Source organism: Rhipicephalus sanguineus, chromosome 4, assembly GCF_013339695.2.
Source record: "Rhipicephalus sanguineus isolate Rsan-2018 chromosome 4, BIME_Rsan_1.4, whole genome shotgun sequence".
Taxonomy (NCBI): Eukaryota; Metazoa; Arthropoda; class Arachnida; order Ixodida; family Ixodidae; genus Rhipicephalus; species Rhipicephalus sanguineus.
This window is the reverse complement of record NC_051179.1, coordinates 9,571,628-9,814,126: the sequence shown is the minus strand read 5'-3', so window position 1 is coordinate 9,814,126 and position 242,499 is coordinate 9,571,628. Positions and strand designations below refer to the sequence as shown.

Genomic DNA, 242,499 nt, shown 5'->3' with positions numbered 1-242,499 from the left:
ATTATCTTTTGTTCTGTTGGCGCCGAGGCGCTCGCTGGCGCCGTTGACAATCCAGTTGCTGTTCCCTTCGTCTTTCCTCGTAGGCACGTTGCTGTTCCAGAGTCGTAATCACGGCGGTAGAAAATACGAGGCATCTATGCGGTTAATGTATATTCACATTTTGGAAGCGTGGGCGTGTAGCCTAGTAGTTAAGACACTTTGAAGCTAAAGGCCGTTAATGATGATGATAATTTTCTGTTGGGTAGGTAACTTTTGTGGAGTTACGAATGGCCGACTTATGTACAGGTTTGCCGTAAAAGTGCACTGCACACGTCATAGATGGTGGAGTGACTGCATCAGTGGTTGCAGCAGATACATTGGAAGGGGTGTGACCGCGGCGGCTCTTGTGTCGGCGCAGTTCAGTGGCACTGCTGTAGTACGACATCATATGTGGTATATATGAAAATGGGATGTGCACGTTAAGGCACTGAGTCTACGAATTCGGTTTTGTGTGCTACACCGGCATATCGAAACAAGCAACCATTCACGGTTCGTGCATCAACTGCCCATTTGGAAAGAATGTGACCTGGGTGAAGAGAGAAATTTTCACTATCATACCGGTCATGAAGCAGTGATCAAAATAAAATAATTGTGTAAGGATCAGCTGAGAAGAAAAAGAAGCTGCCTTTCACCTTCGAGTCGTCCTAGGGGAACGCACCAGAAGGGACCGTGTGATCTTTCAGCATTGAGGCACTGTTGTATGTTGCGGCATTTGTCTGCCACTTCTGCTGATTTAAAGTGCAACATTTTATTAACATCAAGACTATAGCTTTCTGGCATGAGCCCTGCACTTTGATAATCACTCAGTTGTATTTATAGTATTTTTTCATAATAATACACTTTTATTGATCCAGTATTCTATTTGCTTGTGTCGAAAAAAAATGGCTGGAGAGGTTTTTCCACAACACCCAACTGCATGATGCCCTTATTTATGCATTGTCAAGTGAAGTAATGAGTGCTCCAGAGAGCATTTTCCTCCATGGGATTGGCAACAAATCGAGATAGTTATCTAGCCCTTCGTAACAGCCCCTCAATAATTATTCTGCTGTGTGCACGTAAATGCAACTTTCTTCTCCAATGCACTTTAGCATGTGAAATTGCCTGCTCCAGGGTGCTCCAAAATAGAAATTTTTGCTGCTCCAAAAATTGCTTCAAATGAGAAGTCCTCGGTAGCATCACTGATTGTATCAGTTCCCAGTGAAGTGCAAATTGTGATGTGCTGCTTTCATTGTGCAAGCGTATGACAAAGGAAAGTTATTTTGCACGCTGAATATAGCTGCGTTGTGTTTTTTCTTGCGTCCGAGGCTTGTAACCGTCAGTAGCACGAAGGGACATCTTCGGGTGGATGCCGATAGGGAAAAATTACTTCAGGACGAAAATGGAAAAAAATATCTGGACCTCAAAGATAACTTGGTAGTCTGCACACGAGATGGCTGTCTAGAAGTGATCTTAGACCCAGCAAAACAGTATCACACAAGAAAATGAACTGCCAGAGAATAAATTTTTCATTATTTGAAGGCAAATTGCGCTTGTCTCTTACTTTTTATTTTGAACTCGTGAAATCAGGTGCATGCTAGGTTCATGTAAATACGGTACTTGGAGACATAGTTTTTATTAGGTTGAGCCAAATAAATGCTTGTCATTTTTCCCCTATTGTAAGTCTACTTCATTCAGGGTTTTCAAATAATATATTTGGATAAGTAAAGATGTGGCACCTTTTGTAAGCATCCCGTACCTTCACGGTGTATCACATTGGTTAAAAAAGGTGGGCACTAGGTTTGGATGCGGTGTGGTTTTTTTTGGCTGAGGACAAGCTTGGCCGGATTTGTGCGGCTGTGGATAAGAAGAAGAAGTTGTTGGGGCAGAGCAAGCGGCATCATGGGTGTGCTATAAAGCACCGCAAAAAATTGGTTGAGTGCGGCAGGGAAGTGGTGTGTCATATACTGTTGTCATGTGGGAAGTGCTACGTTGGGCAGATGGGCCGGTGTTTAAATAACAGATTATCAGATAATAAGGCTTCATTGAGGGGACCACCTTGTTCAAACCTGTCGTTACATTGTAGGGAGTGGAGCTGCGTGTCCTTGCTGTCAGATGCACTTTTTTATTAACATGCCTGGCGAGACATGCGTGGCGAGGCCCTCTATCGTGTTGCATGCCACCGAAATATATATTTCTTGAGCGCCAGCCACTAAATCACATCTTGTTTGTTTCTGTTTATATTTTGACCACATGACTCTTTGCACTAGTATATACCGCATACACTCGACTAAGGGCTGCTCCCCCCAACTTGGCAGTCCAAACAAGGGAGAAAAAAATCTCGCCAGCAAATGGCAGCGTCGTCGCATCTCACGTACGGTGCATTTTGTGGGAGCCACCAGATGGCAATAGCTGTCCTGCAGCTTCGTTGTGCAGCGCTATCTGTGAGCTGTGGGCACGCGGCCCTGTCTGGGAGATCTTGTCGCTCTTCTCACCGGTGCCATCGATCCAATGAAGCGATACCGATGAAGACATCTGGCGAGGATGTCCGCAGCTAGACGCCAGATATCCCATTGTTAGGTATATATATGGCACGATTAAATAGGTTTTTCCACATATGGATCGAAAATTGAACAAAAATTTCACACTTCCGTGGAAGGGCCGCACCCATCAAAATTACAGAAAAAAAGTGTGGCCCTTACACGAGTGTATACGGTATGTGTGTGTTTTTCAATAAAACTCAGTTGATAGTTTGCGCTGTGTTCGTGTGGTCCTTTCTTTGCCCCTGTTTTTTACGCTACAGTCTACTAAGATGCTGAATCAACTCGCCCAACACGCCGCTCTTCTGGAGGAATAAATGGGTCAGCTTCCTGGGGTGGTGGGCACGTCTTCCATTACAATGAACTCTTGTGCGGACAAGCATCATACAAGGGCACCATGTTGTTTATCTGCAGAGGTGTCTGCACTGATTTCTTCTGTTGCGTTGGAAGGTGAAAGACAGCTTATGCAAATAAAAATAGTACGATCTTATGTGCACCTTGATTTCGAAGGTTGAGATAGGGAAGTTTGTGCTCGAAGCACATCAGAAGCTGACTTGTGTAGTAGCTTCATGCAATAGCTACCACGCTTAGCACTTGGCAACAAACACTGCTTTTTCTTAACCCTTTCAGGGTCGAATTTCATCGCCAAATGTGCCCTCCCCCCCCCCAAGGTCGATACTTTTATTGCTTATTTAAATTGCTCGGGCGTATCTGCTTCGAACAAAAATTTTTTAGGGTGACAGTTATGTGACAAAAAAATTGTTTGGGTTGTTACATACACATGGTTTATTCATGAGTAACAAGAGAAATTCTAAAAAGCTTACACGACTTTTTGAAGAAACAATGTGTTGTAATAATAATTCACACGTGTACAAAAATAAGCACACCAGAATACGCCGCTCAACTCGCAGCAGAGCAACCGGCGCGTACTTCCATAGCGTAAGTGAACTGTGTGGGCGTGCGCACCGAAGAAAAACATTCTGTGGTTGTGCGAGCGCCTGGAAAGCAAATGAAGGGAAAAACGAATAATAATCCTTCATCTCATCGACGAGATCGAATTGGTTTTTAATCAACGAGACTGAATTAGTTTTTAATCAACAACGAGACGGAAGTGGTTTTTCTGAGTCCCCAAAACGGGAAACGCAACCACGGTGACATTGTTTGTGCAAGTCAGCGTCTGCGCAGAAACCGGTGTAATTGCACCCCAGTGAGCAATAAACGAGAGAGTAGCAAAGCAGTCACCCTTTGAGAGATTCAAAAGGAGACAGCCATCAGTTTTGTGAGTGCAACAAGTGGGAACCACCCGAAGGATGAAACCGAAACTAGCTGCCGCGCGTACATCATTGACCATTTTGAAGGTGTTCATGGGGGATTTACAGAGGCCAACACGCTTGTCTAGAAGGCAAGAATGGCACGCTCTGGTGCCGTGTATACTGACAGCATTTTGTGCCTGTTAGGAGTTCTAAAAAGAAACAAATAAGCACCACACATGCACGTGAAGAATCAGCGGTCTACCTGTGTATTTCAAATTACATGCCGATCCTGACCAGATTCTGCTTCAACGTGCCTTGATTCAAATTTTGTCAGATCCTTGTCACGGGTACTTACGGCCTGTTATAACAGAGTGGTTGCTTTTCCTGCACACCAGGTGCAGGCAATTTTGATATCGCTATTAAAGTTCGATGATGAATATCTCAAATTACCTACAGCTGTTGCGATATGTAGAAAATCAGCACGCCATAAATTTTGATGCCCTACAACTTTCTCATATAAATGACTGCCCTCAGGCCAATAATTTAAGGGTTAATGAACAAGTTCTGTTAATTAGTCCCTTCATTGTCACTTTGGCTGTGGCAAAGTACTTACGCTTCGGCGTAGAGTTCGTTTGCAAATATGACAAGAGCGTAACTATCGTAGGTTTCTTATTTTAAAAATCTGTATTGTAAAAAAGAAACACTGTATGGCTCTCGTGGCTCTTGTGGGAATGTCAGTCGTTGATATTAGAGCTGCTGTTAAAATTGGCTGTTAAATGAGACGGCGAACGATGACGATTTGTTGGGGGTATCGGTAACGCCAGTAGTTGACAGAATAGGTTCTGCTTTTGTCTCTTGTGACACTTTTTTGGGGGGCTGCGTGGTAATGTTGTGCTGGATTGTCGGGCTTAATCGTCATGGGTGCCTTAGGCTAAAAATATTTTTGCCACACATTCGCAGCAGCATTCAGAGCAGCTGTTATTCTACGTGCCAAGAAAACTGACAACTGTGCAGTGGGACACTTGTTTGGCGTTTCTGAACAGGTGGTACAGGAGCAGCAGCTGTAGCATGGCAACAGTTTTCCATGTCAGGCTTAGCACCAAGTTTATTGTGGTCGGAAGTCGGCACGCTTTGTGGATCTTGCGGCATATGTCATCGGACTAAGTGATCGGTCTCTACTTATGACATGCAAAACAGTCACGCAAGTGGGCCGCGTCTTCACCTAGGAAGCGGGAATATTAAGGATGCACTTCAAAGCCAATAGGGCCTGGGCATCGAAGTTTATGAAGAAGACTGGCTTGAAGATGACTAGTTTGGACGAGTGGACAGTTCGGCAACTACGTGAAGAACTTCCACGTGCAACGCACCCGCATGTTCTTTCTCCCTTTTCTTAATTTTTGTTCTTTTTTCTTTTCGTTTTAGACGTGCGACTAGAAGACATTCACAGTGAACTTGTAAAGCAGATATAGACATTGCAGAACTGTGTAAGAGGATGCAACGGTGCTCTTCAATTGATATCTCAACCCATAGAGTTTCTTACAATAATACCTAGAGGGGAATCTGGCGCTAGTGTCTACGCGAGCTCCTTGAGCAGCGCTTCAACCACCATGGGAATGATGGGAAGTACAGGCTTCGGATCTGCTTCGGATGGCTTTCGTTCTTGAGATTCACAACGCGTGTTTGCCTAATGTAAAACAAAGTGATATAACATTATTTCCAATTAAAACCTGCTTCATTCTTTCGTACGTAAAACTTATTACAAAAAGTTCGTGTGACCATGAGATGGAAGTGAAAATTGGACAAATTCAACCACCAGGGTATGCATTGCCCTGCAATTGTGTTCCAGATTTGGCATCACCAAATAATGAATTATTTTTTACAACACTTGAAAACAAACACGCTTCTTTTTCCCTCGAAAGTACGCATTATCTATTTATGGAAATAACAGTACTGTATTGAGCGAGAAACACTTAACGTGCCGTCTGCTACGACGCCAGGTGCGTCTGTCCAAGTGGCCTGCCCCCAACGCATCGCTCGTTTTGTTGTGAAGTCGAGTCAGAGGAGCGTGACGGTGCGTCTACTTAGCTTCGCCGTCGTTTTGCAGCTGATTTGAACGAGTTTTGGCAAGACGCGCTTATCGAAAGACGTGAACTCTATGCAATTTTTTGCACTGGCATGGGACGCTACCTCTGTGCGCAGCGGTGTGTGCACGACGCTTTACTAAAACTGCCATATACAACCTGTAAAGCTGCTACGAAACGGCAAATCAAGAGATCTGGCGGTCTTCAGGCTTTTTGAACAACAAAGGCACTGCTTGAGTGCTTTGTAACGCACCCCACTACCCATGCCTCGCGAAGAACGAAACTAAAATTGTAGAAAAAGATCCGTAGACAGTTCGCTAGCTAACGCTATCCAATCCGAAGCCTGTACTTCCCATCATTCCCATGGTGGTTGAACGATCGCAGCGCCAGTTTCCTCTCTAGGTTATTGTATGAAACTCTTATGTCTCAACCATTTTGATACAGGGCAGTGATGCAGGGCAGTGATGTACAGGGCAGTGATACTTACATTATTCACCATCTTTGAACACACGGTAGACATGCAGCAGCATTTCTGTGTGCTTTAAGCCTAGTCACAGCTGTTTCTTATGCATTTAAAGGGTCCAAAGTCATCGAACATCATTTTGTAACAATATCATCAGGTTCATTGTTTTAATATACTATGCATGCTCCTCTGATGGAAAGTAATGTCTGATGTGCCTCTTCTATCACTTCTGAAACGTAAATTTAGCTGCTCCCAACCTGCATTTTACCGGTTCCCAGGAGTGCTTTTAGGCACACCGTTTCAGTTCCACTCCCGATAATGTCATGAAACGCTCTAATCTGCATTCAGCAATCTTTTAATATAGGTAAACAACAGCAGTTAAAAATGTTTTAGAATTGGGATGAGCGCTATATTTTTTTCATTTTATTTCCTTTTCTGCAATGCTTTATCTTCCTTTAAAGGAGTACTGACACGAATTTTAGAAATTTTCGTATTGTTGCTCTTAATGAAAGTACTGGTGTCAAGAACACTAAAAAGTGTATCTTGGTTACTCAGCACACATTTAATATATTTTTAATACAGCTTCCTTGAGAAACAACTTTCAGTTTCAATATCAAGGAAGTGGTATCACAGTGACTTGTAAACACACTGTGACGTCGGTCTAAGTCACGCGGGGACAGCAATTCTTGACGTCCTTGCACCACTCTGTAGTGTGTTTTTAGTTGTACGTGTTCCACGTAAACAATGAAGGGCGCCTACTGTTGGTTTCCATTTTATCCCCGTGAACCTCCTTAGTTAGTCACTCCATCTTATTCACTGCCTTCCTCTACTGCATTTCTCGTCCCCGTGGTAACCGTTCCCTTGCTCTAACTCGTAACCGGTTGTCTGTCCTATGCACTATGTGGCGGGCCCAGGTCCATTTCTTTCTCTTGATGTTAACTAGAATATCGGCTATCCCTGTTTTACAGCAAAAGCTGTTATGAGATCACAACAACGGCTGTTTTTGGCGCCGTAATTATCCACCGCCACCGCCGTTGTTCGTAACCACTATCACGCAAAAAAAAAAAAAAAATATACAGGATGGAATGGGGTTCAAACCTGGGTCCTATGCGTGGAAGCCCAGTATTCTACCGCAGAGCCATGCCGGTGCTTGAAACTGCTTTGCAAAAGGACCCTATGCAGGCTTCATGTCGGGAAGGAAGCACATTAACATATTTTTAATAGAGCGTGGTAGAAGAATGAAATAACTACCAGGCGTCACAGGACGCGAATTCTGTAACCATGCATCGCACAATCGGAATTGCGCAACGAGTTGATTGTTGAATGCTTCCAAGCCATTACAAAGGGCTCTGCCATAATTCTTGATCGTCATAAGGCACAGCATCAACAAAGTGCACACAATGCCTTAGAGGTGTTTAGCGGGTACCACAGTTCTCCGCAGAATGACGAAAAATGGCGTAGTGGCTGGTTTCTTACTTCACTAAAGTTGTGATGATTTATAGCGCAATGGGTTCCTCGCAAGTGCACTTGTATTGGCTGCCAAGGAAGCCCATAAGGCCCCCATGATCCATTTCCTCAGCGTCTCTATAAAGTTCTCCCCCCCCCCCCCTCTCTTTCTCACGTTCATGTATGCTATATAGCGTGGTAGAGTGAAATAACGACCGGGCGTCACACAATGCAAATTACGTAACTAATCGGTCGTTTAAAGCTTCCAACCCATTACAAAAGGCTCAGCCATAATTCATCAGCCGTCGCATCACCAAAGTGCACATAATGCCTTACAGATGTGTAGCTGGTACCTCCGCAGAATGATGAATAATGGCGTAGTGGGTGTTTCCCAACTTCACAAAAATTATGATTTGTGGCATAGTGGGTATCTTGCTAGTGTACTTGTATTAGCAGCCCCAAGAGAGTTTACAACGGGCTCTAGAAATGCTGCTCTTCCTGCTTTCGCTGTGACGGTGCTGCACTTTCCGCGCAGGCCTGGCGCTTTTTTTTTTATTTGGTTGTCTTCCGAGCTCTCAAAGTTAAGCCTACCACATAAGGAAATTTTAATGGTAATAGAAATCATAATTAACAACAATGTTGTGATCGTTGCTGTGGTCCAAAAGGGGCGAGATGTGTTTTTGGGGCAGAGGGTGCTGAGCTGTAAGAAAGAAGTGCAAGGCGACAATAGTTTCTTTCCCTTCTGTAGGCTATCCGAGTGCTGGGACTGCTTGGTGCACTGGACCCATTCAAACACAAGCTGAACATGGGGATGATCGATGACTTCAGTGATTCAGGAGCAGTTGTCAGCATCAGTGTGGTTCCACCAGAAAGTCAAGGTTGGTGAATCACTTGCCCAACTGCAAGTGATCTCATGCACAAGTATTATATCCCTTTGTAAGAAACTTTCTTGGCATAAAGTGTGCATTCAGTGTTAGATCACTATAAGTCATAATAGCCTAGCGAAAGTTTTTGTTTTCCCACATTTTCCAGTGCATGCAAACCTGCAGGATTTGTACTTAATGATAAGATTTTGGTTCACAGCATGTTTCCATCTTCAAACGGAGTATTCTTATCAATGTGTATCTGGATTATAATTATATTCTAGATTATTTGTGTGTGTGTGTGTGTGTCAGTGAATGGAAATCGCTTAAACGGAAGTGTTGCTGTTTGGGTTAGTTGTTGTTCCATCACTGCAGCATGTAATAGTGCGAAACGTATAAAAACATGAAGAGACTGGTAGGCACTAAAGCTATAGTGGGATACAACTTTAGAAGCCTGCGGAATTGCCTCCTCAAGGGTGGACACGCGCCAGCCTGCACCAATGAGTGCGTACTCAAAACTGACATCATGAGCCAAATGGCCATTGGCTGCACTTTTGGAGAACATTGCAGAGTGCATGAGCGCTTGAGAATGTTGTGAGTGCGTGAAACTAAGTTTAGTGCCTACCTGCCTCTTGGTGTGTGCTGTGGTTCTTTTCTTATATGTGCTGCGCTAATACAAACTGCAGTTATGCCAAACAACTGTCTATAACAATGTTTTGTTTTGTACTTGACTGCTGCACCCTCATATGCCATTCCCAGTTAAATGAACCTCCCGTTCAGTGGAACATGTTTTCCCGGTTTCATTGGGTTCTTTTTAACGAGATCCTCCTGTGCGTACAAGACATGCTTAATTTTAAAAAGCTCTGGCGTATAGCCTTTTGTGTTTTCAAATTATAACAAATTCTAATGAAAAGCCTTGTCACCTTCCGAATACAAATGGTGTACCAAAGTTGTTAAAATTGAATATGTACACTTTCATTGAATCATCCAAATACTGCTTTAATATGTAGCTGTGCTTTGATTGCCAATTGTAACGTTATTTTGGCACTCAAAGCACGGCTGCATGTTAAGGCAGTGATTAATAGTAGGGGGCAGGGAATCCATAAAAGCAGCCATTTGCAGCTGATACATGAATAGCACTGTATGAACATCGGAACAAGAGCAGTAGCTTTTATCTCCAATGTCTTATGACTTGTGACTCATGTTCGACGACCAACTAAAGGCAGCAGGGATATTTGCTGCTGGTAAATTATCATACTTGTGTAAGGGAACAAGTAAAAGCCTCATAGTCACCAAAGACTCTAGCAGGCTCCTGAAATGCCATGGATTCTAATAAGCAGCGGGATCAATAATTTCAGTGCATTTGCAGAGGCATATCCGTGCAGCGGAAGGGAAATATTATTACCAGCTTCAATGGCGTAGTGAAGGCGCCAGAAGACATCCACTCAGAACTGCACAGCTTGTGGACAAGCCATCCTACCTAGAACAAAATTAATGTTGACCAGGACACTGAAATACATATGTAAATTCCGACGAGGTTAGAAGAGCCCTGCAAAGCATGTCCCATGAGCAATTAACAGTAAACTTCGTTATGTTCATTTGACCTTCTATGTTCTTCCATTTTCTTTTTCAACATCAAAAGCTTTCTTTTTAAAAGGGAAATATTCAATATCAACTTAAACAAAAAAAATAATCATTTTAGGGAGAGAAGTGGTCAATATATCAAAGGGTTAATGAACCTAGAGTGCCACCTTGTTCTGTAGGTTGAGCAAGAGAGCAAAAATTACTACACTTCAGCCCATTTGCTGCACATGAATATTAAACTTGCTCATCATTGAGCCATGTTATACACTGAGCAGTTTGCGTGGCCTGTGAATAATCCGTGACAGAGCCTGAGAGAGTTGCATGGTGTGCTTGTTGCCTTCAGAGCTGAGTGCCAGCGAGATGCTGGTGAGCATGGGCGGGAGCTTGGAAGAGTTCTACCCAGCCATGGTGGTGTCGACGCTCATGCGCATCATGCGTGACCCCACACTCAGCCAGCATCACACCAACGTCGTTCAGGCGGTCGTGTTCATCTTCCAGAGCCTCGGCTTACGTTGCGTCCCATATGTTCCTCAGGTTGGTGAATCACCGTGATTGCTCTGTTCTCCTCATTAGGGTTGCTTGGAGCATTTGACAAATCCCTGTAAGTCTGCTCATACTTGGCGGATTAGAAATTTTTGCAGCAATTCTTCGTGCGGCAATAAACTCCGATAGTGAGGTCAGTCAATGATAACTTGGAAGAGTGTTGCAGGGCCCCTTTAAGGTGAAAGCCTTATATACGGTATGTCTCATGCAAACGTGACCGTGAGTGAAAAGACGGCATTGACTCGAAATTGTACAAAAGGTCACATGAGTACATGTTTGCCTCGTGGCTCGAGGCACATAAGCTGCTATGCCTTCACTTCGTCCTCGCAGCATTAATGTAACTAAAAAGTAAATAAAATGGTGTTCATGTGACTCTGTGTCACAAATGAGTGCTTTAACCTCATTTGAAAGCCACGTCAAATCACAGCACCAACCACGCCACGGCACAAGATGCCAACAACAGCTGCTTCTACAAATATGCCCCCTCACTCCTTCCGGAGAAGGCACCCCGCCAACAGCCAGCATGCTTGAAATCAAATGCTCGCACAAAGGCTGGAACAATCGAGAAATGAAGACACAATGCCATGTCGAGTGAGGCCACGGTCGTTCCCAGCCCTTTACAGTGCTTTGCACAGTTAAGTCGTGTCGAAGACTCTCGAACCCGGGCATAACCCAATACTGTATATGTGCACGGAGTACTTCAGTCGGCCAGACAAGAAGTGTTGTGTTATGATGTAGTGTCGTCAGTCAGTTGGTCTAGGAAGAAAGTGCTGAAAGATGACCCCGTGCGGTCACTGAAGTACAGTCGAACATGGATATATCGAACCCACATATATCGAATTTTCAGCTATATCGAACTCGTAAATTATCCCCTTCAAAATCCTTTGTAAAAGTATAGAAATTCACACGTCTATATCGAACGGTATTTTTACCCGCCATTGGATATATCGAACGCCGCGTGAGCTGGAAGGCACGCTTCGGCACTCACTGAGCCCCGCGATCTTCGCGGCACCGCGCCTCAGCTAACGCCTGAAACGCTCGAAAAACGTGAGGGCGAGAGGGCTCGGACTGTACTCCTGCTGGGCACCTTCTCCAACTTGTGGAATGGCATTTTTTTTTGCTTTTTTTTTCTCTCTCTCTCTCTTTCTCCTACGCTCTCCGCGTTACCGTCGGCTTGGAGAGCAGGAACGAAGGAGCTGGCGGCCTCCTCCTTTCGCCTTTTCCTTTTTTTTTCTTTTTTTCTTTTTTTCTTTTTTTTTTTTTGTGTTTTGTGAGTTTTGATCAGCCAACCACAGCCCGCTCCTTTCGTATTTGCTCAGCCAACCACGGCTCGCGCCTTTCGTACATCGCTGCTGCCCTCGCAGGTAGCCCGGGCGCCCGGGTAGCCACAGCACCCTCTAGAGGGTGTTGGTAGCCATCGCCGCCATCGCAACTGATCACGAGCGCTTTGTTGGCGGAGTTCACTTCCGTGAGTTGTCGCATACCACTGCATTCCTCTTTTGCGTGTATGCTCCCCTGCGAACTCAAAAACATCGAGCTGAAGTTTCTGCTGGCCAACACGACAGCGAAGCTGCAACCGCTCGACCAGGGCATCATCAAGTCCTTCAAGGTGGGCTGAAGGTTGACCTGCTTGGTGCCATTCAAATGGTGACGGGCGCCTGGCGAGACGTGAAGATGGACACAGTGGCCAACTGCTTCCGGAAGGCAGGCTTCGTGACGGCGGAACTTGCGCAAACCAGTGAAGACGGCGACGACAAGCGCATAGATGACGCATTTCACGAGTTGTCGTCCCTCTTCCCAGCTGCTGTTCCACCCGAAGCGTCTGCGGACGATTTTGAGGAAGCGGACTGCAATGCTCAGGCTGTTGCGAGCGTCGCTGACGAGGACATTGTAGCTGCGGTCACAGGGACCCAGGATGCCCAGGCCGACAGCTCAAGTGGCGACGAAGATCGTCTGGACAAGGCGGTGGCTGCACGCGCGTACTCCGCCGCTGAAGTGGCGGCAGCGTTCGGCTCGATTCACCGTTTTTGCGGCGACATGGAGTGAACCGGGCTGTCGCACCTGGACAGCCTCGATAAGATCGAGGCCAGCGTCATTAACTTCATTTTGAAGACGAGGAAGCAGGCCAAGATAAGCGATTTTTTTTCGCGCAAATAAAACATTCTGTTGCATCGTGTGTGTGGAATTAATTGTCATTCTTGAATGCGCCGATTGTAGGTGATCGTCCGCCACTGGTAAGGTCTCGGGGTCTGTATTTTTTTATATCGAATTTTTCATATATTGAACTAATTCACGATCCCCTTCGAGTTCAATATATTCGTGTTCGACTGTAGTGTTTTGAAGGTGTGAGAGAAATGCTGGTGTGGCTTGGTTGAGTGGCAAGTGCTGGTGTTGGGGGGCACTGCCCCCTTAGCGCCCCCCTCCATCCCCCTGCTGACATCAGTGGTACAGGACATGCACATGTCATCACTAATCACACAACAGCCTGCACCTGCCTACATCAAAGCAATGACTCAAGAAACTTCTTTATCGGACTAAGCTAAAGACTGCATGCTCACATATTTTTCTTTCATCTTATCTATTTCATAGGCTTCAATTATTTCCTGTGTAGTTCTGCCTCGGGTCCTTTTGAGAATGCGGGTGTTTTTGAACACTGGGATGCAACCACAACTCTGACAGTGAATGCCCAAAGGACCTAACACAGCTTTTATGACATTGTACAAGTCTTCCCTAAGTTCCTTTGACATGTGAATGCATGTACGTAGGCCAAACTGGCAAGTGCAGTGACCCACAGGCCCCAGGCAGAACTACATGTGAAGTAATTGAAGCCTATGAAAGAGACAAGATGAAAGAAAAATGTGTGAGTGTGCCACCTTTAGCTTTGTCCGATAAAGAAAAGAAGTTTCTTGTAGGGATGGGCGAATAGTCAATTTGAGGTTCAAAGCGAATCCGAAGCGAATAGTGATTTGGTCGAATAATTTCGAATCGTATAGTTCGAATAGTACTCACCACATATTATTAAGAAAAATTGAGCATTTTCTTCATGACCCTTGCACAATATTTTCAAGAACTGGAACTAGGTATGAGTGAATGTCACTTTTTTGGTTTGAAATGAAGTGGAAGAAACCTTGAATAGGGGGGGGAGGGGAATCAAAATTTGAATAGCAGTAGAGTGCGAGTTATAAGGGGTACAATACGTTACAAGTTAAAATTACTATACTTAGTGCATATAAGCCCATATAACACGCTGTTAAATTTTTAAAAATATGTACACTTAACCTTGAACTGTGGCTTCGCGGCAGTGCAGATTGCCCCTGGCAGGGAGGTTTCACGGTACAGCAACCTGACTCTGCAGTGAAACCACCTTTACAGGGGGTTATGTGCGGTCAAACATACATATATTCGTTCATTTCGAATACTTCGAAATTTCGAATAATATAAATTCTTATCAAAGCGAATTCGAATACTTTAATATTCGTTCTGTAGCGAAGCGTTCGTAGTCGGTAATGGGTCGTCCTCTCGAGCGCCTTCTGGTGGGTCGCCTCTTCTCTGAGAGCACGCTCCTCGTGCAGAGAGTCGGCCCCGCTTTTGACTGTCACCGTCGCCGAGTGCCCGCTAATAAACGTCTTGACAGTTCGAATATTCGAAACGTTCGAATATTCGCCCATCCCTAGTTTCTTGAGTGGAGTCATTGCTTTGATGGAGGCAAGTACAAGCTGTTGTGTGATTAGTGATGACGTGCGTGTTCTGTACTGTACCTTTACATGTTGCTGTCTCGGTTTTGTTATCGATCCAGTGTAATTGTATAAATAGCATGTGTGATCGCAAATAAAACATTTAGTTGCAAGTTAGCGCTGGATATGTGTCCTTCTCTGTCCCTGTCTTGTTGCGCTACACCATGTGAATTATGAAGAGTCATGTCACCATGGAAGCGTGGTGATTTTGATGGTTTTAAGTACCATGCTTGCAAGCTTGGGTGCCCATTGTTCTTGGAGCTTCTCGTGTGTCAAGTTGTTGGCTTTAGCATAGCTGCTCAGAGCATAGAGTTTCCTATAGATACACTAGGGCTATGGGAGCTGCAACAAATGGGACTTCAGCCAGCATGAGATTGATGAGTAGTACATGGATTTGTCTAAACTTTGTTGTTTCGACTCCATTTGGCTCTGCGTCACCTGCATCTGCTTTGTTGCAAAACGAAGCTCAGCAAAAGTCAGCAGTGCTACTTCACCACTTTAACCTTTTTAGGCTCACCGATTCAAGTATGGTCACAAAGTTTACAATGGTTTATTCTTTTATGCACAGTGAACACCGCAGCACAGCAATAAACAAAGCCACAAGTGCGTTTTAAGCCATAAGCATGAAGATTAGGCAAATCCATGTACTACCCATCATTCCCATGGTGCCTGAACGATTGCAGCGCCAGAGATCCCTCTAGGTAATTGTAGGAAACTCTATGCCTCAGAGATATTACAAAGGGGGAAAACTAGCAGATGTCATCTCACAAAGACTGCCGACGCAAATGCACTTATAGTCTGCTACAGCGAAGTCCGGAGAGGTCCCTTCCAAATTACTGAAGCGCCGATCGCCTTCTTGAATAAAGAAATAGTCCTGTGCATGCACTCGGCTACGTTCTCTGAAGTTGAGGTCACCGGCCGTGCGATTCATGTCATTGGCGCAGGCTTGTGTGCGTCCGCTTTTGAGAAGGAAATGCCGCTAACTTCTAAAGTTGTACCTGACTATATTAAAATGCAGGGCAAGAAAGGCTGTTGACATGGAGGAAGCGAATAAAATAAGAAGATGCTGCACAACCACTTTTGGCTGGCCGGCCCTGTGTGCATTTTCTCATAAAGTCAACCCATCTTGTGGCTCTGCTTGCAAGGCAGAAGTACGCGATTATTGTGTGTTGAGCTGACTTGTTTGGTTTCAGATGTGCTGCACAGTTCTGCCCGCTTCCTCGCTCCATGGCTATTGAGGAAGTTGCGTACCATAGCAACTTTGAGCACAACAGAACGACACAAGAAATACGACAGGACACAGCTCTATGTCTTTCTTGTGTCGTTTCGTTGCGTTAAAGTTACTATGGATAAGCACCAAGTAGCCTGTCAACACCTTTGCTGCTGCTGGAATACATCCTCAATTAGCACAACGCTGTATATATCGTTACAGGCCACAAAAGAACAACTCATTGCATGCCTCTGTGAGAACTAGCATGTATAGGAATCTGTTGTCCAACCTCGTATTCTAACTGGCCACACCTGCTGCCTTACGCAGGTGCTGCCAGCACTGCTTAATGTGGTACGCACTGTGGATGCAAGCTTCAGGGAGGTAAGTTTATATGATACTGCATTGGGCATCTTGGAACAAGTGTAGGCTTCTAAGCGTTTGCTTTCCTGTTGTAGCAGACCCATGCAAAGTACAAGGATTGTACACATATTAAACACTATGTACATATCTGATGCTGCATTAATGGTTCATAGCAGTCTTTGAAACCCTTGAAAACCCTGGAATTTTAAAATAGCATTTTCAGTGCCTTGAAAACCCTTAAATTTTTTCAGGTTCTTTATGTCCTTGAATTTCATCAGTACACTTCTGTTCAACCAGTTTTTGACCACGAAACACTTTTGGCTCCCGTTGTTGGCGGCCTTCAAGTGACCTTCAGCCAAAACCTGGCGTCGTTGCTTAAAACGAGACCTCAAGGAACAAGATCTCGGAATCATTGTGGGAATGAATCGAGACATCCGAGCAATTGGCCCAAAATTTTAAATATAGAAAATGTGGTCTTTGGCAGTCAACCCTTTGTACAGGACAGCATTGCATACGTTCGGTACGATCCAAACAAATGACAATATATATATTGCTTCAGAGTTCTTAGTATCTGGTCACACTATGACTGAAGCTTTAACTTCTTGTTTCACTGAAATTTTATTTGTCATGCAGAATAGGGTGCCATACACTTGCTCTATTGAATGCAGCGGTGAGCAAATAAATGGCATGCTGCTAGAGGTAATCTTGAGGTAGTGGTTTCGCGGCACGGGCGGCCGCCTTCTTCGAGAGATGGCACCTCACTGCATGCGGCACCACCATCCTGGTGTTGTGTTGTGGTGCCACATACGCTAGACAAAGCCGAAGATTATCTCACACAATGACAGGAAACAATGGTGTTCATATGGACGAGTGCACAGTGTAGTGGGATGTAGATTGGTGGGGTGTGCCTTGGCGAACATGCTCAAGATTGTGGCTAGTGTAATCTCCAACAAATCTGCTTTGCCGGTAGACGTATTTCATGCTTGCTCTCGATTACTGAAGAGCCCAGCCATTTCTTAAACAAGCCTGTGCGGCAAAGCAGATTGTAATAAGTGCATATTACAGTTGTCATTCGCTTCGACATTTAAAATTTGGAAGTATTTGAAACGAACGAATAGACGTAACGTGGCATGTAACACACCTTAAAGGTGGTTTCGCTGCAGCACGGGGCTGCTGTGCCGTAAAACCACCGTGTTACGGGAAATCCGCGCCGTACTTCTGCACTTTAGTTTCTTTTTTTTTTAAATAGCGTCTTATAAGGGCTAAGTATGAGAAATTTTAAAATGTAATGTATTTTACCACACATAACCTGCATCCTACTACTCCTCAAATTCTGCTACTGTTTTAATTTACTTCGAAATTATTCTGCACTAATTGCCATTCCTTTCAAACCAAGAAGGTTATACTTGCACGAGCCTACTTTTGAACAGAGGCATAACGAGGATATTGTTCCATGGGGGTGGGTTGGGGAGGGGGCGTGACCGCTTTGTGAATGTCTGAGTGTGTATGTGTGCATGTGCATATATACTCGTCAGGAGAACTTGTTTATGGCCTAGTTGGTACTTGCTATATGTCGTAATTACTACTAAAATGGCACAAAGTAAGTTAAAGGTGCCGCCCGTGTTGTCGTGTTTGGATTTCTTTCCTGCGTTTTTGTGTCATATTAGTGGCAATTATGCTATATATGTACTAATATAATTTGAAAAAATTCTAGCTCTGTGGTTGAAACCCCCCTATCTAGCTATGCCTATGCTCTTGAATGACTGGCTGCTGCGTACTTGAGCCAGCAGGACCTCTACTCCAATCCGTTTCTATATGCAATAGATGGTTATAGCAGCAGCACCAACGAAAGCTAATTCCTGCATTCATTCTTAGAAACATGGTAAGGCTGGTGGCTTCTCGAACTGGGTCATTCCACACCATACATCCCAACCATTCTGGCGACCATCTCAAATGTATACGAAAAAATTGAGGTTGCTCAATATTTCAAAGTGAAAAAATTGTTTAGTCGCGTGAAAGCCTTCTGAATTTCACATAATGTCTGAGTGATGCTTGTCAGAAAATTTATTCTGGGGGTATTGTTGCTAATGCCAAATTAGTTTACATATTAGCAAAGGCGTCTGTGTAAGGTGTTCAAAGCTCTGCAATATTACTGCAATATTCTGCTATATACACCTCAAGAAATTTCACCAAAATGTTTGCATTTTTCCCTCGTAATATTGTGCTATGTATGAATACCTGAATATCCATACTTACTCTACGAAAGGTAGATTTTGTGTTAAAAATATTTTCATATCACTGAAGTTCGTAAATTTTATGAGAAAAAAAGAGAAAAAAATCATGAATTGGAGGAAATCTTCAATTTAGCCCACATTGAGACGCAAGTTTACACCGTGTGGCGCTCCAACTAAAAATCAGCTTCATACCGCAATCAAAAGAAAATAAATAGCTCTTATATGGCAAGTTTTATTGTCACATTTTTTGTTTTGAGGCAGATGATAACTTTTGAAGTTCTCCACTGACGGCACTGGAGAGCTTCAGTGAGGAAGCTGCTGTACGAACAAATAGCCATTGTCAGACCAAATGTAAATTCGGCTGGCACTGTTTTGTGGAGAGTTGCTAATATTTGTGGAATGCTACAAATGCCTTGCAGTTTCCATTTCCGACAGCTTGGCCAGCTGATTGCCATTGTGAAGCAGCACATCCGCAATTACTTGGATGACATCTTTGCCCTGATTAAGGTACGCCCTCTTTAGTGACTGGTAGAGTGACACTTTGCTTGGTATTCATGCGTCATTCATAATGTCATGCATGTGCAGGAGTTTTGGGCAGTGAACAGCCCAATCCAGCTGACCATCATCATGTGGTGGAGCAGATTGTGAGCTCCCTTGGCTCAGACTTCAAGGTGTACCTGCCCAAGTTGGTGCCCCATGCCCTCAAGGTCTTCATGCACGACATGAGCGCAGACAGGGCCGTCACTGCTAAGGTCTCTCTTACACAATCTCATAACCCTTTAACGACCATTGACGAGTATAGTCATAGATCTTGTACGAAATGTCACCAATGGGATCAATAGTCGAGAACGGAAAATTTTTCACACCAAGAATCTGCACCGACTTTACTCGGAGCATGCTTCACTGCGCTCCGAGTTTTCCCCTGAGTTGAAACAGCCTGTACTTGCAATTCCTGAGAGTAGATGTGAAAAGTTCGGGAAGATAAGGCGTTGCTGGAGCCGACATGTCAACATGCAGGCTTGTCTTCTTCAAGGCCTTGAAGAAGACGAGCCTGCTTGTTGAAACGTTGACTCCTGCGGCACGCCTTGTCTTTACAAATTCTTCATCTCTTCCAGCTTCCATCTTCCGCCCAACTTCTGCCTTTTCTGACTGGAGATGGACGCACGTGTCCATATTGGGTCATTTTTGGTCGCGCCTTCATTATATTGCCGCATCTGAGGACCGCGCATGGGACATGGCTGCTTCCTCAGCACAAGGGAATGAAAGCACATGTAGAAAAAAAAATTATTTCATGACTCCTCTTCAGATGATAGCTCTGTAGAGTGTGGAAACGGAAAGTGACATCTTCTAATCTGAGGGGTCTGATGATATTTGGGCCATGCAGTGGAGCCTCCTTTAGGCTGCTTTTTTACGTAATTTCACTCATTTGGAAAGTAAAGGAATGCCATAGAGTTGAAATACTGCATAAAGTCTTGTAAGGTCCATAATTAAAAAAAAATTTAGAATGGGAATGTTGTGGCTGCAACCCATGTACGATATATATATATATATATATATATATATATATATATATATATATATATATATATATATATGTTTTGTGATTAAAAAATGCCATATTTTATCGTGTAATGATCGCATCACTGAATTTTGTTGTCTGAATTTGTTTTTATTTTTTCTTTCCTGCAAAATGATCTCATCCATAACTTGGTGCACAGCAGCCATGACATATTCCATATTCCCGTGAGCAAAAGCACGAACTTGGAAATCTGTAGTATATGAAATTAGGAGATGATAGTTATGACGTATTTTAAAAATTGCAAAATATACCTTTGTGATTTGGGCCAGTGGCATATTTGGATTTTGATACATGGACCTTATGGGGTTTCGCACCACGTTTGATTGAAGAACTTTGTCGTGAAGGGTGTCTTGGCAATGGGGAAAAGTCAGCACAATGGCAGGGAATTTCTATTTGTTTGGCATGTAGCAGTCACAGCTGCGCATATTTCACCTTCCTGGAGTATGTCTTTATTGCACTTACTGATAAAAGTTTTCTGCACAGATGTACTTTTCTGCATATGTGCTGGTCATATTTCATGTCAGCAATGTGAGAAATCAGGCTTGCTGTGTTCTTGGTTTCTGCGTACTCGAAACTGTGTGGTCATGTTACAGTTGTTGCAGTCAGCTAAAGAGTTTTGTTCAAAATACTAATTTACATTTGTGTCCTCGAATGAATGCAGCTGCTGACGGCACTGCAGAAATTTGGTTGCAACCTCGATGACTACCTGCACCTTATACTGCCTCCCATTGTGTCAAGCTGTTTGACTCACCAGATGTCCCTAAGAACGTCGAGCGTAAGTGCTTACATTGCTGCACTTGGCTTGCTCTCAATGTCTGGCTTTGGTTAACAACGGGAAGCTCTGCTAGTTGTTTTGTTATTTCAATACAGAAGGGGTGCAGCATAACAGGCACAGAATGGCAGCCTTCGTGTACAGTGTTTCCTTATCCTTATCATTCAAGACCCTGGTGCTTGTCATGGACCTAAAGGGCATTGTGGTAACCTCATATCAGTTATGTAACCTCATAACAGTTATGTAACCTCATAACAGTTATGTAACCTCATATCAGTTATGTAACCTCATATCAGTTATCAGATATGTAACCTCATATCTGATAACTGAGTGATGCTGAAATGAAAGCCTGATAAACCACTCAAGAACATTTCAAGAAGAAGTAATGCATACCAGCATGCATGCTTTTGAATGTTAGTGAAGCAGTCTGCATTGTTAGAAGTTGTATTGCATGAAAGTGTCTTTATGCAGTATTTTATTTATTTATTTTTAGTCATGCTTTGAGTGCAGTTTCTGCTTTATTTGAGGTTATCTATTCCCCCCCCCCCCCCTTCCATTTCTCTATGTGCATGCTTCACTAAAAGCTTATCTGTCAGTTTGCATTTGTATGCTTCCTTGTCTTGCACTTTATCTAAACCTTCACAAGCTAGAATAGCACTGCCTAAGGTTGTCTTGCATGTCTCATGCTATGACCTCAATTAGAAGGATTTAAACCTTGTTCTTAGTGACAAAAACAAGAGATGTGTCCACAGTGAATGCTTTAGTAACGAAGAGAAAAGAATGTACATTTTAATAGATACAAAATAATAAAAACAACTAATGTAGTCATTATCATTCTAGTTTCTGGTAAGCAGTACTCCCACGATCTTTTTACCCAGTACAAATACACTGAGTTGCAAGATATGGCACTTGTTGTGCTCTGTTTATTAGCTAGCAAACTGTTGCATGCTTCTTGTTACATGTTGCTTTGTTTCTAGCTTGCTTTTTTGTTGCGCAGTCTTTTATTGGCATTCTGGTTTTGACAGATTGAAAGTTGCATTCTTTCCTCGATAACTCATCTGTTGGCTTTATTAAGCTAGAGAGATAGTTGCTTTTTACCTCTTATTGTGGTGAGAGTCAAATGTAAATATGGAAAATGGAAGATTACTTCTTCTCTGGCCAAAAAAGCAATTACTCTGGTTCTCCACTGTGAGTTCACTTCACTTATCAATGAATGAATGCCATTCGTCTATACGCTGACTTTTTCACACTTGTGCTTGTTTACAATGAGTCAAGAAAATTAAACACGTTCATCTTATTCCGTACCAGTAGTGAATGATGTTGTGGGATAGCTGCAATTATGTGTATTTTCTTGCCTCTGCAGCACTGCATTGGAAACCATTGATATTCTCTCGGAGTCACTTGACTTTTCGGAGTTTGCAGCCCGTATCATTCATCCCTTAGTCCGGACCCTTGACACCACTCCTGACTTGCGCTCAGTAAGTACACTGGCCCTGTATCATTTTGTCATGTCACCATTGTTTGTTCAGCCTGCATACTACACTCACACCTCGTTAGACATAATGAAGTAATGGACCTCGTTTTAATGAACTAAAATGGTCCTGTAAATGGGTATAATGGACTAAGATTATCCCCAAAACCAAAAAATCCTCATGCCAAATATATTGCCGTGTTCCTCACTTCACTGCCTCGTGTCGTCATGCATAGCCACGTGCAAGCAGTGGCACACTTTTTGCTCACACCGTCGCATTCTTCCATATTAACGCATTCCCACGCCACCCTAACCCACACCTCTTTTGCTGTGACGTACCGCATAGATTGGCACAGCTAGGTGTGGTCGGGGCGTGGCCTCTGAGATGGCAGCAGCTAGGCCTGATCAAAGTATGGCCTTCGAGATAGCGTCGTAGCAATCCCAGAAGTTGCGCCTAACTGAGCAGTGGGACACCCAGCAGTAAAGAGATGAGAAATTAATGCAATGGTGAGCCTTTGCTTGCATGTAGCAGTGAGCAGTCACTACTACTGCGTCCACTTCTCTCGTTACGGACACCCGCAAACAGCTGATTTATTTATTTATTTATTCATGACACCTTACGGGGCCCAGTAGGGCTTGAGTAATGGGGGACGAATATAAAGTAAATATTAGAGAAAAATACATCAATAAATACAGGCAAATAAATGAAACAAGAATGTACTGTGCAGTTAATGAGAAATGCATATACCGGTCAAAGAACAGCAAAAAATACAGTGCAAAGCGTTGTCAAACAGAGAAACAGCATTTCTTCTTCAATGGGAAAAGAATAGTCACCAATAACACACACACACACTTACAAAAGAAAGAATGCATCATTAAACAAGCTGCTGCGAAACTTATCTCGAAACTTAGACTGCATAATTATTGAAAAAAAGACAGTGAAGATATGGTTTTTTGTACCTTTTTGTTCAGCTGTGGTATCGCCATAAAGTGAAACCCGGGTCGGTATTTTGTAGCGATGCCTCTTCCGATGCTATTGCCTTTTCGTGCTTTTCGAGAGATACAGATCTTGAGACCATCATTCAGCTGCTGCAAACGGCAAAAACGATTTTGGAAGCCGGAAATGATATCAAGCTTCGTACAATGCCTAGTGTCCAAAATTGAACAATGGCCTCAAGATCTGTGTGCTTATCTAGATGGTGCAGTCACTCAGGCATGGCTTTAGCATTTTGGGCGCTGTTAGTGTTGTTCCCTTGCGCTTCTCTGTGTTGGTTATTCTTATATTTTCAGTGAATTCGGCTATCTCGAAGCTCTGTGTATGTCAAATTTTTTCCTGTTTTTACTACTTCGAGTTAACGGGGTACTACTGTATGTACCTGAGGTTGCGGGCTTCCCAAAGAACACTGTTTTCAGGTGCACTGGCATCGTCTTTTTAACAGCGAAGCTGTTTAGCAAATTGTTTCTTGTCCAGCGAACCAAAAATCTATTATCATCATAAAGGGGTATGCGCCTCAGAAATTGGGTAAATCCCACTACTCAGTACTAAAAAATGAAGAAGGCAGCACTTAGCCCAACAAATGGCTGTGAAGCAACGGCGGCGAGCCGAAGACCCCCGAAGCGATGGAAGGCCTATGCCAACGACTACGTGCCCATTGATCTATGAGAGGTGCGAACGCTTGGTTTCAGTGCGAGGTTCTGTCTCTGCAATTGGATGTCCGTGTCGCGTCTGTGACTGTGTGTCGTTTAACATGAACCTCTCTGCGCTGAGAATCAAGGTAGAAACAACCTAGCATCACCTAGCTAGGGCCTGGAACAACCTAAAAGCAACCAGATTAGTCTTCAGAATCGTCCAGTTTCGCTGTTTCAAGCCTTGCGCGGCTTAGTGCAAGCTTCGTCTATTTTTTTAACGTTCCTCAGTATTTTGAGTAGCCCCGTAAAAGGCGCGTAATGAAATGTATGTTTTGTGGGAAATGTTCGCAAAGGAGAAACTTTCCCGATGTATACAATTCTCTATGTTGGCTTGATATGTTGTCCTGCAGAGGGCTTTTATTCCTACACCACGAAAGTCAACGAAGCCTCCGTAGAAAGTGTTCTTTCGAAGTTAACCAGCATGAAAGACGAGACAAAAGACACATGTACAAAGAGGACCAGTGCTGCAAATGAGCATGTAAGAGCTCTGCTGTAAAAAGATGTTTTGAGGGTAGCTTGACAGCCCCTTAAAGGGGTCATGAAGCACCCCTTGGGCTTGTTGAAAAATCACATCCTGTGGAAAGCTGACACGACTATGAACTGCTCTGCCAAATATTACAGTCGTGCACGCCGCGTAAAGGCCACAAGCGGAGCACGAAGTTGCCGTTTCCCGAGGCACCCTCTTTTCAAACAGAGGCCGGTTCTCACTCTCGACGGTGGGCGGGGCGTCTGCACAGTTGTCGTCGCGGATCTGCCAGTTTACGTCGCAAGAGATATAGCATGCTTATTGGCCGATAGCCGGATGAGAGCGCTCTTGCCACAGGGTGCCACCACTTGCCCGCGCCGCAATCCTCAATCTGCTAACTTTACACGGTAGCCGCACTCGCGCATGCGAATCACAGCGGGAGAGCGATCGCGTTTCATGACGCGCGCTGACGTAACTTCTTTCCCCCGTGCCATCCCTCCCTGTCTAGCTTCCAGTGCGCTCGTCGGCACAAGAAAAGAGAGAAAGCGCCGAGAGCGTGCGCCAAACCCCCGTAACTCCGCTCATTCTTGACGGATTCGAGAAATTTTTGCAGCAATCGATTCGGGAGGCAGTAAACTCCGATACTGAGGTCATTAGATCATTACTTGGAAAAGTGGTTCATGACCCCTTTAACACAACTTAAATGCCTTACAATTGATGTTTCGGACTCCATGCAGGTACGCTGCATGGGGTCCGAAATTTCAGCAGCCATTATGGTTTCACATGGTACAATAGGGCGCATGGTACCACATCCAAATAATTGAGTGAATCAAAAAATTTACTGGAAATTCAGTGTAATGTAGTGTTGCCTCTTGAACTGGGAGTAGCTTCCTTGGTGCTTATTGTCACAGTTTATTATATATATTGACCTTTGTCAGGGCCATTGTTTTCAGAGCCACACAGAGAGAGAATGAATAAGCCAAAGCAGTGCGTGGATATAGTGCCAATTTTAGCTGATGTATTTATTTGTACAAGTAGAATATTTTGCTTGCACTTCGAACCTGCATGTCTTATGATATGCATATGTTAACGTCCTATTATTACATATAATTTAAGATTTTTGTTGTCATGCTCATTTATATATCTATGTATGCACGTCTGTCTTTGCAGCAGGCTATGGACACCTTGTGTGCTATGGTTGTCCAGCTGGGCAAAAAGTACAAGATTTTTTTACCATTGGTTACCAAAGTTATCGACAACCACAAGATTGTGCACCAGCGGTACAATTCTCTCGTCACTAAAATCATACGAGTGAGTACAACAAAAAGTGTGTTTTCTTCTCATGGCAAAATATGTTGAGCACGGCAAACTCTGGTGTATTCACCTAATTTTATCCACTTGTTTCCAAGTTGGGAGTAGTTGTGTGGAGCAGAAGCGATTGTTACCACTTCTTACATTAGCCATATCATTGCACGGTTAGCCGCGTTTAAAGACAAACATTATACTGCTAAACTATCACTCCACAAACCTTGCAGCACTATAATCTTGAGGGTTTTCGCCATACATGTATGTCAGAAGCTTCCTGGTACCAAAGGGTTTTCGTCGTACATGTACGGCATGGTGTTTATTTTTAAAACGCCTTTTTTTTATCATTTCCCTTGCTTGGCATGTGCTGCCACACTTCGGGAATATGTGGAATTTTTTTCATGCGCCGATGTCTCTCCGTTGTTGTTTTTTTTTTTTGCTTCCCAAAACGGTGCGTCGGCTATCGCTTGCCTATCTGAGCGCGTTCGCAGTGCGGCTGGTTTAAAGTGCGCACCTTTTTCGATCATTTGTCTTGCTTTGCATGTGCTGCCACGCTTCGGGAATATGTGGAATTTTTTTCATGTGCCGATGTCTCTCCGTTGTTGCTTTCTTTATGCTTCGCAAAACCACGCGCCGCGCACCGGCTATCGCTTGCGCAACCGAGCGCGCCCACGGAGTGGTTGGTTTCAAACGCGCGCCTTCTTCTATCATTTCTCTTGCTTGGAATGTGCTGCCACACTTCGGGAATACGTGGAATTTTTTTTTAATGCGCCGATGTCACTCCGTCTTTTTATTTATTTATTTATTTATTTTTGCTTTCCAAAGTGGCGCGGCGGCTTTCAGTTGCGCATCAAAATGCGCGCACGCGGTGCGGCTGGATTCGGTTTCGTCCTTTGGGTGGTTTTCGCTTCTTGCGCCCTCAAAGCTGATGGCTGTTTGGTTTCTAATCTCTCAAAGGAAAACCGCTTGTTACTCTCTCGTTTATTGCTTCCAGGGGCGTGATTACATCTGTCTCCGTGCGGCACTAAATTACACGAACGACGCCGCTGTGATTGCGTGCTTCCTGTTTTGGGGTCTCGGAAAAACTAACTACGTCTTGTTGGCGATAAGGCGAAGGATTACTGTAGCTTATTCACTCGTTTTCCTTTCCGAATGGGCGCACAACCATAGAGTTTTCTTCCGTGTGCTCACTTATGCAGTTCGCTTACGCTATGGAAGCACGCGCCAGTGGCTCTGCTGCCGGTGAGTCGAGCAGCGATTCTTCTGATGTGGCCTATTCCCTAAGTGCCGAATCAAAATCTGATTCATTGGATTTCAGTTTGTCAGACGAGGATAGTGCATAATTTTTATTTATAAAATCTGTTAAGTTTCTTCTTTTAAGATTTTGCTTGATTTTACTACGAATAAACCATGCGTATGTAACAACAAAAATAATTTTTTGTCACTTTACAGTCACGAAAAAAAAAAAATTTATACAATTTTTTTCTTAAATAGAATCGTCTGAAGAATTTATTTCAGCAATAAAAAAAATTACACATTTTTGGACTGAATTTTGCGAAAAAATTCGACCCTCAAAAGGTTAAAAAAAGAAAGCATCGTTGCAACTTGTTTCTTTCGACTAATGGCCGAGAAGGAGCAAGGTGCATTGAGCTTTGGAAGAATTGAACCTCCTCATAAGCAGCTGCGGGGAACATTGGGTCTCGAAGCATGCGCGGCACTTGTGGGGACAGTCGAAGGCACAGAGTAGGGGCGAGAAAGTGGAAGGCATTGAGTGGAAGGGAGGGAGGGCCACTGGGCATACTGCCCACTTGCCTAACGAGGCTGACAGAAACAAAAGAAAAACACGTACGAAGCAGAAGCTCTCCAGTCAGCCCCTGAACAAATCACCACTGAGCTGCTGTTCATCATTAGGTGTGCCGTTGCTGAATGAATAGTGGCTCTTCCATGAAGGATTGAAACTTCAAAAGTGGGGTGCATGGGTGTTATGGGAGTGTCTAACGTTGATGGAAGAGCCTCTCTTACAATCAGCAGCGACACTCCTGACGGAAAAAAGCGGCATTGTAAAAGTTGAAAAAGAAAAGTTTCTTCAAAACAAGCACATGGAATAATTATACTATACAGGAACCGCCGTAAACTAAATGTAGTGTTACAACCACGTCCCATCGTCCCACATTTCTCGTTTGTCTCGCCGTTACTGACGGTACAAATTTTGGTTTCGACTGTAAGTCCTGCCAACTTTGAATTTCAAATTTTGATAAAATAGTTCAACGTGCAATTTCGTAAATATGGCAAGTTGCCAATTTTACCAACCTCATCATATCGATGTTTAACTGCATTTGGTGATTGCCATAGTAAGTATTCGCATACTTCTTTAATAGCAGTGCTTAGACATACTTTCTCCTAAAGGAAAGGGCACTTGTAAAATACTAGACTTTCATGTTTCTGTGCAGAGTACCAGTCTTATAGATGATGACGAAATGTTTGGTGTGGACAAACGGCAACCCAGAAGCAGACAGCAGTCGGAGGACCAGCCTGCATCAAACACCGAGATCACAACAGTCAAGAAGCAGAAAGTTTGTTCGGCCAATTTGGAGCGGGTGAGTGGGTTGCTCCCAATTTGTTTTCTAAAACAGTCGAGTGCAAAACAGCAAACATGTATTCTTGTGGATAAAACAGCAGAAAAAGCAAGGGCAATACAGGAGACATTCATTTCTGTTAAAGAAAGCCATCTGAAATGCAAGGTTGAAAGGGGAAGTAAGGGTGTTTTCTTTTTGCTTTTTACAGCCACATAAAACCAAAAGAAAGTGAAGGCAAGGAACGCCTTTGAATGTTGTCTCGTCGTGGGGCACTTTATGACATTTATACATTTTAATTAAAGGAATAGCTCATTTTCACAGTCCCTTCTGTCATTTTGTTTGTTGGTTCAAATTTACAGTGGGGATGGAAAGAAACATAAATGTCGGCATTCTCTGCTGTTACACGTTTATGTTCAGGCGGCTGTAGCCAAGATGGTAGTGAAAAGCCACTAGAGTCATGCATGATACAATCGAAACCATCTCGCATCTTTTTATTGCCACCAAGGTCAGAGCGTGACGAAAACAGCGTGCCACGCTGTTCGCGTTTTCTTTCCATCCCCCCGGTACCTGCAGTGCTGCAACAAGGTTCACTTTCTGTCAAGTTAATAATCCAGTGTCACGCCTCTGTCGTTTTGCAGTTGTGGACACCAGCCAAGAGAGTTTCCAAGGATGACTGGTTGGAATGGCTCAGAAGGCTAAGCATTGAGCTTCTCAAGGCCTCACCGTCACCGGCCCTTCGCTCCTGTTGGTCCCCTCGCTCACAGTTACAACCAGCTCCCCAAGTGAGGGCACTTCTTGCTTACTTGGACAACGATTGCAAAGGTTTGCATGAACTGCCACAGGAAAGGAGCAGCAAATGGTTGTGCACAGAAAATGTGGCCTTTACACAAGAACATACACTCGCTCCGCATGCTCTCGGGTTCGAATTTTAAAAGTTTACTGCTTGGCAGACGGGTCTGTCACACCATTCAGAGCTGAAGCCAACATTGCACTCTTACTCTCTCACCCTCAGTGCCTCATTCAAGAATTGCGACTTTGCCAAGGTCCCCCTTTTCTGAAAAAAACATGGCTGATCCCTCTGTCATAGGAATCGGTATAACACGAAAGTGAAACGTGTCTTCACTGACGTAGTTGATCGTTTGTTGTGCATTCTTTCGCCCCAAGGGTGAAGGAATGAATGCTACAGCAACAAATTGTATTGTCACACGAAGAACAGCAAGCACCTCGAAACTTGCAACGCGCTGCTCAAGCAGAAAGGACGCACGGAACGAACATACACAGGATGAGAGCGAACTGTCACATTTGTAACTTATTTCTGCGTGAGCACCGTGCTCCTTTCGCAAAAGCGGCCACTGCAGTGGGCCAAGTGACCTTCGTGCTCTCAACGCAAGACGTACGAACCACTGCGATCACGAGATGAGCGCACGCACGAGTGACCACGCCCTGTAGACGCGGGTGCTCGTCGCAACGGTGGTGACTTAAAGCGCGCTCTTCGAGCCCTTTGTGCCATCTCGCTACTGATAACGAAAACACACTGTAACACGGATCTCTGAGTATCGCCACCAGCAAATGGTGTATATAAATAGCTCGCCGTTAGCATTGTGAAGAGCGTGCCGTCCGTGGCTGAATCGTTTCGCACTGCGGAGCGAGGGGTCGCAAGTTCGATTCCCGGTGACGGAACTTTTTCTTCTGGTTTTTTTCTTTGCCCACTGTTAGTCCTTATATTTTACAACATCATATCCGTGATGGAAATACGTCAGTGGAGCCGTGGTGGACCCCGGCATAAAACACTTTTGTGTTAAAAAAGGCTTTACACTCTAGTACTCGTGTACCATTCTCTAATGTGCAATGTTTGCATTGTTAACACTGCTGAATAATGAGCTTAAAAGTGAGCTGCAGTGCGAATTTCCTGCAACCACTCCAGGTACCATATAACCTTGAGTACGGCCGCAACCCCCCCCCCCCTTTTTTTTCGAACCAAATAATTAAGAAAAAAGTTATTCGTATAACAACCGCACTCGCCTTTTAAAACCACCTTCCAAAACCAGCCATGCCATCATGTTCACACTGCAACCTGCAATCTCCAGCACAAAACGTTTCTTGAGCACCTGCAGTGCCGTAACTTCTTAATCTAGCACCGCTACAACTGTTGAAGACATTGTCTCCCACGCCTGACAAGCAATCACTTTTGGCAATATTTTCGCGAGATTATCGTCAGATGCGTCAGCGTCTCCGAGTGATAAAGTTCCCGGCCTGCTGTATTAGCACGGTTGGCACAGCGTGACACCACTGTGGTCTGTGGATGGCCGAACGCCTCGCAAAAGTACCTCCGAAAGCAATCATTCGAAAATGCAGTCCTTGCCTAGGCTTTTACTGCAGATGGAAGTTTTTTCTTGATGAGTGCACTGCTGCAGCAAGTTCCAAGTCGCGAGCTGATTTTCTAGAGGTACCTGCAACTACCCACCATTGGGTAATTGCCAATTCTATAAATTCAACTGCCACTTCCATATATTTATGGGGGTGTTTCTTGACAAAGCTGACTTAGAAGACTTCTGTGAACCAATGCATAGCAGTGACTGAAATTTGTGCCGCTGTACCGGGTCTTGCCTGATTCTTTCCACATGAAACACGCACAGTGTCATGAAATAGAAAATGTGGCCACCATAAACAAAAGTACAAAGCTCTGCTTATCACCTTGCTTTCATGTGATTCTAAATCAAGGCTTTTTTGTTTTTGTGACTAGCAGCAATTTTTGATGGTGTACATTTATTGAACTCTGTGGAGAGCAAGTCGTTTGGTTGGGTGAACACAAAACATTGGTGTTGTACCACTCTAAGCAACACCCGAGGTTATGATGACAGGTACAATGGCAAAACTGTAGGCAACAGGATAGAAAGTTGGGCTAGTTGGTACAAATGCATTCTTGATGCAGCGCTAAAGGACAGAGACTAAGAAGGAACATTCACACAGGACGAGCGATGACTTGCAACTGAAAAATTTATTTGAAAAGATCATCCAAGAAGACCAGAAGAACAATGAAAGACGAGGAAAACCGTGTGCAAAAGCAAAAAAAAGGGTGTAATCTAGTCACTAACATAAGCATTACTTCAAAGAACACGCGCTCAGCAGAAAAAAAACTCTTTTTCCGTCAGTGACAATGATGCCTGACTGACGCATGCATCACCCATTCTCTTGATATTCACTTCTCGAGTGACTTTGCGTTTGTGTGACGTCAAGACTTTCGTATCTGAAAACACTGGAGAACAACCACACGTGCAGCAGTGCGACGTGAGATGCGAAGCATCCGATTTCTTCAGTGACTGGTTATGCTCCTTTAAACGCACATTTAAACATCTGCTTGTTTGCCCCACATAAGAATTCCCACAAGTGGGATCTGGTAGACGACCCCGCACTTACACGGCACATACGTAGACTTTACATGGTTCGTTCCACAGCCTTCATTTAACACGCTACTGCGTTCTATTTTTCTCCTAACGAGAGGACAGATTCTCGAAAATGTTTTCAGTGTTTTCAGATACGAAAGTCTTGTCGTCACACAAATGCAAGGTCACTCGAGAGGTGACAGAAGCCTTCCATATCAAGAGAATGGGTGACGCATGCGTCAGTCAGGCATCATTGTCACTGACGGAAAGAGAGTTTTCTTTTCTGCTGAGCACGTGTTCCTTGAAGTAATGCTTATGTTAGTGACTAGATTAGAGCTGTGCACGGGCTGTATTTCCGAGCCCGAGCCCGGCCAGGGCCCGCTGACTTTGTCGAAGGCCCGCCTGAGCCCGATGGCAAAGGGCTCCGAGCCCGCCCGCCCGGCCCGGCCCGACGTACGAAAACACAATCCCGGGCACGGTCCGGCTTTTTGAAGGTTCGCTGCAAAAACAAAACATCGTTTTCCGGTAATTTGGCATTTCATTGAGCATATCAGATATGATCAAACGACACACGACGAACAGTCTCTATTACACACAAATTACAAATTGTCGTGCAAAAACAGCAAGCAGTCCAACGATTCCGGCTTCAACGAAGTGCGGCGCTTCTGCATTATGTAGCCCGCCGAACTGAAGTTACGTTCGCTCCTTGCACTCATCGCCGGAATAGCTAATATCTTTTTTGCCAGGCCTGGCAAGCTTGGGATATCTCTGCTGCTTGTTTAAACCAGAAGACTAAAACTTCAGATGGACAGGAGGGCGATTCCATAGAGAGGTAATCGGAGAGCTCATCTTTTGTAGCTGCTACATTCTCACCACTGTCGCTCCACTCTCTGAAGAACTGCAATGGAAAGGAAAAGCGGCAAAGGGCGGTCGCAGAAAAAGCGCTGTATGTGTGCTGGAAAACAATTCCCGCTCATTCTCTATATTTCGGGCTTGAGTCAGGCTTTGCGCCGGGCCCGAGCCCGGCCCGATAAAACTCCAAGTAGCCCGAGCCCGGCCCGGGCCCGAGGTGAAAATACGTCGGCCCGCCCGAGCCCGGCCCGCAGGCCGGGTCGGGCTCGGGCTTTCGGGCTACCCGGAGCCCATGCACACCTCTAGACGAGATTACACCCTTTTTTTGCTTTTGCACGTGGTTTTCTTTGTCTTTCATTGTTCTTCTGGTCTTCTTGGATCATCTTTTCAAATAAATTTTTCAGTTGCGAGTCAGCGCTCGTCCTGTGTGAATGTTCCTTCTTAGTCTCTGTCCTTTAGCGCTGCATCAAGAAAACTGTAGGCTTGTGGGAATATTAAATTTTAGGTTCGAAACAAATTCGAAGCGAATTGTGATTTGATCAAATAATTTAGAATCGAATTTGAATAGCATATATCGCATATTTATAGAACAATGAGCGTATTTGCCATGACCCAACCAACCTGCACAATATTTTTAAAGTTGACACAAGGCATATGCATATGTCATTCTTTTTGGTTCAAAGGGAAGTGGAAGCAACTTTGAGTAGTAGCAAGATTTGACTTTCGGTAGAATGCAGGTGATAAACTGTAAGATACGTTACGTTTAAAAACTTACTATACTTAGAGCATATAAGCCGGTACAGTAAAACCTCATTAATTCGAACTCAGTTATTTCGAAATCCTGCATAATTTGAAGGATTTCTGTGGCCCTGCATTTTGCCATGTAAATTTGAGTAGATAATTTGAAGCGGCGGTCAGTACCAGCCCGGTTAATTCGAAAACTTTGGGTGCCACGTGCCAATTCCCGATCCCAATTTAGCCGCAAATCTGCAGAAACGATGGCCCTTAGGAGCCACAAGGCAATGCAGTGTAGTGATACTAATGAGTGGCTAGTGAAGCATCCCAGCCTCGCTGCTGCCAGCGCAAGAAAAAAAAAAAAGAAGCGGTCTCGTGGTCAGCTGAAATGTGCGCCTCTGTAAAAGAAGACGTGCTTCACTGCAACACAGTGGTGACACGTGGGCAGCATGACGCATGCTTCTTGCAATGTCAGCGCGTCATGATTTACCCATTCTTTCTGGGAAAATAGAGAAATTAAAGGACGGTCTGGTGGAACTCGCAATGTATGCGAACCACTGATCGGCGGTTGTTCCGGAAATTTGCGTGCTTGCACTGCTGGCAGAGCACTTGCCTGCAACGCCTACTTCGAAAACTTCAATGGTCATCTTTTCCACCCAACACATCGCTAATTTCATCACACTGGTCATTATTAAATTCTTTATTTTACCAGAAAGAATGGGCGAATGGTCACATCATAACATGCTGACGCTGCAAGGAGCAGGTGACATGCTGCCTGCGTGTCACCACTGTGTTGCAGTGAAGCATGTCTTCTTTTCTGCAGGCACACAATTCAGTTGACCACGAGACCGTTGTTTTTCCCCCTTACTTTTTTTAACAACGAAGCTGTTTAGCAAATCATTCCTTGTCCGGCGAAGCAAAAATCCTATCATCATCACAAACGGGTGTGCCACAGAAACTCTCTGCGCTTAGAATCAACATAGAAAACACCTAGCTGAAGCCTAGCAACAACCTTAAAGCCAGTCTTGGGCAGTAACTAGTTACTAGTAATGCGTTACCGGTAACTAGTTACCTTTTTCAGTAACTTATAACTGTAACTAGTTACTTTTAAGTTAGAGGAACTTGTAACTGTAACTCTGTTACTTTTTTCACGGTAACTGTAACGGGAAATACCGTTACAGTTACTTCCGTTGTTATAAAAAAAATTATCCAGCAGCAGCACCCGTTAAAGGCCCACATTAAATGCTTTCCACCTTTTCGAACTTCCTTCTTTACCATATCCTCTCCACCATTCAATTTTCCACAATAGGGCTCCCCTCGCAGTTTAGAAGACGAGATCGCTAAGAGGTTATCTTCCCTACAGCTGACCGAGGTAGGCGGTTGGTCTTTAACGCATGTTCAAGTTTACTTGTAAGCTACATATTGTAAATCAATCATGTTGCAACGGAACACCTTGCTAAGTTCACATCCGTTTTTTTTTTTTTTCAGCATATATAGATCCTTTTTGTCTTCTACCTCTGTTCTTGGTGTACCAGTGGAGCATTAGGATGTATAGTCTCCTTTGTCCGTGGCACCGAGCTAATCGTGTTTGACAGGCGGCTGCTAGAAAGCAGTAGCGCGTGAAACGGCTGAGAGCCGGCGCCGGCAGTACCGTGAACTAGTGAAGCAGTTTTTTAAAACCTCTTTGGAACTGATTGTAAAACGTTTACTCCGGCTTGACACAACAATTATTAGCAAAATGACATAGTCGTTTCGCCTACTATGCAGGTTGCATCCTCAGGTTGTTGCAAGCCGATGCGTTGCGGCGAATGAACTACGATTCCAGGAGTTTTCTTCTCCCCTGCCTTCGTTCACGAGCCAGCGCGTCCCATTGTTTAGGTCAAAGCTGTGCGCTGTTGTCCAGCAGTGTTCAACCAGCCCCGTCTTAGAACGTGTTGCATGAGTTGCTTTAGCAACATGCCGTTTTTCCTGCCTGTTTTGCCGATGTAAGTCGCGTCGCAATCTCCGCATTGTACGTACCTGTATATAACCCCGCTCTGATCGTCCGCAGGTGTGTGGTCTGGGTTTCGCGAACACATGTCCAAAGGTATAATGGGGCTTAAAAACGGTTTGTATGTCCAGTGGACGCAGAGCTCTCCGAACAGGGTTTGATACACCTTGAACATAGGAAATACACACAATGGGCATAGTCTTCACTCGTGACGCACTCCCTGTTCCTCTTCGCATGCATTTCCGGGTATCGTTAATGAGCGTTCTAGGATACTGCTGTCGTTCCAGTGCGTAAACCGCGTTTTCCATTTACAGTATTATAGGGCGTTTACTGATGCGACAAAATAAGGCGTACACAACGATTGCTTGTGTTGGCCGCCCTTTTAGGTTTCCTTTGTTTTACCACGTGCAATTTTGACTACCCACATGCCTTCCTATGTTTTATTGCGATAGCAATTATAGGGACACTCTCGGCTGATTTATGCCGTCGCCGTCATGTCCCGTATATGTATATGTATGTATATATATAAAAAAGGCACAAATAAAAATGAAGCGGAAGAAAAAAATTCTGAAGTACCCGACCGCGGATTCGAACCAGCAACCCCTCGCTCCCCAGCGCGCTGCGTTAGACAACTCAGCCACACGCCATGTATGCGCCTACGAAATAACGGCGAGCTATTTATATACACCATGTACCGCTGGTGGTAAGCAAATCTTGGAGGAGCAAGAGTGTGTTTTTTATCACACAGTGCTTCTAATTTTCTTTCATTTCGAATACTGCCCTTGAGACGCGCACGACAAAATGGCCATTTTCTGTACCCAGTCGGGATGTGGAAGGAAAAAAAAAAAGACAATGAACACCTGGCACACCTTGCATCAGACTCCCCCTGTGGTAGGAGACGCAGAGGTTCACTCCATGCGCCACAGTTTAAAAGAAGAAATATCTAAGAGCATCTAAATTCTAAATTTTCCCACAACCTAGCATCACCTAGCTAAGGCCTAGAAACAACCTAGAAGCAATCAGATTAGTCTTCAGAACCGTCCAGTTTCGCTGTTTTAAACCTTGCGCGGCTTAGTGCAAGCTTTTTTTTTTCTTGCACTGGCAGCAGCGAGGCCCGTCATTTCCCTGGTTTAATGGCAAAATTAGGACCGGGTATTGCTGGAAAACATAACCATTGGAGCCGCAAACTTCCAGGCACAGCAAACAACCACCTCTTATTACTTCCAGTAATTCAAAGTTCCTTGCATCCCGCTTTTTGTATGATTGGTTAATTCGAAAACCTGCTTAATCAGAAGGTTTTTCGCAGTCCCAGTGACTTTGAATTAACGAGGTTTTACTTTATGTTCATTTAAACCTGAAGTGTGGCTTCGCGGCAGTGCGGATTTCCCCTGGATAGGGGTATTCACGGTATAGCACCCTCTCCACAGCAGTGAAACCACCTTTACAGGGGGGCCACATGCGGTTTCTGTCTATTCATTCATTTCGAATATTTGGAAATTTCCTAGAATTTAAATTCGTGTCGAAGCGAATTTGAATACTGTAATATTCGTTTCAATATTCGAAGTGCTCGAATATTGGCACAAGCCTACAAAATTGCTTCGCTTACACTGACTGCCACTTTGTCTCGGACCGGCATATACCTCAGCCTTACACGCAATGTACGGCTACTGCGAACACCTGGCTTTTTTTTTATGTTATAGAACTAGCTAATTTTTTGGTACTGCCCGGCTATTCATACAATGCTGTGGCTCATTCCATCTAAAAAAGAATTTAACGGTGACTGTACACTTTGCATAAAGGTTCTGTTTTGATATAAGAAAGCAAATTTTTCTTATATTGTTGTCTCAAGGTTTTGCTCTCTCTCTGTTCTCAGTCTTTGCCCTGTCAAGTAGCTGTTTGTGTAAGTGTGCCGTACTGACATTGATTATGGTACTGGAAGATCGCCACAAATCTTGTTGTTCTGGCCAGGGACCTATTCAATGCTGCCTTCTTGTCCTGTTGGGTGTGCCTCAGTGAGAATGACCAGAAAGAGATAATAGAGAACTTCCAGAAGGCTCTGATGGATCAGGATATTCCAGAGATCACCCAGACATTGCTCAACTTGGCTGAGTTCATGGAGCACTGTGAAAAAGTAAGTGTACTGTGGCCTCACATGAGTGGTGCTTACAGCAAAATCCTGGACCAGACTACCTTAAGACAGTGTAGCTTTAAAGCAGCCTCCATTTGAAGTTCTACATCTCAAAGGTACATTAAATCAGCGTAGACAGATAAATTATTCTTTAAAACCTCTACTGTCATTAATTTTGCCATCATAGGGTAATTGATAGAAGCAGAAATGAAGGTCAAAGTGTCATTCTTGAATTTCACGCTGCAGCACGTGGTCATCCGTGTGATGTCAGAAATTTCAGTCTTTTTGCATATTTGGGCCACATTGGCTCAATGAAATCTTCTGAAACTTGCTATGTTAAACTTTAGGTCCCACAGAAAACAATGTAAACAGTTTTTACTGATAAACAGTCACGTAGGCCCTAGCTGACGCTATCAAAATCTTAAGGCGTCACGGTGAGCTGGTGCGGTAACTTAAGGCAGCGTCACCACCCACATTTTCTCTTTAGTGTTTACTCGCTTACCAAGTGCCTTCTCGCGGTAAGAGTGGTGCTTTTGGTATCGTGAAATTGTAATTTACTAATGTGAATAAATCGGTTTTTCTCTTTAGTGTCCCTTTAGCATGGGTGGCTATGTTGCAAAAGAGTAACATATGTAAACATGTCTGATATTAGTGTAAAAAAAAAAAGATGAAAAGAGGACACCCTCACTGAATATTGTGCATGCTCCAGAGTACTAATGACTAGCACGGCTTGTCTGTATTACCTCTGTGGTTAGGCGATGGCCTCAAGGTGCTATAAAATTCTTAGAATTAGTATGTGGCCTGGGATTAGTGGCATATCCTCTAACCATTGGGTGCATGCATAGTCTCCCCGTGTTTTGTTTTAACAAGAAAATTAGAGTCCTGCAAGTCTACCGAGATGTTTTTTGTCAGCATATACTGCTTATCTGTATTCACTTAGCCAAACTGAAATTTTGTTGCTGTTGGCCTTTAAAGGGGCTCAGCAGTGACACATTTTATGGAATGCATGGTATGCCTATAATATGAAGTCACATGTGGAGTATTGTTTGGTTTTGATATATTTTTCAGCATCATGACTGTTTACAAGAAAATGTGCTGATCAGTGTTTTTACACAACTCACCGAAGTGCATTTTAACCCTTTGCGGTCCAAAACCTTTACCCACTTTCCGGCTCTAGCGGTCCGAAACTATTTCGCCAGTTTCTGGCGCCGCGAATAAAAACACAAGCTGTGGAAGAGAAACGCACAGGATATTTATTTTTGCTCCTGCATTCTGCAGGCAACTCTTTTAGTGATATTTGGGCAACGTATGATACCGCTCAAAGCATTCCCCTGTGTGCAGGCCAGGGTTATTACTGCAGGTTTCCACCGCCGCCGTCGTCGTCTTCGTCACTCACTTCTGTCGAATCACTGTCATCACTGTCTGGTGGAGGCACGTAATTCTCTTCCTCACTAAAGTCATCCTCGCTTTCGCTAAAAGCACCGCCGTAAAACGCACGCGGTGAAAACGTGGCCATGCTTCTCAGCGAACCGCGCGCGCGAGTGGGTACGCTCTAGGCCCCGTGCTGATCATAGTGCTGCACCCTAGTGTCAAAAAAGTAAAACCTCAACAAACAAAGCTCACTTATTCCTCAAGAGATGGCCCTTCATGTATACAAAAAATGCGCGCGACTCGCGGTGAGAAAACAGCAAAATTTAAACCACGAACACCCTTGTCGGGCGGGGCCCGACAGCGGACCGCTACGGCCGTGTTGCGTTGTCGGGCGCTGCCCGACAACGGACCGCAAAGGGTTAAAGTCGTTGAATGCTTGTTGCAGCTCCGATGCCAGTGAATCTTCCTTTCTCTGCAGGGACCGCTTCCACTTGATCAGAAGTTGCTTGGTGAGCGTGCCCAGAAATGTCGTGCATATGCTAAAGCACTTCACTACAAGGAGGACGAGTTTCACAGGGGTCCTACTACGGAAGTGCTGGAAGCTTTGATTAGGTTTGTAAAATAAAAAGAAAGTTCTGCTTGAGTGGTTCTCTAAAAGGGCCAGAGTGAAAATAGATCAGACATTCCAATGCATGGTATTGGCACGAAGAAGTTTCAGGACCCATATGGGTTTCACACTGGTCAAGGACGGGTCCCGAAAAGTCTCTGACTGCATCTTCTTCCTCATCATGTTACCTGACCAGACGAACTTTCGTCAAACTCTTGACTACATATGGTATTGGCATATTTCTGTATTTGGTTGTTGAGATGAAAAATTCGCTGGAGCCAACACTTGGACAAGTGGCCTTGTAGAGAGAGGGTGTGAAGCATACACATGCTAAGCCATGCAGTGGCAGCCTTGAAGAAGACAAGACCGTTTGTCGAAACAGTGGCTCCAGCGACACATTTTTCATCTCTTCCATCTGTTTGGTTGTTGTGTGAAGTAGTCCAAATTGAAGCTCTGAAGCTCTAGTCAACATCAGTGACATTCACTGTGTACGCTTGTTTGTTGCTGAAGCTTGCTCTGTAGCATGTATCACAGAGTGTGGGAGAAAGAGAAGTCATTGGTGAATTATGATGCAACAGTTTAATCATGTGCAGCCATAGTGGCCTTTCAGTTCACTGCAAATTAGATCTGCTTGCAAGTGCTGTCAGAGACTGACGTAAACGGACTCTGAAGTGAGCCCATTGCATTGCCAGGAAGCATTGGCAGAAGCATTGCACAATGTCAACACAGGCAAGACATGTGTGCTCTTCTGTTCATATGTCGCAACAGAGACAAGTTCCATCGGGTGAAGTTCGTGGCAACAAAACATCTCCTTCTTTCTTCTTGTCGGATATTATGTGACGTCTGTGAAACATGCTGGTTAAAGTTTGCTTTATTTCTCTAAGCATTTCTCTTTGCTCCCTTGGACAGCATCAACAACAAGTTGCAGCAGCCAGAAGCTGCCGCTGGTGTCTTGGAATATGCAACCAAGTGTCATGCAACGGACCTGGTTTGTTTTATTCCTTCTTTTATTCTTGTTTTGTGCTTACTAGGTGCTTGTTTTATTTTTATCCACTATACTACATTTCGAAAAGCATTCTTGAGAGTTTTCATGCAGATCTCGTGAAATTTCCCGAACTGACATGTGCCGCCCTGTTGTCTGCAGAGAGTGAAGGAGCGCTGGTATGAGAAGCTACACGATTGGGAGAATGCACTGCGGGTCTATGGAAGGGCACGAGAGCAGAAGCCAGATGACGTGGAACTCATCTTGGGCCAGATGAGGTGTCTGGAAGTTCTCGGCGAGTGGTATGGAAATTTTTACATGATTTGTTTCGTGCAGTTGATTCCTATTTGGCTGCAGTGCACAAAAAGCAACATGTTTTTTTCTCTTTACATGCAGGGAACAGCTGTACCAATTGGCGAGTGAAAACTGGGGCCATAGTTTATACAGCAACCAACAAAAGATGGCTCGCATGGCATCCGCAGCTGCTTGGGGTCTTGGTGAGCTGGCAAATAATTTACATCCTTTTATGTGTGTCTTAAACCTGCACACAAACTCATGGGGGCTGGTTTACCAGAACGCAAATAGGCTATCGTGTAAACAGCATTGAGGTTAAACAGTCATACCCACTTACGACGATACTGGTTTCAACAATATAGGGTATCGGACGTAACAGTGAGCAGCCACTACACCATGAACTAATCTGTGTCCCCTATGGTGAAATAAACCGCTTACTGTTCCCATGCCGCATTAGTGGTTCTAACTATTAAATCTGGCTCCCGAGTGTCTCCGTGGCATGGAGCAGGAAACCCCAACATGCTGGAAGAGAAACAAAGGCCTCCACACCTTGAGTGTGGGGACCTTACTCATGCAGAGCAACTTGTCGTTCAATGTGCAACACCAGACGAGGACGAAGGAGAGACCGAAGCAACACAAGTGCAAACTCTCAACTGGTTTATCGGAAATCATTGTGGGCACAACTGGGGGTGGCCAAACATGTAGTCATATTGAAACTTTGTGATCCACTATAAAATTTACATTTATGATCAAGCTTCGAACTTTCTGAGCAGTAAAATTGGTCATAAGTGTGCACTCTCTCATTTCTTCAAGCATTCTGCAAGAAGGTTTTTCTGGTCTAGTATGCTCAGCCTCCTTGTTGCTGAAGGGTCATGTCATGGCATCGTTTAGTGTTTGTCTTTAGTGTCTGCCTTAAGAGTTTGTATCTGAGGCTCTGCTTGGTGTCTTCAGAAAAGTGGGACACCATGGAGGAGTATGTGCAGGTGATCCCTCGTGATACCACCGACAGTGCCTTTCACCAAGCAGTCCTTGCCGTACACAAGGAAAACTTCCAAGGGGCACAGCAGGTGAGAGGCACCACCTGAGAAGTGCACCTTTTTCTCAGGCCCTGCATCTCAAAGTGGTGCATAACAAGCTCAATAACAAATGACTGAAGACAAACATAAACCTCTTGGAAGAATCTTCAAGCATTCATACTGTATTCCATATTTATATTTTGCCTTTATCTTTACCTAAAGGCTGTGATAAAGAATGCTCATCTGTACACAGCCCATCACAGCAGGTGACCTTAAATATTGTATATACACATGACTGCTTAGTATTGCAAGGAAAGTTGTCTGTTGTGATTTTTGTGTTCTGTGTTAATCATTTCTGTATTTTCCATAAGTACAGTGAAACCTCGTTAATACGTACCTGACGGGAACGCGGCATAACTACGTACTAAACGGTAGTACAAAGCAAGTACAAATTTGCATCTCCTGACATGTGCAATCGCCACCAACACAGAATAGAATACAGTACCACATCAGATATTGCCTCAAGTACCCACCGCAACACCTTATCTTTCTTTTTGCTAAAGTGCAGAAAAGATTTTGGCTCTCTCGCACGACCGTCTGACAGCGCGTGGTGGCGACGCCAAGGAGCATTTCAAAACTATTGCAGGGTCCGCAATACGCAGCAGCTGACATAGCGACAGAGCGGACAGTATCAGCTCTCCGCAATACATGTTTACGTGTCTGTATTGCGATCTGCCATTAAGCGAAAACTGACACAGTTTCATTGAAACACGATACGGCCACGTGAAGCCGATCGTCCCCGGCTAGTTGTGTGCAGCGCGTCGCCTACTCGGCCCATGCCGTCACTGCGGTGCGGCACTGCTTGCTGTACCGTACGCGTGCGTTTGCCGTGTCAGTGTTCTTTGTACCCACTCTGCTTCAGACCATGCACAGATGTGGCGATTAGCTTGTTGGGTTATCACAGTGACGACGAACTTGCTACAAGCGATGTGCTTTCTGCATCTTCGCGTGCCCTAGCGGTCCTGGTAGTGGACAGAGGCGCGTTTCGGCGGTCGCCTAACAAAAGCATGCAGTATGGTTACAACAGCGCTGCGCTTGGCATGACATTGTCAATGCATCTAGATTTCTCGGCGCCCGCGACGCTGAGCTCGGCAACAGTAAGTTGCTTTCGTTTCTCCAAAGCGGCGTGCATTTGAACGCCGTTCTGCACAACGAAGAGACAGTGATCAGTGGCCCAGCGCGCTCAGGTTGTCACCTATCAAAATCAAGCCATAGGCTTAAGGTAGCGCTACGCCACACGCCTGCCCGAGCAGATAGCTGAAGGTGATAGGGTTGCCGGCGATAAGTCATACTGGCACGTTCGTCAGCAGCCACCATCACGTCTTCGTTCTTTCCCGATGCTTATCCGCAAAGGTGTCGCCGCATCGCGCGGAAGTCAGAATCGTTGATCGGCCGATCTCTGCGATTCTCGAAAAGATAGAAGACCTTTTGCGGCACATTTTGGTGTCGGTAAGTTCAGCGGCACTGTAAACATTTATGGTACAAAATGTTACCGCTGTACGCACTAACCGGTAGGCACAGGATGAACCACTATGGCTTTAAGCGGTCAGCGAATGCATTAATCTCTGTGAGACTTGGTCGGGGATTGATTGCAACTATGTTTTAACCGTTAGTATTTTTAAAGCAGGTACGTATGAACGAGGTTTCACTGTAGTTATAAACGACAAAAACTAGCAAAGAGTGTCCATATAATTGCTATCGCAACACAACAATTTAAAGAGCAGGGCCCCCCCCTTAAGCAGGACCCAGCTTTGTAATACCATCTGTTTCTGATGGCATGAAAGGCTTTTTACAGAGAAGCTTTAGTAGCTTGAAAAGCGCACAGTGAAAGTCGGAGAGTAGAAGTTGGTGGAGCTCTTCAGTTTACTGAGGTGTTAAAATGGAAGCAAAAACCACATGTAAACATGTAGCTGTAAGCGTCAAAACGCTAGTTCATGATTGGCCTAGCATTGTGCTTCTAGCAATGACGCAGCTCATCATGGTTGCTTAGCAGCTGAGGTGTGGTGCTGCAAAGCTTGAGAATATGGGTTCATTTCCTGGCCATTGTGGCGGCATTTCGATGGGGGTGAAATTCAAGAGCACCCATCTATGTAAATACGCATGCACATTAAAGAACCTCAGATGGTCACAATTAATTCGAAGCCCCCCCCCCCCCCCCCCCCCCCTCCTCCTCAAGGTGCCTCATAATCATATTGTGGTTTTTGACACATAAACCCCGAGAAGAATTTTTTTCTTTGTTTAGCAGTGACACATTCTAATGGCATGGGTTCTCCATACTTTCACTTTAACAAGGATAGCAATCCTTTGATGTTTATGTGTTCCTTAATTTTTTCTCTTCACTTGTGCTTTTGTTTATTTCAGTTCATTGACAAAGCAAGAGACCTGATAGACACAGACCTTACTGCCATGGTTGGAGAAAGCTATAGCCGAGCGTATGGGGTGTGTATGAAGGATGCCTTCTATGAAACATTTATTTACGCTACAAAATCCTGCGGTGCAGTTAATCATGTATAGGTGCACATTTATAGTGCTGCTCAACTTAATACTTAATAGCAAGGGCCAAAGGAAACACTTTTGAGAGACATGTAAGCCACACTTTAATGGGAAGCATTGATGGGGCCTGGAAAACTTTTTGAACATACTATTAAGAAAATGTTGCCTATTTGTTGACTAGGCTGCTGTGCACATGTGAAAGATTATTGCACTGCATGCAGTAGGTATGTTGTACAATCTTGGTGTCAAGCAGCCGAAAACCATTTGCTTCGTCCATACTCAGTAGCTATTTAGCAAGCAGACCTAACTGGTGTTGCCTGATTCCTTTATCATGAAAATATTCTCAGTTATAGCATTGTTAACTTTAGTTGAATAAATGGAAGGTGTACATGTCTGTGAGGTCTAAACAACTGAAAAATTACCCTATCATGTCTCTTGTGGTATCGATAGATGGTCAGCTACGTACATTTCATTTTCTCCTACAGCGATGTGAGGTGACACCCAACGTGCAGGCTCTTTCAAATATGACATGTTTGAATCAATCACTTGTCTGGTGTTGCATCCACTGTGGCATTACTCGCCAATGCATGCCGCTTCCGGGACCGCACATGTGCTTGCCAACACATGCTAGCTCTTTTTTACCCACCTTGTGCCTGCAGCTCCTTGCCAATTAGATGCCTTGTACAGTAGAACCACGCTGTTACGTTCCTCACTGCTGCGTTTTCCCGGCTGTTACGTCGTTTTCCGCCGGTCCCGGCATAGCTCCCATAGGATACAATGTATTGGGAACCCCGCTGTTACGTCGTAACTGTCAGACCGTTCCCGTATGATACGTCGCGAAGTGCGCTCGGAGCCGACCGAGTGACTACCAAAGAGAGCCGCCATGGTGCATTTTCACGCAGCTTGGCCTCGTTTCACCGTAATATTAGCCGCATGAGAGGCGCAAGCAACAGAATCTTTCAATTTATGCAAACAAAAGCATGGCCTTCAAGATTCAAATTGCAAAGATGGCGTCTATGACGTAACTGCTCGCGAAAGCAAGGCCTTCGAGATTGGCATTTACTATTGACAAAAGCATAGCCTTTGAGATTTGTACTGCACAAACATGGCGTGTATGACGTAATTGCTTGCGAAAGCAAGGCCTTCGAGATTGACATTCACTTCTGCCATCGCGTTGGCGTAGACTCATCATCATCGTTATTTGTCGGAGAGCGGGAGGAGTTCGAGCTGGTTGGAGCTCGCACGGTCGTGCGTGCGGTTCGCGGTCGGACTCGCCGCGCCGGTCGTGATTGCGTGTGCTTAGTTCTTTCATGCCTACAGCTGTTGGTGTTAAAAAAATCACATACGTTGATTGCATTTCTGTGGATGAGGCCGTCCTAAGCTCCGCGTTTCTATCCATCGACTAGATCGCGGCTAAGCGCGCCAATTTTCGTGCTGCTCGTAAGAATTGAAATAAAATTCTGTTCGCCGTTTTTCCTGTTTTTCGGCTCTTACGTTTCCCGTCTCTTACGTTTATTTCCTACGGTCCCTTCAAAAACGTATCAGCGGGGTTCTACTGTATTTGGCTACTATCCATCGATCAAGCTGGTGCAGGACATTGCTGGCATCCACCACTTGTTGAGTTTGGCCAGACGTGAGCACTTGAGCACTGTAGCATATTTGTGATATATATACATCTGCTACATAGTCTAGGTACTGCAGCCACCACGGGGTGTTGAAACAAGCACAACAATACAGTGCACTGATTGTTTTCCATGGACCTCCAAACACACAGTGACAAATGGTGCCTATCTTGCCCCAAGATAGTGCCACACACACCTGAACTACGATAGCAACCAACACATTGGGATAAAGTGACAAGAAAATTTTCGAAAGCTGTGAAGTTCATTGATGTAACTTTTGGGTTGGACCTTGCCACATTGCCATCTCCCCTGTCCTGTATGATAGCGGACACAAAATGAGAGAAAGCTGCTCAGTGCTGCTCAGTGCGACCTTTAACTTAGCTTGAAGGACGTGAAAAATTTTTGCAGCAGGTGATCTATGAGGCAACATAGTCCTATAATAAGGACATTTTGTGATTCCTTAAAAGTGGACCATACTGTGTATTGGGAATTATCATTGACCTTTTCGTGTTGTTACTCCACCATAATACAGGCAATGGTGCAAGTGCAGATGTTGGCTGAACTGGAGGAAGTAATTCAGTACAAGCTTGTGCCCGAACGAAGGGAAGCAATCAAACAGAAATGGTGGGACAGGCTGCAGGTAAGGGTGCATTTGGCATTTGCAAACGAAAGGGGTTGACCATGGCCCAGTGTGGGTCATGAGGTATTAGTGGAAGTTAAAGGACCATGAATAGATCATGGTGTTTATTTGTTAGTATAAATTTTAATTTCGAATTGCCATGGAAAGTTGCAAAAAAAAAAACAGGTGTTGTGCCATTTGCAGGAAGGACTTGGTACGCATGTTACTCTACATAGTTGTCTCTTATTTAGTACACCATACTCATTGCCCGCAATATTGCACCCTTCAAATTATATGGCCATTTCATTTAATTCTATGTGAATTCTGAGATTAAAAAAAACTGGCAGATCCCACACACTGTGGGAATCGATGTAATGCGAAGCAACCAGCAAAGAGCTGCATACATCGCCTTGTTTGTCTTTGAGGCAAATGAAGTCATTCATGTCATGACATCTAGGTCACTGTATATCGCATGTTTGTCATGCATTCATGCATGTACAGTCTTTATTATAATGAAATGTGTATTCTGGTATATGCAATGCATGACCTGTCGTTTATGTTCGTCACGCACTCATGTCATGCCATACCAATTTTGGTGTATATCCAGTTAACAAAACGGCCAGAAGCACACCAAGACAGTGTCATGTAAACCATGCCGTACATGACATGCATGTTATGACTGGCGTGTTAGGACCTGTCATTTACGTTCGTCATATAGTCACGTCACGCAATACTAGATTTGGTGTATATCAAGCTAGGGTAACAGCCGTGAGCGCACGATGAGCGTGGCATGTAAATCATGCTGTACATTAAATGCATGTCATGATTATCATGTCACCACCTGTCATTAGTGTTCATCATACAATCATGTCATGCAATACCAATTTTGGTGTATATCAAGCTAGCGAAATGGCCGCGAGCGCACCATGAGCATGGCATATATATCGTGCCCTACACGATATGCATGTCATGATTATCATGTCACCACCTGTCATTAGTGTTCATCATACAGTCACGTCGCACAATACCAGTTTTGGTGTATATCAAAGGAGGGAAACAGCCGCGAGTGCACCATGAGCGTGGCATGTAGATCATGCTGTACATGAAATGCATGTCATCATTGTCATGTTACCACCTGTCGTTTAAGCTCGTCATATAGTCATGTCACGCAATACCAATTTTGGTGTGTATCAAGCTAGTGAAACGGCTGCAAGCGCATCATGAGCGTAGCATGTAAATCATGTTCTACATGACATACATGTCATGATTTTCATGTTGGTGGTGGTGGTGAAACTTTATTGCCCAAAACGGGGTCCTGAAGGACACTCGGCTAGGTGCCAAGTGCAGAGGGCATCTCCCATGTTGGGACAGAGAGCCCGAAGCTCTCCGCCGCCTCACGGGCCTCCTGGACAGCCCGAAGTTGATCTTCTAGTGAAGCACTTTTCAGCACTTTGTCCCACTTTTTTTTGTTCTTCGCGTAAGTGTTACTCGATGCACAACCACATAGCACATGGTTCAAGTCTACACGATCACGACACTGTTCACATACATGTTGTCCGTTGTAGTCTGGGTCGATATGCTTCATTCGCCAGGGGTTGGGGTATGAGTTAGTCTGGAGCAAGCGCAACGTTACCGACTGGCTGCGCGTTAATTTCTTATCCAGGAGGGGAAACTTACTACCTGTGATTTATGTTCTTCATAAAGTCACGTCACGCAATATCAAATTTGGTACATGTCAAGATAGCGAAATGGCCGCAAGCGCACCGTGAGCGGGGCATGTATGTCATAGCGTAAATGACATGGATGTCATGACTTTATGTTACCATCTGTCATTTATGTTCACCACACAGAAATGCTTCGTTGCACCAATTTTGGTATACTGTATCCATTTATAATTAAATGGCTGCAAGTGCCCTGAGACCATGTCATGTAAATCATGCTGCACATGACATGTGTGTCATGATTTCAATGATAGGACCTGTCACTTATGTTTGTCATACAATCTTGACACGCCATACCAATTTTGGTATATTATATATCAAGTTATCGAAACGGCTGCAAGAGCACCAAGACCGTGGCATGTAAATCATGCCGTTCATGACATGCATGTCATGATTGAAGGGCACAAAGTCGTAGGTGGCTAAGCGGGTATGCAGAGTTCTGTGGTCTCCCTGGGAGATACAAAAAACCACTGACTTATTCTGCTGTAAATGGGTGTCAGCATTGCATGAACAGCATTATTGGCATACCTGGCCACTTCTTTCACTGTTGACATATAACTGCTATCAGTGTTCACATTTGTAACTTATGGCTTCATCCTTGCTGCAGATTGAGAAATTCTGATTCAAAAATGTTCAACAGCTTCCTCCGCATTGCCATGGTACTATTGAACATTCTGATCAGTAAGATTTCCATTGCACTAAAGTAAATAATGCCACGAAAAGTTGGCTGTCAGTTCAGTTCCTTAAACGCTTTGCACCATTTTTGCACTACAGTATTCCCTTGTGCTCTCAATGCTTGAATGCACTCACTGCACGAAGTTTAGTTGTTGTGTACGCATCTGTCGTTTGCAATAGTACATATGTACTATGCAGCTGCGACCTTCAGTTGCTTTGTTGTTAGTTGCAGCATGAATGTCTGCAGTTGATCACTTTGATCAACTTTGATCAAGCACACTTTGAACAAGCCAATGAGAGTGATGCTGTCATTATTTGCAAGCTGCTTTACTTGAGGCTTCACCCTGATACAAAGGTGATACGAAGGTATAACAGCTGTTCGTAAATGCAAAAGAAAAAAAAGAAAAAGTAAAGGAAGCTAGATGTGAAACCTCTTCAGTGGTGGGGGTGGTATGTGTATGGTTTGCCAGGAGAAGGGTGCTGAAATTCTCGTTTACATGTGCTGTCTCTGTATGTCTGCTCATGTTCATTGATTTGAGTTTCTGAACAGCTTTTCAGCAGAAATTGTTGCTTAACATGAAATGTATCAAATCAGCTGCACGTGTAGAAATCGGGGAAAATTTTACGAATTTGCTAGTGACGGGTGGTGTGATGCCGCTGATGTTTGCTTTTAAATTGACCCCCCAGGGTTGTCAGAGGATTGTCGAGGACTGGCAGAGGATATTGCAGCTTCATTCATTAGTTGTAAAGCCCAAGGATGACATGCGCAGCTGGCTGAAATTCAGCAGCCTGTGCAGGCGGAATGAACGGCTGGTAAGAGAGATGCACCCCCCCCCCCCATTCCTCCTTTTCTCTTACTGTTGGGATTTTGGATGAGACTACATCAATATAGAGGTGGGCTCGACAATAAAGTGTCGTGGGGCAGTTTTCGCACGTATCCTCCAATTGGAGGATGCCTGCGAAAACACCCTTTACGTTTTTCCCAGCAGGCCTTCACTGCTGGGCTGTACATATTGTATATAGCATTGATGGGTTGTTTAGTGTATTTGTATTGTATGAATAGTGCATTTATTAAGTGTTTTCAAGTCTCTCTCCCATGAAAGATTCCCTAAACTTTGTATGCATAACCACAGCCCGGATTATCTCTGGGTGTACTTTTCTAATTTGGTCATGTCTTGTATACAACTATATATATCTAAGCGTATTAAGAAAAATAGTAGTAGAAGCCCTTGGATGACTATAGAAAGGATACACTTAAAAGTACAATTAAAACAAAGACGTAAGAATTAGAAAAATAATCCCAGAACTGAGAATTGATCTGCCATTAAAAGTCCTGGAAGGGATCTTGAGGTACTTGTGAAAGAATCCAAACAAAGGTTCTTTGGCATCACAGTCCGAAAATTCCTAAGAGAGGCACCAGATAAATTTTGGAGATATGTTAATTCATCATCAAATGCTTGCCCAAAAACGCAGTCTTGGGAGCATCCTGCCGTTGAGAGTTTCAGTGAATATTTTGCATGCATGTTCACAGAAGATAATGGTATTTTGTCACATATTATATCTCCATGAGCCAGGCCACTTATTGCCGACGTTGAAATTTCTGAACGAGTTGTGCTCAAACTCTTGCAAATTTGAACATAAGGAAGACCCGATGGCCTCCCAAATGAGCTTCTGTACCGATACGCTGAATGGAATTTAAGATATTTTGCATTAATTTTCCAGTCTTCACTTCCTAGTGGCTCTTTACCCAAGGAGTGGAAGCAAGCTAAAATGATTGCTCTCCCCAAAAGCAGCAGTGCTGATAAGCTTTTGAGCTGTGACAACCTGTTGCATACTGCTCAGCACAAATTTAAGGGTGTGAGACAACCTAGTACAATAGAACCCCGCTGATACGTTTTTGAAGGGACCGTAGGAAATAAACGTAAGAGACGGGAAACGTAAGAGCCGAAAAACAGGAAAAACGGCAAAATATTTAGTGGTACAGAATTTTATTTCAATTCTTACGAGCAGCACGAAAATTGGCGCGCTCAGCCGCGATCTAGTCGATGGATAGAAACGCGAAGCTTAGGATGGCCTCATCCACAGAAGTGTAATCAACGTATGTGATTTTTTTAACACCAACAGCTGTAGGCATGAAAGAACTAAGCACACGCAATCACGACCGGCGCGGCGAGTCCGACCGCGAACCGCACGCACGACCGTGCGAGCTCCAACCAGCTCGAACTCCTCCCGCTTAAAGTCCCTGGATTTTTCGCTTTTACTTAAGTACCGACAACTGCCTCCTTTCACGGCCCTCTCTCACGCGCAGCTGGCGTCCGACGCCATTTTCTTCCTAACTTGGAAGATTTACAAAGCCATGTGCGTCTAAGTACATTAGCCACGCACCTTTCAGCGGACAATATGCTACCGCGACGCGCCTTTCTCCTCCCGTCAACCCCCTGTCATTAGTGAATGGGGGACGCGTTTCACCAGGTGCTGGAAAAGAGTTAGGAAGAACATGGCTACCGAAAACGAGCGTTAGCCAATGAGATTCGTCGCCGGCACTTCAATGGTTGTCGGTACTTAAGAAAGAACAGGGAAAAATCTAGGGACTTTACTCCCGCTCTCCGACAAACAACGGTGATGATGACTCTACGCCAACGCGATGGCAGAAGTGAATGCCAATCTCGAAGGCCTTGCTTTCGCAAGCAATTACGTCATACACGCCATGTTTGTGCAATACAAATCTCAAAGGCTATGCTTTTGTCAATAGTAAATGCCAATCTCGAAGGCCTTGCTTTCTCGAGCAGTTACGTCATAGACGCCATCTTTGCAATTTGAATCTCGAAGGCCATGCTTTTGTTTGCATCAATTGAAAGATTCTGTTGCTTGCGCCTCTCATGCGGCTAATATTACGGTCAAACGAGGCCAAGCTGCGTGAAAATGCACCATGGCGGCTCTCTTTGGTAGTCACTCGGTCGGCTCCGAGCGCACTTCGCGACGTATCATACGGGAACGGTCCGACAGTTACGACGTAACAGCGGGGTTCCCAGTACATTGTATCCTATGTGAGCTATGCCGGGACCGGCGGAAAACGACGTAACAGCCGGGAAAACGCAGCAGTGAGGAATGTAACAGCGGGGTTCTACTGTAGCACAAACCATCGGCTGTTCTTTTGTTGCAGGCTCAGTCCCACAGAACACTGGTCACACTCTTGGGGACAGACCCTTCTCTAGTGCCAAACCAGCCTCTGCCTACGGCTTACCCTGCTGTAACGTTTGCCTATATCAAACACATGTGGCAGAGCCATCAGAAGGTATGGTTACCTTTTTTATATACCCAATTTACTCTATTGTAACACGAACACCATTGTAACATGAGAGGCAGCCTTTCAGTTTGTTCTCAAAAAAAAAAAAGTGCAACTGTAAGGCAGATATGAGATAAGTATGGTTTTTCAGCAGTGAAATCACTTCACTTGTCTTTGTCAAAGATCAAGTACTCAGTGAAATTCTTCTTATCGCTATCCACTTCCCAGACAACATAACCTTTGGTTGCACTTGAAGAATCTGGCCTACTGGTTCCACCACCTACGGATGGTGGAACCAGTAGTGGCCGTGCTACTACAGTAGACTCCCGTTAAGACAAACTCGAAGGGACCGCGGTCATCTGTTCGTCTTATCAGGAGTTCGGCTTATTAGAAGCACCCTCAGAAAGAGACATGCTAACATGCCAAGTGCATCCAAATACGTTACTTGGACACACTGAATGGAGTAGACTTATAGTGGGGGCAAAAAGACCAGAAAAAGCATTTATTTGGCTCATCTAGATAAAAACTATGCCTTCAAGCAGAGTATTTACACGAATCTTACGAGCACCCGATTTCGCGTGTTCAAAAATAAAAATGCTCATGAACATATGTGCTACCACATTTACATGATAAAACTGTAACACGCTCCTATGTTGACAATTAGAAAAAAAGACGAGCACAATTTTTCTTCAAAGAATGTAAAATTTATTGTCGTGGCAGTTCCTTTTCTTCTGTGAGCCTGTTTTGCTGGCTCTAAGATCACTTCTGGATACGGCTCGGTCGCGTGTTGTTGCCTTGACAAAGTCATTATACGCTGCCATTTTTTGGGCGTGTTGGTAAACGGAACTCGAAAACATATTGAGCGCTTACAAACAGGGACGTAAGGGAGACGACAACACAATGCGCTAACTTCAACAACTTTTATTACCAGAAACCAGTTTGGTGGTTTCTGGTAATAAAAGTTGTTGAAGTTAGCGCATTGTGTTGTCGTCTCCCTTACGTCCCTGTTTGTAAGCGCTCAATATGTTTTCGAGTTCATTATACGCTGCAAGGTTTTCTTCGAGGTCCAGATATTTTCCCGTTTTCGGCCCGTAGTAATTTTTCCTGATTGACGTGCAGCTGATGATCTCCCATCGCGCTACTCACGGTCACATGCCTCGCGCACACGAAAAAGACACGACGCAGCTATATTGACTGTGCAAAATAGCCTTCCTTTGTCGTGCGCTTCCGTAATCAAAATGGCTCATCACAATTTGCACTTCACTGGGAATAGATACAACGCGCAGGTGCTACGCGAACCAACACGAATTGACTACAAAATACATGTGCTCGGCCGCCATTGTGTGATGGCGATGACAATGCACCTGACCCCTCTGACGGGAGTGCGCCGCGATTGATCATGGTTTCGGTTTCGTACTCGATCCCCGACCATTTTTGTTCCTGTTGTCGCTTTCTTTTTTTTTTTCCCACTCCCCTTGCGTTTGCCCCTCTGACCACGGCGGAGGGGCCCCAAGCTCTTGTGTTCTTCTGTTCTCCTTTGTACTCCAGCTGCGAAACCGAAGAACAGAGGGGGGGGGGGGGGATACAGAAGGACGCAATGGCTTGGGGGTCCCAGTTTTAAATCCCCCTACTCTTTTTGTTGCTTTCTTTGCTGATAAAGCCCACACCTCCCCCACCCACAGGCTGGGGGTGAAAGGGGATACCGGCTTTATCCGCTGACCGGTCTTCTTCGTTTATCTCGCGCCCTCCGCGTCGCGATTTGCTTCGCGTCTTTGCTCCAGGAAGCGCTTTTTTTTTTCATCTTTTTTTGCTTTTTCTCGGTCCCCTGAATGCCCCACCAAGACTGCAGTGTTCGTTTCGCAGAATCGCTAGCGTTGTCGATCACCGCGAAAGTTCGTCTTAACAGAAGAGTACAGTTGAGCGGTTCCTCTTAAGCGAATTTTTTTTGCGTAGGGTCTATGGGAAACCAAACAAATGGTCCCGTGTTGTTCGGTATAAGCGAGAATTCGTCTTAACCGAGTTCGTCTTAACGAGAGTTCACTGTATGTGTGATGCATCACCATTATCTGAAAAGAACTTGCGAATACAAATTCCCGCTCAATATCGCCACTGCATACCAATGAAACCAATAGCACACCAGTGGAATGGCCAAAGAAAAACATTCAGGTTAAGATGCACATGTCTGAAGCTTTGAGCACACAATGCAAGGACAAAGAAGAGGTGCGAGACTCGCAAGCACTGACTTGCAGCAGTCTTTATTTTGAAATAAGCAGCCACATATATAGGCAAATAACCTGTTACACGTCATGCGTGTGCAGCCTGCAGAAAATACCTATCTTCATGCAAGACAGATAGCTCCTTTCCAGATGGGGTGATTGACGGCTTTTGGCACAAAGGTGTCAGCTAAGGCTAACTTTCAATCCATTCCACTTAAGTGATTTTGCAGGTGAACTGATTAACAATCTAATGAGTTTTGTGCCTTTATGTATACCAAGAGTTTTTTCAATTGAAGTGTTTGGGATGCGAAGGGCTTTTCGAACTATATGTTAGATTGAGCTATGGGAGCTAGTATTATCAGGACATATGTTATATGGAGATATGAGATGCTTAAATGATGCTTTAGGCTCTAGGAGTCGTGAAGAATATTTGCCATCTGCTCCGGAAACACCTATAGCTGCTCCAAACTAGCATTTTTTTCTGCTCCGAACACACTTAAGGCTGCTCCAAAGCACCATTTCTTCTGCTCCAGAATCTGCTCCAAAAAGCAAAATGTCGCTTCCATCACTGTGTTAGCAATGCACTAGAATTCTCTTCAGGACATGTAAACAGATTTATTGGGGATTATCTCATGAACTAAAAAGTAGCACTTACTAATTAATGATTATGAGAAAATTACAAGCAATGAACTAATTAAGAAAATGATATAATTACCCATTAATTCAGAGTCACTGAGACACAAGAGAGAGAGAGAAGTAACTTTATTGGCACCCGTCAAGTAGATGACGGGGTAGAGGCGTCAGCCTAAACCCACACTCATCCTCCCTAACCGCCGACTGGTGTTTCAAACTGAGACACAAATTATCTATTTTAGTCCCAATCTGAATTCATCAAAAGCTCCCGAATTTCCTCTTCCAAATAGCGCATGCACGTGGCTCACCAACTCGCCTTGGCTGCGCTGCTGTGGCACTGAGACGTGAGCCGATGCTGATGAGGAAGCATACGCTCCATCTGTTGTCAGAAATTTCACTACCAGTTTTATTTGCTTATATCCTCTCTCCGTATATGGTGGGACACACCCGCATTATTTTTTTTCTGCAAGTGTTGTCTTGCAAGTGGCAGGGAGTGATTTAAAGAGGCAAAACGAGTATACTTGGAATTGGCAGCGCTTGTGCGTGGGTCGTCGCCTAAGTTACCTCAAGATTGGCAGTAAAATGGTTAACATGAACTGACATTGCAGAATACACGAGCCTGTGGCATTTCGCCTCCATCATGCTGTTTCGGAAACCACCCTCCCCCCTTCCCATGTTCCACACCCTGATAACGCAATCCAGTCCCACTTAGCAGCCCGATCTCTAAGCGCCTGCACCTCAGATTTGTTGTCAAAATTTGATTTTCTTTTTTCTTTCCCGCATAATGATCGTACCCCAAACTTAGCGCGTGACACCCATAATAGTTTTCAGGTTCCTGCGGGCAAAAACATGGCCTTCGAGGTCTGCATTGTCAGTTCAATGATGGTACAGTGGAACTTCGATTATACGACTTTCAGGGGACCGCGCAAAATCGTCGTATAATCCGGGCGTCATATAATCGAAAAACCGAGAATATAGGCAGTGACGGTCATTGTTGCCCCACAACAGCGGGCACATAATGTCTAAGAAAGTCCGCGGCACAAACCTACGCTGCTCTGAGGAACGTAGATTAAATTAATTGAATAAATGACAACCACGCATTATTTTATCAGAGGTGTGAACGAACCTTTATTTCTCACCTTTTAAAAAAATCTGTGATTTTCTTCTGAGAGTTTGCCCAGCCACGACGCATCAGCTTTCTTTCGATAGCTGCAATATCTGGCAGCAAGTCGCCGATCTTGTCGCGTGCGCAAGCAAACCGCCAAATGTGGTCGACGTAGCACAACACGTCCGCGTAAGTCGGAACGGACGCGCTAGCCTCTGCAGCGTCGTCCATCTCTTCCTCGTCGGAAGTTCCCGCAGTGTTGGGATGCACAGTTTCGATAATGTCATCCAGCGACACTTCACTGCACACTGCAACGTCGTCGTCGGCACCAACATAGTCCGCGAAAGATCCAGGCAGCTCCAGGCTGCCGAACTCTGGTTCGTCGTCAACAGGCACTGCAGCTTCACTGGTAGAACAAGCACCACTTCTATTAAAGCCGCAGTGCCTGAAGGAGTTGGCGATGGTTTCTGGCGTGACTGCGTCCCGTGCACTAGCAATGTAGTGCATTGCATCAAGCACAGAAAGCTTCTTATCCAACTGCTTGCGTTCCATGCCCGCCAGCCGACGCTGCACCAGAAACTTCCGATATTTCTGTTTCATGCACTTGATGACGCCAGCGTCAAGTGGCTGCAGCTGGCTAGTGCAATTGGGGGGCAGAAATACAACTTTCACATTTCTCAAATGCGACATATCTGATGGATGGCATGGCACATTGTCAAGCAGAAGAAGAATCTTTCTGTTCTTAGCCCCCATTTTGGAGTCCAGCTGCTGCAGATATGTAGAAAACATAGCAGCCGTCATCCAGGCTTTCCGGTTGAACGTGTACTGGCACGGCAGCCTTTTCAAATTCTTGAAGCATCGCGGCTTCTCAAACTTGCCGATCACGAGGGCAGGAAGCTTTTCAGAACCGTCTTCATTAGCGCAAAGCAATATGGTAAGACGCTCTTTGCTTCGCTTACCCCCGTGACAGCTCTCTCCTTTGAATGCCAATGTCTGTTCTGGCTGCATATTATAAAATAATCCAGTTTCGTCCGTGTTGAACAAGTCGGACGGCTTGTATTCCTGTATCAATTCCGGCAGCAATGCAGTCCACTTTTCTAGTGTCGGAGCTGACTGACGCGCTCTCTCCACAGCAGCGGCTGTACACAACTCCACTGCGTTTTTTAAAGCGATCCAACCAGCCATTGGAGGCTTTAAAGTCGTCAATGCCGCAGCGCAATGCAACTGTCTCAGCCTTCTCCTTCAAAATTGCGCCATCCACAGCAATTCCTGAACTGTGGGCCTGACGCAACCACTCAACGAGGGCCTTCTCCATGGCAGCATATTTGCCATCTTTCGCGGCCTTCCTGTTCAGGCCGAACTCTGCCGCATTTAGTAGGATGCTGTCCTTCTTCGCGAGGATCGTTTTCAGCGACGACTCGGGAATGTTCAGGTCGCGGGCAATGCTGGCTTTTGTTGCTCCGTTCCGCTTCTCCGCCTCCTCGATTATGCGAAGCTTTTCTCCGAGCGTCAGCGGTTTTCGGTTCCGTGACATTGCGAGACGCAGCACTCGCAACCAAGAATTCAAAAGCTTCCTCGCACACCAATGTCCTAACACAGAAAATTTTGCACGTGGACACAGCAGCTGCGGCGCAGCACAACCAAACGACGAGGCAAACACGTGAAGGAATGGCTGAATGGCAGCACGGCAGTAGGCCTATTCGATTTGCAAGCTTCGACCAATCGCGAGCGGCTAAAATGCCCCAGCCCTCTGGTAGCTAGACAGCGGCGAGTTCCGGTTCCCGCGGCTGTCGCAAACGTTGGCTCAACAATCGCCGTTCAACACGTCCGGTATAACGACACGAAATCTAGTGAAAGTTATCGCATACTAGAAAGCGAGCTTGAAATTATCTGCCATGTTATCTGCTCACAACGGTCACTACAAAACCACCCAAAAGAAGAGAGAGAAAAAAAAAAGGCGACAACGGAAGTGCGCAGTGCAATGTGACAAAACGAATGCGCTCCGGCTGGCTCCGGCCAACGTTGGCTCTGGCTAGCTATGGCCGACCGCGTGTCGAAAAATTGAAGAGGCCCTGTGGTGGCAGAGCGGATACGAACTCGGTTCCTCAGTTTCCCAACTTTTTTCGCCCGGCTGCAGTGTGTTTGCGTGCCAGCCCGCGTCATCGTAGGTCTTTTTTTTTTCTCGGACAGTCCAGCGAAGCGTCGTACGAGGCGGGGCCGGCGTAAAGTTGCGTCGTACAATTGAGGTTTTTAATACATTATTTCTATGGGGGTTTTGCCAGGACCAAGCCAATTCGTCGTAAAACGCGGGTCGTCGCAGCACCAGGGGACGTATAATCGAAGTTCCACTGTACTTATGTCGCAATTAACTAGCAAAAGGGAGGCCTTTGAGAACTGTGTCTGTTGCCTAGGTGCGTGCTCATTACGGTCGGTGCTTCAGTGTCATTCTTCCCGCAGTCTGATCGCGCACGTGCCTTTGTGTTTCTTGGGTTTCTGGCTCGTCACTGTAATGTGCCGTGCCAAAACGAGAGCCAGAAGACTTCTAAAGAAGTCCACACCCATTCCATTCATTTTCTGGTGAGATAACTTTGCCACTGCCAGCTTCAATTTTGGCGCCATTCAGGCAGTCATCATTCATTCCGGCACCAATCATCATGCATAGCATGTGTTTCTTTGTGCAACTTCAGTAATACTGTGTGTCAACAGTCCTGTAATGTCCTCATCTATGCCTCATACAACCTTGGATGTGGCACCTTTCTCTTCCTGCAGGAGAATGCTTTGAGGCAGCTGCACCACTTTGTCCAAACAGAGCTTCCAGCCAACAGCACCTTGAACCACCTGTGCCTACCTGTCCCCAATGACAATGCACAGCGTAGTGAACACCAGAAGCTCCTAGCCAGGTGACGAGGCTTTTTATTTTGCCAATCAATCTGTTTTGTTCCTACCCTACAATACCACAGTTGACCCACATATAACAATAATCATGAAAATTCAACTGTTATAATGAGGCTTGTGCGAATATTCGAACACGTTGAATATTCGAACGAGTATTACAGTATTCGAATTCGTTTCGACACGAATTTAAATTATTAGAAATTTCAAAGTATTCGAAATGAATGAATAGACATATATAAACCACGTGTAACCCTCTGTAAAGGTGGTTCCACTGCTGTGGAGGAGTGCTATGCCATGAATGCACCTATCCAGGGGAAGTCCTCACTGCTGCGAAGCCACATTCAGGGTTAAATGAACACATTACCCTCACATCGATTCCTAATTTTTTTTAAGTTTAAAAGTAGAGCTGTGCGAATAGAAAAATTTTTGGTGCGAAGCGAATTCAAATATTGAAGTGTGAGTGCGAATTAATATTTCTCGAAATTTTTAGAATATTTTTTTAATACTTCGAAGCGAAATTGCAGAAAAAAAAGGTGGAGAGGATTCCTAAGCATATTCTTATGAGATAGCAACATGAAAGTGTTTCTTTTCGCTAGGTGGATGAAGCGTTGGCGGGGTGGTGTTTCATAGTTGTCTTGTCAAGAATGAGGCAATGTAGAGGCCGAATCCTATTTATGTACATGATTTGGTGCAACCAAAGTGTTGCCGACAACACTTTACACGTGAAAGGCAAAGATGCCATTTCCTCAGCTTCTCCTCCTCTTTCAACTTCTGTGGAAGCCCAACTGATGTGGAGGACAAGGGTGTGCTCCCTTTAAGTCCGAAGTTCCAAATCTGCCTCGTAGACGTCGATATATGAGAACATCTGAAGTTTTGGATGCTAAAAAGCTTTGGCTTCCGATTTTTCGGACTTCCTGCCCAAATTTCAGGTCCAAAACAGCATTAATTGAGCCCCCACCTCTGCCAGATCCTTCATCTCCATGTTGGAACCAGCGTTTTCTTGAGTTAGTACATTTGAGACCGTAGCAGAGCTTGAAAGGCAGCTTTGCCGCAATACCGGGGTGTGATGAGGTGAAGCATATTGAAAATTTGAAAGGGTCACTTTTGGGACATTAAACCCCAATAATTATTATTAATTATTAGATGCTGTGTCAGGCAACTAAGTTGCAACTAAATTTGTGCTTTTTGTAGGGTTTCTGCAATTGTTTTGGAACATGACACTGCTCTCAACTACAAAGGGGTCAGTAACCTGAGAAACTGAAACTACCATGTAGAAATTTACAAATAATTGTTTCGTATCAGAAAATCTTGCATTATGATTATCTCCTTATTTGCTCTTTTTTAGTGCCTAAAAAATTGGCCCCTGCTACAGCACATCGTGAGAAGTAATCTTGTCTCTTCTCAGGTGTTACCTGAAGCTTGGACAGTGGGAGGAATGTATGCAGGGCATCAATGAGACCTCAATCCCCATGATCTTACGCTACTATCAGTTGGCCACAGAACATGACAATGACTGGTACAAGGTGAGCATTACAAGACCTGCACTTCACTTCCTACATGTGGTGCGAGGATGCACAATGCAGTGCAAAGCTCTGATATCACTTTCTACCCAAGTGTTTGTTGCCCTGTCCCCCACTGGGTGCAACACCATTGCTATTTCTTGCTATTTCTTGCTTAGCGTACCCGATAATGGAGTTTTAGGTAATCACTTGCAAGAAACATTCTACTTCACATTTTGCATTCTACGAGGGTGGAAATGTTGTGCCATTTGCATACCTGCCAAGTCTCCCGGATTACCCGGGAGACTCCCGGATTTTGAACGTTTCTCCCGGTTGTACGGGTCATAGTAAAATCTCCCGGAAATCCAGTTTTGCCCCGCGCGTCCAGTGTTTTGTCTGGGCACATGAGCATAGTTGTCTGGCCACGTAGAAAGGACGAAAGGATTTTTCTTCTTTTTTTTTTAACGATGGTGGAAAGGTTCAACTCAATTGCATTGCGCATGAAGTAGCTGTGCACTTTGTGCCGCAGTGCTGCCAACGCAAACGTGTCATAGCGCTGCAGCCGCGTCTTGTACGTACAGATAAGTACGTAAAAAAGGTGCGCTCTGTTTTCGCTAGGAGAGAGCGCTCGCAAGAATTATGGCGCCAACACAAGCTCGTGATGCAGGTTGCTCTTTGATGTCGTGACGCGAGGTGGGACGTTCCGCGTACAGATGCGCAACACGCAATTTAAAATTGATGCTTTAAGTGGAGAGCCCAACACTTAAAAGGGTAGCCGTTACCGATGTCTGTCGAGATAGCGCGTAAGCAAGCGACGACAGGCCTCGCACGTGGAGCGATGTTATCGCATGTGCCCTTCGCGCGACGGTGACGGTCGGGTCGTTTCATCGGTTTCATCTCTGCTTCAACCGCGTTCGTTCCTAGCGCTAGCGCGCTTTTACTCGCACGTGAAACAGACGATGCGTAAGCGATGTTATCGGTTTGGACTCTGTTGTTTGGACTCTATCGGTTTGGATCAGCGGCGACCGCGAAATTCTGCTGACAAATGTCCGTATAATTGCTATCGCAGTACCCCCCCCCCCCCGCGGTCGGCATACTTTATACCCCCCCCCCTCCCGCGGTCGACATATTTTATAAACCCCCTCCCCCCGTTGAGTAAATCTCCCGGATTCCGTTTCTCCAAACTTGGCAGGTATGCATTTGCGCCACACTGTGCCCGTGTGCTTCTCTTGCACCATCCTGCTACAAGGGGCATTATCATTCTGACACTGCTCCCAAGCGGTGCCTCCATGTGCTGCCAAGTGTGAGGCAACGATGAGATATTCAGTGGCACTTGCTTTGTACAAAGAACTGGAGGGAAGCATTCATTCAGGTGTCATCCATAACATCCCACGAAACATGAAACCTCTACAAAACGTTTTTTGGAGGTTTATAGAGGTTTTAAACGTTTTAAAGACGTTTTATAGAAGTCTTGTGTTTCATGGGATGGCACGCTCAAGCAAACTCTTTGTGAGAGATGAGAGGGAGTGAAGAGTACGCCTGTGTTGGGTGTGGGTCTCGGAGGCTGTGTGTAGTTGCTGGAAGAGGAACTAGATGGCGCAAGCGTCAAGTGAAGAGTGAGAGGGTGCGCAGGAATACGAGAGAGAAGAGAGACAGAGAGGGATGCAAGAAGTCGCACATGTGTGTGGTGAACGTGGTTGCCGATCGTAGAGTGACATCTAAATGCTCCTAAAAATAAACTTTAACCCTTTGTTGTCCGTTGTCAGGCGCCTCCCGACAAAGCAACACGGCCGCAGCAGTCTGCTGTCGGGCACCACAAAAATAAACATCCGATGAGTTTTTCTTGCACAGTTGTGGTTTTTCTTTCAAAGTGCTCAAAACTGGCCATATATTTTCGCACCGGAACATCCAGAAAATGGGTAACAGTTTCGGACCGCAAAGGGTTGGACTCCCACCGTGGCGGTGTGGCTTGGCAGGACGAGCCGAGAAAGCTAGCAAGCAGGAAAGGGCGGGAAAGAATTACACCGCACTGTGCCGTCCATTGTAGGGGAATCCAGCTTCACCACTCTGTGCACTGTGCTGTGGTGCATGCATCGTCACCAGCTGTCATTGCAGTGTTTTTTGCTTATTGTCAAAACATAAATAAAACAGTTTTACACACATACCTCATAATAATGAGACGAGATATATCAAAATAATGGATATAATGAAGTAAACAAAATTACCCTTGATAATTCCATAGAGATGCATGCAAATGAAAACTCGTTTTAACAAAATAAAATTGAGCTGTCAATGAATATAGCAAACTAAAATCATCCCCGAAGCCAAAAAATCTCCGCGCATTTGCGCCAAATACATTGTTTCCCGTGGTGTTCGTGAGCTATCCGGTGCGACAGTTAAAAGCTTCTGCATCTGAACTTTATTGCCTCATGTTGTCACACGTAGCCACGTGCAAGCAGTGGCACACTATTTATTTACACCATCGCGTTCTTCCATACTGACGCAGTCCCACCCCTCCCCAACTCGCGCCTCTTTCACTGCGACGTACCGCGTAGACCGGCACAGCTAGGTGTTGGTGGGGCGTCACGCCTAACTGCTGAGTGAGACACCCACCAGTAAAGAGATGGGAAATAAATGCGATGGTGAGCCTTCGCTTGCGTGTAGCAGTGAGCAATCACGACTGCATCCACTTCTGTCATTACGACCACCTGTGAACAGCTGATGAGGCTGGGTGTGGCCTCCGACATTGCATAGGCATTGAAGTAACCTTGGCAGTTGCGAGACTGCCAAGCCAAGCCGGTGCGCTGGGTTGTGGGCTGAGGGTTGCTTGCTCATGATGGATATTTTTTCGCTCTTGTCTCTGTTCGACAGCGTCGCTGTTTCGCCAGCTTCGCAGCAATGTGGACGAGCCAAGCGCAAGGTGGAAGTGAAGGACCAATTGCATTAGAACAGAATGCAGCCGTCAGGACCAGCCCAACTTCGCACCTGGGTGTCGGTCCAAATGTTATGTTGCATAATGCCGACATGCGGTTGTTCTGCCACCGAATGTGTAACAATGCATACAACCTTTGGGCACTTCAGGTGGCTGGAGCAGCACCGATGCGCATTGTGGCTATCGTTAACGGCGTGCCACTAGAAATAAAACTAGGCAAGTTTTTCAGGGGCCAGTAAGCTTCGCAGCAAGGAATACGTTGCGGCTGTGGAACACATCAGAAATACGGCCATCTTCTTACTGTCTGGCTCGTCGTTCACAATCAAGAAAAGTTCCACCTTCCCGACAGCAGCTACTGTGTGTTATCATTACTGTGTGTTATTACCGCGGGCCCGGTCACCACAGGCTCCTTCTCGCTGAGCCAAAAGTTCAAGATGTCTTTTTTTAGAGGGCTCCGCATGGTTTGCAAGTGTTTTGTAGCAGAATTGGCATTTTGTCTGGATAAGCAGTGTGCATACCTTCTTCCTCCACAGGCTTGGCATGCATGGGCTTACATGAACTTTGAGGCTGTCTTGTTCTTCAAGCACCAAGCTCAGCAGAGCAACAATGCCAGTGCACAGCCTCTGCAGCAGCAGCCACTCCAACAGGTTGGGGCTGGTGAAACTGCAAGCTATGCTGGTGACTGCCCTAGAACTGGTCTGGTGAGTTGCTTTACAGCACCGTGCACACAAGCAGGCACCTGCAGAGGCAGTTGTCACTCAGAGGGATGACAACTACCTGCTCGCTGGCACTCGTGTTTTGCGTTTCATTTTCATTTTGACGCGGTACAGTAATACTAGCTAACTAAATGCTGACCCACATTCTTACGGTACACATCTCTACCAAGTTTGGGTCTTCTAGAGAAATAAAAAAAAAATAAGACAAGTTCAGGAGAAGGTGGGGACTTAAAGGTCACCCTGTGAAGACCTCGTCGAAGCTTTGTCTCCGACATTCCCTGTTTGAAGGTTTCCCATCACTGCTAGGGAAATAAGTTGGCTCGTGCAGGCTTCTCTCACTTGTGTGAGGCTTATTACTTTTCATGTTCTTATCTGTATTTCCTCAAGCTGATGTTTCTTTCTGATTGCACGAATGGTCTTTGTGTGAGGAATAACAATTTTCTTAGCTTTGTGCGCATGTGACAGTACATTCTCTGCTTTAATTATAGACAGCTCAGCACATCAAGGACTACACAGTACCTGCCGTAAAAGGGTTCTTTCGGTCAATTGCCCTGTCTCATGGAAGCACTCTACAGGACACACTCAGGTGGGTTGAATGTGCCAAATTATTTTGTTACGAAGCCTGAATTTATGCAGACAACATTTTACTTATAGTACATGTATATTATTATGCCACAGCTACATGACAGCCTAGCTATGCTTTGCAGATTCCTCAGCAGACTTCAGTATTCGTTAACTGTGACCAAACCACTCGGAAATTTAGTACTAGGATTGTTTAGTACTGTCACTTATGTGAAAGATAATACCGCTTCATGTTACAATTTCGTGTAACGAACTCTCTTTTATGCCTTGTTCTATAGAGCATATGTATGCGCTATTCAAGATGTATTTGTTGGTGTTGATTTTATTGTTAGCGTGCATTTGTTGTTATCACCACCACTCTAATGAGGACTCTTGTTTATTTTCTTGTGGACTCTACTCGCAGTTCTGTTTCATCGTGGAACCTGCACAGAACAATACATACTGTTATGTGTTCTCTGCTTCTAGTGGTTACTGGTGTGTTTCCTCTAGCTGCTTTGCTGCCAGAATGGCACGACCCAGTCAGGCAATTACAGTCGAATCCCGCTATAACGAATACCGCTACAACGAAATTTCCGCCACAACGAATAATTTTCGATTCCCCGTCAGCCGCCCATAGAAAACAATGCGAAAAATGTCTCGTCACAACGAATACTTTTTCTGGATATTTCCGCTTGAACGAAGTTTTCGCAAGTGCCACCACATAAGGAAAAGGAGCTTGCCTAGGACTGCCGCGAAATTCCGCTAGAAACTCGACCATTTTTCGTTGCCAGAGCCGTGCGGCCGCATCGCAAGACCCGTGTCTTCATCGGAGACATGCTTTCTGCCACCTCACGCACATCCCGGTAAATTTTTCGCCATTGAGATGCTCGGCGACAGATCGTCCATCCGCCATGATGCTGCCGGCGGGTTTGATGCGTGTGCGGGCCGCGGAAGAATCGTTGATGACTCCCGCCATTGTTTTGACGTAGCACTCAGTACAAAACTGCTGCTCGTCGTCACAAGCCCTGCGATCGTGAATGACATTCATGGCGTTTTGAAAGCGCACGCGCCGCCAGCGCGCACCTAGTCCGAGCGTAACTGCATTCTGCCGCAACCGCTGTGAATACAAATGCGGTCGTGTCGACGCGATCACGGGCGACCACGAAAGTACGCGCGCATCCATCGAACGTACGCGCACCGACTCAATGCAATGCTGCGGCCAAAACCACGGTAGACGCGATCACAGATAGCAACGACGCAGTTCTGAAGGCACACGCACGGCCAGCGCGCACAGATTGAAAACGGAACTATCGTCGCTACCGTTTGCCGGAAGCGCTGCGCAGAAAACCGCGGCAGAGACCGCGGTCGCTATCGTCGCGATTATCGATAGCGAATATGCTGAAGTACGCAGCCAACACACCGGAAGAAAGATTAAAGGCAACAAAGTCGTAAAACGGCATGAAGCGTTTCGACTTTCCTTTCTCTCGCTTATGACTAACTGATAACTCTACAGGGCACATAGACCGACGTGACGTTCCAGTTCTACACAGCAAACGGGTTTGAGCCTTTTAGGGAGTTTCGGCCTCGACGCATAACGTGCATCCAAAAGGTACTACGCAAAACCCCCTTCAAAAAGAGGTTCAAAAGGAGGTTTTAGTGCGGAGCTTCGGCACTTCGTTTTCACTTAGCCTCTACCGAACTTTGGCACGCTCCTTCGCGGCGCTACGCACTCGGCACGCTTCGTATAACCCACGTGTATAACGACCGAAATTGCGCCAAACTGCACCAGAGTCTCGGGTTTAGGGACGTCTATCAACGGCATTCGCACTGCCGGCGGGTCGAAACATGTGCAGCTTGATCTTGAGGCCACCAAAGTCACAACTACGGACCAAGAATCATTCTGCTGAGTAAACAGCGCTCGCGCGTGCGTCTCGTGTAAGCTGCAGTGCCGACGCAGCTTCTGTTGTGCAAGTTGGCTCGACGGCAAAACGCACTCTCCGCAGAGACTTGTGACGTCTAGGCCAATCGATAGCGAGAAAGTGTGGCGGTGATTTATCGGCGGACGTCGTCTGTTCCAGAAACGCTGCTGATAGCTCGTTTCAAGCGTCGCACGGCATGCACTTAAGGGGGGAAGAGGGTTTTTAAAAATCATCAAGATTCCCTTTACCAAATTTAATGAAACTGCACAGTCTTGTTTAGTTTTCTTTGCTGATTCCAAATATGCAATTATTCTTCAAATATGTCCATTAGTTCCAAAGTTAATTAAAATTAGCATTGTTTCCGGGAACAATGGAGCAAGAACTACTCATCGAAATCTTGCTTTAGGCACATAGCCGGATACTAGGAAACATAAGCTTCACAGGGGTAGGAATACTTTTTTGATGCGCAAACTATTAAGAATTATACAGCATAACAAAGCTGTCTGTTCAACTAGGATGGCGATGCGGGCTTGTTGGTTCATCGTACTTGAGAAAGAGGTTGCGCCCTTAATTCTTAATAGTTTGCACATCAAAAAAGTATTCCTACCCCTGTGAAGCTTATGTTTCCTAGTATCCGGCTATGTGCCTAAAGCAAGATTTCGATGAGTAGTTCTTGCTCCATTGTTCCTGGAAACAATGCTAATTAATTTTAATTAACTTTGGAACTAATGGACGTATTTGAAGAATAATTGCATATTTGGAATCAGCAAAGAAAACTAAACAAGATTGTGCAGTTTCATTAAATTTGGTAAAGGGAATCTTGATGATTTTTAAAAACCCTCTTCCCCCCTTAAATCAATGTTCATTAATAACTACACGTGTACTGCTAGAAGGTCTGTCACTTCTGTTTCTGGACATCGCGGAATGAAATCTGGGAATGCTAGCAATAGATATGTGAAACAATATCGAATTTTCCGTGCTTCACGTCCATTGAAGAGCATGTGAACAAGGAGAACGCGTTGACACTTTTCCTCATGTATACTTTATCCATGGATCTTCATCCAGAAGAGCTTTTTCGTAATTCCTTCCACCAGCACATCCGGATTTTTAATTGCTCTTGCGGTAAATACCCCTTAAAGGCCCTGCTCTTTTGAGCTCGTGAGTGCTAGGGTCCCAATTCGAATTTTTTAAAAATGTCATCTCATTAATAAAGGCATGCCTCCTGGTCGGAGCAGCCGCAATTCTGTTTTATTATGTGCAGCTGCCTGTAGTGGGCCTGTAACTGACGGCCCTGGCCCACTGTGAAGCAGCTATGCCATTTTACGCATCCGTGCTTCGCTTTCCGGGGTCAATAGCTGACGGTTAAGAAAAAGTCAGTTTCGCTTAAGGACACATCAATGAATGCGATACCAACAAATTGTATTCTTATACTTATTAAGGCTATCAGCTAACTCTTTTGGATCCGATCTCGTGTAACTCAGCGAACGCCGATTTAAGGAAATATAGCCGTTCCAGTGACCGGAGCAGTTTTCGGGCTGTCAGTTCTCTAAACGCAAAGTAAACGTTGAGAGCACGGCAAGTTTAGGAGTCGTCTTCTGAGCGCGCGTGCCAGTGTCGCAGCCCTTCGAGCGACGCAGCCACCCCATCTCCCCTCCCCTGGCGTCCCTTAATGCTCCTTATGAAAGACGGGAGGGGCGGTTCCTCTCTGATGAGTAATCGACGGGAGGTCTCGCACGCGAGACGCTGTTACTGCATGCGCCCTCCGTGTGATGGGGATGGCCAGCTCGTTTCATCTCCGCTTCAGCCGTGTTCGTTGCCAGCTCTCACGAGCGCTCATGGGTAGAACATGCGATGCGCAGGGTGATGTTATCAATTTGTACTTTCTGCGGAAAATGACTGCAATGGGGACGGCAAAAACCTGCCGAGAGTGTCCGTGTAATTGCTGTCACAATAAAAAGAAAAAACAATTGAGGAGCATTCCACTCTTTGAAGTGGATGACCAGTGAAGCTGTTTAGCTCACAACACAGAGGTGACATGGTGGAGGCCATTTTAGTAAGTAAGGCCAGGTTGTTGACGGCTAAGCTGTTAATGGTCAATAAGCAATATTAATGCAAAAGCCTTAGATGCCTCATCAAACGTGAAAATTGACCATCAGCGCCGGCGGCGTCAACACGAGTGATGCGAAAAATCATCACGTGATAACGTCATCATGACGTCATAGATCACCAAAACTTGTCCTCATGACGTCATACACCGTGATGTCACATGATGACATCATCACATGACATAGTCGCTTTGCACTACCTCTGTAATTGGTGCGCTGATGACGGGGGCAGTGCAAAACCAGGTGAGGTGCAGAAAGCTTTCAGAGGGGGGGGGGCAGGGGAGGATCAATACATTGAGTGAGAAGTCTGCTGCAGTGGAGCAGTGGTTATGGTGCTCGGCTGCTGACCCGAAGGTTGCGGGTTTGATCCCGGGTGTGGCTGTCGCATTTCGATGAAGCCGAAATGCCAGAGGCCCGTGTACTGTGTGTTGTCAGTGCACGTTAAAGAACACCAGATGGTTGAAGTATCCGAAGCCCTCCACTGCGGCGTCTCTCATACATATCAGGGTTTTGGGATGTAAAACCCCAGTTATTATTATTATTATTATTATTATTATTATTATTATTATTATTATTATTATTATTATTATTATTATTACATGGAGTGAGAAGAAAAAGAAGATGGCTTTCACCACTGGCATAAATCCTCCCGGGGGGGGGGTTGACTCCCCTTGTGTTCAGGCTGGGGGGAACACCCCTTGCAAGTGTCCCCCTTGAGATTTATCTTTCAAACACTCTATATATTTTAATTGCTTGATAGTTAAGTACAGCGCATTCAACTTTTCATTAATGCCTGTTTAGTCTGTAGTGTGTACTTGTGTTCAGTACCCCTCAGCTGTGTGAGGCTGTTGAAATCACAACTGCCGCTCGACCGGTTTCGGAGAAGTGTCTGTAGAACAATGCAATTACACGAGCTGGGAACCCATGCTCGTCATGTAATTTTATTTCAGAAAATGATTTTAATTTTTATTTAAATAAAAATAACACCTACCGTATTTACTCGAATCTAGGCCGGCCCCTATTCTAAACCGACCCCCGAAATTTGTAAGGCCAGTAAAAAAAACTTAATCATTGTACTCGAATCTATACTCGAATCTAAGCCGACCTCCCACTTTTGCACAACGTTTTTTCGAAAAAAACATCGGCTTAGATTTGTATAAATACGGTATATTTACGGAAACAAAATGGCCCCTACGGCAAGATGTGGGTCCCCCCTTGTGATTTTTCAGGATATATGCCGCTGGCTTTTGCACTGCTCCCTAGAGGGCACTAGGTGGTTTTCGGCGTACAAACAGAATGTCCTAGCCATATACAGCTTCGCCACATACCTTAGAAAGAGGGAAGGGAATGTCAGAGGAGGTTGGCTTTGTGAGGCTAGCTAAGTGACATCATGTTGCGCCCAGCAGTACGATCGGTCAGGAAGAAAAGGTAACTGGCTTTTGCCTTGGAGTCGTCTTAGGGGAATGCATTAGGGACAGTGCGACACTTTAGCATTGAGGCACTGCTGTATGTCGTGGCGTTTGTCTGCAATGTTTACCATGACATTTGTCTCAGTTTTGCTCGAGATGTCACAGCATTAGGTCTCTGCTTATGACATTTTATATCAGATCCTGTATTCTTTCTGAAATTGTATTTATGATAACTTCTGAGTTTTCTGTGACATACAATGGTACTGTGTACAAATAAACAGCAGCATTTTATGTGATAGCTGTGGAGCAACCAACACGCACTTTGAAATCTTGTGTGCAGGCTGCTGACCCTGTGGTTTGACTATGGTCACTGGCCTGAGGTGAATGAGGCCCTGGCCGAGCGGGTGAACAAGGCCCCAATGGAGACTTGGCTTCAGGTGATACCACAGCTCATTGCCCGCCTTGACACCCCCCGACCTTTGGTGGCAGGACTTGTTCATGAGCTGCTGGGAGAAGTGGGACGCAAACACCCACAGGTCAGTCTTACCTCTGGGTGCTCTGTTCCTCGGTGTTTTCAAGGTGATCAGTTTAAGGCCACATTAGACATCATGGCTGTGTCTTGGGGAGTGCCATTTGCTGCAATACTTCTCAGTTGTCACACTTTTATTTATTTACTTATTTGTTTTGAAGCGAGGAGTAACACTATAGTGGGGCATCCTCTCCAGCACTATCTAGTGGGTCTGTCTCTACTGCACATTGCTCGTGGATGCCGCTCGCACTCGGGGTCCATGAATCGATGAGTTGGTTGAGCTACCGGTCAACTCTTACGCCAGTGTCCAATAAATTCCTTTACAGTTTGTTTGCGCGTCTACATACTGGAGGTCCTAGAGGGGCCCATGTGGTTTAGGCAATAAAAGAGAGAAAAACATGGAGCATAGAAAATGTGCAACATTTTGGGAGACTAGGCTAAATGAGGAACTCATGTATCTTAGCCATGTTACTCAGGGTTGCATGTTTGGTGATTGGTGCATGTTTTAGTCTGTTCCATTCTTTTATTGCTCTCTTATTTAATAACATTTAGAGGTGTTTAGGCTGTAAAGCAAATAAAACATGGCATGAGCTCTAGAGGCATAGGCAATCATCTAACCTAGAAAACATGAAACCACATTGGCCCTGCTTATGAGGAACCTCCACTCCTTGGTAGATTGGGTGAGAGGCTGAGCTCTTGCTGGAGAAACTGAATGCAAACAGAACTTTAGCACAAAATTATTTTTCAAAATCAAGACACTTCTATATTTTTCAAATGGTGTTGTTTTACATGTAATTAACCATGTGAAAGGTTCAAAGGACATCATATTCTTAACAAAGACTACTGCTGCAGTACTAATGGCATTTAGAAGAGTGCATGCCTCTAAGCTCTTGTGTTCGGTGGTCCTAGTGAAAAAGTAGTGCTTACTCGCACACACGTTTTTGAATAGCATCTCTCGAGGCTATATTCTAGTTTTATAGGTCATGTTTTATAGGCCATGTTTTATAGCAACTGGCTAGCCATCGTGCCACTGGTTTCCCAGGGTGGTTGGTAGATGCGTCTACATAGGGGCCAAGTGCGCTATGATTTTCTACCTTGTGCCAGTTTCTCGTGGCACTTGTGACCTTCTTGCCTGAGACCGTCTGCACATAATAGTCATGCCACTGCAGTACACTCTTGTGTCCGAAGTACACCTCACTATGTACTGTCATAAGTTTATTCATTGTTTTTAACTTTACAGCAAGTTTTTTAGGTCTCTTTGCAGTGATAGTATTATACACTTAGCCCGTACACTTAGCAGTTCATGACTTCATTGAAAACTCACTACCACTGTCCTGGCACTCTGGATATATCTGGCCTATGGGCTGAGAAACACCAAATCGTCATCATCAACAGCAACTTGAAGAAAGTTCCCAAAGAGGAGTGTTATCTCTGTGTGGTGTGGGTTTTGAACACAGAGATCAGCGTATGCACTTTTTAACTGACTTTACTGCCGCTCTGAAAGTTCGTGACATGGCCCTCAGGGAGAATTACTGCAGAGAGAATGCAGCCCTTCAGAAGGACTGCAGGTCAGTGCCTTATGGATGGGAATTTTAAGAGGAGCATTCCTTCTGACGTCTCATGTGGTTTTTCTAGCCCCATCTTTTGGTTTAAATATAAGTTCACACAGCGTACCCTTTTTGTGATCAATGAGTGCACTTCCCTGCGCTGCACATTCACCAAACTAATGGCGGCACCTTTCAAGTGGAGAGGAGATCCTAGCTGCACATGCTAAGGCTTCTCGTCTGTTATGCCTGTTTACATCAAGAGAGCTGAGGCTGCATTTTCCGCATGATAGTGAAAGCGAGCTGCGCTTGAACATGCTGTTTGCAAAAGTGACTAGCCACCATTAGTTGGGCAAACTGCATCACAGGAAAGCTAGCTTTACAATGATGGAAATGGTCTATTGAATTTAACAGGCGCTGGGTAGCATTCGTTTATAAAATACTTCAAATTGGAGTAGGTGGACGTTAAGTATGAATCAGTGATAACCTAAACGCTTTCCAGGCCCTCATCTACCCCCTAACTGTGGCATCCAAGTCTGCACTTCCTGCCCGCAGCCGAGCAGCATTACGTGCCCTTGGTGTTATGCGGGAGCACAGTGCCAGGCTTGTCAATCAGGCTATAACAGTGAGTATTCCTTGCTTTTCTTGGATGATTTTTCTCACGCACACACAAGATGCCCTCCTTGCATCTCATTTGAAAAGCAGGCTTTGTTTTCCAGCCACATGTGGTCATGTTACACACATTCTCGTATAATCTCAGCTTGCAGTTCAGTGAATCGGAATTTGCGAACAGTGGCACATATTTAGGCTATGTTTGCTTGCACTCAACATCTTCTGATATGTAATAACAATAATTGTTGTGGTTTAACATCCCAAAACCACAATATGATTCTGAGAGACGCCGTAGTGGAGGGCTTCTGAAATTTTGACCACCTGAGGTTCTTTAACGTGCATCTAAATCTAAGTACACAAGCCTCAAGCATTTTCGCCTCCATTGAAAATGCGGCCGCCGTGGCCGGGATATGTAATGGCAACATAAAGGGTGGAGCTAAGTGTGGCCACTGCAACAGGTGATTTCAAGGTTATGCACTAAGGTAAAGAAGGGGGCACGTCTCTGTGAACAGCTCAGAGAGGAACAGTCTGTCCCTCTTGCTTTGATAAGTTGGCTTTGCTGAACTAGGGAACAAATGTACAGCAGCTCAAGGTTGTGAGTATTTAAAGGGACTGTCTACCATCCTTCATCGCTTTTCTGTCTTGTATCGCAATACAAAGCATACCCCCTGAAGGGTCTAACCTTGCAGTGATTTCTCTAGAAAGTGAGTAGAAATTTTTAAAACAGAGTTTTTCGATCTGCGTTCGGTCTTCTTCCATTGGTGTGAGGATGCCCACAAACACTGGTTGGTGGATGCGATGACAATTGTAGTGCCGGTGAAAGTCGAAAACTGGAACCACATGCAGTTTTTGCAGGCTTCATTAGGTTGTGGGATCTGAGACGGGTGTTTAATCGCCGCTCTCGGAACACACGGAAGACAGCAGACGCGGTCGGTTCAACGCACACTTTCTCGTTTATTACCCATTTCTTTACATACGGCGAGCTCGCCGGCCGTATCCTATTACAAACTACCGTAAAATTCCGAGCAAGCGCCCCCCCTGGAGTTAGCGATAATAACCAAGTTAAAGGTGGGGGGCGCTTGCTCGGACTTTCTGCAAAATTCAAAATGGCGGCGGAAGTTTTTTTTTCTTTTAATGAAATTGACAAACACGGGTCATAGCGATGCACAGAATGATCAAACAATTTATTCCAGCATAGCTTTAATCACTCTGAAATCCGTCAAAGGAGTCCTCAGAGTCTGTATCGAAAAATAGGCTGCAGCATTCGGCCTGCAGCCCATCGCGATGTTCCGGGGGAACGGCGCCAACGTCGGACAGCCGGCCATGCAGACAGCCTTCCTCTGAGCCATCCAGCGCGTTAGAGATACCACAGCCCTTGAAGCTCTGGGCAACGGTTTCCTCTGACACAGCTTCCCATGCCGCAGCCACGAAATCCAGGACGTCTTGACGCGACGGCTTCCGCAGATTTCCTTTCGGTGTTTTTTCAGCCCTACGCATGAACTCCTCCCAGCTCCTGCGAAGGTTTGCTTTGAACGGCCGGTTCCAATACACGTCCGCCGGCTGCAGTATGCTCGTGCAGCCAGCCGGAACGTATTGCCACGCCCACTTCTTGTCTTGTTTTGATGTATTCAGGTTTGACCGGCAGGAACGGTTATCAACGCTCGACGCTGTCCGCGAAGTAATGTTCTAGAAGCGTCGCGATCATAGTAGATCAGTTTGTTAAGATTGCGCCCCGCACGCGAATGTTCCAGCTTTGTCTAGAGATTACGCCGCCACCAGCGATATTGCTGGAAAGTTCGATAGCGCCTGTATAAAAGCAGACACGCGTGACCGCTTGTCAGTTGATCGACGGACGACGCCCTGTTCGCCGCTATCATTGTACAGCGTGTATTGCTGTAGTTATAGTTCTCATTTTCCGGCCACAAGTTCGGCCAAATAAACAGTTTCATCCCGCAAACGCCGACTGCTGTCTTCGTCGACGTCACGACCACGTGACATCTGGTGGAGGTGCTGCTTCTTCCATGATCCGGACGCCCCCGCGAAGCGCTGACCCAAGCCCAAGCCGCGAGGAGGACGACAGCAAAGAAAACCCGGATCGTCGAACAAGCCGCAGGCAGAAGGGACTGCAGCCAGAGCACGGGCTCCTTCCCGAAAAAACCAGGCAGCCCCAGGTCCCAACACCCACCGCAGCGACGATGACCGACCCCGTGCAGCCTGCGCCGATCCTACTCCGGCAGCCCAAGGAGCCGCCAACCTTCCGCGGGTCGTCATTCGAAGACCCAGACACCTGGCTCGAGACTTTCGAAAGGGTCTCAACATTCAACAACTGGGACTCCGAGGACAAGCTGCGACACGTTTACTTTTACCTTGAAGACGCAGCAAGGACCTGGTTCGAGAATCGGGAGTCCACTCTTCGAACTTGGGACGCCTTTCGAAGCGCTTTCCTGCAGACGTTTGCAAGCGTCGTCAGAAAAGAAAGGGCCGCAGCCTTGCTAGAGACGCGGGTTCAACTTCCAAATGAAAGTGTTGCCATCTTTGGAGAGGAAATGACCAGACTGTTCCGCCACGCCGACCCAGCCATGCCTGAGGACAAGAAAGTCAGGTTGCTCATGCGAGTGGTAAAGCAAGAGCTCTTCGCTGGGCTGATACGGAACCCGCCCTCGACAGTCCAAGAATTCATCTCAGAGGCGACGACGATAGAGAAGACGCTGGAAATGCGCAACCGCCAGTATAATCGCCGTTCGATTCAAGACAGCCCAGCTGTTCATGTCGGCTCCGACGACCTGCGTGAAACGATCCGAGCGATCGTGCGCGAAGAACTGCGCAAACTGTTACCCTTACCACAGCCTGAAGTTGCCTCGATCGCTGACATCGTCCGAGAGGAAATACAGCAGTCTCTGGGCACCTCCGAGTCAGCGCAGCCACAGCTGCAAGCAGTGAGCTATGCCGCTGCAGCCCGACGCAACGCCCCCCCTCCTCGTCCACGTCAAGACGCCGCGCCACCCCAGCAGTTCCGCCGCCAGGCACCACCGCCGCCGCCACCGACGTCATACCGCCCGCCAGCCGGCCAGCTATACACGCCGAGGAAGACCGACGTTTGGCGCGCCCCCGACCACCGCCCACTCTGCTACCATTGCGGGGAAGCTGGCCACACTTACCGCCGCTGCCAGTACCGACAGATGGGACTGCGTGGGTTCGCCATCGACGCGCCGCGTCCACAACGAGGGGAAAGACCACGCGACATCGCCGACTACCTCGCGGGAACGCAATGGACACCCCGACAACCTTCCCGTTCGCCGTCGCCAGGCCGCTACGTCTCCCCCCAGCGCCGACCATACACTGGCCCAACGCGAGGCCGGTCACCTAGCCCGTATCCGGAAAACTAAGGGCAGCAACCGATGGAGGTGCGGTTGCTGAACGACGAAACTTTGAAGATCCTCCGCCGTCGACGACGACGCCGCGACGAAGTTCCGAGCCCCCGCCGCACGCCGAACGACGTCCTGAAGACGCAACTTTGCGACCCGTGGAAGCAGACCTGACGACGCAACGCGGAAGCAGCGGTGCAAACCGACGTAGCCGTGACCCGACGCCGCGACGTACACGCAACGCAAGACGGCGGACTAGCGACCTCGACGTACTATTCGACGGACACAACGTTACCGCTCTCGTCGACACTGGGGCCGACTATTCCGTCGTCAGTGGGTCATTCGCCGCGAAGTTGAAGAAAGTTAGGACTGCTTGGGAAGGTCCTGAAATCCGCACCGCTGGAGGTCATTTGATAACGCCGGCTGGAGTCTGCACAGCAAGAGTCAGCATCAGTGACCGAACCTATCCTGCGAGCTTTCTTATCCTGCAGCACTGTTCCAGGGACGTGATACTTGGGATGGACTTCCTAAGTGAACACGGTGCCGTAATAGACCTCAGATCTGAGTCAATAACACTAACCTCAGAAAAAGCGCTGCCGCCACACACGACGCCAGGAAAGCCCGTATTGAATGTGATAGAAGAGCACGTCACCATTCCGCCTCTCTCCAGCATCATCATTTCCGTCGGCACCGAAGAACACGCAGACCTTGAAGGTGTCATCGAGGGCGATCAGCACCTACTTCTCAACCGTCAGATTTGCGTCGCAAGAGGCATAGCCGAGCTGTGTGATGGCAAAGCAAAGGTAGTGCTGACAAATTTCAGCCATGAATATAGGCACCTCAACATTGGTACGACGGTCGCCTACATCCACGAATTCGTGGAATCCAGCAATGCTCTCGCCCTCTTCGATGCTACCGAACCTGCTTCGACGAATCGACGAAACCAACCAGATTTCGATGTTAACCCGAGCCTCCCGAAGCACGAGCAAGACCAGCTAAAAACCCTGCTCCTACAATTCAAGGACTGCTTCTCGTCGTCGTCACGAATTCGACAGACCCCAGTCGCGAAACATCGCATCATAACAGAAGAAAGTGCCCGACCAATACGTCAGAGCCCGTACCGAGTTTCGACGCGAGAACGCGAGGCCGTCAAGAAACAGGTCGACGAAATGCTACGCGACGACATCATCCAGCCGTCCAAGAGTCCGTGGGCGTCACCTGTGGTGTTAGTGAGGAAGAAGGATGGAACCCTACGTTTTTGCGTCGACTATCGTCGCCTGAACAAGGTCACGAAGAAGGACGTGTACCCTCTCCCACGAATAGACGACGCCCTAGATCGACTCCACAACGCCAAGTACTTTTCGTCGATGGACCTCAAGACCGGCTACTGGCAAATCGAAGTCGACGAGAGAGACCGAGAAAAGACTGCCTTCATAACACCAGACGGCCTGTTCGAGTTCAAGGTCATGCCCTTTGGTCTTTGCTCGGCGCCCGCGACTTTCCAACGCGTTATGGATACAGTACTGGCCGGCTTGAAGTGGCAGACGTGCCTTGTGTACTTGGACGACGTCGTTGTGTTTTCCTCAAACTTCGACGAACACCTTCGACGCCTTGAAGCTGTACTTCAAGCGATCAAGACCTCCGGACTCACCCTGAAGCCTGAAAAGTGCCGCTTCGCGTACGAGGAGCTCTTGTTTTTGGGTCACGTGATCAGCAAGAATGGTGTTCGCCCGGACCCGCGGAAAACAGCTGCCATCGCTGCCTTCCCGCCACCCACCGATAAGAAGGCCGTACGCCGTTTTCTCGGCTTGTGCGCCTACTACAGACGCTTCGTCAAGGAATTTTCACGAATAGCCCAGCCACTAACGCACCTGACGAAGACCGACGTGCCATTCAAGTGGGAAACGGCGCAAATCGAGGCATTTCAACAACTTAAACGACGCCTTCAGATGCCTCCAATACTAGCACATTTCGACGAAGACGCCGATACGGAAATCCACACCGACGCAAGCAGCCTAGGACTCGGCGCCGTCCTCGTGCAGAAGACTGACGGGCTGGAGAGGGTCATCAGTTATGCTAGCCGGTCGCTATCAAAGGCAGAAATCAACTATTCGACAACGGAAAAGGAGTGCCTGGCCATCATCTGGGCTACATCGAAGTTTCGCCCCTACCTCTACGGCCGGCCCTTCAAAGTTGTGAGCGACCACCACGCCTTGTGTTGGCTAGCTAGCTTAAAGGACCCTTCCGGTCGCCTCGCACGGTGGAGCCTACGACTGCAAGAATTCGACATTCACGTCGTTTACAAGTCCGGAAGAAAACACTCTGACGCCGACTGCCTGTCTCGTGCCCCCGTGGACCCGCCGCCGCAAGACGACCAGGATGATGACTACTTCTTGGGAACCATAAGTGCCGACGATTTCGCTGAACAACAGCGATCCGACCCGGAACTCAGAGGCCTTATGGAATACCTCGAGGGCAAGAACGCCGTCGTTCCGAAAGTGTTCAAGCGAGCACTGGCGTCGTTTTTCTTACGCAACGGCGTTCTCCAAAAGAAGAACTTCTCGCCACATCGAGCCAAATACCTTCTCGTGGTGCCTCCAGAATTGCGGCCAGAAGTCCTCGAGGCCCTGCACGACGACCCGACAGCAGGACACCTCGGTGTTTCCCGAACGCTGGCAAGAGTACAGGAAAAGTACTACTGGCCGCGCCTTGCCGCCGACGTCACTCGCTACGTAAGGACATGCCGAGACTGTCAGCGACGCAAGACACCGCCAACAAGACCAGCGGGCTTTCTTCAGCCGATCGAGCCACCTCGGCGACCGTTCCAGCAGATCGGGATGGACCTCCTGGGGCCGTTCCCAACGTCGACTAGCGGTAATAAGTGGATCGTCGTAGCTACCGACTACCTGACCCGCTACGCCGAAACAAGGGCCCTACCTAGAGGCAGTGCTGCCGAGGTAGCGAAGTTCTTTGTTGAAGACATCGTTCTGCGTCATGGCGCCCCAGAGGTCCTCATCACTGACAGAGGTACGGCGTTTACAGCGGAGCTAACTCAGGCGATCTTGAGGTACAGCCAGACAAGCCACCGCCGGACCACTGCCTACCACCCTCAAACCAATGGCCTCACCGAGCGGCTAAATAAGACCATCGCCGACATGCTGGCCATGTACGTTGACGTCGAGCACAAGACGTGGGATGCCATCCTTCCGTACGTGACCTTCGCATACAACACCGCTGTGCAAGAAACGACGCAGATGACGCCGTACAAGTTGGTCTACGGACGGAGCCCGGCAACGACGCTCGACGCCATGTTACCAAACGTGACCGACGAGGAAAACATCGACGTGACCACCTACTTACAACGTGCCGAAGAAGCTCGACAGCTCGCCCGCCTGCGCATCAAGTCCCAGCAGTACACCGACAGCCGTCGCTACAATCTTCGACGACGCTTCGTGGAATACCAGCCCGGCGACCGTGTTTGGGTCTGGACGCCGATACGCCGACGTGGGCTTAGCGAAAAACTCCTTCGGCGATATTTCGGGCCATACAAGGTTCTTCGACGCCTCGGCGCTCTTGACTACGAGGTCATCCCGGACGGCATTACGAACTCTCAGCGACGCCGCGCACGACCTGAAGTCGTCCATGTCGTGCGCCTTAAGCCGTTTTTTGCGCGTTAGCGAACCTGGGGACTCTACTTTTCCTTTGTTATTGTAATGTATTTATGTATGCACTTGTTTTTTTCTCTCTTCTTTGTTCTTTCACAAGCATCGGGACGATGCTTTTTTTTCAGAGGGGGGCAATGCCACGCCCACTTCTTGTCTTGTTTTGATGTATTCAGGTTTGACCGGCAGGAACGGTTATCAACGCTCGACGCTGTCCGCGTAGTAATGTTCTAGAAGCGTCGCGATCGTAGTAGATCAGTTTGTTAAGATTGCGCCCCGCACGCGAATGTTCCAGCTTTGTCTAGAGATTACGCCGCCACCAGCGATATTGCTGGAAAGTTCGATAGCGCCTGTATAAAAGCAGACACGCGTGACCGCTTGTCAGTTGATCGACGGACGACGCCCTGTTCGCCGCTATCATTGTACAGCGTGTATTGCTGTAGTTATAGTTCTCATTTTCCGGCCACAAGTTCGGCCAAATAAACAGTTTCATCCCGCAAACGCCGACTGCTGTCTTCGTCGACGTCACGACCACGTGACAGTATGCAACGTCCGTCTCCCGTTCGTCCAAAGCATCCCTTGCTGCCTGCGTCTTATGAATAGGCGCTTGGTCCAGCACCAGCAACCGCCTCACGTCGTCGGTGTTAGGGCCCCAAACCCTCGACAGCCACTCCTGAAACTTGTCGGAGGACATCCACCCGTTCTTGGACGCAGTCACGCGGACATTTGCTACAAGAAAAAAAAAAGCGGTTAGCGCAATCTCGCTACCCCACGATTAAAGAGAGAAACCCACCTGGCACTCGAAGTTTCATAAAAGCCTTGGTCGGAATCTTGCCGCTCGGCTCCTTCAAAATGACGAAGGCCGGGAGTTTGTGGCCCGATGCGCAGGCAGTCAGTGAAACTGTGAAACCTCGCCGGGCACAACCAGTATTGGTGATCCGTACCGAACTTTCCCCGATGTTGTTGTTCGTTCGGGAAGCCGGACAGTCCATGCGAACCATTGTCTGATCCATGTTGGCCATATTAAATGGTGTGTAGCCGTGACGCAATCGCAACTCGTTCACGGATGACCGAAAAGCACATGCTGCTTCTGCGTAGTCATCTGGCGTCTTCTGGCTTTCGTTTGTTGCCTGTCGCATGGAGATGCTAAATCGCTGCTTCCACCTGGCAATATAATGGGTCGAAGCGTGGAAGTTTCCTAGCTGCAGGCTCCTGGCTATACGCAAAGCCTCTTCTGCGAGCAGCCTGTTACTCACAGCGCGTCCAGCACTTCGCTCGCGCTCAAAAAATTCGAACAGGGCGTCGTCCAGCTCCTCACTAAACACAGGAGCACCGTTGCTCAGCTTGCGTCGTAACTTTGACTTGCCGAAGTTTTGTTGCAGCAAGCGTTCGTACTTTCCATCCCACTCGCGGATCCGCTTCCGATCGATGTTGAAGTGCCGCGAAGTCTCGTGCACATTTCGTCCAGCTTGGCGATGCCACTGCACCACCTCGATTTTCTTCGCAACCGTGTAGGAACGCATCATCGGCAGCTGACCACAATGAACAAATGGCGACTGACGAGTACGACGTGACCACGTTGACCACGTTCACACACACCAAGCCTAATGCCTACGGCTACGGCTAGAGCGATGGCTAGAGACGCCAGTGTTGTGTGGTGGCGCCAGCGTTGTGTGGGCGGAACGGGGGGGGGGGGGCGCTTGTTCGGAAAAGGGCGGCAATTTGAAGTTGCCCAAACTAAGGCGGGGGGCGCTTGCTCGGGTGAGGGCGCTTGCTCGGAATTTTACGGTAGTTACTCGCTAAAACTTATACAGTAGAACCCCGCTGTTACGTTCCTCACTGCTGCGTTTTCCCGGCTGTTACGTCGTTTTCCGCCGGTCCCGGCATAGCTCCCATAGGATACAATGTATTAGGAACCCCGCTGTTACGTCGTAACTGTCGGACCGTTCCCGTATGATACGTCGCGAAGTGTGCCCGGAGCCGACCGAGTGACTACCAAAGAGAGCGGCCATGGCGCATTTTCACGCAGCTTGGCCTCGTTTGACCGTAATATTAGCCGCATGAGAGGCGCAAGCAACAATCTTTCAATTGATGCAAACAAAAGCATGGCCTTCGAGATTCAAATTGCAAAGATGGCGTCTATGACGTAACTGCTCGCGAAAGCAAGGCCTTCGAGATTGGCATTTACTATTGACAAAAGCATAGCCTCTGAGATTTGCATTGCACAAACATGGCGTGTATGACGTAATTGCTTGCGAAAGCAAGGCCTTCGAGATTGGCATTCACTTCTGCCATCGCGTTGGCGTAGACTCATCATCATCGTTATTTGTCGGAGAACGGGAGGAGTTCGAGCTGGTTGGAGCTCGCATGGTCGTGCGTGCGGTTCGCGGTCGGACTCGCCGCGCCGGTCGTGATTGCGTGTGCTTAGTTTTTTCATGCCTACAGCTGTTGGTGTTAAAAAAATCACATACGTTGATTACATTTCTGTGGATAAGGCCGTCCTAAGCTCCGCGTTTCTATCCATCGACTAGATCGCGGCTGAGCGCACCAATTTTCGTGCTGCTCGTAAGAATTGAAATAAAATTCTGTACCACTAAATATTTTGCCGTTTTTCCTGTTTTTCGGCTCTTACGTTTCCCGTCTCTTACGTTTATTTCCTACGGTCCCTTCAAAAACGTATCAGCGGGGTTCTACTGTATAATGACAATGAATATCCGGATAACATAAGACACACTCAAGACACATAAGACATAAAATACACCATAACACAAGACAGCATAAGACAAGCAATAACCGCGAATGCGGCGTCACGAGGACGCACGACTCACCACTTCGAGGGGCCCCGAGGGAAACGAGCCGCGGTATCGTCCCCCTGCGGGACCCACCGCGGGAGCCGCTGTCCACGCCAGCCGCCAAATCCCAAGAGACTTCCTTCTTCCCGCCCGGCGGCCGCGGCGGCCTCGCTCGCTTCTCTCTGATGGCGTGGCCGTCGCTTACGCGCAAACCCCAACACTCGCGAGCCCAGCGCCACTGCTGCCAACGGTCTATCCGCGAGGCGCGCGTGCGCCATTAGGCGCAGACAACTTTACAGGGGCTGATAGCACCCCCACATCCCCCCAACCTTAATTCAACACATATCCCGAAAAAAAACTTGAAAACAAACAGCTACACAAGCTCTACGACAGACAACACATGTGGCCTAAATGTCCCTAAAGAATGTCCGTGCACCGCGACACAGCTGCTGGTCGACACCGCTGCACTGGCTCGACGGCTGGGCCTCAGTCCCGGAACTGCAAAGGCGACGTGACCGTCGGCGCGAGAGAGCGTCGCTCGCACCGACACGTCCTCCGGTTGTGGGCAACACTCACGAGGGCTCCAGCTTGAAGGCAGCTGCGCAGGTCACAGGCATGTCCATTGCCCAAGATGTCTCGACCGCATTCCTGGCCAGCGGCGAAGACGACGTGCAGGGGACAGCCAGCCACGGGTTACGTCAATCCCGCTGCGTACATTCAAAACACTCGACAGAACGATGCCGCAGGACAAAGGGAAGGGAGCCACGGGCGCAGCGCCCACGTAGCAACGGCTAGCAATGATATCGGCGGTGGCAGACGACAAATTTAAGTGAACCAATGTTGCTTTTCTTAATTTGTGCAAACGCAAGCTAAATTAAACGAGGGAAGCAGAGTGCAACACCTCATCGCCACGATCCAACGGGTTGTGTCCCCCCACGCGACAGGCGGCTCCGCAGAGCCTTAGGCCTAACGAGTCGCTCGACAACAACCGGCATCCAAAACGAGCACCCCGCACAGGCGCAGAGGAGGCAGCCACGAGGAGACATCAGCTCTGTGAGGTGGCCCTACGCGCTCGCTGCACACAGCAGCTTACCGAGCAATCGGCGCCCATCGTCCCGGGCGATGTCACGACGCCCCGGCGTCGAGCCGCAATACCAGCAGCAATGACACCCGTGGCCCCTGGCCACCCGGCTACACAAGCCGCGACTCCCAGAGTCAAAGAGACAGAAGAAACTATTTACAGAAACCCGGACCACCTACGAGGCTTCCGTACTCGCTCGCTTCGGGCTTGTTACAATCCACGTACTCTATGCCTCGCTCTCCCATGATGCGGACCACATGGCTCGTACTGAAAACTCAACGACGTTCTTAAAAAAAAAATGAACCACTTCCGAACAGAAAAAAAGAACTCTTAGCGTGCCAACGTGTTCAAACATGCTACAACAACCAATCTCCCCACTTGCGAACAGCAAAAAAAAACACCAGCGGGCCGACAAGTTCAAACATGCCACAACAACCGATCTCCTCGCTCTCAAGAAAGCACGCCGCCAACGATAGCGATGACAATCCCCCCCTAGGCCTACTCTAACCCGGCTCACACAAAGGATGCCCCAAACCATGAAAGCTGTCGTCCGATGCCCCAAGAGCCCCACGTTGGGCGCCAGTGTGGGATCTGAGACGGGTGTTTAATCGCCGCTCTCGGAACACACGGAAGACAGCAGACGCGGTCGGTTCAACGCACACTTTCTCGTTTATTACCCATTTCTTTACATACGGCGAGCTCGCCGGCCGAATCCTATTACAAACTAGTTACTCGCTAAAACTTATATAATGACAATGAATATCCGGATAACATAAGACACACTCAAGACACATAAGACATAAAATACACCATAACATAAGACAGCATAAGACAAGCAATAACCGCGAATGCGGCGTCGCGAGGACGCACGACTCACCACTACAAGGGGCCCCGAGGGAAACGAGCCGCGGTATCGTCCCCCTGCGGGACCCACCGCGGGAGCCGCCGTCCACGCCAGCCGCCAAATCCCAAGAGACTTCCTTCTTCCCACCCGGCGGCCGCGGCGGCCTCGCTCGCTTCTCTCCGATGGCGTGGCCGTCGCTTACGCGCAAACCCCAACGCTCGCAAGCCTATCCGCGAGGCGCGCGTGTGCCATTAGGCGCAGACAACTTTACAGGGGCTGATAGCACCCCCACAAGGTTTTGTTTAATAATAAAACAAATACCGTAGTGGTCGTTTAAAGCACACAAACTGTCAAATAAAATATTATTACCACAGTCTCTCCAGCTTTGTTTAGTCAGCCTGAAAAACCACCGCAGTCGAGCGGAAAACTTGGTCTGTCCCAGCAACACTGGTGCACCGGCACTGTGAAACGAACTGTAGTGGTTCTACTCATGCCAAACGTGCAACTAAAACGAACATGAGATGTGCTTGACAGAAGAACAGAAGGTCCCGGCTGTTTTTCAGTTATGTTTAGGTGTTCTGTGTTGCATATGCGACATGACAGCCTACACGGACGCCTTGGTGAAGTGGAACCTGAAGGCAAAATCTTCTTCAATGTAGAACCTCGGTGAATACTGCTATGCACTTTACGCATGATTACTCACGGGCATGGTTCAAAAATTCCCTGAAGCCAGTCGTGCTGTTCTATGCCCAAGACGGCTTCTTTTTTTTCTTTTTATTGTAAGCGGCGCCGGACGCAGTGCTCGCGTGGCTCGCGTTTCTCCACCGTAGGCAGATAGGCAAATGCGTCGCTGGCAGCGCCACCGGGCGCCTCTTTGAACGCTTGAGAAAAAAAGCAAAAATTGCTCTCTGATGCAAAGGAAAGCTGCCAAAAGTGCATAAAATACAATGTTAAGTTATAATATATTTGTTTTCAACAAAATAAGTCTACCTGTGACAGTTTTTTGCTCCGACCACTGGATTGAACCACATCTCTGTTGGGTGACGCTAGCGCTGATACTTTCATGACTTTCAAAGCCAAATTAAAAATATGATTAATTTTTTATTTGGATAAAAGCATGCTCATTACCACCAATGTAACAAACAATCTTCTCATTGCCAAAAAAATTTTTCTGGGCGCTAGACAGTCCCTTTAAGCAAGCCAGCAGTCCAGCGTGTCTACCTGGCAAGCAGTTGCCAATCGCATTAGCAACAACAAGCAGGTGCCAAGCTCTTGTGTTTACGTTGGTGCACCAGCAAGTTGCATCATTGTTATGAGCATATACAGCATGCAGCAGACTCCACGTCTAATAAAGGGACACTAAAGAGAAACAATCAATTGGTTTAGATTGATAAAGTGTGCTCGGAGAACTTTTGTGCAGTTTATTTCACCACCATAGGTTTATTATTAGAGGAGAAAACCAAGTTCAAAGTTTCATTTTTAAATTTCGCGCCGAACTTTGTCATTCGTGACGTAAAAGACTTCAAAGAGCACTTAATGTATTTTGGCGCCACTGGCTCGACGAAATTTCCACAAACTCGTTATGTCAAGTCTCTGGCCCCCTCAAAGGACAATGTACTTCAATTTAACTGATTAGGAACTACGTAGGCCCAAGCAGGCGCCGTCAAAAATATGTGATGTCACGGCAAATGGTGCGGGATTTCCAAGGTGGCGTCGCCACCTGTATTTTCTTCTTGCGCGTTTTCTCGCTTATTAAGCGTCTTCGCGCAGAAAGCGTGGTGTTTTTGGTATCGTGGAAGACTACTTTACTAATGCGAGGAAAATCGTTTTGCTCTTTAGTGTCCCTTTAGCATGCGATGTCAATGAATCTTGACAGCTGCACAGCTATCCTGGGTAGTTTATTTTATGTTTGTTACTCTTCATACAACGACAAACCTATTTTTTATATGCATGATAGGCTTTTGTGTAAAAGTAGAGCTTAACCTTGATATAACAAAGTCGGTAAGATCAGCAACTTTGTTACATTGAAACTTCGTTAAATTGAAAAGTTGTCTTTTTATGGAAAGTATGGTCGCCAAGGGATTGATTCTTATATGGAAAGTGCTGCAAAACCAGTATGAAAAAAAGTAAGCGAGCAGCTGTTGTTCATTCTCAGCATTGCAGAACGACAGAGATAGAAAATGCATTGTACTCATAGTCAAATATTCGTTCTGCTTGTACCAAAACTAAAATCACAGAATTCTCAATGCACCAAATAATTTCACTAGGCACCTGCAAATGTTTCTGCAAACACAAATGCAGCTGGCTCCCTCTAACACATTTCAAACTCCTATTTATTTATATGTAGATTGGGTTGACTGAAGGATGGACCGATAAACACAGCAATAACAGCACTGATAAGGGCACACGCTCCAAAGTCGTTCAGTATAGAAAATTCAAAATACAGTGAACTGCCCATTTTTCAGACATGCTTGAAAATTTGTACGCTGTTGCGGCATCCTCACAAAGCCCCGTAGAGTCTGGAACGTCTGAAATGTGTGACACTGAAACTCTTGGGTAGCCGATTTTTCTGACTTTCTGCTCAAATTGTAGGTCCAAAATGGCATTAATTGAGGGTACCACCTCTGCCGCGTTGATCATCTCGGGTTCTAACCAGTGCTTTTGCAAGTTGATCCATTTTCGGCCATTGTGGATTCTAAAAGTCAGCTTTGCCGCATTGCCAAGGTGGCATGGGGTGAAGCATACCAAAAAATCTGAGATGCGACCACTGTCACAGCGTAGTGCAGCAATGCTTTCTGGATAAGCACTGGAAATGCATGCAGGCATGATAGCGGCAGGTGGCAAACACACCAGTATGAATTAATTGCCGACAATGTTATTATGATAAGCAGCTTCAATTAACTTTTTGGTAGCTGGCCAAGCGCAGTTATTTAAGCGTACTGCACAAACGCAAAGCACCGCTATTGGCTGCTGCCTCTATTGTGCAAGACCGCTAAGTGTGCCACATAGACGTGTTCCTTTCCGGAACAAAAGTAGCTCGCCATCACCGCACCCGTGTGCAGTCAGGATTGTAGTGGGCACGACGAACAATCTCACGGGAAACACTTGCATACCATACAGCAAACGCCCTGGCAGTGGCAGCAGGAGCTTAGTAAGCAATGTGCTGCACACAATTAGGAACGATTGGCTCCACACAGCAGCAAATGCTGCGTTTCAGGGAAGTGGCAGAGACACAGTGTCACATCGCTTAAATGCGCACACTCATCTGGAAAAGCCAGACGAGTCGTCGGCTCTCCTGCCACAGCTGTTGCGTTTTGTGTCATTGTTCCAAAACGCTCCTTGATATAGAAGCTGTGCGAGTGAGCTGTAACTTTTTCCATGCTTCGCTGGGATTGGTGATACTCATCATAAGTTGTAAACTTGCAATTGATGGTTGGCCCTTAGTTGAATGATTTTCCCATCAGGCACCGAATGTATCGAGTGCCTGTGCAAGCACTGAAATGTGCGATAACTGTACTGGCAGGACCTGAGAACGATTTCAAATGTGGTTGCAGCGATCTGACTGCTTGAGCAAAGTAAAAAAAGCGTGAATTCATTTTTCTGGAGGATTTTGTCATCTCTTGGGAGTCCAAAAAATCGGGCGTTGACTGTACAAGAAATCAAATGACTGCCCTCAAATCAACGAGGGTAGCGATTTAGGTATATCAGTCGGCTTGGTGATTGAAAATAAAAGTGTTTGTGGTCAGTAGCTCCAGTGTGTGTATCTTTCTTCCCTTCGTCCTTGTCTTTTCGCGCCCACATCTAAGAAGCCTCAAATCGAATTTTGTGGGGTCATGTGTCCCTAATTCGGTCGGCTACTGCGCTATGCCACGCCACCAATGGCAGAATTCGAGGCACCTGGGCAGAGGAAGTTAGCACCCCATGGTTGCCTGTTTCATCCAGTTCACTGATTACATTGTTGCCATAGTAACGGACAGTGTGGCACTGCAAATTTAGAAGAGGGGTGTAACTAAAACAATGTGCTGAGATAGGAAAGGTTCACCCCTTGAATGACACTCACGAGTGGGCAGTACGTACAAAACGAGGCTGTCGACGAGGGCACACAGGCGAAAATAAAAAGCTTCCACATAAAGACAATCCTTGTGTGTGCATTTCTCTATGCTGAGAGGCCACAGGCAAGAAAACATCCAGAACCCCTGCTGTGTCTTGTAGTTGCAAAGCTTTCTTTTTTCAGCAACAGTATCTGTTTACATTAGTATAAAACATGCAGAAACAGAACAGAACATATCTGAAGCAAGATTTTGTGGCAGTAAACTAAATGCCAGATTTGTTCTTAAATAATTATGAACGACTGCTTGGTGACACCACTTCCGTCAGAAATCCAAAACAATTTTTGGCTTCTCATGAAAATGAAAGCTTCAAATGTAAATGAAGCCCCTGTGTCCAGAGAATCAGTTGGCAACTGCAGTTGATTCAGCCTGATTTTTGCTTTCATGGTGTGCTCTGACTAATTCACCTTTGCTCCACAGTGTGACAGCTTCTTGATGAGCTTGTTTGGTAGAGCGATCCCTCTGGCAAGGCATTAATGTCAAGTTGAATTGCTTAACCAGGACGAATCATTGTTCAGTGCAGAATGGTGGCCACTTAGCTGGTGGAGCTTTTTCTCTTAATTCCTGGCAACATTGCAGTGTCAGTGCTACAGGGTGCTGCGTATGCTGTGCAGGTGAGTGAAGAGCTCATACGTGTGGCCATCCTGTGGCACGAGCTGTGGCACGAAGGCCTGGAAGAGGCCTCTCGGCTCTACTTTGGGGAGCGCAATGTCAAGGGCATGTTTGCCACCTTGGAGCCCCTGCACGCCATGATGGAGCGAGGGCCACAGACACTGCGAGAGACATCTTTCCACCAGGTTTGTCACCTGCGAAGGCCATCATAGGTGGGACACTGTTAAATTGGATGTCGGCACTGTACTGATGCATTGAATATTGCAAATCTGTTCTGCACAATCCCACAAGGTGGCAGAAGGGTTGGGAAAGGGAATATTGACAACCAGCTGTTTGTAGCACAAGGCTACAACGAAATCCATATGGATTTCCCAGAGAGAAAGATTAGTCGTTGACGAAAAATTCGTCTTGGTCTGGTGATCGAATCTGGAGCCAACGCCCGGGTGATTTCACAAGACTAGGCAAGTCCTTGCCTCATATTCTTAAATTATTCATCCTCGTGCTACCAATTGCTACCATCCTGGTTAGCTCAATCGGTAAAGCGACCACCTCGGAAAGGCATTGCTCTCGGGTTCGATTCTTGGACCAAGAAAAATTCTTTTTCAACAAGGAAGCTTTCTTTCTGGGAAATCTAGCTTTGGTCCACAAACAAGTGGTTGTCAACATTCTGTTTCATACTGATGTACGTACAGTGCGGTTTTTACAACCTGTATTTTTCTTAATCTTATATTTTGGTTTTTGTGGTTTATCAATACATCTGATATAAGTGAATGTTTTCTTCCCACATTTTTTTTTCTTCAACACTATGTATATTTTTCTTAATCATCTTTGTGTCATGTATCTCTTTAACTGGCAGCGCTGCGTATAATGGCAAATCATTTATGTTTTTCCAAGACCCCTTCCCATCTACCTACATAGTGCCTGCTTTTAAAAGGGCCTTAGGGTATGTGAATTTGACAAAAAAAAGAAAGGCTTTTTGGCATTCGCTTTTACTGTTTACTGAAAGTGCTTTAAGAGTGCACTCAAATTCAAGGTCTTACGAAAGAAGGGGACTGGGTGAAGGGCTCGTCTCTTTTTGTTAGACGCAACCCGATGAGACGAACAGACAGTGAAGCCAAGGCAGGTATAGGAGACGTTATCTTTTTAACTGCAGCATAGTAATTACCGTGTAAATGTGGCGAAATTAAAGCGGATGAAAAGACAACACTGTACGGCAGTAGGGACCGACCTCCAGAAAACGCGTATGATGCTCTACGAATTGAGTTACAGCTGCAGTCGTCCACTTTATCGGTTATTTCTGTGCATGGAAACCCAGTAAAGGGGACAAGAGCACGACCACTGTTGTAGCTCAATTGGTACAACATCGGATGCGTTACCTGAAGGTTGTAGGTTCAGTTCCTAGCAGCAGCAAGTGGTCTTTTCGTCCACTTTGATTTTTTTTACATTTACATCATAATTACTACACTGCAGTTAAAAAGACTACAAATAACGTCCCCTATACTTTTCTTCACTTCACTGTCTGTTGGTTTCTTGAGGCAGCAAGCTCTCTCTAAGTAGCGCATTACCAAGCTTTCTATTCAAATTCTATTTATTCGTCATATTTTGCTAAACATTTTACAAAGTTTTAAAATCTCAAAGTTAAAAAAAATATATTAAAATTGTGATAGAGAATAAGAATAATGAGAATGACTCGTCACAGTCATTGTCATGTGGTGCCTGCCTGTCTCATGACCTAAATTTGAAGTCTTCTTAATGAGAGTTCATTAGGAGATGCTTGAATATGTGCATAATCCAAAGAATGTGCAGGATTCTTGCATTAGCACAATGTTGGAAAACAAGAGGTGCAAGCAGCATGAAGGGATAAGCTGTGTTGTAAATTCGGTTTGAGCAACTTCTTTGCAGGTGACGCTATCAGTCAACAGATATTTCTTGTTCACAAATGAATGGGATGGGGCTTTACTCAGACTTGGCCGGTGGGGTGCATTGGTGCAAGACGAGCGTACCTGGACGGGGCAATTGTGCCATTACTAATTTTTGGGTGTATCATTCACAAGCACCTCCCGGGAGATTACTTCTGTATGTTCTACCCCTCACTTTTCATTAGCAGAGGTCATTTCATCTTTTCTCAGGACAGGAAGCTTGGGATTCCCCTCAGAGCGTGTAAGATAAACGGAGGCGCCATTTAAGAGAGATGTCCACTTTTTATTAATATAAGTATAGGCAGAGAGTTTCCATTTTCCCGCAGGGGGTAGGGGCCGCACTAGCTCTTCCACATTTCTCTCTCTCACTTTCTCTCCACACACACACACACACACGTGTGTGTATATATATATATATATATATACCGTATAAACGCGTGTAAGGGCCGCACCCCGTTTTTTTTGAAGTGCATATTCTAAAAAAAAAAAATCCGCGTAAGAGCTGCACCCACACTTTCCTCAACCAATACGTATTCAAAATGCGCGCGCGCGTAAGCTTCTAGGCGTAGTCGATAGATGGCGCAAGGAAACGCAACCATCATCATCGTCACCAGAGTATATAGATATATATTTTTGGATTTTATTCGTGTTAAGATGTTCGTGAAGTGGGCTAAAAATTTTAACTTTTTATTAGTATTCATAGACCCGCCAACTAAAGGTTAAAGCAGGATTTTATCTTTAGCTTCTCACATCTCTATACAAACGCGCTATTGGCGCTATTCATATCGGCATTAGCATCACCAACTTTGGCATGGCTAGAGTGACCTACTTCGTAAGGAAATGCCAGCAGCACTAAAGAAAAGAGAAGAAACTGAGCCAGGAAAAAGAGACAGGAACAGGTAGGATGCTGGTCTCTTTTTCCTGGCTCAGTTTCTTCTCTTTTTCTTTAGTGCTGCTGGCATTTCCTTACGAAGAACTATGTACCAACTTGCCCAACAAGCCACCCTAATGAAATAGAGTGACCTAGAATAGGGGGAGTGTCCAAAGCGCCGCGCGAATACATGAGAGGAGCGAGGGCCTTTTGCGGTGAACTCCCGCGCCGCGGCGCTGCCGTGCCGGACCCGTGGGCTTTCTCCGCGGCAGAAGCCGCGTCAAAGCGGCGAGCGTCTGCTACGCGCGTGATATTTTGGCCGCTATTAGCTAAAATTGCGGAAATTTGGGCAATATTTAATACTGCGTCACTGCAACATAATACTGCAGCGACTCATCACACAGAGAACGCGTTTGCTCGTTTGTGTGGTGTGAAACGGGGATTTTGTATATATCCTTTCAGCCGGTTTGTCACCGTATTGTCCACACTTCCGCGGCTGTTTGAGGAACGCATCCTGCACACACTTCATCGTGAGAAAAAGGCGCTTAACTAACTTTCGTGTGGAATGACGAACGTAAACTTGCTGCAGCTGGAGAGAATAAACTGGGGATATATATATAACCAGGAGGACGTAGCACATATACACACGTAGTAACTAGCTCATGCATGCTAACGCGTTTGCACCTTTCATATCCTATCTTTTATTTCGTGCATTCGATATGTTTTACAAGGCTGCCTCCAGCGCTCTGCTGTTTCAAGCCATTTCATGCGAAGCCGAATGTGCCAATCGGCGTGGCCGCGGTATCAAAAGTAAAAAATTACTCGCGTAACTCGCGTCTTGTTCACTTGGTATACACGAAAATTGGCACGGAGGGGCACGAATGTACGTATGCCCAACACGACCGGTACGTCATGGCATCACTAACTTGACATCTCATATATTTTGAAGAACTAACCACATAGGTAAAATTTGTATACGAAAAAATTACATGAAAAAGAAAATAAACACGGTCGCTTGTGTATTCGCCTGAGGCGACTCAAAAACGAAAGATCTTTTTTCGTCAGTCGATGCATTGATCCTCCCTTGCCCCTCTCCGAAAGCTTTCTGCACATAACGTGGTTTCGGACTGCCGGCAGGATCGAAGGCATTGCAAGCTTTCTGCACCTCACCTGCTTTTGCATTGCCTCCGTGATCAGCCTCCGATCACGGAGGCAATGCAAAGCGACCATGTCATGTGATGGCGTCTTCATATGACGTCACGTTTAATGATGTCATAGTGACGTCACAAGTTCTGTTGACGTCATCGCGTGATGATTTTGTGCATCACTCGTGTTGGCTACGCGGGACGCCGACGGTCAATTTTCGTGTTTGATGAGGCACCTAAGGCTTTAGCCTTAAAAAAAGACAAACCAAAGAAAATGAAACGATAACAATGCAAGATCGTGTATGCTTCACTTCATGTTACGAGCGATCGCCCGAAAACAAACGTGATTCTCAGTTCAGAGCCGCTGATTGCACGCGTCTGCGGGACAAAAGAGGCTTGCTTTACCGGTCTGGTCATATCTCTTTATATTTACTTATTCAAGAGATGAGCAGACTCGCTATTTAAGTTCTCCGGAGCTTCAGCACGAAATTGTGGTGGACGCATCTCGCACGAACGTTTCATACTAACGTTCAGCGATCCAATGCAACATATATATATATATATATATATATATATATATATATATATATATTATCGCATGTTGCATTTTTTCAGGCTAGGTACATAAGGGATCTCTGCATTTGAACAATTTTCTGAAGCGATTGAGATATTACACTTCTATTTGTCAATTTCTTACCGTATTTTCATTCAGGCAGCTTGTACAGCAAGAATGGGGGCATTTGTAACTTTGTTTCATGATATCGAGATATTTGTAAAGCATTTTCTATATTACGCCGTTTATGCGAAAGCTTGTGGAATAAGGTTAGTTTACCTGGCATTGCTTTTCTTTCAAATGTTTGCGCACGGTGAGCTTTGTTGTACACTACCTCAGAAGCAATAATAAGCCAACAGCAGTGCGGTTGTATGGCCGTCTCTTTTTTTTTTTTTTTTTCTTTGCGTCTTCCCGGTTTGCTCCGTCCATAATAAAGAGCTAGTGGAGGCTAATGAATTGTCGAATGAAGCGGCGTGGATATGGCTAGAGAACCAGTGGCGACCATGAGTAAAAAGCTCGTAGTGTGAAGCGGTCACTGCGCGAAGTATTTCAGCTGACTCCGCGTGCACTTAACTTTTTTTTTTTATTACTCTTAATTCATGCATGCGTGGTGCTATTGGTCGATTACTCGTGCGAATAAGGTTTTTTTTTTTTTCGTTCTTTGCTTGTGCGTGTCCGTTTTGCGCGTTTTACACACGCACCAACGTTCACGAACTCAGTGACCGGAACTAGACTATGCTGATGCCGCTTGACACATGATTTTTTGAATTCTGTTGTTCCCCCAGCACTACGCTTAAACACAACGCTTAAAGATGGATAAGCACCATTCCGCACCGCTTTATAAAAGTTAAGTAGACTTCAAGTGCCCTGTGTTGAAACGCGGCGCAAAAAACTACAGCGTGTAGCAGACGACCCTCGCTTTCCGCATGCTTCCCGAGCGCGGAAAGCCCACGGGTCCGGCGCAGCAGTGGCGCGGCGCGGGAGTTCACGGCAAAAGGCCCACGCGGGAGCCGGCGCTTTGGACACTCCCCCTATTCTAGGTCACTCTGGGCATGGCGTTCGCGTCGTTCGCGTTGTTCGGTTTTTGCAGTTCAGCCAGCCGTTTGCTGTAGTTTTCTGCACTGTTCGATGACCTTCGTGCTAGCTTGTTTTCTACTCGGCGTTCATGTTTTGGCAAGATGGGCAAGTACCTGAATAGCTACACGGCTGGCTATAAGTTGAAGGTGATCGAGTATGCTCTCGAGCATGGGAAACGTGCCGCCGGCAGAAAATTCGACGTTGACGAGAAGTGTGCTCAAAAGTTGGTGTGCTCAAAAAGAAGCCTTGCGAAACACCAACAGCACTAAGCGCGCTTTCTGAGGAGAGCAGTGCAAGTTTCCCGATTTGGAAGAAGACTTGCTCCGCTATGTGACTGAAGTGCGGAATGATGGTCTTGCACTCACAACGGACATGCTGCGTGTGAAGGGACTAGCCTTGGCGACTGTACTTGAGTGGATCCCATCTGCGTGGAGCTCGGTGTCGACGGACATTGTGTCCCGAAGTTTTAAAGTCGCCGGGATATCTAACAGCTTGGATGGCACGGAAGATGACTGCATGTGGGGTGACGGCGCTTCGCAGCACACCATCTCATCTCGGACTCCAAGTCTGAGGACTCGTCGAGTGACGACGATTGAGCACGTATGTCGCAAGAAATGTCGTATACTGCAATAAACGCTCTTCGTTCGCTAACTGGTGCGTTTTTACTTTAAAAAAAAAAAAATGTCGCGTGTATGGGCCGCACCCTGAAAATTGGCCCTCATTTCTTGAAAAAAAAGTGCGGCCCTTACACGCGTTTATACGGTACATATATACACATATATATACATATATACACTCAAACCTCGATATAACGAACACGGATATAACGAATTATCGGTTATAACGAAGTAAATGAAGAATAGTCTTGTCGTAGCTACAGTGTTACAAATAAACGTTTATAACGAATTTTCGGATATAACGAAGTTATTTTCGTGGCAGATGTGACTTTGTTATAATGAGGTTTGAGTGTATATATATGTATATATATATGTGTATATATATATATATATATATATATATATATATATATATATATATATATATATATATATATATATATATATATATATATAGGGAGAGAGAAAGAGAGCTCGACTTCGAAATTAATGAATTTAATACAGCTTTAGTCTCTTACGCGTCGACACCGCTATATCGTTATTAAGATATCTAGTGGGAGACTCTAGATTTATTTTTCAATTTACTCAAAACCATCAATCCACTTCGTAATGCCTGGCTCAAAGCAAAAAAGGTCGTATAGGCTGCTACTCGCTCACTGAATTGTATAAAATCGATTCTGACAATGCATTGGATCTGCCAAATTTTTTTATTGACATGATTTAATTACTTTGTTGAAACATGCACCAGGCAGGAGAGAATGGGCTAATGCTGGCACAGGAAGCTTTAATTATGCCAGTGAATATACAATTTAAGATAGCCAAAAATTATTATCAGGTGGTAGAAAATGCCATTTGCTACCACTAGACCTAGTGCGAAGCTGGGTTACGAATTTTTCCGCCGAAGGTTGTTTTCTGGACGAGTATTTGAGTTGCTTTTAGGTCACCGAACTGGTAGTAAAACCCTTTGCTGATAAATAAAAAATGCGTACCATCTTTTTTCAGCAACTTTTATGGGCTGGCATGTCAAAGTGTACCTATTTGTAGGCAACCATGAAATTACCCTTTTTTAGATGCGAAGCAGCTTTTGCGTTGGGCTTTGTCCGTAGTTCCATTGGCGACTGTCCACTTTCTAAAACCTACCATAGCCATCTGTAACATATTGAGCGCGCGCTCGCGCCAAGGAGAAGTCTTCTTCGTCTTGTTCTTCGACCGCCTTGATGATGATACGTGCAGAGCACTTTAGGGGCCCGGGCTGCCGGATGCTGTCCTTGCTTGGCGTAACGCAGACAAAACCACGTGTGCTGGCACTTGCTGGCGCGTTCGGGCCTGTGTAAGGGGCTGGGTAAGACGCTGTGGGCTCTCCCCCTTACACTCTCTCAACAATCATGTGATGGCGTCGGCGAACTAGATTCTGCAGACGCGCGGTGAACCAATGCGTTATACCCTAGTCAGAACGCGCTGGCACGCGCTAGCGCGTTGGGGCCTGTGTAAGGGGCTGGGTAAGACGCTGTGGCCTCTCCCTCTTACACTCTCTCAGCAATCACATGAAGGCATCGGGGAGCTAGATTCTGCAGACGTGCAATGAACCCTCGTGGCGTGCTCCAACAAGAGTTCGGGACGAGTAACAGCAACAGCAACTACAGTGAATTCATGGTGTGCTCCACATGCAAGGACGCGTTAACATCGGGCAAGGTGCCCGTGATGAACGGAACCATGAGTCGACTCATGCGCACCTTCGCATCCCCACATGGTTCCCTTTAGTGGGAGATGGTGAAATTTTTTTTTATCTTAGAGCAAGTCTGTGCGAAAACATTCCCCGACTGATTGTGTCGGGATTGCTTTGTATTCTCAGTAGCATTTTTGTTTTCTGAAAATGGGTCGCTACGCGATTCAAGACTCAACATATTCTGCACGTACAAATCCGTTTGAGGAGCATTTTCAACTCAATGTTTCACTCATCACTGGTCCATGATCCGAATTATAAACAAAAGCCTGAAATGAAAAAGAAGCGGGCAGGAACATCCCCCTGTGAAATAGCTACCAAACAGGACGGCTAACAGTTCGTTGTCAGTGGACGGGGACCTAAGCCAAGACCTTTTTCAAATTTTTCAGGCCAGCGCAGGGGCAGGGGGGGAAGGGGGGGAGAGGGAGGCGAGCCCCCTAGCCTCCCTGTGCTCTCCACCTATGAATATAATGGTGAATTCCATTGGGAGAGCAGGAGCACTCAAAAGCACACTGAAAGTGCTCTCTTCAGAGCCGGCGTGTTTCAGTGGTCGAACAGGAGCGCTTCTGCTGCCCCGAGAGCAGCGAAGAGCAGTCCAGTCTGCTCCCCCTTGAAAAGCGGAGTGAGTGGAGAACACAGGAAGTCACGTGACTTGTTAACGTCATATCATGTCATACCCTCCCAACTATCCTCTTCACTTGCTTGTATTTCGCTTCCTCGTGTACGGCGGCAATGGCGGCAGCAAAGCATGTGTGGTGCTCTGGCTCTAACAATTTTGACGTCGTTGTGGTAGATTCTGGTAGTGTTCGTTCACCTTCCTTGTCGTCAGATGCACGGGGGACAGAGGCAGCAAAGCGTTGTCGTCTTGCCGAAGTACTTGACAAGCTAGACGTCAGAGTCAAGTTGTTCTGTTGCTGATGAAGGGGTCCGAAATGTAAACGTGGTTTGAATTAAGACTAAATTACACATGCAGGTGAAGTGTACCGGAGTAGATCTGGAATTGTTTGCATTTCAAATATTACTGATGACAGCATGTTATTATGAACGGTCAGATAAAGCTCTCCTATCCACGGTGTTTCAATCGTATGATGAAGACTAGTGGGCTGGGGTCCCTACACACAATCACTAAACGCGTGGCTATGAGCACAAGAATGCACGCCGTGCTGCAGGTGCAACGTGCGTGCTCAAACAAGCAAAAAAGCAATCAAATTCACTTTACCTTCTGTAGTAGACGGTGGCTGGCGTTGCACCAAAGAAAGCAGGATGCGCTGAGCTTGCGATTCCATCGTGCAATAGTAGGAAGCGGCAACTTTGCAGGATGGCGTGCAAGCGAGTGCGCCCTACCGATCACCACCACACGTGCTTTCCCCGGCCGCCCGGCTCAGATCACACGTGCTTTGCAGCAGCGGTTGCTGAGATGCATAACATTTCTCCTCACTCGTTTTTTTACTCTCTCCCACCTGCTCTCCGGAAGCGTGCTGAATTCCAGTGGCAGATCGAGTGACCCTGCTCTCAGTGCTCTACCCCCCACTCCTCACTTCACGGCGCCCCTACTCCTGTTCTCTCAATGGAATTCGCCATAAGTGTGGCATCTTTGCACATAGATTTACATTTGGTTAAAGTTTGAAAGGGTTGGTAAATCTTTATTATTGACTAAGAAAATGTTCATTGTATATATTCGTAAGCAGGTTTTTCTTCATTAAAAGATGATTTTAAATATAAGCACATTTGTATGGGAATTTCAAGGGGATTTGCAAAGGTTTTGTCTATCTGACATTGCTGCCTTTGTAATAGTACTGAGTACGTGCATTGAACCTTCGCAGGCCTATGGTCGAGACTTGGCAGAGGCATTGGAGTGGTGCAAGAAGTACCAACGTTCTTTGAATGTCAAAGATCTGACTCAGGCTTGGGACCTCTACTACCACGTGTTCCGTCGCATCTCCAAGCAACTGCCTCAGGTCAGCCTGAGCACTGATGCAAGAAAGTGTTGCTTCCGTTACAGGCACAGTATACTCTAGGTGTGGTGAACACTGTTAGGGCAAATTCTCTGTTGAACAGCACATGGCCAGTCGCCAGGGTATGGCAGAAGAGATGAGCTCACTGAGATGCCATTGGTCAAGCCCACAGCACAGTTAGGCATGACTTCCGAAATTGTTACGTAGCTATTTCAGAGGCCATGCCTTGACCAGACTTAGCTGCTGCAATCTGAGGCCATGCCTCGACCACACCCAGCTGCGCCGTCCTGCACAGCCCGCTGCAGCGAAAGACGGGAGGGGGTGCAAAGGGGGATGTCGACTATGATAGTAGATAGTAGAAAAGAAGGTGGCATCGTGAGTAAACACCTAGCATGCAAGCCACTTTTTGCACTTGACAATATGTGGCACTATAGTGGCGATGTGGGTGTTTTGAATTGCTGTGGCTACTGAACACCACAGAAAGCGATATAGTCGGCACATATGCATGGTGATCTTTTGTTTTCATAGACGATTTTAGTTTGTTGTATCCATTGACATGTGACAGGTAAATTTACTTCGTAAGACATGGTTTAAAATACATGCATCTCTATGGGGTATTCAAGGAGAATCTTATTTGCTTCGTTTTATCCATTACTTTATTCCAAAGTTCAAGTGTACTTTTTGAATAGTTTTCTCCAAATATTGAACAGCGTTGTTTAAAATTAATATAAAATGGAGCATCAGGAACAAATGTGTAGGTGCTAATGTCTGGCGGCACGAGCGATGTAGCCTGCTGCACTGCGTAAACCTTCATGTGCTGTGGCTACACTAGGCCCATAGGGATCGGAAATTGTACTTTTGCATCAATTTTGTGTTAGATTGTGTGAAGTTGACATTCTGAAATGTTTATAAACTACTAAATAGGTACTCATTCTAATAAACACTAGTGCCAACTTCTAGAGCTGAAAGTACTGTGTGTTTTGTATGTTCAGACAGGTGCAACAGTGTGGAGGCATTGATGGCTCAATGTTTTCAGACTGCAGCCACCATGAGTGTTTAGAGCTGCATGTCTGAAGGGTGAAGAAGGCATAATGGCAGACTGGGCAGTGTTATGTGTGAATCCCAAGGGGGAGTGTCATGCATTGGTAACATGGTGTAGACTGTGGCCATGTCACTGTGCATCCAGTGAAGAATTACGAGAAGCCTTCTCAGGAAGTTCAGTGTGCTTGCCTTCTAGCTCACCTCCCTGGAGCTGCAGTATGTGTCACCAAAACTCCTCATGTGCCGTGACTTTGAGCTGGCTGTGCCAGGCAGCTACAACCCAAACCAGCCTGTCATCCGCATTGCTCGCATTGAGAGTTCACTCCAGGTCATCACCAGCAAACAGAGGCCCAGGAAGTTGTGCATCAAGGGCAAGTTGGCTTCTTTACAGTTGGCTGGAGCAGCTCCTTGATTGAGTCCTAGGTGTGCAAGGTATTTCAGGACAGAGCTTTAAATCGGCATATCATTCTCTCTGTCTTCACCAACCCGTTTGTTACTTATGTAGTGGCACACTTGCTCCAGGGCATCAGCTTCCACCCTGTCACCAAGAAATGAAACCATGCGCTTCACCTTAAATGCAGATCAGAGCAATATGGGTGTCGCCACTTCTTTCATGTCTCTCAGTCCTTTTTGGCATTTTGGGTTTGTCACAAAATAAGAGGCAGAGTGAGAACTGTGTTGGCTGAATAGTCGAATACCTTATTTCATTCAACTTTTTTCATTGTTCACTACGTATTGGTGTTCATGTTGTATCTGCAACCACCTGTGATGTATTGAGTATGTTCCACATCCCACTCAGGAGTGTGAGTGCTCTTTAAGAGATATTTGTGATGCATGCAAAAACTGCTCTGGTATGAAGTAAAACTTCTTTATTGTTGCAGAATTTCTTTTGCACTACTTCCGTAAAGTGTTGCACACATAAAAAAAAACTTGATTGTAGTGAACGAAAGAAAAGAATATTTGAGGGCTCGTTTCTTTGTTTGACACAACAATAATGAAGACCAACAGACCATGAAGCCAAAGAAGGTGTAAGGGATGTTATATTTGCACTCTTTTAGCTGTATTCTATCAATTATTAGAGCTGTGCGAGTAGCAAAATATTGGGTGCAAAGCGGATTTGAGTATTAAATTTTGAGTGCGAATATTTTTCTAATACTCGGAAGTGAGATTACAGATAGAAAGTTGCAGAGAATCCCTAAGCATATTTTTTGTTTCGTCCACCTCTCCTCCTCCAACTTCTCTGGAGGTGCAATTGATGTGGCGGACAAGGGTGCGCTCCTTTCGAGTTAGGGGTTCATCTGCTGCGCGGATTTCCTTCTCCTACTCCGCAACTGCGAGTGGTTTCTGTGGCAGATGTTGGCAGTAGCGTCGGTTCCGGAAGGAGAGGTCACGTGTTTTTTGTACACGGCTTTTGCGGACACCAGACGAGTGTGCACTTTCACAAAACGTGGCCAAGTAACGCTTTCACATTAAAATGTAGTGCAAAACATGATCAAAAGAAAACAATTCCTTTTTCACGGTAACCTGTAGACCTGGTGGCAGCGCACTGTCTGCTGCGTGAAAAACGGAACTGTACTGCTTGCTGCCACATAGTGACACGGGTGACATAACGTGCAGTATTACCACGATCCTGGATAACTTGATATTTCACTGTTTTTCTGGTGATACTAATGAATTTTATATCGCAGGCTGATTTCGCGGCGCCAGGACATTATTCGAAAAACACATTTCACAAAACAAGTCCATCGAGTACGAAACCGAAACCACGTTTGCGGCATTAGCAACAGCCGACCGCCAGTGGCACGTGTAGTGACATCACCATCACAAAATGGCAACAGAACGCATTTTAAAGCTAGTTCACGCAGGCACAGGCTCATTTCGTGTTTGTCTACGGTCTGTCGGCATCAAATTTGCTCCCAGCAAAGTGGAAATGGTGACGCGCCCCTTTCATTATGAAAGCTCGTATCAAAAGAAAGTTATTTCGCACGCTGAGGAGAGCTACGTTGCATCTGTTCTGCGTGCCCGAAATCTGTCCTTTAGTGGTGCAAACAAAGGAAGGAAATCTTCAGCTGCATATTGACCAGGAAAAGTTTCTAGAGGCCGAAAATGAGAAAACATCCGGATCACGGTGACAAGCTTGCAGGCATTCTCAAGCAGCTCCGTGTAGACAGAGCTCGTTAAGGTAACGGCCCTTGAAATAGCACGTCACAAAGCCAGCAAAACTGCATCACTGAAGGAAAGAACTGCCAGCAGAATAAATTTCACTTTCTCTAAGGGTGCATTGTGCTTGCCTTTTTTTTATTCTCATCGTCAACATGGCGGCATGCCATAGATTTAAAAGATCTTAGATGACGCGCACGTGCATTTTTATTTATAACTCTCGAAAATTGGGTGCGGGCTAAATTCGATTAAGTACGGTATAAGCAGATGCCACACTCTACACTTTTACGCTGCGCTCTTTCTAGTCTGTGTGTAGTTATCGAGCTACCTTGCCTGAAAGAGTGTCTGGGTGTGGTGACTGCCGTTAACCTTTCGAGAGGTCGAAGTTCAAGAGGAGAGTTGGGTTTACGCACACGATTCAGAAGCGTTGTGATTAGATTTTATGCGAATGAAACCGTTACGTTTATTTTTCTGAAGTTCGAATACTTCGAATCATAAAATTCCGGTGAGAATCGAATCGAATAGCAAACACTATTTGAAAAATATTCGAAAGTTGGAATATTCGCACACCTCTATTAATTCTTATATAAATGTGAAGAAAGTAAAGTGGACGAAAAGACAACTTGCCTCCAGCAGGGACTGAACTTACAATGATGCTCTGCCAGTTGAGCTACGGCGGCAGTCGTCCCCTCGTCCCCTTTATTTGGTATTTATGTGCACGCGAACCTGGGAGTGTTAGTCAGTGCCACTCGTAGCCATGATGGCGAATCTGACAGTTGGCATCATTTTGATTGTAGTGTAATAGAATATGTTTCTGTGAGACTCTGCTGTAGTAGCAGATGCATTGCCACTGATGAGGAGCAATCCACCTAGATCAGCTCTAGTCAGACAATTTGGATTTGAGGGAAGACTTCTTACTCTACTGACTTGCAGGGAGCAATGGCAAAGACTACATGTTCTTGTTGAAGGGACATGAAGACTTGAGGCAAGATGAAAGAGTTATGCAGCTGTTTGGCCTTGTCAATACACTGCTGGTCAATGACCCAGAAACATCACGTAGGAATCTGACGTAAGTTCATGTTCCACCTATGGCAATTCTACCTGTTGTGTATGAGGCATATTTAATAAGTAATGGCCGTTTGCCTATGTTCAACTATTGGTGGGTCAAAACAATGTTGAACTCATGCAGCGCCATATATTGGTTGTTTCTGAAGGCACTTATGTTATTGATTGGATCCAGTAATTGTTTGCATCACGATGAATGCAGATGGGAATTGCTGTGAAAATTCTCACTCTTGCCAGTTGTCAAGTGTGTTCTGTGATTCAATTTGTGTGCAAAAGTATCACCAGCTGCCGAAATTCATCAAGGGTTGCATCTAGTTTACGGAATCATAGTATTGGGTGAAAGAACGGTTAGACAGTGAAGTCAAGCCTTTGAAAATGGCTGCACATGGAGAGTGAAGTGGTAAGCCCAGTGTTCAGACTGATGAAATCATCCATGAATTGAACAAAGAACTACAGTTTGATTGAAAATTAATTATTAGTGTTCTGACTGATAAATTTCTTCAGTTAGTTTGCTCCACCTTCATTATTTTCAGGATTGTAATAAAAGACAGCTGGGATAGCACTATACCAAAACTGCTCACTGACTAACACAAAAGGGAAGGAGTGTCATGTGGATAAGCATTTCTGGAGCACTAACAACAAAATGATGGTTTGTTTTTGCACATCGTTATGGGCAACAAGACATGGATATCCTACACTAACACAGGAAGAAACAGTCAATGCCGTGGTGCCATTTTTCTCCACTGAATACTGAAAGAATACTAGACAATCGTTCTGAATTGGTAATTCTGAGGTAGTAAACTTCTATGCGTACGGATTAAAAGAGCTTCCCCTCTCCAGGGAAATGAAAACTATGCCTGGGCTACTGAGAGATTAGTTGTCACGCTTACTGTACATATACAGTGGTGGTCTAATGCGCCAATTGCGCCGATTTGCTACAATTTCATATCCCTGCGCCTTGCTGCGCACATTCGAGTACAGCTTGCGCCAACTGCAGCAAAGTTCGCTAGTCCACCTGTTTACACGGCATCGGACCGTTCACGGCCCAAAACTATTCTTGGTCGCAACAAACACAACTAATGCCGCCAATGCCCTCTACTCGCTCCATTCCAGCGATGCGCTTTTTTATTGCGATAGCAATTATATGGACACTCTCGACTGGTATTTGCCGTCGCCGTCTGTCGACGCCGTCATGTCCCGGATATGTATGTGTATGTATATATAAATAAAAGCCACAAAGAAAAATAAATCAGAAGAAAAAAATTTCCGAAGCGCACCACCGGGATTTGAACCTTCGACCCCTCGCTCCGCAGCGCTCTGAATTAAACAACTCAGCCACGCGCCTCCGGTTGTTTAGCATAACAACGGCGAGCTCTTTATATACACCATTTAACGCTAACGGCACGCAGAGCTCGGAGGTGCTTCAGTATGTGAAGTATCATCCGCGAGATTGCCCGAAGGGCGCGCTTAAAGCAATGCTCCTACATTTTTTTCAAACGCGCACTAAAAGGTGGCCCCTTTCGGTAGCCACTGACAATGTGGAACGCTGAGTAAACGATGCGTCTAACGCCACCGCGTGGCAGGAGACATGGAGGGGTCACTCCACGCGCCGCAGTTTTAAATAAAAAGAAGCCTAAGAGCATTGGGTTGTAGCGCGCTGCTCAAACACGAAGAAGTAACAACCGCAACAGTTAGTTCGCGCTCGTCCTGTGTGTACCTGTGCGTTCTTTTCGAGTGTCCTTGTGTTTGAGCAGTGCTCTGCAAGTGTCGAGCTGTGACCATTGTTAGTTCGCGGTCGACCTGTGTGTGTTCTTTTTGCCACTCCTTTGCACTCGAGTGGCGCGTTGCAAGTACTGAGCTGCTTGCCGTTCTTCGTGTGACATTCTAATTTGTTGATATCGCATTCATTGCTTCGCCGTTGCGGCGAAACTGTGACTTTCTTTTTTTCATTTACATTCATCCTAACCAAAGTTTCTGCGCCACCGCGTGTGTCTCCGGTGTGGAAAGTTTAGCATACCATCGATAGTGTTTTATTTGTTAGGGAACTGGCGATAACACGTAGAAAAGTGATTTTTTTTTCGTTTGCAAGTCGCTTCCGAGTACCGTAATGTAGCCACCATTGCCAAACGCCAACAGCTATCGGCACTGCTCGCTGCAAACGGCGTCTTCACGCAAATGAAGATTTGACCATGCAAAACTTTGCTTGATATTTCGCAAAAAAAGTAGATGCCTCTTAATCGCGCTGCACAACGCTCTTCGGTATGCCTATCATAAAGCTAAGCCTAAATGCCCACGTAGAGCGCGTCTGGCATAATGTGGTGCAACTGCTGCTCGCGCACGTCCAAGAGCTCATCACGCATCTTGATTGCGAAACCGACGTAACGCGGTGGCAATCCAGTGCACACAGAAAATGAGCCATACTGTCAGCCACAAATAAAGTGCTCTCACGCGTCCTAAAAGCCGTGGGAACAATCGGTGTTGTCGTCAATCGACAAAAAAGTTCAGAGAAGTCTCCCCGGCTTGCAAATCTTCCCAACTGATTCCCTCTCATTTGTTGAGAACTACGCTTGCGAGCGTTCTCAGCACGGCCACCGTTTGTTCAATGGCATATTGACTACCACCCCCCACCCCCCAAAAAAGAAAAAAATAACCAGTTGCACTCCTCCCACCTAACCAGTCGGTTTTCCTCTGTCATCTGGCCTGTCCGCGGGACGCCACAGTTATTCCCCAACCACGTGAGTAGCACGGGGACTCATGCACACCAATCGCACCTTGACAGCATAGTAAGGTAAAAAATTTGTGAGCATGGGGTGTCGCTAAAGCCAACGTTTTGACAAGCGGATTTGTCTTCTTTAAGACTGCCTTGAAGAAATGCATACCCCCCGCCCCCCTTTATGCCATGATTAATCACTGAACCCGCCCCCTTCGTACCTGTTTACAATGTACCAGCTTTATTTTTTTAGAAGACTTTTTCTGAATACTACTTGGAAAACCAGAAGTAAGTGCTGAACCCAAAATCCTTGAAATTGAAAGGAGAATGTCACTCGGTGGTCACGCCTCTAATAATTATTTGGTTTGATGGAGCATCATCCATAGTGAGTTGTGGCAATTATTGAATGCACTATCTACGCAGGCAATTTCAAACAGTATGCTCTAATTTGCAGCGAGTTTTCTTTGTCTTTCTTTAATTGTCAGACTGCTAGTTTTCCAGTTAGGATGTTTTTCTTTTTGTAATGATCTTATGGCACCTCTCATTCGCAGCAACCGTGTATACCATGCTTGCCTTGTCACTAACGTTTCACTTGAACGCACATTTTTGGCAGTGCAGTGAAGCCAGAATGGACACTCTTTCGTGCTAAAAACCTGATTAATGGCTGCCATAGGTCGGCAACCTCACTCGTGAGTCAACTCAGACTAACTCAGACTCAGATCGGCCTGTGAGTCTGAGTTCGAGTGAGTCCGGGTGAGTAATATTTTGGTGAGTTTGAGTCCGAGCGAGTCTGGTTTAGGAAACTTTTAGTGAGTCTGAGTCCGAGTGAGTCCGGTTGAGGAACATATTGGTGAGTCTGAGTGCGAGTGAGCCCTAAGAGCAAACTATATTTCTTGAGTGAGTCTGACTGAGTTCCACCTTTTATTGCCGACCTATGGTCCCATCTACTCATCTTCGGCATCACTGTCAGCCTTATATCGGCTTACCTTTATACTCAAGTCTATTCACACATATCTCAACGCACTCACGTTCATGCACCACCTCAATATTTATTGGTCAGAGACGTGAATTGAGAGGAGTGTCATGACCTCCCCCCCCCCGCAAAAACTCTCGCGGAAAGTTCTTGATAAAATATCTCGTTTGAGTTGAGTATTTCGTGAAAATGTCCTTACTGGATTACTGGATTACTGATAACTCGTATTTGAAGGTATATGATCAAAAGGCGTATCTAAGAACACTGAGTGTGTGAGATATTGGCATGAAAGAGCATTGACACCAAGATCGAAAAAAGATAGTTTTACGCTCGCGGACTCATGAGTCGACTCACTCAGGCTCACTCAGACACACGTCAAGCCGGGAGCCTGAGTCTGAGTGAGTCCGGCTGAGCAATATGTTGGTGAGTTTGAGTCCGAGTGAGTCTGGTTGAGAAAAAGTTTAGTGAGTGTGAGTCCGAGTAAGCCCGGTTGAGGAAAATTTTGGTGAGTCTGAGTCCGAGTGAGCCCTCAGAGCAGAATATATTTGTTGAGTGAGTCTGAATGAGCTCCAACTTTTTTGCCGACCTATGATGGCTGCTCTCTAGAGGCTGGCCTTGTCTCCTCGTTTACATTGCAGCATTTCCAGTATACACACTAACAAGAATATTCACCGAAAATTTAGACATGTTCTGATCCAAGTGATCCCAAATTCCGTTTCGTCCGCTCCCAACCTGCTCCACAACGCAGTTCCTCCTGCTCCAAATCTGCTCCAAAACAGATTTTTCCTGCTCCAAAAATTGCTCTAAATCATAAACTTGCTGGACCACCACTGATATATTTATGCATGTAAGGTGTATGTTGCTATTGGCACGTCAATTTTTTGCTTTCAGTACATCACTGCTAGTGAGAAGCCTTTACAGTGCACCACAACGGATGGATTAAGTTCTGGCTTTTATTCCGACAGCAATTACATGGACACTCTCGACGGGTTTTTGCCATTGCCGTCATGTCCCGTATAATACATTCCAAATTGATAACATCCCCCCACGCATCGCATGTTCTACTGCGGGTAAAAATGCGCGAGCAGGGCCAACGAACGTGGCTGAAGCCGAGATTAAACGAGCTGGCCCATCTCCATCGCTCGGAGGGCGCATGCAATAACATCACCCCGCTCGGGAGGCGTGACGTCGAAGCAGAGAGGAAACGCCCCGCCCGTGTTGAACAAGCATGAAAAGACGTGAGGGGGAGTGGGGGTGTCGCTCAAGCAGCAACTTGAACTTTGATCCTAAGGGCGCGGTCCATCCACACGCGTTACTTCGGCAGCCATCAGCGGGCGGCTCGTATACCCTTCTACGTCCTGCGCTCTCAATGCGAAGAGACTGTGCGGAAAGAGCATCTCTCCCTGGAGTGGCCGTATTCTCTTACACCAGCGTTTTGTAGACTCACGCGAGATCGGATCCAAAAGAGTTAGCTGCCAGCCTCACTTCATATAAAAGTACAGTTTGTTGCTATCGCATTCATTGCTTTGCGTTTGCAGTGAAACGGTGACTTTTTTTTGTGCTTGTCCTTTATTATTTGCTGTGGTGATGCCTTTGTGAATGCATAGCATGTTTTCTGAATGTAAACTAACCAGCTTAGCAGTTTGTGGTCACTCTAGCCATTACTTATGGCCTGTGATGGTTCACTAGCACATTGCTGACAGGAATTCTTGCTCTTTTGACATGTGATCGCGCTTAGAAATTATCACACTCCAGAGTAAAATTCAGATAAAGATTGATGTTTCCGTGCTATACACTATATAGCTGCTTAGTCTCATGTGACTTGTCAGTTTAACCACAAATTTTGTTGTGCCTGTACTTTTTTCTGCAGCATTCAACGTTACTCAGTCATCCCGTTATCCACAAACAGTGGGCTGATTGGTTGGGTGCCTCACTGCGACACTCTGCATACCCTCATTCGAGATTATAGGGACAAGAAGAAGATTTTGCTCAACATTGAACATCGAATCATGCTAAGGGTAAAGAGCACAATCGTGCACATATCATTTGCCCTGAAAGCAAGCCCTAAGACTACATTTTTTTTGTTATGATGTGCATGCTACTTTTTGGTTGTAGTATGGCTTCCCTGCAGTAGACATTAGTACAAACAAGCCAGCAGAGGTGTGCAGAAATTTAAAATTTTTTTGTTCCATCGGTTAAACATTCAGTGCTATTGCCCTGCATGTTCTTTACCACGGTGAGTGTCTGCTAACTCTTGCAGTTTCTCTGCAAGAGTTAGCCTTCAACTCACCTTCAAACCCTGTTAGGCTGCATTTATGAAGTTTCCACAAAAAAGTGTCACCCTTTGACTCCTAAAGAGTTTTTGACAACCTCAGCTCATCACAAGTGATGGATAGATATTGGTCTATGACGACCTGATGGGTACTTCATCATTTTCTGAAAGGTTTTTTTTTTTTGCACTTATTTAAGTCTCTTTTTTTCCTTTTTTTTTTTAGCACTCTGTGGCAGCATATTGTCTGTGTGATATGAGTTTGCTGTCTTGTGAGATTTTTCTGTGCTTTCAAACAAGCATGGCACTATCCGTGTCAAATGCTAGTGTGACAGGCTGCAATCCTTCTGATTATGACAGCGAAAGTAACAAGGACATTGACTTTCGGCTTCATTCTTCAAGCGAAGAAAATATTTATCACACTTTAGACAACAGTGAGTCTACATACAAAGAAAGTTGTAATGAAACAGTCGCCCGATTTCATGAATGGTGTTGCACGGACCTTACCAGTGTGCAACACTGCTGTACATTTATATTTAGTGTGGTACTGCTGTTCAAATTGAACATACCTTTTCTGCACGAGTGCAGTTCTCAATTTATGATAATAAAATAACAATTCTTGCCATACCGTGTTTTTAGACTGAGCTCTGTATTTAAACAAGTTACAGAAACATTTCATCATATTGTGCCAAAAATTGTGCCAATATGGTACCGTTTGTGTGAAGGGGTCCTCAAACAATTTTTGAACCTATTATGGAAATGCAGCTGCTCTATACACGAGCCTCCCGCAGACATGTGAGCCAGCTATTATTGTACTGCATGCAATAGGGAAATAACAATATTGTGTCGAAAATAGCCAGAAATCGCTTGCTGTCCCTTTCAAAAAGTCGTCATCAGCAATGCACCAAATGGGAGCAAGCAGGCCCAACAGATTCCCGCTGATATCTTGATCACAAAAACATTCTCAGTGATAGTATAATTTATAAATCATAATTAAATAAGTGAAAAGTCCACAGTGTGAGAAGCACCAGAAAATTGGTTAATATTTGCTATTGCAGTGTCTATTGGTGAGTGTGGTGAACACTTTGTTTTCTCCTGCATTCATGTGACGCAACACCCAGCTTACTACATGCGTGCTCGTTCAAACAGTGTGTCTGAGTTGGTCGAATGTCTCGGACTGAGCTAACTGAAGGTGCTTTAAATTGTACAATCTGGATATTCATTGATCAAGCTGGCATGGTCCACATCAGGCACTCGCATAGCTTGGCCAGGCCGGAGTGCATGAGCTCTAATAAGTTTGCATGTCACTCCGGGCAGATGTGAAAGGAAGATAATAAAAGAAAATGCCCAAGGCCTCAACGCGTGGTGACCTCTTGTCCCACACCTCCCACCACATCCGTGGAAATGAAAGCCACTGGAACATGCTTGAAGGAGTCAAAAAAAAAAAAAAAAAACTTGTGGCAGGAGATTTGCTTGACAGTTTAGGCTGGTAGTGAAGTAATTCTATGATTTCTTAGAAAGGTACTTCAGTTCCTATTAAGGGTTTCTGTTGCTTTGCTGATTTTGCCATGTGTGTTCACCAATTTTCACCAATGTTCTCGCACTACTATATTTATTTGTTGATTTTTATCATCGAAGTTTCATTTTGTTATCGGTGCTTGTGTGTGTTGATGCTTTCATCATTTCTTTTGGTAGTTGTACTTTTGCACGGCATTCTGATCCAACTTGCATAGTTTTCTACAGTTCTGCAGTGTTTGAAAAGAGGTGTATGTAAACCGTCTTAACCACATTGAAATTATTTTTTGCATGCATAACCAGATGGCACCGGACTATGATCACCTGACTCTCATGCAAAAGGTGGAGGTCTTTGAGCATGCCCTTGAGCACACCAATGGTGATGACTTGGCCAAGCTGCTCTGGCTGAAGAGCCCCAGCTCAGAGGTAGGTCCTTGATTTCTCATGGGTTGGCTCACACACGCCACAGTTAGGATATACTGTTTAAGGACAGGTCTGCTATTTAACCCTTTCACAACTGCGAAAAAATAAAAAAATTATAGTATAAATATATCAGATTTTTTTTTTCACTTAATTTGTTGAGCTTCTTTTTTTTAATTCAAATTCGATGGTTTCTTCATAAAAAAAATAGCCTCAAGGCTTCACTGCATGGCCTGAATGTCATCAGACTTCTCAGATGAGAAAACGCCACCTTCTGTTTCCCTCTACAGAGCGGTTGTCTGATGAGGAGCCATTGAAGCAGTTCCTTTTAATTTCATTCCCTTGTGGCAACGAGGCAGCAATGTTATATGCTGGGTTCTCAGAGCGGACATTATAATGAAAGGCGAGGCACAAAGGGCACAACTTGAACATGTGCTTTCATCTAGTGTCAGGAATTGCAACTACATGCAGTAGGATGAGTATAGTCTGCATAGGCTCACTGTGTGACAAAATTTTGTCCTTGACGACCGTAGTCGTCATTGGTTACATTGGTAAAAATTATGATGACAACTATACTCGTCAGGTTGTTAAAGGTTTAATGAATTTCTAAAGCATGTCTCAAAAAAAAAAAAAAAAAATCTCTCATTGCTTCGAGCTAAGGAGCTCGAATCTACTACACCAGTTAAGGGCCATCGAGAGGGCCCACGTCGCGGCGGTGAGGCTCGGCCTCCCCGTCCCCACGTGGGAGCGGCCCGTGGCGCTGCCGCCCGAACGGCTGCGGTGCTCCTCAGGACTATCTTAATAAAGTTCATTGTCTATCTGTCTGTCTCTCATTTTTGAACAATATGAGCAAGCAGTGAAACAACTGTGCAGGCAAGAGTGGTATCTCAATGATGTGTTGACCTGTTGTCAACATGTTCTTGTTCAGCAAATGATTGTGTTAAGAGTGCAAGATGGCACCACTCGTGAACCATGACAAAAACAGTCTGTTGATGCATCCAGGTGTGGTTTGATCGGCGCACCAACTACACGAGGTCATTGGCTGTCATGTCCATGGTTGGCTATGTACTTGGACTTGGAGACAGGTCAGTAGCAAGTGTGTCATGGAAATCATATTTGTTAGTGATTTTGTGAGCCAATGAAGGTCTTACTTTATCTGCAATGAAATTTTTAACATATATCACCTGCAGCTGTAAATTTTGCTAAATCAAGGTTCTCATGTTTTAGCAATGCGAATGATTGTAAACATTACCATAACATCCCTCTTGGCTTTCATATTATGAATTAGCATGTCTACAAGGTTGTTTGGGCTATCACAAGTTTTTGTGTCATCAACACAGTGTAATTCCAAGGCACTCGGTAATATATTTGAAGTAAAAAAAGTATGTAATATGCTGTTTTATGCAAGTTTCAGTAATTAATTATAAATAGCATGCAACGAAAAATTTATTTATTCTGAAGAAAGTTATGTTTCACTTTTGCATAAAAATAACAAAATCTCAGTCTTGAAATGCATGTGCAATTTGTTTTTGGCTGTATTCGTTTTGAGCAGACAAGAAATATATTTACATTTGATGGGTCGAATGACCCATCGAACATTGCAGCGCCTTCGCCAAAGTGACCGGCTGCATTCATACTCAGCACACTGAGGTCTAGTGAAGACACATTGACTATGCAGTATGTTCTATTCATTGAGTGCACAATATGTTTCGCGCTTTTTTGGCCACTAGTGGGCAGAACTGGCGAAAACAAGTTTCGTCTGCATATATGGACAAGGCACCTGAAAGGGGTATTTGCTGATGACACAAGAGAAGTTTTTGACCAGTTAAGAGAAGGGCACTTGAAACGGTGTACCACAGTGCAGAACTTGATGTATTGAATGTGGAAATGAAATTAAGTTTGATATGCTCATAGTACAGTGTTACACTTTTGTATGGTATTTCCAAGGGAATAGTGCAACTGTCCAACATGCAAAACGATTCTATATATCTGAGTTCAATAATAAAGTTGTGAGCTGGGCATGTAGGTACATCTTTTCAAAGTTACTAAAAACGGATAAGGACGAAACAAGAAGCAGTGCTTGTCCTTGTCTGTTTTTAGCGCTGCACTAATTTGATTTCAATATATCTGGGTTCGACTGTGTATGTTCTAACTATCCTTAGCACATATAGAGTCATTGGTCTTCAAATTTTCTTCTCCCTTCCGTCAGACATCCTTCCAATTTAATGTTGGACCGGCTGAGTGGAAAGATTTTGCACATAGACTTTGGAGACTGCTTTGAAGTCGCCATGACTCGTGAGAAGTTTCCAGAGAAAATTCCTTTTCGACTTACACGCATGCTCATCAATGCCATGGAGGTAAGTGACATGCTGTGAAGCTACTGCCGTCATAGCTTTCTTAGTGCCTTATTTTGATCCAGATGAGTTGGTCTGTGTCATTTCACTAGCCATAAGTTGTGAATTCACGTTGCCTTACTGGTTTTATATGACACTAGCGAGGTTACAGCCATCTTGGTGCCACAAATGTTCCCGAGTGGTAGCAGTTGTAATTCCTTCTAACCACAGAACCTGCAATCTCCGCAGCTCAGTGCATAAAGAGTGAGTCGTGCCCATAGAACAAAATTTGCCAGCCATTCCGCTCTGTAAAGGGGGATGACCAGCGAAGCTGCGCAGCCCACGACACAAAGGTGACACAGAATTTTGATGAAAGGTACAGACGCATTTTATTGTCTTAAGAGGTTGTGGCAGTCATCACAAGGAAAAGCACACACGCAAAAATTTATTCGTGATTGGTGGTCATTACTTGCATTGATAGGTGCGTTGCTCCTCTGGAGTGTGCGCTAGCCACTGCCTCTCCATTATGATGAGGGAAGTGAAATTCTGAATGGAGAACTGCAGCTTGTCTTTCTCTTGATCCACCACACAAACAGCTAAGACAAAGACGAAAGGAGGAAGGACAAACATGGCACTGACGGCGTCCGCCATCTCTTCTCCGCCGAGGCAACCTTCCTGTTGACGCTCGCTCCAGACGGCAGAAGGAGGGTTGTCTCAGACTCTTTTCCCAAGTTGCTCCGGCCGGGAAAAGGAGGGTTTTTGAACGTAGAAGTCGCCATGAAACCCCGTATTTTAGCCTGATGCAGTTTTGCTGTAAAATCATCTGAAAACTGAGGCTTGTAGTAATAATTTCTGTTTATTTTACTAAGTCAGACCACTTGCAGATGCTGACTGTGGAAGTTATTCAGCTTTATCCAACACACTCATTTTATATAGAAGAATATTAAATTGAAAGGAATAAGAGATCGTTGTCCACAAACATGATGTCTATTTGGAACCACCTGCTCTTGTTGATAAAGCATCGTAACCGGTGAACAGGACATTAATCATGCCTTGTACTAGTCCTACTTGAATGCAGACAAAGTATCATTGTTGAATATGTGCTCTTAGTGCATGCAAGTTTTTGTGAAGTTACATACCATGAGTCTTTGTAATCATCAAGAGAGATGTGTTCATGTTTGCTTGTGTCACCGTTCTCATTAACTTAATCAGTGTGCAAAGGTTTACTGGAATACATAGAGTCGACGCAACTACAAACCTTTTAACTGTTATGTGCGTTGTTATCGCTCCTAGTGCTTCACCTTTCGAGCGAAATTGTGAATATTTAATTTCACTCAGAATATTTTGTTGAAAGTATCATTTGAGATGTGCCAAGAAATATGCTGTTCCTAAAGAGGACGTCTTCGCCACTCAGCAAACCTATCTGCTAGATGAGGGGTTTATGAGGGTCCATGGACCCCAGGAAGTTCGCGAAGCCATTATAAGGGGTCTGCAAAATGCACACCTGAAAAAAAAATAAAAGAAGGTATGTCCTGTGACAGGTAGCCCCTTCCGGTTTTTGGTATGCTTCACCGCATAACACCTTTTCATTGCGGCGGAGCTAATTTTGGGATCCACTGTGACCGCAAACTCATTGGCACACGACAGCGCTGGTTTGAAGCTGTGAGATAATCAACACGGCAGTGGTGGTTCCAAAATTTAATGCTTCGTTGGACAGAGCAGAAGGTCCCAAAAATCGAATGCCGAAGATTTTCAGCATCTGAAATATCAGACGTCTTCACGCATTGGCTTTATGGGGCATGTGGTGGGGCCGCGAAAGCATAAGAATTATCAGGCATTTAAAAAATATGGGGTGTCCAAAAAATCGGTCATTGATAATATTACCTCTGAGGCAATATCTGGGAGTGACATGGCACACCTGCGCATCGAGAGCTCCTTCCCAGAATGTGTACATGGCTTATGGCCACTTATGGAGCTGGCATAGCTTGCTTTGCACATGGATATGTTGAAGCTCAACGTGAGTTGGTGGAGTTTCAGGAAAACGGATGAAGGCAAAGTTTACCACAGCAAGCTTTGTGGCATTCTAGTTGAGAACTGCAGAAGTGTTTCCCATTCTCCATGAGATGGCTGTAAAGTAGGGGTGTGCGAATATTCGAAATTTCGAATATTTTTCGAATAGTGTTTGCTATTCGATTCGCACTGAAATTTTACTATTCGAACTATTCGAACTTCCCAAAGACAAATGCAGTCAACGTCCGGTTGAAAGTGACCCCTTCAGATTTTCAATATGCTTCACCTCATTACACTCTCGTATTGCGGCAAAGCTGCCTTTCAAGCTCCGTTACGGTCGAACTTAGCCAAGAGACAGTCGTCTGATTGGAAGTGGTCCCTAGATTTTCAATGTGCTTCACCTCCTCACACCCCCGTATTGCGGCAAAGCTGCCTTTCAAGGTCCGTTACGGTCGAACTTAGCCAAGAGACAGTCAACGTCCGTTTGGAAGTGGTTCCTAGATTTTCAATATGCTTCACCTCATCACACCCCCGTATTGCGGCAAAGCTGTCTTTCAAGCTCCGCCACGGTCGCAAATGTATTAACTCAAGAAAACGCTGGTTCCAATATGGAGATGAAAGATGTGGCAAAGTTGGGGGCTCAATTAATGCTGTTTTGGACCTGAAATTTGGGCAGGATGTCCAAAAAATCGGACGCCGAAGCTTTTTAGCATCTAAAATTTCAGATGTTCTTATATATTGACGTCTACAAGGCAGATTTGGAACTCCGGATTTGAAGGGAGCACGCCCTTGTCCGCCACATCAGTTGGGCTTCCACAGAAGTTGAAAGAGGAGGAGAGGCTGAGGAAATGGCATCTTTGCCTATCACGTGTAAAGTGTTGTCGGCAACACTTTGGTTGCGCAAAATCCTGTACATAAATACAATTCGGCCTCTACATTGCCTCATTGTTGATAAGAAAACTATGAAACATCACCCCGCCAGCGCTTCATCAACCTAGCGAAAAGAAACACTTTCATGTTGCTATCTCACAAGAACATACTTAGGGATTCTCTGCAACTTTTTCTGTAATTTCACTGCGAATTATTCGAAAAATGTTTGAGAAATATTCGAAAATTATTCGAAATTATTCGATTCGATTCGCACTCAATCTTTATTATTCGAATTCGCTTCGCACCCAGAATTTTGCTATTCGCACAGCTCTACTGTAAAGCTTTGGCTGCAGTTTTCTATGATGTATGCATTTTCCAGGCCTGCATGCTTGAAAAGCTAGGAACAGGTCGAATGTGGCTGCAGATGGCACAACTTATAGATAGGCTGTTGAAGTTGAATTGATGTGGCACTTTTGTTTTACAATTTTTTGCAAGGTAGCAACGAAGGGTGCCTATTTCACACTGCATGTTGTGAACCCTTCTTCACTTTCCCCCATCACTTGTTGACACGGGGCCACAACACATCTGTGGCTGAGAGCCACTGTGCTAGCACACTTTGCAGAAGATGCTCTTGCATAACGTTTCAGAGGCAGATTTCTTTGTGTAACCCTCAATGTTTTTGTTTGCACAGGTGACTGGCATTGAGGGCACGTATCGAATGACCTGTGCAAAGGTGATGAAGGTGCTGCGTGGGAACAAAGACAGCCTTATGGCTGTCCTTGAAGCCTTTGTCTATGACCCTCTGCTCAACTGGAGGTTGATGGATGGTGAGCAGTCATTCATATGAAGAATGCATGCACATGAAACAGGCTTCGCAGTAAATAGAATCTAGGGCATCGTGATCAATAACTTGCACTCTTATATTGTGAAACCATCCATCCATGATGGGGAAGTAGGTGTTGCCCTTGGGGCACAGACTCGGTGTTTGTGTGTATTTGTTGCAGGTGTGAGCGGTCGTCAAGGTTTTACACCTAATGATCCTGTTAAAGGGGCTTGTTAATATATGTGATGGAGGAGAGTGCATCATCAATTAACCAGTTTCAGTAACGTAAAATTCACGGAACCTTTGTACAAGTGTTGTGTCACCACTTCAGTGCATACTGCTGACACCAGATTGACAGGTGCAGGTACTCACGGGTCCACGAGTTCCACGGGAAAGGGGAGGCTGGAAGACACGCATGATGTTGCCAGGCAGCTTGTAGCCATTTTAGCGTGCTAGAGTGGGCGGCCCCTAGTGAACGCGAGTTTTGAGTTACTGCATCCGTGATGGAACGTAAACCGTCGCGCGCTATAAGACATTGACCCAACGACCAAATTGGCCTGTAAATGCTCGTTGTGGGAAAAAAAGAAAGAGGTTTTGTTACACCCATTGCGAGGAAATCTTAGCTTCATTAAAACCAGGTTTTATATACATGGGCATCTATTGGAATTTCAAGGGGAAATACGGTTGCTTCGTTATATCCATTAGTTTGTTATAACCCATTTCATTACAATGAGGTTTTACTGTATTTAGTGATTATAAAATGTCTGGAACCATTGGTAGAAGAGTGGAGAAAAAATTTGTAAAATCATGAAAAGTTACAGTACTACAGTGCTGACTTGCACATCATTAACATGACTCAACTTGGCCCCTGCACATTAACTGGCTCAACGTAATCCAGTGCTTATGCAGAATATGTAAGCAATATAGTCATGAATGACAGGACTACACAGGTAGGAATGAGCGAATTCCAGCACAGGATGAACATTGGTGCAAGAGCTTTCCTTGATGTTTTGTAACCTTATGTCTATCTTTATGGATTGGAATGAAGATGTCTTTCTGCAACACAAAGAAGTATCAAGAGGATCTTGCATAACACCTTTATTAAAGGAGTACTGACACGAATTTTAAAGACTTTCGTATTGTTACTCTAAATAAAAAGACTACTGTGAAGAACCCTAAGAAGAGGCCTTGGAACGCATTGAATCTATTTTAGTACCGCTACCTTCAAAAGCACTTTCAGTTTCAATATCGAGAAGGCGGTTCCACAAGGACGTGTCAACACAGTCTGACGTAGTTACAAGTCACAGACAAGCAAAATAAATGTCTGCATCATGTACAGTCACCTGGCTTATAACTTTTTATTTTTTTGGTCGATGGAATATTTTTGTTCTTAGACTGGGAAGGTAATGTGACATTGTATTCTGTGGAAGTGCACACTCACACTAGATTTTCTCATCGAAAAGTGATCATAGGATTCATTTACAAAATGTTGTACAGTGTGCTTGATGATTGCTGAACATAATAAAGCATGGCACAATTATTGTTGTATAAGACTGACTGCTTGGCAGTGAAATTGTGAGATTCTTTTTGATAAGCAAATTTTTAATTTCACTAGTATTGGACAAAATGGATGAAATTATGAGCAAAAATTTCAAAATTGCATATAACCACACTATCACTTAGTCCATGCAAATTTTCCAGAATGAGCTGTAAGGTTGTTGTTCAGTTCAAAAGCTGCATAGACTACGCAGGATATTCTGCTCCTAGGCCACAGGATTTTGCCTCTGACTTCAACACCTGTGGTTTTAAGGGAGGTAAATTAAAAATGCAGCTTTTGTTGGCCTCCTAATAATGAAATTTATGAAAACGACACCCAAAAACGATGGTGACATTGTGGACAGTCTCATGCTATGAAATCACACGGTGAGTGTGAAAAAGTGAATAAATATGTAGCAGTTTCATGCGTAGTGTAGCAAGTGCCATAGCTGATGTCACCAAATCAACCTTTGCAGTACGACCGCCGGTCATACGTGGAACCAATGGACCAAACATGCTAAGAACTGTGCTTTAAATGCCACTGAGCATAATACTGAAGTTGTACAAACTAAACTTGGTGCCTTTTTGCTTTTGATATCCATGTATTGATTTTTTTTTCTTTTCCAGCTCAGCCAAAAGTGAAACATTCTAAAACAAGAGGTGGCTCAGCCCCTTGCAGCCATGACCAAGGAGGTAATTTGAGAAGAAATTTTTAAAAAAGCTATGTGCAGTGTTTGCTGTTTTCATGCCATTATTTATACTGGAATAGGACTTGCAGAGAACACAAAGCTATGGAAGGCGGGGGGGGGGGGGGGGGGGGGGGGAAGGAAGGTAGGGTAGTGTATTTCATTACTTCAATGTCCAGCTTTAGTAAGGCAATATTTGTTGGCTAGATTCCATTTCTTTTATTGCGATAGCAATTATATGGACAGTCTCGGTGGGATTTTGCCATCCCCGTCGCCGTCATGTCCTTCCGGTATGAAGTCCAAATTGATAAGATCCCCCCACGCATTGTATGTTCTACCGCTGGTAAAAGCATACGTGCGGGGGTGACAAACGCGGCCGAAGCAGAGATCAAACGAGCCGGCCCATTTCCGTCGCTCGGAGGGTGCATGTGATAACATCACCCCGCTCGGGCGGCCTGCCGTCGAAGCAGACAGAGGAAACGCCCCGCCCGTCTTTAACGACCATGAACAGACACGAGGCAGGTAGCCACTTTGAACTTTGAGTCTAAGGGCACGGTTGCGTGCGCTATCTCGAAAGCCATCACAGCGGGCGGCTCGTATACCTTTCTACATGCTGCACTCTCAACGCAAAGTGACCATGCAGAAAGCACTTCTCCCTGGAGCGGCCATATTCTCTTACACCAGCATTTTGTACAATATTAATGAGAACTAACAGACAATAATGCCAAGGAAAGTATAGTAATAAATGTAAGGTAATTGTGAAGAAAGAAAAGTGGACGAAAAGATAGCAGGGACCGAACCTGCGACCTTCGAATAATGCGTCCGATGCTCCACCTACTGAGCTCAGTTGGTGGAGCATCGGACTGTCTCAGCAATGAAACTCGGCAATGAAAAACAACACTGCGATGTTGCAAACTGCACCTAAGGATATCTGAAGCGGTCAAAATTTATGTATTGTGCACTGCTTTGAAATATACCATGAGTGGGACTGAGTTTATAGTAGGATTTCTGTAAAACTCTTAAGCATTGCAAGCATTTGATATATATTATAAATCCTTGTATAAAATTTGTCAACCTTCGGTGCTCTACCAGATACAGCTTAAAGATTTGTGATATCTGTGTCTGTTGCTGTTGCATATTTGTAAACCTCACAGTTCAATTCCTTTTCCTTTCTTTTTTGTTAAGCTTTTGAATTTTTGCAAACATGATTTGAAATGTTTCAGGCCCACTATCAAATTTCTACTTCTGAGAGCAAATTTTTTTTTTTTAAATTGAGTTAAACTAAATTCGAATCATCACTTATTTAATGAAGGCATTTTTGTGCTTTACATGTATTTGAATAATGAAATGACCCCGAGCTGAATGAAGCTTCCACTTAAAGCAAGCATGCTCTAACGCAGGGGTTTTCAAGCTCTCTGGCCTTGCGGAACCCCAACTGCATCTGCAGAGATCTGCACACCCCTAGCTTTTTTCTTTACACTCATGTGTATGTTTGGCACGAGGAAAATTGGGGTGTCACACCGCCACATTGCACTGTTATCTTTTATGTCGAAGGCGATCGCTGTGGATGTGGAATGATACATAGATCTCCCCCCTTTGTCCTGCTGCTCTGCAAGTCGCGTAAAGCAACCATGCACTCTGCATGCTTTAGGCATTGCACCTGGATGTGCAAAAGCCTGCTTTATGCTTCAGAGCGATGCCTTTTGCATGTATCAGAGCACTTGTCTTGCGTTTCCGTTACAAAAACGAAGTAGTGCAGTGGCAAATGAGTCAAAGTCAAAGTCAAAGTTTATTTTCCATTCTGTTGTACAGAAAGAAAGGACTGTGAAAAAAAGCTGTGTTAGACAGCTTGACTAGTTCACAGCCCCATAGAAAAAAGAAAGCAGAAAATAAATACAAAGTAAAAAGTCGGAGCGGTAGCGTTTATATAAAAACTGTGCCATAATAAAACTGACGTGCCATGAGCCATAAAGAACGCGCTCCAGTGCCCATTAATGCCGTTTTAAAGAGCCAATATCATCTTCAGTCTTTCAGCTTGCAGAATTACCAAATATATTCCCGTGCACATGTTACACTTATGAGTGTTAATTACCAGTAGTCTATGCATTTTGCCACCACGAGTCTGCAAATTGCACGAGTTTCATGGTGCGCACTATACGGGTAGAAGTCCTCAGTGCCGCTACGGCATGGAGCTCTCACTACTCACAGACTTTGATGTGGGGAATGCGATCTTGCTTGACTCAGTAAATTATACTCCATCTCATCACTACCGTTCAGCACTACCAAAGCTACGGGGTGTAAGCAAGCCACATGTTTGCTCAGCAAAACATAGTTCCAGATATAATTACCTTACAATTGGCAGGTTTGAGATATTTCACTTGTTTGGCACGTGTTGCATCACATCGATACGTGATATGTATATATTTTTTTTTGCATTTGCGTGGTATTTATATAATTGTTGTATCATTAGCCACCAGTAACTGTGGTCACATATCAACATGGCAGCGCCCATGCAGACACCAACGTTTATAAAACCAGGCAAGTTGAAAAACTCCCCACGTCAGCCAACCCGTCGCGTGGCGCCGGGGCAGCTTCCGGTTTGATGGCGCTGGCACCACAACAGGCTTCCGCTAGCAGACGAGAACGAGTAGTCTGCGTGGCAAGACGCCGGGGCAGCTGTTCAGAAACAGAAAGGGCTCCGTTGTTTACTCGCCGACTGTATAATACGGAGATTTTTCGTGGCGGTGCCGCTGCAACGTAGAACTGAGTAATATTTAGCAGCGGTAAGGCAAAGTCAGTAAAGCTATGGCTTTCTAAACTGCCCAGGATAACTGATGCTTGATAGCATAACATATGAGTCTGTCAATTAACCTGTAAGAAATTAACTATATCGCACGTTCCTGTAGTGTAATTCTTTAGCTAAAGTGGATGCTTGGGCGTGTTGGTACTTCTATCTTTTCATTTTGGACTGTGCAAGTATTGTGCACGGTGTTAACGAATGAATCTTTGTTGTAAGTCAGCGCTGTTTGTGTAATCCTTTGTCTGGTGCTCCACAGTTTTTTTGCTCTGTTCTTTTTTTTTTTTTTTTGATAATTCTTCACTGTCACCTCTTTGAAGTGAGAAGTTTTCACTCTGTGTCGCAGCTGTGGTTACTTGCAATTATTGAGCAGTAAAATCGTCGTGTGTGTACAGCACGCCACCATTTCGGTCCTGCTACAGAAAGAAAATTGTATTTATTTTACACACGCAATGCAGAGAAACAATTTTTCAGATATTGCACGTATGGTGTGATGCACACAAACGGCACAACTTATTTACAGTCTCAGGCATCAAATCTTATCAAAACAGCTCTAAATAACTGTAAAAAAATTATTTACAGCGCAACTTTTAGAATCCCTCAAATCAAGGCAAAATCGGGAATATCTTTGGGACGCATCCTTCGACGAGGCTCCTTTCCGCTGGCGATTTCAACCTTAATTCTTACCATTGACCATGCGAGTGAAATCCTTCAGGATGTCTTCCTCACGAAAGTGCTCATACACAGGATATGTCGGACAGTTTATTGTCCTCACGACGAATGGTGTGATCCCATGCCGCTCGCTGGTCAGGTCACGCTGAGCACAAATAGGTTACCAACCGTCTAGGATTTCATGGCACACTCCCCACTTTTCCTACAGCTTCCCGAGTCGTCCCTGTTGGGACAGCTATACGTTCCGAATTTATTCCGGACCGTCCAGTTAGAAATTTTTATGTGATCCAACGCACGCCCGACAACACGCGTCATGCTCCAGAACACGAAGTTCTCACGAATAGCACGCACGAAGCAATGTTGCGGTGGCTACGGTGGCTGCGAAGGGCTTTAGTTACTTTGGCTGAACTTCTGTGCGAAGCGCGACAACTTTTACGGGTACATTCTCCAGCAAGAGGAAGTGCTGCGAGCAGCACGTAGCCAGCTGAAGAGGCCGAAACAATAAGGAAACAATCCCCCCTCGTCCTGACTCCCTTCATTGAGGAGGTGGTAACCCTAGGCACAAAAGAAATGTCGTGGTGTCTCGGATTTGCTATAACCACTCGTACAGCCGGGAACACGTCGGCATGGTGAAGACATGCAGCACATCCGAAGCACAATAGAAAGTGCAAAACTGTTCACGCAGAAAGCAGCCTTGCCCAGAGATGACGCACCGCAGCGCCGACTGAAGAGAGTGGAGTGAGTGAATCCTGTTGCGACAGCAGCGCTACATCCGTCGATGGCAGCGGCGCCGCGCAACATCGCTCAGTTTTGCAACTGACCTGGTTCTATAAACGTTGGCAGACACGACCGCCCGCTTTGATCCGAACTTGCGCCACTGCGCCAACAGTAACAAATAAATAGTGGAATGAGCCATCACTTTATGCCATCTCATGCCGAGGACAAAGCATCAGCTGCCTTTTGTCGTTATTGGTGAGATCAGGTGTTTGTTTAGCCATGCCTACTAAGCCTAATGCGCCGAGAATTGCATAATGGTTTTTAGAAATAGCATCACATAGTCACAAACACATTGCTGTCAAAGTATCAGGATATAAATCTAAAGTAAATACAAGCATCATCTTGGAACTTACGGGCCACACAAAGCGCACAACGACGACTTTATAAATTCGAGGTGAAGGGCACCAGCGTCGATGGGTGCAGCGATGGGTTTTTCTTCCTGCTCTGCCGTCTGCTCGCTTTACTCGCCCAATGCGTGCATGCAGATGCCATGGGATGCTGAGCAGATGACACAGTGTGGATGAATACATCATTAGAGATTTTCATCCTTCCTATTGGCTAAGGGGTCCTCTAGCCTCCACAGTGCTGAAAGGAACTTTTGAGATGGCGTATAGGAGCTAATGGGGGTGAAATTGGTGCGGGTCGCATTCATTCTGACTGCTCGCCTAAAATATTCTGCTTAATAACGTTTGCTGTCAAGCTAGTTGGTGCATAGCTGAACTTCAATTGATGGCGCAAATGTTGAGACAGGAACGAAGAAGACACGTAAGACACGGACAAGTGCAAATATTCTGACCTAAAATATCGTTAACGGAGCCCTCGAGCTATGTGGAACCCAGTTTGAGAAGCCATGTTCTAACGGCACAAACACACCATTTTCACCAGCAGCCGCAGTGGCTCTTCTGCTTGCCGTATAAATTCGTCATCTGTACCAATGAAAAGCTTGATGGTTGTAGGGTTGAAATAAATATATGTGTATAAGGAGGTAATTGAGGGGTTTGATTTTTGTTATTCACAGTTGTAATTAAGGTGATGAACAGGGAAAACAATGGAGAGCATAGGGGAAATTAACTCAAAGAAATGATAAGGAAAAGAAACTGCAAGTGGGCTTCCACCTGCGGCCACTTATGTTTTTGCCCAGTTTGATTATCAAACAACCAATTGCCGTGGTACTTTAGCTTGGCAGGCTAAGATGTGAATCTGCACATCTTGCTGAAAATTCGGTATAAGTCCATATTTGATAAGGTCACCATATCAGAGTGTCAGAGTCATGGTGCACGGCCGTGTTATCCCGTGATAGCTTTCTTTTTCATCAGCTGATTGTAGGTCACATTGTTCTATTCAACAAGAGATCGCTTTGCTAGTCAGTAGTTTCGGCTAACATGCTTGCTTTTCTTTAGTGTGCACCAGAATCTAGCTGGTGCTGAGTCAGTGCAATATGCACTGGTGTTAAAAGGATTGCATCATGTTTGCCATACTGAAAATGTCTGGTTATGTCCTTTCTTTTTTGTTAATGCACTCAACATGACTGTTTTGGAACTTAGTGCTCAGTTTAATGCATAAAAAATTGGCAGATGATGATGGCATGCTGAAATCGGCCACCTTGTTCATGGATAAATTTTTCCAGAACCACTGACCTTGATATTTTGCCAGCAGGCTGTAACGTTTCCTCGAAAAAGCAAACAGTGCCGGTTGGTGTGCATTGATATGGGTCATAATGTTCAATCTTTCTGTGGGCAAAAGGAGCAGTAAGTTCGTAGTGTTTAGTTTAAATACAAAGCTATCGGTTGTTTGTATTTCAAAATAAATCTCTTGCCACTTCTCTATTAAAGTGCTTACGTTTTGTTGCAGATATCCTGGAAGCTGTGGATATTGGCTCCCAGCCCACTGCAAAGAAGGCAGTTGATGCGATTTCTGGTATTGGTGGTAAGGATATGTGAAAGTGTAGACTGTCCAGTAAAGGTTGTATAAATGGGACAGGGGTCTCAAAGAGAACATAAACAGGCTAAGGGAACGTTCAATGAAACTTGCATTTCTCAATGCCAGCTTCACTGGTACTCAACAGTTCGGTTTCTGAATTCATCGATAACCAAAACTTGTTGCACTTTCAACTCTTTTACTGGCATAATTAACGTGGTGTTTCTGACGACTTCGACTTCACTAATCTTGGTATTCGTTTGCATCACTGGCAATACTCAAGCAGTGGATTTTTCTAGGGAAATTTGATATTGGTATTTAAAAATAAAGTTGCGTAAATTATTTATAAAATTCCCAATTATTCTTTGTGGGAAAGAAATGATAATAAGGCAGCTATACAATTAGCAGAGCTTGCTTGTAGTTTCCAAAAAAAAAAAGAAATGTTTACTGTACATGCAAGTGAACAGTTTATGGTAAAAAAATTGAGCTAGATGCAATTTTACATCGTATGAAATTAGATGAAATCATAGAAATTAAAATGAAAAAAAAAAAATAAACCTGGCTATTTGAATACATGTGGAGAGTTTAGTTCATTATGTGTTGTTGGATTTTATATTATCTGCTGGTGGAATTCAGAGAAGGAAATAGGTGTGGTAGGTGTAATGGCCTGCATTGACTCCACCTAAGAAAGAAGGCCTCATAGAGAATAATGAGGGAGCAGCATGCAGAAGCTCATTGGGGGTGTCGGATTTGGAATTTGTGGTAATTCTGTATGCGCATAAGCTGGCACACGGGCTCAGAAGCATAGCAGCAGAATGAGCAATATTTGTGGAAAAGTTCAAATCAAGTTGGGACAGATAGCATCAAGTGTGAATAAGAAAGACTGCGCAATAATGCACATCTTGCCAACTGTGCCTTGCGAAACGAGAGTTGTTTATCGGCGTCCCTTTTCTTGTGGCCACGTCTTGCTTCTTCAATACGAGATTGTCCGAGCATAAGCACTCACTAGAAGGCTGAAGGAAATGCATACTCACATGATGCTCAGGGCTGTTCAGAACATGGGTGCATCCCAATCTTCACTGATACTATCATTCTTTCCATGCATGCCAATCAGGTGACTATAGAAATTAGCTCATAAACACGCATGCACACATAAGCATGCCTTCGCTAGCTGTGCGTGATAGTGAAATGTCATCTTTGAATCACTTCATATCAGAGTATTAAATTATTTGTGAGAATATAAAGGTATAGTTTGTGCATTATATATAGAGGGGAGGAGCGAGAATGCAATGCAAGAGTAAAAAATGCAGGATTCTTTCTAGGAATTCACAGTGCAGGGAACAACACTGCACACTGGTAACACCAGGAGCATGACAGACTGTTGGGGTAGTCGGTCTTACATTTTAACCCAGTGAAATTAGCGGAAATGAAGAAAGACAAGGCAGACAAGCACCTGTCCTTGTCTGCCTCGTCTTTCTTCATTTGCGCTAATTTCACTGGGTAACCTTTACCAAACATGCAATGTCCATGAATAAGCATGTAATTTTGCCATTTTCGTACCTCTCTCTATTTCATGTTGATGAGCGTGTTCTTAATAACGGGGTGGTCACTGATGCTTACTAATCATGCAGGTAGAGTACTCCAGCTGATCGAGGTCATAGGAAGGAATGATTGCGAGCACGCTAGTGTTATCACAGGGTACGCTAACTTTATGTGCATGATCACGTGCTGAATAATTCGGCACAGGGAAATGTGTGACTCCTTTCAGGAAAGAGATAACCCTATTCAGTAACCACTCTTCATTAATGTAACACTGGCAGAGCCCTGATAGTTAGCCCGGGGATAAATGTGGAGTAACTTTTTCACTGTTAGTCCCCATTGTTGGGAGAACATGGCTTTGTAGTAAAATTAGGTGCTAGATGAGCACTGTTCCTTCCCGTCTTTGCCCTTGCACTACCTCATCAAGGTGTTCAACCAGTAGTGACTCGCCCGAATGTCTATTCTTGTACTGTCCCTTTTGTATGTTTAACCAGATGGTGAAGGTGGCCAGCCAGAGGCTCTGAACAAGAAGGCTTTGGCCATAATCAACAGGGTGCGAGATAAGCTTACAGGTAGGTCCTTAGTTCCATTAATTGAAGTGATTAAATCTTTTCATGCTGATGCTGCATCACATTGCTTAGCATAAAATATCTTGTCTGTTTTATGTGAAGTGTATCCCTCTTGCACTGGCAGTCAAGTGACACATTGCTGTAGCAACCCGTATTTGAGAGAGGTTAACGGAAAGCTTTACCTGAACCTTAAGTTCAGTTCTCCAATTTGGATGTGTGGCGAACGCGGGAGTGCTCTTTAGGTAATCACCATGCAAATCTGGACAGTCCATTGTGCTTACAACTGGTGCACTTTGCTGTGTGGAGAAGTTGTAAAGCTGGAAGTTTTCTTAATTGGTATGTTTGCAACCGTGCACTTCGCACCTGTAGGTCCTCATATCAAAATTCTGTAATGTACATTCTTCAAAGCCATTTCACAAGGTGGGCCGAATTGGAGCCCTCAATTTAAATGGAAAAAAGCAACACATACTGTTACATAGTTACGACACACGTGGCGTGTGTACTGAGCACGACAAGACGCAGTTGAAAGGTTGGAACATAATCGTTTATTGCTCCCACCTGAGAGTGGGGGAAGGAGGACAGGAAATAAAGATAGCAAAAAGACGCCAGCATTTTGGTTTGGTAGAGACTTTGCAACACGCACTATTGCATTGAAACCCCTGTAATAAGAATGTAATTGCACTAATTTGCATTATTATAACTGGCAGCTATAATTCCTGGTGAGTCATATATAGGTTATTGTGCAAAGCAGCTTTTATTTCAAGTGGTAACGTGTCATGTCACTTTTGGCTTGAACTGTTCACTCCAATGTGCCCCATGTTCTCTACCAGCTCTCAGTTCACACTGATCACCAAGACCCTGAAAGCAAGGAGTATGTGTGGCTACTTTGGCAAACGTGGGCCACTGTATTGGCATGGCCATCACCACTTTGGTTGTCACACCCAAATTCCTTTCAGTGTTGTGGTTTCTGGCTATTTGTGGGCAACAAGTACATATCTATCCTGTTTTTATTTGGCCTTTCTTTTTTTTGGATGTGTCAGTGGAATAAATGAGCAAGTGAAAGTGACAAAATGTGGGGAAACATTCAAAGAGAAAAAAAAAATGACACGTCAGGGATGTTCATTTCAGCATGTTGGCTCCTTGCTGGTGCTTTATTAGGCGGACATGTTTCGTATACCTGGTGAACAGAGGAGGTGCAAATGCCAGTGCAACTATTGTCGTGCGAGTCATTCATGCTGGAACAAGCTCCAGGTTCTCATGTCGTTCCACTATGAAGCGGTGCTCACGCTAGGACTGCTCTGTGTGATCCTTTTTGGCCTAATCTGTCCCACCACAGCAAGGTCACACACAGCTACCGAATTGATGCGCCTTTGAAGGCTTGTTCCTCCTTAGCTCCATAGAGGTTATGTCTTCTTAAGTGAACCCACTCTATCCAGAAACAGTTTTTGTGCTCTTTCGACAAAGACTGCACACCATCACAAAAGCATACTTTATCAATGCCTTGATGGAGTATGCTGTAGCTACGAGGCGGCTCTGTCCCTTTGTGCTTTTGTGGATAGCCACCTTATAAGGTAACCAGACCCGTCGAGGTGAACATTAGACCTACATATTATCCGAATTTTTATCAATATTGCATGGAATGTTTAGAACTTTATTATTGTTACAGGGAGAACAGAGAATATGTGTACAGATTACTCACAGTAATGATGGTGCTAAAGTGCACTGTAGTTAACAGAACACTGTCAAAGTTCTCTGCTTGTGGCACAGGCAAATATGCTCAGCGCTGGTTACATTTTAGAATGATGGGAAAAAGTGCAGACAGTCCCGCTGTGAATCTGCGCACCTCCCCTTCTCTGTAGGTAGTATTAAGCAGTGCTCAGACTATGGCTTGGGATTAATTCCCTCGTGCTGCATACATGATTGGCTGTGGCATGGAACAAGATGCTGGGCAGTGGCCATTGTCATGAGCACTACGCTACATGCATGTGTGCTGCAGCTCATGCTGAGCACAATGGCACATATAGCATCGGCATTCGCGCTTATCCAACAGTATTCTTTTCTGGACAATACCCTTCTTTTCTTTCATTTCAGGGCGAGATTTCGCACCAGATGAGACTTTGGATGTTCCTGAACAAGTAGAACTTTTGATAAAGCAGGCGACTTCACACGAAAACCTGTGCCAGTGTTATATTGGATGGTAAGTGCACCAACGTGTTTCTGCAAAATTTCATAGGTGCTCTCTTTTAGCAGACAGCTTCGATCCTTGGAGGGGAAGCCTTGGGGGGTCAAATTTTTTTACCAAATGCATCCCCCCCCCCCACCTAGGGCAGATTTTTTTTATTGCTGATTTAAAATCTTTTGACAAATCTATTTTTAAAAAATTGTCGTAACTTTTTTTAAGGTGACCACAGGGTGACAAAAAAATTGTGTTGCTACATACACATGGTTTATTCATGAGTAACAACAAGAGAAATTCTAAAAAAGCTTATATGACTTTTTAAAAATGATGCGTTGTAGTAAACATAGTTCATAGACGAACAAAAATAAGCGCACAATGTGGCGTCAAATTGAAACATGGAAGGACAAACATCACCTTTGATACAATAAGCATTGTCTCGCCACACACAGTTTTGAGATGTCGCTCCTTCGTGAACATCTGAGTGAACTCTTATGTAACACCTCGTGTGACGGGTTGACATCCGACGAATCAGATTCTGATTTGGCAGTTGAGCAGTAGTCCACATCGGAGGAATCACCACTTGACTCACTTGCAGTAGAGCAACTGGCACACACTTCCACAGCGTAAGCGAACTGTGCGGGCGTGCGCACTGAAGAAAAAAATTGTATGGTAGTGCGCGCATCCACAAAGAAAAACAAGTAAAAAACCTATAATAATCTTTCGCCTTACCGCCAATGAGGCAGAATTGTTTTTGTGAGTGCCCAAAACCTGATATTGGAAACACAACCACGGTGTTTGTGCAAGTCAGCATGTGCACGAAAGCCGGCGTAATTGCACCCCGGTGAGCAATAAACGAGAGAGTAGCAAGCAGTCAGCCTTTGAGAGATTCAAAACCAGACGGCCATCAGTTTTGCAGGCGCAAGAAGCGGCAACTGCCAGCAGGACGAAACCGAAACTAACCGCTGCACAAGCGATAGCCAGCTGTAGTAAACACCGCTGCAGTAAAGCTTAAAAAAAAAATGGAGTCATCGACGCAAGAAAAGCATTCCATGTACTCCTGCAGCATGGCAGCACATGCCAAGTAAGAGAGGTGATCAAAGAAGACGTATTTTTTAAGCATATAAGCAATGATGTACAGTACGGTCCACTGTTAAAGGGAACACTCCAATGAGCACCTTTCATTTTAATGGCCCTCTAACAGCAAGCGGACGGGGAAACATTGTTCATGCACTGCACGAGTCTGTCAAAAAGAGGCAGAACTGTCAACCACCAGTAGTTTTATGCAAATCTAAGCCACTATGTTTATGCAAGAGGGCGAAATCTAAACATGCCTTGCACGCAAGTGTTCCCTTTAACAGTGGACCCGTCTGTACATGTACGTCAGTGACCATTTTGAAGGCATTCTCAGGGGATGTATATCTACGTCATCGACCTTGAAAGGGTTAAATACAAATCTGCCTTGATGATTGGTTTGTAAGGCTGTGGCATCGCATTGGGAGCTGCAGCCTGTGTACAATGCATGTTTATTTCACAGCTGCGTACAATGTGTTTCAAGAAGTGTGCCTGAACATCCTCAAAATAAGGAAACTGTTATATATGCTTGCTACCTTTCGCATTACTTCTTCTGTGGCAGCAGACAGTTGAAGATTAATTGCACCAGTAATTAAGTCAACTAACATTTTAATTAGGTTAGACAGGCATGTGGATGAAAGGGGATAATTTAAATACTTCCTGCAAAGAGCCCATTGCTCCTTTGAAATTTCCAAAAGCAGCCACTGGTAATTTTTGAGTGATAAAATTGGACCAATTTTCCAGTTAAATATCATAAACAACTGCAGAACCAAATTGGGAACAGATGAAATAATTATCTCAATGGGACAAATTGTGGTGTTTTGTTGATTTAACAGTAAAACACTGCAAACACAGAATTGAGACAGCTGCGCACATTGCACATTTTGGATACAATTCCGTTTTCCTGTGCCAAGCTGCTCCAAAAGCATGAAAATAGAAAATTTTGCACTGAACTGCTCCAAAACAGTCTCGAAAGCCAGAATTTCAATGCCCACGTCAGCTTTGTTGGCAAAAAAGGCTGAGTTGACAACGTGACTTTCCAAGTTGTGCCTATAACAGTGCCTGGGATACCAAGAAAATGAGACGTTCGCAAAACGTGTAGACGCGCCCAACTGTGTTTCTCTGCACCTTGCTAATGAGGGCTCCCATGATGCCGCCATAACCTCCTCTGGGTTGTTGTAAATATGCGTGGCGACCAAAAATGTTCTGCCGTGCCCCGAGCGTGCTGCTGCTTCTCGCTAGGCTGTGTCTTCTGGCGCTTGTGAGGACATCCATTGGTAGTGATGGGGGTATGTGGCGCCCCCGGGACGGGGTGGCAACTGTGGACAGCTAATCTGTGGGGAGTGTGTGTGAGCGCGACCGGTGTGTCGTCGGACGGTGTGTCGCATGATTGTGGAGTGAGGCCTAACAAACATGACAAGTGGGGACTCGTCTGGAGGCTACCGGGTGGCTGTCGACTACAGACGCTTGAATTCCTCCACGAGGGTACCAGTGTACCCAATGCCTCGCACTGATTGGCTCTTGGCTCAGCTAGGTAATGCCCAATGGCTTACAAACTTTTACCTCTCCCAAGGGTTCTTCCAAATCCCACTGCGGGAACAAGATGTTGAGAAGACGGCATTCATATGTCATAGGGGCACATTCGAGTTCACAAGGATGCCGTTTGGTGTGGCTGGAGGCCCGGCCACATTCCAAGCTTTAATGGACAGGGTTCTCGAGGGCATAAACCACAAATTTGCCATGGCGTTCCTCGATGATGTCTTGGTGTACTCTCCAACAATAGAACAGCACCTGGTACACCTCCGTGAAGTCCTCGAACGCATCAAGAATGCAGGGCTTACAATTAATCCAATCAAAGTACAACAATGCACTCAATCCCTCACCTTCCTTGGTCACCTTGTATCTCCAGGAGAGTGCCGACCAGACCCAGAGAAGGTGTGTGCAGTGGCAGAGTACGCACGGCCATCCAACATGAAGCAACTGCAAGCATTCCTGGGCTTGGCTGGATATTACAGGAACTCTCTTCCACAATTTTCCCTCACTGCTAAGCCATTAACCAACTTGCTCAATACACAACAGAAATGGCGGTGGACAAGCATTGAAGAACGGTCATTTGCGACTTTCCATGCAAGGCTGGCATTAGATGCAGTTCTGAGCTTGCCAGACCTCAGTGCACCATTTGTAGTTGAAACAGATGCCAGCAGTGTTGGTATCGGAGCAGTGCTGCTGCAACGTCGGGATAACATTTTGAAGCCAATTTCATTCATCAGCAGAGGCTTGTCGGATTCGGAGCATAATTACACAGTCCAGGAGTGGGAGTGTTTGGCCGTTGTATGGGCTGTAGAGAAATTCCGATCTTATTTGGAATTCACAGAATTCGAAGTGCACTGTGATCATGCGTCATTGGCCTGGATGTTCACCACTGAGCAGGCATCTCCTCGTGTGTGGCGCTGGGTGCTACGCCTTCAAGGGTTCCAGTGCAAAATTAAGCACCGTCGTGGGAAGGCCAACATTCCTGCTGATGCACTAAGCCGGGCACTGTTGAGCCAAACCCCAAGACAGCAGCTGAAAGCCTGCCTGAGAGACTTTTGCCACTTAACTTGGACACTGACGAAGGCTCTGTCATGTTTGACACCTGCCTGCCGACCACCATTGAGGACCTCAGTGTTATAAACAGTGTGGAAAAACTAGCACGGGAACAACAATCTGATGCTCTTTTGTGTGAGATAACGAGGACTATCCAGGGCGAATGCCTGCAGAAAGGCACTGCCGAAACGCGTCTGGAGGACCTGGCATCCACGTCTCATCTAGAGTCATCAGGACTTTTGGTACAATGTCACGGCGACCGTACAGTAGCCTGTTTGCCTACTCACCTTTGCCCCTTGGTCCTGCAGATGGCCCATGACCACCCGACAAGTGCCCATGCAGGTTTCTACGAGACACTGCGGCACATCAGAGACAAGTTTGTGTGGTTGGGCATGAGCAATGACATATCGAAGTATATGTCCGCGGTTGCTCAGTCTGTCAAAGAACGAAAGCACAGCGTTGCAAACCCCAAGGATTTATGGCAAGCCATTGGCCTGCAGCACCAATAGAAGAACATAGTATTGACTTGATGGGGCCGTTACCTATCAGCCCTCGGGGGCACAAGCACTTGCTGGTCATTGTCGACAAATTCACCAAATTCATTGAGCTCTTCCCCCTTCATGCAGCAACAACACAGCAGATAGCCAGCCGTGTGGAAGAGTTCATCTGCAGACATGGGGTACCTATTGCTATTTCTAGCATTAACGGGAAGCTTTTTGTTAGTAAATTATGGAAGAACCTGCTTAGGCGACGGAGCATCTCGGAGCGCCACACAGTGCCTTACAGGCCAGCCGGACAGATGGTCGAGCGGCACCATGGCACCGTGAAGCAGTGCCTTCGTGCATACTGCAATGAGCACAAAAACTGGGGCCAACACATTTCCGAGATTGCTTTTGCAATGCGAACTGCCGTAAGTGCTGCTACTGGATACACTCCAGCCCTCCTCTGCTATGGCCGTGAACTCCAAACACTCTGGCAACCCACCAAAGACAAGCAAGATGCTGAGCCTGCTGTATCATCATCTCACGCATTCGCAGCAGAACTTCAGTCCCATTTGGCAGAGGTCATGGATGCTGCACGGCAGCATCAGCAACATGCTTGGTGTGCCCAGAAGCAGCACTATGACCAGCGACGCCGAGCCACGACATTGGAGGAAGGCGACCTTGTTCTGCAGGAAACCCACATACTCAGTGACGCTGCAAGAGGCATCTCATCTAAGCTGGCACTAAGGCGAAATGGTCCATTCCGCATCTGCAGACGTGTTGGTGCAAATACTTTCAAGCTCGTCCACCCGCAGACTGGAAAAGCTTGGGCGAGGCCCATGCCGACCAACTCGTCAAATACCAGCCTCCATGGTCAGCGGGGAGCTTCACGCTTCAAGGGGGGACGGGCTGTGAGGACATCCATTGGTAGTGATGGGGGTATGTGGCGCCCCCTGGGCGGGGTGGCAACTGTAGACATCTAACCTGTGGGGAGTGTGTGTGAGCGCGGACGGTGTGTCGTCGGACGGAGTGTCGCAGGATTGTGGAGTGAGGCCTAACGAGCATGACACGCTATCAAGTGGCATGCGTAGCGGGAATGGCTCTCAGGTTCTTCTTGCGTTGTGTGTAGCGTGTTCCTCCGGCCACAGTGGTTTTTGCGTCGACACTGCTGCATGTGATCACCTATGTGCGCACTTGCTGTGGGAGCGTTTGTACCGTTACGACCCGTACCGTGCACAAGAGAGGCATCGCCCTTGTTGCATCAACGCGGCGACAACTAACTTCCTGCATGCGGCACGTCTCCGCGATGCTCTGGTAGTTCCTCACACCGAAGCCGGCAGCGGACTGATACAAAGCGCCTTCAGAGAACATGGCGCCTTTGTGTCGTTCCTCAATAAAAGCATGCAGTACGCTTACAATGGCTCTATGCTCGCAGTACTGTACACGATTGTCGGTTCGAGATAGCTTTATGAGATAGTCAATGCGGCGAGGTAACTTGGCTCCCGCGCCGCGCTCTTGAAGGCAGTCCCGCACGAGGGGGCAGCGAACGGTGTGTAGCGCGCCTTTGTTCTCGCCTGTTCAAAGCGTGCAGTAGGTTTGACGTTACGCCAACCGCGCGGCCGAGCTGAAGGCGCTCATTGTGATGTCCTCCTTACAAACACTGACCTACAGGAAGCTCTGGAGAAGCTCGAAAAGCTAAATAAGCAGATCTACAGACAAGTCAGTTTCACCGCAAGTGAAGCAATGAATGCAATAGCATCAAATTGTAATATTATACGAAGGCTGACAGCTAACAAACACTTATGGATCCGATCTGGCGTAACTACAAAACGCTGGTGTAAGAGAATACGGCTGCTCAAAGGAGAGAAGCGTTGATATCACAGCACTTAGAAGGGTATACGAGCCGTCTGTGATGCTAGCCGAGATAGCGCGCACGCCAGCGATCGCGACCGCGCCCTTAAAGTCAAAGTAACAGTTGCTGCTCGAGTGACCCTCCCCCCCCCCCTCCCTCGGGTTTCTTCGTGCTCCTTCAAGACGGGCGGTGCATTTCCTCTCTGCTTGAGTAGCAATCAACGGCAGGCCTGGCATGCGGTGTTATGTTATTGCATGCGCCCTCCGTGCAATGGAGATCGGTCGGCTCATTTCATCTTTGCCTCAGTCGCGTTCGTCGCCCTCGCTCGCGCGTTTTTATCGAAGGGTAGAACATAAGATGCGCGGGGGACTCAAGGTGCTCAAGGTGCGTGTTCACTTCGTCTTTGCAGCATTTGTGTCATAAAGTGGTACTTGTGTGACTCGGCCTACTGAAGGCTATGGAGTAACGTGAAAAAGGCGCACAATTGGAGATGCTCGGCTAGGGATTGTGTGGTTAGCCAAAGAGGTATGCAACGCCAGAGGAGTCTCAACAAGCACAAAATGAGACGCGACAAGCCAAACGTGTCATCATATTCTGACGTTATCTTTCAGTCTTTAATGAATCGCCACTAATGCCTTCAAGTTGTCTTAGGGATAGTGTAAGAGACCCTTCAAAATGTTCTGGAAGAAATGGTCAAGCACTGTGTCTAAACATTGCACTAAATGAATACATTATCAAATGCTGTCACCAGCTGAGCACAAAGGAAAACTTCTACACGATTCCCATAACTGTGATGATATACTGCACACCTCTGCACAGGCTCAGAAGGCCATAAACAGAAGTAACCCGACTCTGTATTGTGCTTGGCTCCAGACAGTCCTGCGCCAAACTGTCACCCTACCATATGTGTACCTGCAAACCTTAATTTCAGAAGGGCACTGATGTGGAGGTTCTTGCACTGTGGCACCATCTTCCTGTTGAGAGTGTGAGCCATTTCAGCACAAAATGATGTCAGGTGAATCAGACCCAAATAGTGCAAAAGGTGGATGTTGGTTCGTACTCATAGCTTCCACACCGAGCCATCACTAGCAAAGAACTTGGTGCAGCATAACTAATAAGGTGGTCTGGTCAGAGACAGCTGGTGTGCGAACATTCTTATCCATACCATCTAATGAAGCCAGCGGATACCTGTTGGTGTTGGCAACAGTTGGTACCTACTGCTATCTGTTGGTTTCATTGCGTTGTGTGTAAGGAAAAGATGGGCCCCACGATCCATTCCCTTTTTGTTTACTCATATCGTAGTATAGCTTCAGGAAAGAGAAGATCCTGTGCTATGAAGCTTTTGATTTTAAGAGTATCATCGTTTTGTAATTTCAGGTGCCCGTTTTGGTGAAACTAAGGGTACGGGTGAAAAGAAGATGCATCCACAAACGTCTTGGGAGATCCTGTTGGGCGATGCTGGACGGGGAGCTGTTTGTTGTTGGATGGACTCTATATCTTTGTGCAGCATGGTGTAAATTGTTATCTTTCTTCTGTCCTGAACTCTTAGACATCAGAGTTACAGATAAAGTGTACATTGTTATCAACAGCTGGGCAAGTGCGCATGTTCTTTCTATCTTTGATACCATGTCTTGGTATACGAATAGCTAGGCCCAGCTAACTAACCTAGTTGCTTCTGTGGGAGCAAGTTTCATCATGTGCACAGCAGTATGCCCACTGAAGGTTCGTCTCTTATATGTGTGAAAAATAAATACTTAATGTCCTTGTGGGCATAGCTTATCATAAAAGAAGGCATGCAAACACAAGAGAAGAGAAAACCGTTCGTGTTGTCTTGTTCTCTTCCCTCGGGTGTGGCACCTTCTGAGCTTAGCTTAATGTTGATATAAAGCAACTGCTTCCAGCTATACAAATGCATCCATCTGATGAGTGTTACATCACTTCATCATGCACTATCGCGTTTTGCATGCTTCGTTAGCATGGCACCACTGACAGATGAGCCACTGCAGTTCTTCATAAATGCCTATGAGCTCGAGGAACTTGACGCACAGCAGCAACAGCTATTCGATTTTGTGATGCAAGCAGTTCCTGCTGCTATGGAAGGTACTATAGCAATAGCACAGGAACAAACTCATGCAGTTCTCTACCTCACGAAACATCTCTGCTGTTTAGTAAAGACGTCTTGATCGACACTCCAACGTTGTCAGCTATTGCCACAATAACATGAAGCCTCACACATGCATGTGTACACCCAGAAGCAAAAGTATACGGACCATTGCCTTCCGTATACCTTTGCCGTCTGGTGGCGAGAGCATTTCTCTGACAAATTTTATTGGACTAATGCTCTCGACAGCAGACTGCTCGCGCTTCCATGGTCCGTATACTTTTGCTCACAGGTGTACATAAAAATTTAGCAGTTTGCAATCATTAGACATTGTCCATTGAACACCTCTTTGATTTTTAAGGTGAACGTGGGAGGTGCTTAAGCTGCTTATATTAGCAGCATCAACTTATGCTAAAAATTCCATTGCGATTTGCCTGCTCACTGAAACAAACTAAATACAGTTCATTACGGAACAGTGCAAAAAAGGACTAAGCACCAGAGAAGGAGTACTTGTGTGTGTCTCCTCCTCTGGTGTTTTGTTCTTTTTTGCGCTGTTCCGCAATGAACCATTACCAACTGGCCTAGCTTACGATGCTTCTGAAACTTATAACGGCCAAGAACTCGCATAATACTCCCTCGCAAAATACTCCTACATAGAGCCTGTGAGGTCTCTCGCGATCATGTCGTGGTTTTGGTATGTAAAACCCCAACAAGAAGAAGAGTGACGTTGGCAACCATTGTGCTCCATGATGGGTTGGCAAGAGTAGAACATTCATATTGTTCTGAAGAGAGTCTCGACCAGCCATCCCATTGGTGTGGAGGGCCGTTGACAGCTGTTGAAAGCTACAAGAGTGCTATTTCCCTCCTGTGTGTAAATATTGTATATATTACTTCATTGTCTACTCCAAGAGTGTGCCTGGTTTTCAGCATCTTCCACCCAAAGTCTCGACAAGACAAAGGTAATTTTTATTCAGCATGTATTTTTCTAAAGCTACTTCAGTGTAAACTTTTCCTGCCCCAAAGCTGTTCCAAAGTGGCAATTTCATAGCAGCAGCTCCAAATCCCTGCAGTCTACTTCCACCAATCAATTTCCATTTGCCATTCCAATGTGAAGTTGCCTTTCTGCAACTTTTGAATTGTCATAGTTGAGACATGTGCATTCGAAAGAAATTTAACATGGTCATACCTGAGAAAGAGTCTTTTGTGATCCAAACTTGCCTCCTTTAAGAATATACAGCAGGGTGTAAAATGAGCAGCACTCCACGTAAACTACTCCTGATGGCTTCTTTAATGAAGCTTACATTTTCGAATACGTACACGTGCTCACTTATGAAAAAGCTCACTTTTATTGTCATAACAATTTACAATCCATGGCAGATAGTTGAATGAGGTCACTTTGGAGGCAAGTCTGATGCTCCGAATGACAGGGGGAGCAGTTCGTCGGCTCTTTTTGTCAATACCCTCCCATCAGCAGCAGCAGCATATACTATAATGTTTTTGCCAAACTGTCACAGGGGGCAGAAAGTAAATGTTAGCAAATGGAGGAAAAACTTACTGCAGGGTGCACACAAATTTCAGTAATCTTTTGCAGCACTTTGTAAACTTATGATAATTAAACATGTGGTACATGGTGGCAAGAATAGCTTTTTTATATATACATAAGCAATATGAAGTGCAGGCGTACATACAAGAACAAAAAAATTACATTTATTCAACGTTTTGCCCGGGGTCCGGTCTTTTTCAAGAGTGGAGTTGACAGGCACAGCCATTGAATTCATACACATTTGCTCAGAGAAGGGCATGAGGAAAGAGTGCCATTACAATTGCAGCCACAGAAAACACTTGCAGCATGAGGTGGGGAAAGTGCTTGTAAACTCCTTGCTGCAAGTAAACATGTTTTCTTTCTGTGGGTGCAGTGGCCATTTCAACTTCAACCCCTTCAACTCCGCATTGTCAAAAGCACCAAAGCAGGGTAGTGAAAGACACGCACTTGAAGGCGCAAGTTCAATAAAAAGGCGCAAAGAATAAAAATCACGGTTCGATCCGGAATCGAACCTAGGCATTGCCGTGGCAGTCAAGCATTCTACCACAGAGCCATGCCTGACTGCCACGCACAATGCCTGTGCTTCAAACTCCTTCGGACATAGACCTTATACAGACATCATGTCAGGGCAACGTCAATTGTGGTTGCAGTGTTGGCTGTCAGCTTTCATAAGAGTAGTAACATTACATTTGTACTCCAACGACACTAAGTAATCTATGGTCAAGTGTTGTTCGAGCTCAAGGTGCCGTGCACTAAGAACACCTATCCTCCTAAGTTATCTTCTCAGATACAGACATTCATTCTCGCTGTCGCACTCTCAACCTTGGAGGAATACACCAATGGCCGCTACTTATGATATGCAAATCCTTGCACCGTAGTGGGCACCACTTTGCTTCGATAAAACTTTAAGGTGGTAGGCCACCTTCAAAAGTCAAATTTTTTTCACAAGGTCGATTTTTAGCTTTTTATTTTTTGTGCACGCCCAAACATTCAAAAATATGCTGCAACAAAAATTATCCTCCTATCATCATTAGTTTGTAAGTTACAGTAAGTTTTCCATACCCCATGCACGTATAGCGAAGCCGAAACCACATTGTGTTTTTTTTTTTTCAAAAGTAAGTGTTATTTCGTCTATATTAGTGATATTCAAAACACTTTATAAATTTTATTGAGACTGTTACATAAGAGGATGTCATTAACTATACCTTTGTGTTTCTAATTGTTTTTAAATCTCTAAAAATGGTCACAGGGGGGACACACATCTCTTGCAAACTCTGAAATCTTTGTTTGCGTTTTTGTCAAAATAAGAATTTCCTCCAAGTCATGTGACGCCAACTTTCATAACTTTTTCCTCAGTGTGTACTCCGAACTGAAATTTTGTATAGCAGTTTACAACGCATATATCTGTGCAATGAATTAGAATAAAAGAAATTGATGGAATATTTTTAAATTCACAGCTAATTTTGCAAACAGGTTCAGTCTAAATTGGCTCTTTTTCCCCGTCTTTTTTTGTGTTTTTAACATTACTTCCTTGATATTTGCTGCATAATATTTATCCTAGTTCATTGCATAGCTCCAACCTTTAGTTATGCAAATGCCAAAGCTTTAGTGAATTTAGCCGCCCATTAGTCACTTATCACGGCTGGCGTGACTGCAATTTTAGACAAAGATCACCTCCCAAAAAAATAAATATTCAATATTTTGCACTCTAAGTGGCTGGGTAAGTTAAATAAGATATGCTTGTTTTGAAGAAAAAGTTATTTCAACGCTGGCTGCTCCTAAAAAAAATTTTTTTTTTTGAGTGGCCTACCACCTTAAGGGGGGACATGGGTCCTGAAATTTTTTTTTTAATTCTTTGTCGATTGAGATGAAACTTGCGGAGTTTATGCATATTTGTGTGCAGATTTCAAATATGCAATTATTTTTCTAGTATAACATGTAGTTTTTAAAATATCAAACATTTCATATGCTTTTTGGGAGCCCCAGTTTGCCTAAACTGAGAGAGTTACAAAGTAATTAGGCACATTAGAATGACCTGGAATGAGTACAGAGTGCAAGAAAACAAGAATGGATGTTCTAAGCCCATTTGAACAAAAGTTGTGGCATGTTGAATATTTGTGGCTGAAATCCCAGCTTGGAGTAGACTAATTTGGAATGTTCATCGAGCCATAACTTTTGTTCAAATGGGTTTAGAACATCCATTCTTGTTTCCTTGCACTCTGTACTCATTGCAGGTCATTCTGATGTGCTTAATTACTTTGTAACTCTCTCAGTTTAGGCAAACTGGGGCTCCCAAAATGGCCCATGGAATTCAAAAACTACACATTGTACTAGGAAACAAACTGCATATTTGAAATCAGCACACAAATATACATAAACTCAGCGAGTTTGATTTAAATTGGTAAAGAATTGTAAAAAAAGTTTTCAGGCGCAGTGTCCCCCCTTAACATTAGGCAACGATACTAGACTAGTAACATTGACGTTATGCGCCAGTGTAGCCGATGTGCCTGGTAAGCACGCGATATGCACATAACTACTCAATTTACACAAAGATCAACAAACCCAGCCTTGACGGACTCGTGCACAAAAGGAGGAAACTTGATGAACGTACACGCTGGGTTACGCAAAGACATTGAACCACCTTGTGTAACGCTTGCCTCAAAGCAAAAAGAAAAATGGCCTAGGCAGCTCCTCTCCGACTGCTTTGGATGAAATCACTTTCTACAATGCATGGGATCTGCTGGAATCTTTCTTTTGTTCACATATTTAAGGAAAACTTGAGAACATTGAATTGCAATGGTGGAAGCCATCTTCTCCTCAGTTGATCCTCCTCCCCCTTCCCTGAAGCTTTGTGCCCCTCACTTGTTGCACTGCCTCCAGGGTTGGCCCACATTTGACCAAGCAATGATGTGATGCAATTACATCATATTCCATGTCGACATCACAAATTTTGGCGACATCGCATCTTGTACGGCTTATCTCGGAATCTCACATGACATCCGATTTTTGGTACCATTCGTGTTGACGTTAAAAAGTATGATGACGGTCACTTTTCCCTTTTGACGAGGCATTTCAGGCTTTCACCTTAATGGAACTGCATGTAACGTTTATTAAGGTGAAATCCTTATCTGCCTCACCGAATGGGAAAAGTGACCGTTGGCGACAACACGAATGGTACCAAAAATTGGATGATGTCGTACGAGATTCCGAGACGAGTCATACAAGATGTGAAGATGTGTTGTCACCATAACATCACAGGTTGCCGAATTTTGTGATGTCTTCATGACATATGGCAATGTGATCACGTGACATGTTCACTTGGTGAAAGGTGTGCTAATCCTGGAGGTTGTGCCACAGTGGGTGAAGTACAGGGAAGGGGATAAGAGCAAGAAGGTGGTTTTCACCTCATCTTAGGTGAATGCATTAGGGGGGACCCTGTGATTTTTGTTCTGCCTAGAGCAGGGCTTCTTTTTCTTATCCTGCACAGCTTACTGCATGGCTTATTGGAGCTTGCACTTTTAGGCATTTCCTATTGCTAAGCTTTGTCTCTAGGCACAGCATCCTTTGCAAATAGAAGCCCTCAGCAGACATTTTCTGCTCCCCAGCGAGATTGTGGAACACTGAGGGACTGGAGAGTGCTGAAGAACAAGAGGGAATGGTGTGGTGGGGTTGGTCAATATGGTGCCTGTCTCTGCATTCGTTGAATTGACAGTCAAGGAGGCCTGGAATGCATGTTTTCAAGAGCTTTGCCAACCTATTTCTACAGCGTCATGGAGCTGAGAAATTCGCTGGTTCAAGCACTGACGTTTTGCAGTTAAATGGCTACAGGGATACTCACCTCTATTATAAACTGTCGGCATGCTCCACACGGCATTGTGAGATCATTCATGTTTCTAAATAAAAGATAAGCACACAGACATTTTGGCTCATGTGAAATCTTTCGAAGTTCATAAAGTATGAAAGTGCACTAGGTCTCTAGAGACTTCTGTTAAAGCTCAGCCGTTATGCATGCCATTAAATCCTACACTCATTAGCTTTAGGGCACAAAAAAAAATTTCTGCTAACTAGACGTGTTACTTATGTACCATGAGCCATCTTTTATTGAAGTTACATTAATGTCAAAATTATCAGTATTTTAGCATTTGCAACAACCATAAAAGTTTAGCAGGCAGTGATGGCACTCAGTAACATAAATGCTGTAAGCTGCTCACATTAAAGACCTGTAGAAAAACATGCATGGGTAACTGCTTCACTGCATAAAAATTAGCCTGAAATAATTACACAGAAGTTCATTGTGTGAACAGACACAAAAATGGGCACTCACGATGCAACAGCTAATGCCTTGAAGTTCCTGTGGCCTTCTGACACAGCTTTTACTAGTGCTGTTCTTTCTGCACATATAGTCAGCCCATAGCTTGCATTCTCCACGTTGCATCCTGCGCTCAGAAAAATAAATTGCCTACAAATTTCTATAAGGCTACTATAGGCTACTATAAGGTCCATCACAGAGCCCTTTGAAGCAGTAGTGCACAACATTGTGTTGGATGCATCAGCTTGTTTAATCTGCATATGGTCTGTTATCATGATTGCCGTTAGCTGGTTCCTTCACAGATGACTGGAGCCACAAGCCATGGCTCCAGTTTTCTAAAGGGTGCCATACCTGTTGTATAGCACCCTTCAGAAGCATGTCTTTCTAAATAGAGCATACTCATTGTCACCTCACTCAAATGTGACAGAAGCTGAGTGTTGCACACAAACATAGCCAAACCACACATGTGCATGCAAAAAGGAGCAGAAATCCTCAGGACTGACTGAGGCTGGGACATGTACTTCTTCATGTGAACTTGTGCTTATGTTTTCCAGGTGACTTGAAATCCTGTCGCTTGTTTTAATTCTTTGGACTTGATGGTAACTTCCTGTGTGTTTTCACTTTCTGGATTCCTCACATGGTCACACTGTCAGCTGGCCTTTCAGTGAGCATGTACTCCAACCTGCATGCCATTATTTTTTTCTGCAGTGACAAACAGTTTCTTTCACTTTCCTGAAAGTTTGTCGAAAGTTTAGCCAGCCGTGTGCTTTCCACTCAAGTCAGTTGGCTGTCCCATTTGTTCACCAGAATTTGTGTGGTACTAGAGCAGTACTTCTCTTTCTAGTCAGAGTTCCCACCACCGTTCCTATAAATAGACAGAAGCACTTGTAAGTCTTTGTTGCTGGCCTCCGCTCCATTGAGTCAAGATAGGATTTGAGAAACTCTTCAACACAATGGTTTCAGTTGTAAACACGTGTCTGTTCCTAATGATTTTGTACACAAGTATGGCAAAACAAAAAGAAGCACAAAGCTACACAGTGCTGCATCTTCATCAAAGGATTTCGTATTTTACCAACAGAACAGTTTTATGCTGATCACCGCAACAAGAAGGAAGCCAAGTGAAACCACTGTAGTGCGATAATGCGCAGCTCTCGTAACTGCATGGTGTCGTGCAGGGGGACAGCCAAGGTGTTATTTTGAGATGGGGGAGGGGTCTAACCCCTGTCTACCTGTGCATCTGTACATACACCTACAAACAAATATTAGGGGGAGGGCAACACCCCTGCCCAAAAACTCTCCATGGTGTCGTGATTACCAGTGCATGTTTGCAACTATGCAGAAATTTGAACATTTAAATTTTACAGAACACTCTGGCTTCTAAAAGCTTCTGACCAAGTAATAACACGTACCTGACACATGTAAATAACCTTTGCGACAAGGAAGACATTGCATACCTGTGCACAGGCGAACACAGAAAGCTCTCCTCACCCCATCTATGCTTGCGAGGCGCGCTTGACAAGTGTGAGTGCTGACGAGCAGTGCGGCCCAGCATTCCGTATTCGATGCAAAGGCACAAGGTGCCCGAGCGGCGCACTGTTTCAACTAATACCAGCAGATCTAGAGGGTTTCCTTCCCCATTAACCAAATCTTAGTTTATCTCATATTCCCAACCGCTCGAGACGCGTGGCAAAACTGCTTAGTCTTCTTGAATACCACTTTTGTCAGCAAAAAAATACGCTATGTCGTCATTTTAGCATTAACACATTTAAGCTTAAACAATATTAAAACACCATTATTCGTTCAAACACGCTGACCATGCAAATACTATAGATACTGCACGAGATATGTCACCAAGCTACTATCCCTCGACCTTGGTAACGTGTTTTGCGTACTTTTGCAGTTCTTAATGCATCTGACGGCATCAGCTTTATGGGGCATTCATTCTTAACTCGATAAAAGTATCAAGATGCCTTTCCTACGTTGAGGAATTACAGGAATGGAATTGAACTGCTCAGCCATTCCCGGAGTGGAAATGGGCTAAGTTTTTTCATTCCGAGAAATTGAAAGGAATGGAATTGCGGCAAGTTCTAATTTCCCGGAATGGAATTGGAATTGAATGGAGCAGCTCTGCTTCCCACCTACTGCAAAGTGCTCAGCCATAATACTTCATCATCATCAGCCACAGCACAAAGTGCACATAATGCCTTACAGATGTGTAGCGGGTACCACGATTCTCCGAAGAATGACGAAAAATGGCATAGTGGGAACTTCGCTGCTTCAGAAAAATTGCGATGATTTATGGCACAGTGGGTACCTTGCATGTGTATTTGTATTAGTTGCCCCAAGAGACTCTAAAATGGGCTCTACAAAGTCCGCTCTTCCAGCTTTCGCTGTGACTGTGCTGCGTATTCGGCACAGGCCTGGCTATCTTTCTATCAGAACAGCGGTCTCGCACAGCAGAGAGTACACACAATGACATGCTGCTTCTGAGATTGTGCTCACTCCCTTGACACAAAGCATTGAGCCCACTAAAAAAATTCGTATTTGTCTTTTGAGAAAATAAATACTATGAGTTTGAAATTAATATTGGTTTGTGCTAGTTGGTAGGAACTCGTGGTACAGTTACTTCCACTCCTCTGAAGAACGTGTTTTACCCTTTCCCACTTCCTTAAGAGGAGGGCAAGTAACTACATCACAAATCCAATGTTTTTTTATGATTACCTTTACTTCAAATTTTTGCATACAAAAAAAAAACCGTTACGAACCGTTATGGAACATTTTTTTTCCGATCCGGAACAGAAACGGAATGGAACTTTTTGCGGTGGAACGAGACTAAAACCGAAACGAAAAACATTTCGTTCCGACACCCTGGTTGCTATATGGGCTGACAATCTGTATTCATTTTTGGTGAGCTAAAACAGAACCAGGTAGAACTCGTTGTCCTAGTGTGTTATGCATAATAAATGTAAGAACAGTGCAGCAGAGAAGGACTGGCGAAGAACACAAACACAGATAGTATAGGGTTACTATAGTCATCGACGTGGTTGATAACTTCACCCTATTCAATGCATGCCTCCATACCATTATATATATATATATATATATATATATATATATATATATATATATATATATATATATATATATATGTATAAGAGTATATGCGCCTTCATAAAAAACAACGGTTTATTTTGTCGACATTTCGATCGGAGACTGATCTTCATCAAGACGTGAAGGTGAAGAAGTAAAGACCATATATATATATATATACATATATATATATATATATATATATATGGTCTTCACTTCGCTATTAAATGTCGAAAGTCAGTGCTGTGTGTATGTGTGTTCTTTGCCAGTCCATGACTGTTGCAGTGTTGCTGCATTTATTATGTCTTACTAACATGCCCTTCATAGTGTTATGTGTACTTGAAGGTAAAAGGTTTCGTAAAAAAGAAGACGTTTACAAGGAAGGGTATGGGGATGAGCACATGTGTAAGGAACAAGAATGAGATGAGAATGGAAAATGACGGGCATAGCATTAAGATCGGAAGACAGTAGAAAAGACAAAGACAGCCACGTACAGTAACTAAGAGTAGTAGAGTAGTCTGGGCGCCTCGATACGAGTGCAGCCTCATGCATGAAGGAACACTGGCATAGAGGCACCCTAAAAGTAGTCACCTGGGAGCACAAGGGAACGAGATGGTGCGAAAGCATGAAGAGGAGCGAAGGGAGGAATGAACTAGCCCAACAACAGGCCTTGCTCCCCTCTCCTATGCCAATGCTGCCAATGTTCGTTTAAAAAATTAGGAGCCCTTCGTCTATCAGGAAAATGTAGACAAGCGAAGCTTGGCATGTGCGTGTCTGACCTATGTTTCTTTCTTCCTTTCAATATCACACTGCTCAATGCTCCCTCGTATTTCTTCCTTCCTCCATGCCAGGAATCAGACCTTCACTTACATGCTTATACAGGGTTTTGTTGTTGTTTTTTTAGGCAATACAGATTTTTTTAATAAAAATGCTGTGACAGTCAGACCCCTGTCGTCTTCGCAAACGAACTCTACGCCGATCGAGGCGGAAAAACATTGCAGCACCCAAAGTTATATTCAAATGAGTAATTAACAAAAACTTGTTGGCTAACTTTTTTATTATTAAAGGGACACTAAAGGCAAATAACAATTTATGTCAGAGTGAAAGCTCAATGTATGACAACTTCTAAAACGGCAATATTATCAACAGCAGTGCCCTACTTGCGAGAAATTAAGCTAAATGTATCACATGATGAGCGCCACGAGTGGGACATTTTCGAAGTGATCCTGATGACGTATGAGAGCCTGCCTACAATAAATCACCAGTAATCAAACTAGCAGCAATAAAAAAAGAACCTTCCGTGCATCAAAACACGTAATAAAATGCTGTTTGTTCGTTTCCGTTTGATTCATGGAAAGAAGAGCCTCTGTGGCGTTGCCTTGGGGAACGGCGCGCGTGGTTCAAAGGCTCCGTTTTCGCCGAACTGCGCTTCGCCCGGCGCCCTGCTTCGCTCACGCGGGCGCGTCTCAGTGGTAGTTTCGGGATCGCGTACTGCCGCGTGTGTTTTGCACGCTCGTGAAAGTCGCTCTGACAGAGAGTTCGACAAAATGCCGCCTGATGCCGCATGCAACGATGCCGGCACTACGAGCCCTCAGCGGCCTAAAGCCCCTAGATGTTGGAAAGTAGCGGCGCTGTTTTATCGCCGCACCCTCGTCGCGCCGTCAACCTCCTCTTTTTTCACCCTCCCTTTCGTTGCAGTGTACTTTCGTGGAGCCGGCGCATCGCAACGCTGAGTGGCTGCGACGCGCGATACCTCACAGTCAGGTGACCCTGACGTCACGAAAAGCGCGCGCAAGGAAACTTCGCGCGCTTTTAGTTGCTCGCGCACGCCATGAACCCTCCAGGCGTGTGTGTGCGGGTGTATGCGTGTTGTATGTGTGCATGTGCGCTTGCGTGTGTAGGTGCGTGTGCGCACGTGTTTTTGCGTGTATGCGAGTGCATGTGCGCGCCTGCGTGTGCGTAGGGTTTGTGTAGTTTGTGTATGTGTGCGCCATGGTGTGCGTGCGCTTGTGTATGTCTTCGCGCCTGTGCGTGCGCGCACGTACGTGTGTGTGCATGTCTGTATTGGGGCGTGCGTATGTGCGTGTGCGCGCGTATGTGTATCTGTGCGTGCGTGCGCTTGTGTATATTCGCGCGTGTGTATGTGCGTGCGTGTCTATCGTGACTGTACCCGCGTGTGGATGTATATGGATGCGTGTATCGCGTGTGCATGTATGTACGGGCGTGCGTGCGTGCCTGTATCGCGCGTGTATGCTCGTGTGTATGTGCGTGCATGTCTGTATCGCGTGTGTACGTGCTTGGGTATGTATGTGCCTGCGTGTCTGTATCGCGTGTATATGTGCGTGCGTGCGTGCCTGTATTGCGTGTGTACGCGCATATGTGTTCGTGCGTACGTGTCTGACAGCGGCATTGGCACAAAAAGGCTTCCGGCTCACTCATTTCGAGCAATTCAAGTAAACCACCACATTTCTTCTTGACTACCTTCTTTGAGCTCATCAAGACAACAATTAGGAACGAAATTCTCGACTGTACTTTATGCTGCATACATTATATGCGCTTAATACAACTCCGCGTTACGGACAGCCGAAGCGGCGACGGGGAAGTAAACCGCTCTGCCGGCAGTTGGTATACTCATTTTTTTTTTCGAAACGCATCCGCGTGTATTTATCGAAGCGTCTTAAAAATATATATTTGTCAATGTGCTCTACCGGAAGCCCAATTTCGTCACGACGGTTTTTAAGCGACAGATTCTCATTTAATGCTTCAAGGGGCCGAATAAAAAAGCGCGCGCAGTGATTCAATGCGGCTGCGGCGAGCCAGTGGAGGGTTCAGCGTGCCGTGCGCACCGCGGCGGCCAGGGGAGGGGAGAAATCCGAGGAGAACTGAGGAGGAAAACGCGCGCGCGGACGTCGCTACTTTCAAAATCAAGGGGTTTTATCAGCGGCCTACCGCGTTCATCGGGGCTCAAGTCGCTGAATTGGAGCCCAGCGTCGATAGCCAATGTCTCGTTGTCAAGTTCTCCGTCCACATCCATTGCTGCGATTGCGGCAAGCTTCGATGGCTTCGCTGGCTGTTGTTGCTGCTGTGGGCCCCGCTACTTTCGCTCTGCTGCTACTAGCGTCGGCGGCCGCGCAGTAAAGGCGGGCAACGTTGGGCACGGCAGCAGTGACGTATGAAAGTCGGATTTCAGGCGGGTGATTTGAAGTGCGCTAACGCAATGCGGACCAATAAAACGTGATTTTATTTCAAAATAAGCACTTCCTTGCCATAAAAGTAGCACTACGAGGTTTCTGGACCACTATTTCAACTATCAACGTCGACTTAATATTTGCCTTTAATGTCCCTTTAACTTCAGGGCCGTTGTTTATATGGAAGAGTTGTAGGGTGTTACGTTTTATAGCATGCCAATTTTTTTTTTTTTTTTGTAATCGCAAGAAAAAAATAACGCACGTAATTTGAGATGATAATCACCGAAATGGAAGGCCCCGATCTAGGCGAAACCGAAACTGAGCGCACCGGGCACGCAGGAAATCCGTGAGCCCTGTTGCGTCACACCGGAAGCTCACGTGAGAATTTTTGAAAAAAAGGCGCGTCACCGCAGAATACGGTCCCGAAAAACAAGCCGTCCGAATACCCAATTGGACCGCTTATTCTTTACGTTTGCTGTGTAGTGCTCATCCGTTTCCTTGTTAAACTCGAAAAAAGTGCAAAGAACTCGTTCGCTTGTCTGCGAGAAATAGCGCCGCAGTGGTTACCGCCTAGTTCTAAACTGCAGTGAAAGAAAAAGTGGAAATTGCGAAAACGCATGTCTCGTTTTGTTGTGAAGTCAAGTCAGAGGAGCGTGACGGCACGTCTACTTAGCCTCGCCGTAGTTTTGGAGCCGATTTGAACGAGTTTTGGCAAGACGCGCGTATCAAACAAACGTGAACTCTATGCAATTTCCTGCACTGGCATGGGACGCTACATTTATGCGCAGCGGTGAGTGCACGACGCTTTGCGAAAACTGTCTAATACAACCTGTAAAGCTGCAACGCAGCAGCAAACTGAGATATCTAGCGGTCTTCAGGCTCTTTGAACAACAACTGCATGAGTGCTTTGATACGCGCCCCACGCCTCGCGAAGAACGAAACTGAAACTGTAGAAAAAGATCCGTAGACAGTTCGCTAGCTAACGCAATCCAATCCGAAGCTTGTACTTCTCATCGTTTCCATTAGAATTTTAGGTCACTCTACCCGTGGTGATTGAAGCAGTCGAAGCGCCTTGCTCATGAAACTCTATGAGCAAGGCACGTGAACACACCGCTTTCTTGTATTTATGTGCTTTGCTTGTGTTATTCAAATATTTAACGGCCTATAATTTGAGAGGTCATGCCAAGGAACCGCTTGCTATCTACGAGGGACGATTTTTTTTTTTGTTTCGGCGATTTTTTTTGTTCCGATTTCAAAAAATGCTATGTTTGCAAATTTTAGTGACGCTTTTGATAGTGTTTTGTAAAAAACTCCTCTGTGTGTCCAATATTTTGCTACAATAGGCATGGGAGGAACAAAATAACGATGTTACGCAACCGAACCGATTGCGCTTGAAATGTAGCGGGCACGCAGAACCCGCATGAGAATGCCCGGCAGTGCATGTTTATAACACATGCGAACCCGCGCACGATGCATTTTGTACGCGCTCACCTGTAATGATTGTCCCGTCTTCACATAACAGGGCCGCGCCAACACGAACCTTGCTGTAGTTGCAGTAAGACCTGGCGCGCATATCCTGAGCGATTTTGACGAGTTTCTGCGCTTCTTGGTCGGCTAAAAATACGGAGGCGCTGGATCAGCCTCATCAACTGTAACGAGCGTTGTAGTACGTACCCATGGCTAGCGCGACGCCCAGCAGATGTCAGACCGGCACGTTCAAGTTGGACAACGATTGCTACGATTGCTTTGTCCTTGTCCTCATCAAGTGCGTTGCCGAGGACGGCTTTAGTCGTCGCGTTTTGTCTAGGTGCCGAGAGCAAATGGTGCGTGGAAAAATATGGTGCTGACAAAAAGATGTACACGTACGCCCTCGACGATCGTTCACAGCGAGTGTGCACCATAGTTGCGAAGAGCATATGTTAACTCGGGCATAACTTGGCTCATTGCTGCGCCGGCGCAGCTGTTTCGACCAAGCAGACCCGCTTATCTCTACTCACGGCACACGCTAGTTCGTTATGCAATTCCACACCGGTTCGCTTATCAGTCGCGCATTGCGGCGTGAGGGAGTCGGTTTTGCTCTGTTTTTGAGTCGGACTGCACTGCAATTATTAAGTTTGAGGCGGACGTTTCCCATGAGCATTTGTTTTTCGCTTGGTAACAAAATGTTTTTGCGAGACCTGTGAAGTAAACTAAACTTCTAATAAAAAAGTTCTTTCATTCATAAATATTTCAAGTGTTGTTTCTCCCCCCTGAATAATTACGAGTTAATCCTCCACAATTAATTTAAGAACTAACCCACATTTGCAGACCTGTTTCATGTGCATGAAGACAAATATCGATATGTCCACCAATTTTTTGCTGTGCCGTTCTGTTAGCTATGACATAAGTTGTCTCAAGAACTGTTTAACGGCAGCATGTGTGCTTAAGCTTTTCCAAATGGTGCATCAGCCAAGCTCATAAAAATCGTACTTGCAAGATGATGAGCGAGACTAATCTGTGGCTATTTCAATTTTCATGCAGCCCTCAGGATGAATTCATTGCACTGTAAACTCCCAATGAAAAGTGATGTTAAGAACATGAAACTTTCCTTTGCCCCCAGCTGGCTAACATGTAGACTCTTTATTAATTTCACCCTCAAGGGAAGCAACTGTTTGGTGGCTTGAATGAAGAAAAAGGCTGGAAAAACAACAAAACGTTCCACTAGCTCATTTGGTAGTACTCTACTCGATTGTAACATGTCCCCGAATTGAACGCAAGCCCACATTTTCTGGGTAGAAAGAAAGTCAACTTGGAAGTGTCACCCAAACTACGTGAAAATTGAATGTGCACCTGATTTTTCAGCAAGAAAAACGCCACATATACGATTCTGGCAGTAGAAAAAAGGCAATGCAAGGAAACTTCATCTTCATGTAATGAGACTTTATTTATCACTCTTAGGCCACTGAGAGCAAAATCTGTTGTCCTCCTGAGGGTTGACAGCACATTTGGTGTCCTACATTTATTAAACGGCCCCTCAACAATTGCAAGCAAGGTGGTGGCCGACACGAGACCGCTTCGTCCTGTGGTGCGTGTACTTTTCCAGAATACATGAAAACATACTTATTTTTGGATGAATTTTCTTGGAAATAAAAGCGCACCTTAGGATCGCTAAAGCTGTAATAATTCATTGTGAGCTACTGTTTTCGTGTCCTGAGAGAAGTTGTAAATAGGTGATTTCAACAGGACATGAGTTCTCTATTCCCCAAGTGCCGTGAGGGTGGATGCTGCTGCTATCGGCATGGACATCAAGCAGCATATGCAAGGTGATCGGCTATGTTTGAATCATCCGGCAAAGGCTAAATTTAGGATCGAAATGACAGAAGTTTGGTCTCGCAGAAACGTTTTAAGTGCTGGTTCGGCCTTTCGGTCAAGGTCGAATTAATGCTAGTCTAATGCATTTCAAAATGACATCGTATGAAGAAAATGCTTCAAGTCGTGTTTGAGAGCAAAGCAATTCAAAGAGCTCAGCTTGTTCAGGTAAGGGCGGACTTGAATAAAACACAGTCTTTTACACACATGCAAATACCGCAGTAAGATTCAAATATGCAGTGAAGCTCACCTTTGTCAGAGTTCGAAATAATAAACTTCACCTTTCTGACCCGAACTTTTTGCATCATGTTGCTTTATATATTCAACAGAATTGACTGCAATCAATTCAGTCTTGTTTTACTACATATGTCACTGTTGTGTTTTTGAAGGATAAGTATGTTCACTTGACTGAGCATTTTTTGGATTGTTCGTGCTTGCATTAGCACTCATACAAAGCACAGGGCTCATTAGTTCAAATAGAAAGACAATTTCTTTATGACATGTATAAGAACTTATGTTTTCAAATGGTCACAAGTCTAAACTACTGCATTTTGAAACGAGGGCTACAATTCCCTTTTTAATTAAAGACGGAACTCTTTCACAGCGGAGCTGTTTAAGCTCGAGGTTCGGCACTGCATCGTTTGCAGAAACTCGCGTTGCTTCGCAACCACTTTGCACAGCTGCAAAGTGGTTGGCTGCCAGGCAGTGCGCCTGGTTTCGCCGACTACACTGCCTGGCAACGTGTTGGAGGAAGGAAAGGAGGAGGAGATTAAATAAGTTAAAACAAAATAATATTTCTTGGCAAGGCGGGATTCAAGCCCGGGTGCCCACGGACCAAAGGCGAGCGTCGTAGCCACTCGGCCATCCAGGCACGCTAGCAGAGCATGGCATTCATGGGAAACATGATTGCAGTGCTATGGGCGAGAGAACAAGAAAGAGAGAAAGCATAACATATCCATGATATATACATGGCTATGCTATGCTTTCTTTTTCTATAGCATAGCAAGAGGGTGGGAAAGGGAAGTGAGGGCAACGTCACCAGCTCTGCTGTTTCTGCTGTCTTCGCACCGCTACAGTCGGATACAACTTAAGAAGTCCGGAGAGGCCCCGCCCAAACGGACGAAGCGCGGCAGCCGATCGCCTCCGTGACTAAAGAAAAAATCCCGCTCACCAGGGCCGTAGCCAGGAGGGGGTTGGGGGGGGGGGGGGGGGGGTCGAACCCCCCCCCCCCCCCCGAAATTTTTCAGTTTTGCTTGCGTATATATACACGCGCACATACAAACACACGCACGAACATACACAAAGTATGGTTGAACCCCCCCCCGAAAAAAATTTCTGGCTACGCCCCTGCCGCTCACGCACTCGGCAATGTTCTCTAAAGGCGGCATCGTTGGCCATCCGGCTCATGCCGTCGGTCTGAAGCGCACGCCCATTGGTGCATGATTGTGTGTATCTGCTTTTGAGGAGGAAATGCTGCGGACTTCTAAGGTCCTATAGTGTGTAGCTGCCCCAATTTTATTTTAATGACTGCCCTGTACCTACCTAGTTTATATAATAAGTAATTTCAGCCACTGCATTGCTGCAAAAAGTGCTTCTGAACTGACAAAAGAAAAAGGGGAAAGCTGACCCAACATAGCTTGTCACTGAAAAATATTTAATTTTTATGCAAATATTACAGTAATGATTATGAGGGATTCTGTAGTAGGAATCTCAGAGTTAAATTTAACCACCTGTTTTTTTTTTTTTTTTTAATACCTATGTCTAAGTATAGAGGCATTTGTGTGTTTCTTCCCCACTGAAATGCCACTACGATGGTCCATGGTCAGGAATTGAAGCCATGCCCCAATACTTGGCAGCACAATGCCACAGCATGTATTTGAACTTCTTCACAAAGTACTATTGTAGTGCATGTCCTCCACATTGTTGCACAGTTTTGCACATATACGACTCCTTTCCTTAGGCAGTCAATTCATAATCTCGCAGTGCAACTAGCTTTCATCATGTTTCATCACCACCAAGAAATGGAATTTTCTTCTACCTTCCTTAATAGACACTTTTCTTAATTCACAATGTACACTTCTCCATATAGCACATTTACCAAACTAATGGCAAAACGCTAGAGAGCCCACATACTATGCGATTTCAGTGCATGTTCGTGGTCGAAATAATCCGGAGCCCTCCAGTAAGGCATCTCTCATAGCCTGAGTCGCTTTGATCCATTAAACCCCAGAAAACATCCAACTACGCTTATAGATGTCAGACTCTGCACAGGCGGTGCTGCGAAAAGAAAAACGCCCCCTCATCGCAGCCCTGGCGCTAGCTGTGTAGTGCAAAGAGAGCCGTCCGCAAGCGAATGTGCGTAGACCACAACAGTGTGTCGAGGCCCGGTTTCCTGAAAATCAAGGACCTGGAAAGCTTCTTCCACCAATCCATGCTTCCGAAAAGTAGGAAGCTCATCAAAGGCACAATGCAGGCACAATGCAAAAGAAGTTTCGGTTATTTCAGCACACTGCAAATCACAACTACAAACGAGCATAGCACGACATCAAGTTCAAGGCATGCCTCCCACGTCCGTTCTTTAGCACCTATATGCGTAAATTTGGGTATATATACACAATTTCAAAGCAATTAAGTACATACACAATCAAGTGAGTTAGCCATTTAGTATCTTAATTACGAAAAGCAATTACAAAGCTCGCTTTGTCACGGACGAATGACCCTGGCTATTTTCGCCTTTTCACTTGCATTCTCCCTTCAGCTTTCGCTTCCTGTGCATTGGACTGTTTTATTAGGCATCTTCGAATGTTCTGTTGACGGTTGTCTTCCGTTTGTATATACTGCAAATGGGGATATGTGCGTATCCACTTTCACATGGTAAAACTGAAGCCAAAACAAACCTGAAGGTGGCGACGACCAACATTTTGTGATTTACTTGTATGACGCATGTGTTGGCATTTTCTAGTTAAAACCGGATCACTGAGCCTTCAAAACATACGTGTGCCATGCTGTGCGGTGACAACCAATTCAGATTATGGGAGGTGGCGGTGTGTGTGTTTATCACGCATGTCTCGAGTCTGCTTCTAGTTGCTCACTCAGTGTTACACGGTGCGCGCTGCGGTTAGAGGCTCTGCTGAGCATGATAGTCAAGGTTACCACGGTTCTCTGTCAGGGCTATGCCAAACAATAACAGCAGAGCCACATTATCACACTTTCTCATCCGACCGGCTGAGGAGAACACGAGTAATTCACTTACCCAACACGTTCAATGACTCGTATCCAGCACTCTCGCCTTTCCACTTCATACGACAGCTGTCGCGTTTGCTTTAGTTTTCACCAAGGTTCTGGCGAGTGATCCAACAAGCACTTCGTGGCAGTTCGGTGCAATGGTGGCGTGTCCGACTAGCGGAGAGAAATTCATAGCTCTCTTTCTGAAAGTTAAATGTGCAAAACACAAGCAATATTAAGCTAAATCATTTTTTTGCACTCGCTAATTGTTCCTGGTTCCACAGCAAACTTTGCAAGGGAGTCAGACTTTGCACTACTCAATTCTTTGATTCTCGCTCTGACAGGTAGTGCTAAGCATCTTGCAAAACTCCAGTCTGACTTTTGTGCAACGCCAGTCAGAGACAAAGTCCTAGCGGCAAATGCTAGGGCTTCTCTTGTGTGTTTTTGTCATGAGAGCCACTACCATGTCACAAGACAAGCAGTCTGTGCCTGTGCATAATGAACAGAAAAATGTCTATGCTCACTCGCTGGAAAAACATCTGTGACTTCTCCTGCATATCTTTGCCCCTTCATACTGTTGTCCACCTCCACTCGGGATTCTTTTAGAACCATGTGGTTAACAAACCCCTGCTGTTATTATAAATGGTAAGAATTGCCATTTCCTATTATAGCCCTAACTAGCAGTTTTGTTTTGATATCAGTTGTAGTTCTCTGTGACTAAGCACTTACATTTCCGTATGATGTTTTTGTCAGGATGTCCGACTCATTTAGCACTGATAGTTAGCCGTTACACTGTTGCAAAATATAAGAAGGGTTATTAACACGTACTGTGGTCCCTCTGCCAATGCATCATGGGTTGTGGAGGCAGAAGAACTTCACTAGAACACTTGTCAAGCAAGCATTCAAAGGTGATCCTCCACAATGACTGTCATTCCATCACGAAAAAGAAAACCATTTTACTGCTCATTGCAGTCACTCCAGCAACACAAAAGACAAGCATTTCCATCAATAATTGCTCATTTCCTAGAGGACATAAGTAAAAATTAATTCTCAATTGAAAGTGTAAATCGTGGGACATAAACACTTTTTTAACTGCAGAATTGTGTTGACGTGAGCATACTGAACAGCACTGGGAGAACAGTAAAAATTCGAGGTGCCTTATGTCTAAAGCGCAAGCAAGGCAGTAGTTTCGATGGTTTATACACTTTTGCAGTAATATAATTTTACAAGGTGTACAATGTCACCTAGTTGAAGGCTTGAAGGCCCCAAATTGTCGTGTTCCAATCTGCAAGGACTGTACCTCATATATTGACCCATTAGCTGGAAACATCACAGGCAAGGAATAAAAAGTACACAAGACGTCATGTGGGGAGGATGTGTGAATGCTTCCTGGTACTTGCACAAGTAACATCACACTTCAGGGCCAATAGCTGATGAGGGACGCTGCAGGAACTTGGAGTTAATTTTGACCACCTGGGGTTTTTTTTTTCAAAAGTACCCATATATAAGTACAGAGGCACTTTCGTGCTTCTTTGGCACTGAAATGCCACCGCCATGCCAAGATTGACAGGAGGCGTCAACTCAGATTCTGGGAGTTAATTCGCCCCTCCCCCCATAAAAAAAAGCCCCCACAAGGTTCAGACTTCAGCACGAAAGCCACGAATGAAGGGGAGGCCTGTACAAGTCCGCTTCTGGTATTGCACATAATCTTCACCAAAGAAGGTCAGCAGTGTTATCTCTTCCTCCTCAACCCTTGTCCTGAAAAACTTCCACGATGCAAGAGTATAGGCCACAGTGCAGATTGGGTTGACCAGGACAACCTGAAAACACAAAGGCAGCAGTTGACAAAGCCTGCTCACGCAGTCCAATGTTAAATGTTGGTATGAATGCATAGTGCTGGCAGTTCAACATTTTAGAAACGGTACAGAAGAAAGTGGAAACAGCATGTTATTGACACCTCACTTTGCATGGTCAAAAAATAAGTAATTATAGTTGGTTTTAACAAAGCAACACGTGGTTTATAGTAGGAAATCAATCAGTCACCTGGAGTTGTGCGAATCCATCTAAGCACATAAGCATACCAGCCCTCTCAGAATGGAGCCACATGTTTCAATAACACTGCTTTACCGTAGCTCCTGCCCTATTAGGTTGTTCTCATCTTTTTTTCCTTCCCACCACGGCTCTGACATAGTACAGCAAATCAACATTCTAAACCAAGCCAAGGCTATGCTGTAGTGAAAAAATTTTGCGATTTTTTTTATCAAATGTAAAGTTGCAGTGAAAATATTACAGCCAGAAGATAACACGGCAAATTCAGTGCATCCTGGCACTTACGTTATTTTTCTGGTCTTGCTAATGTCTAGCCCGATTCACTGAAAGTGACTAAGACATAAAGTCACATATTAGATATGAGTGCATTCATTCAAGTATGCTGACTAACAAGTGGTTTACACAGATTACAAAACGATGCCGAAAGTGGAACATTCTGTGCTAACTGACGGTCTAGATGACTGATGGGCAATGCTGCACCGCTTCTGTAAGCTACTACAATTAAATACAGGTGCTGAAAGCGTATCTCGTAAAACGATGCCTAGCCCGGCTTATTAGAATGTAGAGCATTGGGACAAGGAGCTTCGAAGATTACAGCTCCTTCAAGTACACGAGCACCACCAACAGACGCGCAAGTGCTCACGGGAAAAGTGCATACGCTGCAGCAGCTGCTGCGACGAGACTGCGGACCTCACACACTTTAGCTTTTCACCTGCGCCGTGCCAGCATTTCTCAGATCAAGTGAACGTGGCAAGATGCAACATATTACTACATAATTCAATCGTGAACTTCTGTGTTTAGCTGCGACAACCTCTCTGCGATTCCCATTTGTTATAGCCTTCCTGTGTGCCACTGTTGGGCCTGCTGAGCGGCACCGAAGCGTCAATTTTAAATTCTATTTTTATAAAAATTATTTATTAAACTACAAAAAATGAACAGTAATGTAAACTTATGCACTGAACATATCTTTCAAGAGAGAACTCTGTATCTTCATGCTTTTCACAATATTAAGAAACTGTCTGAAACCCACAGAGCTTTTCAGATAGTTGGATAGTATTATATATCGTATTTACAAATATCGATGTATGTACTGAACTTGCTGTCCCCTTTGGGATCAATATATCCTGGTTTGACCGTGTGTATAGCAGAGCAATCGTGTAAGGCACTGAAATTCTTTAGACAGTGTACACCATCTTGGTGCTTCTTGTTGACTCTGATTTTGTATACCGTGTTGAGATTGTAGACTCTGACACTCTGATAGCAGTCCTTCTGCACTGCACCGTAGGTTCTGCCAAATAACCATCTTCAGCACCAACATTGTCACAGAGATGCCAACAACAAATGCTGCCTCATTGATGGCGTGCCACAGCAGCTTTTGGATGAGGCAACGATGAAGAGAAACGTAACAAATGGGAGACCTGATCTCATGGCAACTAAATGGGACCCACGTCTGAGAAAACATGACAGGCATGAATGTATCAATGAGGTTCTACTACGTGATTATATTACTATCTTCCCACTTTGTACCAAACAATATGGAAGCGTTGCTAGTCAAATGCATGCCCCTCAAAAATTCTTTTAGTACTATGTCTTCTTGCATTGGTCCAGCCATTTATCTAAGGAATGGTAATCAATCACAAGTTTGGCACCCCTTTTATGCTTTACTACAGGGGTTCTCAAACTTTCTGACCTTGAGGAAGCCCACGAGCTTTTTCTAAGTGGCATAGAATCTCTCCCCTATTTTTATCGATACAAGCACACAAGAACGTACAGGGGTGGTCAAAAGTCCCCAGGCCGCGATGCCATAGGATTACATGGAATAGCGGCCTGGGAACTTTTGAACACCCCTGTACATATTAGATGTACATATTTTTATTCTTCGTACTGCTCCACCTCATAAAGTGTATGCTGCAAATGGTGTGCTATCGTGAATGAAGCATCAGAGCTACAAAAACCAAGTTTTATTTCTTGAAAAAGAAAGTTTACGCGTCAATCACGCTGCAGAGTGGCCTTACATATACTGGCAGAAAAGCTACGCCTGAACACTTGTGTAGCCCACAGCTGGCACTAAGAGGCGCCTCTCATGTTATCAAATCACTCGTCACACAATTTGGTTACAAAAGCCATGTAGTGTAGCGGCAAACCAGTCTGTATAAAGAATAGTAGGGTGCAGGTGGCAGCACACCATGAGCCACAAGTAATGTGTCAACATGTCATTTACAAAATGCCATTTAAAGGGACACTAAAGGCAAATATTAAGTCGACGTTGATTGTTGAAATAATGGTCCAGAAACCTCATAGTGCTACTTTTGTGCCAAGGAAAAGCTTATTTTGAAATAAAATCACGTTTTAGTGGTCCGCATCGCGTTAGCGCACTTCAAATCACCCGCCTGAAAGCGGTGTTTCTCACGTCACTGCTGCCGTGCCTAACGTTGCCCGCCTTCACTGTGCTGCGGCATGCACTGGCGGCGAGCGCCATTCGGGCATCCAGCAACATCACATGCATGCGGCATTTTGTCGAACTTTCTGTCAGAGTGAGTTTCACGAGTGTGCAAAACACACGTGGCAGTACGCGATACCGAAACTACCACTGAGACGCAACCGCGTGAGCGAAGCAGGGTGGCGGGCGAAGCGCAGTTCGGCGAAAACGGAACCTTTGAACCACGCGTGCCGTTCCCCATGGCAACACCAAGGAGGTTCTTTTTTCCATGAATCAAACAGAAACGAACAAGCAGCATTTTATTATGTCTCTTGATACACGGAAGGTTCTTTATTTATTGCAGCTAGTTTGATTATGAGTGATTAATTGTAGTCGAACTCTCCCACGTCATCAGGATCATTTCTAAAATGTGCCGCTCGTGGCGCTCATCGTGTGATACATTTGGCCTAATTTCTTGGTAAGTAGGGCACTGCTGTTGATAATATTGCCATTTTAGACGTTGTCATACATTGAGCTTTCACTCTGACATAAATTGTTATTTGCCTTTAGTGTCTCTTTAAGTGGCCAATATCATGATTCATCAGCAACAAGAGTACTTCACAAAGCAGATATGTGGCTCTTGGCTTGCAGAATTTTGGAATTGATTCCTGCACACAATTTACAAATTGCACTTGCAAGCAAAAATTAAAAGCTCTCAGTGCTTACGGCCACCATGGGTCTGCAAGTCGCATAAATTTCAAAGTGTGCTTCTTAACACTACTGCCACACAGGTCGCTTGCTGCTTACAGACTTCCAATGTGTAGACGTAGTGCGCGATGCTTTTCTTTTAATTACAAAATGCAATGTTTATCAGAGCGATGAATTGGACTAATTGGTGGTGGTTCATGATTTCTTGTTGCGCTTCGGATTACGAAACGAGGACAAGATGGAGACCACTTGTCCCACAGTTCCCGTCTCGTCCTTGCTTCGTAATCCGAAGCGCAACAAGAATCATGAACAAAATGCCCCCCCCCCCAATACAAATTTCCTTCTCTACACCAATAAACTCAGTGCTGCACGCTACTGAGGGTAAAGCAAGATTGTGGCGCATTAATCCTGACTGCTCGAGGAACCATAAAAGGCCTTTTACGAAACCCTTGGGTTCCGTGGAGCCCAACTTTCAGGGACACCAGAGAGACCAATGAATCAAGTTAGACTGATAAATTATCCTTTGGGAACTTTATTGCCATTAATTTCAACACCACAGTTTATTATTTTTCAGAAGTGAAAATGAAGGTCAGAGTCTCATCTTTAAATTCCACGCTGAAATCTTTGCACATGAACATAAGCGTGACATCAGTGAATTCAACCTGTTCTTTTCATATTTTAGCTACATTGGCTCAACAAAATTTCATGAAACTTGGTATGTCGAGTTTCCGGCCCCTCAGAACAATGTGCTTCATTTTCACCAACTAAGAGCCGTGTAGGCACCATCAAAATATACGACGTCAGTTAGAGATGGTGTGGAAATTTCAAGGTGGCGTCGTCACCTGCAGGTTCCTTTTCCACATTTTCTCACTTACCTCTGTCTTATCGCAGCAAGAGTTGTGTTTTTGGTAATGTGAAAAGATAATTTGCTGATACGGGAATAATTGCTTTTCACTTTAGTCTCCCTTTAAAGGGGCATTGACGTAAAATTTCAAGCTTGAGATGTGGCCTTCATTTGACTGCACGGTATGCATAAGTCTTTTTGGCGAAACATGAATGGTGTATGTCACGTAGAAGTTGTTTTATTTTGAGGGCATACCGGTATACGTCTGCTAGCTCAACAGGGCATTTGGCACCCTTCAATATCAATATTACTGCAACGTGTTCGGTGTAGGCGATCTGGGTCTTATGTCGTGGTGCAGACTGGCGCCAATGCCTGGCAATGCTCTCACTCTCAATGGCCCTCCTCACTCCTCCTGCCTGATCTTTGTCGCGCCGTTTCGAATGATTTGTTCTGTGCTCTTCAACCAGCACGTCGGGGAACCATCGCTCGCTGCAGTAGTGCTCTTCGAAGCGCGGAAAAAGTGTGTTGTTTCATTACGGTTACAGTACACGCCAATACGACCACAAGTTATCAAAGTGGAGCTGGTATAGGAATGTAGAGTACAGAGAAGTATCATCAGCAACAACAGGCAGATAGCATTAATAGAGAACTTTAGTTTGTCCATAGACTTATTTGCGTGAGCGTAATACCGGGTTACCGTAGCAGTAAATGTGAGAGGCCACATAGGTGGGGCTACCTGGTGGCACAAAGAAGAACCTGTCAAGCACAGAGGTGTTATTGCAGAAACCTAGTGTATTCTACTTCTCTGCTGGTGTACATTTGTGGCATAATTCCGAATGTGTTCCCTTTTTAAACTTTTTTTTGTCACGGACACTCGGCAAAACCAAAGAAATGCACGTATCACTGTGGTTGCCCAAAACCTCACAAGATGTCGATATCATTGTCCAGCAACCTGATATTCTGTATACCCCCCTGCATATACCGGAACGCCGTACACGCTAAAATTCTGTAATATAGCTAATTGCGACATACCAGCGAGCATGGCCCAAGTATGCGTCACCAGGCACTTCCTTTTCGCTGCTTGGAACGATGTCCATTTCTGAACTGCTGCTTTACAAAGGGTCAAGGCAAAAATGATTCTCGATGTCGTGAATTGTGGCAATTCCCGATTCTAGAATGTTGTCTTCATCACTTGCGAAACTGTTGACGGTGACGACAGCGATGCTGGTGACATGATTGCACATGTGCGCCTAGCAGTCGAAACACCCCGTTACTTCTCTCTGTGGCCACGTGATCAGCTGGGGTGCAGCCTAAAGGCAACCATGAGGCAGCACTGCAGCACTGCGAATTGGTGGGCTTGACACCTGTTTTCATTCATGCTCGATAGTGGTCATATTAATCAATATAAGAGATATTTATCCATCCCTTTGTTGCATTTTGAGTCACGAATCACTGCTAGGGGGCCGATAACTACTCATGAAGCGTACAGATTGACACACGTAAATTTGATATCAGAGCTCCTTTAAGAATTCCTGCAATGCAACACATACCAGACATCTCAAAATTGCACTTGTGTTGGAACAGTTGCCATGTGTTATCAAAAATTAGGATATGTTGCAAGGAAAGAGGACCTGAGTGCCGATAGACCACAGGAACCAGCCGACATAGGATGGATGCCGACACAGGGCGTACACGCCATGGGTGACCAGCACGTGACCCTGCTCCCGGTGGTTTTGTATGATGTGGTTGAAGTTGGTGCCTGCTGTGAGCATGGCTGCTTTACGCAACCCTTCACCGACCACGCACATTGTCAGGCCCATGTAGCTGATCCACCATATTTGCTTCAGGCCTAGAACAAAAATGGCAACTTTTGAAACTCTACGACATAGAATAACTAAAAATCTACAGCGAAACCTCATCATAATACAGTTGCATCTGAGACGAAAATGGCTTCCTTATATCCGAAAAAAAAAAACGTATTCTCATTGCACTGTGTGAATGGCAACACACTTCCTCCTTTGCTTCGTTGTAACAGAAAATTGGTTATAGCCATGTTTGTTATATGGAGGTTCGAGTGTACAGTCTCAGCCAAAAGATTTAATATCCAAGCAAGGAGGTTTTACCTGAACTATAGCAGCATTTCACAGAGTCTACATGACCAAAACAGAGGGTAATTTTGTCATTCGTGCTGCCAAATCATTTAAGGGTACCAAATGAGTTCTTACAATTTGCTATGATCAAATACTCCAATATTACGGATATATGTAATAGTCAGATTGTGTAATTTTTTTGGCGATACATATTCTTCACATTTGTCCATTCTTCAAAATTTATTTAAAAGAAATCAACTCTTCAAATTTAGTGTGTTACGTTCCCATGCTACACATCACTAACTGCCTATTACAAAGATGCCATAATCATAAACAGACTATTTCACCACGATTCACATATATAGAATGTCTTCTGTGTGATACTTACTTCTACGAACAGCGCATTCTCTCTGTTACAAGATCTTCCTTTACGAAAAGTACACTTTAATTATAAAAAATTACTTCTTTTTCGGTAACATGACACGTTTTTAGCACCTTATGAAAGGAAGATCTACATATTTTATACCTTAACAGACACATATTTTAACTAATTTACGTGATTCCAAACATTTACTGCATTTTCTGAACCAGGTTTGCACAGCTTTTTGGTTTATGTTGTAACAGACTTGTAGTTCTAGTTTAATTCTTTTGTAGTGGCTTCTAGTTGTTTTTGTGTACTACATGTCGTCATGGCAACATATTCTGTTGCATATTCAGGTGAAAGTGTTGAATGCCTCATCAAACGTGAAAATTGACTGTCTGCATCGGCGTCCCGCGATGTTGGTGTCAAAACGATTGATGCAAAAAATTCCGGCAGATCTCACACGTTGTGGGAATTGCTTTCATCAAAACTATTCAGCGAGTAGCTGCCTAGGCCACTTGTGTGCTTTTTTTTTTTGAGCCATATGTTACGATCTGGATCAACATTGTTGCATAAATTGAGTAGTTGTGGGAATATTGAAGGCTTAGTGCGCACGTCGAGATCACCGACGCCTAAAAGGTAGCTCGTGATCCGAGGTAAGATCGCTACACACGTTCAAGCACATATGTCAGTTTTATCAAAACGAATTGTACGCTACGGTGCGATGAGGTGCGTATCACAACAGCGGCCATTGCAATACTCCGCCGGAATCGAGCAATGTTTGACCATAGCTTGTTGAGTCATAGTTGTGCATATGTAATGTTTACTACATTGTTATCAAAGCAGTTGGCAAACGCTGCAACCACAATTGGTGTTGGCCCAACATGACAACTGTATAGAGTCTTTTCCTGCAGCAGTTTCAAGCACTGATGTGCCTCTGTTGTAGGATACTTGACTGCCACGCAGGCTTCCTGGGTTTGATTCCGGCTGGACCCATGATTTTTATTCTTTGCGTCTATCAGTATTTTTTGTGACACGGGCTCCTTAACGCTGTGGTGTGAACATATCCAAAGTCTATTCTCGCCGTTGCTGTGTTGATATAGACCTTAAGTCACGGGTGGCACATAGCTGCATTGCACGGGCCGTGATAGGCGGCTATGTGCCACAAGTGAATGAGGGAAGGGTTTCATGTTGTAAGTGACAAGCATGGCACGTTATTCATGTCATGAACTGGTAATCGTGTTTGTTACGCACCAGTTTTCTCCTATGCTAATTTTGGTTTACACCAAGTTACGGAGACGACCACAAGAACATGCAGACGTAGGCAGCTACCTAGCTAGCTAACCTTTCTTGAAAGTACTTCACATTAGTTTTGCTGTGGTAACTTACGCAATAACAGCAAAGGCTGCAGTGTGTTCTCTGTCCTCACACCCAGGTGGTGTGTCGGTTTGCTGTCCTCCACAAATTCGTTCATGGCTGTGTCCAGGTTTCGTAACTGAGTTTTCCAGCTGGTATGGCTGAAGAACTCTGGCTCTTCAGGGCCTCTCTGCAGGGTGGCTCTGGGTGTTCTAGTACTCCCTGCCTTGGAGCATTATGCCCTCAGAAGTGATCAGGGCTCTGTGGTGGCTGGACTGCCACAGAAGAGACCATTTGGTGCAAACGTAAAATTCAACTTGGGAATCGAGTAGAATAGCTCCTCGATATCAATCAAGAAGCCCGAGTTCACAGCTGGCAGGTTTTCTTGGAGTAGTTACACTAGTTAATCGAAGCTCGTAATGGGTCCTCAGGTGCCAGCCCCTTTAGCTGTGTTTGCAGGTGACAGTAGCTTGCCACGCTCCATGACAATGGCTCTTTGCACCGAAGAGCACAATGAGCACTTGAACCTAAATGTTCTTCACCTCTCTCTTAAACCAGTCGAGCTTCAAGTCTTCCGCAGCGCACGCACTACAGCTCAAGACGATTCCACTAGTTGCTGCAAAGGCATTGCCACTTCTCAGTGTAAACTCGTTTTATCTTGTAATAATCGTAGAGTAAAGCACGTGTGCCTAGTAATATACGGAATGTAGTTTTAGGCACGAGTCGTGGTGTGCCTAAACAACAGCAAACTACGTAGAGTGTTCCGAACAACCAATTCGCACAGTACCAGGCAATGCAATGCGCCGGTTTTTCTGACTTTCAAATGCAATTTGGAAACACTAATCCTATTCAAATCGCAAAAGGAATGCTCGATTCTGCCACTATAGTTCACCGACTTTCCACTTCCACCAGTGTCTTGCGACACGATCTGGCCGGTTGTCAGTACCTTTAACCGCTACTTGCTCTACTTGATAAACATGTTTCCCCACGTGGAAGGGAAAATGTCGTGAAGATGCGACAGCAATCTGGACTGCTTCAACTAATGTGCACATCCCAGATGAAGCTTCTTCTGCTTGCTTCCATGAGCCCAAGAAAACAATGACAGCTGTGCACAGTGAGAGAGACTACTTTGTCAAAACCTAGCCAAGTTAGATAAACAATTTCACCAATATCAGCCCTAGAACTTTTCTCACAATGCTTGCAAACTGATAACATGCTTGCTTTTTTCTTTGTCTACTGAGACAGCTTATAGTAGCCAGGGCACTAACCTTAAAACCTACAGATCGTTCAACTGCTTTAAAAATGCTATAAAAATATATCTGTGTTCAATTCATGATTGAGTGAGTGCTAACAGGTTTTACTGCATTTGATATATGGCTGTATGTGTGTTATACGCATAATTATTTAAGTCAGTTTCATATTAAGCTTGTAAACATTTATTACTGCTATTGACTTAATTTGTTCTTGCCTAGCAATTTTAGAAAAGTATACATATTTAATTCATCTGCCCCAATAGCTTATGCTGTTAGTTCTTCCATTGCACAAATGTTATGTATGCTGTTGTATCCTACGCTGCCTCACTGTAAGCAATGTACGGGTGACAAGGCCTTGGTCAGACAGACAATGTTCTGCTTTGGCCTTGCCATTCAAGACCACCTCTGTGTCTGAAGTAATCCTAACAAATAAAATAAATATGCACGACAAAGTTTGGGCTAACTTACCAGAAGCGATGGATCTCTCAATGAGGAATTCTAGCCAGCTGCATGCCGCTGCAACACCATATTCTCGACTGTGGTTCAGCAGAAATGAGTCGAGAGTCAGTGCCTTGGGGTTTGTGACTGCTGTGACAAAGTACTCGGAGAAGTGGAAGCTGCTGAGCAGTGCCAGGTACCAGCCGAACACCCGCCACGAGTGAGGCCCATGGACACTGGTGAGGATACCAAGCCCCATCCCGGTGCCAAGCAGTGCAGCTCTCCATACGACCTTCAAGAAAAGCGATTTCTCAATTACCACTTTGCCCTTTTCAAGTTCTAGCCAATTTACAATTACTTCTCAAAGGCAGCCAGAAATCGTTCCCTTTTGTCTCGACAAATGATGCCATAAACCCAAATTACCACACCATAAACACAAAATCCATGGCCACTGGCAGATATGAGCATCGTGAGCTGCATAGTCACTGCAGTGGCAGTGGGATGCCGTGACGTGCCTGCGCTCGCCATCACACTGAAAGTAAGCGGTGCGTTCGAAGAAAAAAAAAGAAAGTGCTCAGGGTCATGACGTGCATTGACGAAGGGACACATCTTCTTGTCCCCTTGTCAACTCCGCCTGCGCAGCTTTCAGCGCACTCACTGGTACGAAAGGAGAGTGAAAGCGCCTGAAGCACACGAGAAATCCCCGTAACTCCGCTCGTACTTGACAGATCCTAAAAATTTTTGCAGCAGTTGATTTGCGAGGCAATCAGCTCATTTAATGGAGCCATTCGATGATTACCTGGAAAAGTGTTGCAGGGCCCCTTTAAGGAATGTCAGGCTTGAAAAGGTTTCTGGCTACTGCTGGTTGTAGCAGTGACTTACTTGGCCCTGGTGACATTCCTCGAGGGAAAATTGAATGCCTCACCATCTTTAAATCTCAAATTACATATATTCCCCTCCATGGGTAGCTATTTCTATGGAGCTTATTAGTGGTCAGACATACTAGCTCGTGAAGGTGGGTTTTCTGAACAGAGCATCAATGTAAGATATGACACCCTTTTAGAAAATTGGGATGTTATTTGCCCCTTCAAAATCTGAAGATTGATGTGCCACCACAGGAGCTAATTTGAAACAACAGCTTCAGAAATATTAAGTAACATTTCCAGGGGAACAATTAAACCATACTACAAAATTTCTAGCATCACTGTCACCGTCATTTAGCTACTTTTTCTTTCTGAAAATAGAAATTTTCATAAAAAAAAAAAGACTCATTGGTACTGCCCAGCTGCACAACTTGTACACGACAAAGAAGTAGTCAATTATTTTTCACTTATGTTTTTTGGCAGTTTTGGAATTGATCAATCACTTTTACTTGGTAACATTCACAGTAGTTCAATTATTTTTGGTAACCAATTCCATTATTAGTATGCTGCAGGGATCAAATACAGCACGACAGCCACAGATACAGCTGTACATGGCTGCCAACAGAACTCTCTATCGGTGTTCTCTAAGGCAGCCACTTAGCCGTGCATCGACAAAAAAGGCAACATATGCGCGAGTGTTCCTTCCAAGCAAGTGGCATACCCTTTCACGTTGGTCGTATGGATTTGTTAACGCAGATACCTCGTCACTGATTTAGAACTGTTGTCCTTTATCTCGCACCCTTTCATGATCCATGTGCGTATGTATACTGCCTTGTGCGCAATAAAGTGCTGGTTGTCAGACAGTCCATCTCTGTCCTGTGGTTCGCGCTGTTTCTCATTTTCTATGGACATGTACAGTTCCGCGTAATATGACTTGCAACACGGGAGCGCTTTGCCTCACGAGTTTAAAGATTGAGCATGGCTTCAACTTGCTTCATTTCTGTAACTAAATATTATTTTCTTATTCGGGAACATCCTCCAGTGAGAGAACAGTGTTTAGTTGTAGAATTAAGGGCTAGTGGAAGGAATGCACAATCCTTAAACTCGTGAAGCCACGCGCTCCCGTGTTGCAAGTCATATTGAGCGGGACTGTACAGCTGCCAGCATTTTTAACTATATCACGCGAGTGTCGACCGCACGCAGTATCAGCGCCTTACAACGGCGATAATCTGCGAGACCGCAGCGTGGCAGACGACGCTTACGCCAGTGCTGCTTTGTGCGCCTGCGCATACTACTACCTGTCTCGCAGATTATTGCCGTTTTGTAAGGTGCTGATACTGCGTGCGGTTGGCGCTCACACAATATAGTTAAAAATGCTGGAGGCTGTAGCAACCAGCCCTGATAAGCACTCTAGAGAACCAAGGGGGCTACTGTGTTTTGTTGGTCATGTTATTTCCATATGGTTGTGATTATATGTTAGCTACTGCTTAGTTATTTTCATCGGACAGTAACATGTTTGAATAAGGTAATTGTATTTGGTTACTGCCACAATGAGTACAAGCGTGCTAGCACCTAAGTCCTCATTTAGCTAATGCAACAAGGAAGTTACAGTCGCATCATGTGCAGTCTCAACAATGTTTTTCCGGATGTGACCAGCAATACTTGTCAGATCAGTTAAAACAACTGTGTTTGCATGGGCGAGCAATCAAATGTGTCGTTGCCGGCGACAGCGATCTCGCGACACGTTCTTTCAGCCAATGCAGACTGATGCATAAGGTAGGTCACTTTAAACCGTACATGAGTTGTGCTTCGGTGTTTAAATGCGAGGCATTTCTTAGCGAACCTTTGGCACTTTGAGCGTTTCTATCTAGATCGCGCACTTTCGCTTGATAACGATATAGCGAACGTTGGCCCCGGGAATAATAAATACTTTATTCGTAATCAAACAAGGAGGCATACAGGGCCGCAGAAGTGCCCATGCCGGGGTGGCCTGCGCGCCCAACCGGGAACCCGCAAGTCGCACGAAAGGGGAACCTGTCATCAACGAGGTTCTACTACCGCGGCTGACTGCATTTCTCGAAACACAGATCGTTCAGCCGACACCCTGTCAGAGAAGGCGACATGTGACAGGTGGTGAAACCGTGCAGTGTAATTCGCACAGCGCAGTTACCTCCCATCCGCAACCAAGCGAAAATTATTGATCACGAAACGAATGCACAAGCATACCTTATACGCATTTCCGCGGGGTTTGTAAAAAATGTACAGGGCAGAGTGAATACACGTGGAGTACACCGTAGCGAGAAGGAGCCAGTAGTCTTCGACAACATAGTGGAGTAGCCGACCTAAGGCACCAGTTAAAGAAATAAGCACGACGCTAGACGCTAAACAGAAGCAGTAAAGACTGATCCTTCCATTCGTGCTAAGCGCCATGATTGATGCATTCAGGTCGCCGCCCACGCCCCCTCTTGTCTTATGGTTATAACATGAGGCGGCACACTCTCATGTTTAGCATTAATTACTAACAAATCACTTTTAACAGTTGAGAACCGAAAGTGGCACTTTGTTAACTAACTCTATGTTGTTAACGTTCATCCCTACAACTGAGGCTATGTCATAGGCGGAAATGCGTGACGTAACTTCCTGGCGTGGAGCTTTTGCTTGGCGGCGGGTTAGGTTCTTGCACTTTGTGTATTTTATACTTGTGGACATTGCGGTTGTGTACAAAGAGTGCTTAGCGACATGAGTCACAGTTGGGAGACCTCTTAGCGACACTTTGCACGTTGCTGCGACCTTCCTGGTTTTCCTACATGGATATTTAGCCCAGTGTGAGACTTTCGAAGTAAGTTGTACAAAACTTTCTGTGCTTCGCCTTTCTTTCGGCTTTCCGTTTGTGTGAGACTCTTATCGCCGCTGTGTAGTTGTAGCTCGATGCTGTTGCATCTTAACGAGAGGGATGCCGGAATATTTCATCTTATCTTCTGTATTGTTATTCATTCACGGTTTCAGTGACATGCGCCCTTTAAGTGATGCTTGGCAAGCGAACAAGTTTCACTGAATGCAGTTCTGCGAGTTTGCGAAGCATATGAGGCACATCCGCGAGCTGCGCGACCAGTTTGGCGTCTAAACGAAAACTAATTGCGCTCTTCTGTTTGTTCAGTAATTGCTCACGTCGAAATATCTTTCTTGTCTGGTTGAGCGAACTTAGTGTTCTCGACCGCATTTCGGGTGGGCGTCGCAAGAAGCGCCTCGCAATTTTCGACCGTTCTCTTGCCGCAGAAAGTTCCGCCAACAGTCTCCGGAATCACTCTGCGATACCGCACGTTTCTGCGGAGACAACGAAAGTGTGCGCTAGAATTGGGAAACGTTGCCACTTGAAACAAGTTTGTGCGACCGAGCAAGAGCCACGAAGTGGTCACTGCCTTTCGTGAAGTGGCTGCCCCGTCGCATCACGCGGTGCAGCCATCGGACCGATGTTGCTGTCACTCTGTCAAGTGCACAAATGCTTCGTTCGCCAAAACCTCACGCTGCTACTTCGTGCGGGCCCATTCGGCCCTCGGTAGCAAATCCGTTGTTCGTTCAGTGCTTGACATTTGTGATTGCCCTGTGCGATCCCTTTCACTTTGCTATGACCTCTTCGTTTTGCCCCACTAATTAAACTGCGCATCTAGGTCAGTACAAAGTTTGATAACGCACTTCACTGTTGGTGATCTGGGAGGTTCGTCAGAAGATAGTAATGACGTTGCCGCCAAGTGACACGCCCAGTGGTCCTCGTCGCCAACCCAAGTCTCGATGGCCGCAAATAGCGCGTCGGTTGGACCTGGGTTGGACACACACCGCGGCTACGCAGTGTTGTCATTCTACTGCTGATATGGCGCGGAAAAGAATCTGCGCGGTTGGCAAATGGCGCGGCCATTATCAGCTTTTACGGGTAGTAAATCGATGCAGAAACAACGCGAAGTGGTGCACTGCACATTCGAGAGGTCGTGTTCTCGCCCCACGATTCGGCTATTCTTTGCAGGATCAACGTCGGCCGATTTTTTCCCCACTGAAGTATGAAGGCCAAAGTCAAGCTGCAGGCATCTTATATGCCTGCAGAACTTCTCAGTTCATCATTTGCCTTGCGCGTCACAAGACCTGCCGCAGATTCATGTTATATCTGCTAGACTACCGCTGCCCTCTCTGATCCAGAGTCATTACAGCGCAAAAGAGCACGGGCAGAGCAAGGACAGGGTGAGTGCCCCACTAAAAGAACAAGAAAACATTTGGACACAGCCAAGCGCCTGCGCATAAGTTCTTCGCGGCAAAGAAAAATAAAATTAAAAAAGCCGTGCCTCAAGTAAGCAGGTTGACGTATCGCTGACGCGCTCGTGGTGTCTGTCCTTCCTTTCGCGCTACAGTGGCATATATCTGCGCGTGTAAACCAACTCACGCAAGTGTTGGCCATTTCGTTCCATCGCTTCTTCTCCTGCCGCACATGTTAGAACGTTTATTTTGCAAGAATAACGCTTTGGCACTTGCCACATCAGTGGCGTAGCAAAGCCAACAGGAATGACGGGCGCTTCTCATGAGTCCAGGTGACTAAACGAGAGTCGGTTACATACCTTTGTAATTCTGCACCCTCATTCTATCAATACTTTGGCAGTCATTTTTAATCATTTGTTGAAATTCATTGCCAGCATTACTGATTGAACAGTGTTACATGCACGAAGGAGCGCAGACAGCGAAAGTGGTTATATGCTTGGCAAAGCTACTAGTCACTGGAATATGTGCCACTTCGCGGTTCCCACTATTTTTCGTAGAGTGACCTCACTGTAGTTTCGCCAGCGTCGCTCGACTGTGACTATGGTGGTCGTTCAGCGATTACCGATGTTTTTTTTTCATCGATTAATGTATGTATTTGTCGGGCGCTTTCAAAAAGGCTGAAACACAGTTCACACTCATCATTTTTTTTATTCGCAGTGTTGCCCTTAGGCATATAGTTATTTCAATAGCACAAGAGGCGCGTCACACTTAAGCAGACGTATTGATTTCACGCGTAAAACCGATCCCCGTGTCCAACTTTGTAAGTCGAGGGCGGGTTGACCTGTCGCGCAACCGCCGCAAGCGTCCACATTAGTTGGGCGTACGCAGAAGTTGCGTATGCTGCAAGCGAAGCGTGCTACACCTTTAATTTAACGTACCCTGATGCGTTTCACTCATATAGATTAGTCGTATGCGAGATGTGATTGTTTTCGCATGCTTATCAGCGCCACCGACGTCAGAAGTATGCTAGGTCCCAGGAGTAACGTGGCCTCTGTGATCTGCCCGCAGGACCTCCCGATGGCCTGGGTAATGACCACTAGTATACAAGTGAGGCCGCGGCGTTCGCTGTGTGCATTTTTGGCGTGTCGTCTCTGGGTGCATTGGTTGCGCGCGTTGATCCTTAGCCATAAACGTTGAACATTAGAGAGTTTTAGTTTAGCGCGCGCAAACCTGTACGTACGCGACGGCCTGCGCGCTGCGTACGTTAGAGTTGAGGCTGTCTCCTACATTTTAGTTTACCGTACGCAGCAACCGAAACGTGGACTGCGTCTAGGCGTCAGCACCTTCGTCTCGGCGTGTTTTTCTGCGCCATATAGTGGCTAAGAAATAAACTACAATAGCCGATTATAGTTGACACAAGTCAAGGCACGAGACAAGGCAAGATTTTACGATGGCGCAAATTTTGTTGAGGTGATATGTGGTGAACGGTGACGGTTGGTACGACTTCTACAAGGCGAGCAGCAGCGAGGGAGGAACAAATGCCTTCCAGCATCCTTTCGAATCAGCGCCTTTTGGCCACTATTTCATGGGAAGAGATAGACGATTTGATGCTCACAAACCGAGAGCGGTGGCTTTTGAAGGGCGACTGCAGTCTCGACGACATCGAATATCTCCTACATCTTTGCAGCGATCACTGTCCACTGCACTGGGTCCGCGAACGGATTCAAGCTACTCACGTAGGCAAGGAGCTCCAAATCGAGGGCAATTCCGGAATGGACGCGGGATTTATTCGCTGCCATGACCGCCGTGCCGCTTGTGCTGCTTATAGTGTACTAGAATATTCTCAAATTGTTCTAGTACACTATAGTGCTGCTGTCGGACGCAGCCATTTTGCTTCTCTCGACCGCGGTCGAGATCTCGCGAGAGAAGCGCCCGTAAGTACAGTGGCTAGAATATCTAGCCACTGTACCGTAAGGTACGCCAATGCCTCCTCTAGAAAGATGCCTGCGACGTGAGCCGAAGAGCTGGTTCCCGGCCCTCTCCTGTTCTCTCCTCCTCCGCTCCCCCAAACGGATGGATGGATGGATGCTATGAGCGTACCCTTTATAACGGGGCGGCGACATGTTTGCCACCAGGCTCGAAGAAACAAACAAAAAAAAAACTTTCTTGTTTCAAGTGGGCTTAATACATTATCTACACTGATTAAATCTATGTTATTTTACCAAAAAAAAAATATAAATTCACGGTCCATCTCTTTGTCTCTTAAAGGGGTGGTGCCACCAAATCTGTGGCTTGCGCGTTCTTTGCTGTAAGCGTTTCCTATAGCTCAAGGAAGCATGATGCACGCACCAAGATTCATGTATTCTCGCTAAATAATTTAATATCGCCTTTCTATGTGGACAACTTTCGGTTTCGGTTTCTGGGCGCCGAGGTTGGGCAGTGACGTAGAAGTGTAGGAGGCGTGGTCACGTGACCACACAACGCTGTGACGCACTTAGCCAGGAAGCGATCGAAACTGGGCGAGTGATGTAGCAACCGATGCTTTGCCGGTACTATAGTGAACTAAAATATATTCTAGTTCACTACAGCCGGTACGTACGTTGCGGAAGTGGCGGAAGTCCGGAGGTCACTCACGTTACTACAGCAGATTTGGTGTGACGTCACTACAACTTTCGTTGCCCATCCTACAGATCTACGTCAGTGTTGGCGCGCTAGCGATGGGTTTCGATCGGGAGAATGGGCATTTAGGTACACTTTGGAAGTGAATTAAAATATATTCTAAACGTTTGCTGTGTCCGACCCTTCGTGTGGAATGTCCTTGTATACAGAGGAAACCCACAACAGGCTTGTTATAGCCTCGAAATTTGATGGCACCACCCCTTTAAGGCAGAATGACCTTATTTTCCCCCATTATTTATTTTTGTACTTTATCTCTACTTTTCTGCCACCAATACTCTAACCGTCTCTTACTTATTTCTATCGCGGACGTGTTCAGCTTTCCATTGTTGTCCCTAAAACCCAAGGCTTCATGTAGACTCGTGCCCACACTTATAACTGGGTGAATATCGCCACATTCAATCAGTACATGTTCCATCGTTTCCTTAGTTCCCCCGCAGCATGTACATTGTTCTTCTTCGTTATTGCATCTCACTTTATAACTACGCGTTCTAAGACAGCCCGCCCTTGCTTCAAACAGCAAAGCGCTTCCCCTTGAATTATCATAAAACCTTTCCCTCCTTATTTCGTTTTTTCCCTTTCGGTAGTTACTCAGAGCCGGCTTCTTTTCCATCGCTGCCATCCAATAAGTCCTCTCCGCCTCTCTGACCTTCCGCTTAATGCTCCTTGTTGCCATATCGCCCGCATTGCTAGCCGTATACTTACTGGTGAGCCTCCTAGTTCTTTTTCTCCACTGCGTGTCAACGCTTTTTCTATACAAATACCTGAAAACCTTCTCTGCCCATCTACTCTTCTTCATTTTTCTCAGCCTCTCTTCGAATCTCATTTTGCTCTGAGCTTCCCTCACTTCAAAGTATCAGTGTGACGGTCGCCATATGCGCGCCGTGGGAGAGAGGCGCACAAAACTCGATGACATTTTTTACGCCGCTAGGGGCGCGGCCGTCGTCGGGAGCGCACAGGCGGCGCGGGCGCGCGGGATCTTCGCTGCTACAGCCACGTGTATTTGGCACAGTGCGCAAACTTCCACACCTGCAACTGTGCTTGTGTGACTTGGGCGGGCACCATGTGAATGATTCCGGATAGCGACACACTATTACCATGCCAGCAAAAGCAGGTACGTGTTTTGTGCCCGGTTCTAAAAGTGGGTACAAGTCTTGTCCGCCAAGGGTGTCGTCGTTTCGAGCTCCCAAGGATGCATTGACATTGAAACGGGAGCACTGGGCCCGTAATATAAAACGGGGCGATACGGAACTAACCAACGAGTGCGTCGTTTGTGAACGTCACTTCGAGGCAATGTTTATATAGAGGACTTATCGTCATGTTATTTATGGTGAGGTGGTTGAAATTCCACGCGATCGGCCGCTGCTAGCAGAGGACGCCGTTCCTACAATGTTCCCGAATGCGCCAGAATACCTCACAAAGAAAACGCAGACTAGAAGGAAGGAAAGAAACCTCTGTGAACAAGGTGATCGAGCCCCTGACTAAAAAAAGGACTACTGTAAAGCAGCAGGCGCCGGAAGAAAGTGAACAAGTAATAGAAGCACAACATGCTGCAGAATCGGAGTTTACCGAAGCTGTGCATACTGACACGATAAAAGTGGAGCCGCAGAGTACTGAATATGTGCGCCGCAACATCGAACTTCCTCACACAAGCTGGAACAAACTATCGTTTTCCACTGAACCAGGGACCGTCACTTTCGGCCTTTGCGAGTTAGAGGATGCCGAGTTGGATCCCCTAATGCTGCCGAAATTGGTGAAGTTTGAACAGGCCGTTCAGCAAGTAGGAACAGTCAGTTCCGTTTTTCTTAGGGTCAAGCTGCACCTAAAACGCAATGTTTCCTCACCAGATGAGGCGCAGTTGGCGCTGAACAGCGCACATTCTCTGGTTTTATGTGCTGGCTGTGGTATGAAACCAAACACAGTCGAAAAATATGAGTATTTTGCCGGCTTGTACTTTTCTCCTAAGTACAGCCTTACGTGCTAAAGTAAGGGCCCTTGCATGCACTGCAAGTACCTACGAAACAGGGGCGTAGCCAGAAATTTTTTTCGGGGGGGGGGGGGGGGGGTTCAACCATACTTTATGTATATTTGTGCGTGTGTTGTATGTGTACGTGTATATATAGGCCAGCAAAATCAAAAAATTTCGGGGGGGGGGGGGGGGCTTGAATCCCCCAACACCCTCCCCCCCTGGCTACGCCCCTGCTACGAAAGCTCTTGCAAAATTAGCAACCACGACGGAAGCATGGCGTTTCAGTTAAACGCCTTGCAATGCATGCATGCCAACACTCACCGCCGTCTGGTAGCTGCGCAACGAAAGCTGCTGAACGTACAGAGAGAACTCGACATGATGAAGTCAGCCAATGAACAAATTGGAGATCAGGCATTAAATGAACGCAGAACTGTGCGCCCTAAGGCTCGGCCTAACGGTGCCGACGTGGACGCGGCCCGGCTCGGTCTGAAAAGACCGGGCTTCAGGACTAATAAAGTTTTGTGAATGAATGAATTAAATGAACGCATTAAAAAGTTGCCTCAGAAACAACAGATGGCAATTATGGCATGCTTCAGCGCAGCTAAAAGAAAATCGCCATGTGGCATGCTGTATGAGAATTGGATCCTAGAGTGTGTGGTGCTTCGCATGAGGAGTCCGAAGCTCTATGAGCACCTTCGGAAGCAGAAAATTCTCGTCCTGCCAAGCCGAACTTGTCTACAGTGTTATATGCGCAATTTAAAGAGTGGCTTCGGATTTAATGACACTGTGTAGTGCGAAGACTGAAACACCCCTCTTCGAAATATTCAAGTTGCGCCCGCGCAGTTAGTATAGTTTCCGCGCGAACCGGAGCTTGTTTTTCTTTATTGAGTGCGGGGCGTAACTAGGGAACAACAAGAATAAAATAAGTTGAGAAGCACCTCGTATCCGCGACGAACGTCTAACACTAATTTACATAACATGGGCGACTGTCAACACCCTTCCGCCGTCCGTATCGCATATGTCGCGCAGAGACTGGCAACTCAATAAAATTGCTTATGTTGCATCATACATGGGAAGTTTAGCGTGCAACAAATGCATGCCCGCATAACGAACAAATGCGCAAAAAATAAAATAAAATTATATACTTAGCCCTCAGCCACGCTGTACCAACACCGCTGCACGCGCTCCCGACGCGCGCAGCGCCGCCTAGACCTGCCGCCATGTTTCATTGAGCGTATGTGCACCTTCTGGCCCCTGCCCGTCACACTGCCCCTTCTAGCCACCATCCCATATCACCCTTTACAGCCTCATTTGTCGTCTTCCCGTGAGCGCCCAACGCGAGGCGGCCCACCGTCCTTTGATTTACATCAATTCCTGATTGTACCTCTGAAACAGTGTCGGCTGCGAGCGCTCGCTGCGGCGGCCGCTTTAAACCTTGCAGCCTCTGAGATTAAAGCACTGCCTACAGGCAATGCTTGTGCTACTTGTGCCGCCAGCTGCGATGGCGTCACTTCCGAATCCAGCGGAAGTAGTAGTGTCGGCTGCGAGCGCTCCTTGCGGAGAAAGCACTGAACTTCGAGGAACCTCCCGTCCCCATGGGAAAGCGTGTGACGTCGCAGGCATCTTTCTAGAGGAGGCGCTGGGTACGCATGCCCGTAGCGGGCGCAACGTAAGCGCCGAGATCTAGCGTGCGTATCTCTTGCGCGCGCAAACGCACGCATCTCTCTTAGTGGAATAGATACGTTACGTACTGCGCATGCGCACTTCTCTACCGCAGCCGTGCTGCGTACGTAGGCTGGTTACGTACGCCCAACCACAGCCTCCTATATTTTTCTTGCCTGCCGGATGAGCGCGAAACGCCCGTCATCTATGGCGGCGCCACTTACGTAGGGTTAGGGTCCTTGTACTTGGCCTTTGAGATTAGCAACCGCGGCGCTTGCTAATCTCGGAGGCCATGCCTTGTATTGAAGGGAAGCGACAATCGTTACCTGGCGCTACGGCAGCCATGCCACGGAGCAGTTCAGCCGCAGCCAAAACGTTGGCCGCAGCAGACGACTGAAGTAGCAGACGATTTTTTTTAAAACCGCAGAAGCGAGGAAACGACGTTGTGAATTTTTTACTGTTTTCCCTGAAATAATAATACAGTAAATTATAATTGCGTTTACGCCTTTTTAAAACTTTTTAGGTTATTTTTGTTGCATATAAGAACGTAAAAACTTATTTGAAGACAACCCTACGTAAGTGGCGCCACCACCGCAGTTCCGACGACGGCCGCTTCCCACGTGACCGCCGATAATCCGGCAGGCAAGGGAAATCTAGGAGGCTGTGGCCCAACTAAAAGTGTCTACAGTCACTGCCGGCGTAACCGCAGCGCGAAGTCTCCGAAGCGCTGCCCCCTCGAGCCTATTTATTTGTTTGATAGGTTGAACAAGGATGAAAAACACAAGTGCGGTTTGATAAATGATTATTAAATATAATTGGAGATAATGAAAGAGCCAGAGAAGAGGGAGACTTGAAGTGGTTGTCGAACATGGAATGATGGCGCTAATTGACTGCGTACCGTGAGGCTTAGAAACGACGCAGACTGATAAAAAAACACGAGTACGCAGCACTGTATAGTGTTCTCAACTGCAAGATATACGAAGCAGCAGATCAGCCTTTTCAGCGTAATGAGTGAAACACTGCAGAAGTGAACGAGAAATAAGATGGGAGGTTTTGTTTATTCCACAGATTCGGCACCATGTAGTTGCTTGGGGGACAACTATTTCCTTTTCGTCGAAACAACATGCTAGCAAACCAAACAGTCGCTTGACGCAACCAACACGTCAGGATACCTCGGAGATGTTGCTGCGATTGACAGCCGCATTGCTATGCACGTGGCTATGCGCGCTGGAATGGAGGCTCGTTTCGCAGAAATTCCGGCGTTGTCCCTGAGTGAAAAAAAAGTTTGGTGCGAGTGGGAATCGAGCCCAGGACTTCCACGTCACTGTTTCGGAAGAAAAGAAATACACGCTATTCTCATTAATATTGTTAATATTAATATTAATATTGTGTCTAACAAAGAAAAACGAGCCCTTAAAAGTAATCTTCTTTCCTTCATTTACGCTATACATCCAGTGTGAGTAGACTCCACGCATGCGCGGCGGAAACGTAGAATCGCACCACATCTGCATTGCGCAACGAGTGGTTAGACCCACCAATAGACCTCTCCCAGTTTGCAAACAGTGTGACGTCACTACGAGTGCTTCACCCTCGAAGCAGGCGCTGCTTGGCATAAAAGTTCCGCCGGCGGGATCTTTATGCAGAGCAGCGCTGCGTGGGCGCGCATTCATTCGATGGAAGTTTCTGCTAATTGCCATTAAAAGCACTGCCTGTAATGCACGATTCTGTTAGGTCAGCATAAGTCGTAGACGACAGCCATAAAAACGGAGATCTTCGACGGCGAACCTTCCACATCTTCACGATGACTGGAGAAATATTTGCGTGGCATGGATGTGAACGTATACTCAGTTTCCGTCGCGACGTCTGCACTGCAGTTTTGAACGATCGATGTTGTTATGAAGTAGGGGTACGTCCCTCTGGTGCACTGCGTAGAATACGGGGTCGTGGTATCCCACCTCTGCCACCACTGTTATACGAATGGGGTTTGCGTGTCGTTCTAAGCCGGGAAGCTGCGAGCCGATGTAGCCGAAGATCGGACTAACGCTTCAGATCAGGACAAGGAGGCAAAACGTTTACAAAACAGTAACAACGTTCATAGCAGGTATAGCAGGTTAAATCAGCACAGAGCCTGCCAGCACGACCAAGTAGACTGGGGCTATCCCTCTAACAACGGACCGGCACGGCCTTAACCATTGTGACGTGTCCTCTCCAGGCAGTTACTTCGCTGTATCTGATGCCTACAACTCGTTTGCATATTTACTTTGCTGCATTTTACTTGATACACAAACTTGTAATGTGCATTGTCACTTCACAAAGATCGAGCCGTAAAGGTAAGCTAACCAGAATATGACAAGAACCTCCACTGTTTCCATCAAAGACGTATGGGATACCCTCTTGCGTATTCGCCGCGGCGAAGCGCACATGCAGCTTCGGCAATGCACGCTGGGAGTTCATGCGTAGTCATACTTTTCAGCCTTTAGATTGTGCACATTTTTTCTGCATGCACACAGCGCTAGCGCGGGGAACGCACTCGCAGATCATCGCGTCAAATTTATTTTTACCTTCACTACAATGTCGCATCCTGATGTTCCGTCGACAACCGGTGACTGCAGCTGGCCCGTTAGACACAACTTAATTTTAATGCTGTGGTGCGAAAGAGAACAAAAACACGAAGGAATGCAAACGAAACACGGCGCAAACTATCAACTGAACATTTATTGAAACACCAAACATGTATATGTATGCGGTTAGATGACCCCGTGTTAAAGACACGTGTACACACGTGTTAGACACAACGCGCGCCAATGTTTTCGCAAACAAGATGCATCGTTATTTACAGAGCACACACTTGTCAGTTTCACAGCTAGTATCGTCGCTGCCTTTCAACGCACACTGCACGCCACAATAAACGCTGCACATTTTCCAAGACGATGCCGCTGATCCTCGCACAGATCACCACGTGAGTCCACTTCTCCAACAGCTATAGCCAGCATAGCAAATTTTTCGTCACGCAGTTTACCACACATATTCTTGCATATAGTATCCCGCACCAAAAAACGGGAAAATGTGCTTAAAAAGTGTGGGTGCGGGTTGTTGTGCGCATATCTTTTTTTTCTTATTGTAGAGTTAGGGGCGCGATTTATATGCGATGAAATACGGTATGTTGTATGACACATACCACAACTAATCTTGCAACGGAAAGGTGATGATAGAGGTTCAAAAGAAAAAAAAAAGAATTGCGCCAAACACCGCGTGCGGCTGTACCACGCTGGGCCAGCAGCGTTTTGCCAACCACCGCTATGGCACGTACGCCGGTCACGCCACGGTGTGACGTACCCCGGGAGAGGTCACAGTGCACAGGCATAATTAATCATCAGCAGCAGTAAAGTGTACGGACGCGTACTTGGCCAATTCGCAAAAAAAGAAATATGATGCCGTAGTGGGCACGGCGCTACTCTACTCGCAGTAGCAACTCTAGGATAGTCTGAAACAGCCAGTGTTACGCGCACAGACGTTCGTTTCCTTGCGGCACACCGAGAAGCGAAGCGAGGCTAGCGATTGCGAAGGCGATGCGAATGGCGCCCGCTTCATCACCGCCCCACCTGCGAGCAACTGACACGACCAGTGGCGCACATCACGGGGTTGTGTTCAGGCTTGGCGGGACACCCCTTGCAAATGTGCATTACGCTGCGCTTAAATGTTCACTACGCTGCGCTTAAAAATGCGAAATTCCGATCACCTACCGTTATTTGTTTCGACGATTCCACTGACAAGTCCACTGACAATGAAGCAGGGATCCGATTAGTCCACCACGATTGTTATTAAACAAAATCACCGGCGAGCATAAACATGCTTTACAAGAACGATTACAGGTTTTAATCGTGGGAGGCTTTTAGATGCGAAGTATCTTAAGGCGGAGCTCAATCCGGTGGTGGTGGTGGTGTGCGGCGTGACCACCCTTACTGCGCATGCGCATACCCTCTCCACACACCTCCTCTCCACTCACCCTCTCCCCTTCCCCTCTCCACTTTCCCTCTCCCATACCCCTCCCCCTTTCCACTCTTCCTCTGAAACACGGGCTAGACATGCCGAAATTCTCTCCTGCGCAACGCCGCGATGAGCTCGAGCGCATGCGCGTCCCCCCCCCCCTTCTCTTTCCTCTCCTACGCTGCCCCCCTCTCGCCCGCCTGTCGACCGCGTTCCCCGCTCGCCCTGTGAGAATTAACGGCCAGGCTAGATGGAAGATACGACGCGCGTAGCGTCCCTCTTCGCGTTCCACGACGCGAGGTCGGTAGCATGCCGAACGAACGCCAACGGAACGCGATCGTGCAAGTGCTCCGGCTTCGCATCGCCTCATGGTCCCCTTTAGCGGGAGATGGTGTAATTTTTTCTTACAGGTTGCAGGATGGGGAATTTAGCTGGAGTTGAAGAAAAGCTGTACCTAAAGGCCCTAGATTTACAGGGAAAAATCTAGGGACATTAGCTGTACCTATTCACACGGGGGACAAATCCTCGGGGGACAAAGGCGGAGCCTAGTGACGTCAGCTCGCGAGGATAGGGATGCAACAGCTGCGCCAATTGCGCCAATTTGATACAATTCCTTATTTTTGTGCCAAGCTGAGCCAGAAATTTGTTAATATTGCGCCACGCTGCGCCAAAATGCCCGACCAGCTTAAAATTTTCTCATTTGCGCAAATTTGAGCGAGAAATGGAGGCCGCGTTGGTCATCTGCAGTGTGGGCATATTCATCTAATACAGACTCGCAGACCCTAACCCTAACCCCCCGCGAAAGAAAAGAAAAAAGTCAGTTTCACCAAAAGGACGAAACAATGAATGCGATAGCAACAAATTGTAGTGCTATACGAAGTGAGGCTGGTCGCAAACTCTTTTGTATCCGATCTCACGTAACTCTACGAAACGTTGGTGTAAGCGAATACGGCGTTTCCAGGGAAAGATGCTCTTTCTTCACAGTGTCTTCGCATTGAGAGCACGGCACGTAGCAAGATATACGAGCCGCCCGCTAATGGCTGCCGAGATAGCGCACGCGCCAGAGATCGCGACTGCGCCCTTAAAATCAAGTAAAGTTCAAAAGTTGCTGCTCGAGCGACAGCCCCCCGCGCCCCTATCGCGTCTTTTCATGTTCGTTCAAGACGGGCGGGGCGTTTCGTCTATGCTTCGATGACAGGCTTTCGGAGCGGAGTGGTGTTATAGCATGTGCCCTCCGAGCGACGGAGATGGGCTGGATCGTTTGATATCTGCTTCAGCCGCGTTCGTCGCCACTCGCGCGCTTTTACCCACGGTAGAACATACTATGCACAGGGATATGTCATCAGTTTGGACTTTATGCGGGAGATTACGGCAAAAACTCGTCGAGAGTGTCCATATAGTTGCTATCATAATAGAAAAGGACAGTAGTTCTCAAATTTCCTGATGCTTGTTTCATTGCATGCAGAACGCTTTTTAAGCCACTTTTGCCGCAGTACACTGGTGTCCTGCGGAAAAGCATACTATTAGTGCTAGCTGTCAGGGACACAGCACATTTTGTTTCTTAATTACTCATTCGTGCACGCGCCGTGTAATTACGAGTACTAGTATGATCGCTGACGTCTAAAAAATTATTGGCAATCATTTGGAGCTGCTGTGTATGGCGTTTCTGCGGCCTTGAGAAACAATAGACAAAAGCGTATGGCAGTTTTCTTTTTTCGCTACCCCCACTTGCTCCTGCTTTACGAATCTCCCGAATTCCCAGTCTGCCAGGTTCGCAGGTCCACATTAGCATTTACAGTGCCTGTCGAATTATTTGACAGGTCCTGCAAATGCTATTGTGGACTTAGTAATTGTTCGCACTGACTTTGTTCGCACTGTGGGGTGGCTCAACACACTGCTTTTATTGAAATAGCAGTGTTCACGTGCACCTTGAATGAATTAGCTGATGTTGAATGGTTTTTACTTTTTTCTTTTTCTTTTCTAAAAGTAAGCCTTCTTTGTTATACTGCTCCAAATTTGGGATTTCGGGCTAAAAAATTCAGTTTTTTTTTGCAACCTGCTCCAAATTTGGATTTTTGTGCTCCAAAAGCAACATTTTGCTGCTCCAAAAATTGCTCCAAATCCTATTTCGGTTGTTGCAGCCCTGCGAGGAGAATTTCCGCACAAATGTCCCCCACTCACACGGACGAGGCGAGCGGAGGGGGAGACCCTCACCGCGCTGCCACCGCCCTTCCGTTCCCGCTCCGTTTTTCTGTTCCGTTCCGCCTTTCGAGCGGTGCGGCGTCCGCAACAGTCCTCGGTGGGACTACAGCGGTGGGACCGCACGAGCGGTCAGCACGCGCGCGCTGATTGGCCGACGCGATGTTCGCGAAGTGCTGGCAACCGTTCCGCACTGCAGATGTGTTCGATGGCGGCGACTGTCACTAGCAGACGACTCAAACATATACGTTTGCCCATGTGGGTTCAATTTTCCGCTTTTTGGCGTAAACAAAGCATTTGCACGGTTACGTTCTGTTCTATTGGCCGCGAGATCGAGCGGAGTCGCCGCCTAGTGGCTTCTGGCTGAACCGCGCCTAGTGTGGATTGCTCCGTGCGTCGTCTGCTAGCCCCGTGTGTTTGCATGTGCGCGTACGTCATGCGGATCCTCAAAAGGCGGTTTGTTCCGTTGCGTTAGTGCAACTTAAACTGCTCGTACGTATGCCTAATGCGATGTAGAGAAGCATTTGGCCTTGATCGGCTGTATATGTACTGTAATAAGATCAGAGAGTGCACTTGTCGATAGTGCTGTGTGTGGTCGTCGTACCTTCCGTTCACGAGAGTCAGTGTAGGTGCCGCTGTTCAAGCGCATTGCAATGTGCACTTGGCGTAGCCCTAAAGATGAAATCTCATGTGAATATAGCCTTTTAGCGGCGCGGTGGTAAAAAAAGGCTTTGTGCGTTGTGGTTAAGCGTGGTTTATACGTTATGCGTCGAGCTTTAGTTGTGTACGGTCCTGGTCTCACTAGAAAGAAATATTTCTGTTGAGTCACGTCTGACACTTCGGTACTTAAATTGTCCCCTAAAAAGAACAGAAAATGAAATGACACGGAAATCGCAAAACTGAGTTGCCTTGCGCAAATTTTAACTTGTGGCAAAATTTATACAAAAACACCCGTGTACTTAGATTAAGGTGCGCGTTAATGAGCGCTGATGGTCAAAATAATCCAAACGGCGTAGTTTACATTTATGTCGTAGTAATTTCACGCGAAGCCACATCTTTTTTTTTTTCTTTACATTATCTTGAGCGTTTGTGTTGCGTTGTTTGGATTGACAGAGGGCAGCGGACATTATTCGTATGAAAAAGCGTACTTTGGTCCCGTGAAATAACCGGGCCTTTGTTCCATTGCTGTCGTGCAAGTAATCAATCGAAGAAATTTCCGTGCTGTACAGTTACCTTTGTGTACCGTTACTGGAATAAAAACAAGCGTGTGCGTGTTAAACGTCTCCGTAGCGCTAAAGCGCTGTCAGCCACGTAGCTTTCCTCAGTAAACCTATAAACTGTCCTACATTTCATGGAGAACTGAATAAGAAATGCGAATGAATATTTGAGCACGCAGTGCACAAAGTCCTATTTCAACTCATCGTGCAGGAATACGGGCTTTCTTTTTGTTGAGGGGCATCCAAATGAACAAGAAGTAAATAGTTATTTCAGTCGCGCGATACAGCAGTGCGTAGTAGGTGGAACACAAGCTAAACATGTACAAATAAAACGAGAAAACGTCACCCATTGCGAAAACGCCGACTGTCGCCGAAGGCGAGCAACCCGTTCGTTGGCAGAATGCGCTTCTCTCACAAGTAATTGTAACGTTTGGCGCGCTTCGTGCATTAATTCGGGAATGAAGAGCGCACATATTAGCACAAAGCTGCAGTCAACGCATTTTGTTTGCCGGAAATCAAGTCACATCGCTCACAACGAAGCGCTGTTGTGCACGTTTGTATACGCGCCAACAACCGCCTATCCACACTAGCGCGGCGACAGTGCTGCCACCTGTAGCCCGATCTCGCGGCGAATTGGCGGCGAGGAGTTACGGAGTCGCCCTCTATCGGACGCGCCTCGATTGCGTGCTAGGCAGGATGCCGCCGGCGCGCGCCCCATAGGTTTTGCTGTTGGCGCTCTACAAAATCACCTCGCGGAAGCCCTCCGGGACATTTCTGCAGGTACTTTCGAAAATAAATATGTTCTTTCCTCTCACGGGAATAATTTTCGACGAACAGAAAGCACAAGATAGTCTACAGTCGCTGTCTCTCTGCAGAAAACCGAGCACCCACTTCACGCGGTCACCGCGTTGGAGAACTCCGAACCGGCTTCTTGCGTGAAAGGTAGTCAGTCGCTGAGTGCAAAATATGTGAAATATCTCGTTAGAGTAGACCGCCTGTATAACCAAACGGAGCATAACAGAAAGAAGCCTCAAGCCAGCGATAGCACGGGTTCGCGACGACTGACGGTGCCTCTGCATGTATGAGCGTCTGCATGTATATGTTCGTACTGATGGTTTCGCTTTTGCTACGAGCACGTTTTGGCACCGCGCTGTGAACTTTAGGCCGCAGAATATGAGAATTTGTGAGTACACAAACAACTACTGTTGCGCGGACGCTATCAGAGCAGTTCAAAAACAATTTCGTTACAATTACGGCTTCGGTGCGCATGGCAACTTTGTGATGTGCCGTCCCGACGATTCAGTTTCTTTTTTTTTTTTTTGGTCTAAATTCGTGTACGTTTCAATGTCATTTGACAAGCTGTCTCGCACTGCGTATTGATCGGCCTTCTGAGCGGGCAAATGCCGCTGCTTCTGTTTCTTTATTCAATGCATTCGTTTCGTTTGGTGCTCACCAAAAACGTGAGCAAATGCGACGCCTTTTTTTAATGCTCCTTAATTATCCTTCCATTTGCATTTCAGTGAACTTGCCGCTCTCTGTCATCAACAAATTCATAGACCAAAGCTTCACCACTTTGAGATTGCTGGTGGAAGGAGAAGTAGTCTACGAGATCGAGCATGGTAGTAGCATGCAACGTCAAGGAAAAGACAGAAAATACAGTAACGTTCGCCGGACTTGTTCTGCAAACGTCGGCTGTGAACTAGGACCCACGTGAACTTGAAATAGCGGTGAATAAAATAGAAGTTATTGCAGCAACCAGCAGCCGCTAAACAAGATAGTAAATATTTGACGAGTACCCCAGCAATTTTGGCAGCAGTGTCATGTTTAACGCCAACAGGGTGGCATCTTTCCCGCGTAAATAAATGAGGCTCCAAGAAAATACATGGGGTTGGAGAGGCCCAACGTCAGTTTGAGAGTGACACAAATAAATTTGGGACATAGTGTTTGCGTCAGGGGAACGCAAGCTTGACTGAAAAAATGTTATTGCCAACATAAATGCAGCACACAGCCGCAGCATTTGACTCTCTCGCTATGTATGTTCACAAGCAAACGTCGCGTAGCTTATGAAGGCGAAAGCCTTTCAAACGATGATGCCTCTTCAAACGGGAAGATTGACCGTCGCGGCGTCAAGACGAGTGACGCAAAAAATAATCGTCACGTGATGAGGTCGACATATGACGTCATCATGACGTCACAGACCTCCTAAATTTGTAACTTCATTATGACGTGACATAACGTGATGTCACATGATGACGTATTCACACGACATGGTCCCTTTGCATTGCCTCCGTGATCGGTGATGGCGTTATCGTATGACGTCATCATGACGTCACAGATCGCCAAAATATGTTGCGTCATTATGACGTCACATAACGTGACGTCACATGATCACATATTCAACGTCATGGTCGCTTTGCATTGCCTCCGTGATCGGTCACGGAGGCCGTGCAAAACCGCGTTAGATGCAGAACGCTTTTGGAGGGGGGGGCGCGGGAGAATCAGTACATCGACTGACAAGAAGAAGATGGCTTTCACCTTTTAGTCATCTTTGGCGAATGTATAAGGGACCCTGTGAGTTTTTAATTCAACGTATCTAAACAATGACTTGCGCATCTGCAGCCGATTTTGTGGATGCTGAGCACGGGGCCGGAGATCAAGAGGTCGCACGGGAGGGCTCTGAGATGGTATCGCACGTGGTAAAAGGTAGCGCCTTTTCCATCCTGTGGCAGATAAGCATCATTTGCCGGCGGGAAGCACGCGTGAGCCATCGTCTAAGTGCGCGCTGTCAGCTACTCACCGAACATCGCAGGCCCGACGCAGTAACGAAAGTCTTCGTCGCGGAAGTGCTTGTTGCACACAAGTCTCGTAGCCGATGGGTACTTGCCGGTTCTTAGCTTTACAACCCATGCTTCACGCAGTTTATTCTCCCGCGGTTACAGGTGCAGGCCGACACTGGGCTCCGTTGCGTAAGCCCGGCACTGCGGCACCGAGCGGTAGAGCACCATGTTCGTCGCCTTCGGGGGCAGCCAGTCTATTAAAATGGTTTCAGTTGAGCAGAAAATGTGAGAAAACTTCCGTATTTGAACGGACCGCAGCGCATGTGGTACTTGAAACTCGTTTTCAAAGCACGCGGCAGCGCCAGCAGCGCTCCACAAGCAGCCGACGCGGCCGCTGAGACCGCGTGATCCTGCCAAGCACGTCACACCGACGGTAGCGCATGGTTGCGGTCATGGACGCCCGAAACGCTGTATAGAGAGGCTTTAAGCTGTACAATAGTTGAAATTCAGTTATTGCTGCCGCATCTCAGCAACAATCAGCCCATCTGCGCTAGGTCGCGTTCGGCGCGACATCGCAGCGTTTGAAGGTGTGTGCGCGTCAACTTGCAATAACACGGCGTCCCCGCACACGTCTCTAATGCGATGATCCAGGTAGAGAACCTGTCGCGGCAGCAGCGCTGCACGCTCACGACGATCAGGCCATCGATCGCGACGTGCAGACGTGTAGGTCATGAATAAAATTTCTTCCTCTTCATATCATAGAAGTGCGCAGTGGGGGCGAAGGTTAACCGCGGCGCCCCCCTCCATATTAAGTCAATGTATGGGGCAGCTTTTGCGCCCCCCTCTTCTTAGGTGACTAAGGGGGAGGGTGTCCCCCTGCCCCCCTTCTGCGCATGCCTACGTATATGAGTTTCTATTCGAAGTTGTAACTTTTATTATCAGAAGTTACAGCATGGCATCCTCTCCTTTCTAATACTGTGCAAGCCTGTTGAGTAACTGTGTTCTTTTCTTACTCTGGGCATATGAAATATATTGAGATTGTTTTTTCTTGTTAACAATTATCACATACTGAGGAACACATTAAAAGAAATACAGTCGCGATACTAAAGTTGTACAACCAAGGAACAATTACCCGTACAGCTGGGAAGAAAAACTGGGACAGCCCGATAATTGAAAAGAGGACAGGTTGAAACTTATTAGGTTCTGCATGTATCCATGCCCAGCGCCGCCAGAACCATTAACAAGATACGTCACCAGCTGCTGACGACGAGCTGCAGATGCAGGAGCAAGTGCAACAGTGTGGCCAGACATATCCTCCACCGCCGGGGGATCATTTGGCCTGTCGGGGAAAAGGTCCTCGTGTCCTCCGAGGAGGCGCGAGGGGGGGGGGGGGGGGCGGTCGCGCCCACTCACTAATCCGTGACGTCGCGGTCACGTGATCCGCAATATCCCCGTGTCCCCCGCGGATTTCTCCCTCGTGTGAACACCTCTTTACCAGTTTCTGTCTCTGGAGCTTGGACATCCGTGTCGTGTCTCTGTGGGTTAACTCGAGCCTCTCTGCGCTGAGAAGCAGCCTAGCTAAAGCCTACAAGCAACCAGATTAGTCTTCAGAATCGTCCAGCTTCGCTCTTTCAAGCTTTGCGCGACTTAGTGCAAGCGTCGCCATTTTTTTTGCCAACACAACGAGGGAAACTGCACAGAAAATCACGGAGAGTTCGCTTGCCAACGAAGGCTGCGTGACTTGACGCATGTGCGAATAGAGTGCTGGATTGTGAAGGCATTTGCGATTATATAATACCGTCGGGGGGTTGCCCTCTATCTTGCGCGCTTGATGGAATCGTGTTTCCATCGAGCGGCCGTGGGAAGGGCTGTCGGCGCTCTACGAAAACGCCGTGCGGAAGCCCTTCTAGACATTTATGTAAATACTTTCGAAACGAGGGGAGTTTTTAAAGTCAAAATATTAACCTTGGTCAAACGGAACGCTCAGAATTGTTTAGGGACGCTACCTGTAACTGCCACGCAGAAGGGTTTGATTACGGCTCTCTAGGCATTACGTGATCTTCACGCGAGTTCTTCAAGGCCAGCATCTGATATGAGACGCCTTAAAACGGCGGTTGTTTGCGCGAGTTCATCGTGGCCTTCCGTTTCATCGAAAACGAGGCTTATCTCGTGCTACCAGTTTTTCAAGCAGACATATCTTCTTTGGTAGCGACCCTGCCGGAGGGATAAGTACGTCACGGCTGCCTTCGTGTGTCTGAGGTTCGGTAACCGAATCGCCGCAATTCCGTTTCCTTTTGCGTGAATGTTTCGTTGAAACCCCGCAGTTTTGTTCATGCCTGTCGTAATTCCCCCGATTGCACGACAATGCGTGCAAAAGGGCGAGCGAACGCTTGTTACGTCGTATCTGTCAGCACAGCTGCTGGTTTCTTTCTAACGACTGTTCTCATACTGCGAATTGACCGCCTTCGCGGCGAAATACTGTTCAATAATTTCGCTAATCATGCGCGCACGCGCAGACTTGAAAGGGCTCCAGCCGTTGCTGAGTTGTCGAACAAGCTGCAACCGACTTCCTTCGAGAAATAAGGAGTTAAGCGTTGAAGGAATCGAGGGCAGACCTTACAGAAAAAAAAAGCCAATGTAGTTGATTACATTTACTGCCTCGCAAAACAGGTAGACAGAGAGAGAGCTATTTATTGAGGTGCTCCTTGATGCTTGATCAGAGCAGCACCGCGGGCCGCGTGGGGACGGGAAGGCCGAACCTCACCGCCGCATCGTGGGCCATCTGGACGGCTCTGAGGAGTGGTAGAGTGGTGTACTATCTAGTACACTCTAGCAGTGGCGTACGTGGGCAGACATTTTTTTTTCGAGGTGGGGGGGGAGGGGGGCATGGTGGTCTACTGGTTATGGCGCTCGACTGCTGACCCGAAGGTCGCGGGATCGAATCCCGGCCGCGGCGGCAGCATTTTCGATGGAGGCGAACATGTTTGAGGCCCGTGTACTTAGATTTAGGTGCACGTTAAGGAACGCCAGGTGCTCGAAACTTCCGGAGCCCTCCACTACGGCGTCCCTCATAATCATATCGTGGTTTTGGGACGTTAAACCCAAAATATTATTATTAGGAATGGTGGAACACGGGCCCGGTGTGCCACCCCCTGGCTACGCCACTGGCCCTGAGTTCTGGTAGTAGATCTGAACTCGCAGAATTCCATTCATGTTCCGCGATTCGTTGAGGTCCCTGAGGGGCACCGCCACAGCAGGTGACCTAAGGGAGGTTTAGACGATTGGCAGCACCCTATGATATGAGTGTTTTGATTCGTGACAATGCCTTTTTTTTAGGGTGTAAGGGTGTTAGTTAGAAGAGACACGGCAAACCCCCCTTGTGGGTGTAGACTAATTTACTGTGTAGACGTGCTTCACCTTCAACAGCAGTCCAGGAAGTCTGCCGTCTTAAGCTTTAGTGTGCGAACCTTTTGATGCTACTGGCAAGTTCCTCATTGAGATGGAAAGGGAGTGGTCGTGGTTGTCCTAGCCGTGACCAATGATTTACTGGGTTAACAAAAAGAAGCACCGGAAATGGCCTGCCCGGAAGACCTATAAACATACAGTGTGATGCCGCGTGTGAAATAATGGTAATGAAACGTCCAGGAATTTATAGAAGAAAAAAAAAAAAGTCTTCCTGATGGCATTACTTTCCAACAGCTCTGATAGCGTTCACGGGCGCACTACATGGGAATTCAGGCTTCACTATGCAGTTAGTTGTACAGCTCACGAACTGCGGGTTCCATGTCTGGGCGCACAATCACCGCTCGAGGTCGCGCCGGGCCTCGCCTATTCTCGGTGCTCGGCCCCCGACTCTCGGCGCCGCCGTCGTGGCTTCTAAATGCGGCACGCGATTTACCCTGGCCTGGCAGCAACTTTCGGGCCTTTGGGACACACTTCCCGCTGCTTATCGAGGCCGCGCATCAAACGCGAAAGGTGAGCGTCGGCGTCAATGCGAATGGGTGAACAAAATCAAACAAAGCACAGAGGCGACCGTTGTCGCTCCATGCGTCGTACCTAACGTCCAATAATGCTCTACAAAATCAAGTAATTCATGGTAATTCAAATGGAATGTGATTGAAAGTAATTTAAAGTAATTAAAATGACGTAATGGCTTTCGCCGTCAAGTCGATCGTCCTAGCATGCGATAGGGACCCTGTGAAGTTGGGAACACGTACCATATTACTGCAGAAATTCCCAAGAACCTATGTTGCAACCAAAAAAGTCAGATAAGCGTTTTAATCGGCTTATACAATTTATTGGAGGGTAGTGACCGGACGTGTCAGACGTCTCACCGAAAACGCTCAGTGGTATAGAGCATCGGACGCGTTATTAGAAGGTCGCAGGTTCGATCCCTGCCGGCGGCAAGTTATCTTTTCGTCCACTTTACTTTCTTCACATCTATATCTTAATGCCTTATCGCATGGATACGGTGGACCGTCTGAACGGCATTCTCGATGAAGGTATCAAACTTGGTCCCGAACTTGCGCAGCAAGGTCGTTCTTACATCCCGAAGACCTTTCTCCAGATCCGATATGAAGACGCTTTCCCGACATGTGAGCCCCGACTGCTGCCTTTATGACCAAAGTTCCTTTCGGAACGAGCCCGTTCTTGCTGTCAGCAATGGAAGACCCGGGCATTGCAGCCCGCGGACGACTTGGGCGCATCCATCGCATTGGAGATTTCCGACGGAACTGAGTGCCGCCCTCTGGCGCAACCCTGCGAGGACATCGAGGAGGCACAAGCGCGCCAGCGAGGACCAGTGCCTATAGCTCGAGCTGCCATGGGTGCGCCGGTTGTGGAAACGATGGAAGAAAGCCTTGCCAGCCATCATCTTCGTTGTCAAGGGCGGTGTCGAGACCCAACTCGGCGTGCCGCTCGACCGAGGGGCGCAGGTTCAATCGATCTTCTCGTCCAATTTTATTATGACGAGCAAACAAACGTTATTTCTACCATTGTCTGGCCATATATACATGCCAGATCATGGTAGAAAGGCCATGTACCAAGGACATGCGACCGCTCAATGGCATGCGAGTTGAAGCAAGCGATACCAATAAGCTTTAGTGGCATTCATAAAGCCGAAAGCTAGACGTTTTAAATATCTAAACACCTTTGTGTGCGTTCGTTCTTTCGTGAATGAAATTTTGCATCGGCATTTCATTCTTCCCGTTCACGATACGGACCAACTCTGCACGACGTCCACTCCATACATCTACCGTTAGCGTCGCAGGCGGCCAATTGGGTCGGGAATGAGAGCGCAAACATTCCACGCAGAACCTCCTTTCAGAGAAGTGACGCGTAAACGTAGAGATGTATTGTCTATAGTTGCGGCCTCGTTGTTACGGGACGGCACGGCGCCAGAGCCCGGAACGGAATACGCATCCCGTAATCACCGGAACGTGTTAGGCATCAAGTTTTCTCAAAGTCGGAATTTCCGTGACGGGAATGCTCGAGGCCTTCATGTTGTCCTAGAGACCTGAGCAAAACTTTAATCAAGTTGTTACCACCTGTCCTAAGGGGATTTTCATCGACCATTACCGGACATTTCAACAAGGCCTTCAAAGATGTTTTCCTTTAAAGGGGTTATTCTGCACCACTTTTCCAAGTGACCATCCGTAGTATCGGAGTGTGCCTCACCAATCGATTGCCGCAAAGGTTTCTCGAGTGTGTCGAGTATACGATCGGAGTTATACATCGCACACTCGAAGCGCTCTCGGTCTCCTCTCGTCCCGACGAGCGCGCTTGAAGCTACGCGGGGCACGGGGAAAAGAAGCTGCGTCAGTGCGTGTCATGAGGATTTTAGGCGCAGACAAAACAACGTTCTGGCCTTCAACATCGTAAATATGGGCACAATAAACTTTCACGTAAATGCAAATAATTTCAAACGAAGACATGCGCGACCTCTATTTACGGAAGGAAAACAAAAATGTCATTGCTTAAGGTGGCACAAAATCAACGTGCACAAAAGCGCCCACGGTTGAACATGGCCGTGCAATTGTGCGTTGTCCCGCACGGTTCGCAGTCCACGGTCTCTCCCGTGTTTTGCATGGGGAGTCACGTGTCCACTGGTGAATCAACACACTCCTGGGTGTCTTTTTCAGCATGACCGAGAAGGGCAGAGCAGGAGCAGATAGCCAGATCGCTAAAAGACAAGAAGCGAGGAATTCCGAGTCGCATCGCGTGGAGTCAATTTCTCCACTCCACTGCCAGGCGGCGTTCAAACACCCCCCCCCCCCCCCCCCCCCCCCAAAAAAAAATCTGGATGCGCTACTGCAGTGAATACATTAAAAAGTAAATTACAAACAAAACAAGAGCTGCGTGCACATCACATTTTTCTTTTTTTTTGCTCTTCACTATCCTTTCCGCTGACGGCTCTCGCTCCATGTCAGCGCGGCGGCGAATGCTCGCCGGTGTGTCAACTGTTGCTAGCGGTTGTTTCCGGGAGTTGGTTGAACTAGAGGACTAGGTTGAACCCAATAGAGTTCCGAACAGTCAGTGTTGCGCCTTAACGTGAATAAGGGTATCAAACTGCACCCAGGAGCGAAACTTCGGCGCCAATTTTAAAAATAGGCATTGATAGGCAGTTGTAAGCATTTAGGCACTAACGCCAAAAATAGGCATTCATAGGCACTGTAAAAGCCCTTCTTAACCTCTAATTCATGCTCACATATCAAAATGGCGCGATAAGAGCGCAAGGAACAAAATAGGCATGTGCCTAAAATCCGGTCTGTAGTCATGACCTTCAGCAAGCGTAACGAAACACAATCGCTTTCTCCCGTTCGGATTCCTGTGCTTGCTAGTGTTGCTACGCCCCATGGCAAGAAGCGCAACTGAGCCAAACGCCGCTCCTGATTTATGTCAGCGCTTAGCCAATAGCAGCAATCAGCTGTATGTCGACATACAACTGGCCCACCGAAGTGAGTGACATCTCTGTGTCAAGAGTGGGCACGTGAGAAAATGGCAACATCGCGCTCCGACTCTAAACTCTGCGTGCCGCGCACGACTATTAAGTTTTGCTGAACCGTAATTAACGGCACTGCTCGTAGAATGAGTTTTTTCACCAAGCCCGGGGGCGTGGTCGAGGACCCGTTTGTTTTGTATCGCCGGTACATTCTCTTCACATGGTTCAGATTTATGCTCCGTCTGCAAGCGTGAGGGTTTAGCCCAGAGTAATCAGGTCGAAAAGACAAAAACTAGCCAAAAAGTTGGAAAAAGTGGCCAAAAACTAGCCAACTTGAGCCAAGGGCCGTAAAGGTAGCCACGCGCGAGTGGAAACAACTGCTCTGTTTTTATTTATATAACAAAAGCCTTTCGTCGGAGATATAAGTACAGGATGAACACTTTAAAATCAGAATTGGCCAGATTAAAGCATAAATTGATGACCTTGGCAATCACACTCTTCACGCGTATTTCGTGTCACACGCCGCATACCTGGTTCGTACGCACGAGCTTCGCCTCCGTGGATAAGTGGCTCCTGTGAAATAGGTCGGAAAACTCACTCATGAGTCGATTCACTCAGATTCTGAGTGAGCTGTGAGCCTGAGTCCGAGTGAGTCCGGTTGACAAAACTATTCATCAGTCTGAGTCCGAGTGAGCCCGGTTGGCGAAAATATTCGTGAGTCTGAGTCCGAGTGAGCTTGGTTGATCAAAACTTTCGTGAGTATGAGTCCGAGTGAGTCAGTCCTAAGCAAAAAAAAAAAAAAAAAATATATATATATATATATATATATATATATATATATATATATATAGAGAGAGAGAGAGAGAGAGAGTCTGAGTGAGCTCAATTTATTTTGCCGACCTGTGGTAGTCACTGAACAGTTTGATTATTGCACTCTCATATATAGGCTCCGCTCTTTCTGTTCCCAAGATGATGTTTTTTTTTTTTTTCATATATTAATAAGATGACTGCGTGCCCATGCAGGGCCATGCGTACGCACCGGAGAGGTTGTCCCACGCAGTGTTGTAGGCGTTACCGAAAAAACGTAACTAAATGCGTTACTCGTTACTAAAAAAAGGAACTCGTTGCTGCCCTACGTATACCTAAAAAAGACAAAAAAAAAAGAAAGTAATGCGTTACCGTTACACACACAAAAAAGTAACGCACGTTACTTGTGCCGTTACTCCATGGTGAGGAATCAGTGCGTCTTCGCTGCAGGACTAACAGTGTTATAAAGCTCATATTTATATTTCACATGAAACTTCTAGCTCAAGCAACGATTTTACCCGAAATACTGATTAACCAATAATACTTGGTAGAGCACTGCACGGGCCGGCCCGAAAGCCCGGGCCCGGCCCGGCCCGCGGGCCGGGCCGGGCCGGGCCGTCCGAAGCGTTTTTCGGCGGGCCCGGGCTGGGCTCGGGCGTGAAAGTGCGGGCCCGGGCTTGAAGCCGCGGGCCTGAGCCGGGCCCGGGCCGGCCCAAGCTTGAAGCCACGGGCCTGGGCCGGGCCCGGGCTTGATGCTGCGGGCCAGGCCGGACTCGGTAAGTCGGCCCTTCGAGCACACGCGAACGTTATGCATTGCATGGTCTAAGGTATACTGTGCCAAGCTGATGTGACACGTGCAAAGAGCTGGCTCTTAGTAAAGCTTAGCAATAAAAATAGAAAAACAGTTGAAGTGTATATTTTTTTTCACCAGTATAGATATAGATTGGCACTGTATATTTTCACTAACGTTTCGTCTGCTGGAAAGTAACAAGTACAACGTGGTGGGTTATATATATATATATATATATATATATATATATATATATATATATATATATATATATATATATATATATATATTAACAGGACTAACAATGGGCCAGATCACGGTTGTTCCCATGGGAGGAATAAAGATTTCGGTCTTTTATTCTAGGTTGACACATACGGTACATTTCATTTCTATTCCTTGGTATTACGTGCCAAAACCACGATATGATTACGAGGCACGCCGTAGTGGCACCGGATTAATTTCGACCACATTGAGTTCTCTAACGTGCACCTAAAGATAAGTATATAGACGGGTGTTCTTGCATTTCGCCCCCATCAAATTGCGGCCGCCGTGGCCGCGGGAATCGCACCCGCGTCCTAGGACTTAACCGCGAAACAGATTTACCGCTGAGCTACTACCGCAGGCAAAGCAACATTTCGATGCATGTACACACCGGATTTTCCGTTCGATCGCCCGCTACAAAGAGCACGGCATCATTAATAATCATCAACAACAACTAATATCCTCTAGCGGGCCCGGGTCGGGTCTGGTCATGAACAAGCGCGCCCTGGATTAGTTTAGTAATGAACGCCCGGGCCCGGGCTTGGAACGACGGGCCCGGGCCGGGCTCGGTACGGTCAAGTACTTCCGGGCCCGGGCCCGGGCTTTGAACGACGGGCCGGGGCCGGGCTCGGGCTGGGTTCGGTCATGTACTCCCGGGCCCGGGCCGGGCCCGCGCTTGAAACCACGGGTCCGGGCTGGGCTCGGGCTTCATAAAGGGGGTGTAAAATCCGGCCCGTGCAGTGCTCTATTACTTGGCTCAAATATGCTGGACCACAGCAATGCTATGAAGTGGCCTGTAGAGTAGTTACAAATGGTGGCTTCTTACTCTGTAGCACACGGCAGAGCCATTTTTCTCAGTGCGATATTTAACACAAATGAGATTTCATGATTTTTTCATCAATGCTCTCCGCAAGGAAAACGGCACTGCACTGTCAACAAATTTACAGTATTCCGATGGTGTGATACTATATAACAAGACAGGTGTTCAAATATTGCAGTCGTAAAGAAATGTCTGAACGGCTTAGTTCCGGCGAAAAAAAAAAAATTGGACCCGTCCACAATTTTCCCCATATAACCTGCATAATTGCCTCAAAAATTGCGAGTGCTTAGGTGAACGTGTTCAAGGTCCGCCTCGTTCGCTCAAAAATTGAGTAACTATAGAAACGTACACTTGCAGTTGCCGGCAGAAGGAAGCAAATTTCATTTTGAGAAGAAAGTTGATTGAGGCAGCGCTATATAGTATACTGCAGGGAGAACTTTCAAATAACTACAACTTGTGGAATTTGAGCAACAGCTGCATTTCAAAGCTGTCATCGGACAGCCTTGACGGACGCATTGGATGATATATTAACGCCTGGCGGGCCGGCAACAGTCCGCCTCTGCGCCAAAAGTACGTCGGGGCGAGCTCTGCGAAAGTGGCGAGACGAAGGAGTTTTGTGTAAAACTCCCGGTATAATTCGAATGAGAAATAACGAGTAACGTGACACCTCACGTTACCGAATAATGTTAACACGTTACCAAGTTACCGAAACAAGTAACGCGTTACCGCCAACACGTGTGTTTTTGGGCCACGTGTTTATTACGTGTATCGTTTCTCGTGCATGCAGGGCGGCATGCCGTTCCCGTCGGCGGCGTCCACCTTCAGCCTGGGCTCGGGTGGCGGCCCCAGCCTTTACGAGTTCCTGCTGGAGGCCGAGCTCTCGTCCTACTACGACGCGCTACGCAACGACCTCAAGGTGGTCTCGGTCGGACAGCTCAAGTACGTCGAGGAAGACGACCTCCTGCACCTGGGCATGAGCCGGCCGGAGCAGCGGCGCCTGCGAAAGTACTTCCACAAGTACTTCCCCCAGACGTACCTGCGAAAGATCAAGCAGGTGGGTTATTCATATTCCACGCACGGCTCTACGTAACTTGTTCACGCAGAATCTCTTTTGGGAGTTGTCTTTTATTGAAGGGCCGTCCCTGAAACGCCCTTTTGGGGCGATCTCTCCAGCACTCGGCGTCAGGGCCCAGGTTCAAACCCTAGCACCGGAGTGAAAACATTTTTTTTTATTCGTTTCTTTGTAGCGGCGATCGTTTTATTATGTGACAGACAAACGGACGGGACGGTTTTCTCGTTCAGTTAGCATAGAAATGCTTGCGCATTAAAAAAAAATCGTGAAACTGACTGAAAAATATTCACATTTACAGGAGGAGGGTGGGAGTCGTCCGTGAAAACCGTCAAACAGCGAAGCTGCATGTAAGCGCACGAGTGTGTGTGACTGCCTAACGAGATCACCTGGTGTGGTGAATCCGCCGCTAGATTTGAAATATGCGAGCTTACACTTGATTGGTTGACTGGTCGCCACGTGATTTGCCGCCGGCGCAGCCGGAATCCTGCCTAATGTGCACTCCCTGTTACATACACGACCTTGTTACGCGCCCAGGTGCCTCGCCTTGGTTTTGTTACAATTATTGTGGATCTCTGAAGAGAGCGCGAATTGTTTCCTCGGTATTTTGTACCTAAGCTACCACCAGGGGCGTAGCCAGAAATTTTTTTCGGGGGGGGGTTCCACCATACATTATGTATGTTCGTGCGTGCGTTTGTATGTGTGCGTGTATATATGCGCAAGCAAAATTCAAAAATTTTGGGGGGGGTTTGAACCCCCCCAACCCCCCCCCCCCCTGGCTACCACTAGGCCTTTAAAGTGAAGCGCCCATAGTAAGTGTTGTGCTTTTCAATTGTGTTACAATCGTCGGTATACAACGCATTCATATGCTTCCCCCGAGTTGGTGCTCTGCAAGCGCTGGTGTGTAGCCCAGTGATGGTGACACTTGCCTTCGGACCGTGAGGGTACCTGTTCATACCCGACCTTGCCAAGGGAATTTATTCCCGTTGTATTAATTTATTCGCTCCCCCCTCTGGTCACGCGACGCCTACTGCCACGGCGACGGCACTGTAAAATCTTTCAACTGGGGTTGTCGCTGCGTTTCCGTCTTCTGCAAGGCGTGTGTGTTTGCTTCGCACACAAAGCTTAGGGAGGAGAGGAGGCCACAGATGGAGATTGAGGTGAGCTGGCCTATATTGGGCGAGTGAAGCGTACAGTGATTCCACTCCTGCGCCATCCTGATAAAGTTGACGTAAACTGCGCCAGAGTCTGGGTTTCCGGGGTGTCTGTCACCGACAAGCAGTCGCATCGTCGGCGCGTCAAAACATGTGCCGCTTGATCTTGGGGCCGCCAAAGTCATAATCGCGGACCAAGAGCTCTTCCGCTGAATGAACAGCGCTCGCGCGTGCCTCCCGATCCATGACGTCATGGTTGGTGCCGACGCAGCTTCCGTTTTGCAAGTCGGCTCGATGGCAAAGTGCATTCTCCGCCGTGGCTGGTGACGTCTAGGCCATTCAGTAGCGAGAAAGTGTTTCGGCGATTTATTGGCAGACGTCGTCTGTTCCAGAAACGCTGCTGACAGTTCGTTTCAGGAGTCGCACGGCACGTAATTAAAGCAATGTTCAGTAATAACTACACGCGTGCCGCTAGAATGTCGGTCACTTTTGTTTCTGGACATCGCGGAATGAAATGTGCGAAAACTAGCAATAGGTATATGGAGCAGTATCAAATTTTGCGTGCTTCACGTCCATGGTAGAGCACGCGGACGGTGAGAACGCGTTGACACTTCCGCAAATATACTTTATCCATGGGTCTTCATCCAGAAGAGTTTTTTCGTAATTTTCGTCCACCAGCACGTCCAGGTTGGTAATCGCTCTTGCGGTAATACCCGCTAAAAGGCCCTGCCCCTTGGAGATCGTGAGTGTTAGGACCCCAATCGGAATATTTTGCATGTCTTTTTTTTAATGCCATCTCAGTTATAAAAGTAGGCCTCCTTGTCGGAGCAGCCGTGTTTTAGAGGGGTACTGACACGAATATCTTTAGTTGTCGTTTTTTTTTTTTGCGTCAACTGAAAGGTCAAGCCCTCAAGAGCCTAGAAAAGGTAGCGCTAAGTGCGAGTGCGCCATGAAAAAGTAATTACAGTAGGTCCGTTCGATTCACCTGCACCAATCGGAACCGGTTCACGGCGGTGCACGAGAAGTTCAGAAATTGTTCAGCAGGGAGTTCAGTGGTGCAGGCACGGTGCTTCACTATAAACGAATGACGAGGGGCCGACATGGTGCAGACCTTATTTTTGTTCGTTCAGTTTACGTCGTCCACGGAACGTTGACAGGCGGCAAACGGCACGTGGACAGTCTATGAGGCGCAAACACTTTGGCAAAACACGTCTCAGGTGGGTAGAGCGCCTACGTCTGAATGCTGCGTCGTCTGCTCAGCACGCGCAAGACTGCACCAAGCCGGCACCGTCATGATAGAGGGTGCAGGAAAATCGTGAACCAGTGCTGCACCACTCTTGCACCTTTTGAAACGAATGGCGTGGTTCAGAGGCCGCCATTGCTGCACTGCTGAAACGAATGGAAAGCTGCAGCACCTCGTGAACTGGTTCCGGTGGTGCAGGCGAATCGAACGGACCTAGTATGTTTTTAAAAGCCAGTTTCGGTTCCTACTGTAGCCTGACGTCACGACACGGTATGAGCTTCTCGTCACATGCTCGCACAATATATAATGACGTTTCCACGGCCGCTCCGCACCGTGGCTCCGTTGATGACGCACAAGTACTAGTACACTGTTACAGTGTACTAGTGTACTATTCTAGGACACTGTAGCACAAGCGACCATTTTGGAAGTTTTGATGACGCACAAGCGGCCATCTTGGAAGTTTTGGTACCTAACGTCATCACTAAAGACCCTATATATTTCCCTGTTTTAGTCATCACTAGCCAGACTGCTGCATGAATGGTGCGATCTTGTACGCATTCCAAATAAGTACGGAGGCGTGGCGTTACATCCAGCGCACGCGAATGGCCAATGTGAACCGCAACAGACGTCACGGCCCTGCATTGACCAGTCGCGTGCGGCTAGATGTAACGCCACGCCTCCGTGCTTATTTGGAATGCGTACAAGATCGCACCACTACTGACATCGACACTAGCTTGACGTCAGGCTACAGTACTAATTCTGGTGACTTCTGGTGCGATCTTGTACGCATTCCAAATAAGCACGGAGGCGTGGCGTTACATCTAGCCGCACGCGATTGGTCAATGCAGGGCCGTGACGTCTGTCGCGGTTCACATTGGCCATTCGCGTGCGGCTGGATGTAACGCCACGCCTCCGTACTTATTTGGAATGCGTACAAGATCGCACCATAGGTGCGCCATGGAAAAATTTACTTTAACGTCAAATTAAGATATCAGCATTTGCTGAGCTTCCCACTTGCTCAGAGCCGTCTTTGCATGCAGGAGATTTGTATGGCAGAGTAAACTCGCCTTCGAAAAAAAGGTGTCGGTAGTACGGTACCCCTTTAATGTGGCCCGTCGCTGACGGCCCTGACGGCGTCGTAAGGCCCACTGTGAAGCGGCTACGCTATGTTACACGTCCGCCCCTCGATCGCTTAGGGTCGATAGCGGACGGTTAAAAAAGGTCAGTTTCGCTTAAAGGCTAAGCAGTGAATGCGATAGGAACAAATTGTGTTCTTCGAAGTAAGGCTAATAGCATCCTTTGGATCCGATCTCGCGTTACTCTACGAGACGCTGATTTAAAGCGACCCTATGCAACACTTTTCCAAGTAATCGTCGACTGGCTTCACTGAGAGAACTTGTTGCCTCACGAATCGACTGCCGCAAAAATTTTTAGAATCCGTCAAGTACGAGCGGAGTTGTCGCACGCTGTAATTGCTTTCTCTCGTCCCGACGAGTGCGCTGGAAGTTAAGCAGGGAGGGATGGCAAAAAGCTACGTCACACGCGCGTCATCACCTTGAGCACTTCTGATTGGTTTTTTTTTTTCGAACGCGCCGCTTACTTTCGTGTGATCGCGAGCGAGCGCACGGGCACGGTAACTATATGCAGCTATCAGATCAGTCAGTGGCTGCGAACTTGGGCATATGACATCATTTGTAGAAAGAAGAGGGAACAATTTCTAGCTGACTTTGAGAATTGATTGTAAATTCCAGGCCGCGTGCTGCGCTACAGTGTTGGCTCGCGTGTTCTCAGGAGCCTCAACCACCGATCGGCAGCGTTTTGTGACTATATGCTGAAAAGTGTTGCAGGGCCCCTTTAAGGGATTACGGCCGATTCAGAAACCGAAGTGGTTTTTAAGCGTTGCGAGTACAGAAAATTTACGACCCGTCTCCTGATGGTCGACATAGCGCGCGCGCCAGCGACCGCGCCCTTCGAGCGACGCAGCACCCCCCCCCCCCTTTCACTCCCGTACCTAATGCTCCTTACGAAAGGCGGGCGGGGCGTTTCCTCTCTGTTTGATGAGCAATCGATGGCAGGCGTCGCGCGCAAGGCGATGTTATCGCATGCGCCCTGCGTGTGACGCAGACGGCCGGCTCGTTTCATCTCCGCTTCAGCCGCGTTCGTCGCCAGCGCTCGCGAGTTTTTACTCGCGGGCAGAACATACGATGCGCGGGGAGATGTTATCATGCTCGAGGTGATGTTGTCAATTTGGACTTTATACTGCAAATGACGGCAACGTGTCCATCTAAATTGTTATCGCAAGGACAGCTTTGCAGTAGTGGTTCCAAGTGTGGAGGAAGAGCGTTGCTTCTTCCTTGTTTCACTTTATTTTTTCTTTTTTTGTTTCTCTCTGTTTCTTATATCTCTTACTTGCATCGATTTTTTTCCATTTCTTTCGCGTTCTCTCTCCCTCTCTCCCCTTGTTTCTCTCTCTGTTTATCGCCTCCTCTTCCTGTCTCTTTCTGCTTCTTTGTCTCTATTTCTCTCTTTCTTTCTTCCAGTCTTGCTGTTTTTTCTTCTATGTATTTTTGTGTATGATTTCGTATGTGATTTCCTACGTGAGACAGAGCAAATTGAATGTTGAGGTTATCTTAATTCACCTTGTTATTAATATTTTTTATTTTCCTTTCCTTAATTAGGCTAATGAGTTTTTTCAAAAGTTACGTTTCTAAACAATTTTAGAATATAAACAATTTTATTTATATAACAAGGCGCCGCCCATTTCATAGCCGAGCCCCCGCGGTGGGTTACGCCAGTTTATACTAAGGATCAACCAACCAACCAACCTACCATTTTGCAGATCTCCATCTTCCACGCAAACCGGCGCATGCGCAGTCGATACTTTGGAAGCACTGCGAGAATGATCTTGCTACAGCACAGACAGGCCTCAGAGAGAGGGAAATGGTTGTCGGAAGAGGTTGGCTTTCTGAGCCCAGCTAAGTGATGTCATGTTGCGCCCAGCAATACAATCGATAGAGGAAAAAAAATTGCAGCATATTCACGGGTGAATGATAAAGAGCTTGGGCGAAGCTCCTGAAGCAATCATGGTTACACCGTGAAATGTTCAGTGGCTTCGCCCAGCAGTAATCAAAGCGATACGCCGCTTTGATTACTGCTGCGCTCGCTTGGCGGCAGCCTCTCGAGCTCGCACCTCGGGATCCTGTCGACGAGCACGAGACGCAGCGGCCTTCCGCACCCGGCGCTCCTCGTCGTCTATGGTCCGCCAAGCAGCACGATCCGGCAAGCGCACTCCTCCACGTACGGCGACGATCAAGGAGAATGAGAGATAACGGGCGCAGCAGCCAATCTGAGAGCAGCGGCACCTATAACGCCATCTAGCGTGCATTCACCCAACCGCCATATTGCACACATCTCTATGGGACAGCGCCATCTAGTATATCGTCACCCAACTGCAGTTTGCATGCATCTCTATGGGACAGCGCCATCTCTTGAATGATACGGGAGACGCGACGGCGGCGGATGGAGCGACGACCGACTAAAGTCACTGGAACGGGAAAAGTACCGCGACCGTCGTGCGCGCCGCCATATTTGGTCCAGCGCCGCCGAAGCTGCGGCGGTGCGGTGTTGATTTCACGTGCAGTAACGCATGTTTTACGCATTGCGTGCGCTTTTGCAGCCCCGAATGAAGCATACCGTTGTTCTCTGACTGCTTACGAAAGAAATAACGGCAATTTTCACTTGCCTACATGCGCACGCACGCGTACTAACGCGATAAAGAAATGCGAACTGCACGGCATTTACGCGCTCGGCTGTCTGCATTTATTAAATGCGAAGCATTTCTTAGCGAATTTCTGTGACTATCTATCTATCTATCTATCTATCTATCTATCTATCTATCTATCTATCTATCTATCTATCTATCTATCTATCTATCTATCTATCTATCTATCTATCTATCTATCTATCTATCTATCTATCTATCTATCTATCTATCTATCTATCTAATCTAATCTAATCTAATCTAATCTAATCTATCTATCCGCCCCCGACTTTGTGCTGTCCTGGCCGCTTCGTTAATGGGAAGTACAGTGCTCACGGATTGAAATAGGACAACTTAGGGCTAAGTAACGCACATTCTTTCGTTTGCAGCGTCTTCAGTTCGGATCATATCGGCGTAACTTTGAGTTGAAGACGTAGATCAGAGGCAACACTATATTTAGAGACCAGATTCGTCGCGACCTGACGCGGTTATCTCGAGCAATTTGCGCATACTAGTCGTTATACTGAAAAATTTGATGACCCATTTGAATCCGTGAGTACTGTACACCAAATTTGGTATGACATAACATGACTGTATGACAAATTTAAATTAAGGTGATAACATGAAAATAATGACATGTATGCCATGTACCGCATGATTTACATGCCACGCTCATGGTCGACCGCTTCGATAGCTTGACATACAACAAAATTAGTATGGCGTGACAAAAGTGTATGACGAACATAAGTGACTGGTTATAACGTGCAAATCATGACAGACATGCCATGTAAAACATGATTTACATGACATGGTTTCGGGGCGCTCGCGGTCGTTTAATGAAATGCATATATACCAAAATTTTTATGACGAGTTATTTCTGTATGACTAACGTTAGTGGTAGCTGGTAACATGAAAATCATGACTTCCATGTCATGTACGGCATGACTTACTTGCCACGCTCCTGCTGCGATGGCGGGTGGTTCGCTAGCTTGAAATGCACCCAAATTGGTATAGCGTGAGGTGACTGTATGACGAACACGAATGACAAGTGGTAACGTGAAAATAAATCATGACGGTATTTATGTTGCTCATACAGTCGCGTCGCGCAATACCGATTTTGGTGCATATCAAACAAGCGAACCGGCCGCGAGAGCATCATGAGCATGACATGTAGATCCTGCCTTACATGACATGCGTACCATTATTTTCATGTTACCGCACGGTATTTATGTTGGTCATACATCACGTCATGGAATACCGATTTTGGTGCATATCAAAGAAGCGAACCGGCCGCGAGTGCATCATGAGCATGGCATGTAAATCATGCCTTACATGAGATGCGTACCAATATTTTCATGTTACCGCACGGTATTTATGTTCGTCATACAGTCACGTCACGCAATACCGATTTCGGGGCATATCAAGCAAGCGAACCGGCCGCGACAGCATCAGCCATTATTTTCATGCTACCATCTGTTATTTGTGTTCGTCATACAATCACGTCAGGCAGTACCAATCTGTAGCAGTCAGTTTTCATGGCGCGCTGATCATTATATGTGAACCCAAAGGCGTCAATTTTACGCCAAACATAATAAAATGTTATTGTGCATGAACCTCCTGCGACAACCACGCGAAACAAGCTGCACTAGTGCAGGGTAGGCGCCAACATTCCCCGAAACATTCGCGAATTCTCAATGAAGCGCTTACCTCACAATGCGGGTATCAGTCGTGGGAACAAATCTTTCCCGCCTAATTCTGTGCAGCCACACAGCCCTTCGTTTGGCATACTTTTTCCCGCTGGGAATGGCAAAGAGGGCCTTACCTGGGCATTCTTCGATGCCTCGATAGGCTTTCGATGAAGTCTCAAAACGATACGGGATGTCGTAATGTTCCTGTACACTTACCTGAGCCTATAAAAACAACCGCCCTCCAAAGCGCCGTGCGTCTGCGGCCGGGAGACACTAGCGAGGCGAGCGAGCTGGACCATTTATGTGGCGAAGCCGCCGAAAGGGCGCGGCGGTGAAGAGAAAAGGAACGCGGTACTTTTCCCGTTACAGTGACTTTACGACCGACCAGGTGACGCTTAAGGAGCTTCGCCCCTAAAAAGAAAGAGCCTGGCTTTGGCCTTTGAGTCGTCTTAGGGGAATGCGTCAGGGGCAGTGTGACTCTTTAGCATTGAGGCACTGTTGTATGCTGCGGCGTTTCCCTACTTCTGCTGATAACCAGGTAGATGTATTTAGAGTGTTCTTTCATAAATTACAATTTTCAGTATTCAGGATATGGTTTATTTGCAAGTTTAAAAAAATCACTGAATAGGTTATTCGAGAACACTCAAGTGCATGACGCCCTTATTTTTGCATTATCGAGTGAAATACGGAGTGCTCCCGACATAGCTTTCTCGAAGAGATTTTCAATGAATAGAAATATTTCTAGCTCTTTCTTCATAAGATCCCCATAACAATTATTCAGGCGCTTGAATGTAAATGGAACTTGTTCCTCCAGAGTGCTCCAAAATGCCAGACTAGCTGCTCCAAAGTGCTCCAAGATGGAACTTTTTGCTGCTCCAAAGTGCTCCAAAATAAAAATTGTGCTGCTCCAAAAGTAGGGCATATGTTTACTCGGCGGCTGGAGCCTCCGCAAAGCGGATATCGCGAGTAGCCGCGAACAAAGGTGGATTTGCGAGATCGCGCCGTAAACGTAAAGCCAGTCCGGCGAGTAGTTCACGTTCCGTAAAGGCCCGCGCATGCGTGGTCTTTTACGGACACGGTAACGTATAGAAGTAGAAGTATACGGTAACGTATAGAAGTATCTGGTAACACGGTAACGTATAGAAGTATACGTACAAGCTAAAAGCCCCTAATAAAAGGCACTAGAACGCCAGCAGCTGAAGCTGATGTCGCCGCAAGTCAAATGGCGTGTTTGCATATAACATTTGGCATAGATATATAACCTGAGAATGTGGCAATAAAATGCGAAGCTTCGCGAGACAACGTGTATGTTTCACGACAAACAAGTGGTTGAGAGAAGTACACATTTGATAGACATTACATTTGCGGTTTTTTGCTGAACGGCAGTCTCTGTAGTAGAGCACTGCATGGCCTTCGTTGAAGTTGATCCGCCCGAACCCGGCACGGTGACTCAAAGCGAGACCCGGGCCCGGCCCGAGCCAGTAATCTAGGTCGTGCTTCCCGAATATGGAGTCGAAAGCAAGGCGTTTTAAGTAGCAAATATCTATGTTTTATTGGCACATGCTATATATGCTAACAAGTATACTTTAATCGACTGTAATTGCTTGTCCAAAACACCCTTGCTGTGGTAACAGTTCACCCGGTATACTGGGTACAATGAGCCGTTATTCGGCAGTGGTATGCTGTACCTATTTTTTCCGCGAGTACAATGGAAATCATCAAGAGCGTTTGGTAGCAGATATTGTAGCACGCAAAGCGATTTGCGCCACGAGTTCAGTTTCAACAGGGAGCGCAATAGGAGACGCTCTCTTTACTTTGTTCTTATAAGCAGCGACGCTGTTTAAAGGGACACTAAAGAGAAACAGCGGCTTAGATCGATAAATTGTGCTACGAGAACTCTAATGTCGTTCATTTCGCCGTCATAGGTTTATCAATTGAGGAGAAAATAAAGTTCAAAGTTTCATTTTTAAATTTCACGCCGAAATCTCCCTGCGTGACGTCACGGATTTCAAAGTGTATCGTATTTCGGCGCAGTTGGCTCAACAAAATTACCCCAGACTTGGTATGTTAAGTCTATGGCCCCCTGAGAGGACAGTGTACTTCATTTTTACCGATTAGGAACTACGTAGTCCCTAGTAGGCACCGTCAAAACATGTGACGTCATGGCAAATGATGCGAAAACTTGAAGGTGGCGTCGCCACCCACATTTTGTTTTTGTGCGTTTTCTGGCTTACTAAACGTCTTCTCGCAGCAAGCGTAGTGTTTTTGGGATCGTGAAAGAGTACTTTACTGATATGAGAAAAATCGTTTTGCTCTTTATGGTGCATTCAGACGACGGACCGAATCCCGATGTGGCGGGACGGACGGCGTGTCAGGTGACCTCACACCAGCGATTCTCCTCGTTCGCGACTCGTCCGCGTGGCTCGCGGACGAATGACCCCAACCTGTTTTTCACATCGGTGGCGGTATTTTGTAAGCATTCCTAAAACGGACGGAGGCGGTCCGTCCGTTTGAGTCGCACGTGACTAGTCAATGTGAGCACGCGATTGTTGCGGCGCTCGTCACGGCTCACATTGACCAATCGCGTGCGACTCAAACGGACGGAACACCTCCGTCCGTTTTAAGAATGCTTACAAAATACCGCCACGGGATTCTGGCGGCGGAACACCGCAGCTTTAGCTGACAAACAGGCTGGCAACCAGTACACTTTTCTTCTGCTCAAGCCCTACGGCTGTCCTCGCGGTTGATTTCAGCTAGTTCAGTTTATTTCTGGGGCCGTATGCTAAGACGATCACCTTTGAGATATATATCTATTTTAATGCGCGCTGACTGGCAGGTTCGAGAGCAGCGGTTAAGTTGTCGCTTTAATTGCACACGCACACGCATTGCACGCGCAGGGTTCTTCGGCAGGCAAAGTGGCGCTGTTGCCGAGAGCGGTTGTCTCAGAACACGGCCCATGTTTGAACACTGATTTTAAGGTCAAGATGCGAACAGAGAGAAGGAAACGTAATGTACAGCAGTGCAATGTGCACTGTCCGCAAGAAAAAAACTAAAAAAAAAAAAACTGCCGATATCTGCGCATCACTGTATCCTCCTTTCGTATGCGGGGCCCCACGCGTGACAGCAGCGAGGTCACTCTCCAGCAGCTCCCTGTAAAGCAGATTCTTCTTTTCATCCGGTCATTCTACCAACAACACCGATTTTACCGAAACAAATTGCAGTCCTCGACAATACTCGACCAAGCTCGGCGAGCTCCGCGTTCTGTCGGCTTCCATGTTGTTGAATACTCTCAAACCGGTCTGCTGCCAGCGGGCGCAGGTGAGCACAGAGTCTGCGGTAGAAAGTAAGTCCCTTTAAGCCGGCCGTAAAATGACGAGCCTGCCGCAAAACTATCATCATTATGAACGGGTATGTGCCACATAATTTGGGCAAACCCCACTGCTACGGCGTGGCCTGAACCCTGAAGGGTGACAGAACGTGTTCAAAGAGACGGGAAGAAAGATATAAAGGAAGAAAATTTATTTTCGAAAAAAAAAAATCTTCATGAGGCGGGATTCAAACCCGCTTATCCTCGATCCGAAGGCGAGCGTCCTAACCACTCAGCTTTCCAGGCACGCTAGCAGAGCATTGTATACTGTGGAGTAGCAAGGGGATGGGAAATGGGAGTGGGCGTGAATAGGAGAGATGTGGTGGTGAGGATGGTGAAGCAAGCAAGCCACGCCCACCGACGGAGGCATAGCCTGGCTGCGCCCGATCGTGTCCAGAGAGTCATAGGGCGTCCTAAGAAAGTGCCTACTCCCGAGAAGGAAGCCGCGCATCTCGAAGCTGTCGGTCGACGGGGAGCACGAGCGGCGATGGCTTCGCTGTGCCAAGCTTTGCGTGACTTAGTGCAAACATTAGAATTTTTGCGCTGTCTACTGAAATTTAAAGCATGCTCTACCAACAAATCCAATCGTGCACCTTTCTGGATATGTAGACCTCTCTTCAGCATAGTAGAACCTTGCCACAGCAAGAGAAATAGAGGGAAAAGGCCAAATTCATTAGCTTTGTTCTAAATGCGCTCTATAAAAAAATGGATAAAAATTGTGCCAACTCCGTGCACCACGTGTACTTTTCGGAATACGTATAAGCAGCCGAAAGGAAGAAATTAACTATTTGTCATAGCATTTTTTTTTCATATATCACGGCGCTGCTAGTAGATACAGTGTATAAGCTTTTTGTGGCATATTTTACGGTTCATTCAAGACATTCTGGCTGTAAGCCCACCATGCGCTGTTGCATCAGATATCCTAGAGCGCCAAAGTTTCTTGAATTGCCTGCGCTAGCCTCAGGGGCGCACAAAATCTGCCTCGCGAATTGTGAAGGCGTCGGCAATCGTTGTTCTCAGACTTACACCACTGGAGCAAATTTCGGACGTCTCTGCGGACCTCTGCACAATGAACGTATCTGTCCAGCTCATCCCTTTACTTATCTTGTTCCCGAACGTCGTGGCTCTCTTCAATATGATCTATAAAACTGCCCTTTGAGGGCTTCTCCTTGCAGAAAGATTAATGCCGGTTACAACGGGAAACGAAATGAAGGTAAGCGCTCTGTGCAGTGTTTGCCTTATCGTTAACTCTTTTTTTTTTTTCATGCCCTGTCTTACATGCTGCTTGTTTCTTGTTATAATGCTAAGATACAACTAAAACGAGCGTTTCACTCAAGCCATGTGAAATGAGAGTGACTACCACATCGAGTTAATCGTTGTGGTTATCGCTTGTCGGCCACTTTCAATCAGTAGCGCAGTAGCAGACGACGCGCCGAGACCAATCCTAACTAAGGTCCCCATAGGGACTTTAATCCTAACGCGACCGCAGCGCCCCGCCTGGTTGGCGATCGCAGCGAGCCGCTCCGCGCCAAAGGCCGCGCTCTTTGCCAACGGATGTAATCTAAAAATGTTGACACATACATGCGCACGCATGAACATAAAGTATGGTTGAACCCACCCCCCTCCCCCCGAAAAGAATTTCTGACAACGCTACATAACTTGCAAGTGACGTCAGTTCCTGTCTTCCGTCCGCCATCACCGAGCACGTATACGTCTCACTGACCGCGCTGTGTTTACGCTCGTGCGCGGATCGTTCGGCGTAATGCGCGTGTTTTGATCGTTTGCCTTGCGCTTATGACGAACGGGAATCGTTCAGGACATTATGCAGCCTGCAGTGTCGTCTGTGGTGTCGCACGTAATGGTTTAAACAACTTCGCACGAATCACCTACAGCGGCGCTCTTCGCCGCCTACATCTTGCGGCGCTCAAACTGCACTGGCATGGTCGCTGATTGCTGCATAAAACCATGGCCCAATAACATGTTTGGCGCCCAGTCGGGGTTCGTTTCACCGAAGAGCTAAGAGGGCCTCCCGAAAACCAAGGCGCGATCGCTGTGTTCAATTCGGTGCTTCACGTTTCGACAAAAATTGTCCTCGCGCATAACTCCGTGGTGATAAATTCGGCGAAAAGGTGAGGAGATTCGGAAGCATAACTTGCTGTTATGAAGTGACACCCGCACACACAAACGTTGTGCACCGTCTGAGGTCCTTCCTGTTTACGCGCGCATAAGCCATGTGCTCCGCTTCTCTGACAGCTCTTTCGTGCGGTCGCACGGGTTTGTGATCACGTTTGGCAAACAGCGCGTCCCCGCGTCTGGTTTTTTTATTATTATTGATTTACACTTCTCGTGCAGCAGCCAAATATCGCGCAAATCGCCGTTGCGATGTGCAGCGTTGACGGGAAATGCAAGAGCCGCACAGCTTGAGTCGGTGTCGTCTGCTGCCATGTGCTCGGTAATGGCGGCGCATACCGCGAAATCGTATCCCAGAGTTCCGCGGTATGACGTAGTTGCAAGCACGGTTGCATTTGCGGCGAGCTTGCACCAAGATGTCGTTTTAGCGATACTTGGGAGAAAAAGATGGCGGGCGCTCTTTATAAGAAATTGGTTTCACCGAAGTTGTAAGCTTATGTTCGCAAGGTTTATTGCAGAAGCAGGAAAGGCCCTGATGACCGAAGTGCGCCAGCTGATTGCCCCGGCGAATAAAGTAGTAGTCCCGCTCACGTTCTCGCCTATGTCAGGTGAACTCATGACATCAGCCTATAGTGCGCGCCCTTGATGCATTCTTTCCACTGCAGTGCTTCGAAATGGAAACGCCGCTGCCTAAAGCTGTACCCGACTTTTGTGCTCAGCTTTGCATCGACCCATTTGAACTTTCCCTCAGGGAATTCGTCTACCACTCCGGAGTCACTGAGTGACTTAGGGAACACTGCCACTTGAATCCAACAGGCAGTCAGGCCAAGGAAAGCATTGGAGACATTGTCTCCAATGTAGTAATTATGTAGTAGTAATTATTGTAGTAATTATGATGTAAATTGAAATCAATTGAAGTTGACTAAAAAAACGCCCCTTCCGTCGTTGGGTCGAAGGCTGTGGGTTCCGATCCGGGTTCGGAGCGACAGTGGCAAAAAGCAGCAAAGGCCGAGTGAGCTGAGGCAGCGCCTCCTCTGTTGAAAGGAGCCACTGGATGAGGTCGTTTCGTTCTCGCTGTCGCCTCAGATGCGGGAGGCAATGCGATGCATTTGTTCAATATGATGTTTTCGCTATTCACGAGTGCTCGCGATGCGACGTGTTGATGCTTGCCTGTGCCATTCAAGCGAATGTTTACTGCAATACATGTAGGGCCGGTAAACACTTTGCATAGATTTGATTTTCATAAAACTCTCACAATTTTGAACTAAAGCTGTCACAATCTCAGCATACTATTCCACATCCAGACTTCGTAGTAGTCTACTGAGTTAGCTTCCATGCTCCCCAAGGTTAGTAAATAGGTTGTAAAAAAATGCGTAATTGTTATTCGGATGTAAATTGCGTTTACTTTCCCTTCAAGAATAGTGCATGTTGCTGGAAATTGTGGCTACATATTTCTTGAAAGTATGGCTGCTCTCCAAAGCCAATGCGTTTTCGAAAAGTCTGCGAATTGAAATATATATTAGCATGTATAACTTGTTTGTTAAAAATACCACTGCTTTGTCTCTTACTGTGCTTGCTTAGCAACCGTGAACAGTCAGTGAAAATATCGCAGATGAGTTCTGCAGAATCGCGCAAGGTGGCGGAAGCGATATAGTGTCCCTGTATATATGCTACCGCACTTGCGGGAGCATATACAGGGACACTAGAAAGGGGTAATCGACAACCACCCGTTTGTAGCACGAAGCAGCTGCAAGGAACGCGAGGTTGTGAGTTATCTCTTTCCAGGGGCGTAGCCAAGGGCGGGGGGGTTGGGGGGGTTCAAACCCCCCCCGAAATTTTTCAGTTTTGCTTGCGTATATAGGCACGCACACATACAAATGCACGCACGAACATAGATAAAGTATGGTTGAACCCCCCCCCCCCCCCCCCCCCGAAAAAAAATTCTGGCTACGCCCCTGTCTCTTTCGTAGCCATTCAAAGTGCCTACTGTTCTTTTCAGGCGCTCACTGGCAAGTAAGATGGTTCTAATCATATGTTTTGTTACAAACCTTGACGTGTGGACGATACAGAATGGTGGCTGTAATAAAGTGCTGAACATGACGACGACTTTGAACGCTTCACGTGAAGTGTTTGCATAAAAGGAACGCGAAATGTCGATGGAAATTGTGGGTGTAGACCAATGCAGCAAACCCATTTAAGCAGTAGCGGCAACCCGGTCCACGAGAGTAACCCATTGCATTACTCATTAGAGCAAAAAGTAATTGGCATACCGCCAAGTGTGTTGCCAGCAGAAGATGCCGAAAACAGTCGCGCTTCGTTGTACAAACGGCCTGCGAGAGGCCGCTTTTGCACAAGGAGCAGCTCGTGTGTCGCAGACGCTGCTCTGATGCTGGCCCACATGAAATGATCTCACTCGTGCCAGACGTTGCACAAGCGCCGTTTTCAGGTCCCGTGTCAGCTTTCTGCCCCAAGGCCACATATCTCTCTTATTTCGACGACTGATTTCCCTTCACGTGACTGGTGCGTTGCCAACTCGAGGCCCGAGTGACCTGCAGGCGAGGAAGCGTTGAAATACGGGCTAACTGGTATGCGTTCATATTAACTGCGTGAAAACAGACGGGACAGAGGATTTGTCTAGTCATCAAAAAAAAAAAAGAGAGAAAAAGAGTGAAAATAACAGGGATGGACATGTGGCGTCAAACACGCAAGGCTGTTCTTGCCTTGCAGATCTAATGATGCTTGCAGCATGCCTTGACGCGTGGGCATTGGCCAAACGGGACGGTGCGTGAGTGCACTGTGCGAAATGTGGGTGCGCACCGGCCTGCCATAATACCGCAATCGGAGTCGTATACTTATTGCAGACATGCATACACATATACGTGGCTGAGAAGAGAAAAAACGTGCGGATCAGAGGACGAGGGAGATGATGGAAGCCATATCAAGAAGCACGCTGACATGTGCGCACCATCCCTTTCATTCGAAGAGGTTGCTTATCTAAAAATTGTGCGCATGCGTAGTTTCTTTTCATTACTTTTTCGAGGTTTCTGGTTTCTTTTTGTTGCTGTTATAATAATTATTTTAAAAAAATCGGCAGATCCCACGGCTTCTGGAAATCGGTTCCATGCGAAGCAGTCAGCGAGTAGTTCTATATGCTGCATATTTTGCCTTTGAGCCAAGCGTTACGAGGTGGATCAACGTGCTTTTGTAAGTGTAGTAGTTGTGTGCACATCGTGGGCTTACCAGGCACGTCGACAACACTGCCGCTTAAATGGTAATTTATGGTCTGACATAACGTGGGCACTCATGTTAGAGCACATGCGCCATATTATCGAAACGAAGTGCACTTTACGGTGCAATGGTGGCAATATCATACGTAACTCTCGTTAGCGTATTCATCCGGGGTCGAGCAACGCTTGAATATAGCTTGCTGAATCATAGGAATACAAATGTAATGTTTATTAGACTGCACTAAAGCGGAGCCAAGACATGGAACCATGCACAAACGTTAACCTGACTTGACGCCTTTATCGTAGGAGTACATATGTAGTGGTTATCATAGGCGTGCGCACAGGGGGGGGGGGGGGGGGGGGGGCGCAAGATCTGCCCCATACATTGACTAAGTAGGGTGGGGGGGGGGGCGCTGCGATGAACCTTTGCCCCCCCCCCCCCTGATGGGGACGAAATGTATAGCGCGAACGGGGTACTTGGACAGACAGAAAAAACGAGGACGGGCGCTAACTTCCAACTGATTTTATTAAACAGAAACGAGCATTTATATATGGCACAAAATGCAAAAGATGAACATGTGACAGAGGATGCACTAAGCGAAAAACGTTAAGGCGGACGCTGCGCAGTCAAAAACAAACAAAACAAAACATGAAAAAACAAACCGGTCAGTGCGTGCGTGCGCCAGTGCTTCCTAGGAAACTTAATTCCTTGTCAGGGCTACGGATGGCTTACTAACACACATGTCATGCTCGCTTGCCATCTGCGCAGCCTCAACAATCATTCGGGTGCGATCATTCCTGTGTTTATACACAGTGACTGTGCGCTCAAAAAGGGGTGAACATTTACAAGACGTACAGTGTTGTGCCAGGAAGCCGTCTTTGCCATTTTTACTCTGGCGACACCCCCTTTTGAACGAGCTAAGAGTACGAGAAGGTGAAATCCATCCCTCAGCGCGCGCTCCTTTCCATTGGTTACGATTGAACGCGGCGTGTTATGTCAAGGGCGTTCGAGAAGGTTTGGTGGTCTCGTCAAACTAGAGAAAGTCGTGACTATCTGAGAAAAAAACGCCCATTTTCATTATTTATTTTCGGTAAAACACCATGTATCTTAACAATTTCGGGGAGGGGGGCGCCCCCCCCCCCCCTGGCTACGGGCCTGATTCCAGAGAAGCGAAACGAGCTGCAACAGAGTGCTGCGTGTGTGCCCTTGTTGCCTTCGAGAGTGGAAATTTCCATGCTGCAGGTGGAATGAAGGAAGTTTCCGAAAGAGGACAAACGCCCACTAACACGCCCGTGGAAGGCGCGATGATCTGTTGGCAAAAAGATAGCGCGACAATCACGCTGGCGTCGCTGCACTAGCTGCACTGTCAAAATGTTGACTGAGTGGCGGCGCTGACGCGTTCGCACGCAGTGTTCCTTACAAAACCGCCGCAAATGCTGCACATGCGTTTGTGACGCCATGCTTGTTCTTGTAGCCGGTTTTAATCAACGCTGCTATCGCGTGCTCCGCACTGTCTTCCTGTTATGACCGCCGTAATGCAAGCTCGGAGCAAACTCGTGTGCCCGAGAAACTCGGGCCATCCTGCATAGCACTCCAGACAGTCATATTCGTCAATACCTCTTACTCTTCCATGCCAATTTTGGTCCACACCAAGCTAAGGAGGCGATTACGAGGGCACCTCGTAGGCAGATATATATATATATATATATATATATATATATATATATATATATATATATATATATATATATATATATATATATATATATAGAGAGAGAGAGAGAGAGAGAGAGAGACATATAGATAGATGGATGGATGGATGGACGGACGGACGGACAAGCGGGCGGGCGGCGGTCGGACGCACGCACGCTCGCTCGCTCAAAATGCCTCGGGTTCAGGGGCGTAGCCAGGGGGTGTTGGGGGGTTCAACCCCCCCCCCCCCGAAAATTTTCAATTTTGCATGTGTATAACTTGGGGGACGAATTGAGCTTAGCCTTCAAGAGTAGTACGCAAAAGCGTAATCGGGCCCTGTCACATCGCCTTCAATCGCGCCGCAAAGAAAGGAACGTTTGTGCACGTAACATTGACAGTTTCAAACTATCCTGGAATGCCTACTGCGAGTGTAGTTTCGAAGTGCCCACTACGCCATAATTCTTTCTTTTGCAAATTGGCGAAGTACCCACGACGCGTCCGTAAGGTGTCTCGCGCACCTGCACACCTTGTAAAGGGTGGGCAGCTTTAAACCGCCCATTCGTTGCGCAATTCACATGCTTTGACGCCCTGGGCGATACTACGATTCTGCCACGCAATTTTACATGCGTTGAGGAGACTCCTCCCACTACATGACATTCTTATGGCATACTTTTAAGAAGCAGTTCCGAGCTCCTGGGTTGAACAGCCGCTTGTCACGCAGAAGGTCTGGGTTCGATTCTCACTCGAAGCGAATATTTGTTATTTGCATCTGTCTCGAATTTTCACTCATGGACAACGCCGACGTTTCGCTCACAATCAACGACGCCGCCCCCAACACCGATGCTGACACCGGAGTTCCTGCGAAACGAGCTCTTTGAACGCTATCGTGCTAAAATAATCAGTTGTTGGTCAGCGCTCGTCCTGTAAGCTTATGTTCCCCTGTCCCGTCTGTTCTTGCGCTGTTATTAATGAAGACGATATGTGATGGTCGTTGCGGTCTAGTGCACTGCTCTGAGGGTAGCTACTAGCTTTAGCTGGCGATCCGAAGAAAGAGGCGCCATTTTCTGCCTCCCGTTATGGGGGCCGGCTTAGCGCCTGGTGCTTCACTATTAGACTACGGAGGTATACGGAACTATTAAACTGCAGACAATATCAGGAACGTACGCTCACTCGCAGTTGACTATGCGCATTCGCTCGCATTGAACGTGCTGCTCTCAGCCGTGGTTTGAGCGAACGAAATTAGCTGCGGCCGCGACTCGCCAGCTCCGTTGCAGCGGTAGGCCGATAAGTTGCCAGTGGTTTCTTTGCCCGCGTCAGCCAGTTCGTGCGCGTGACGGCGCAAGTTGTAGCGAGCGCCGGCCAAGAAACCACCGTTAACTTATCGGCCTACCGCTGCAACGCAGCCGGCGAGTCGCCACCGCAGCTGATTTCGTTCGCTCAAACCACGTCTGAGAGAAGCACGTTCGCTGCGCGCGAATGCGCTAGTCACGTGGTTCTTTTTGTATTTCTCTGGCTTTCTTTGCAGCATGGAAAAAATGGTATACGTGAGACTTTCTTTATTGCAAGTAATGCAATGGGGGTTTCTGAAGACGCTCTTGAACTTTGCAAGTCTCATTTGTTGCCCAAAGTCAATATTTAGCAATTTGGTTAAATAAGCCTAATTAACAAATTAATTACAAAACAAGAAAAGTGCCTGTAGTGTGCAAGGTGACTGTCAGCAATTTGCAACTGATTTCACAGAGTAAACGGATTGCGCTCTTTCCGTTTACTCTGTCCTTTTCTTCCTGTGTTCGTCCGATATAATGCGCAACGATTCCCACCACAGACACGCACCAACTCGCCCAGCAAGAAGTTCTTCTAAAAAGATTTCGCTCACCTGTCTCTGATGTTGTATTTTTTAACCTTTGGCTGAAGATAGCTGGGACACCCGGTACAAATATACACACACATGCAAAATTTAAAAATTTCAGGGTGGGGCGGGCGACTACGCCAGTGAATCATACCGTTCGCTCTCACAAATGCATGTGGGAAAGTCCCTTTCTGTGAGGAAAAGCCAACCTCAAGCTAACATATTGGGGCTTTTCGCACTGCCCGATATTTGATATATCCAGTGTTCCGACTAGGGTTAGCACCTTACCACTAAAAAAATAATTGGCTCGGCGGGGCGGGAGGAGGGGGAGGGGGTACTTATACAGGTGGTTAAACTTATGCTAATACATGTCATTCACGGCCAGGAGCCAGCTGTCATTCTCAGGTTGAGATCTCTAGTCTTTTGTGACAGACATGACATAATTTTCACTGCTTCGAAGGCAGAGAATTTGCACTCATGATGCAAGCAACTAACTACTGATGATGATTTTTTGCTCTAGTTAAATGATCAGAATAACTGGAGGAATCAATTACTTTGAGTTTTTATAGGCACAAGATAGAAATTGGCTGAAAATTGCGTGAGACTTTTTGTGACTGACGAAAAGTATTTAGTATATTCGAAATTGCTGAATTTGTTTATAAAATGTGTGGGAAATGCGCGCACCCAGTCAGGCGATGACGCCAATCTCGCCACGTGCTGCACAATGACTCTGCGCGCAGCGAACATCTTGCCTACAAGAGCGGCAGTCGACACACTGTCCAGGTTGTTGGTTGTGGACTGGCCAGAGGGGCGGTGCCAGGAGAAGTGTGCACATGTGGTGTGCGGTCAGGGCTGAGGGCCAGTGCGCATGCCCGAGAAATGTTTCAGCGGGGTTACTCGCTGTCTAAAAAACCGGCTGGGCCAGTCTAGAACCGGGCTGGTGGCAACTGTAGTTTCAGCTATTTTTGTTCGATGTAGACAAAAGTTTTCCTATACATTGACTTTAAAACATTGTCGTGTTCGAAAACAGTTTGATATAAAGGATAATTAAATTTACCCGAGTTCGATATAGTTGGGTTTAACTGTAGTGCATGGGGGTCCTTTTATTGTTTGTTATTGTTTATTATAACTTTAGGGGGTGTATGTGTCGTGGCCCCTTTACCCGCCTAGGTAGATTAGCTCGTAAGGTGCCATGCTGCTAAGCTTAAGGGCATGAATTCAATACTCGGTAATGGCAGCTGCATTTAGATGGGGGCAATATGAAATATTACTCGAGTACTTATATTTAGGTGCACGTTACAGAACCCCACGTGGTCGAAATTAAACCGGATTCCCCTGCTACAATGTGCCTCATAATGTCAAGGTTTTGGCACATAAAACTTCAGCAATTTTAACACGAAAGTGTTTTATGCTGGGGTCCACCAAGACTTCAGTGACGTATTTCTGTCACGGAAATGACGTTAAAAAACTGCACACGATCAGATGGCAAAGAAAAAATTAAAAGAAAAAGTTCCATCAACGGGAGTCGAGCCCATGACCTGTCAGTCCGCGACAGCAGATGCCGGGCACGCTATCCACTGCGCCACGGTCACACAGTGTGGAGGCTTTACAAACACGCCTTTTACACTTTCCTCTCGCAGTGCTCAGTCGGTGGGGCGTTGTCGCCATCTGGGAGGGGTAAACTGAAGTAATACATTATGACCGTGGCTTCGCCGATTACCTCCTGCAATGCGTTGTTGCTACGCATCCGCCCCATTCGGCGTGTTTCCAATAAAAGTGCAATTTTGTCAATGCCTTAAAGGGACACTAAAGGCAAATATTAAAGGGGTACTGACACAAAAATTTTGGCCTCGCGTTTTTTTGCTGTAATGTATTGCTGGGGGCCTGTTAGTCATAACACGGCACATCGTTTGCTGCAGCGCGCGACATATAATTAATTACAGGCTCCTCATTACCGACCAGTGTCAGTTTCGGTTTCAAAAACGACAAGCCTCCGGGTGCAACTATCACCACCTAGCGGCTGCAGCGCTCGATCACGTCAGCACACAGAAGTGTGACGCACTTCCGCGCTGTTCGCGTCGTCTCCTCGCATTCGCATGCTTGCCGCACGTGCTGCGCGATGTCGTCGCCATCATCGTCCTCGTTGTCGTCATCCTCCTCATCGTCGTCTATTGGCGACGATTTCTTTGAGACACCAACAGCGCAGCGGCGAGCGCGTCAAAACAAAAATGGCGGCTACGACGTCATCATAACTTGTTGTACCGGCTACAACGGTTACGTAGGGGAAGTAGGGGGGTCACCTCGGGTCACCTCCGAGGGTGTCAATGCAACAGGTGCGGCCTATGATGCTGGATCGTGCACGCGAACTTCAAAATTCATATAAAATACCTTCCAAGCTTTATTCGCTGTCGATATTTTGCAGATGGTACACGCACGTACACGGAAATCGATCCAGCAGGCTATCTCGGCCGCGAAATTTTGTGTCAGTACCCCTTTAAGTCGACGTTGATTGTTGAAACAGCGGTCCAGAAACCTCGTAGTGCTACTTTTATGCCAAGGAAGTGCTTATTTTGAAATAAAATCATGCTTTGGTGGTCCGCATCGCGTTAGCGCACTTCAAATCACCCGCCTGAAACCAGACTTTCATATGTCACTGCTGCCGTGCCCAACATTGCCCGCCTTTACTGCGCGGCCGCTGACACTAGTAGCAGCAGAGCGAAAGTAGTGGGACCCACAGCAGCAACAACGGCCATCGAAGCTCTGACTTTCTGTCAGAGCGACTTTCACGAGCGCGCAAAGCACACGCGGCAGTACGCGATCCCGAAACTACCACTGAGACGCGACCGCGTGAGCGAAGCAGGGCGCCGGGTGAAGGGCAGTTCGGCGAAAACGGAACCTTTGAACCACGCGCGCCGTTTCCCATGGCAACGCCACAGAGGTTCTTTTTTCCATGAATCAAACGGAAACGAACAAACGCCATTTTATTACGTCTTTTGAAGCACGGAAGGTTCTTTTTTTATTGCTGCTAGTTTGATTACTACTGATTTATTGTAGGCAGATTCTCATACGTCATCGGGATAACTTCGAAAATGTCCCACTCGTGGCGCTCATGATGTGATACATATAGCTTAATTTTTTGGTAAGTAGGGCACTGCTGTTGATAATATTGCTGTTTTAGAAGTTGTCATACATTGAGCTTTTACTCTGACATAAATTGTTATTTGCTTTTAGTGTCCCTTTAAAGGGACACTAAAGAGCAAACAGATTTTTCTCGCATTAGTAAAGTAGTCTTCCACGATACCAAAAACACCACGCTTGCTGCGAGAAGATGCTTAATAAGCGAGAAAACGCGCAAAAAGAAAATACAGGTGGCGACGCCACCTTGGAATTCCCGCACCATTTGCCGTGACGTCACATATTTTTGACGGCGCCTGCTTGGGCCTACGTAGTTCCTAATCGGTTAAATCGAAGTACATTGTCCTCTGAGGGGGCCAGAGACTTGACATAACGAGCTTGTGAAAATTTCGTCGAGCCACAATACGTTAAATGCTCTTTGAAACCTTTTATGTCACGAATTACAAAGTTCGGCGCGAAATTTAGAAATGAAACTTTCAACTTAGTTTTCTCCTCTAATAATAAACCTATGGTGGTGAAATAAGCTACACAAGAGTTCGCCGAGCACACTTTATCAATCTAAACCAATTTATTGTTTCTCTTTAGTGTCCCTTTAACGTACTGCGAGGTGGTGACTTTAGCCCAAGCCTCGGCCTCGCTCATAGCATCCATCCATATTAAAAATAGCTCTGCGACGCCCACCTGCCTTGCCTGGCTGTAAAACCGCGTTCCCCGCTTAAGCTCGCCCCGAGAAAAAAACACGGCCGGGCCAGAGGGTAGGCACAATGTGCGTTGCTTTTTCCTCTAGTCCCGCCGTGGTGTTCAATAACTGCTTAATTAATATGCGACGGGATGGTGGCCTTAGCTCAAGTTCTGCGTCTAATCAGTGATGCTCTTCTGACTGTCACACCGCTTCCTCTGATTACGCTCTCACCGCTAACTACTATAGCTACCACAAAGGATTGGTTAATCATTGATCATGAACTTTAGTCGTTCGGATGGAGATGTGCCACCTAGCGTCAACGTGGGTGTATCCACATTCATTGGTGCTATAGCTGCCAAACACCAATAATAATTCTGCAAACTCTGTTATAACAATATACAGTAAACATTCAATGACGTCTGTAAAGACACCAGGCCTGTGGCCAGGGGTGGACCCTTGCCCCCCCCCCCCCTGAGATTTTGGTGAAGTACATGTTTTGCCAAAAATAATGAAAATAGGTGTTTTTCTCAAAATGTCAAGGTTTTCAGCAAGTGGCCTCCCTCCCCCCCCCCCCCCCCCCCCCCCCCCCCCAAAAAAAATTCCTGGCTACGGGCCTGAAAGACACGTTCTACTTTCGTGTTATACAGATTTTTATTGCCACACGCGCTCCTTTCTTTCTATGCTTTATGTTAACGCCCCCTTACACGTGTTACTACTGCCTTGCGCAGACCGCGCCAGAATGTCTGGGAACGTTCCAGATTTCCTTGGGGTGATCTGTTAGACTTGAGCGCGGAAACGCGAACAGCAGAGTCTTTTCTGGAACTAACGTGGCCACCAGCGATAAGGCTGGAATGTTCGATGTCACATGTATAAATGCCTTAACGCTGAGCAGTTTTTTGACAGCCGACGCCCTGTTCGCTGCTATCAGTGTACAGCATGTATTGGTGTAGTTTGAGTTTTCATTTCCCGGCCACAAGTTCAGCCAAATAAAGAGTTTCATCTTGAACGCGCCGACTGCTGTCTTCGTTGACATCACAACCCCGTGACATCTGGTGGAGGTTCTGTTCGTTCATGTTCCAGACACCCCCGTCAAGCCGTGAACCCACCCCACAGCGCAGAGAAGACATCGACACCAACCATGATCAGCGAGCTAGCCTTAGGCAACGAGGTCTACCACTGGAGTACGGGCCTCTACCCGACAAGACTCAGAAAACCAAGGCCAGGACCATGACTGTGGCAACGATGACAGCCACTGCGCCACCGCCTGCGATCGTGATGCAGCAGCCAAGGGAGCTGCCGATCTTTCGGGGATCATCATGTGAGGACCCAGAAGTGTGGCTCGAGTCTTACGAGAGGACTGCGGCCTTTAATAACTGGGACATCAACGACAAGTTACGCTATGTGTACTTTGCGTTGGAAGACAGCGCTAGGACCTGGTTCGAGAACAGGGAATCTACCCTGACAACATGGGACATCTTCCGGACCAGCTTCCTCGCGGCATTCACAAGCGTCGTGCGAAAAGAAAGGGCCGCCGCATTACTGGAAACACGGGTCCAGCTCCCAAATGAAAAGGTGACAATCTTCGCGGAAGAAATGACCAGACTCTTCCGCCACACCGACTCTAACATGACCGAGGAGAAGGTCCTTTTCCTCATGCGAGGAGTAAGGCAAGAGCTCTTCGCGTGACTGATGCGGAACCCACCCAAGACAGTCCAGGAATTTGTCTCCGAGGCCACAACAATCGAGAGCATGTTGGAAATGCGCACCCGGCAATACAACCACCGCTTTATCCAAGACAGTGCAGCGGTTCAAGCTGTTGGCTCCGACAATCTGCGCGAGACCATAAGGGCTGTAGTGCGTGAAGAACTTCGTCGAATGTTCCCGTCGTGCCTGCCACAAGATGCATCGATTGCAGACATCGTCCAAGAGGAAATCCAGCAGTCACTGGGCATCCCCGAGTCAGCACAGCTGCAGCTGCAAGCAATGAGCTGCTGCAGCCCGACGCAACACCACTCCTCCTCGCCCACGTCAAGATGCCGCGCCGCCGCAGCAGTTCCGCCGCCAGGCACCACCGACGTCATACCATCCGCCAGACGGCCAGCACTACACCCTGAGGAAGACCGACGTTTGGCGCGCCCCCGACCACCGCCACTCCGCTACCATTGCGGAGAAGCTGGCCACACCTACCGCCGCTGCCAGTACCGACAGATGGGCTGCGTGGGTTCGCCATTGATGCACAGCGTCCACAGAGGGGTGAACGACCATGCGACATCGCCGACTACTTCGCAGGAGTGCAGTGGACACCCCGACAACCTTCCCGTTCGCCGTCGCCAGGCCACTGTGTGTCACCGCAGCGCCACCAGTACACTGGCCCAACCCGACGCCTACTACGTTGTTAGTAGGCGACGCCTACTAACAACTGATTTAAAAATCAGTTGTTAGTAGGCCTTCATCCGTGTCACTTCTTGTGTTCATCTTGTTGGCACCTTATTCCTTCCGGTAACATTCAATTGTTACTTGAAAAAGTGTTGCAGGGACCCTTTAAAACATCTTTTAACTACAATGAAAAAGTGAATCGACGCGAAGGGCAGGCAAGAAAATAATATTTTGTACAGTGAAACTGTGTGCAAGTATGAACAAAAGCACATACTTACATTTTAATACAGTCCTCAGGGTAGCATCCACTCTGTTCAGTGCAATAACGTTATTGAACGTAAGCTTGATTTTAATGCTCACCTATGCAGTCATCGACAAATGCGCTATTAGTAAATGTGATGTGCACTAAAATAACTATATTTGCACGAAAATCGTGAATACACCCAAAAAACATGACCAGCAAATGGAAATTCTACGGGCGATTCGGCGAAAAAAGGAGCCCAGATCCGCTTATTGTAAGCTGAACTGGTGACTCTGAATGCACATTATATGAGAAAAACTACAAACCAAAACAATTGCTGTGGCAGGATATGTAATGATGCAGTCAGGTTATTGACGCACAAATTCAGGATACGGGGGTTACTAGGAAAAAAAAAAATGCAGGTTCAAAAATATTTTCACAGAAACAGCTCAGCATTTACAGCCAGTGGCAAAAGTTTATGGGAAATGGGCTCCACTGTAAATGTGAATTTCTGCTGTCAGTGCATGAATGTTCCAATCTAGTGGCTAAGTGTATAGGTCACGAGAACTACTGCAGGCTGGTGCATTTGATTGGAGGCTGTGCTCGCAGACAAAGTGAGAATATGGCTTTCATGAAAATTTTGGTCCCGCAAGCTTTTGCTGGATGGTGTACACTAATTTCCTCCATGGCTAAGAACATATTTCAAGGTGAAGTGTTAGTAACCGAAGGACTAAGTTGGGTCCACTCTCTTATTTTTTTTTAGGGAAATGTGAATATTAAATGCAATTTTAGTTGAGAGTGCCTGTAGCATGTTGATCTAGAACAATTGAAAGAAATTGGTCTAGTTGTACAAACTTCCAAGTTCGTGTGAGAAGCAAAAAGAGAGCAAAAGTCCACAGCTACATGCAAGAGAAGAAAAATGGACTGAAAGACATCCAAAAGGCAAACTTGCTGCTGTCTTCATTGCTTCAAGTGCTTGGATGCTAATTGGTTGCCATTGCCAGTGATGGAAGTGGTGCTCCAAACTGCTCCAAATGAAAAATGCTGCTACATGCTGCTTCAAACTGCAATTTTCATTATTAACTGCTCCAAAGCTGCTCTGAAATGGCACTGGGAAGCTAAAGACAATGAACTTTAATTGTGTGACCATCCAGTGAGCCTAAACGAAACCAAAAAACAAGTTGTATACTACTATCATCTAGTATGGAGCTTGTATTCTAGCTGCATGCTAGTGTATTGACCATGTGACAAGTACTGGCATTGTCGATATATATCTGATTTAGCTATATATTTGTTCGTGGCAAGCAGACTATGTTGGTGAAATGTGTGTGAGATGAGTTCGATATCATACTGATTACTAGCTGCTGTGATTACATTTATCACTTTATCAGCTTTGACTTCATTTATGCTGCAAGAATTGGCATTATGAGTGTATAGCTCATTTAGCTGCTTTTTGAAATTTTCCTTGTAGGCTATTTTGGTAAAATATGAAAGTAACAGATTGTTCTGACCTCGTACCAATTTTGAACTGCTGCTTTGGTGACAGTTATATGTGATTGTGGTTAGTTTTATACAGTGAAACCTCGGTGATACAATCACGACTCATACGAATTTCGGCCTGCTACGAATTTTTCTTTGGTCCCGGCCAAGGCCCATTGGCCTGCAATGTAATGGAGCATCACCCCGCGACATTTGATACAAACGTACGCTACCGCGCAGGTACGAAGAGCTGCTGTCCGCAATGTCGCGGAAGATGCTCCAAGCACGTGCGAGCGCAGAAACGCAAGCGAGGGCATGCACGCCGCGCCACCAATTCGCCAGAAACACGGTGTAAGAAAAATACTTTTCTTACGCAATGATCACAATAAACATTCAGTGACCCGTCGTAGCCTCCGAGATTGTGTGCGCGAATCATGGAGGCCCTAATGTGCCTCCGTGTGTTTTCGCATTTAGATTACATGTCATGCCCTCCATGCAAGCAATGTCCTTGTGCATCAGACATCCTATGAAAGGCGGACGAGGACCGAAAGAAGAATCTTTCGAAAAACACCCGAAAAACATTTCGAGGATCTCTCGAAAAACATCCCCAACACCACCGCAATAAGAAAATACTAACATAAAACCGCTGTTCTGAAATTTTCTTGAAAGAACGTGAGCTTGGGCATGTTGGTAATCCATCTTAACACCTATAACGCACAGAAGGGACAAGAACACAAAGATACAACGTGGCTTAGAATAACAGAGAGCTGAGCTAGTTGGTAAGTATTCATTCTAAAAAGACAGGGTGTGCAAACACGGACACAAGAAAGAAGTCAGGACACCACAAACGCCGACTAACAACTCAACCTCGGTGAAACCTCGGTGATAAAAAGTTCAGGTGTGACAAAAAAACGCTGCACTGTAAGGCACACGTCACCGTTTGTGTCTTGCACAACGGGAGTTGTATACCAGCTTCCTTTTTCCTGCGGTCATGTTTACATTGGGCAAACTGGCCATTGCCTCAATGTAAGGCTGTCCGAACACAGGCGTTCATTGGACGGCAATGCGTATTCGCACGTTGCTCGACACTGTGCACAACGCGGATGCACCCTCAACTTTCATGACACCATATGCATTTTCAGGCATAACAATCAAGCTACTAGAGAAATTGTTGAGGCTCATCACATTAACAAAAAAGGCAATCTATGTGTAAGCATGCCATCAATCGCATTGCATGACGACGAAATTTGTTTCCTCAATCGTTTCATCACATAAGAGAAAAAAAAAAAGTGTAGATGTGATCATCGTTTCGTAACCGTTTCTAATCTTTACAGCAACACATATGTCTATGTATCCTGTCGGCTATCAATGATGTAAGAGCACGTGGTACTTGGTGAAGATTTAAATAGTGTATGTTCTTTCTAATAAAGTTAGTTGTGAGAAGGCGCTCGTGGTGTGTAATCTTTCCTTTGTCTCTTGTTTTTGCGCCACCCGTTTCGAACATGCATAACCAATTCCAACTTGCCCAGGCATCAATTCTTCCACGTTGTATCTTTGTGTTCCTGTCCCTTCGGCGCGCTATAGGTGTTAAGATGAAATTTTCTGGCCTTCATCTATTGCGTCAAAGCGCTCCTTAAGTCACTTTCGTCGCACTACTCTGGTGTCACATGGAAAAGCATACTGAGGTTTGGAAGGGGCTACTAGCTGTCGCAGGTCACAACACACCTGGTTCAATAATTACACACGCGCGCATGGGCCGTATATTTACGAGTGTAGGTATGATTGTTGACGTTTAAAAAAAACTTCAGTGGTAATCATTCAGAGCTATTCGTGACTTTGCTGCAGCCCTGAAAAACAATAACTGAAAATGTGCGCCAGCTTTCTTTTGTCGCATGCTGATTTTCCATACTTTCTGGTGATACGAATTTCGGATGATATGAATATTTTTGGTGATCCCGTGAGATCCATATCACCGAGGTTTTACTGTAATATGGTGCTCAGCTTAGTTCTGCTCAGCTCATTTGACTAAGTGTTCAGTGACCATCCATCTGCTTAATAATTTGTTCTTTTGCAATTTGCAGTGATTATTGTATCTGTAATGTATTTAATAATAAATATAATATGTATGATATATGCTTAAATATTGCTTTAAACTCCAGGAGTCGTTCGGAATATTTTGGCATCTGCTCCGGTACTCAAAATGTCGCTTCCATCACTGCATTGCTCATTGCAGTTTTTTAGGGCTCGAGTTTATGCAAGAATTAACTATAGCTATGTCTTGCATTGTGCAGATGATTCTCCCCAAGGCCAAGGATGACATGGATCAGTCGTCAGTGCTGTTGCTTGACACTAGCACAGACAAGGGTTCCTCGTCGTCGCAGGTTCGTGTTCCCAGCAAGCACATCATTCCTGCAGACAGCATTGTCATCAACAAAGAGCTGGGCATTGGCGAGTTTGGTGTTGTCCAGCAAGGGGTCTGGACCAATGAAGAGGGAGACAGGGTGAGCATTATAAGCTGTTTATCAATGGACATTTGGAAATGGCAAGGTACCAGGCAGAAAGGCAGATGTGGTCATGCTCGGAGTAACCGCAGCAGTGCTTCCTTAGGTGTACATAATCAAAATGTGCAAAACACACAAAGTTGTCAAAGCTGTGGTTAGCTTTGCCACAAAATAATTTTAAATTATACAGTTTCATGCATGCAATGACAGCTTCGCGGACCCTCCTGTCTTCCAAGGGCCACTATCCAGGCTTCATTGCAACTGTTCATTACTCAGACATGAACAGTTTTTTTGCCAAAAGAATTTTTCATATTCATTCATTATTGCTGGGGTAGAAGAAATTGAATTGTAGAAATTGAATCCTGCCAGGAAGCAAGCTTCTCTCAACAGGCATTATCTTCCCCTTCCTTCTCGCGCACTGGAGCTGTGGGACTGTGTCACCTTCACAGGACTTGCATGTGATGAACACTGCCTTCTCCTTTTTTCTTGCCACAGCATTGTGCGTTCCGTATTGAATGATTAATTGAAGTCTTATGCCGTGGTCAGCGACGTTTAAAGCAATGCATTTTGCCTGAGGTATATAACCTTGACTCTTGCTCAAATTGCGGTTCCCTTGAGAGGAAGGTCATGCGACCTTTGTTTTATATTTTGAGTGTTTTTGTGCCGCTAAGCATATTCATACTATGTAGACATGATTGCCACTGAGCAGTCTATGTGAGAATCATGCCTACCTAGTGAACAAGCCACACTGAGCAATCTATGTTTGTTTCCCTCGGGAATTAAGTTCGTTTCCAATGTGCAAACTTTGTGACTTGAAAAGCCAAGTCCTCCAATGGAGTAACTATGGCTGGATAATTGTACATGCTAACAAACATTCTGAGCATAGTATCTGCAATATTTCTGCATGATATGAACGAATATCCTCATTGGCAAGCCTTCTGCTGCTGTTCCTGGAATTTGAATATGGGTTAGAGAAGTAGTTCCCAATTCTTTGAATTCGTTTGGTTCTTCCTACCTGATATAGTATTTTCACACTTTATTTCCTTACCCATGCACCTATCCAGTTTGCTGTTTTTTCATTCTATATTCTGCCCACATGTCCAATAATGTAATATTTACTGGCCAGTGTCATGGCACATTCACACATGTTGTCTGTGAGTCAGCATGCTTCAGTAGTTACTAATTATTTTTCCTGTTATTCCTATGGCTTCTTTAAGAATGCAGAAGGCAAGTGTGTTTCCAAATGGAGGCGATGGCAGAGACCTCCTGCAGCATTTGTAAGCTTGTTGGCACCGCATTATCATGTAGCGTGCAGCAGCAAATACCCGGTGAACACAAAACAAAAGGACAAAGGACAAGACCATTAAATTTTAAGCGTTATCAGAATCAGGTGGATGTAACGTTATCATCAAGCAGAAGATAAACAAAATCTTTGATGGACCCTTCGCAAGAACTCATTGCTTTTGTCTAAAGTTTTCCAATCAATGCAGCATTATTTTTACCATTGCTAATTTTGCTGAGGAGTCAGTAGTTTCAGTACTGTCGTGTTGTGAAGCTTTCATATTTATGAATTTCACTTAGTATCTGGCAAATGGTCGGCTTTCCCAGATGAAGTGTTTGTTATTCATTGTGACAATTTTGGTGTAAAGTTACTAGAATGTATCTGAAATGCCCTTTGAAGCAACAAGTCGGTGTTCATGTATTGCAGTGGCCATATCAGTTATCAGTTTTGCACATTTGACATGTTGTTACTGATAAAGCACCCTTGTTCTAGTGGCATTCTATAATAACAACACTTTCTGATGTTCGCAGCTGTTCCATGGTGGTTTTCGTTGTTATTTCATTGTCATTGTCAAGGGCTCACTATTAGGCTTAGTGATCCAGTTTATGCAGGTTGCATCAGATAGGTACCACAGTACCCTCTTGATGAAAGGAATCAGTGCTCTAATCATTATCCCGATAGTGCGGCATTAGTGTCATTCATATCGTGGTAACTAAGCACCAATCACCCCAGCAGCAGGCCTTTTTGTCTTTTTGGTGCCAAGATTGCATTCTGTTAGTTGGCTTTAGAAAACTGTAACATGCTTGACTTACCTGCAGATCCAGGTTGCCATCAAGTGCCTGAGCAAGGATCAGATGCAAAACAACCCTATGGAGTTCCTGAAAGAAGCTGTTATCATGCATACCATCGACCATGAGCACATTGTCCGGCTCTATGGAGTCGTTTTGGACAGCGTTTCTCTCATGCTGGTGAGTGGAACAGGCATCCTTGTACTAATGCTCAGCACTTGGTTGGTACATGCATGTGTGACGGTATGTGGCAATTCATAATTGTTTATGAAGCACCCACAATATATGGCCTTAACTTGTTTTTGTAATAAGTGATGACATGGTTGTATGCACAGTGGCACAACTACTGTAAAAGCTCGTTAATTCGGATTTCACAGGACTGGAAAAAATGTCTGAATTAACTAACTGAATGACGAATTATCGAAAGTATCAAGAAAATGAACAAATGTCTATTAAATAAATGAATTTTCATTTTCTAAATGAATTCTGGCAATCATTCAGAGTTGCGTATGACGTTCCTGCAGCCCTGACAAAAGAATAAACAAAAACGTACGCCTTTCTTTTTTCGCCACCCCCGCTCGCCCCTGCTTTACGAATCTCCCGAATTTTGAGGTCTCCAGGTTGGCAGATTCATAATAGCATATGCAGCGCCTGTCGTATGGTTTGACAGGCGCTGCAAATGCTAATGGGGACTTCGATGCTGTTTGCACTGTGGTGTTGTTCAACAGACTGCTTTTATTGAAATAGCAGTGCTCACTTGCACCGCGCACGAGTTAGCTGATCTTAAAGAGTTTTTACATATACTTTTCTTTCCTAAAGTAAGCCTTATTTGTTATACTGCTCCAAATTTGGGATTTCGTGCTAAAAATGGAGTTCTTTTTTTCTGTAACCTGCTCCAAATTTGGATTCTCGTGCTCCAAAAGCAACATTTTGCTGCTCCAAAAATTGCTCCAAATCCTATTTCGGCTGTTGCGCCCCTGACTGAACCAGCAAGCTCTTCATTGTCAAACCTCTAAAGCCTTTTAAGTGTCCTTTGAGGCGAATTGCATGCAGGTTGACAACGAGTATGCTCTAATGGACATTAATATTGTGATGCAATTAGAATTGCGCATGCAAACTGTGCGGTGGAAGTGTTGAGCTAATTGGAATTGCGTCGCAGAGTCTTTGCTTTGTTTAGGCCTCACGGTCTTAAGGATTATGACATTGGATGCTGTTCTTTTGCTTAATGGTGGCAGTATCGCATATGCCAAAATTATGAAATCATTAGGATTGAAGCCTGGCCAAAACAGCCAGTTTGCTTAAAGAAGTTTACCACTATCGACAATACATTGCGGATAGGGCTGCATCACAGCTCACAAAAGAAGCAAGGCAAGCAAGACGACAGGATCAAAAGTGAAAAAATGACTTTGGAAATTATTACCAAACTCGTAGCTACTAAATAAAACAGTTGAACGGTGTTTGTGGCAAAAGATGTTCACTTTTCAGCTGTTTTCTCACTTTAAACTCTATTATCTCAAAACCATGTTTATTATTCCTTAGGTACCATTACTTTATTTATTTATTTATTTATTTGTTTCCATTGTAAACGTCATTACACAATGGCAGGCTTAAAAGCTGCTATAGGCAGCTTGAGAAGCTTTTAGCCCCCGGTGCTATGTGGCGGCAGCAGGTAGTGGAGATGGCATAGGTAACGTGATTGAGTTTTAAGAATCAGAATTTCATCTACAATGAGCGACATCAATTACACAATACAAGCAAAAAATTACAAAATAATCTAAAGTACATAGTCATAAGTACAGGTGAGGAAGGAGTCGATTATCGGGCAATGTGATTTGACAGCATGAACACACACTTCTTACAGCATACACTTCTTATAGGTTGCGGTAACTTCGAACAACAAAAAAAAGTGTTCACCACAGTCGAATATTTTCCTTGTAATCTGCAAGGTGACTAGTCGGATATTTTTCCTTGTATTGTGCATAACTGCATACTGTACCAGAATTGAAATTATGCACTTCACAGTTTTTGTGCTACAAATTTTGAAAGATGCAGATTAACTCAAAATTTAGGCCCTAGTGGTAATAAATTCACCAAATAGTAATATTAGTCAGGTTTTAACGAATCTGGTTAAGTTAAAGGAGCACACAATTTGGAAGAAATGATATATGTATTATGTGGATGGCCCTCTTAATTACTGAGAAAATGGTTCCTCAACATGGTAAAAAATGCATGGGACGTTGTGGGGTCTGAGCGATATACCGCTGCCGCCGCCCTCGGGACACACGGACACAGTTCACGCGGTCGGGCAACAAAACATAGAGGTTTATTAAACACTTCTTTACATTATATAGCGAGCTCGCCGGCCGAATTAGTAACACGTAACTAACACGCTAGACAATGCGCTGACAATGAATACAGGGGAACATATCCTCTTCGGACCCCGCGTGCATAAAAATGCACATTTGTTTTTTCCCGGTTTTCTAAATTCGCGCCACTATTAGAGCCAACATTCTTGGTGCAATCGCATGCTCTATCATGTGGTGCCATCTGGTCAGCAATACAAGAAGCATACTACAGTGGAAGCCCCGTTTTCCCGCTTTGAAACATGGCGTCATTCTCGTCTTCGACGTTCTGCTCACGGCGTCCATGTAATTCACAAATTGCTCAATAATCATCGTGGCATATTTCTCAATTGTTGTTTAAATCTACTTAGGAAGGGTTTAGGGATAATTTCCACACGTCATGTAACCCTAAGGGCGAGTATATTTGTTATGACAAGCTGTTTTCTTCAAATGTGCATTATAATGCACACTCGGTCTCAATGGCTGCTTTTTCCTGCGTATGTTTGCCAATCTGATGCGGTTCGTTACTCTTTGGCATTAAGCTTTGGCATTTGTTTTACCTAGGAATCAGTGATAAAGAAACGTGTTCTTGAGTCAATGACCATCAACGACACCTCGGACCTAGAATTCTCATACGATGAGGCTGTCCCTTCCCCATTACCTGTTGCCGGAAGACAGGTGTGGTGCAGAATTTGACAATAGGCAGTTTTCGAATAGTGTACGCTAAGTTAGCGTTAGCGTTTCCGGCCCGCTATTTCCATCACTTAACGGGAGCCCGCAAGCGGAAGCGTACGACGCATGCGCAGTTGCGCGAAAAGCCAACGCAAAGCTTTGCATACGCTACTTGAAAGCTCCCTAATGAGTCACCACAAAAGCTGCTGAAAGCCAAGGTTGGACCCATGCCTGCTGAGCCAAGAACTGCGCAAGCAAGCCACATGTCAGAGCTTGGGAACTAGGGATCCTCCTCGAGGTGCCAAAACCCAGGATATTCTCAGCGCAATAAGCGTGCGCACAGGGGGGAGGGTCGGCTGCTCCCCCTAGTCACCTAAAGGGGGGACACAAAATCTGCCCCATACGTGGACCCCCCTAGTCACCTAAGAGGGGGGGGGGGGCGCAAAATCTGCCTCGTACATTGATTAGTAGGGGGGACGCTGCGATGAACCTTCACTCCGCCAAATGAGGAACCCTGCGCACGCCTATGCTCAGCACACAAAATTCCGGTGCATCATGTGCAACATTGTTCTTTGCATCACATCCGCGCGAAACTTCCGCAGGCAGTTTCACAACAAATAAGCGTGCTTATCGCGAGCAAATGTAAAATTTCGTTGTAGGCGAGTGTCGTTCATATTCCGTGCATTGAGACCCAGTGTGCATTATAATGCACACACTGCTGTGCAAAAACTGTTTGCCGTACAGACGCAATTTTTCTCTGGTTTAATACAGCATGTCTGTGCATTCCAAAAATGTGTTTTGATTTGACCTGTGTGGCCACAAATTTGCTCAGGTTTCAGGAGGATATACCACACACATTAGACAATGTAAGACATACAATACAATATAACATAGTACATACATAAGACATAAAATAAGACAACATAATACAATACAAATGCGAAGGCGGCGCCGCAGATGCACGACTCACCACGAAGGCCCGAGGGAAGCGAGCTGCGGTACCGACCCCCACGGATCCCGCGGCCGTCGTCCATCCTCGCGCGCTGCCACCCGCAAAAGAGAGACTCACTGTTGTTTCTATGCGCCGGCCTAAATTCGCGGCGGCGATGCCGGCGCCACCGCGCTAAACTCGGGTTACAGCAAAGCGCATCACTGACCTTGGACGAACGCCTCGGCTTACGCCAAGCACGTGCGTTCCAAACACAGCGGCCGCGCCCAAGTTACGGCAGGCGCCTTTACAGAGGGTGATATAGCACCCCCACAACATATAGGCTTACCCTGTGCCCTTAAGACTGTAGGCTTTGCGACTGCTGTTAGAAGGAGAAGCAACTAGTCTACAAGGCGAAACATGTGGAATCGTGCAATGCGAAGGCGAACAAGTATCACATTGTTCGCAGACTAGTTCTCCAAAAGATGGTAGTAGACAGGGACCCACATGAGCTAGGAATCGCAGTGAAAAACAGAGGTTATTGCAGCAAGTAGCTGCAAAGCAGGGTAAAAACAGAGCTTAGAGACCGCAATGAAAAGTTTTAATGCGCAACGTTTTTGGTATGTTCTCCAGCAATTTTGGTGGCAATATCGTGTCTATAACACAAAAGGTGTGGCACCTTTCGGACAAAAATGCATACGGCTCCATAGAAATTAAGGTTGGGATGGGGCAACTTGAATATGGGAGTGAATCAACCTTTTTGGGGGTCATATGGATGTGGGCAACATATGGGCCAGCTTGCGGGAAAAAGGTGTTAATAACACTTTCGTGTCCGTGGAAAAATCGGTTGTTTTTGGCTAGTCCAGGAAATAATTTTTTTCCTGCCACAGAAAATAATTAATGCTGAGTGTAGGGTATCAAATGATACAGGAAGAATTCGTCTTTCCAACAGTATTAATTACAAACAACGGATTTATTTCGAATATAATAAAAAAATTATCAAACAAAGAAAAATGCATCAAAAAGAAAAAAAGATTCATAGAAACATCAATGCTACTTTGCAAAGGGTAAATATTAAAAGAAATCGAAATGTACGTTTTGAACGCAAAGCCCTCGTAGAATAATAGTCGAAATATAAGCTCTGTAAGTACTAAGATTATTTACATAAATACAAGAATATAAGCACTAGTGCCTGTCATGCCACTGCGCGATGCAGTTTCTCGACGTGGCGAAACAAAGGCTGGCTGCACATGTTTCGAAAAAAAAATTTTTTTTCTGTTCAACTTTCCTAGCATAGTTTGCAGTTCTGGTATTTTTCGATTTTCCTGTGTATTCGTTGAGATGACCAGTGTAGCCTGTTCCAAATATGCAAAAATACATTTTGTACCCTCATTTGACCTCTTTCTCTCTTATACACTGCCGAATACCATACCAACCTTCAGATTTCACCATTTTCTCATCCACTGAAAGGTTCCGACGGGATTAAAAAATAGCATAGAAGAATCGCTCATGTGTTGCAATAAAGAAGACATGTGGTGAAGCTTCTTGTGGGATGTGACGGTCGTCTTCTTCGGATCAGAGACACTCAAGAAGCCTTGAACCTTTTCCGTGGCATCACTGATGGTGGACAAAGGCCTGGAAATGTGTCGTCGACACCAGCGCCAGTGCAAGAGCGGGACTTCAGTGATTACCATGTACACATAAAGTGCGACGAACTTGCTCATCTTCTTTTCAGTAACCTCCCTCCATGGATCCGTCCCTCTCACTGTAAGTTGGCTTTTCGAAAGTATGCATCCACGCATACCTATCTGTGTGGTTGCATATCTCTCTGACGACTGCTGCGGTGAAAAACAACACGAAGACACCGCTGCGCAGCACACAGGAGCGTTGGGTCTAAGTCCACTCCCTGCCGTCTTCGTGGAGAGAACTGTGCTCTTTCTGCAGCCAGCACCAAATGCTCCCGCTGGAATGGAGTTAACACCTTGCAGATGAGAGCTGTTATTTTTAGTACGCATCGGATACGTTTACATCGACGTGCGGCAGCAATAAAACAACCCGAGGAGAGGACTAAACTTACCGGCGGATAGCTGCTTATGTTCCGGGGAGGTTTGATGCATTTTCGCCGTCAGTACTGAAGCCTGGCGAATCGAAGTCGTCTTCCATGTCTTTGCTGCTACCATAATCCAGAGATTCTCGCTCAGATTTATCGGAATCCGTCGAAATTCGCTGTTTCTGTGGAGCACCCGTGAGCAACGTCGACGTGAAGTCTGAAAGAACGAGTGCTCACCTACCCGACTGCAAACGAGCTTTAAAAATCTCCCCGTGGTGGAAAAAAGAAACTCGCAAACAGAACTGATAAAAGACATGTTATTTTACCCTTTGTATTGCGTTAGCTGTCCAGAACCGCTCAGAGAGTGCCAAAACTTGAACTTGAAGTCATCGATAACATACTATCGATGGCAATAGGTGCGGTCACGAAAGTGTTAACCTGTCAGCATGCACGGGCGAGCATCTCAGTGAGCGCTTTCTGCTACTCATCGAACATTGCCGAAGCAGAAATCTTCCACGCATGTGTTGTAGCCAATGGCTGTTCACCATTTCTAAGTTTGAAAATCCAAGCTTCACGCAGCTTCTTACCCTGCAGACATGTGTGAAGGCTGACACTGGGCTTTGTTGCATACATCCTGCACTGCGGCACCGAGCACTGGCCTACCATATAAGATGCCTTCAAAGACATACATTGCAGTGCTTTCAAGTGTTGTCAAGTGCACAGCTGAAGCGGGAAAACCTCCCCATTTACTCAGTATTACAGAGCAGCTGGCATTCTAAAATTTCGTTTTCAGCACACATTGGTGTTCCTTAAGCAGGCAACACAGCCACTGGTCCTGCCTAGCGCGTCATGCTGACGGTGGTGCCAGGTTTTCCGTTGGTGGGCCTCGTGTCCAATAGACTTTATGCAAAATTGCTGCCATCTGTTGGAGGTTTGACGAAGCTACCGAATCGGTGCCATGTTGGAGGCTTGGGTCCGAATTGTACTGCTGTCGCTACTATGACTTCTTGCTTCTATCTTCTTTGATAGTCATCAGTCGGAGCATAAAAATGTGTGGTGTCGTCGCTCTAACACCACCGCGGGTTCGAGCACTGGGAGCTTCATGCAGGCCGCCGCGTCCTCGTTCGTCCCGCGTCGTGTACTGTTCGAACTGCTGCGCGCGAGAACTCGGCCCATCACCGCGAAGGGACGGCGAGCCGTCGCGCGCAGCGAGGGAGACCCTAGGCGACACTCTCCAAATCAGTGATTTATTACGGGGGATTTTAATACAAGAGAACAATAATTCGTTACAACCAATCGCACGTAAGATAGTTACACAGGACACCAATTAGCTAATACAATTGTTACCAAATGTGGCCGCGAATGGCACACCCACAAAACAAACCAACAAAGAAGCAAGTTTGGAGAGCCGACCTACCCCTCGGCCAGCGCTCCCGGCGATCTCGCACCCCAGAGCAGAAGAAACAGAAGAAACACTTAAAAGGAGCATACGGTGCACGATCGCGAGGTGCTGCCTCAGGACTTCGAGACCGCGGAGGGTGGCGCGCGCCCGCTGAGGCCGGAGCCCCGACAAAACAACGTAACTGCCGGCCGGCGGCGAAGAACAAGAAACACAGGATCGCCGCCGGCCGGAGCGGCCAAAACGCGTACGCACCCTTCAAGGTCCCCAAGTGGTCTCTCTCGAACCTGGTCGCGCGCCCGCCGCTTCTAGGCGAGCGCGAGCCAGGTCCAAATCCCGCCAAAATTGGGCCAATCGGCCACCGTGTTTAACCTTCGAGGGCGGGGTGGCAGCAAAGTGACAGCGATTTACGACTAGCTGCCACCCGTCCGGTCGAGAGGAGAGGGACACGAGAATTCTCCAAGGGAAGATGGCGTCGAGCCACTGGCGCGGACGCCTGAATTCCCACAAATGTCAGACGAGTGTGTAAGGACCTGTATACATTACCGGCATTTCCTAGTCACTGCGCTTACAGTTATTACTTCTAGAGAACTGCCTCACAACGAGAACGAAGGTACAAATTTGTCACTGAGTCACATGTAGGCCTGCTGTCGATGAGAATGAAGGTATGTGCTAGGTTGTAAATGTTGTCTCTCTATTTTCAATGTAGCAGATAAAGCGTTGCTAGCTATCTGAATGTTCTGCATGTAGTGTAAGATGGTGTGGAAGAGGCCTTAGCACGCGACACGACTATAGGCTCATCGATGACGGTAAACGAGAAAGTCCTCATGCAAGTGCGCACGAAGCATTCCACCAAATGCTGCCTTGTTAAACTCCGCCATCGAAAACAAACTACAAACAACACGCTCCAGCACAATCGGTCCATTCGCTGAGAATTGACATGCACGAGCTGCCTGTCTAACACATGCACACTTTCGATCGCGATCAGGACCGCTACGGAGAAGGCTCAATCCGGATGAGGTGTTGCTACACGGTCACTTTTTATCGCGATTATGCCCTATTGGGATTAAGCCGATCGTGATCAGCACATCGCGATATGGTTTCCAGATCACAATTTGACAGACATGTGCACCAAGTGCGACACAGGTTAGTTTTGACCGTGTAGCAGCGATCATCATTGATCGTGATCAGTAAATCCGATCCGGATTGGTGCTGTTCGCGATCAAAAGTGTCCGTGTCACACCGGTATAACGTGTAATTGTTATCGCACTGTAATAAACAAAGCAATGACATCAACAGCAGTGCAGGCATGCGCAAGTAGCCGCGATGCAGCTTTGAAGCTAGTACACATAGCTGGTTTGTCTGTGCCTGCAAGCGCACGGCACGAAAACTGTCTCGTTCTGGTAGGACACGAAACAGTGTTCTCTGATGAGCGCCGATGCTGTCGAATACCGCATCTATTAAGAACGGTGAACATAAACGCAGCATTAGTCGTATGCAGCATCCGGAGCAGTGGAACAGCCTTCTGCTTCTCATCGGACGTGAGTAAATCTAATAACATAAGGGTTAGTTTCCTGCAAACCTTTTTTTCAGCATCCCAATTTTTTCAATCTGAGCAACACCGCACACGAAATTATGTCAGCATTGCCGTTCCTGTCAGCCGCCACACGTTAATACGCACGCTCCATGTGTGCACATGCTAGCGCGCTTAGCCTTCAACATGGTGGAAATGCACACGGTGGCCGCTAGATGGCAGCACATTTTGCATAAGGTCTATACTACTTGCATATGTCCCCACCACATGAAGTCACTGGCATAGATTGGCAAAAAGTGTGGAGTTCACTCAGACTCACTCATAGAATATATTTTGCAGTTATCTGCGTCTGAGCGAGTCTGAGTGAGTAGACTCATGAGTCCATTAGCATATAATTAGCTTTTTCGACCTAGGTGTCAATGCTCTTTAACACCAATATCTCGTACAATTGGTGCTCTACTTGGCGCCTTACGATCCCGTATCTCCAAATTCAAGTTATCAGTGGTTG

General features: G+C 46.0%; 5 protein-coding genes across 5 annotated transcripts in view; 2 read left to right on the top strand and 3 right to left on the bottom strand.

The window, feature by feature from the left end:
• Nucleotides 1–8,546: 8,546 nt before the first annotated feature.
• Nucleotides 8,547–137,458, top strand: LOC119389355 (serine/threonine-protein kinase mTOR-like; the record flags this gene model as incomplete). The annotated part of the gene is given in 43 exon segments (XM_049414409.1): nucleotides 8,547–8,676; nucleotides 10,589–10,779; nucleotides 16,060–16,113; nucleotides 18,747–18,833; nucleotides 18,912–18,954; nucleotides 18,957–19,078; nucleotides 20,567–20,635; nucleotides 20,638–20,684; nucleotides 22,041–22,155; nucleotides 25,474–25,614; nucleotides 28,059–28,205; nucleotides 28,823–28,936; nucleotides 28,938–28,966; nucleotides 37,113–37,275; nucleotides 39,122–39,255; nucleotides 40,160–40,238; nucleotides 40,395–40,534; nucleotides 40,629–40,729; nucleotides 41,478–41,593; nucleotides 43,964–44,041; nucleotides 46,250–46,357; nucleotides 49,420–49,545; nucleotides 51,896–52,027; nucleotides 58,742–58,872; nucleotides 60,273–60,390; nucleotides 63,832–63,999; nucleotides 64,503–64,600; nucleotides 70,349–70,544; nucleotides 72,584–72,706; nucleotides 89,161–89,343; nucleotides 98,887–99,021; nucleotides 100,256–100,434; nucleotides 103,157–103,288; nucleotides 108,838–108,985; nucleotides 111,055–111,177; nucleotides 112,174–112,256; nucleotides 113,381–113,528; nucleotides 117,076–117,211; nucleotides 119,371–119,436; nucleotides 125,527–125,601; nucleotides 127,626–127,703; nucleotides 129,792–129,897; nucleotides 137,248–137,458. Coding segments are annotated over 43 exon segments (4,908 nt in total), but the record flags the coding sequence as incomplete, so codon positions are not given.
• LOC119389356 (pogo transposable element with KRAB domain) lies at nucleotides 73,893–81,246 on the bottom strand. Its single transcript, XM_049414408.1, has 3 exons — nucleotides 80,514–81,246; nucleotides 80,256–80,449; nucleotides 73,893–74,298 (listed from the first exon to the last, which is right to left on the bottom strand). The coding sequence occupies exons 1-3, from the start codon at nucleotides 81,244–81,246 to the stop codon at nucleotides 73,894–73,896; spliced, it is 1,332 nt and encodes a 443-aa protein (XP_049270365.1). The 3' UTR covers nucleotide 73,893.
• Nucleotides 137,459–139,290: 1,832 nt separating the features above from the next.
• On the bottom strand, nucleotides 139,291–152,002 carry LOC119389354 (cytidine deaminase). The gene is made up of 5 exons (XM_037656575.2): nucleotides 151,776–152,002; nucleotides 151,593–151,715; nucleotides 143,839–143,950; nucleotides 143,353–143,407; nucleotides 139,291–139,476 (listed from the first exon to the last, which is right to left on the bottom strand). Exons 1-5 carry the CDS (start codon nucleotides 151,777–151,779, stop codon nucleotides 139,363–139,365), a joined length of 408 nt encoding a protein of 135 aa, XP_037512503.1. The 5' UTR covers nucleotides 151,780–152,002; the 3' UTR covers nucleotides 139,291–139,362.
• A 5,608-nt stretch (nucleotides 152,003–157,610) lies between these two features.
• On the bottom strand, nucleotides 157,611–171,527 carry LOC119389353 (protein-S-isoprenylcysteine O-methyltransferase). The gene is made up of 4 exons (XM_037656574.2): nucleotides 171,282–171,527; nucleotides 168,223–168,484; nucleotides 164,326–164,543; nucleotides 157,611–158,494 (listed from the first exon to the last, which is right to left on the bottom strand). The coding sequence occupies exons 1-4, from the start codon at nucleotides 171,483–171,485 to the stop codon at nucleotides 158,312–158,314; spliced, it is 867 nt and encodes a 288-aa protein (XP_037512502.1). The 5' UTR covers nucleotides 171,486–171,527; the 3' UTR covers nucleotides 157,611–158,311.
• A 170-nt stretch (nucleotides 171,528–171,697) lies between these two features.
• LOC119389352 (activated Cdc42 kinase-like) overlaps nucleotides 171,698–242,499 on the top strand; it is a 139,693-nt gene continuing 68,891 nt past the window's right edge. The window contains exons 1-4 of the mRNA XM_037656573.2: nucleotides 171,698–171,894; nucleotides 200,190–200,456; nucleotides 230,787–230,996; nucleotides 233,097–233,246. Of these exons, the coding sequence (XP_037512501.1) occupies nucleotides 200,196–200,456; nucleotides 230,787–230,996; nucleotides 233,097–233,246 (621 nt within the window). The 5' untranslated portion in view covers nucleotides 171,698–171,894; nucleotides 200,190–200,195. The remainder of the gene's footprint in view (nucleotides 171,895–200,189; nucleotides 200,457–230,786; nucleotides 230,997–233,096; nucleotides 233,247–242,499) is intronic.

What these genes read in the sequence shown, in the direction of transcription:
- LOC119389353 (XM_037656574.2), bottom strand. Translation starts at nt 171,485, where the DNA reads ATGGCGCTTAGCACGAATGGAAGGATCAGTCTTTACTGCTTCTGTTTA. An exon ending in CCCGCGGAAATGCGTATAAG is followed by an intron (nt 168,485 to 171,281) that starts GTATGCTTGTGC and finishes CTTTTCTTGAAG; the next exon opens with GTCGTATGGAGAGCTGCACT. An exon ending in TGTGGTCTATCGGCACTCAG is followed by an intron (nt 158,495 to 164,325) that starts GTCCTCTTTCCT and finishes TTGTGTTTTCAG; the next exon opens with GTTGTCCTGGTCAACCCAAT.
- LOC119389356 (XM_049414408.1), bottom strand. Translation starts at nt 81,246, where the DNA reads ATGATGCGTTCCTACACGGTTGCGAAGAAAATCGAGGTGGTGCAGTGG. An exon ending in TATGAAACTTCGAGTGCCAG is followed by an intron (nt 80,450 to 80,513) that starts GTGGGTTTCTCT and finishes TTTTTCTTGTAG; the next exon opens with CAAATGTCCGCGTGACTGCG. An exon ending in CGGACGTTGCATACTGTCAC is followed by an intron (nt 74,299 to 80,255) that starts GTGGTCGTGACG and finishes CAAGACAAGAAG; the next exon opens with TGGGCGTGGCAATACGTTCC.
- LOC119389354 (XM_037656575.2), bottom strand. An exon ending in AGACGGGACAATCATTACAG is followed by an intron (nt 143,951 to 151,592) that starts GTGAGCGCGTAC and finishes TTCTGAGCGCAG; the next exon opens with GATGCAACGTGGAGAATGCA. An exon ending in AAGGCATTAGCTGTTGCATC is followed by an intron (nt 143,408 to 143,838) that starts GTGAGTGCCCAT and finishes TCTTTTATTTAG; the next exon opens with AAACATGAATGATCTCACAA.